The sequence below is a fragment of the Myxocyprinus asiaticus genome, chromosome 5, assembly GCF_019703515.2.
Source record: "Myxocyprinus asiaticus isolate MX2 ecotype Aquarium Trade chromosome 5, UBuf_Myxa_2, whole genome shotgun sequence".
Classification (NCBI taxonomy): domain Eukaryota; kingdom Metazoa; phylum Chordata; class Actinopteri; order Cypriniformes; family Catostomidae; genus Myxocyprinus; species Myxocyprinus asiaticus.
Window position 1 is genome coordinate 19,167,665 of NC_059348.1, and position 282,297 is coordinate 19,449,961.

Sequence of the window (282,297 nt, forward strand, 5' to 3'; positions counted from 1 at the left end):
GCCAGCACTTCCAACTACATTACAGTGTGAAAAATAACTAAATTGAAATTACAAATTGAATATAAAACAGAAATAAAAACTAAATGAAAAAACCCAAGCTATAATAACCTTACAACATTGTGTCATGATAACTTGCTATTATTTGTACGAGATAGCAAAATTGTAAGATACGGTATGACTTTTTTCCCAAAAGAGTACAATTTTTACCGTACAGACCAATTAATCAACAAACAGAATTTGAAATTGATAAAATACAGGCATTCAGTTTTAACTAGACTCCTATCTAACACTTTATTTTAAAAATGGAAATGTTTGGTTACTCATTTGGTTACTCATTCCATAGTTATTAATGCAATACAAATGACAGATGTACACTATATTGCCAAAAGTATTTGCTCACCCATCCAAATAATTGAATTCAGGTGTTCCAATCACTTCCATGGACACAGGTGTATAAAATGAAGCACCTAGGCATGCAGACTGCTTCTACAAACATTTGTGAAAGAATGGGCCGCTCTCAGGAGCTCAGTGAATTCCAGCGTGGTACTGTGATAGGATGCCACCTGTGCAACAAGTCCAGTCATGAAATTTCCTCGCTACTAAATATTCCACAGTCAACTGTCAGTGGTATTATAACAAAGTGGAAGCGATTGGGAATGACAGCAACTCAGCCACGAAGTGGTAGGCCACGTAAAATGACAGAGCGGGGTCAGCGGATGCTGAGGCGCATAGTGCGCAGAGGTCGCCAACTTTCTGCAGAGTCAATCGCTACAGACCTCCAAAGTTCATGTGGCCTTCAGATTAGCTCAAGAACAGTGCGTAGAGAGCTTCATGGAATGGGTTTCCATGGCCGAGCAGCTGCATCCAAGCCATACATCACCAAGTGCAATGCAAAGCGTCGGATGCAGTGGTGTAAAGCACGCCGCCACTGGACTCTAGAGCAGTGGAGACACGTTCTCTGGAGTGACTAATCACGCTTCTCCATCTGGAAATCTGATGGATGAGTCTGGGTTTGGGGGTTGCCAGGAGAGCGGTACTTGTCTGACTGCATTGTGTCAACTGAAGTTTGGTGGAGGGGGGATTATGGTGTGGGGTTGTTTTTCAGGAGCTGGGCTTGGCCCCTTAGTTCCAGTGAAAGGAACTCTGAATGCTTCAGCATACCAAGAGATTTTGGACAATTCCATGCTCACAACTTTGTGGGAACAGTTTGGGGATGGCCCCTTCCTGTTCCAACATGACTGCGCACCAGTGCACAAAGCAAGGTCCATAAAGACATGGATGAGCGAGTTTGGTGTGGAAGAACTTGACTGGCCTGCACAGAGTCCTGACCTCAACCCGACAGAGCACCTTTGGGATGAATTAGAGCGAAGACTGCGAGCCAGGCCTTCTCGTCCAACATCAGTGTCTGACCTCACAAATGCGCTTCTGGAAGAATGGTCAAAAATTCCCATAAACACACTCCTAAACCTTGTGGAAAGCCTTCCCAGAAGAGTTGAAGCTGTTATAGCTGCAAAGGGTGGGCCGACGTCATATTAAACCCTATGGATTAAGAATGGGATGTCACTTAAGTTCATATGTGTCTAAAGGCAGATGAGCGAATACTTTTGGCAATATAGTGTATGTCAATAACCTGTAATACGCTTCCATTGTCTTGTTTTAAACCTTAATGTTTTCTTTCCATGGTATGCAAATGTTTGGTTTAGGGTTTGGGTAAGGTGTTAGACCTTATGGTTAGGTTTGGGTTAGGTGTTAGACTTAAAGTTCAGTCAAAAATGAAAATTCTCTCATCATTTACTCTCCATACCACTCCAGTGGTTAAAATCATGTCTACAGAAGCAATATTATAGGTGTGGATGAGAAACAGATCATGATTTAAGTCCTTTCTTACCATAAATTCCCCACCCTGCCCAGTAGGTGGCGATATGCATGAAGAATGTGAAATGGCAAAAACACAAGAATAAGAATGTGAAAATGAAAGTAAAAGTGGACATTTATAGAACAAAATGACTTAAATATTTTCACGCCTTCCATATCGCTTCAGAAGATATGGATTAAACCACTGGAGTCGTTTGGGTTACTTTTATGCTGTTTTTATGTGCTTTTTGGAGCTTCAAAATTCAGGCCACCATTCACTTGTATGGACCTTCACAGCTGAAATATTCTTCAAAAAAATCTTTGTGTTCTGTAGAAGAAAGAAAGTCATACACGTGAGATGGCATGAGGGTGAGCAAATGATGAGAACATTTTAATTCCTGAAATAACATAGTTTGTTACTTTGTTTATTTTTCTCTATGGGAGTAAGTCTTTAGTTTTTGTACAAGTCAACTTGTTTGATTTCTTGCAGTTTCACCACCTTGTATTATTTTTACGACTTGTCATGTAGATAAGATGGAATATACAATGTAATGTAATGAAATGTAGTGGAATTGAAAGTGAAAGTGATTAATCAGAATTATCAGGGAGCAAAATTTGACTCATGTGATGTGACTAAAGTTAAAATTTTATCTTTGAAATTTTACTTTAGAAAGACTGTAAAAATAGGAAACAGTATGATGTCAAGCAGTTTGGACAGAAATCTACTGACATACAGTAAAAAACAGACTTATTTTGTTGCTTTTTTATCAGGCACCAATTTAGATTGTGATTTATACACTGTCAGGAGTCTAATCGGAGTCTATTGCTGTGACGGATAGCTACTTCTGCCACTAAGCCCTCCCCATCATCACACAGTCTGACACTGAGTGTTCTTGTTGTTGGTTTTCTGTGGTCAAGAGGGCAGAGGTGGCCAGGCAGAGGGTGAGATCTGTGGTCAGACCGCAGGATTAATGAGCGTGTTTCAAGGGGGAACTCTAAGGAAGCCCCTCTCCAGCCCAACCATTGGCCACAGCAGCCCCACATCAAACGTTCCAGCTCCACTGTGATGTATGATGGCAACTGCACTGCACTTTCAGCCAGAGTCGAGATGGGTCCATCAAGGGATTTATCTCAGGGGAGGATGAAAGGAGAAGCAGAGACGTCTGCCAAACAAAGGCTCATGGAGGCCAACCGTATGGGTCAGGCCTGGCCCTCACACTGGAGAGATTTATATTATAGCCCACTTCAGATGGAGACGTGTGGCAGCCATTATTGGCTTTAATGGCTTGAGTGGATGCTAAACATTGGAAAAACGTTGGGAAATAGTGAAAAAATGTCATCAAATGAATGTTGATGGTAGCTTATTATTTGAAGAATCAGAACAGTGAAAAAACACAAAAAGATTCATCATTATTGCCAGGCAAAAGCATTAAAGGAATAGTTTACCCAAAAATGAAAATTCTCTCATCATTTACTCACCTGGATGCCATCCCAGATGTGTATGACTTTCTTTCTTCTGCTGAACTGAAATAAAGATTTTTAAAAGAATATCCTGGCTCTTTTGGTCTATACAGTGCAAGTGAATGGGTCCAACATTTATAAGCTCCAAAAATCACATAAATCAGCATTAAAGTAAAATGTAAGACTCCAATGGTTAAATCAATGTCTTGAATCAGCGATATGAAAGTTGTAGGTGAGAAACAGATCAATATTTAAGTCATTTTTTGCTAAAAATTCTCCTCCCTGCTCAGTCAATCTCCACTTTCTCTTTCACATTCTTCTTGTGTTTTTGGTGATTCAAATTCTTTGTGCATATCGCACAATAAAAAGGACTTTAATATTGATCTGTTTCTCACCCACACTATCATATCACTTCTGAAGACATGGATTAAACCACTGGAGTCTTATGGATTATGTTTAAGATGATTTATGTAATTTTTGGAGCTTCAAAATGTTGGCATCCATTCAATTGCATTGTATGGACATACAGAGCTGAAATATTCTTCTAAAAATCTTTATTTGAGTTCTGCAGTTCGAGTTATCTCAAGTTTTGACTGAAATCAGATCTCTTAGACTGATCTGTCCTGTGACAAACTGGTTTGGCTCAGCTATGCTGAGATTCAGAGAAAAAAATTGCAGTGAAAATCCACAACATTTTTCTCAGTTTCAGTGTTGGCGTAGTTACTGTGTATTGCCTTTGTATGTCAAATGAGTTACAAAAGGAACAACAAATGTTAATAAAAAAAGAAAACATTCTAAACAAAATTCATTTTCACCTCTTAACTCAAGCTGTAGTACTTCAGCATCAAGTTAAAAGCAACATAACCATTGCCAAATACTAAAAAAATCCAATGAGATCACACAACAGTATGTAGCCCTCCTTCACAAGTCTGACATGTTCTTGGCATGAGTCAGAATTCCTCAAAAATGAGATTTTCCTTTTTAAAAAGCAGACTGCCAGGTTTCTCATAAAGGTTCACATTCTTCTTAAAAATAATATTTATTAAACGTTTTAACTAAATGTATTTTATTATTAAACCCCTGAAATGGCCTATAGAAAAACTCAAAGCAAATAAGAAATGGTAGTAATCACAGTTTGCATAATAGTAAGAAAAAACTGAAACATTACAGTTTCAGTCATTCCCAAATAATAATAATAATAATAATAAAAGCTCCTGGAAAATAATTCCATAATCATATAATTAATATCAAAATGTGCATTATTTAGCAAAACAAATTGAAAACAACATAAATTCCCTTTCTTTGAAACATGTTGTTTAATGATCATGTGGTGTATGTGAGACTGTGACCTCTTGAAATGATTCTTTTAACTGAGGCACTTTGCTGGATATTAATCACACCATCACTCAAATAACTAGAACATTAAAACCATTTAGTTATGATGGGATTGCATTTTTGACAAGTTTTTGCAGCTGTACTCATTTTCTCTTCTCTTGTGTGGAGAAAAGCAGGCCTGTGATAACATACTTTTCTGTTCAACTCAACAGAAATGAAACATGGATATTAATCACACCATCATTCATTCATGGTGCATTCATTTGAGGAGACTGAGCTAAAGTCTCTCCAGTTTTAGCATTATCTGGAGACACTGAAGTTGGCACACATTGTCTTACCATGCAAAAAAAGTACAGCAGCACCTCACAATGAAGTGATCGGCACAGAACTTTTCACATTCTTCATTACTTTGACAAAGGTAAACCTATTTTTCTTTCCATTTGCTCCACTAAGTTCACTTATAATGTTGGCCTACATTGTTTATCCAAGTCATCACCATTAGAACAGACATTTTGGCAACCACTTTCACTTATCTTTTAAGAAAAGGACACGCTTCATCCATTCATTGGAAAAACATAAACACAAGTGACACTTACAGACTAAAAACACGTCACTTTCGATAAAAACCCCTTCTGAGAGTCCAGCATTTGTAGATTCACTGTTTTATGAATATTTTGATTTCAGGTATCAAGACACATAGCAGGATGAGGACAACTGGATGAAACAATAAAGGGGCCACATATGGGTGGCTGAGAGGAAACATGTTGGAGGATTTATGGGGGAAGTCTGAGGTGAAACAGTAGCAGCAGGTTCATTGGGGAGGTCAGTTTATAGACTCTGTGTTTACTGTAACAGCAGCTGTTACAGTGAGGAAGAGTAAGAAGCTTATTACGAGTCAGCATGTGGAGAGGAAGAAGACCTGTGCATTTCCAGAGCCAGCAAAATAACACTAGAAAGGGTGTATTAAAAAAAAACTGTGTCAAAAATATTGGGTCAGTGTCTATGACTCTCAAAATATGTGCTCCATAAAATTGCCAAGTAATAAGTTTCATTGACATTTATGTCATAATGACCTTTTCCACCCAGTACAAGCTACAAATGATCAATGATTCATTCGTTCCATCTCAAAATTAAGCTGTTAGTCCTTAAACAACCCTGTTTAGGGTTATTAGTTTCAAAGTTAAATTATAATTTTTTTTAATTATTTCTATTAGTGTAGTGTAGTTTTACTGTTTCAATTTAGTTTTAGTTTTTACTTTTAGGGCTGCCAAAGTTAATGTGTTAACTGAAATCATTTCTGATATCACCTAGGGGCATTTCCATGTTGTTGTTGTTGTTGTTTTCATTTTCAGGAAGGTGGGTTGTAAAGGTTTCAGATTTAATAATATACTATGTATTTAAAACTGAGATTTGTGGATTTTTTTATTTTTTATTTAGTCATGAAAATGTATTGTACATTAGTTTCAATATTTCCAATTATATTAGTTTTTTTATCTTAAAAAAAACAAGTACAAAAAATGGAACAAAGGGTAAACAAAATAGTTATTAACAGGGCCCTTGTCTGTATCTAGGGACAAAAATATCACATCAACATGGGGTTGGTCTCTTTTGGTTTGGGATTACTTCTGAAATGTAATCGGGTACCGATTAGATTACACATCTAAAATTGTAATCGGTAACGTAATCCTTTAGATAATTCCTTTTTTGGAAACTTTTGGATTACTTATTGCTTGTTTTGATGAAAATCTAATTTGAAGTGTAATTGGCACTTTCTTTGAAAGTCAAGACTGATAGGATATGTAATTGATATGTAATCATGTAATCTAATCTAATTATGAGCACTTGATTTTTGCAATCTAATTACATATTCCAGATTACATGTAGTCCATTACTACCAATACTGAGTAAGCATCAACCTGGAAGCTACCGAGAAAACCTAGCAAACACCTAGCAACCATCCACCCAGTACACCCAAGCATCCACACAGCAACCCCATGGCAACGCCTTAATATTGTAGAGGCAACTTTTGAATGGAAAAGCCCCAGTTATATCAGTTATATTTAGTGGTAACACTTTACAATAAGTTTCCATTTGTTAACTAGTTAATGTTTTAGGTATCATGAACTAACAGTGAACAATAATTTTTACAGCATTTATTAATATTTGTTAATGTTAGTTTACTAAAAAAAAACATTGTTCATTGTTAATGTTAGTTCATAGTACATTAATTAATGTTAACAAATACAACTTTTGATTTTAAAATGTATTAATATACTGTATGTTCAAAGGAACATTAACCAAGATTAATAAATGCTGTAAAAGTATTCTTTATTGTTATTTCATGTTTAAAAATGTTGTTAACTAATGTTAACAAATGTAACCTTTTTGTAAAGTGTTACCATTGTATCATTTACAATTTTAATGCAATATGTTATTATTCATTTTATAGTAGTTTAAATCAGAGTATCATCTACAGTAGCTATTGTCTGATGTTAAGTGCTAAAAAGCCCACTTTACTAAAGAGAACCTCTGCAGTTTGGTGGATAAATTTATCAGGTATATCAGGTCACTGTGTTAATCTCTCTGTGTTTGTGCACATGCATGCATTTACTGTAAATGCTGATGAATAGGAATGTGTGGGCCCAGCCCATCACAGCTCATGGGTCTGGCCCCGAGGAGGAGGAAGAGGAGAGAATCCATCATGATGGGCCGAGGGAGTCTTGGGTCAGCGCTGCATGGCTGAAGCCTCTCCGTGCCTGGCACCTGCTGGAACGGACAAGGGTGGAAACCGTGCAGCACACGCCCCAAACAGCCTTGAGAGACGCAACCGGGACAGAATATGCACTTAGCCTGAGCTCTATTTCATCTCAGCCTCTCCACCCTGTTCCTCTATTTCACAATGCTGAAGAGCAGAGTTTGTTACAAATAATGATCTGTGCAGTGGCGGTACTGGCTTACTTGGTGCCCTAGGCGAGATCCGACGACAAAATTATGAATTTTACGATGTAAATTTTTTAAATTTTTTTTTACAGAACTATGCTATAACACAAAATATATAAAAGGGTTAGTTCACCCCAAAATTAAAATTCTATCATCATTTAATCACCCTCAAGACATCCCAGATGTGTATGACTTTCTTTCTTCTGCTGAACACAAATGAAAACATTTTTAGAAGATTATATCAACTTTGTAGGTCCGTACAATGCAAGTAAATGTTGGTTTGAACTTTGAAGCTCCAAAAATCACATAAAAGCAGCATAACAGTAATCCATAAAACTCCAGTGGTTAAATCCATGTCTTCAAAAGCAACATAATAGGTGTAGGTAAGTCATTTTTTTTAATCTGTACCTCCACTTTCACATCTTAAAGTCACATGTGATGCCTGTTTAGTTTTACTTTCAGATCTGAAAGTGTACAGTAAGTGGAGATTTAGTGTAAAAAGGGATTATCAATCTATTTCTCACCCACACCTATCATATCACTTCTGAAGACACAGATTTAACCACTGGAGTTTTATGGATTACTTTTATGCTGCCTTTATGTGCTTTTTGGAGCTTCAAAGTTCTGGCCAACATTCACTTGCATTGTATGGACCGAAAGAGCTGAAATATTCTTCTAAAAATCTTCATTTGCATTCTGCAAAAGAAAGAAAGGCATGTTTCTGGAATGGCATTGCCTGCCTATATCGCCTATGCCAGGATCCGCTTCTGGAACCGTGTTTGGGCAATGCTTGCTGGAAACAACCCTGCTCTTTGTTTTTTATGTTATCAAGCTAGTGTGAGGAGTCTTACCCTAAACGTTCAAGGTGTGAATAGAGACATAGATCACAATGATGACTCATAAATCGTTGAATGTTTGGACGTTTTTATTAAAGCGTCTCCAAATTAGATCAAGTTGTGTTTAATGGCCACAATAATTCATGAAACACTGATATGTGAGGAGAACAATGTGAGCTTTTTGTTGATGTTAAAAATATTTTACATTCAAGCTCTGGAGGATTCATTATAATGTTCATTGTAAAATGGACAGTTCCGGTTCTGGATGCTGATAGGTTAAAACAGCATTTCAGCCTTGTAAAAAGTCATAATATACTGTATATTTTGATGCGAAACACCTACTCAATATATCACTGCACAGCACCCACAGTGGATTTTTCCCCCCGTTACATCTGTGATTACATTTTTAAGCAGAAGGATGGCACTTTAAGAATGTACTTAACAAAAGAATGTTTTAAAGGAATATTCCAGGTTCCGAACCAGTTGAGATCAATCGACAGCATTTGTGGCATAATGTTGATTACCACAAAATGTATTCTGAATCGTCCGTCCTATCCTTAAAAAAAAAGAAGAAGCAAAAATTGAGATTACAGTGAGGCACTTACAATGGAAGTGAATGGGGCCAATTTTTGGAGGGTTTAAAGGCAGAAATGTGAAGCTTATAATTTTATAAAAGCACTTACATTAATTCTTCTGTTAAAACTCATATATTATTTGAACTGTAAAGACTATTTGTCTTTCGTTTTGATCCATTGCCATCCGATGTGGAATAAAATGACAATAAAGTTGACTTTGTAGTTTTTTTTTTACTGTCATTTTAGGCTTTTTTTTTTTTTTTTTTTTTTTTACATAATATCGTCATGCAATGAAGTTGTAAAATTGGCTATAACTTTACACAGAAAATGTAAGTAATTTTATCACATTAAATCATGTTAACACACATATTGTTTATGGCTTGTGGCTGAATACTTGAGTAAAATGTCCATTGCAAGTGCTTCATTGGAACCCAGATTTTTGCTTTTGTTAAAGAAAAAGATCGGGGCAGGTCAAAAATGAATCTCTGTGTTATTAAATATTATGCCACAAATGCTGTTGATTGAGATGAACTTGTATTGAACCCAGAGCATTCCTTTAATGAAAACTGGTGTTCTATAAAATGAAACCTTATGGGAGGTTTTCAGTCACAGTTCCTACAAAATGTTTGCTTCTACATAAAAAAACATGTTAGACCAACAATATTCCCCCAAATAGCCTAACAGTGTTGTCTGAACAAACAATTTCATATTGAACAATGTTGCTGATTTGCAAGTTCCCAGCATGCATTGCAACATGAATAAATAATGCGGGTAGTGTTATAGCAACGCTACTGATGCCAATTATTAAGACAAAAATCCAATACTTACTGCATCATGTTGTCTTTTTTTTTCTTTTTTCTTTTTCTTTTTTTTACAGTGCATTTTATAAAAGCAATAAGGTACTCAAGGTTGTGCTGTATTGTGAATATAGTCACAGATGAGGGAGTTCAGGCACTCTGTTGTGTGTTGTGCCTAACAACTATTCACAATAGCACAGCCTCGCATACTTTATTGCTAAAGTAAAATGTTTTAGGAAATGAATTATTGCTGCTCTCCAATTGTAAACTTGTTTGTGTGGTGGAACCATCATAAAATTTAGCATACAACTAGAATAAAAGTATGTTCACACATTTTTAGCATCACATGTGGTGCACCGTCATGATCACCTGATGTCAGATCATATGGTGCATCATAAAGGTTTTTAGCAGCCTAAAAGTAGAGCACATAGCCTAATTGGTTAAAGTTTAGCTTTGCTTATTCTAGGGAGACCCACTGAAGTATAAACGAAACAGTACATTTCTGTGTGGTGTTCAGCAGCAATCACAGTGGTTGATGGTGTACTGTGGATGAGCAGTGAGTGATGTGCTACAGGTTTCATGGCCCTGTCTACAGTGTCTTGTCAGAGGGGATTTAGGAAAGTCAGGGTCTTGGTTAGTGGTCTTCTTTGACACAGCTTGATCCTTTTCCTTATCCAACTTGTATTTCACTTTGTGAAACATGAAACAAATGACCTTTTCTACCCTATTTGTGACATTCCTGAGCCCAGTAGACTGAAATCCAGGTTAATCACTCCTAAAATGTTTGATCGGTGCCATAGATCATATATTATGCATAATAAATTGTTAAAACAGAAGTGCAGTTTTGTTGAATTAGACAAAATGTTCAAATGTGATGTTAAATCACAACTGATATTTCAATGAGATTAAATGAAGAGCAAATGGAAACATCTCCTGCTACTTAGATCTCTTTTTCCTGGGAAAAAGATCCCATTTATCTCATATGTATCTCATAATGTCATAAGCTCTGCTCATATTTGCAGCATTTTATGTTTGAACTCAAACATTTCTCATCATATTCTTTTAAGAATTGTTATGGATTAATGGACAAAAAACTCATTTCTGCAGTTGACAAGAAATCAAAATTGAGGACAAGTTCCCTAGTAACACCAGAGGCATGTCTTGTGATGCCACACATTGTTGTAATTGAAAGTTTAAAAAACAATACCACCAACAAAAGACATGAAAATTATTATTATTATTTTACATTCTAATAATAGACATACTGTAAGTGTTAAGACTAAATTAATTACTATTTTATAGATTAGTAAAAGTAAGAGATCTATCCAGCGTCTCACATAAGCGTGGTGTGGGAAAAAAAAAAAACAGAACTCAATGAGGTTTCCCATTTTAAGTTTAAATGACAGATTTCTCAAGTAAATTTAATTACAGTGTTACCTGGTTGTACCAGCATAATCCATTCCTGGGAAAACTGCTCTAAATACCTATAAAGCAAGTCATTAATTACCACAGAAGTTCACAAGATCTTTGCCCATTTAGCCACCAAACATCGAGTTTGAAAGTCTTATACTGTAAATACTTGCATGATTTGCAATCAATAATAAAATCAGTTCACAAAATAAGTAGTTCATTATTATTTGTCCAACCTTTTAAGTTTTTCAGTGTTCTTCAGCACAACAAAAAGTTTCTTTCCGCTCTCTCACAGTGTCTCTCATTTCAGTGTTTTGTTGAATACCATGGGGCATCACCAGAAGGTGATGTGCTCAATTAGTTCCCCCTAATAATTTTTTCACATGTGGGTGAATTATCAGCATAGAAATCATAACAAGCAAAGTATACAGTAGCCTATATAAAAAAATTGTTTTCAATAAATGTATTCTTAATATTAAATATATCCCCAAAAATATTTCAAATATTTCAAAAATACATCTGGCCTTCAAAAATAAATTATTAGCCAAAATCTCTCTCTCTCTCCTGCATGCATGCACACACTGAGTGGATGTCTTTGGACTAAACGTTATCTAATAATTATTTTGTTTTAAACATTTAATAATTCTTTAATCATTTTTTAAAAGTTTTATTTGATTACAAATCTGCTTCTTGGTCAGAACCTGGGAGCATCAAATCTGTATTAATGTATCATGTCTAACATTAATTCAGTGAAGATTTGGAGAAATGAGAAATGTACAGTTTACCTAAAGGTTTTCCTTGTATCTGGATTAATCTCACATTTATATGTAGAAATTATATATAGTTGTCTAAAAGGTCTTCAGCATGTCACAGAAGGCTACATCCAAAACTTGCATTAAGGCAAAGAAATGTGTAATGCAGCAGTTTCCTTCAGAATCAAAGCACATGCTTATCATGTTTAACTAAAAAGAGAGACGCCTCATTTTTGGGGCAACAGGAAATAGTGTAATTCCGCAAATGTACTGTGACAAACCATTTAGACTTTGGTTTCATGAAAAAAAAAATTAGCGGAATGAAATTAACCAGTTATTAACCAGTTACCAACATTTTATAATAATGTTTTCACTCCCGAACAACTGAAAGGGACTTCGTTCCCATTTTCGGTTACATTCTGCAAAAAAAATAAAATAAAATAAAATTCGTTTTCGTTTTTCATTTTTCGTATTCGTTGCTTGGAATGTTTTCAGTCCCTGGTTTGAAATTACATGAGTAAATGATGATAGGATTTACATTTTTGGGTGAATCGTCCCTTTAAAGCCTATAATCAAAAATAAAACTGTAGGTGGTGATTCATATATTCTGTAAGTGTTAGAAAGAAAAAAGTGCCATCTTTAAGATGGTAAATTTGTATTCGCAAGAATGAAATATCTTCTGGTGCTTTCATCCATGACCTGTGTTACTCAAGTGTGTGAGACTAATATCTCTGCAGAACAAAAATGGGCTTTTCCCAATCAGTGGGCATTTTCAAACCACTGAGATTCCTTACTTTCACTGGTTAGTTTAGAAACACCCATCCTGGTTTGGAAACACCCACTGATTTCTACACTGAGATTCCCTACTTTCATTGGCTAGTTTATAAACACCCATCCCGGTTTGAAAATGCCCACAGTTTTGAAAACACCCATTACTGTTCTGCAGAGACCTATACTTCAAATGTGTTAAGGGCTCACCAAAACAAACAAACAAACAAACAAAAAACCCAGCAGTTTTAACCAATACCGCTTACTCAAAAAAGAAGAGACTGGAATCATGCCTTTCACAGAGCACCTCCCATCAGATAGCAAACTCTCGGCCATACATCATCTCCTAATTCTCTTGTCTGGGTTAAGGTTAGGCAGAAAAGATTTTGGCGGTAGAACTGACTGCACTGCTTACAATCATTTGTTTTCCCACTCTCTGCTCTATCCAAGCACTTCTAATGAAATTGTCATTTTCTCCTGGGTAGACACAGCCTTGCTTTGCCGAGGAAAGGGTGGGAGTTGAGTACGGAAAAAATAGAGAGAAGGAAAAAAAAAACAGTTCCAAGGCATTCTACAATGCATTAGGTCATGAGAATTTAATCAAACACTGCTGGAATGATTAAATGAGTCACCAAAAGGTCCAGGGTTGAGCTTCACCATTGGTCACTCAAAGGTCATCTCCATCTGTGGAGAGACGAATGATAAATAACTGAGGCAAAATACAATTATTAAGTTTCTTCCTCGCTTGTAACAGTAGAGCAAATTAGCAATCCTCAAAGACAGCACAGGTTCCAGAATGACTCTGCTCAGCTTCTGGGAATTCTGTCTGACAGATAGAAAAAGTACACAGCGCTTGAGGAATGGCTGTATCCAGTCACTCAAGTTATTTTTGTTTGTCGAATTCAGAAGTGGGCCTGTTACTCTGGAGGCAGCTCGTGTTTTCAATGTAGCTCAGCGACTTGGCAAGGACTAAATCCTTGCTTTCCCATTCTGTCTCCCCTAGTCCTTTCCCTCTTCTCTTTTTCTTCCACTCTGTCACCCTCTTCAATGCAAGTATCCCCCACCTCCCCCTGCAGGAAAGAGAGCGCAGCCTGCCATGGAGACAGGCTGACTGCGCAGGCGGCCCGGCAGATGCACTGAAGATAAGTTTGTGTTCGTAAGCTGGGCCATGACCCTCGGCGGCAGGACACTGACCAGATCCTTTCAGTGAGAGGGCAGAAGGGAGCCCTGCGTGGCCAACACCCTCCCCATCATGGTAGCTGCATCCTCCGGCCCCCCCTCTTGCCACCCTGCCTATCACAGCACAACGGGGAGGAGGGAAGCCCCTTGGAGCCGGCACTTTCCTCTACAGCAGCACCGCAAGGCTCCTTAACACCTCCTCTGCCCCTGTAATCTCTCTCAGGCTCGGGAGTAGAAATGCATCATTTCCCCTCTCACTGCCGGACTAATGGATGGAGACGTGTGACAGCGACGCCGGAGCACTTTCGAAAACACTCCACATCAGCAGTTTTTTCATGGCTGCTTTTTTCTTTAAAAAAAAAAAAAATAAATACTTTAAGTTATGCCATGAAGCATGGCCCAGTCTGATCATTTCTTTGACATGAATCTTTTTAAGCCAATCGACCCACACAGTGCTAGCTGATTGGTCCTTTGAAATGTTCTCTGTTAGCCAATCAACTAGCGTACTCCCTCTTTGTTAGACATTTAAGTTTCCTCAGTTGTTTGTTTACAAGAGTTTTCTCACTAAAACCCTCCTCTTCCCCAGCATCACAGGTCGAGATCTGCTTCGCAGAGATAGTATGCATGTCTTATTGTGCAACAGAAGCATGCGTTATGATTTTTTCTAAGTTTAACCCCTAACCTACACCTAAACCTAACCATACCTAACCAACCGTGCTTTTAATGGAAAGAAAACTAAATTTTGTGTACCGTGAAAGAAAGAAGAAAAAGGGGTTTGGAACAAAATGAGGGAAGCATATTACATGTTATTGACATACATCAGTAATTTATATTGCATAAATAAATATGGAATGGGTCACCAAATATGTCCTTTCTTAAAAACAAGTGTTGGATAGGAGACTAGATAAAATTCAATGGCTGTATAGTATAATTTAAAAATTCTGTTTGTTGACTGGTTGGTCTTTATAGGAATAAAAGTCGTTCCTTTTCGTACAAACCAAGCTGTACGATGTCTTATGATTTCGTCATCTCGTACCAGCAGTGTAAAAAGTACACTTATACTTAAGTGAAAGTATGGATTCTGAGTGAAAATTTTACACAATTAAAAGTCCAAGTATCTAGCCAAAAACATACTTGAGTGAAAGTAAAAAACTATTCACATTAAATTGTACTTAATTATTAAAAAAGTAAAAAGTAACCTTTTTCTTACAAAAATGAAATCAAGAGAGGAGATTGTGTGAGAAAGGATGTTGTTAAATTCAACTGGTTTGTTAAATCGCCTTTACTGTCTCTGACGACTGTAATATTTCTCCCCGTGGCATTCGCAACCTGGTCAAAGAATCATGTTGCAATAACTACATTTTTGCAAATTGATATGAATGTGGCCTGTTTTACATATTATGTAACTAGGCAATTTCCTGGTGGAATGAATACTATAACAACAATGACTTTTAACACCTTTCACTCAAATCACAAGTAAAATGGCAGATTATCAGTTCATAAACACTTACTTTTCACCCTGTTCCTCACACAATGCTATCTTATGACATATAAACACTTTTACTGTAGCACATGACTAATTTTATCATTTGCATTACATAACCAACTACATTTACAAGCTTGTTTGAGTGTGATCAAACTGCGCGGTAGCTCAACTGGTAGAGCGTTGCACTTGTGATGTAAAGGATTGGGGTACGAGTCCTGAAGAGCACTTGAGTCGACACGTGAGCCAAAAGTGTCATAGAAGCTCCACAAAATTACATGGTTGCTTCAGAAATTGTTTTTCATGTCAAATTTGCTTTTTATGACACTACTGGATAGGTTTAGGTTTAAGGTTTGGGGTAGGGATGTCAGTTTGTTGATTTAAATCTCAATAGATCATTAACCTTAAAAAACCTCATCTGTTTGGGAGGAACTGCCCTGAGACATGTAATGAATCACATCATTTTATTTTGCAAAAACGTTGCCAGAGTCACGCAGTGTTTATTGCATTGAAGAAAGTGCTCACGAATTGCGATGTCAGAGCACCCAGCCCCTTGAGACAAAGAGAAAGTTAAAAAAATTCTAAATAAGCTTTGAAGGCAAGTGTAGAAATAAATGACATGTACACATTAAATTACAAAGCCTTTTGTTTATATATATATATATATATATATATATATATATATATATATATATATATATATATTTGAAACATGAATGATAATTTTTGACTTCATAACTGTCCAGTCTGTAGAAGTGTTTAGAATAAAGTTTAGGATAAAAAACGTCAGTTTTTCTCACTTCGAGCTCATAGTTTTGAATGAATACATCACATTTAGTCGGGCGGTCACATACGGTCTAGTCTCACAAATATTTCAATGTATCGAAGCTCAAATAAGATCCGAAATTCAGCCGCCGGGTGACACTTCATTTGAAATGACTGACCTCTGGTCTGTCATCTGTCGTTTGTTAGATGTATTCGGCAGATTCTGTCCAGTAGAACGAAAGAAAATGATATGCAAAAATGTAATGAGTACTTTTCAAGCTTAAATAAAATTGTAAGGAGTAAAAAATACTATTTCTTTTCTTTGGAGAATTAAGTAAAAGTATAAGTATTCCATTTAAATTGCAATCGAGTAAAGTACAAATCCCCCAAAATATAATACTCAAGTATAATACTTAAGTATTTCTACTCAATCACTTGCACTTGTCTCGTACAAACTATTGCAAGTTGACATGAGACTGTAACTGCATCCGAAAGCAGGTAAATGCTGCCTTTGGAGGCTTTATATGAAGGTTGGATGAAAATAAGATGCGTTTTAAACTGTTAAAACGAGACCAGTTTTTAAAAAGATGTCCATTCATACAAAAAAAACAGTAAGGTTAAGCCATTAACTGTTTAGGTAAGGCAGCAAGTCAGCTGCCTTAGCTTTCAGATGCAGCCTGTGTTGGTCTTTGGATCCTCTTCCTTGGCTTCTGAGAAGCCAAGTACAGACGCACTGTCCCACATTAATGTAACAGGCGTTCCCGATGACTTCCTGACTCTGTCTATGAGCTGAGACCAGTTGGGACACAGGACAAGATGAAAGCACTGGCACAACTTGAAATGCCAACAGGAAGTATTGAAAACACAACTTTGAAGTGATCCTAATTGGGCTTTCAGCAGTTACATCTGCTTGTTAGAGTTTATTTAAGGCACTGGTGCCTGATTAGCAACAATGCAATGACTGAACTGTCTCATACCTTGCCTTTCAAATGGGATTTAACTCAGAAGGGAGTTCTTCTTGAAGCCAAAAAAGGTGTGTTCCAAAACAACAGTGGACCAAAATAGTAGTTCTATCAGAGGTGGCTATGTTTCATTTGATCTTTTGACCAAAATCCTATTTAACAAGTGATAAGTCAGTGGGAAGCTTTCTGGGTCTACTAAAAGTTGAATCCTTAATGTTATCTCAAAAAGCTAAATTCTCTTCTGTGGAGATTATTGACTTCTCCCTAATGATTGCACAGTAATTCAATGAACATGGGAAATTAATAGGCTGGTTAAATTAAATGAGGGAAATCAGGAAACAGGTCCAACAAGAGAACAAATCACAATTTGGCAATTTGACAGCCTTGAAAGTTTTTTAAAAGCCCTGTGCATATACTGTGCACTCAGTATAGGAGTTTGGGTATTGTTTTAAAATAGATCTCATTAGGTCCAAGATGAAAGATGAAGTCTAAGTGTTGCAGGGACACAGAACAACATTACAATCTCCTTTAATACCACTATTTAATGATATTTCACAATAATGTGAAACAACCATGTAAATCTTCACATTTGGCAGTAAAAATGCTTTCTCTGGTCTCAAATGTGGTCTTTAACTTCAACTTTAAAACTTCCAACTTAATGGATGTCCTAGATACATTTCTCCCGGACAATTACACCTGGGTAGTACTACTTGACTGTCATGGGAAAGAGAAGTCATTTAAATTATTATTATTATTTTATCTGTACAGAATTATCAGAATAACTGGAAACAGAAAGGATTGAAAATAAAGCAACTGAGATATTGATTGTCGATTTGTTCACATATGCACATTTTTTTGAAGCACAGTGTAAAACCATTACCTTTTACTTGTCCATTCCTTTTATTTATCATGCTGATGTAATTTGCTAAAACCATTTGTTAGAATTGGATAACAGTTTGGCTTGGTTAGTCTTTAACTCAGCTTATCCACATGAGAGCATGTTCCTGCAGAACAGTCCTCTTATTTAAAGCAAATTTGTGTAATTTCTGCACTACCAGTGACACCAAACAAAATAATGACTTTTCACACAGGTTCCCATACACTCCTCTGTCTTCCATTGGTCATAAAAATAGTTAGCTCCTGCTCCAAACTCACATGATTGGTAGAGGCAATGTTTGTGTGTCAGGCATGTTGGGATACAATGTTTTGTTAGTGCCACAGTGCCACAGTGTTACACTTTTTGTGGAACAAATGGTTTACTTATTGTTGTCTCTGCATATTAGGTTGGGAGAGTTGGGAAAAAATTATTTCAGCTTAAAAATACAGGCTGTTTTATACTAAGAAATGTTTTAGATGGCATTAATTATGAAGCCATAGTGGGAGCATGTACAAACAATTTTGGTCAATAGCAACATAATAGATGCATGACAGCTGCTTACCTCACTTCTAACAATACTTTCGGCATCCAAAATCCACAATTGCTGATGTCCTTAGGAGATAGGAGAGTTTTAGAGCCAAGCAGTGTCTGGACTCTCTCCTCCATCACAGGCTGTAAGCCAAATTTTTTACTTTCTCTTTTCCTCTGTGTTAATTATTAATACATGAAAACTAGTGAATGTGATATGGATAATAGTTCTATGTGAGAGGAGAAAGATGATATGTGAGATAATATGTTGCACCCCCTTCTCATGTTCCTTGTAAAACAGCGTTGCTTCGGCAACATTCCACCAGCATCTGACAAATGACACAGAGCCAGAAATTGTCCATCAGAGTAAATCTACCATTGTTTAACACAATCAAAACGTTCATTTATCATGTGTATTACCTTCCCGAAACAGTGAAAATGTATCCACAATGGGCAACATTTATATGCTTTGTAATTTGCATCCACATCACTGAGGTTGGTAAACCAAGCTGATAATTCATTTGGCACAAGACAAGAACTAGTCAAGTCACAATAGAAGAATATTTACATGTACTATTTACAATTACAATAATCAGTAAATTAGAATGTAATAATTTATAATCTATATGTGACAGACCAGAACATGTACCCATTAGATAGTAGGATCCTTACCATGCCATGCAACGATAACAATTCAAAAGGAGCACTCTGGCTAAATTATTTATTTATTTACTTATCTGGGGGCTTTTTCAACTTCAAATTTTATGAAGAGTGAGAATATCATAGGAAATCAGGGGGTGGTATGTATGGGAAGATGTCGCAGGCTGCCTCAAACCCACATCTCCCACATAAGCCATTAACCACTGGTCCACGGCTCCAACAAAAAAGAAAACAACAAATTACACTAGGATGCAATGAGGACCAAAACAAATAATAAGTAACAATTAAAAAACTCCTCTGGCAGACTGGATGCTTAGGAAAAAGTGAGAGTAGCGATTCAGTGAGGGTCCATATATTTTGCCTCCTCTTTCTTTCTGTTACTGTGAAAAAAATAGCTTTAAATGCCTTTTATTTTGTAATTGTCATTTTGACAAATGAGTGCTTTTAAACCAGAGATTTTCAACCTCTGAACCGACTCATGTTTCATCTCCAATTTTGAAAATGAATTACAATCTCCTGTGCGGGTGTTTTGTTGAAGTTTCCACTACAATAACAGCATACCCGAAACCTGATTCCCAAATGTTATGTACATTTTTCAGCTTCTCTTTCCTGAGTCTGTCAATGTGAATATTTCAAAGCAAAACCTTTTTGAGTAAAATTGTCTTTACAAGACGAGAAGCTGTAATTAGATAAATTAAAACCAAAAAATACTCCTCTTTTCCCTATGATGCACATTAAACACACATTCAGTTAATTTTGTAGAACCTATTAATAAAAAAAGATTACAGTTCAATGTGAAATGGAATGAACCCTAAAAAAAAAGGACAATTAAAAAAAATAAATACATTTAAAAAAAATACATTTGAAAGAACTTTTTAATAATAATAATTTAAAAAAAAGATTACAATACAGAGAATAAAAATATTCTCTCCAATAACACACAACAAACATCAAAACAGCATGAATACCACTGCAGCTCATGCAAACTGTCCCACTTAAAGTGATGCACTCAGTAATTTGTTTCTCATTATAAAGCTTTACTCCTTAAGAAATTAACAGTAATTTTGAAACATCTGTATAAAATCATGTGCACTTAAATAAGTTGAAGACTCCAGTCATATTAGTTACCTTATGAAAGCTGTTTTATTCAACATGGAGAGGGTCTCCTCATGGGGGCTGCCATGTTTGAATCACATGTCCAGCCGAATACTATTGCTTAATCTCAGCAACCACCCTGTAGTGAATTTCTACAATGTCATAGACCTTAATCACAGCAGCGCCATCTTTGATTTTTGACGGTAATGACCACGAGACTGCGAGGGATAGACGTACAGTCTCTTCAACGGACTGTACTGCTATTTAAAGTGTTTTTGGATCGTTCCATGGACAAAACATTGAAAAAATATCTATCCAAGAACATTCAGTTGACAAACAACTCAAGACAACATGAGCTGTGGAAATTCAGATGGGATGTTGGAGCTTTAAACAGCCTTATAACGTGCGTGCCCTTGAAAAGAGAAGTCTATCCCTCACAGCCTCGTTTTCATTCCGTTAAAAATCAAAGTAATTTGTCCCTTCTGAAACACAGTAACATCTTTTCCATGACCACGGGATACGTCTTCTGACATTGTTGTTTAAGAAATGAGAAGCTACATTGCATCAGTAAGGGTTAAAATAATTGTTGCCAGCTGAAACATATTAATGACTGCAATAATGATCCAATCATAGGCTCTTAAGTATCTGCTTATTTAAATCCAAACAGTGATTTTTTTATTTATTTTTTTCAGGCAGTGTACTATGTAATGTAGATGATATTTGTAGCAAATATAGCCTACAATTATTGTAATGCCAGAGAAAGATAGACTCACCTTGCTAATTAAGTCTGGTTCCTCCAAAGATTTTTCTCCTTTAACTAATTAAACATCTTATTGAGTTTTTTCCTTGCCAGAGTTGCCTCTGTCTTGCACGCTGGGTGCTTTAAAACGCCAAGGCATGATTTTTTGTAAAACTGCTTGGAAACAATACGTATTGTGAAAAGAGCTTTACAAATAAAATTGCCGTGATGCCAGATTTTTTTGTCACCATTATAGCACCTCTCTGTCTAGCCACCCATTCAGATCTTGAAAAGGGCAAACATTAGGTGGCAGGCTAAGAAAAGCCAGTATTGACATGAATATCCGCCACTTAGAAGTGTTCAAATACAGCTTCAGCTTATTTACTTCACACTTGCTGCACATTATTGTTTAATCCCTGATTAAGTGTCAGAAAACACAGAACCATTGAACCATTGTATGCATCACCACGTTACATAGAATGGACTGCGAGGGTGTGTGTGTCAGATTGTGACCTCTACTGTACACACACAGTCTTGTTAGATCAAAGAGAGGGAGAGGGCACCAACAGGTAAGGGGTCACCAACAGGTGAAACGTAAAGTGCCGTTTAGTTGCCATATCCAATAGGAAGGAAGAACAGTAACACATGGGATAATGGAAATAACCCTCATTAAAGGGATATGTCACCAGAAATGAAATATGTGTCATCATTTATTAACCCTAGTATTGTTCCTAACCTGTATGACTTTCCTTCTTCTGTGGAAATTAAAAGGAGATATTGTATTTGGTAGAATGACAGCCTCAGTCACCATTCCATTCATTGTATGAACAAAGGTGCAACAAAAGTGAATGGTGGCTCAGACTAACATACAGCTTAACATCTCCGTTTGTGTTCCACAGAAGTAAGAATGTAATTTGGGTTTGGAACAACATGAAGGTAAGTAAAAATTATGGAGTTTTCATTTTTGGTGAACTAACTCTTTAAAAGTTCAGATATATTTCAACTTGGTGTATGGTCTGCTAATGAGGTTACAAATAGTCATACAGGCCTTTGCAAAACAGAGGTTAAACTTGTTCCTCCACTGAATCAAACAGTCTCTTTGACTTATGAAATATTGCTAGATAAAAAAAATAAATGCTAATTACATAGCAACACAAACTAGGGAATGCACTAAGGAGTTGCCCAGGCAAAGTAGTCTGCCTAGATTTGTGCTGTAGACACAGGCTTCAAACCAGAGCTATTAGGTATGACATTCATCATCATTTGCCATTGGCATCTGGCATATAGTATATCGATACGTAGTAAAACTGGCCCATAGGCACAGCCAAAATTTTGTCATATTCTGCTGAAAATCTGCTGAAATGACCAGCTTGACCAATATAAATTTCCATGATAAACTGCCAAAAATAAATAAATAAATAAATAATAAACATTTAAAGTATTTTTTGTCTCATTTTCCTGTAAAAACATCTAAACACCCTTAAAACAAGACACATACTTGAGAAGCAAAGTTACTGAAGATTTTAAATCTTGTGTTGAAAAAATATGATTTAAACAAGAAAAAATAAAATAAAAAAAATATTTGGGGTAATAAAATTAAACTCAATTCAAAAGAAAACCTTTTTTTTTTTTTTTTTGTAAGCATCAACCTTTTTTTTTTGTAACATGTGGACCAGCATGGCCATTCTGGTGAAGCTGGTTGACCAAGGAAGTCTTGTTGGTTAAGCTATTTAAGAAGCCTGGTGGTGATGCCAGAAGACAAACATCCAAAACACACCATATTCTGGTGATCAGCAATGCTGGTCTTTTCAACAGGGTCCATAGTCTTCGCTTTTCAATATACAAATGTTTTAACAACATTTACCATCTCATGTGACATCCTCCAAACATCATCCTGTTAAACATCCCAAATACTCAATGATTAATTGTCCAGAGGAGGACTCATTTACAATGCCGATGGGTTGTGTGTAATGTTCCCATGGATATTGTCCAAGCTGGTAAACAATCAGAGGATGGTACTAAGATGTACGTTGCCACATCAGCCATGTAAACTTCAGGGACCACACAAAGTGTATTTATACCTCACACATCTTGATATAAACAGCTGCGTTAATTAATTGAGCATTCAGCGAGCATAAACGTTCCTGACCACCAGGCCTGAGCACCATGTCTCCTCTCAGGTCCTCTTCTCCTGCATACTCCAACTGAGTGGTCCCATGCAGGTCTCAGTCGAGCAGCCCCTAAAGACTATCTCTGCTTGGCTGTTATCGCTATCACCCTGTCAGCCATGACTCTGGGGCGGCTTGCAAGGAATGTGACCACCACAGCCCAAATCCCTCTCACTTGGGTTCTGCACAACCACCTTCAACCCATCTGTCAGCTGACCCCCCCAGCCCTTTTTTTTTTTTTTAAAACAAGCACTCTCTAAGTAGCAAAGAGGTGCCAAGGCTAATTATAAACAAATCATTGATGTTCTAGGGACCTGAGCAGGCCTCAGTAAAAGCCTGGAACCAAGCCATGAAGGGTGGGAGGGCAGGGGGCTCTGCTGGAGTGTTCTGCTTGAGAGAGTGTTCAATAGACTGAGAAAGGGGACCTCACACAGGGACCGCAGTGCTATTGCAGAGTGACAGGTGTTTAGGGCAAAGCAAAACAAAGAGAAGAGGACACAGAGTGGAAGGCACAAGAGCACAGTGAGGGTCTTAGCAAGATACAGGTATTCAGAAGACTATCGGGGTTTGTTTACTGAAACAAATTTTTACAAAAATGCAAATAAATAAAAAATAAATATTTCAAACTTTTACTGATCAGAGCTTTTAGAGGTTCTTTTTAGAATTAACTAAATTACAAAATAGCCAGAGGGCAATTCTGAAATCACTTAATTTGCTTCACACTTAATTTCCTCCCAGATTTAAAGGTGATATTTTCTCCAGTCCCAGATTAAAGTGAACAGACAACTATAAGTAAGCCATTTGTTGCTTGATTCCCCTGAAAAGTATAAAAAGTGTGGCTCTGTGGTACATTCAAAACATTGCTCTATTTTTTTGAGCATCCAAACCAGGGGTGAGTTTCCAGTACAACGACTAGCAAGTCATGACTGTTTCCCGAAACTGTAGTAACTATATTGCACATCCATCGTTCGAACCATGTTGGTTCAACAACATAGAGCTGCCGTTAATGACGTAACGTGTGGGGTGGAGTAATAACTTCCACGGATATTAAATGATAATACTGTAGCTCATTTACATGCACACCAGAAAACTATTTAATGCGTGGAAGCTGCTGAAGCCCCAAAAGCGGTGTGCACTGTGTAATGTGGCAGATGCATTGCGTTGCAATAGATGGGTTTCCCTCTACATCAGACATCGGTGTTCCACCGATGCATTTGAGCACATGCGCATTTTTCAAAAACATATAAACGCCACTTAAGCGCTAACATAAACACATAAAAGCCATGTTCTCCGACAGAAACGCGTGCGATTAAGTGCTTTCTCTTAACAGCCTTCACAGATCACTTAAACGACTACATTCACGTTTACATGGCATTTCAGATGCTGCTTTTTGCAAAACCCAGAATAAGTCATTTTCTTATTCCGTTGTAAACGGAATGATCAAATGTTGCATGTAAACATGGTCAAAGTTTTGAGAGATTTAAAGATATATGTAGCCGGTGGGTTGAAAATAATCACCACAGGATACAAAAAAATACTTTGGGTTTTTATTCTGATGGCTGTTTATTAAAAAGAAAAAAAACAGCGGTCGATGAGGCCATTTATATCTAAAAACATTTTTTAAATGGAAAACGGAAATGAAATAAAACAATTAATTATGGTTCAACGAAACACGGTAGAGGCTAATGTCAAAATAAAATACAAATAGGGCTTTAGCTTAACCATATACTTAATACATACTTGCCTATTTTGTGTGAGATGAGCAGATGTGCCAAGGAAGATAGAATCGAGCTGGGCTGCTAGCTGAGGCAGCCTCGTGCTAGGGTCCATGTCGGGGGATAGGAAACTGGGAGGTGTAGCAGAGGTAGAGATTGGAGAGTGAATGCTGGTTGAAACATTGAAGGGACAGTGGCAGTATCGGCCACAGGGAAATGAGCTGTGCAAGAGCTGTTGTGTGCTGGAGGGATTGTTATGTCCTAACGTGGGGGACACGTAAATCCTAGCTGCCCAGACTAACCTTAAGTTTCCCTCCAGGCTTGGTTGGTTCGACGGATTTGCTCGTGCAGCGAACGGTGCGAGCCCCTTGGGAGGAGATTCGGTGGCCTCAAGAGCAAGCATGCCCAACCTGCGTTCGAACGGGAGGGGCCCTCACTGCATTCAATAGGGGAATCGTCCCGGGCCGCGAACCGGAGAGTCCATGATACAGATAAACGTAAATAGCTCCCACTGCATTCGGATGGGAGATACCACTACTGATCGAACAGGAGAGCCCTTGAATGGATTGTGTTGGAGGGGTCTGCAATGACCTATCTTGGGTTCCTGGATGATTGATAAGGATAACAAGTGTCCCCCTGACCCTCATCGTGAATGCCTCATGGTTAACTGATGAGGGCTTGTTGTGTATTTCTGATGTGGAGATGGTTAGTACAGATATAGCTGAGAAATCCATCAGATGACCAGTGGCCCAGTGTGCATATATGATGCTCGGGCAGGCCTTTGTGGGCTGCTGTGGTTGCGGCACCAATACGGAAGGAATGTTCTGGGATGCCGGTTTTGGTCGGAACATATTAGAGGTGTTTTGGAACCAGACTCAGGAAACTGCTTGATATTGTTGTCCTTGAAGAGTGGATCGAGAGGGGTTTGGATTGAGACCTCTGTAATGGAGGAAGTGTGCTAACAATAAGGTGAAGTGGTGAATGGGTTTGAGGCAGGGTTCTCCAACGTAGGTGGCCTCATATGGGTATCCGCTCCAGTGGCCCATGAATATTGCGATTTGAATGGGCTGAATCCTCAAGCGCGTGACCGCACAGCGTTCAATGGAAGAGCTTGTGATTCATGTGAAAATGGTTTATGCTGCAGGGAGAAAAGAGGTTGCGTGGAACAACAGAGGTGTAGGAGTGGAAAAATTATTTTGAGGACGGATTGTGCGCTGCCTGCATGTAGGGAGATATGTTTTCAAATTTCCCCATGATTAGGTGTTGCAAGACACCAGCAAACGCACTTGTTTGAATGCTTGTTGAGATAGACATGGTAATCGTGGCATCTGCGGACGCCTTAGGCTTAATTGTTTGCTAGATTAAGTGACTAGAACATATGTGAAGCAATGCCAGGATACGAGCTTGCATGTACATTTGCGATATGAACGGGCTAGAACCTCGGCGCGGGACTGCACTGCATTGAAAGGGAGAGCTTACAATTCATGGGAATGTTTTAGCTGTATTATTACTGAGCTCGCTCGGAGCTGAATCCTCGAGCACGGGAATTTACGGCGTTTAACCGGAGGAGTCCGGTTAAACTTTTTCGTGTGAAAAGTTTATGCTGTGTATAAACAAGAATTCACGCTGCAAAATGAATAGGTTGAGTCGTCAAGCACGGCATTTGACGTGAGGATGTATGCTAGGCTTTGTAGGGAATGAAATTGATTGGTGCAGAAGTGCTGGCTTATGGTGAAATGTTTAGGGAAGATCTAAAACGGCCCGATTGTGTTGATCACTATGGTTTGAATGGTATGGCTGGCACAATGTAGCTTACAGGGCCATGGATGTTTAGACGCATGGCTTGAAAGACGTGCCGCGGTTGTGGCCTGTTACCAGCGCATTGCGCTGTTTGCGGTGTAGTGGGAGATGTCACATGGCTCAAAAGACACCACAGTTGCAGTGACTGGATAGCACCTTTGCGCTGTTTGCAATGTAGTGGGAGGTTTAGTCACATGGCCTGAAAGATGCTGCAGTTGCGGCACCTAGATTTCTGGTTTCCGGCCAGAGAATGTGGCCATGAATGTGGGCGGAGGGACTGGTTAATTGCGCCTGCCCGTTTAACACGTATCTCAGCTGGTATAATAACTTAGGGACAAAGTTGGGCTCTATCGCCAAGCTAACTGTTCGCCAAATGTGTGTACGGGTATGTTTGTGAGGGGTCGTGTGTGTGTGTGCGATTAGTACGAGAGAGAGAGAACAGGGTGATGGCACCGAAGCCGGTTTAGTGAGCGTGGGAGAGACGGCAACGTTAGTTTTATCACTCAGAGACACGGTGAACGGCTCGTAATCTGTCCGCCACGGTCGTTGGTTCTTTAATGGGTAAACTCAGTGTGCCAGTCTCACCCGTGATGGTGGAAATGCACAAACAGTGACAGGAGGCTGTTATCTCACTCTGTCGGTGGGCGGTACGGTAGCTGATTCTCTGTGGGTTGGCGGAGATATCAGCAAAGTCGACTCGGTTGAAGAAGGAAGAGAAATCTTTTTTCACTTCTGCAGGCAAAAGGGTGAGACACGGAATCTCAGCGGTCTCCTTCGGATCTGTTAGCATGCTTGGTGGAACAAGGAGAATCTCAGCTCATCCAGCGAGATGGAGATTGTATGGCCAGGGTTCAGGTGCGTAAGTTACTTCCTTGGGCAGTGAGGCTACACCTGGGAGCAGCAGGGCTGCAACTAGACACGGCGAATACTGTCACTGGAAGCAAGGCTTAGGAGGAATCTCCGGGGTTTTATACTCTCAATGACATCATGGTTGAGGGACGCGTTCTAACGTGCGTTTCATCAAATAGGAGTTGAGTGTTCGATCCTTCAGAATTTCACACCTAGGTGTAAAGTGAGCAAGGCTTGATGGAATCTGTAGTCTGTTTGGACTCCCTTTGTTTGATTTTGGTGCCATTTGGCTTTGAGTGTTCCTAATGGCCTCAGTCAGGTTTATGATTGTGTGTAGGCCTGCCTTTGTCTCCTATCTGAGCACATGAGGCCCAACAGCATGAAGCCGGATCAGTAAATGTTTGCGGAGGAAGGCTCACGTGATTGACTGCTCTGGGAGGAAAGTTTTAGATAAGAACGTATGAACAGTCGAAGCTGTTTCACGTGTAAATGGTGCCGGAGCAGCCAGTTGCTGAAGCAGCTTTGCACAATGATCTGCTTCAGCGAATGGAGATTAGGAAGTAAAACAGAGTAAAAGTAGCACTTAAGTGGTAGCAGTCAATGCTGTAAAATGACAGAATGATATGACTCTTCTGAACACATATTTAATGCAATTTGACAACATTTTGAGTAGAATTTTATATTTACTAGGGGTGTGAATCTTTGGGTTGAAAGCAAATTGATTCGATTCACAATTCAAAGGTTTTCGATCCGTGGACACATTTTTATTTGCTGTCACAGAGACAGGTGAGATATCTCACAACACTTATTTAATTAATATCTTTCAGGGAGTAGGACATTTTTTTGCATACCTTTCCATGAAATAAATTCTTACAGCACCTTTAAATTCTTCTCCTAATGTGTCTTAAGCAAGAAAAAATAAGGCAAACTACTTAAGATCATTTATTCCACCAAAAGTAACTTGAAAGAAAACACATTAAATACATGTACATACAGGTTACTTTGAATACAATAGTAGTACAAGTGTACAATGTGCCAATAAAATATTTAAGAGCTGAACATAGCTAGAAAATAAAATCCATATTCCATATTTCACTATAAAAAATATTTTTATTAATTTGCATCACTTTTCCAGGCCTTGAAATCACAATTTAAAAATTCCCTGTTATTTCCAGGTTTTCTATGACCGTGGGACCCTGAATCAATAAACTAATCAAAATATTACAACATTAAAGTAACATCATCTGACTACATTCAGTTTCAAAGAAAAGAGAAAAGCAATGATATTGATGACTTCAATTGAAATGTTTTCTGCACACCAAGTCCCCAACTAAACAATGATACCAGAAAAATGGCACTATTTTATCTTAAAGAAAATAATGGCTTAATAAGTTTCCTCACAATTAAATCACTTTATTTCAGTAGGGATCCAGTGTCAGAAATTAACTTTCACATTATGGTCAATATTTGATCTTCAATGGCATTTTTTACCTTTATGAGGGCTATTTTTTTTTTAACAATTTAAAACAAACTGTGTCTTATCTGTTTATGTCAAAATGTCAGTTTAAGGAGTCTCGTGATGCCATGTGAGGATCGGACGTGTGAACGGCGAGCTCTGCGCACTTAGCTAGTTTTAACACTTTTAATGATATAAACCGGTGAGATTCGATACACTCTGTTTCATAACTGTTCTAGGAGGACAATATGTCAAAGAATTCAAAATCCTCAGGCTCTGAACACATTAAAAGACACTTACGTGCTCAAGCTGATACCCCTGAGCGGGCCGTGGGACAGGGAGTCGATTTGGATGGAGAAGTGCGGGTAATGCGGTGAGAGATGTTGAACATGTCGGCAATGCTGACGAAGGTTGTTGCTGACTTGGAGGATCTTGCTGTGATATGTCGATTGATCACTGCCATGGAGGCGAAGTTCTCTGAGATGGTTACAAGAGTGGGGGATATCGAGAAACGGATCGATTATCTGGAGTTATCAGAAAGGGAATTATCTACTAATCCGCTAGCAACCAAGGTGGATTCGGAGCATGTCTGGGAGAAGTTGGAAGACATGGAGAACCATAGCCGGTGGAATAACGTCCGTATTGTCGGAATTCCTGAGGCCGAAGAGGGTCGGGATATGATGAAATTCCTGGATGGGCTCCTTCCGAATCTGCTTGACATAACAGGCCATAAGCTGGAAATCGAGCGAGCTCACAGGGTTCCGGCGCAGAGATCTGCGGATGGAGACAGGCCCCGATCAATTCTGGCCAAATTTCTGAGATCATCCAATAAAGATCTTGTGTTACATGAGGCGAGGAGTAAAGGAAGGCTTTCTTGGAAAAACCACAGCATTTTCTTGTTCCCAGACTTTGCAAATTCAACAAGAGAGAAACGTGATCGATTCATGAAATGCAAGAAACTTTTACATCAACAGAAGGCTGCTTTTGCACTGATATTCCCGGCCAAATTGAGAATAGATGCTAAGGAGGGCCGTAAAACATTCACATGCCCACAGCAAGTGATGTCCTTCATAAAGTCAATGGAGTAAGTTATTTTGTGGTACTCACATTGCAGCCAAGTGGACTGGTTCACTGATCATTCAATTGACAATTTGAGGAAACTGAGCATTTTTTTTTGTGCTGGTTCCGCCTAGTAGCTGGAGTTTATTTTACAGAGTGGCACACCTTCGGGACAGTTTTGTGAATGAATCTACATGCTCTTGGAGTTTGTTACACCTATTGGCTAGAGTTTGTTTTATAGATTATCTTTTGCTGTGTAATTCTGTCTCACAAAATTTGTATAGAAACACCGGACTTGAGCAATCCAACGGCAAAGTTGTCGCGAGGGTCCTCATAGGCGTACATGGACTTTTTGAGTTTGGAAGGATGGATGCCAGTTGGCGCTGTTGTGCGTGGGGTACAACAGCGGTTTTGTTCCAGGGGATATTCGGGTTTTAATGGTCACACCAATGTTGGAATGTGGTCCTTATAATCTTGTTTTTGACACACTATCTATTTTTTCTTATATGTCAAAATGTCAAATGTTAATATGAGTGGATTGTCTCTCTCCACGTGGAATGTGAATGGGTTGGGGCACCCCATAAAAAGAAGGAAGGTTATTTATCTTCTTAAGCATAAGAAATATGATATAGTGTTTCTTCAAGAAACGCACCTTTCTCCGCAGGAAGTGGAAAAAATTTGGAAAGATATGGGGTGGGCATTTTTGTTATAGTGCCGGCTCGAGTAAGAGCAGGGGAGTCATTACACTGATAAGTAAACATCTACAATTCAAATGTCTCAAACAGAGTAAAGATAAATTAGGAAGAGTCATCATTGTTTTAGCTGAAATTCAGGTGCAAAGTCTTATTTTGGCTAATATTTATGCACCCAATGTGGATGATCAGGGCTTTTTTATAGATCTTGAAGGGAAGTTGCAAGCCGCTGGCACCCCTCATGATATAATATTGGGAGGAGACTTTAATCTTTTGATGGACTCAAGCCCCCTAGAGCAACATTGACACTTCACAGGATGTGTAAAGATCTTGGTCTTACAGATATTTAGAGACTTTTGAACCCATCTGGTAGGGACATATAATTTTTTTTCATCAGTCCATGAGATTTACTCTAGAATAGATTTTGTTTTGATATCTAAGTCCCTCATTTCATCTGTTGTTGACTGCTCAATTGGAAACATTTTAGTCTCAGATCATGCCCTGGTGTGTTTAGAGGTGTTGCCACATACGGAGAAAAAGAAATCATATAGTTGCCGTTTTAATGTATCCCTTTTGCAAAATCCTGAATTCAAACAAATGCTAAAGACTGAAATCAGTGTCTATATGGAGACCAACTGGTCCTCAGTATCCTTTGTGGGTGTGGCTTGGGAGGCACTGAAGGCGGTTCTTAGGGGTCGGATCATACAGTATGCCTCATTCATCAAAAAATCTAAAGCACAAGAACTCGTGAAATTGGAAGGGAATATTAAAAGTGCTGAGGCAGAGCTGAAGTGCCGAATGTTGTCTAATGGCCTCAGGGAATTGACCCAATTGAAATACAGATAAAATTATATTTTGTCACGAAAGGTGGAGTTTTGGCTATTCAGGGCAAGACAGTCATACTTTGAGTCGGGGGACAAAGCGGGGAAGCTTCTGGCTAGATATTATAAACAGAGAGAGTCTTTTTCTACCATTCCCTCAGTGAAATCTGCTGGTGGTGATATTTACCTCAGCCAATGATATTAATAATGCTTTTAAAGAATAATAACTTGATCTCTATAGTTCCACGTCTTTGTCTACTGAAGAGGATATTAGAAACTTTGTGGAACCATTAGAACTTCCTAAACTGACGAATGAGCTAAAATATTCTCTTGATTCTGAGATAACCTTGGAGGATCTTGGCAAGGTAATTAAGGCCTTGCCTACAGGCAAGGCTCCGGGGCCAGATGGCTTTCCCACTGAGTTTTTTAGATCTTATGCTGTAGAACTGACTCAACTTTTGCTAGAAGTTTATACAGAATCATTAAAGAATGGAAAGCTTCCGCCAACCATGACACAAGCCCAGATCAGTCTGATTCTTAAAAAGGACAAAGATCCAGTTACCATCCAATTTCCCTGATCCAGCTAGACATTAAAATATTGTCAAAAATTTTGGCTAACCGATTAAGTAAAGTTATGACATCTCTTATACATATAGATCAGGTGGGGTTTATTCAGGGCCGTAACTCTTCTGATAACATTAGGCATTTCATTAATATCATGTGGTCAGTGGTGAATGATCAGACTCCGGTTGCTGCCATCTCACTTGATGCCAAAAAGGCATTTGACATGGTAGAATGGGATTATCTTTTTAAGATTTTGGAAATGTACGGGTTCAGGAATACTTTTATTGGGTGGATTAAGTTACTTTATAGACACCCGGTAGCGGTGGTTCAGACAAATGGATTAATTTCAGATTATTTTTCTCTGGATAGGGGCACCTGGCAGGGTTGCCCTCTTTCCACCTTATTGTTCTGTTTTGCCCTGGAACCATTAGCAGCCACAATAAGAAAGGAGTATGATTATCCAGGGGTGGTGGAGGGTGGCATGGCACATTAGCTTTTGCTTAATGCAGATGATATTTTATTATTTGTCTCCAACCCTACTAGATCTATGCCTTGCCTCCACAGAATTATTAATTCCTTTTCTAAGTTCTCAGGATACAGAGTGAATTGGTCTAAATTCGAAGCTTTGGTTCTGACAGCGCACTGCGGCTACTACGGCTTTTCAGCCGGGTGCCTTCCAGTGGCCCAAACAGGGCAATAAGTTATTCCCAGCAAATTTGGATGATTTAGTTAGGGTTAATTTTGACCCTTTAATAAAAAGGTTTTCAAATGATGTGGCAGGTGGGCACATTTATCTATGATTGGGAAGATTAATGTTATTAAAATGAATTGTATTCCAAAATTCAATTACCTGCTACAATCTCTCCCTATAGATGTCCCTATCTCTTATTTCAATCAATTTGATAGCATAGTCCTTCATTTGGAATGGTAAACATCCCAGATTACATTTCAATAAGTTACATAGGCCTACCCAAGATTTTGTTTTATTATTATGCATTCAGTCTCAGACATTTGGCTCTTTGGTCGCTTCCACCTGAGAAAGCCCCTCCCTGGTTTTGTATTGAACAGGAAGTTCTTGCCCCATTTCGCCACTGCAAAGCCTTTCTATTAAACTAACCGGAGAAGTTAAGTTACACCGCATTATCTCGTATTTGCACTCAGTATGGACAAAAGTGTCCAAAGTGTTTAATTCTAACATTTATTTAAATGTTGCCTCAAGCATATGGCTGAACCCAAAATTATGTATTAATAAGGCCCCTTTCTGCTAGTCAGAGTGGATTGTGAGGGAGGTTAATATGCTCTGTGACACTCAGTTATTTAGGTATTTGCAGCTGTGCCACCTGCTCTGTACTATTTTTGGGAGTAGCATACACCCTCCTAAAGCGGCAGATACTCTGGGAGTGGTGATTACTGTTTTTGGAAAAGGTCATGAGGCAACAGTGTATTACTCCCTGCTAATTCAGAGTCTGGGGGATGGAGCTTCAACTTCTCTCAAGAGATTATGGGGGAAAGATTTAAACTTGGTATTGGAGGAGGGAGTGTGGGCTAGGATTCTAAAAAATGTCAAGTCTACATCTAGAGATGCAAGGGTGCGCTTATGCAATTTAAGATTTTACATTGATTCTATTGGACCTCCTCTAGATTTTATAGGCTTGGTCTTAAAGACACACCCACCTGCTAGCGATGCCAGTCAGAAGATGGGGACACAACTCATGTTTTTTGGTGGTGTAAGATCCAAGAATTTTAGTTGAGGGTTCAGAGTTTTATGTGTGATGTATTGGACACAATTTTCATTTTGCCCCAGACTCTGTATTTTAGGCGATTAATATAGGGGATAGAGATATAAAAAGTTGGGTCCTAGCCGGAGTTATGATCGGCAGACGGCTCATTTTTAGAGGATGGTAGTCGGCTGGAGCACCCTCATTTCAGAAGTTGTGCACAGAGATGGGTGGGGTGGTGGCATTCGAGGAGGTGACATATAGAAGGCTGGGAAAATGGGATTTGCTTAATAGGAAGTGGGGAAAATATTTGGCCTTTTTGGAGGGTTCTCAGGGAGGGGCAGTGGAGAGGAATTTGTAGTTATAAATGCGTGTGTGCATTCCTATTGTTTTTTGAAAGTATACTTTTTTTATGTTTTTTTGTTTTGTTTTAATGTGTCAGGTGGGGATGTGGGGGTCGGGGGGGGGGGGTGTTCTGGGTTGGAGGGGTTTAATTTATATAATTTGATTCCGTATTTTCTGATAATTTGTGAATGGAATCAATAAAAACAGTTTTGAGCAATTTAAAAAAGGTTTGAACGTGACTCGTGACAAGAGCGCTATTGCAAGCTGTCATTTGTTTGTGAGATAGTGGCCATCTGGAAGAGATATCAAACAAACTGTGCTTGAAAGACTCGAAAAGCTGCTCAGAAAGTTTCAGTGAGAGTTATGGATGGAACGGTGAGCAGGCGCGATCCCGTGAAGGGTGAAGTGCGCGTCTGTGAGGGGAGAGCAGAGGGCGTGCGTTCCGGAATGCGCTAGAGAATGAAGAAGCTCATGTCTCATTTAAATCACACGTAACTAATTTAATATTTATATATTCTAAACTATTGTATACTCATTTGCTGAATCGCGATTAATTTGATTTTTAACAGTCTAAAACAGAACAAAACCAGGAGCTCTCTTGCACAATGTATGTTTTCACGTCTCTACACAAGAGAGTACCAGAACGGGTGTTGCAAAACTCTTAAAGGGGCCACGTCCAATTTATGACTAGAGTTAAATAACATTCATTCCCTATCTGTCACTCACTCGACGTTTTGTCAATGTAGTATCACTAGGGGTCACTCTTGGGAGCCCGAGACACCTCTGGTCTTTGATAAAAGGCCAATGAAAATTGCCGTGTGGTACTTGCATGCCACTCCCCCGGACATACGGTTATAAAAGGAGCTGGCGTGCAGCCACTCATTCAGATTTTCTCTTCGGAGCCGAACGGTCGATCTTTACTGAGCGGACTGTTCATTCACCTCTGTTGGATCTGACGGCACATTTCAGTGGCTTCTCCCTCCTCTGCACTGGTGCACTGCAGAGAACGCCCCTGGGCACTTCGGCAGAAAAAAGAGAGTATATTTTCCTAAAAGAGTATATTCTCTAAAAGAGCGGCACACACGGAACATCTTTTTAAAGACGCATCTTTTTAAAGATGCCTTTCCGTTTGTGTGTTATTCCTGGTTGCGGTCGTTACCTCTCAACTTCAGATGGTCACGATCACTGTCTTTTGTGTCTGGGCGCGACCCACATGGAGACAGCATTCGTGGATGGTTCATGTACTCACTGTGAGAACATGACCATGGCAACGTTGCAGTCGCGGCTTGCTTTCATAAAAAAGCAAGCCACCCTAGTGGCTCCCCACCTCGGTCCTTCTACCTATGGGTATGAGGCCAGCGCAGCTAGCACTGGGGGCGATTTGGTTACCCCAATGGGATCGCCTCCACCGGGTATCCCCCCGTGGACCTCCCATTCCCTGATCTGGCTTCCGGATGAGTCCGCTGACTCATCTCACGGCAAGTTCGACCTCTTGTTCGGAGCCTGCGAAGCTGATGAGCTCTTGAGTGCAGCATCGGAGAGCGGGCTTAAAGCAGAAGCCTCAGCTGGGCTCCCCCCTTCGGGGACGATTGCCCAGTCACAGGCTGATGCGGAAATGACAGACATGCTTTCCCGGGCGACCGCGAGTGTCGGGCTAGAGTGGAACCCTCCGCTCTCCCCTGAACCCTCGTGGCTCGATGATTGGTTCCTGGGCTCACGGCACTGCTTAAAGCAGCCACGCCCCGCTCCAGTGCCTTTCTTCCCGGAAGTGCACAAGGAGCTGAAAAAATCATGGGAGGCACCTTTTACTGCCCAGTCCCAATTTCTCAGTTACCCCGCCCTCACTACCCTCAATGGAGGGGCGGCCAGGGGCTATATGGCGATCCCCCCGGTGGATAAGGTGCTCGCGGTGCATCTATGCCCGCAGAGCGCCGCCACCTGGCGGCAGACACCCAAAGCTCCCGTCCAAGCCCTGTAGGTCCACGTCGTCCCTGACGGTCAATGCCTACAGTGCTGCTGGACAAGCCGCCTCTGCCCTGCACGCCATGGCTCTCCTGCAGGTCCACCAAGCCAAGGCGCTAAAAGAACTGTACGAGGGTAGTTCCGCCCCAGATCTGATGCAGGAACTGCGCTTGGCGACTGACCTCGCTCTCCGGGCGACGAAGGTCTCGGCATGGTCTCTCGGGCGGGCAATGTCCACATTAATGGTCCAGGAGCGCCACTTTTGGCTCAACCTGGTCGAGATGGGTGAGGCCGACAAGACGCGGTTCCTTACTGTCCCTATCTCCCAGGCTGGCCTATTCAGCAACACCGTCGAGGACTTTGCCCAGCAATTCTCGACGGTGAAGCAGCAGACAGAGGCTATCCGGCATATCCTGCCCCGGCACAGCTCAAGATCCTAAGGGCGTCCCCCTGCGGTGACTGCACCGGCTCCGCCGCAGCCCGTCCCTTCGGCCCGGCCCCAGCATAGAGTCCACCGCAGGAAGCAGACGCCACCCATCTCACGGCCGGCCGCCAAGAACCCACAAAAGGCTTCAAAGCGCCCCTGAGACGGGCGACCCAGGGTCGACAAAACCCACTGCTTTGGAGCTGGTAAGAAGACCACTCCATCCCCCGGTTGAGGGCCAGGTGGAGTTTCTTTTGTTGCCTTTTCATTTGATTTCGCCGCATGCCCAAGTGGCTGCGGTACCCAACAGTTCAGCAAAAGAGCAGTTTCCTCGTTCCCTGGGTCACATACCTGGTGTGCACGGCTGTCATCATGACCACCGTCCACCTTTTTACCCTTGCAGGATTGGCGCTCCAGCGGCGGTCTCCCCACCCCTGCACACCTAGCTGTGGCACAGATCCGCCCCGATGTGACAGTCTCCACAGGTCATGAGGACAGGCCTCTTACTCCCCCGTCCCAGGCTGTTCCGGGGGCGGTCACAAGGAGCCAGGTAAGTGCTTCAATGTCCCTAGACTCAGCACGGTCACAACATGGTGTGGCACCTCAAGCTCCGCCCCGCCACGTGGCCCCACCTGCCAGTACGTCTGACGAGGTTGTCCCTTTGGTCCCCCTCACGCGGAGCTTGGATGCGTGGCTTGCTCTTTCTAATCCATCGCGATGGCTGATCCGGACCGTCCGACTCGACTATGCGATTCAGTTCACCAGGTATCTGCCCAGGTTCAGCGGTATCCACTTCATCTTGGTGAAGGATGAAAACGCTGCTACCTTGCGTGTGGAGATCGCCACCCTCCAACAGAAGAGGGCGATAGAACCTGTCCCTCCGTCCGAGATGAAGAAGGGGTTTTAAAGCCCAGTTGCGGCATTTCGTATAGGGACCCCTAGTGTCACTACATCGACACAACATCGAGTGAGTGACAGATAGGGAATATCATGGTTACTTGTGTAGCCTCCGTTACCTGATGGAGGGAACGAGACGTTGTGTCCCTCCTGCCACCACGCTGAACTACCTGCTGAAATGGCCAGACCTTGTCTCGGCTCCTCAGCATAAAACCTGAATGAGTGGTTGCACGCCAGCTCCTTTTATACCTGTATGTCTGGGGGAGTGGCATGCAAATACCACTTGCCAATTTTCATTGGCCTTTTATCTAAGACCAGAGGTGTCTCAGGCTCCCAAAAGTGACCCCTAGTGTCACTACATCGACACAACGTCTCATTCCCTCCATCAGGGAATGGAGGTTACACAAATAACCATGACAATTTCTCCACTTGGCTACATTCTCCCTTGCTAAAAGCCATTGTCCCCAATGACTTAATACATCTTTTTCACTTCTTTAACAGCTTTTCTAAAGAACACACTACCCAGGCTTGTTAACACCTGTGAGAAGACTTCAGTACTGAGTGAAACAGCACTGCATGCTGATTTTGCCTCATTAAAAGTGTATGCCAGCATTGGCTCTTTTAGTTCTTGGTGCTGGTACAGGCTTTTCCATCTCTGGTTCAGACACTCTATGAGCTGTGTCATTGCTAGACTCAACTCCCTCTGGTACCGAACCTTGTTGTTCAATGTTCTCTGAAATCAGTATAGGTTTACCTACAGGGGCTTCAACAGCTGACACAGGGTTGTCAGGGTTCACATTCTCTGTCTCTTGCAGACTAGGATATGTGACCTCTTCTAACACAACAAAATCAGGATCAGAATGCACACCCTCAACCTGCTCAGAAACAGATTCTCCCCTCGATTGTGGTGTTGTGGGAGAACGGGTTTCAGTCAACTCTGGCTCAAGAACAGAGTTAACACAAGAGCACAAGTCAACTCTATGGACTCTCTTTACAGGACCACCCTCAAAGGGCTCAATTGTATGTGTGGTACCCTGCACATCTATGACCTGGTATACAGTAGGACCCCATGAATCCTGTATTTTGTTCTGCTGACCCACATCAATCACAGGGCAATAGACCTTGTCATTAAAAGGGGCAAGTTTCTCAGCAGCCTTGTGTTCGGCTTATTCCCTGGCTTTTTCATGAGCTTCTTTTGATCTGTCTTGGTGAATCACTAACCAGTCATGTTTTCTGTCCACAGTTTGCTCTTGACCTAGCATTGCATCTACTGGAAGATGCAGGTTGACTCCAAACAGCAAGTAATGTGGTGAGTATCCAGTGGTTGCATGTGATGTTACATTATAAGCATAAACCAACTCAGGAAGGTGCTCTGGCCAACACTTTTTCTTTTCAGGGGGAAGTGTACCTAATAGATCATGGAGTGTTCTGTTAAAGCACTCGCACTGAACGTAACCCTGAGGCCAATAGTGTGTGGTGCAGGTTTTCTTTACACATAAAATTTACACAGCTCAGGAATCATGTAGCTTTCAAAATTTCTGCCCTGATCAGAACGCAATCATTCAGGCATGCCATTTTTTGTGAACCACTGTTTCAGAAGGATCTTGGCAGTGGTATCAGCCCTCTGATCCATGGTTGGAAATGCCTGTGTGAACTTTGTGAAAACATCAGTTACAATTAACACATTCTCACAAGAGAGGCAGGTTCAAGCACAGTAAAATCTACTGCCTCCAAGGGGCATTGAAGCCAGAAATGGCTTCATAGGAGGATGTATCCTTGGCTGTGGCATCTTGGTTAGGATGCAAATTTGACACTTTTTGAACCACTGCTCCACATCATTATACATGGCAACCCAGAAGCATCATTGCCTCAACAGGTTTAGCATGCACTCAATGCCCTGATGTCCCATACACTCATGAACACTTTCAAGGACCTGTTCATTTAGACATGAGGGTAAGAGCAGCTGTTGACATTCACTACAATGTTGGTCATTCACAATGTGATAAAGCAAGCCATCCAGCTCTCTAACACACTTCCACTGCTTTATCAGTGACAGTACAGTCTTTGATAGACCAGATCTCTCACATACTTTTAAGGCTGCACCTTTAAGAGGAAGAGTATGTGGTCTAACTGGTCCTCGGTGGTCTGATTTCTAGCATGTAATACCCTCTCTACTTCTTTAAAAACGTATCAACAGTTCTCCCATCTTTGCTGAAATCACCACTGGTTGAATTTGACGTTCTCTTGGCACATAAATATAAGACCTGGTTGGCTCTCTACTCAAATTGCCGTTAACTGCCATGGTCTTGTCATGCTTTCTGTTGAGTTCTCGAATTCAAACTCCACTCATGCAATCCATATACATCCTTCAAAAATAACCCATAACAAACACTCAATTTTAACATATGACTCTTCTGAACACATATTTAATGCAATTTAACATAATTTTCAATATAATTGTATATTTACCCAAAGAATTATCAAACGATGAACAAAACCAGGAGCTCTCTTGTTTGTTTTCACATGTCTACACGAGAGAGTACCAGAAAGCGGGTGTTGCAAAACTTTTAAAGGGGCCACGTCCAATTTATGACTAGAGTTAAATTACATTAAATTTCTCCACGGCTACATATATATGGAATGAAAGATATAGAAGCTTCAGGGAAGTCAAATTATGTCCACACAGCAAACTAACTAGGAACTATTTTTCCAAACACCAGTAAAGAACTGTAGTTCCAACCAACTTTTGCGCTGCTGTTTGCGAATGTTTGTTGAAACTATGATTTTGGGAAACACCAAAATGTTGAACTATGTTGGTAACAATGGAACTTGCATCCATAGTTAGATGACATTGCTTTTGGGAAACACACCACAGCCTGACATGGCCACATTGGCTCAACCAGTTGTGTAAGTTTGACCCATGGAAGACAGTGAGAATGCTTGGGGAACTGGTCATTATTTTTGCAATTCTGTTTGGTGATGCTAGTGGTGTAGAAATCTTAAATTTTTAATTACATAACAACTTAATAACAGTTTAACCCTCCTATTGCTCAACGGGTCATTTTTTACTTGAAACAGGTAATTAATAAGTCATAAATTACAGTTATTGTAAAAGTGATTCAAATAACCAAAACATCAAACATCCTTAGCCAATGTTTGCCACATTTGTAAAATTCCCTATTTTTTTAAAAAGCATTCTTTACAAATTATGTTACTGTTATACATTAATATTCAATTTACTAACCTACTAATTTACTAACCTGTTGGCTTCTTACCTGTGCACTTTCTTTGTTCTTCAAGATTAAGCAAAAACATCAAAAGGTGAGTGAATGTAGTGATGAAGTACTTTTCTGACATTGCAATCTAAAGTTTGACCTCTGACAGTAGAATCTAGTTATAACTCTGACTATAAAATCTAAAATTATACATGTAACGATGACTCTAGAATTATACATCTGACAACAGAATCTAAAGTTATACATCTAACGATGTAATCTAGAATTATACATCTAACAAGGAAATCTAGAGTTATACATGTAAAGATGGAATCTAGAATTATACATGTAAAAATGGAATCTAGAATTATACATCAAATAATGGAATCTAGAATTATACATCTAATGATGGAATCTAGAGTTATACATCTAACGATGGAATCAAGAGTTATACATCTAACAATGGAATCTAGAGTTATACTGTACATCTAAAGATTGGAATCTAGAATTATACATCTAACTATGGAATCTAGAGTTATACATCTAATGATGGAATCTAGAATTATACATCTAACGATGGATGAAATTGCCCCAAAAAAACCTGAAGATTTCATACAAAGGTGTACACTACAGTCTTCAAAGACAAAGGACAATTGGCTCTAACAAGGTCAGAAAGAGATGTGCAAGGCCCAGATGTACAACTAAACAAGAGGATAAGTACATCAGAGACTCTAGTTTGAGAAATAGATGCCTCACATGTCCTCAGCTGACAGCTTCATTGAATTCTACCCGCTCAACACCAGTTTCATGTACAACAGTAAAGAGAAGACTCAGGGGTGCAGGCCTTATGGGAATAATTGCAAAGAAAAAGCCACTTTTGAAACAGAAAAACAAAAACAAAAAAGGTTAGAGTGGGCAAAGAAACACAGACATTGGACAACAGATAATTGGAAAAGAGTGTTATGGACCTTAACCCCATTGAGCTTTTGTGGGATCAGCTAGACTGTAAGGTGCGTGAGAAGTGCCTGACAAAAAAGCCACACAAACACACACACACACACACACACACACACATATATATATATATATATATATATATATATATATATATATATATATATATATATATATATATACATAAAAAAATTAAAATAAATACAAAGACTGAAATATGGTACAACAAAATATGGTAGAGGCTAATGTCAAAAGAAAATACAATCAGGGCATTAGCCTACCCATATGCTTCAGCATACATCACCTTAATAAATGCTTATATCATTTATAGCATTTTATACATTTAAGTACTTGCTTAAATCACTCACAGTATTTTACTTATTTTTAACCAGGCTTTAAGGAAATGTATTGCAGTTTAAAACAATAGAATTCTCGTTACACATGTTCTCATTACACATGTTTTCACAAATAACACGTATCACACCCATTCACCAAACTGAAAAACACTCTAGGCTATAAATCATTAAATAAGATGATTAATTCTAAACTGACATACCCAGTTCTCACATGTGTAGAAAACGTGGTCAAACTCCACACATGGAATCCATATGCATCCTTCAAAAATTATCCATAACAAACACTCAATTTTAACATATGACTCTTCTGAACAGATATTTAATGCAATTTATGAGCATTTTGTGTAAATATTTACCCAAAGAATTATCAACCGATGAACAAAACCGGGAGCTCTCTTGCCCAAGGTATGCTCTCACATTCTAACCAGACATGTGTAACACAGCAGGTGTTGCAAAACTCAAGAGAGTGAGAACCACATTATAGCAACCAAGAGGAGGTTAACCCCATGTGACTCTACCCACCCTAGCAACCGGGCCAATTGGTTGCTTAGGAAGCCTGACTGGAGTCACTCAGCACACCCTGGATTTGAATTTATGACTCCGGGTGTGGTAGTCAGTGTCTTTACTTGCTGAGCTACCCAGGCCCCTGTAAGAAGAGGCTTTTTGTTGCTTTTCACACTTAGTGTAAATAGCATCTATCATTTTTTGCAATTAGTGTAAATAGCATCAATACCAAAAAAAAAAAAAAAAAAGCAAAACTCTTAAAGTGGCCACGTCCATTTTATAACCAGAGTTGAATTACATGAAATTTCTCCACTTGGCTACATATATCTCTGATGATGGAATCTACATTTATACTTCGGATTACCTCAGGTTAGACTGTTGAGGAGATGATCACAGAATTCTGCAGTAATTTAACTAATTTAAAGTTTAACTTCTGGACTTTAAATTAAAGACTATTTCTGGGTCCCATTTTGATGTTGACATAATGTATAATGATACACCTGAACACATACAAGTCTGACCATACCTTTCACACTGTACACCTAATTTTTTACTTTGACTTAATATACAACTGAAATACTATGACATCAGGAAGTCATAGAAATGGTTTTGTTCTGGCAAATTACATAAGCCAAACAATGGCACTTAGGTGAGGTGACTAAATAGGTGACACACATGTGTAGATGGCAAGCTTATTAACAAGTACTAATGCACCAATGTCCCTTTTCCCAAAAATGTCTTGCATCATACTAAAAGTTCTGCTCTTGTCAAAAGCTTCTGAGCTATGATATTTTATAATTTAGGGATGGCAATCACAGGGAGGCACTACCCATGAGGCAGTATTCAGTGGTCTCAGTTAATCATTGGAAAGTAATTCCTCCAGTTAACTCCCATACCTATTTGAGCATATTAATGTGGAACTATGACATCCATAATCTATATCATAATGTGGCTGCCAAAGCAAACAAATGTAGGTGACTGCTACTGTAATGTTATTGTAATGAGCCATGAAAACTTCAGTATGTTCCTTCAAAGCTTTCAGATCTTTTCTCCAAGAGCCTTGTGGAAAGTTAATAACTAAAGACTATTGGCCTTTGCATATGTTTGCATACAGTTAATTAGAAAAGAATGTTGACACACCTGCTATGTCTCGCCAAGCATGCTTGCTATTTGCAGCGAATAAAGTGGTTTGTGCACTATGTGTATACTAACTCTTATCCAAGTTATACTGTTCAAACATTTGAAAAAATAAACTCATCAAACATCTAAAAGAGTTTTTTTGTGAGTTTCACAGAGTCATTTATAAGTTGCAAATAACTGCATATAATTGAACTAATTAAATAGAATTTTTTTTCACTTTGAATTGCTTGCATCCTGAACGATTACTAACATGGTGTTTATGGGTCAAGTGCTGTTTTCTTCAGTCTTTAAACCCTCAAAGTTTTAAAATGGCTTGCCTTACTTTTAATCAACTGGAGATGTCTTCCTACTCTCTTTTCCTTACTTCCTTTTGAATAACAGGAGGGTGAGGCTGGAGGTGAGTTTCAGTTCACAGTTGAAAAGGGTGAAAACACTGGCATGGGTTCAGCAAATACACAGCACATATAAAACAGTGGAACCGACTTGCAGCTGAAGAGAGCGCACTGCTGATTTAGTGTGATTATGAGACTGGTGTTGGAATGAGAGGGAAAAAGACAGAGTGTGCATTTGGTGTCAATTGGGCAGGTGCTTTTGGAGGCAACTAGTTACTTTTGGCACCTTGGTTGGTTCGAGACCCTAAGCAGTGTGGACAGAATTCTCCCTTTCAAGAAAGTCCCTCTTAAATCGTCACGCATCTCTGAATCTGAACATAGTGGAAGTGTCAGAGATTGAAAAGAATGGAGGAAAAGTAACAGGGAGCATAAGTCAACAATTCTTCTCTACGCTCAGTGAGTAAGTGCAAGTAATGATAATAAACATAATGGTCAGAGATTGATGTTGGATGGCCCTGACCTTGAGCACGTACAACTTGGGCACTGGCCATGCCCATGGCAGGCGCTGTTCCCTCTGAAAAATTCCCACATTACCCTTCATGGCAGAGGAAGAAATGACAGACATCATTTCCTCCCATGATTAGGCACTGTTGATCTCTACGTTGACATGATTTGATGCAATCTGCTGCCCGGCACAAAATAATTGAATGTGCTGAAAATTGGGAATTATTTCTAGGTATTTCCTCTCTTTAAAGTTCAGGGCAGATTAGCTTAATTAAGGAGTGGAAAACAGGAAGTTTTAAAGTCATGTGGGTAATTAATAGGCAGCCTTGGCCAAAAGGTCTGCATGGTCACTCTCTGCAAGGATCCAGGAAAAGGCTTCATTTTTATTTATTTTTTCTGACTTGGTACACGATTGTTGTCGATAAAACCAACATCTTCAGATGACTACAACAAAGTGACTTTAAAACAGAGGCCTTGCTGAAATGCAAAATGCTCTAGCCATGTTGATATGGCACCCTTGTATTATATCATAAAAATATATGTCATAAAAACAAAGATTTGCATAAAAACAAAGTGGTGAGTAGTAAAAATATACACAAGAGTCATAAATATTCATGCAGTTAAAAGGATAGTTCACCCCAAAATGAAAGTTCATCATCATTTGTAGTTCCAAACCCATATGACTTTCATTCTTCGGTGGAACACAAAAGGAGTTGTTAGGCAGAATGAGTTAGATGGAATGATTTGGGTGAACTATTCCTTTAAAATGTACCATTCTCTGTAATCTGCCAGTTTGTCCATGTATCTAACAATAGTTCCTGAAGTGTTTCTCTCTGTGCAGTATCCTGTCTTACGTCATCCCTGATTTACTCTGCTTTCTTGTCTCGTCTTGTTATCGGTTTATTATTGGGTCCCTGGGGATTGCTGATAGTTTAGAAGAGCAGTCCCAGAACAACTCCAACTCTCATACACAGAGACCACTCTATCATAAAGACACACAAATAACCAAAGCTGCTCTTTTAACTTATCTGTAATTGCTAGTGTGATAAACATGCTTATGCAGAGCACTGTGGAGCGGTTCTTTGTTTTTCATCCTTGTAGAGGAGTTTAACATCTCATAAACAGGTTAGAAACAGTGGTTCTAGTGAGTTAAGTTCAAAATAAAGATCTCATTTTGAAAAAAAATTAAGGTTCTTACCAAAACCAACCCACCTCAGATCCCTAAAGTGCCCTCAGACCATTAAAAAAAGTGCTTTAGATGCTGCCGTTTACATTCGACATGTCTGATTATTAGAGCTGTCAATCAATAAAACGTGTCGATTAATTAATTGAACTAATCACATTTATCAATATTTGCAGAGAAAGGCCCCCAAAACAATAGTTCAATATATAATGATTAAATGTATATGAATAATTATATAAAAATAATTATAATAAATAATTGACATAATAATAAAAAAAATTATATTATTGTATTAGACGAGTAATGCAGTGATTAGACAATACAAAAAGTGACTTTAGAAGCCAGTGTATTGTTTATTTCCATATTATTGAACATAAGCTAATCATTGACCCACAGTCCACTGCAACTGAATTCACCAATCTGTCATAGGTATATTTATTATAAGGGCTTTTCTCGCGTCTATTTACACATGCATCAGACAGATGCTTTTGGACCTCACTTTGGTTGTGTCACGTCATAAACACTGTGTTTAAGGATGCTGTATCCAGATAAAAATAGTTTGCAACTTTGAAAAAACGTCTTGAGACCACTGCATACAGAGTTCGCTCCCTCCAGCTGTGTTTGAAAGCAAGAACGCATCCTCATCTTGTTCTGTCTGCTGTCGGTAAGTGTGGTTCCCTATCTGTCACTCACTCAATGTTGTGTCAATGTAGTGACACTAGGGGTCACTCTTGGAAGCCCCAAACACCTCTGCTTTTTTGAAAAAAGGCCAATGGGAATTGGCGAGTGGAATTTGCATGCCACTCCCCAGACATACGGGTATTAAAGGAGCTGGTATGCAACCACTCATTCAGATTTTCTCTTCAGAGCCGAGCGGTTCTATTCATTGAAGCTGAATTCATCCGCGAGTTCATTCACCTCATCTGCTGGATTTTATGGCACATTTCAGCGGCTTCTCCCCCTCTGCACCCGTGGAGTACAGAGAACGCCCCTGGGCGCTTTGACAGAATAACAAAAGAGTATATTCTAAAAAGAGTATATTTTCAAAATTCTAAAAGAGCGGCACACACGGAACGTCTTTTTAAAGATGCTTTTCTGTTTGTGTGTTATTCCTGGTCGCGGTCGTTATCTCTCCGCTTTTGTGGCCACGATCGCTGTCTTACATGTCTGGGCGCTGCCCACGCGGAGACATCGTTCGTGGATGGGTCTTGTCCTCACTGCGAGTGGAACCCTCCACTCTCCCCTGAACCCTCGTGGCTCAATGATTGGTTCCTGGGCTCAGGGCGCCACCCATGGCCATGCCCTGCCCCGTTCCTTTCTTTCCAAAATCAAAGTATCAAAGTATCGCTTACCTGAATGTTACATTTTTGACAAAAGTGCATGAGGAGCTGACAAGATCATGGGAGGCACCTTTTACTGCCCGTTCCCAGTCTTTCAGGTCCCCCACTCTCACTACCCTCGATGGTGGAGCGGCCAGGGGGTATTCAGTGATCCCCCAGGTGGATAAGGTGCTCGTGGTGCACTTGTGCCCACAGAGCACCGCCACCTGGCGCAGGTGCCTGAAGCTCCCATCCAGGGCCTGTAGGTTTACATCATCCCTGATGACTAGGGCCTATGGTGCCACTGGACAAGTCGCCTCTGCCCTGCACGCCATGGCTCTCCTGCAAGTACACCATGCCAAGGCGCTAAAAGAACTGCACGAGGGTAGTTCTGACCTGGGATTGATGCAGGAACTGCGCTCCGTGACTGACCTCGCTCTCCGGGCGACGAAGTTCACGGCGCGGTCTCTCGGGCAGATGATGTCCACCCTGGTGGTCCAGGAGCGCCACTGCATTTCAACATGGTTGAGATGCAAGAGGCTGACAAGGCACGGTTCCTTGATGCCCCCATCTTCCAGTTCGGCCTGTTCGGTGACATCATCGAGGACTTTGCCCAGCAGTTCAAGTGCGCACAGTCTGTGCTGAACTGTCTGAAGGCGTTCAGATGGAGGATATTTTTTCAGAGGCTCCTGGGGCATATGGCATCCTCAGCGGAGGCCACACCACTTGGGTTGATGCATATGAGACTGCTTCAGCACAGGTTTCAGACTCGAGTCCCGAGATGGGCATGGCACCACGGGACACATCGCGTGGCCATCACGGCGATCTGTCGCCGCCTCTTCAGTCCTTGGACCGACCTTGCATTTCTACAGGCAGGGGTTCCCCTAGAGCACGTCTCCAGGTGCGTCGTGGTTACAACAGACGCCTCCAAGACGGCCCCTTTTAGGGATCAGGTGGTGAACCTGCAAGCGCTGCCCCAGGAGGGGACAGACCCAGCCTTGGCATTGCTGTGTCCAGTGCGAGCTTTACGCATCTATTTGGATCGTACGCAGAGCTTTAGAAGCTCCGAGCAGCTCTTTGTCTGCTTTGGTGGACAGCGGAAAGGAAGCGATCCAAACAGAGGATCACCCACTGGGTTATTGACGCCATCGCGATGGCATATCAGGCTCAGGACGTGCCACCCCCTGTGGGGTTACGAGCTCACTCTACCAGGAGTGTGGCGGCCTCCTGGGCCCTGGCCAGTGGCACCTCTTTGGTAGACATCTGTAGAGCAGCGGGCTGCGCAGCACCCAACACCTTTGCGAGGTTCTACAGTCTCCGGGTTGAGCCGGTCTCGACCCGTGTATTGGCAGGCACGAGCAGGCAGGTTCCGGGACAGCTGGCCGGGTGTACCACTTGCGCATAGAACCTTTCCCCTCCCTTGAGGTGAAGACGTGCGCTCTTGACTCCCAGTCATGTTCACAGACTGTGATCCCTGGATGACTTTACTCCTTAGCCCTCTGGCAGTTGAGTTTGCAGAGAAACTCGCTGCCGGACCAGTATGTGCGCTAATGAGACCCTGTACTGAGGTAGGTGCTCCACATGTGCTGGTTCCCTGAAGGCGACCCCATGTGATATCTTCCGCAAAATCGTTTCCCTGTAAACTGCGTCTTCCTTGGGCCCCTCTGCCCAAGGAACTTAACACAGTTCAGCTAGTTGTGGCGTTTTGTATAGGGACCCCTAGTGTCACTACATCGACACAATGTCAAGTGAGTGACCGATAGGGAATATCATGGTTACTTTTGTAACCTCTGTTCCCTGATGGAGGGAACGAGACGTTGTGTCCCTCTTGCCACAACGCTGAACTACCCGCTGAAATGGCCAGGACCTGGTCTCGGCTCCTCAGCACAAAACCTGAATGAGTGGTTGCATACCAGCTCCTTTTATACCCGTATGTCCGGGGGAGTGGCATGCAAATTCCATGGTGCTTCAAGCTTGAATATTTCTTTATATGGTCCAGGGACATGATTAAATGTGTTCATTTTTTAACACAATATTTTTAATATAGTTAATCACACTGAATTAACATGTTAAATTGACAGTCCAACTAATTATAGCAACAAAAACACAAACAAAATAACTAAAAACCTCACTCAAATTGTATAGTTATTTTGAAATGATGCAATTAGTAGCTAACATTAAGTGATTACACACACACAAAAAGATAAAAAAATAAAAAAATCACATTTTCTGGTTTTTAAGCATGGCTTGCATCTGACAACAATCCACTGCCCCTGTTAAGAATGATTAGAATTTGGTTTGTTGACACATTGGTAATTGATTCAAATGGGGCTCCAATGAGTTCAGTGATTGTATTGTTTTTAAAAGGCTTGAGCTTTGACAGAAATACGCCTGGAAGTATTGCAATTGGCGGCAAGCACAGTTTCCCATAGACCAATGTGTTGAACTCAGCTCCAAGCCTCTTGGATGCAAGATGACTGTTGAGCTAGTGGGAGAGGAGAGATAGCAGTGACCTCACAGTGAACCCCTGCAAAAACTTGGATTATGTCTGGAGTACTTGGATAAAATACTTGTATGAGCTTTATGATTTAGTGGGGTGGCTCACAGACACTGTTCTGAAATAGGGGGAAAATGGGGGGGAAAAAAACAACAATAAAGGACCACTCAAAGAATGCTAGCACAGATTAGTCGCTAGCAGTGTTGGGTAATGTTACTTTTAAAAGTAACTCGTTATTCTGTTTCAAGACTCAAGATCAAGATATTTTATTGTCATCTGTGATTTTTTTGCACAATGAAATTCTTATTTTGTAAACTCCTCTCACAAAACAGGGGTAACAGGGCATAGAAAGAAAGAAAACAACAACACAACATGTAATACAATAAAAAGCATTATAATATACAAATATGCACAAAAAAGCAATACCCAACTTTAAAAAGAGATAAATATAAATATGAAAAGAATATTGCGTTACTCCTTAAAAAAGTAACACAATTAATTAAAAAGGTACTTTTTATGAAAAGTAAAGTTACGTTACTTTTGTGGTACTTTTTTCTCACCACCACTCTCTCTTCTGCTGTGCATCCACACAAATACAAGAGATATGTAGAAACATTTCAGGTCATGCTAGCTACTGTACAATACTCATGTCAAAACAACATACTAAACAAACAGATATTTACAAAGCCTACAATCAGTAGGTCTTCACATCATATTTATAATAAAGACTCAATAACTGGAATATGCATGATTTGTTTTTCCATCGACATGGCAGCCAACATGAATAATGAAGAATAACCACTGCCTTACCTAAAGCAGCAAAGTCCGACACTTGAACCTGCATCATATATGTCATCATGTGCTGTGCCCATTGACAATGCCAGAGTCAACTTGAGATGTTTTTCAGGAGTCAGGATAAAATTTAGTGGGGAATGCCAGTCTAACATATTCAAGGAATAAGGCTGATGAATAAATGATTATTTTTCACTTAAGTCATCTCAGTGCACGCTTGTTTTGAGTTGATCCAAGGTGCGTACTGCGAACAGCCTACTGCAAACGCGCATGTTGATACAACTTGTATGGAATCGTTTTTAATGCAACCAAAATGTCTTCAAAACGTTATGTTTCACGAATCAAATTACTTGTTTATTATAGAACAAAAATGTTGAATATTTAAAAAAAAATTAAGAAATTTTCTCTGCATGCACAATCGATGTAGAAAGTTGCTTGCAACTGTTGATCCAGAGACAGCTTTTCTCATCCCATTCTCCCAGTTACAGGGAGCTCTAACAAGGAGCAGTACGGATGTAAACTGATCCTAGAGAAGAAGTTATGGCAGCTTTAAAGCAAAGCAATCTGGATACACAAACAGTCAGCGATCATTCCACATTGTATGTATCTGTATAATCATGCCGTGCCCACGGGAAGACTTCTCTGGCTTATATCTGTGCTATATTATACCAAGAAAATGTGTTTACACAATTTTAAATGCAGCCTTCATGAATCAGTCACGAGAATCAAAGTATCGCTTACCTGAATGTTACATTTTTGACAAAATGTTGCTTTATGAGAACACATTTCTTAACTCTTGCTGTGATTGTTATGACAATGGCAAAGTTTATGACGGCTGCTCATTTAAGCTCCAGCGCACAAAAAAATCCACCGCTGCAAATGATGAGTACAACTGGATTCCACTGAAGCGTTCAGATTTACATACCTTTACCAGCAATATTTTCCCATTTTTTAAACATAAATCTCAGGGTGGGCTAAAAAAAGACTTGTTGTGCTCTGCCCATAACTAATAAGCATGGCTCATACTCTCTAGAACTACAATACCCATCATGCGCACACTACAATGCCCATCATGCACACACATACTACAACTTCATTGAACATCTCTAGTAAGCCTCCCACTCTCTAAAACTACAATGCCCATCATGCCCCTCCTTGAAGTTTGCAACCTTTTACTCCTGATTTATCACAATACGGGGAAAGGAGAGGTGTACAAAAGTAACGCGTTACTTATTTTAAAAAACAACTCAGATATTATGGTCTAAAATAAAAAATATTGTGTTACTTTGCTCATTACTCTAAAAAGTAATCTGATTACATAACACATGTTACTTTTATCGCTTTACCCCCAACACTGGTCGCTAGTGAATCTGACTGTCGAAATCCAGTTAGTACTTTGGCCAATGAACCCAGATAGCAGACGTACATCTCCGAGATGTCTGTTTTAGATCTTTTCATCTGGAAAGCATCACAAATAGATGTCTGGATGTACGTGTGCTATCAGGGAATACATCAGTGTCTGGATTCCAGAACTGAAAGTGGTCAGAGACTTCAAAACAAGGCAGAAATTACTGCAATCTATATATGATTCACACTGCTGTATGTTTACTCTTGGAAATAGCTTGTCTAGCTTGGCACAATGCTGAGAAAAAAAAGCTTCCCTCATTTCCTTTGCAACAGGCAATCTTCAAATAAAACAAGTCAAATCACACAACGTTCCTCACAATATTGATTCTCTCTGGAACTTTTGAACAGAGGATGATTGTGAGACCATTTTCGAGAATGACAGAGAATGACTTTCAAAAATAACTGAATAACTGAACTGAACTAAATGAAAAATGTATTAGCAACATGCTGAATCATCTTACTGGATAATACTGTCTTAATAAACCATCCAACACCTTTCATGTAGAGTCAGATAAAAAAAATTACAAATTAAAAACAGTCAATGAGCGTGTTTCCTGTACATGCACAACAATCGGCTGAGAACTATAAAAAATCAGCTCATTCTAAAAACCTCAAGAAAATCACATTTACAAGAGATTTTAAATTAACTCTTTTTTCACTGGATGTGACATCAAAACCTTAAAGGGATAGTTCACCCAAATATGAAAATTCTCACATTATTTACTCACCCTGATGATATCCCAGGCATGTAAGGCTTTCTTTCTTCACCAGAACACATTTGAAGAAAAATATATTAGCTCAGTAGGTCCTTAAAATGTACAACCCCAATTCCGAAAAAGTTGGGACAGTACGAAAAATGCTAATAAAAACAAAAATTAGTGATTTGTAAATTATAATCATCCTCTGCTACATAGAATGCTCACAACTACACATTATATGATTTTTTTAGCCTGTGAATAAAAAATAAAAAAAACATTTTATGTACAGTAATTTCAAATCAGATGATTGCAACACGCTCCAAAAAAGTTGGGACAGTCGAGTGTTTACCACTGTGAAACATCACCATTTCTTCTAATAACATTTAAGCATTTGGGCACTGAAGACACAAGTTTGTTAAGTTTAGAAAGTGGAATTTTCCCCTATTCATCCATTATGTAGTTCTTTAGCTGCACAATTGTACAGGGTCTTTGTTGTCGTATGGTGCACTTCATAATGCACCACACATTCTCAGTTGGAGATGGTCAGGACTGCGGGCAGGCCAATCTAGCACCCACACTCTCTGCTTACACAGCCATGCACTTGAAATCCGGGCAGTATGTGGTTTGAAGTTGTCCTGCTGGAAAATGCATTCATGGTGTTCTCACAGATGTGCGAGTTACCCATGCCATGGGCACTGACACACCCCTAGCCCATACAGACACTGGCTTTTGGACCTGAAGCTAATAACAGCTTTTATGGTCCTTGTCCTCTAACATGACGGCTGTGTTTTTCAAAAACTTTTTGAAATGTGGAATCTTTGGACCAAAAAACACAGTTCCACTGTTCTACTTTCCATCTAAGATGAGACCGAACCCAAAGAGGTCAGCAGCGCTTCTGGACAGTGTTGATGTATGGCTTCTGCTTTGCATAGTAAAGTCTTAACTTGCATTTGTGGATGCAGTGGCGAGTGGTGTTGACTAACAAAGGTTTACTAAATTTATCCCAAGCCCAAGTTCATGATATCCATTACAGATAAATGCTGTTATTTAAGACAGTGATGTCTGAGGGATCAGAGATCACGTGGATTCAGAAGTGGTTTTCGTCTGGCCCTTTACGCACCAAGTTTTGATAAGATTCCTTGAATCTTTTAACTATATTGAGCACTGTAGAGGGTGAAATGCCCAACATCCATCCAATTAGTCTTTGGGGAACATTGTTCTCAAAGTTCTGGATTATTTGCTGAAGCATCTGTTGGCAAATTGACAAGTGTTGAACGATCTTTGCTCTTGAAGGACTAGGCTGTTTTCGTAGACACCTTATACAGAATACAGTACTATGACACAATTGCCTCACCTGTTTAACATCACCTGTTTCACATTGCCTTGTTATTTCAACTCGTCAAATTGTTATTAGTCTTAATTTGCCTCATCTTTTTTGGAGCATGATGCAATCATCTGATTTGAAATTACTGTACATTTAAAAAAAAAAAAAAAATATATATATATATATATATATATTAACAAGGTAATCATCATATTATGTGTAGTTGTGGTGCTTTCAATATAGCAAAGGGTGAATATAATTTACAAATCACTCCTTTTTGGGGCCTGGGTGGCTCAGCGAGTAAAGACACTGACTACCACCCCTGGAGTCACAAGTTTGAATCCAGGGCGTACTAAGAGACTCCAGCCAGGACTCCTAAGCAACCAAATTGGCCCAGTTGCTAGGGTGTGTAGAGTCACATGTGGTAACCTCCTCGTGGTCGCTATAATGTGGTTCTCGCTCTCGGTGGGGCACGTGGTGAGTTGTGCGTGGATGCCGCGGAGAATAGCGTGAGCCTCCACACGCACTACATCTCTGCAGTAACGCGCTCAACAAGCCATGTGATAAGATGTGCAGATTGATGGTCTCAGGAGGCAACTGAGATTCATCCTCTGCCACCCAGTTTGAGGCAAGTCACTACGCCACCATGAGGACTTAGAGCACATTGGGAATTGGGCATTCCAAATTGGGGAGAAAAGGGTCGATAAAACAAAAAAATTACTCCTTTTTGTTTTTATTAGCATTTTTCATACTGTCCCAACTTTTTCAGAATTGGGGTTGTAAGTGAATGGATATTTATCTTTTGAAGCTCCAAAAATCACAGACAGTCAGCATAAACTTCATTCATAAGACTCAAGCTGTTAAATGAATGTCTTCTAAAGTGACACGATTACTTTTGGTGCAAAAAATATTTGAGTACATTTTTTTAACTCTAAATCACGCTTCCGTTCTGCAATGGTACGCGCGTATGATGTAATCGCATTAGCATTTGATACGTGAGAACTGACGCATGTCCGGAAGGGCAGCGCTGTTTACAAGTGAGATGAAGGAACGCTGTACAGTTGCTTGGTAGGTTTTGGTTTAGATCTGTATTTATCTGTTTTTTTTACTCACAATGGTGCATTTGTGTGCTCATCCTGGATGTCTCAACCAAGTGGAGAATGTGAGATTATGTGAGTCGGTATCATGGCAACGTGAATATGTCACACAAAAAAACTGCTTGTACAACACCCTCTTGTTAAGCTTACCCTCACGTTGGACTATAGTTAAAAAGGACTTAAATATTGATCTTTTTTCACACCAAAAGTGATCTTATCGCTTTATAAGACATTAATTTAACCGCTGGAGTTGTATCACTGATGTTTATGCTGACTGTCTGTGATTTTTGGAGCTTCAAAAGAGAAATCTCCATTCACTTGCATTTCAAGGACCTACTGAGCTAAGATATTTTTCTATCTTTCTTCAAATGTGTTCTGGTGAAGAAAGAAAGTCATACACACCTAGGATATCTTGAGGGTGAGTAAAAAATGAGACAATTTTCATTTTTGGGTGAACTGTCCCTATAACAGACATGTGCACATTGAAAAGGCCATCAAAGTGCCAGTAAAGGTGTTTACATTCAAAGTGAAATCACGATATGTTAAAAATGTGTGCAAACAGTTTTTCGCTTAAACAGTTTATAACATTTACTCGATAAAATAACACTCTTAAAAGCTGTTACATGACTTCACACGTTGTCGTCTTAATTGGTGTGAATGCACATGCACTGTAAATGCACTCATTGACCTAAATGGGTAACCCTCCAGTGACCTCGATAAGCAGTAGTGTTACAACATGATCACACAGGAACTCAGCATGTTGCTTCTGAATGTTCATGTACCCTGAAATTAACCCCATTCCGCCAGATTACTGACAAGTGCCATCTGCAATTAGACATTTTTTGCATCAAATCAAATGTGAGTACTTTCCCTTATGGAACTACTGATAGCGCATTGCACAAGCAACTTATGAGACATGGATTCTGGTCCCGTGGAAACCAGAAAGTAGTTGCATTTAAATCCACAACGGTAAGTGTGATCCAGAGGTTGCATTTTTGCTCTAAAATAAAAAATTTATTCTACTGATGGTTAGGTTTAGTGTTGGGGGAAGGTTTAAGGGAAGGGTTAATAAAATATGCATTCCTGTTGACTGTATTGCATCATTTACTACTTAAAATACAACTCATTTAGGGTTAGGGTTAAATTTAGGTTTAGGGTTAGGCCAGTCAAATGTGGACATTTCACCCAGATACTGGAGCCCATAATGTAAGCAAATTATATATTTGGTAAAACATAAAGAATCCCAGTGTCAGTTTGAGTTTGTCAACTGCAGTTTTATGCAGTGGCGGCTGGTCAGAGGAGGCTGAGCTTCCTCAAAAATTTAGTCAAAAATAACGTAACAACAAAAGTGATAAAATTAACAGTTTTTAAAATAAATGTACCTTCTAACATATAAAAATCAGATGGCTTTACTGGTTAAATATGTTGTTTTTTGTTTTTTTCTCCATACGTCATAGCCAGGTGAGTTTAATTTACTGTATAAATCAGTATGAATGCCAGAGGAGGCTGGCAGTTACTGTACATGGAATGGGGCCCTCCATTCATTTATAAATGTTTGCATTGGTCATAGTCTGTAACTGGCACTTCTTTATTTGTTCCATTCGATTGTTGTAATGACAAGTGTGCAGTTGGTGATAGGAAAGATTATAACACAACAGTAGTTATCAAGACTATTTTAAGATATCATGGAGAGGAGATGATCTGTGTACGGGAGCATAATTACCAGCAAAAACATATAATAAAACATGATATTTAGACCCACTGCAATCTTTTATTGGTTTGATCTTTCAATACTGATTTATATATTTCCCTCCCTGGAAAAATCCTTCATGGACCGCCATTAGTTTTATGAACCTCACCTGAACAAGTGAAGAAAACAATTATAAAAAGCCATGTTTTGATTAAAATAGGGCCTTTACTAAATTCATTTGAGAATTTTTGGAAGTTTAGCCTACCTCACGGGACAAACTTCATGCGCAATTGCGTTTCACACCGTCCTTCATCTTGCAAACAGAGCTTGTGGAAGTGTGAGTGTCATATCCTCCAAATCATTATTGGAGGCCATACAGGAGTCAGTTGTCAGTTATGACTAATGCTGGCTTTTCCGCTCTCCAAAACGAAGGACCTGTACTTTTGCCCTTCCCTCGTGTTCCACAGTACACCTAGCTCTTTCTATGCTAATCCAAATTCCCCTTCCCCCAGACTTCCTCATATTTGACATTTGGAAAGTAATGGCAAAAAACAAAAACAAAACTAATGACTTGGCCTCCTGCGCGGTCTTCAATCACTCTCCTTCTCCTTTGATGATAACTGAATCATTTTTAATCGAAATGGTGCCTCATGCGCCTTTGTTAGCTTAACTGTCTGATTTGATAGCTGTAGCTAACTGGGGTAGTAAACTGTGCAAGGTTAGCTTGCTACAACAAGCAGTTATACTCTGTTATTAATAATTTAGCCAGTTAGTACTTACCATTAACATGTCATGATAATATGCATCAGTGCAAATAGATATTTGGTAAAGGAATAATTCACCAAAACATTTAAATTCTGTTATTATTTACTCACTGTCAAACATTCAGAAATGTAAGTCATATTTCTGTTAAAACTTTGATGTCCGTTGTGCGCTCATGAGTGCATGAGAGAAGCTTGTTCACAGTGGCACAGTGGTTCATGCGAGGACCTGCATTGTTTTTAGCATTAAACAACACAAGTTCCTGCGTGGAACCACTATGAACGAGCTTCTCTCATAACGCTCATGGTGAACTTGAAGCCACAGAAGATTTAAAATAAAAAATGACTTACATTTCAGGTTGTTCCTCACCAAAACATACTGTATTATAATAGGCCTTTAGAATATGATGCACAAGCTGCAAGGACTAATTTTATTATATTTTGGGTGCTTTTGTAAGCTTTGAAGTAAGTCACTATTAATTGCCATTATATTGATGAACTGGGGTATTGATTACACATTTTCCAAAAGTCATATGGGTCTGGAACAATGTGAGGGTGAGTAACTTTTTTCTGAATTTTTGTTTTTGTTTTATTATTCCTTGAAGGAGATAATGAATTACTTTGCATGACTTCAGATGTCATCATATAGAAAATGAAACCTAGAGACTGTCTACAGATTCCAAAATATTATCATTCCTTTATAATGTCATATTCTAAGAAATTTATCACACATATTCTTGAGAATATATCCTCAGGATTTCCTTTTCAAGAACTCCAAGCCTGTTTGTTTAGGGAAAGATCAGTTGGGCTGAATTTTACTAGAAATACTCAAGGGCTGTGTCAGTGATCCCATCTCTTCCGGAGGCTGTAGACGCAGACAGTCAGTGCCTCACTGAGATCCACTGGGTAACTCCCCCCAGGGGAAACCATTCTTTACCCATTTTCAAACAGCCTACGGCTCTCAGCTCAGTTAGTCCTGGGACCTCCTCCATGTTTACTCTGGCTCTGGGTGGACTTTTTAAACTCCATCCCAGAGAGGAGAGGGTGACACCAACACTTTAACACTCTGTCCAAATACAGAGCTTAATACTGGACATCACAGGATCTTGTACTACACCAAATTCAAGGGGAAGTCCATTACATAGTGTTAATTATGGGCTATTGGAATTCAAATTTGCACATGGCGCTGTAATGGTGCACTGTATGTGCAAACTCATGATACAATGTATAATGCCCAATGGATAACTCTTTCCTAGTATAAAACGTATGCACCATTGCGTAGCTTGTTAACCCTTAAATGGGCAGGAATATAAGAATAATTTAATTAATTAATCCCTTGATATTTTCCAATTCATTATATAATTCAAATAATACAAGAACATTTTTTATTAAAAATGTTGCTTTGATTTTCAATTTTAGAGTATGTATCTGAAAATAACATGTAGAATATATGATGTTTACCTTGAGGTCAGTGGTCTTCTCACAATATGCTGCAAAGTTTCTTTTAGATAAAGTTGTTGAGTTGATGCTAGAGTTTTTATACCAAGTCACTTGACTTAAGTAGCTGCAGGGATCACCGTTCAATATTTTTTGACCCTCTCCTTCACCATCCCTGCTCACAGCCTCTCAAATGTCTATATCCCTCACAATAAATGCATACAAATGTAAAAAATGTAAGGGTTCAAATGTTATTTCATCTTGGTTATTTCATTTGTCTCAGCTGTCTTGTCTGGAAAAACTCTTTTATTAATGCTAATGGGCTCTATTTTTCATGAGCGTGCAAAGCGCAACGCTACACGCAATAAACGTGTGCTACTTCTTATCTAATTTTAGTGAGAGCGCTAATTCTAAATGCAATTTACGTGCTAGCGCAAAGCACATGTGGGAATGGGTGGGAGTGTTCACACATTCTGTGGGTGTATGTGCGCAAACTGTGGGTGTATTGTATGTTAATAATGTGGCGCAAATCACAGTTTGCTATTTTCCTGAGAAATAGGTCATTGCGTGTAGACGTTTCAAAAGCAGGTCTGCTTTCAGTGCAAAGTCAAAATTCAGTTCCTGCATTTGAAGTTTGGAGATTCCACCAGCAGGTTGTAATAAAGTTCATGTCCAAACTTTTTTTATTTTTTTAAATATTGTGGAACATCAAATTATTTCCCTGACGATCAGAGTTGGATAGCTGTTTCATGAAGCAAAAATGTATTAGATTTGTGTTAAACTATCTATAGGTCATGGTTTATTTTTCGATTATTATTGTTTATATTTATGATCTAATTTGTTTTCATAGTTTGCCACCTGTTGTCGTAGAGTGATTTTTAAGTCACTGCAAAAGGGACCGGTGGAAGAAGTTGGAGATGGTAAAATGTTTGGATCTGGTATGATTTTTTTTTTACCACTTCACTATTTTGGTTATACTTTCATTTTGTTTGGAGTGTAATTTGAATTTAGAAATATTTTTGGTTTAATTTTTTGGTGTGAATTCATGAATACATGAATTTAATTTTCCAAAATCAAAATTGAATGGTAGAAGTGAAGTGCGTGCCAATACAATCACTGTTAATACTAGACATGATTTGCTCATTTAACAGAGCGTACAACCAAATTCTGACGAGAACCACATTTTCCATGCGTGTATAATACGAGCATGTCACTGTCATAAAAATATGCTTAACATTCAACAAGGACACAGATAATACACAAAAGAACACAAAAGTCAATTTTTGTATTCTTCTAATTAATTGCATACAGTCCATTTACACTACCAACTTCTTATGAATGTGCTGTATTTGTTAATATCGACGATGCTTGAAGGAATGGACTATATAATAGGATGCAGCTGGTGCAATAACTGAAAGAACCTCAGAATTAAATTGCACTTGAGCCAGCCCATTAGCGCTTTGCACATGCAATTTCGCCAAACCCACTAGACTTAGCGCATGCTTGCATGAATATACAAAATCTTTGTGGCATTACCCACTGACTTTGCATGTATGGCTTATGGCATAGTGCTGCACTTAGCGCTAGCGCTCTTAAAATAATTGCCCAATATGTTTATTTCTACGAATAGAATGTGTTGTCCCAGTCTTAAATGTGAACTTGTTAAATGTTTTCTCTCACTAAAATTTTCCCCTCATTTTGCTAAATGAAAATATGTGCCTTATTACATGTTTGGCTGCAGTTTCCCAGTTAAATGTCCAGTGAGGGGGAATCAAAAGCAAGTTAAATGGTGTAATAATCAAACAAGGTTTTTAAGGTGAATATTAGATGGAGGTTTTAATGAGTAAAATGTACCTCCCTAACCTAAAACTTTAACCTAAATCTAAACAATAGTGATCTAAAACCAAATGAGAGGTAAACAAAACAGATATCCTTACCCTTAACCAATGCCTAAACCTAACCGATAGTGTCCAAAAACAAAGTGCAAAATGAAAAGCACAATTTCTGAAGCAACTATGTCACTGTCATCTTACATGTCAGCTTGTGTGCTTGTGTAATGGTGGCCAGCTGATAGATAGCTGTGCAATGTGTATAAACCTCACTCTCCTAACCTCAAGAGGTGCACTAGCGACTGATGTTAGGGGCTGTAGCCTTTAGCCTCCTTGATAGCGCACCCGCCTCCCATGCCAGAGATGCCAGTTTGAGTCCCATACGGAGCGGGTAGAACAGGAGCGTCACACTTGACTGGTCTCAAACCATGAACTTCCATGTTCAAAGTCCAACATTCTATCAGGAGTCTATGCAGAAGCTAATCATGTTGGAATAAGTGTGTAAATATAAAGTCTGTAATACAAACATTAAAATGTATCATTTTTAAAATGATACATTAGAGTAAAAGTGTTTCAGTATCATAACATAGAAGTGTTTGGGTAAAATAGCTGTGTAGTGCGAAAAATAAGAGTTTATAAAATTTAAAAAATATACATTTTTATTGTTAAGTTTTAGTCGTAATTTGTGTGAAATTGAATAAAACACACAGTTGTTGTATCGCCTCTAGTGTTTTCACTAGAGAACTGTGATGAATGTAGAATTCAGCTTGTTAAAGTCAGTTTTCAAAAATGTAGTTATAGAAACGTTCAGTATTGGTCAGGACTCAAGATGGCGCCGAGTATGGCTGCTGCGTTGCGAGCTCTGACACAACATGGTAGTGTTTTGTTTGTTTTGTTCACACTTCTTATGTTTTTTGTCTTGGATGTTGTCTGCCTTATTGTCTACGACAGACAAACACTTTGGACACTTTGGTTCAGCAATTTCACACCGTAAACCGGACTTCAAATTCCTCAATGCCGACCTGCTGTTTACAAACACGCCAGCAGAGCCCTTTGTCTGGGCAGTCCGGACGTGGAAACGCAAAAGGAAAAGGGGAAACAGAGCCGGCATTCTCATCAGAGTAAGACACCGCGCAAATCAGCCCCCGCTACCCACTATTCTACTGGCAAATGTTCAGTCTCTGGATAACAAGCTCTGCGAGCTGAAAGCGCGGATCTCTTTCCAACGAGAGACGAGGGACTGCTGCATTATCTGCCTTACGGAAACTTGGATGTCTGCGGAGATTCCAGACTCAAACATTGAATCCGCGGGGTTCTCGGTGCACCGAGCGGACAGAGCGAAAGACCTCTCAGGTAAAAGCAGAGGTGGTGGTGTGTGTTTTATGATCAACAAATCCTGGTGTGATCAGAGGAACGTTCATTCTATCAAGTCTTTCTGCTCTCCTGATCTGGAATTTCTCATGCTTCTGTGTCGACCATTCTGGCTATCGAGGGAATTCACAGCGGTCATTATCACAGCTGTGTACATCCCACCACAAGCCGACACAGACCGGGCACTCAAGGATCTGTATGGGATTATAAGTGAGCAGGAAACCGCGCACCCTGAGGCTGCGTTCATTGTGACCAGGGACTTTAATAAAGCCAGTTTAAAATCAGTCGCACCAAAAAACCACCAGCACATTAGTTTCAACACACGAGGGGACCGGGTTTTGGACCATTGCTACTCTCCCTTCCGGGATGGCTACAAATCCCTCCCCCGCCCACCATTTGGCAAATCGGACCACTCTTCCATTCTGCTTCTGCCCGCTTACAGGACAGCAAAACACCAGTACAGGGGCAAGATTGAAGGACAGTTTAACACCATCAACTCTAGAAGCATGTGGCAGGGAATTAACATCATCACGGACTTTAAAGGGAAAAAAAACTCCACTATGAACACTGCTGCCTCTCTCCCGGATGAGCTAAATACTTTTTATGCTCGTTTTGAGGGAAATAACACCGCCCTCGCGGAGAGAGCTCTCGCGGCCGAAGCAACAGAGGTTAGTTCACTCTCCGTCTCTGTAGCGGATGTAACCCAATCCTTCCGATGGGTGAATATCCGCAAAGCCGCGGGCCCAGACGGCATTCCGGGCCGCGTCATCAGAGCGTGCGCGAACCAGCTGGCTGGTGTTTTTACAGACATTTTCAACCTTTCCCTCTCTTTGTCTGTAGTCCCCACATGCTTTAAAACATCCACCATTGTGCCTGTTCTAAAGCAATCAAAAATAACTTGCTTAAATGACTGGAGTCCTATTGCTCTGACCCCCATCAACAGCAAATGCTTTGAGAGACTAATCAGAGATTACATCTGCTCTGTGCTGCCTCTCTCTCTTGACCCATTGCAGTTTGCTTACCGCAACAACCACTCCACTGATGATGCCATTGCATCTACACTACACACTGCTCTCTCCCACCTGGAAAAAAAGAACACTTATGTGAGAATGCTGTTTGTAGACTACAGCTCAGCATTCAACACCATAGTGCCCTCCAAGCTAGATGAGAAACTCCGGGCTCTGGGCTTAAACAGCTCGCTGTGCAGCTGGATCCTGGACTTCCTGTCAAGCGGACGCCAGGTGGTTAGAATAGGCAGCAACAGCTCCTCATCACTGACCCTCAACACTGGAGCCCCACAGGGCTGTGTTCTCAGCCCACTACTGTACACATGACTGTGTGGCAACACATAGCTCCAATGCCATCATTAAGTTTGCTGATGACACAACGGTGGTAGGTCTGATCACTGACAATGATGAAACAGCCTACAGAGAGGAGGTGCACACTCTGACACACTGGAGTCAGGAGCACAACCTCTCCCTCAACGTCAGTAAGACAAATGAGCTTGTGGTGGACCACAGAAGAAAAGACACAGAACACAGTCCCATCACCATCAATGGAGCACCAGTGGAGAGAGTCAGCAGCTTCAAGTTCCTGGGTGTCCACATCACTGAGGAACTCACATGGTCCATCCACACAGAAGTCGTTGTGAAGAAGGCTCATCAGCGCCTCTTCTTCCTGAGACGGATGAGGAAGTTTGGAATGAACCGCCACATCCTCACACAGTTCTACACCTGCACTGTAGAGAGCATCCTGACTGGCTGCATCTCCGCCTGGTATGGCAATAGCACCGCCCACAACCGCAAAGCACTGCAAAGGGTGGTGCGAACTGCCAGACACATCATCAGAGGTGAGCTTCCCTCCCTCCAGGAAATATATACAAGGCGGTGTGTGAAAAAAGCTCGGAGGATCATCAGAGACTCCAGCCACCCGAGCCATGGGCTGTTCTCACTGCTACCATCAGGCAGGCGGTATCGCAGCATCAGGACCCACACCAGCCGACTCCATGACAGCTTCTTCCCCCAAGCAATCAGACTTTTGAACTCTTGATCTCCCACGATCAAAATGCATCAGCACTGCACTTTATTACCCTTACTCTTACATCTCACACCGGACTGTCATAAATTATATTATTATTATATTATATTCTCTCTTAACTGACTATCAACCGACAGCCTGAATGTCAATACAGTACAATACTGTACATTCTATATGTACAGTATACTATATATACTTTTTTTTATATATTTTTATTTTTGTTTTTTATTTTTATTGAATAATGTGTATCTATATAGTGCGTATTGTATACTGTACAGTGTATGTTATTATTTGTATATTGTTGTGTGTAATTATGTGTATATCAGACGTTTAAATTTTGCTGTGTTAATTTGATGTTTATTGTAAATTGGTACTGTCTCATCACTGTCACAACTGCTATGTTGATTGGAACTGCACCCAAGAATTTCACACACCATTGCACTTGTGTATATGGCTGTGTGACAATAAAGTGATTTGATTTGATTTGATTTATTTGAGATTAAATTGCAGACTTCACTGTAAATTCAGCAACAGTAGGTCAAAAGTTCTTCAGCTAAAATCAGTCTGTGCTGGAATTCAAAACACTGTCCCCAGTGGTCAAAGCTGGAAGTGTTGTTGAACAAGCATGTGTGAGCTCCATTTTCTGGGTGAAATGTCCACAGAGGGGCACAGAAAGCAAGTTGTATAGTGAGTTGTTTTTAGTTGTAAATGATGTAATACAGTTAACAGGAATGCATATTTAATTAACCATATGGCCTAACCCAAATCCCAACCCTAAACCTAATTTTAAGTGGAGTACAAATTTTATCTTAGAGGGAAAATGCAACCTCTAAATTGCAGTCATCTGTTGTTATGTGAACAGGATTACTTTCTGGTTTCCACGCCAGTGACTTACTACAAGCAAGAAAATAATTTTATTATTCAGACATTCGGCAACATATCCTTTGGTTTCAACATTACAGACTGACTTTTGTTTTGCCCACAAGTGAACTGACGCCTTTTTTTTTTTTTTACTGTGTTGAACTGAGATAACTTGAACTTTTCAAAATGTCACAATCTGATGATGATAGTCCAGCATTACAAAACACTGATGATGAACATAGTGCAGGTGGTAGTATGCATGATGTTCATGGACAGATTCAAGAACTCAATAGAATGCATGAGGAGACCATGGCAGCTATAGCCAATTTGAATAGAGAGCCTACCAGGTCTTATGTTTATGTGCCAAGAGAACGTCACATTCAACCATTTAGTGGTGATTTCAGCAAAAATGGGAGATATGTTGATGCATTCATTGATGAAGCAGAGAGGGTGTTACATACTAGAAATCAGACCACAGAGGACCAGTTAGACCTCGTACTCTCCCTTCTAAAGGGTGCAGCCTTAGAAGCGACCATGTGACCTCTTTGTGTACCTGAGAGAAGCTTTTCGAGAAAAGCGCAGTGTGTCTCAGTTATTGCAAACATTCTATAGCTGTAAACAAATGGAAGGCGAGGATGTTGGTACTTACTCTCATGCTTTGTCCCAAATTCTGAGCTCTATCCTGAAGCAGTCATCAAATGCAATATCAAATTTGAATTTGGCAGTCCGAGATCAATTCATTGAGGGGATTAGGGACGCAGGCCTTAGAAGGGAGCTTCGTAAGCTTGTGGGAGATAAGCCACAGTCAACTATAACTGAAGTGCGAGATGAAGCCCTTATGTGGTCTCTAGAAGATCCTAAATCTCGTGTCACAAAATTAGGCAGTAACAGATGTGTTGTGTCTGAGACAGCAGAAGCTCAGAGCGCTGCTGTTGATATACCTGAGAAAAACCCTGCTGCTCTTGAAGAAGTTTTAAAAATGTAGCAGAACAAGGAAAAGCTATAGGAGTGCTAACACAAGCTGTCGAGAAACTCACTTCGCAGTGCACTAAGTCATGCGTTCATGACCTCAAGACTAGATTATTGTAATGCATTATTTGGTGGATGTCTTGCAGATTTAATAAACTTAATTTGGTTCAAAATGCAGCAGCGAAAGTGCTAAGTAGAACCAAGAAATACAATCATATCAGCCCCATTTTATTAGCGTTACATTGGCTACCTGTTAAGTTTCCTATTAATTTTAAAATTCTGTTAATTACTTTCAAAGCTTTGAATGGTCTAGCTCCAAAGTACTTAAGTGACCTTCTCACATGCTGTAATCCTCATTATAATCGCAAAACTCTGGCCTGTTAACAATACAGAAAATATCAAAATTCACAAAAGGAGGGAGATCATTTTCATATTAGGCTCCAAAACTATTGAATGGTCTTCCTAGCAGGGTTCGGAACTCAGACACACTCTCTCAGTTAAAGTCTAGACCAGTGGTTCCCAACCCTGTTCCTGGAGGCAACCCAACATCTCCCTAATCAAACACACCTGATTCAACTCATCACCTTGTTAGTGGAGCCTCCAAGACCTGGATTGGGTGAGAATGCATGGCATTGCTTAGTTAGCATTGCCGTGTATTCTCTCGTCTTATCTGTCGGTTGGCATGGGCGCATGTTGCCTATTGTCTTGGCGATATGCGCTCGTGCCATTCGAGTGTCTGCGTTTTTGTGAGAGCACGTGGCTTTGTTTTGTTTCTGTTTTGCATCGTGTCTCTCTGTCTTGCGTCATACCCTGCCTCCTTGTTTGCTTATTATAAATTCATTAGTCACACCTGCCCTGCTTGATAACCTGTTTTATTTCTCTCCCTATTTTAGTCTCCTCGTGTGTGCTGTCCAGTGCCAGTTCGTCTTGTTTGTTGGTCTTGTTCCAGTCAGTCCTGTTCCCTGTCGAGTCGGTCCTGTGTGTTTTTCCCTTTTTCCTCCAGCCCATACATCACCTCAATTTTTCCCCTTCGGGGTAGTTTGAGTTTTTGTCTTTGTTTATTTTTGGTATTAATAAAGCCTTTTTGTTTTTACTCTGCTTTTGGATCCTGCCTCTGATTGTGACAGGGAGAACATGTGGGAAAGGCGACACTTTCTGTAAAGTTAAGATTACAATTTTAGGTGAGATGCAAATGTTAAGAAAGTAATGTTCAAGGTTTAGTTCAAGGCATCCAAAAATGTAAATTCTGTGAATGGTGACAAAGGTGACTTCTGGTTCTGCCTAACATCTCATTTGTGTTCCATGGAATAAAGAAAGTCATGTGGGTTTGGAACAAGATGAGGGAGATTAAATTATGACATATAATTTATATTTTTGTGCGAATTATTCCTTTAATAGGATTTAGCACAAAGTCAAGAGAGGTTCTCTGGCACCTTTATAGATGTGAATCAAATGGAATGAACAGATTTTAAGATTTGCTTTCGATGTCTATTAAATAATACAGAGAAGACCATTATTATATTGAGTGTGGTTACCACATTCTTTGCCTACTTTATAACAAAACTCTACAACAAAATACAACAACTGGGACTTCACGTGAAAACAGAAAGTTCCTTGTCTGTTCTTTCCACATTGATGCCTTTCAATGATCTCTAACACAAGAGGGGTTGTGAAATGGTGTATCAGTATGGCAGGACATCCTGCGTGTATATCTGTTTGCTTCTCTAGCTTCATAAAGGAGCACAAGAAGTTACATCAGAGACCTCCAAAATTGGTGCCAAGACATTATCAGTTGGTTGTAAATCAAAGTGCAACCCTGAGGCAGAGATCAGCATATTCATATGTCAAAGTTAACATAAAGCAATAATTCATTTGTGTTGGTCTCTCTTCACTAAGCTTTCAAATGTTAAATGCTAAACTTTGATGCACTGAAAGGCTGTCAAAGAATATTTTATTTTAAAATTATAATTAGTTGAACGCACTCTAAGGTAATACAACCCTATTCCAGTTCAAGCAATTTTTAATTAATATTTTGGTAATATAATCAACAAATTTAGGCAAAAGTTTGATAAGATTTTTATAGTTTATGTATGATAATAAAAGAATAGTTCACTCAAAAATTAAAATCCTCTCATCATTTACTCACCCTCATGCTATCCCAGATATGTGTGTCTTTCTTTCTTCAGCAGAACACAAATGAAGATTTTTAGAAGAATATCTCAGCTCTGTAGGTCCATACAATGCAAGTGAATAGTGACCAGAACTTTGAAGCTCCAAAAAACACATAAAGACAGCATAAAAGTAATCCATAAGACTCCAGTGGTTAAATCCATGTCATTAGAAGTGATATAATAGGTGTGGTTGAGAAACTTTTGTTTTATGGTGATTTACATTCTTTGTGCATATCACCACATACTGGGCAGGGCTGGTCAAAGGTGGAGATTTATACTAAAAAAGGACTTAAATTTTGATCTGTTTTTATCCACACCTATCATATCACTTCTCAAGACATTTATTTTACCACTGGAGTCTTATGGATGACTTTTATGCTGCCTTTATGTGCTTTTTGGGGCTTCAAAATTTTTATTACTATTCACTTGCATTGTATGGACATACAGTGATGAGATGTTCCTCTAAATACTTAATTTGTGTTCAGCAGAAGAAAGAAAGTCCTACACATCTAGGACAGCATGAGGGTGAGTAAATGTTGAGAGACTTTTCATTTTTGGGTGAACTATTTCTTTACATTTATTTACTACTTAAAACCATTTAATGTGCAATAGAACACTTCAATAGTTTTATGACTGAATTGCTTTATTAAATAAATATTCCTGGTTCAATGCAAGTTTAGCTTAATCAAAAGCATTTGTGGCATAATATTGATTGCCACAAAAATGTATTTTGACTCGTCTCTTCTTTAAAAAAAGCAAAAATCTGTGTTACAGTGAGGCACTTACAATGGAAGTGAATTTTTTTTTTTTTTAAATTAATTGTTGTTGTAATCAACATTATTCCACAAATGTTGTCAACTGAGCTTAACTTGTATTGAACCTGGAATATTCCTTTCAATTCTGTAAATTAATAAAGAAACAAATGAAAATATTTAAATATTCACTAATAGGTAAATTTAATTATTAACTGCTTTGCAAAAATGTCAACGTTTTTACGCTTCAGTGTGCCATTGAAACAAAAGTAAAAGATATGTAACATATGAGCAAATGATCTCCAGCTTTCTTTGAACCGTGAGTATGATTGGTAAAAATTGTGACTAGAAAACCAATGAAAATTAAATGTTGTCATTTTTGTTGTTCTATCAATATTGAATAATTCTTGGTTAAATTAAAACAGTTTTATATCTTTCAAAGGAAATTAAGGGCAGGGAAAACAACTGGTTTAGTTATGGCTCTTATTTATTATTCCAGTGTTAATGAACTAATCTCAACAAACAGAATTTAGTTTGCATAGTTTTCACCATAATAACCCAACAATGACGTTCTTCTCATACTCTGTACACTGGAAAACTTAGGGAGAGTCAATGATTTTAAAACACTCTCATCATCTGATGATGACTGATGCAAAATTCATGGGAAAATGAAAGGATAAAAACATCACATTCATTATATTTATGGTAATTCATTACAATTATGTCCAGTGGTTCATAACGTGATAATGTTAATGTGAAGACTATGTAGAACAACTTTAACCTCTAAATAAAAAAATTAAAAAAAAAAAAAAAATTAAAAAAATTGTCATATGCTTTAAATATTTTCAAAGAAAAAAGAGGAAAACCAAATGAATCGAAAATCTGTGTCTATACTAGCCCAGAGTAATTTTTAAATCAAAATGAAAATACAACCATAAAATACAAATACGTTAATTCAAATAAAATAAACAAACACCTTTATGGAACACACTACACTGCAGAAATAAATAGTTCTGGAGGTTAAAAAGGCAGAGAATCACAACTAGAGCAAAACATTTATTGTGTTGTTCACACTGTCCCTATAACACAAAAGCTTGTCAAATTGTCAAATAATTTACATGGGAAACTTGTAGTCAGATAACTGTTTAACAGCTCAGAGGCAGTTATTCATGCACACCAAAACCACTTGAGATTGAATTAAGTGGTTTGAATTGCTCATTATTTACCATCATTGTGCATTATGTTTGTGGCTTAGATGATAACTCACAAGAAACTTTATTCATTCACTACTGGTTGATTGTGACACATTATTCTCCCTTAATCATTTGATAAATTGCAAAAGCAAGATCCAGAATAAACATTGTCCATCCATCAGCTTAAGTAGTGACCAGAGAAGTGTATCAAACTGAAAGTAATAAAAATAAAAAATACACATTGATAATATGCACATCAATGTCATAAGTTAGGTAGTCTTACATCTAAATGTATTTCAGCAAAACCTTTTTTTGCAGTTTTGTATTGTAACAAAATATGCATCAGATTAGAAATCCTGAGTGCTGTTTGTTCTAACAGAAATGTAATGGTCTGTTTTGCTGACTATTTACGCCGTTCAGATTTCTCCATTTAGGTTTGAACTTCCAGAGCAGTTGAGAGGATCTGATCTGAGAAGTATTTTCTTCACTACGAATTTGCTTGATTAGACCATTATAATTTGACAGTGATCTCAATGTGTAATCAAACAAGACACTACAAGCCTTTTGTGATCTTTGATACCCTGTTTTAAACCATAACATAAGAGCTTTTTTTTTCTTTTCTTTTTTTTAAGGTGTGCAGGTAGGTGAGCGACATCACAATGCAACAACATCACTGAAACAAGACTTAAAAGGAAAGGCAAGGCTTTAATCCTAATCTATTTGACATTATCTTTATTGACAAATACAGTATATGCATTATTTGAACAACCGTAGCTTCATAAATATGTTTGCATTCATCAGTTAGAAGACCTTTGCACTTTATCTTCAATTCCAGTTTCAGAAAAGATCAACCATTTTTTTTTTCTCTTCATCACAATCCCAATCAACAACCTCGTCTTTCCAGATGGGCAAAATATCCATTAGCATTAATATATACAAATCTAATTTTAAAAAATAAATTTTGTTCCACTTACTCCTCTGAGCAACACTCATGGTGTGGGGTGTGCTCTGAAAGTACCAAAGGCATATTAAAGCAGACTCTCTCAAGTGTTGTCCTCTAGTGCAGAGTGCCACAGATAATCTCCAGTATGGACACCCAGTCAAAGTATTCCACGGGTGATTCGAAAACTGGAGTATTTGGAACAGATAAGGCCTCTGCTCAAGATCAATAACACAGACCAAAAACGGATGACAACCAAACACCCTGCCAGAACCAGCCACTTAAAGCACAACGCCAAAGGGATGTTCTAGAGAGCTGAAGGACGCCGCATGGCTCCCATCTTGTAATGCCAGGGTTTAGGCCAAGGCCATAGGGCACCAAGTGTCCCCTCTCACGGAGGCTGCCACGTCAGCTGTGGACGTCAGGCCTACATTCGTGTAAAGACTCTGCTGGCCGGGGTACTTCACCATGGAGCCTGTCGTGCCTGGAACCTCGACTTGGCCCACCAGTGTCGAAGAGTTGACCTGGATCAAACCAATTAATATTAAAGCATGCCTTTATGCACTGTAAAAATGTTAACCTAAAAATGTGCTTCATGTGAATTAACTGGTTTGATTCAAGTCAAAAATATTATTAAACTTGTCTGAATAAACCTGAAGGCATTAAGTTAAGCTCAGCTCTGTAGGTCCATACAATGCAAGTGAATGGTGGTCAAAACTTTGAGGCTCCAAAAGGTACATAAAGGCAGCATAAAAGTAATCCATGTGACTCCAGTGACTAAATCCATATCTTCAGAGCGATATGATAGGTGTGGGTGAGAAACAGATCAATATTTAATTCCTTTTTTTACTATAAATCTCCACATTTGACCAAGCCTCAACCAGTAGGTGGCGACATGCACGAAGAATGTGAATGCCATGGGCAAAAAGCAAAGAATGTGAAAGTGAAAGTGGAGATTTAAAGTAAAAAAAGAACTTAAATATTGATCTGTTTCTTGCCAACACCTATCATATCACTTCTGAAGAAATGGATTTAGTCACTGGAGTCATTTGGATTACTTTTATGCTGACTGTATGTGCTTTTCGGAGGGTCAAAATTTTGGCACCCATTCACTTGCATTGTATGGACCTACAAAGCTGAAATATTCTTCTAAAAATCTTCACTTGTGTTCTGCAGAAGAAAAAAAAATCATACACATCTGGGATGGCATGAGGGTGAGTAAATGATGAGAGAATTTTCATTTTTGGGTGAACTTTTCCTTTAAGGGTTAGGTCTTTTGCATAAACAATATATTGTATGGTGTAATGCAGATGTAATATGTTTTAAACAGCACTTCATTAACAATGATAAATGTAAAACAACACATTTAGCTGTAAGTTTGGCCCATTATTGACTAGTTCAAAAAGGAATTAGACAAATTTATAAGAATGAACTTACTGAAGTTACAGACACCTGTGTTGATGATGGACTGTTTTTTGCGCACTCCTCCGAATTAGAGGACGATGAGGAGGTTGGAGTCATGGGGACAGAACTACTCCCTGTAAATCATTTTAACAAGTTAGTTGACCACCAAGATTACCAATTACCGTATATACATAGAAATGAAAGATGTTTTAATGTGTCTGTGTGTTATAACATACCAGATGATCCCTTTGTTTTGTTCAAGGTTTTTGGTTTTCTTTTCCTCGTCTGAATACCTTCTTTCTTCATGGCAAGTGGGCGAGGGACCTGAACAAATAACAAAAACACATGAAATCATATTTTACATCACTAGTAGCCTACAAACAAAGTCTGTTTTTATGACTTTTGTGTGATAATAACTTTTTGTCTTTTTTTATTTGCAAAGGGTAAAGGAAAAAGTATTAACCAAACAACAACAAACTCCAAATCTATATACAGTTGAGGCCAAAATCTACCCAGAGTGTTTTGGAGAGTAAAATCTATTCAACTCGAAAAAGCAAGATAACAGAACCAGTAGGCTACCATCTCAAAGACCTCATAAGATCTGATAGAGCATCAATAGTATCTAACCAGAATGTATTGTCCGTCTGTTTATTTCTTTGAAATTATCTTTATCTTTTGCTTGCCAGTTTTTTGTTAGAAGTCATTCAAATCTTGTTCATGGAATGTCTGTTGTAACCTACCCCATGTAACTTTGTGTAAAGTCCACACGCGTTGCACACGGGCTCTCCGTCTGCGTTTCTTCGCCACAGTGTTGTAGTGCTCGTCTGGCAGTTTGCGCAAGACAGACCAATCCTCCTTGAAGATGACTTGAGACAGAACAAATGAACAATTTCATGATATATTTAAACAGACAAAACCTCTCATAAAAATATAGCCAAAGTTTTAGAGATTTTGACATGAAGGTTTTGCATAAATGTTGACTTTAGGCCGTTTAAATTGCTATTTCTAAAATATTAGGCCTGCATAATATGCAAAGTCATTTTTACAACAACAACAATAAAAAGGGCCATTCTTATATATATATATGTGTGTGTGTGTGTGTGTGTGTGTGTGTGTGTGTGTGTGTGTGTGTGTGTGTGTGTCTATATATATATATGTGTGTGTGTGTGTGTGTGTCTATATATATATATATATATATATATATATATATATATATATATATATATATATATATATATATATATATATTGTAATTATTCGATGCAGTCTTTTTGTTGCCTAATTAATGTCCAATGCCTGCAAACGTGTGAGGCCAATAAAAATAGCCTTTATTATGGGAGTAGACCTGTGAAGATGTTTCCAGATAACCTCTGGCTATTGTTTGAAATAAATAGGCTGGAAATTGAGTGGTTAAGTAGCTCGTCGAGTCAGTGCTCACCATACGCTTCTGAGGTTTAATTAATGGCCGGCTGAGTCCATTCATTTTGCTATACAGACCGCAGGCGTTACAGAGAAAGTGACCCGTGCCGTCGCGTCTCCACAGCGGGGTGGAAATGGAGCCGCAGTTGACGCACTCGCGGCTCTCCATCATGTCCTCCAGCAAATCTGAGACACAGACATTTCACCTTCAGTCAACATCATCAACTTCAATGTGTACCAAATTAATTGCGCAGACTTGAGACACATAACAGGCTAATGACATTAATGACAGATGTGATGTGTTTGTCAGTTCAATAAATAAATAACTAGCCTACATAGCTTAAATGAATAAATAAACGAATAAATATAATACAATATAATATAATGATATAATATAATACTTTTTTTCTATCCAAATGTACACATTCACAGAAATTGAATTCAATCAGAAATGGTCTCACTTTTTACATTACTGTTATTTTTCTGTGTATTTACACAAGTATACTGAGTAATTCTTATGTAGGCTACAATATATATATTTTATTTTATTTTATTTTATTTTACAAACGTAGCCTATGCAATTATATTGTTTTGTTATTATATTTATTTTAACATGGACACTGTATAATGCACATATAGGCGGCTAAATTCTTGCCTTCAACACACACAAGATCCCAAGGGCTACAACTTTAGAAATTCGTTGGCAACGTCAAATATTTTGTAAAAACTGCTTCAGAGTCAGCAAAGATTGAATGGAGTTTTCATTATACACAAGTATCTTTTAACGCTGTTATTATTCATGTATTATCATGCAACATAGGCCTATTTAACATTACTTTAAAGGCCTATTTTGACCATAAACAGCTTGGGAGGTAAAAATGTAAGAATTAATAAAGTAATAAATTTACTTAAATAAAAAATAAATAAAAAATACCTGAAAAATAACCTGCGTTTGCTTTTGCATTTATAGCCTTAATATATATATATATATATATATATATGCATACTTTTAAAAAAAGTGATACAGCTGACATGATGAATACAGCCTACCTCCATTCGGTCCTCTGATGGACAGCGGTGCGCTTCTGGATTGCAGGGAATGAAGCATGGAGTTCTCGAAAGGCCCCGCTGGCCACGCCGTCGGTAACTGCGATAGCTGCGGTGCAACGTAAGGAGGATACGGACTGCTATAAGATCCACTTATCGGTCGTGAAAGATACTGGTCTCGACTACTGACATTCAATGGATAGCTGGGATCCCTCGATGTGCTGTTATTCATAGGTGGACTGGGCGAGTAGTGGAACCTGTTGGAGGTGTGTGGGCTTCCAGTGCTGTAGGACGGGCTCTCTGGGGCGGACTGCGACCAGACCGAATGACTGCTGACCGCATGGCTCGGCTGCGATGACACGCTGGGCTGAAGGTACGACAAACTCGGTATCATCGTCCCGACTCGAGACGTCGGAACGTATACGGGAGAATTGGGGTTGGAGTGCATGTAACCGGCCGGCGGCGAGTCGTTATAGCCGGCCTGACTCTGGGCCGCGGCGATGGCCAGCGTCTGATACATGTCGGTAGGGTCCACAATAAGGCCTCCTTTATGCGCCTCCCTGGTGTGTCCGCCTGAGATGATGAGTTTGTTGCCCTGGTCTAAATCCGTGAAGAGCGTAACGTCGTCTGAACTGGGCAGGACGTTGTTGGGATGCCCAAAGTGAACGTAGGAGTGTAGGGGCCTGCCCTCGGTGCGTCGGGTTCCCAACGCGTCCAGGTGCGTCGGGGATCTCAGCCGGTCTCTCCGGTCCGTGTTCAGGTAGCTCTGCTCAGCCGGAGACCCTGGACTGCTGCTGCTGGACACTTCGCGCTTGACCATGGACCAGCTGTTATCACCCAGGTCCATCCAGGATCGCTTTTTATATCCCTCAGTGCGCGGAAAATGGAGAGGCCGAGTACACTGAAAATGAGAAGATGAATTAAGGATGACTGTTATGTGGGTTATGGTGGATATATAGGCCCAAAGCACAAAGTGTGAATATATTGTTTAAAAAAAAAAAAAAAAAAAAAAAAAAAAAACTTAGATTACACTTAAATTTCAAATGGCACTGCATGTAGAGGGTTTAAGAGGAGTTCAGAGCACCCAGACAACTATTGTTAACGTTCCTAAGATGCCAAAGAAACTTTACCAACGGGAAGCATATACAGTTTATTAAGCGGGCAATAATTGCCGCAAATATTGAAAGAAATTCAAATTCATAGACTATGCGTAATGCTCACTTTTCATGACAGGGGCACAGTTTCACTTTAGAAATCGTGCAATGGTCATCTGTAAACTTACCCAAATCATTTCATGCTTGTAATGCCAGTGTTGTAATGTTGTGAAGCTACATGACATGAATGACCGCACACAACTTCACGATATTCCAAGGAAACACATGCGCACGTAGGTAATACTACTACTACTACTACACACACACACACACACACACACCATACATTTACACTGAAGATCTGAATCCATCCGTGTCATGAGCCCGTCCTCCCTCCTGATGTAGCCTCATCATAATTACCACAAAAAAAAAAAAAAAAAAAAAAAAAAAAAAAAAACACAGCGTAAGAGATAGGAAACAAAACGTAATATGTCTTTGCAGAAAAGAGATAACCACTTGATAAGACCCACAACAGATAAGAGAGAGAGAGAGAGAGAGAGAGAGAGAGAGAGAGAGAGAGAGAGAGAGAGAGAGAGAGAGAGAGAGAGGGGAGAGAGGGAGAGAGACAGGGCAACAAAACAATACCCGAAATGATTTAGGTCCTCCTCAGCCCCAACAACCAGATGTTTGCCTAGAGCTGGGGAAGACATTTATAGTCAAGACGGAATATTTGGGAAGAAAAAGTCAGCACTGACCTACTGGTGGATTGCCATAAGTTGCTGTTCGCAGGATCCAGCGGTTCTGTGGTGGCAGGTCTTGGAGAACATTAGGAATGGAAGTTCTCCGTTCACTAGTGACGATGTTTAAGAGAGGAGGCGCCTCCTGTTGCTCCGAGCCTCTGATTGGATTCCAGCTTGAGCAAACACATCTGCTCGATAGGGGTGCTGCTCTTCACTTTCCACCCAACTTAGTTTTCACGTCCTTGATGTCCAAATGGAAAATGCAACTCTTATATATCCGACTGCATTTTCAAAAGGGAAGAAACATGTCAATATTTAAGACCTATGAAAGATCATTGTAATTTAAACCAACACATTGTAATAAAACGTGTAAATAAGTGGGATCGTTCATTAATTGCCTATCATAAAAATAAATCTATATTTTATGGCCGTTTTCTTAAAGGTGTGCATATGCAGTAGTCTGAAAAATGTTATAGACAAATAGTTGGGGGAGTAACTGATATATGAATGCCTTTTCGATTTCTAAAATCCCTTTCTGTAAAAAATAAATAAATAAAGCACTGCCCTGATGTATTGTGGATGTATAATGTTGGGGTAATCATCAAAACAGAGTGATGAAATCACTCATTCTTTTCTGTGTTTTGATGTTGAACATTTTCCATGCTATGTAAATGAGGTCGTTGCTAATTAGTTCATCTAAGACGATGGGACATCATTTAGGGTTGTAAGGGATACACAAACACCCAGCGGGCAATAGGCATTACTGAGTGCTTGACTTTGAACAGGTGATAATTCATTCAGGCAGAATATACATTGTATTGTGACGTGATCAGGTGTGGGTGGATGTCAATTGGATTAATCATGAGGGTCCCTGACGCTTTTCCTTATCGAATATTTAACGCTATTTTAGAACGAACATAGAATTATTTCCAGAACTGTTTTTCATGTGTTCATAAAGTCACTGTAGTAAAATTCAGTCATAACTAAGCTCATACATTCAACACATGAACATAATATAATATGAGAATTCTAAGTAATGTTATTAACTCAATTCACAATAATAGATATAAATATTATATAAACATTAAATATGTCATATTTAAACATCTGCAATGCGCTTAAACAGCCATTTAGATTTTTTCAGCGCAAATAATTATTCAGCCCTATTTTGGTTTTCTGTAATTTACTTCACATCCTTTTACTTTTAAATCATGATAACGATTTGTTAAAATCGAATTTTCATCATTTCTTCACTGCAGAAACCTCGCTCTCTTCGTAAATGAGGAAAAACTATAAGTAGGCTACAATAAAAAAGAAGAACATCATTCTAACATTATTTGCACAGTCCAGCTGCATTGAATTATTTTCCCCATGAGTACAGACGCTAACCAGACAATTTTCAAAGCAGTGTGTGAATCCATGACCCGGGCGTCAGTCTGCTGTCTGTCCTGTAGTGATCTGACGGATGAGCTGTTCTCTAAATGTGTCTCTTTGATAACAAAGACACAGTGAAATCAAATTATCTGCTGTCTTCCACAAACCACCGCAGACTATTTACACTGAAAAAACTCACGAGGATAATTTTGCATAGGACATTTTGTTTTATATAGATCATTTTAATAAGGAGATTTAAAATAAATATGCGTTTGATCATTGATAGGTAGGCCTAATAAACTCTGATTGATTGCACTGAGATAAACTAACATTAATATATTAGCCATGATAAAACAAATATAACAAACTAATCATTCATTTTCAACCATCAAGCAAACATCATAAGAAGAAAAGCCTAATAGATAATAATAATAATAACAACAACAATAATAATAATAATCTCCAATGATTAATAATAGCTCAAATTAAAGACTCAAATCGCATTGCGGATATTATGTGCGAGAATCAGCAGGGTATCTGTTTATTATTATTATTATTATTATTATTATTATTATTATTATTATTATTTAAATACAGATTGGCCAGTATGTTGACATTTAATAATCTAATATTTTTTAATACACACTAAATTTTTACTAATGCGAAGCACACAAAAAAATGAACTAAACAACAGTATTCTCAGTGTCTCAGTGTACGCATTACATAATAATGTGCAATTGTCATACACATTAGGCGTATCAAGATTAGCTCTACAGCTTGCTGTTTATTGTCTTGAAAACAAGAAATCTCTCTTTTCGAAATAGTAAGTAATAATAAGGTCGCATTTGGAATAAGAAAACAAATCCTGAACGTATTGAAATCACAGACTTAAAGTTATTCCCAAGAATACTGGCTTCAACACTATCAAATAATTTTATTTATTTACAAGGCCACTGCAAAAGGGAGTCTTTATCAGACTGTCTCCATGTGTACTTTGACCTTACTATGTACAACGAATTTAACGAACACTAAAGGGACACAATCAATGTTTGTGCCAATGAGGTTTTCTTTAACAGATAAAGACATCTTGCACTGACCAATGATTTTAACGGCAGTATTAAAATAAGCATTTTATAAGCAATAATATACATAGCAATAATAATAATAATAATAATAATAATAATAATAATAATGTAAAAACCATTCAAAAGCCTTATTATCAAATTTATCATCATAAAATAATTACAATTATTATTAGTAGACCACTACTATGAATTCTTTTTATTTTTTATTATTATTACAATTAGTATTTCATTATTGTTATTATAAAATAATAATAAAAATAATTAATAAAAAAAGTACTATTCTTGGACAAAGATTTTGAATTGTTTTCATATCAAATAAAATATGACAGTATGGTCTACTTATATGGAATTTATTTGTTAATCACATTTTATTACAGAATAAAAGAATCCTTCAAGTAGTGCCATCTGAATAGTTTTTATCTCCGTTTAATTAGACAGCCTCAAGTAGGTAAGGGAAGTGATGTTTGTAATTAATCCTTGACATATCAGATATTTGCTAATGTTGCTTCAAACAATGTTTCTTGTATCACAACCATTGCATAGTTAGTTTGCTGTGTGTTATACACCACTAGAGTTTTTGCTGTATGAAATATGATGATATAGTGATTAAATACTCATTATTGCCTCTGGTGACATATTGTAAGATGGGGTGTTGGCTTTTCCCTGAAAGAACAGTCATAGCACATGAACTCACTGTTGTGAATAGTGCTCAACAAAAAAGATGAAACATATAGTAACTTTAACACATCCGCCTCACCCCCATGCCCCCCAAAACACACACACACACACACACACACACACACACATTTATGTAAATTATATGCCTTAAAAAGTTTAAAAGGAAAATGCAAATGTATGTTCTAAATGACCTATTTGATGTTAAAGACCCCTGGAATTCAAAAGGATGGCACTGATTTATCCTAAATATATAAATAATAAAAACTTCTTTACACAGTACCAAACACTCAAGTTACTTCCTGCATTTCAGCAATTCACTCTCTGTCCCATTTGTACATTAAAATTTAACCTATTTACTTATGGTTTATGACATATGTCGTTACATTTTTATGCCTGACTCGGCCTTCTCTGGTTGAACTGAAAGTCAGAGAGTGTCACCTTTTGAGAGGGACAGTTAGAGGCATAGGCTATATGTAGCTGTTTGCAATAGTAGATGATTAAACAAGAAAGCGTAAAAGCAACCTTTGTGTGTATATGACTGTGTATATGTGGGTGTGTGGGAGAGGCCTTCGATAGTAAACGTGTTAACAACCTTCTCACAGATCTCTAGTCACACCCAGTTGGAGTCATGCGATTCACCGCCATGACAACTGTATTTCTCTTAGTAACCTGCTCTCAGTGTCAGTGGTGAGAATTCAGTGGAGATACAGAAGCACTGAATTGTGGAGGAAGTAAAAAAGGGAGAACATTGTATCTGTCTTGAGCTGTGATTGTTTGCATGTAATAATAGTGGATAAAATACTTATATATTAATATTAATATTCTATAAATTTTATATAGATGGAGAAACAATGGTAATATTAAATATATGGTAATGGTGTAGCTGCGTTATGTTAGTAAAATGAAGCTGCTTAATTGTTGTATGAAAATGAAGTTATGAAAAATTCAAATGAACATTTGGACTATGAACTTTTAGGTTCTCTGTGTTTCCTGTTTCTATAGAGCATCCAGCAACTTAACTTTTCTAAAAATGTGAATAGTGGCATTTGTTTGTCTGTGCATTAATGCTGCATTTTAAATTTGTTTCCTTTGAATTGCAAAAGCATAACTAATGATTAATCATGATAGTATTTTTTATCTTTAAAGCTTTAGCTTTAGTGAAAAGAGCATAGTTTTATTTGGCATGTTTGAATCCATTTCTGTGAATAGACCGAATATAGTGTGCATGGATCCTGTAGTCATTATAGCAACATCCTACTGTAGGGATGCTGGTGTTAAATATGAAAGCTTTTTACACACTGGAACAAAGATAATTATGAATTAGAAAAAAAAAAAAAAAAAACCTTGTACAGAAGATCAGCATCAACAACTCCAAAAGGTTTTCCAGAACCTATTAGGCAGTGAAGAGTTGAGAGCAGTCAAGCACATTAGATGACCCACGAGAGATGAGCTGGATATTACAGATAAGAGCCCCAGTCATCTGTCATTTGATTCAAGTGTTTAAGAAATTATTAGAGCTAGAGCTTAGTTGTTAGGGCCTGTCTATACTCTGTATACAGCGGTCAGTAGATATAATGATGGCTGCATTATGGAACAGACCTAAATGATTTTGGTTTCTTTATAATAGAATATAATACTTTTTTTCTATCCAAATTTACACATTCATAGAAACTGAATTGAAGAAATCAGAAATTGTCTCACTTTTTACATTACTGTTATTTTTTTATTATTATTATTTTTCTGTGTATTTACACAAGTATATGGAGTACTTCTTATGTAGGCTACAAAAATAAATATATATGTTTTTTAATTTAGTAATTTTTTTTTATTACAATGTATGCTATGTAATTTTTGTATTGTAACTGTAATGATTTTAATGAACATGAAATATGCGTATAATATAATAAATTAATAATGAACAATTATAATTATTAGTATTATATCTGGTAAATATAAGAATAAATACATATAAGAATAAAATATATAATAAATAAATATATAAATAATGACCCAATATATGTTTTTTTATACTGCCACAATTTACTGGCACAATAATAATAATAATAATAATAATTATTATTATTATTATTATTATTATTATTATTATTTGTGATTGCTTTGCAAATGTTTTTGATATAGTACCATTAAATACACATAAAAAACTACTAACTAACTAACTAACTAACTAACTAACTAACTGTCTATACTTTATATACAGCAGTCAGAAGATATAATGATAGCTTTATTAAAGAACAGGTCCTAATTATGTTATTATAGTAAATGTGATGTGATGTAATATAATAGTTGTATTGTTATTATATCAGGTAAATATGAATAAATAATTACAAAACAACTAACTTATTAACTGACTAACCAACTTACTATATACTGTATATTTAAAAACGAATCACTTGGTGTGGATTTGCATAAAGCTGGAGTTCAGGGGCATCTTGCTCTTTCTGAGTATGAACAGTATGAACAGGATCAAAGCTACACTGGCCTGCATTTCTGTATGTGCCTCACCTTTGAACCTTCATAAGTACCACAAAGTGAAATCAATATTGTTTAGCCACTGCCTGCATGTGACCACTACCACCACTGCCCTCCAAAAATAAAATGAAGCTTTTGTTCTTTGAGCAGTGTTGTTTTTTCCATACACCGTCCAATCAGCCCTCATCCTGCAGGGCTGTGCCTGTGTTTTGTCTGGGGAGAAGGTCAGCTTTGTGGTACAGACTGTGGCTTTCCCTGAATCAGCTGTTTCAGCACCAGTGGACGCTATCTACTGTCTATTCTGACAATTGGTACATCACCAGAGCATGAGACTTGGGCCGCCAACAAAAGGTGAGAAAAGCATATGCCTAAGTAATATCTCTGACAAGGAGCCATGTCATTGGCGGTCATGATTTTGTTTCATGGATATGCAGGTCGACATGATTATTTTTGATATTACACTTTGGCAATGATAAATAAGGATCGCTGATATGATTTTCCCCAAAAAATAAAATAAATAAATAAATACAAACAAATAAATAAATAATTAATATGTATTTTTTATTTGAAAAGCATATTTAAGTAGTACTTAATATCTTTACTTTTAACATAGCTCTTATATCTGTATTTAAAAATATACCATAAACCTACAAAGCAAGAACAAAACAAAAACCAGACAAAAGAGGGAAATGAAAATGACACAATATTATATTTGTTTTACAAAATAAAAGAGTGAGGGTCAGTGACAGCAATGTAATAAATTCATTCTTCATATCTTTCATGACACTTAAAACAAATATTTGGGGATGTAACAATTTTTTTTATACATTATATATGTGGAGTTTTAACATCCAGCTGACCTGTTGACCCTTTATATGGGGGTATCAGTCCCAAATTGTTTACCTTAAACTTTTTCGGACTTTCAAGATCTAATTGTCTCTCTATAATAATATGTATTTCCTGCCAAAAGGACTGAATTTCCTTGCAACCCCAAAAATGTGACAATGGATAACATGTAAATCACCATATTGTCTCCAGAACATTTATCTTCAAAACTGAGCTTTTCTTTTCAGGTGTAATAAAGAAACAAACCACATTCTTCCAACGAAATTTCCTCAGATTAAAAGATGCAGTTGTTTGCTTTCGAACAGTACAAATACTTTCCCATTCCTCATTAGATTACTGTAATCTTAAAATTGCTTCATATGCGATGCAGTCTTGCATGGTATGTCAAACACAATGAGGTATAACTTTTTAAAAATAACTTGAGATTACATTCAACTCGGATATTTTAAAAGTGAAGTTGTGATTCAGTGGCACAAGCCATTTGCAAGGGTACGAATGGTACCCTTCATCTTTGCATGGAAACATGTTGTCATGCCTCAGACGGTTTCTTTCCAGTTCTTTGTCTGGAGAACAAAGCTGTGCACTTCAGTCACGATAAGATCTCACCCTGCTCCAGAGGAGTGAAGTCCCACCAAACATGACCACCATGATATAGCACTGTATCCCGCTGTCCTAGTGACCATGCAAATTCACCGTGCACGACCTCTATGGTCATACACACACACAAAACATAGATTGTGACATACTCGCTGTAAGGGCTATCAAGTCATACATGCTCACTTTTTGAAAACCCACATGCAAAAGTTTGTTTCGGACAGAAAATAAATATGCATTCTACATTCTCCAATTATGTTTTTATCAGGTCATCAGGTGCTTATTCTTTCATTACCAGCTCTGTACCAGGCACTGTTAGAGAAGGGCCCACTGTTTGCCTCTCTGTTTACCCATGGTGGGATTTAAGTGAGTCTGGATCTGCTCCCTACAGGGGAAAAAGAAAGAAAAAGAGCGAGCCACAGTGATACTATCGAAAAACAATGTGTCACTCCCTCTCACTTCTCCCAGACTGATTGGTTTTTAAGTTCTGGTCATTCAGCTCTTGTTCTGTCATACTGCAGTACAAGTGACCAGACTGCAGTGCTATTGGGTTTATTGTGTTTGTTTTTGAAAAGGCATCCAAGGCCATGAAGCAGCGGAACTTGGAAATGGGAGTTGTATCAGGCAGATCTGCTGTACATATAATGCTGACATTGTGGAGAGGTTTAGAGAGGCATGGGAGAGCAGAGCTTTGTGCTGTAGACAGATATACAGCACTTCCATGTAATGTCTCTACAGCACGTATGCAGACTGCTGGAACTCCACCTTGTCCTTCTTTTAAACAAGCTTTTTCTGTCAAAAGAAAATGTGAGTGGAGCTTGCCTGTACAAAACTAACCGCCACAATGCTTTAGTGTTGCGGGTGGTTACGAGTATGTTGCTATGTAGTAGCTGCTGGGGTCAAAAGACCTCACCATAAAGTGATAGAGTGATTTGTAAATTCTATTCACCCTGTGCTGTATTAAAAGCACTACAACAACACATTATTTGATGTTTTACCTTGTAAATTATTTTGTTTCGTTTGAAAATATACATTCATTTAAAATCAGATGATTTAAAAAAAAAAAAAAAAAATGGGACAGTCAAGTTTTTACCACTATGTAACAGCACAATTTCTTCTAATAACACTTATTAATCGTTTGGGCACAAGACACAAGATTGTTAAGTTTAGCAAGCAGAATTTTTCCCCATTCATCTATTATGCAGGTCTTCAGCTGCGCAATTGTACGAGGCCTTTGTTGCTGTGTAGTGCGTTTCATAATGTGCCACACATTCTCATTTGGAGACAGGTCAAGACTGCAGGCAGGCAAATCTAGCACCCGCACTCTCTGCTCACACAGCCATGCACTTGTAATCCGGGCAGTATGTGATTTGGCTTTGACCTGCTGGAAAACCACTTCTGAATGCATGTGATCTCCAATCCCTCAGATGTCACTGTCTTAAAAACTGTCATTCTTCTGTAATGGACATGATGACATGGGTTTGGTAATACTTCAGCAAACCTTTGTCAGTCAACACCATTCACTGCTGGATCCACAGATGTAAGTTAAAGGAATGTTCCGGGTTCAATACAAGTTAGGCTGGTAATGTTGATTACCACAAAAATGTATTTTCGACTTGTTCCTCCTTTAAAAAAAAAAAAAAAAAAGAATATCTGGGTTACAGTGAGGCACTTACAATGGAAGTGAATGTGGCCAATTTTTGGAGGGTTTAAAGGTAGAAGTTTGAAGCTTATAATTTTATAAAAGCACTTACATTAATTCCTCTGTTAAAATGCATGTATTGTTTGAGCTGTATAGTTGTTTAAATTGTCATTTTTACAGTTGTTTGAGGGTTTGTTGACATTACATCATCATAGCACCAAAGTTGTAAAATTGACTTTACACAGAAAAGGTTTGTAAGTGAATTTATCACACTAAAATCATGTTTACATGCACATTGTTTATGTCTTGTGGCTATACTTTTGAAACAGTGAGTATTTTAACGTTCAAAAATTGGCCCCCATTGACTTCCATTGTAAGTGCCTCACTGGAACACAGATTTTTGCTTTTTTCAAGAAAAGGAAGGATGAGTCAAAAATAATTTTTATGGTAATCAGTGTTGTCACAAAAGCTTAACTTGTATTGAACCCAGAATATTCCTTAAACTTGTATTTGTAGATGCAGCAGTGAACGGCGACTGTCCTATCTTTTTTGGAATGTATTGCAATCATCAAATTTGAAATGAGTGTATGTTTTCAAAATACAATTAAATTAACAAGGTAAAACATCAAATAATGTGTTGTTGTGGTGTTTTCAAAATAACACAGGGAGAATATAATTTACAAATCAATCTTTTTTTTAATTTTATTAGCATTTTTCATATTGTCCCAACTTTTTAAGAATTGGGGTTGTATAATATTTTATGTTCTGGTCCTGTGTGGCTCATGTCCCTCCTTCAATGCAAGGCTATGCTTTTCCTATTTCTATTTTTAAGGAAAAAAAGAACTTGAACAGCAAGTGGTGGCTGCCTCTCCCTGTGCACATGACATCATGGCAATGCCAGTTAAAAGTCTCCTGTCCACATATGTGTTGAGGAATTAATGAGAAGTGAGGAACCAGCATGATCTGCTCCACCCACCACATCAATGACCCCCCAGTGCCCTAAACCTCCTCTCTCTATCCTCAAAACTCCCTCTATTACTCCTCCTTGTCAGCCTTTAAGGTCTATTAGCTTTGATAGGCTGATGTATAGCTGTAATGCTTGGTCCCATTGGAACTTCATGTTTGGGGAGAACAAGAAAGCAACAATATGCAAACCCTGTAGTAGGGGTACTTCAAACCATCAATAAAGGGGTATTATAAACAATATATGCAATGACTCAGAATATTGGAGACAGTCAGAGGTGTCTTATCTGCTTTGTTGTGACCTGCACCAGCCTTGATCATTTCTACTGAGATCCTAAGATGTATTTTCTTTGAAAAAAGATTTGATGTACTTGTACGTCATCTTGCACACTAATCTAATCATTACTGGTAATCAAGTAATTTGATTTGATTTGGCTTTTAAAATTAGATATTTGAGCATAAATAGTCAGTATTACTCTGTCAGCATTCTTAGGGGTATGCTACTGGTTCAGTAGAGTATTCTGTGTTTAACTTTTTTTTTCATTACATGGGCACAAGCCTAAATCAAACTTTTGTTGCCCTACTAACCACTAGAATATAGCTCTGATATATTTATTTGATTCTGCCAATACTGTTTTGATATGAACGCCTTTTTTTGACCCAACGTTATAGTCATAAAGTCATATGAACCAAAATCGAAAATTTATTGGAAGTCTAAACTGCCCACAAAAAGCAAAATGCAGCAACTACACATTTTGTCAAAAACTAATTTATGACTGAAATTGTGTCTCTTAGACAATGATCTGTCCTGTAACAGACAAGTTTGGCTCAACTATGCTCAGATTCAGAGAAAATGGAGTGTGACTATTTTATAATGAGCATTTGGCTTGACAGTCAAAAAACTTTGAAGCGTTTCAGTGTTGTCCTAGTTGTTGCGTTTTGGTTTTGTAGATCTCTAATGGCCTCATCTTTCCATCTCATCACCTGGTCACACTTTACCTTTAAAAGCAGATAGAGTGAGCTTGGCTCAGTTGTTTTGAGCTGTTGAAAAAAAATAAACACTGACCAGACATTCTCACCTTGCTCACTTCAAACACCATCTCTAAGAACAATTGGCCTGCTTGTAGCGAGCAGTCGTTCCGTGTACCTGTGTTTACCTTTGGCCTGTGAGCCGAGCCAACAGCGGAATTCAAAGGGCATGGGCTCTTAGAGTGCTCACTCTCCCTGTTACCATTGTGTTGTCACATTATGTAAAGATTCTCCCCCCCATACAAGACAAAGGGCTCACTGGATAAGCAAATGTAAAGCTCACCCAAAGCAACCTGAGAAAACAAAATGTGATGCTGCCCTGGTCTTTCATTAAGCACCTGAAACAGGTCATACTTGAAGATATTCAAAAAAATATTTTTTGAATGGAAAAACACTACAATATTAGATGAACACCAATAGAAATTGTTACTAAATTCATGCTCAAAACTAATCAAGCCTAAAAATCAAATAAATGTGTGTTATAGGAATTGAAGTTATTTCTGAAAAGGTTGACATCATTAGCTTACTGGTTCACCATCATAAATGTCAAAGTATACTTGCATAGAATTCATCATCAGCACAGTACACACTTGATACTTCAAATGTTGTATTTTGTTGAGGCGAGGTGTGCCATTCCTTTTCTAAGTGACTGGAAGTAAAAAAAAATAAAAAAATCCCACTGACTGATTGAAGGAGGAACCCAAGCTATATCTAGGGACCAGAATATCATATAGACCACGGGTGGGTGCTTTAGACTCGGGCAAGTAAGCAACCCTCCAGAACACCCTAGCAACAACCAAGCAACTGCATAGCAACACCCTGGCAACCACCCACAAAACTGCCTTTTTCTTAAAAAAAAAATTTAAAATCTAGTTACATTTGCTGCCTGGCCTGTTGTGGATTCAAAAATATTTAAACACTCAATGTAGGATTACTCAACACTTCTGTACCTCTGGTATGCAAAATGAAATAAAATGTAACTGTATTTTCCACTCTTTGTAAGATACAGATTGTGTAACTTGCACATGGAAAGATAAGGTTCTACTGCTGCTCATTAGGTTGTGGTGGGAGAGTGCTGTGCCGTTCATTGTGCTGGTTTGAGGCCGTGAAAGAGTCCGAACCTACACTAGTGTTAACTGAGTTCGGAATGGCGTACTACCATACTACTCTGACTATTTCTGCTGTATATAGCTATGGCAGAAATAATCTGTAAATTCTGCAATAGTAGGTAGAAAGTTTTGCTGCTAAATTCAGCCTGTGCTTACCAAAATGCGTATCACTGCCCCCAGTGGCAGAAGCTGGAAGTGTTGTTGAACGTATGGGCATATGTGAGCTCCAGTTTCCAGGTGAAATGTCCACAGAGTGGTGCCAAAAGTGAGTTGTATTTTTAGTTGTAAATGATGAAAAACAATTGCAACGATGTTGCTGCTGGCAATGACGATGACGATGAAATGAAGAACCCAAGTGCAAATTTATTATTAAACGTGAAATCCAGAAAACCCTAACAATAAACATGAAAGAACCATAAAACATGAACTTGACTAAACTTGACATAAACTTGGCTTGACATTAACATAACAATGTTACCAATCACAATACCTGACAACCAACAATGGAAAACATGAGGGCTTAAATACTTGGACATGGGAGAACATAAACCAATGAACAAACAGAACTCTAAACAAGATAATCAAACAATAAACCAATGAAAACAGAACACATGAACATGGAGGGAATACAGGTCATCACATGACTAGGGAACACGACATGAAACAGGAATTAAACTTTTCAAAATAAAAGACATGAAATACACGAACATACACATTAAACGTTACAACAATTAACAGGAATGCATATTTAATTAAACTTACACCCAAACCCCAACCGTCAGTGGAGTAAAAATTAAATTTTAGAGCAATAATGCAAACTCCGAATCACGCTCATCATTGTTTATTGACTTGATTACTTCCTGGACAATGGACAATTTGCTGCAAGTTTGCCGCAAAGCTCATTTGCATGTGAAAATGATCAGTGACGAATTTGCGGCCAATTTGTGGCTAATTTGCCATGAACTCTCGATTTTTGTAAGGGATGTCATGGAGGTTGCTCACGCTGTCAGTAGTGTTAGAGGGAAACGTGATTATGTGTGAATTGATGCAAAAATGTCCAATGGGGGAGGGCGCCTGTCAGTAATTCGGCTAAATGGTCCTTCAGGGTGTCTTGGAGGGGAGTGGTGTCTAAGTCTCACCAACTAGCTACTGGGGTACCCCAGGATTCAGTACTTGGGTCCCTCCTCTTCTCCATATACATGTTATCTCTGGGATCTGTCATTCAGGCACATGACTTTTCCTACCATTTCTTCGCTGCTGACACCCAACTCTACCTCTCAATCCAACATGATGATCCTGCGGTAGCTGCATGGATCTCAGCCTGCCTGGTAGACATCTCTTGTTGGATGAAAGAACATAAGCTCCAAATCAACCTTACTAAAACCGAGCTTCTTGTGATTCCAATGAGCCCAGCAGTTCCGCACAATTTCACCATTCAACTAGACTAGTCAACGATCACACCATCCATGACAGACAGAAATCTTGGGGTTGTGTTTGACGATCAGTTAAACTTCACAGACCACATCACAAGGACTGCCCGATCATGCATATTTGCTCTGTACAACATCAGGAAAATCAGGCCCTTCCTATATGAGCATGCTACACAACTCCTCGTCCAGGCGCTTGTGCTATCCAGGCTGGACTACTGCAAAGGTCTTCTGGCAGACCTTCTTGCATGTACATTCAAACCTCTGCATTTGATCAAACTTCATTAGAGTGCACTGGCTGCAAATGATTGCTCGTGTTAAGTTTAAAACATTGATGCTTGCTTACAGAACAGCCACCGCCTCTGCACCCCCCTATCTACACTCACTACTTCAGGTCTACGTGCCCTCCAGACAGGGTTGGGAGGGTTACTTTTGAAATGTATTCCACTACAGATTACAGAATACATGCTGTAAAATTTAATTTGTAATGTATTCCGTTAGATTGCTCAAGATCAGTAACATATTCTAAATACTTTGGATTACTTCTTCAGCACTGGTAGATTTTTTCACTTGTTTTGACTATAAAAACTCTGCCAGTACAGTAAGACAAAATACACATGTTAAAAATACATTCTCTGAAAAACCTAAATATCTTATACAGTGTTGTTTCTAAAACAAGAAATCAAATTGATCTTGTTTTAAGGATTTTTAGATATTTTTACAGGAAAACAATACAAAAATTATCATCAAGAATATTATTTTTGCCCTAATATCTAAAAGTCTTACTAGAAAAGAAGAAATTATTAATTTTCTTGATAAAAAAATATGATCGTGCCTGGTAACGTGCATGTAAAATGGCTAGAAATAGCATTTTGGCTTAGCGTAAAGCTGACAATTACAGAAGATTTATTTTTATTTCTTCTGCTCCAATCTTACTTCAAACTTACTTCTCTGTCTGCTCGTATGAATGTAACACATCATAAGAAAGTGTTTCACCACTTTTCAAATGCACTTTGGATTGCATCACTTATATGTATAAATGTTTTCCATCTGAAAGGACTAAATATTAAATGAAACAAATGACAATAAAATACAAAGTAATCTCTTCAGTAATCAAAATACTTTTTGAATGTAACTGTATTCTAATTAACAATTATTTAAACTGTAACTGTAGTGGAATACAGTTATTTATATGTTGTATTTTAAATACGAAATCCTGTTACATGTATTCCGTTACTCCCCAACCCTGTCTCCAGAAGCTTGCGCTATGCTGGTGAACGGTGCCTCGTAGTGCCATCTCAAAGAAGCAAAAAAAATCACTGTCCAGGACTTTAACTTCAACTGTTCCTCACTGGTGGAATGACCTGCCAAACTCCACCTGAGCAGCTGGTTCTCTAACATCCTTCAAAAAGCATCTAAAGACACAGCTTTTCTATGAGCACTTGACCCAATCCCTTTAGTGCACTGTCTTCTTATAAATACATTTAAAAAAGTATCTCATCCTCCTTGCTAGGGGTACTACTCTAAACAATTTTGAAACTTGTATTACAGCACTTGTGTTGCTACTGCCTCCCTAGGATGATTCGCTTCTGTTGTTCTCCTCATTTGTAAGTCGCTTTGGATAAAAGCGTCTGCTAAATGAATAAATGTAAATGTAAATGTAAGATGCTCTGTTAGGATAGGCAACACCTGCGCATGCAAAGGACAAGGCCCAGGTCAGCACAGGTCTCTCAAGAACATGAGGTGTCAATCAGTAACATGGTTATATGGGCTTGTTAATAGTTAACGTAGCCCCCAGATCTCTGGCCCCCTAACAAGGCTAAACTGACACAGGCCTGTTGCTGGTGATTGTGGGGGGGGGTCGGCCTGCAAACAAAAATGCATCGTGCACCAATAGGTAAACCCATAAATGTTCAGTGAATCTGAGAGTCTGTTGGAGGTGGGGAGCTTTGACAATGATGGACACGGAATATTCAGACGGGGAGTGGAGATTTTATTGGTGTAAATAAGCCTTTAACGAGTACTCACCTGCAACTGTTGCTCGTATAGCTTAAAGTTATGGCTCTCCTGCAACTGTTGTCATCTAAAACTCACCCAGAACTCACGCACACACATGCACACCTAACACTAACACACCTCCCTTCCTCTCTCTCCAGGGTCAGGGGAACATGATTAAGGACTATTTATCTCCCCCGCTCCCCCATAATGGCCTTGTGGCTCCGGGCATAGGGAGAGCAGGGCCATCCTTGACAGACACCTTCAGTAAGCTCTTTCACCCCCCCACCAACAGCCCCATGCCCCCCTGCTTGCCTGCCTGCCTGACTCCTACCTTGGTGCTTTGATAAACACTGGCAGTGGGGCTCAAACATGGGTCAGGATAACCTCCTGATGACCCAAAGTCTCCGTCTCCTGTTGTGACACATTCATGCACTCCTCCACCGCCGGGGCCTGACCTGGTCATCTCTGCCCGATGTGCCACTTCACTGTCCTTATCAATGTTCTAATGACTTAGCCTCTTAATTCTGCAATGGAGCAGCATGGGGATGCTAATTAGTTAGTTGAAGGTATAAAAGAGATTTTACGTGCAAGTTATTTGTGGGCTTGATTTAGAACTTAGTATCATTTTAACTTATTTTGGTCTCCAAGTTCTTTTAGTAAATGTGTTTGCTGAGGATACAATAAGGGGATCTAAGCATTATGACAGCAGTTTAGGAGTATTGAATGAATGTAGTGGACCTCAGAACAGCTTATGGACGTGTATACACAGTGCAGACAGAACCCTTGAATGGCCGGACAACAAAATGGGGAAATCTGCTAGAGTAACTGTTTCTTAAATATAACTTATTATAAAAAAAAGCATTAGAGAATCTAGAGATTTGCTGCTGTCTGAGATAAAGGTGGGAAACCATCACTTTATCACTATCCCAAAGGGTTTATTTTTTTTATTTTTTTTATTTTATTGTATAGTACATTGGAATTTGTTTGTGCAATCATTTCAGGTACTGAATTTAGCTTCATCAATTTTGAGATAATAGCAGTGAAATATTGATGTATAGAATATCAGATGATACACAAGTCCAACTGAAGCAGTGGCACAATGGCAGAGGATAATAGAAGGTATTTCAGTAGGTAAATAAAGCTACTATGTATTTGCAGTTTAATTTTTTTTTAATAGCTGCTACATTCATGCAACTTTGTTTATTGCAACTTAATGTAAGAGATTCCAAACTTCAGCATTAAAAATGGACTAATTTAGATTATGTTCAATTATGTGCAAAAAATAAAATAAAAAAATCCACCAAATTGTTATAGGTTAAACATTGAGCTCTGATTTAATCTTACTGCATCTGGAAAACTATGAAAAAGTCTATTAAGTAAATACAGAAACTGGAATCACAATGCAATGGTCACTTGGACATGTATACGATGTGTTAGCATTACAAAGCTGGTTCATTGAGGCAGTACTGACAGCAAGAATCTTCCTTTGACATCCACCTCATAAATGAGATAAAATTGCCTGACATAAAAAAAATATTGTCTTCTTTTACATTTGTTTTCAAACATTCATATTGTGTAAACAAAAAAACAACAAAAAAAATGTTTGCTTGATAAATGTTTTATGCACATGCCTAAAATTGTATGTGTGATGTATTAATCAAGTAATTATATAATGTATACACAGTATATATAAATACTTGAAAAGGTACATGTGAATAGGTTTCAAGATGATTAAATCAATTATTCCATTTTCCAATGTAGGCAATGCATTACAATTTCCTCAAATAAAATGAATAAATAAAATAGATTCTCACCATGTAAACTTGCAATGCATTTTGAGAAAATTTGTCAAGGGGGGAAAAAACTGATCTTATTTTACAGAAACACTTGAACAATTGGATTTAGACATTGTCTCTATTCACAGTACTAAGAATTCTGTTGGTCAGTGTGAAGAACAATGCTATCTTTGTCTACTCCGAGTCTGAGATGTAGTTTTCTTTAACCTCCAGAGTCTGTCTTTATCCTGGATTAGGTCACGTATAATCACATTATCTGAGCAGCATTAGGACACACACACACACACACACACACACACACACGCACGCACGCACGCACGCACACACGCAGAGCCAATGCAGTAGCTTAATTTCCTTATCAGACAACATGAGCTCAAACACAGTAAGGTCAGAAATATAATATACAGTTATATTGTATTTCAGCATTTCATTCATTTATATTTAGCTGCTGACTAACAAATATAATAATTGTAAAACAATTACACACTTTAGTGCTAACAAACTAGCACAATGCCATATTTTAAAGGCTAAATCAGCCTGCATGTGGCTCGTGTGGCCTAGTAGGGAAAATATTGGGGTGTTTCTAAAGGTCAGGCATTTTTCTGGAGTAATGGAGAGGTGGCACAAGAAACAGCTATAGGTGGTTGATTCTCAACCATTTTCTGTAATTCTGTATGAACCGCGGACCAGCAAAGGACAAAATAAACAAACAAAAAAAGAACCTCTGGAAACTAGAAACATTCTGTGGCCAGGTGTTTCATTCCCAGGCAGTGCAATAACCTTGACATTAGTACTGAGTTGCCTAAACTTCTCATGAATCACCAATGAACCATTTACAACTACACATTTGTTTGGAAAGAAAGCAATGGAAACAGAAATGGTGAAATATATATATATTTTTTTTTTTTGTCAAATCAAAAGCCATTTTAAAATGAAATGTGAATATTTAAATGTTAGCAAATGTTGTACATTTATAAGTGAGCTGTAAAATGTTAATGTCCAAATTAATATTTGGATCCTTTTCACATTACTGGGTGTGGAACATAGACGTAAACTATAGTGAACTTCTACAGCAGTGAATGGGAAATCACAGCAAATATTATCTTTGCATTCCCATCTGCTCCAACAACAACAAAATAAAAAATCACTAACGTTTCACGACTTTCCAAAAGAGGGAAAAAACAGAGAGCAGAGGATTACGGATGTCAGAAGAGAGAAAGATGTCAAATTTACAGTCACTCCCTGTATTTGCAATTTCATTGACAAGTGTTGAGTACTTTTATTTTATTTTATTATTATTATTGATGCCAGGGTAATATAATGCAAAGGATAGCATTATAAATTTGCACTTAAAAAAAAAAAAAAATTATATAAAAATTTGCTAAATTTATGCTGCTAAATAAGGCAGAAATGCGCCATCACAGTTTGTGAAAAGTGTCCATCACTGAGAAATGTGGATTTACTGTGTACAGCAAATATGTATAAACCCTTCAGAATCAGAATCAGAATCAGCTTTATTGCCAATTATGCTTACACATACAAGGATTTTGTCTTGGTGACAGAAGCTTCCAATGCACAGACAATACAACAGCAAGACAGAGATAATAAAAAAATAGAATAAAAATAAAAATATAAATAAATAAATAAACAAATACAATTCAGGTTAAAGTGTTATGTAATGTCAGACTGATCTCACAGTGAAATCAAAACAGTAGATGGACTTTTCTTTAGATAAAATCGGTCTGTTTACCGAGATCGAAACACTGCCCCCAGTGGCCAAAGCAGTAAGTGTTTTTGGGTGTATGGGCACAAGTGAGTTCTATTTTCCGGGTACAATCCACAGAGGGGTGCCAAAATCGAGTTGTGAAGCAATTTGTTTTGATTTGTACAGGCTGTAATTCAGTGAGGAGGACTGCATATTTTATAAACTGTACCACCAAACCTAAACCCCCAACCTAAACCTAACCATCAGTGGAGTAAAAATGTAATGTTAGAGGGAAAAAAGCAACCTCTGAATCACATTCGTCACTGATTATGTGGACGTGATTACCTCCTGGTTTCAACGCGGCATTCGAACCTTGGTCTACCTCGCTGCTGACGCAACATGCTTTTGCTTGCGCCACAAGGGAAGGTAAACACATTGGAGCTGATGCAAAAATGTCAGACAGGACATGGCGCTTTTCAGTGAGTCGGTATAATGTGGCCGATCCTTGGGTACCGGAAACTCTCGTAAACAACATGCCGACTTTCCGTGTGTTAATATTGGTAATGTAGGAATGCTTATTGAGCCATCAGATTGGGTTATTGTTCCGTTGTCAAATATTCATAATTATAGTTTCTAATTTCAAAATATTATAAAATAACTATTAATTGTAATGAATTATTTAATTTAATGATAAAAAGGGACACGTGCTAAGCTCAGCTCTAAAAAGAAGGCCTATTCTGCCACAGATAAAACATTCACTAGTTGAACTTTCAGAAGCGACTCTGTGCAAGGTCTCTTCGCACAAAAGAGGGTCCAAATGGAATACAAAGACCCTTCAGACAAGAGCAAAAACAAGACAGCATCTGTCAGGTGTTGCTAGCCAAACACCAGCAGCCTTGAAGGGAGTAGACTGGAATGCAGGGGAATTATCTCGTAGCAGAAGAAGAAAAACTCAAAGCCAAGTTTTTTCATTTTCTTCTGTGTCTGGGTGAGAGAATGGGCAGAGTAAAAATCAATATTCCAGAGTCCATCACTTGGACCTATGTGAAACTTGCAGTGTGACCCCTGGCATAAGTTAATGTCTAACTGTTATCTCTCTTTTACAGCCTGGAGTTGCACCCCAAATCAATAGACGATGCACAAATATCCCAGCGCTCAGCATTCCCAATGCTCTCACCATCATAACATGTAAAGCCGACTGCAGAGGTCCCTCAGGACACTGTGATCTGAACATGAAGTGGACATTATAAATTTAAAGCTAATAATAAAATAATTTTAAAAACAGGCTAAAAGTACAATTTTAATTTGTCATTTTTTACTCCAAAAATATAATTTGTGCATTAATATAAAAATAAACAAATAAGATGCAAGGGAAGATAAATACAAAATTAAAATACAAATTATTAGTAGTAATTAGATATTACAGGGAAATATAAATAAATAGGAAAGATGAAACATGTGCTTTGCTTCCAAAATAAAATAAAACAAAATAATTAGTAGTAATTAGATATTACAGGGACATATAAATAAATAGGAAAGATTAATTATGTGCTTCGTTTCCAAAAAAATAAAATAAAACTGTAGTAATTAGCTATTACTATAGAGGAAATATCATACATAACATTTCTTTAAACAAAAAACAAAATCACGCCTACAGGGGAATGGCAATCCCACCTAAAACCATAAATACCTAAGTCTGTGAGGTGTCACAACAATATTAGAGCATCTGCTAGTGCACAGAGCATGTGATTGATGCTAAACATATCTTATTGAGTCACTCCTATCACTGACTTAAGGATCTCTACATAATTACAGTATGCACACTGAGCTGAAGAAACGGAGGAGAGTTGAGGGGAAGTTTTAATGAATGACCTGCTGTTCTGTGAACAAACAAGTACCAACTCCAATCTGGAAATCAAAAGCAGTTTCACCGCTTTACTACCCAGGCAAAGGTTGAGCTCCAAGAGGTTTTATAGAATTATTAAGTAAGCAATTATGATAACCCAGCATTTTAAAGATAATAGAATGATAAGATTCTGCTAGAGGCGCATTATCACTCACGCCAGAAGTCAATATGTTTTTCTTGTTTTGCTTGAGCCTTTCCTTGCTTTCTTCCATCAAATCAGTGAATGTTATGTCTCCTGGGCAAATCTGTCTTTACTTGTGGTAAGCATCAGAAGCACATGGGCACCAGAGTGGAACTGAGGTAGGGTTAGCATGACCCTGTAAGCTAGTGGCATTTTTATCAAAGCTCATAAACCTTGAATGACTATATATTGATAAAGACTGTTTAAAGTGTCAATGGAACGATAACATTTGCACTGTAAATGTGGCCGGGAGGCTCCAACTCCAGTCGTGGCCTATTGATAAGCACTCTAGCTTGATTCCTCACGGTATCCCCAAATATTTACTCAAGAGAAATTCTGAGTTCAGCTACTAAGAGTTCAATCTGTGATTTTGGAATTGTTCAAGATGCTCATAGTGCTCATAAGGTATCTCAAATAACACTAACACACTGAAACACTCTTTTTGAGATTCTACAGAATATTCACAGAATGGGAAAGACAACACTTTTTACAATAGTTACAATAGGCTTATGTGTGTTAACAATAAGCTGTATGAAATACTTAATTGTGTACAACATGCTAAAAAGTTTGATGTTAAACCAACAGCAACTCACTGGCAGTGTTGGGTAAGTTACTGAAAAAAGTTATTTACAACAAATTACTTCTATAACAATACAATTGGATTACACTTCTCATTACTTCATGGGAAAAGTAATCACATTACTAGTTACTTTACTTTTCAAGTACTTTCTAAAACATTTTTTACAGAAAAGGTTTTCTTTTTTCGCTTAACGAATTCAAAATAATATCTGTATTTCCTGCTTGTTCATTGAAGCACACCTTACAATGACTCGTTAGTGTCTCTTTAGCTTTCATATAAATGCAAATAGAAGCATATGAACATAATTCATGTTTTAAAAGTATTCTACATAAATAATATTATTTTAGAAATGTGTAACCCGTGACGTACTTAAAAACAATTAACTTAAAGTCAGTAACTCTAATCTGATTACACAAATCTAAAATGTAATGTTACACTACTTTACACTACACCCCTTGGATTACAGTAACTAATTACTTTGTAATCAGTAGTTTACTTTGTAATAGCCAGCAAGTTGCTGTATTTCATACCACAGTAAAATTGCTGTAAAACTAACTACAGTAGTTAATGAATAACAGCATTTGTGCCGTACAATAAAATTAATTATGATAGTTGTTTGTATGTTGCATAATAACTTACAGTGTGCATACAGTATTGTAGAACTTATTAACACAGTTACAGTATACTACAGTGGTACTGGGCTTGAAAATGAAAACACATTCAAATACAGTATTCAAAAAAAATATGATGGTCAACAAAAGGAACCTTTAAATGTGACTATGACATTACTTCCATATTTTTATTCAAAACAAGTGCAAACAAATAAACATAGCAATGAGACACAGTGAAGTATGCAAACAATGGAGCACAGTGTTAGTCTGTAAGCATTCTGAGTTGTATTGTGGCAAATCATATTCTGTAGAAAACAAATATGTGACACACTCCCGCTGACCTCAAATGTGAATGAATGAATGTGCAGGGTGAGTATGCACTATTTCACCTCTCTTATGAACTGTTATTGAACTGAGCACCTATCTGATATAGCAGAGGAAATGATGACAAAAACAGGGCCAACATTGAGTTCCAGTTTTAGATGACTAATACCAAATATTTCTACATTCTGCAATTTATTTAAAAATATAAGGTAATCCGTGCTTAAAATAAAGTGTCGGATAAGAGGCTAGCGAAAATTTGATGCCTGCAATGTATTGATTTGAAGTGCTGTTTGTTGATTGGTTGGTCTTTATGGGAATACAAGTTGTACCTTTTCGTATGAGCCAAGTCTTATGACATCTTACAAGTTCATCTTCTAGTATGAATTATGACATGTTGTCATGAGACTATTTTGAAAATATGGATCGCATTTTAACTGTAGATGTAATGGTGTCTGTTAAAGGGATAGTTCACCCAAAAATAAAAAATCTCTCATCATTTACTCACCCTCCTGCCATCCCAGATGTGTAAGACTTTCTTTCTTCTGCTTGGTCAATCCAATGCAAGTGAATGGTGGCCAGAACTTTGAAGCTCCAAAAAACACATACAGTCAGCATAAAAGTAATCCAAACGACTTCAGTGGTTAAATCTATGTCCTTAGAAGCAATATGATAAGTGTGGTTAAAAAACAGGTCAATATTGAAGTCCTTTTTTAATATAAATCTCCACTTTCACTTCTACTTTCTTCTACTTTTGTTTTTTTGGTGATTCACATTGTTTGTGCATATCGCCACCTACTGGTCAGGGCTGGTCAAAGGTGGAGATATATAGTAAAAAAGGACTTAAATATTGATCTGTTTCTCACCCACACCTATTATATCGCTTCTGAAGATATGTATTTAAAAACTGGAGTCGTATGGATTACTTTTATGCTGCCTTTATGTGCTTTTTAGAGCTTCAAAGTTTTGGTCACCTTTCACTTGCACTGAATAGACACACAGAGCTGAGATATTCTTCTAAAAATCTTCATTTGTGTTCTGCAGAAGAAAGAAAGTCATACACATCTGAGATGGCATTAGAGTGTGTAAATGATGAGAGAATTTTCACTATTCCTTTAAGATACAGTGGCCCCAAAAAGTTTTTGGACACTTTCGGGAAAATTAAGTCACACTTATAGTGTCTGTATTAGATCCACGATTTCAAACCAAGTGGTATCTGCACTTAAATAATGCTTGTCCTTTTCTCTGAACTAGCTTCAGTTTTCTGAGCCATCTGAGCTAAACAACTAAACTGCTACCAAACTAAATAGTTTAAAAGTTAAGGATACTGTAGTTCACCCAAAAATGAAAATGCTGTTATCATTTACTCATCCTCATGTCGTTCCAAACCCATATGACTTTCTTTCTTCCATTGAACACAAATTGAGATGTTAGGCAGTTCGTTAGCCTTGGCCATCATTCAAAGTGTGGTTGTGCAGTCTTTCTTTTCAAATATGCCATTGATTTAATGTTTTTGCTAGGCCTATATAATGCAAATACATTCCTATATATTTTTTTAAGTGCTTCTCAAGTGTCCAAATACTTCTTGGGGCCACTGTATGTTAATATTGTGTCTACATGACATGCACTTTTAAAAGAATGTTGGCCAAAAATTCAATAGAAATGCCCTTATCGAGACTTTGGCATGACCGCATGCATCTGTTCAAGGTGTTTGTGCATGCAAGTCGATAAGAGAGGTGCTTGCGAAATCCAGTGGTCAAACTGTGTTTGGGGTACAGGTCAGCAGTACTACTATAAGCTTGTTTATTCAGCCTATCTCTGTGACTATTTAATCTTTTTTTACTCTGCGTGTCTTAAGCAGAGGTGAGGCAGACACTTCTAGTCGCTCTGTATCTATTAAACAACTGCAGAGTCAGGTACCTGAGACAGTGGAGGGAGGAGAAAACACGGCCACTTTATGATTTAACAGTGAGGGGTGGTGTCTCCCGGGTCCGAACTCCATGGCTCTGTGGCCTGTGCACTCTCAGCACGCCCAGAGGAGCCTGTCCAGACCTAACGCCCTTTGCCCGAGCCTGGCATTAACGCCAGGCCATAAATGTACCCTGCTGTCATGAGCAAGGTGACGTGTGAGGACCTTCAGACACCGGGATCAATGTCTTCCAACACGGCTATTAGCCACAAAACTCTGGGCCTGATGTGGGTGTGGCATCTGAGATACAAGTATGTTCAAGATCTCAGGTAGCAGAGACAAACATTTCAAATGTATACATAGGCAAATCAAACGAAACATTTAAAAAATGTAGTATTTAATTTAAGGCATATTTTGCCCAAAAATAAAAATTCTGTCAACATTTATTCACTCTGACGTTGTTTCAACCAGTTTGACTTTCCTTCTTCTGTAGCGATGTTTGGCAGAATGTTAGTGTTTTTGGTGATTCACATTCTTCAAGTATATAGCCCCCTACTGGGCAAGGAGAAGAATTTAATGCAAAAAAATCAAGTCTGAAGGAATATAAAGACTTCTTCATGGGTCTAAACTCTTGAAGAGGAATAGTCCAGTATCTCATAGCAGTCATATCGCTACTAAAGTATACTTTGGTCTTTAGTCTCAGTCGCCATTCACTTTCATTGCATCTTTTTTTCCATACATTAAAAGTGAATTGTGACACATAGACTAATATTCTAATATTTTTGGGTGCACTGTCAGAAATTAACTTTTATTTTTTTATTAAGTGGCAATATTTGGGGCATTTTTCACTTTATGAGGTTCTTTTCTTCCCAACATGATTGACGGCTACAGTGTCATAGAGACACTGAACTTAGAATAGGCATTGAATATAATGTAATATATACAAATAAACAGAGGAATTCATTGCAGGTACATTTTGCCCCCACATTTTAAATATCTTGTTCATTTGTTACACTTTTAGTGGCCCTGGTGAATTTCTGACCCCTGGCTTGATGATAGCTTGTAGTGCTGGCGAGAATGTGTCACTGCCACCTTGTGGAGGCTCCTATTACCGTCACTTTAGGATCACAATCAATCACACAGACACCTCGCCCTGTAATAGCTGTCTATAGCAGGCAGCAGAGCAGAGGTGTGATCTCTGTAAAGATAAAGAGAGGGGGGCCCAGGGGCCAATTCCCTCCTGAAGCCATTAGTCATCTATCTGGCTCTCATACCCCACAGTCTGGTGTCAGTCACTCTCAGCGGGAGACTCTGTCTGTGTCTGATACCCAAGGAGAGAGTGACGGGCCCCAGCGTACTCTCTCTCTTCCTCAGTCACTCTTTCGTGAACTAGATTGCCTGGTAACCACTGAGAAGATAATTGCTTCCTAAATCTCTTCATCTACTGAACTGTCTATGGTAACTGTCTCTGGTTTGGTGTTAGGCTAACTGTAATGTAATGCATGTGTTGCAAATTGTGGAAAATGCATGATTTTGAGGTAAATTAAAATGGCATGATTCAATATTTTAAAGGAATACTCTGTGGCATGCTGTTGATTTCCACAGAAAATATTGTTTTATTATTATTATTTTAAATAATTTTTATTTTATATATTTATAGTTAATATTTATAATTTATTATTATATATAATATTTGTTTATTTTTACTTGTCTGTTGAAAATCTACATTTAAATTACACTTAAAACTGAAGCTGGGCAATGCAATAAATGTTAAAATACACACTTTTTCACAAGTATAATCACAAGACTTAAAAAAAAATAAAAAAATACAAACAAAAAAATGCATGTATACAGAAATGCACTTACAAAGGAAGACTCTGGGGAACTGTTCTATGCTTGTTCCATAGACTTAAATTCTGAATATATTTATGTTTTGGGGGAGACTGCGGCTAATTGTCACTTTTTTTTTTTTTTTAACTACTTCTCAAGGTAGGTTTATTTGAACAATTTCTGTAGTCACATACCTTAGTCTTGGTGACAAAAAAAAAAAAAAAAAAAATCTCGAACATTTTCACCATTGTTGTCCAGGAAAAAAAGAGATGCAATTCATTGAATATGCCGTACATCTACATTTGACAACATGCCCCAATAGCGGGTCACACCTTAGGGGTTAAGCTGTCACAATTAAATGAAATGTGTGTGTATATATATATATATACATATATATTACACAGTATATACACACACACTGGCGTCCAAAAGTTTGGAATAATGTACAGATTTTGCCTTTTCGGAAGTAAATTGGTATTTTAATTCACCAAAGTGGCATTCAACTGATCACAGAGTATAGTCAGGATATTACTTATATAAAAAAACAACACCATCACTATTTTTTTTTTTTTTTTTGATTAAATCTAGACAGGCCCCATTTCCAGCAGCCATCACTCCAACACTTTATCCTTGAGTAATCATGCTAAATTGATATTTTGGCACTAGAAAATCACTTGCCATTATATCAAACACAGTTGAAAGCTATTTAGTTCATTAAATGAAGCTTAACATTGTCTTTGTGTTTGTTTTTGAGTTGCCACAGTATGCAATAGACTGGCATGTCTTAAGGTCAATATTAGGTCAAAAACGGCAAAAAAAGGAACAGCTTTCTCTAGAAACTCGTCAATCAATTATTGTTCTGAGGAATGAAGGCTATACAATGCTTGAAATTGCCAAAAAACTGAAGATTTCTTACAAATGTGTCCACTACAGTCTTCAAAGACAAAGGACAACTGGCTCTAACAAGGACAGAAAGAGATGTGGAAGGCCAGATGTACAACTAAACAAGAGGATAAGTACATCAGAGTCTCTAGTTTGAGAATTAGACGTCTCACATGTCCTCAGCTGACAGCTTCATTGAATTCTACCCGCTCAACACCAGTTTCATGTACAACAATAAAGAGAAGACTCAGGGGTGCAGGCCTTATGGGAAGAATTACAAAGGAAAAGCCACTTTTGAAACAGAAAAACAAAAAGTAAAGGTTAGAGTGGGCAAAGAAACACAGACATTGGACAACAGATAATTGGAAAAGAGTGTTATGGATCTTAACCCCATTGAGCTTTTGTGGGATCAGATAGACTGTAAGGTGCGTGAGTAGTGCCCGACAAGACAGTCACATCTATGGCAAGTGCTACAGGAAGTGTGGGGTGAAATGTCACCTGAGTGTCTGGACAAACTGACAGCTAGAATGTCAAGGATCTGTAAAGCCTGTCATCTGTCATTGCTGCACGTGGAGGATTTTTGATGAGAACTCTTTGAAGTAGTTTAAGAAGTTCTGAACATTTTTTTCAAATTGTAATAGTAATTTTTCACATTATAAATGTCCTGACTATACATTGTGATCAGTTGAATGCCGTGAATAAAAGTACCAATTTCTTTCCATAAGAGCAAAATCTGTACATTATTCTTAAACTTTTGGCCGCCAGTATGTATATATATATATATATAGTATATATTGAACTTGGTGTTTAATCCCTACATACAAAACCACTGCTAAATAAATAAATAATTAAAAAAAACACACTCATTTGTATAATTTGACTTTGACTCCAAAACTTTTTACTTAGACATAGGCCTTGTGAAAAGTCCCAGTCTGCTTTTTTGTTTGCTAGTTTTATAAACTGAGGTATGAGTCTAAATAATTTTTTGCTGCCAATCAACAGATGTTGATAGAGCTTAACTTGTACACTCTGTATACTTTGACAAACAAACTTACAATTTCCCTTTGGAATAAATAAAGCCCACCCATCCATCCATCTATTAAATAGTCAGATTAAATGCTGCTTCTGAGGTGTCAATACATTTCCACATCCTAAACTGAACAGACACTGCTCTGTGGTGCATGGCTTCAGTCAAGAAGACAGATGGCCAACTGAATGTCAGCAGATCCTCCTGAGGCCCATGTCTCTAATCAGCCCCATCATTTGAGGAGGCCCATTAAGCTCTATTCTCAGTCCAAAACGTTCTGACGACTTGTTTACTGATGCAGCACAGCTCAAAACACACTTTTGCGGCATGAGGGATTTAGCAAGATGAGAGCCAAGAGTAAATTTTCAGATATTACAAATCACCATTAATGTACTGTGTCAGAATCAAGGATCTGCAGGTCTTTTGGAAGAAAGATGAGAGCTTGCTGAGTGGCTGATACATCTTCCCCAGTACGAGGTTGCTCTGACTCCAGAAAAGAAGTCATGGTTATGAATGAATCTGTCGATAGACTGAATGTAAAAGCTCTCAGTAATGACCGTCCCAAAGCGCAAATGATGTGTCATGCTGCCTTTTCCCATCACATCTTTCTCTATGGATGACTTAAGTGTAATCTTCTAATGCACCCAAGCATGACCACACTGCACCTTTCATGGATCGTTTTGTCTAATTGGATTATTTGAAATGCACAATACTTCGGTCTCCATCGTGCGACAGACTGCCTGCCATTTTTGTATTGCTAAGGAGGACTTTACATAGCATCTTTAGGAATTGCAGCAATATCTATACAAGAAAATTAAACACTGAAAACAATGTTTACAGTCTGTTACCTAAATGACAATGGTCAACTTGACAGCTGTCAATAAACTGTCTATGTCATGCTGAATATTTCACCTAATATATTGCATTAAGATACAGTATACAGTATTGCAAAAAGATTAAGCCTATTGTTAGGACCATTTTGTGAATTGTGACATTTTTTTTGCATTATGGTTAAGAAGATTTGGAAAATTTAATTAAAGGAACAGTTCACCCAAAAATGAAAATTCTCTAATTTTCTCACCCTTATCCCAGCCCAGATGTTTCTGACTTTCATTCATCAGCTGAACTCAAATTGAGATTTTTTAGAACTCCTCAGGTATGAAGGTCCATACAATGCAAGTGAATGGGTGCCAAAATCTTGAAGCTCCAATAATCATATACAGTGCATTCAGAAAGTATTCAGACCCCTTCATTTTTTCACATTTTATGTTGCAGCCTTATGCTAAAATGATTTATTATTTTTTTCACAACAGTCTACACTCCATACCCCATAATGACAAAGCAAAAACCAGATTTTTGATAACTTTGCAAAAAAAAAGAAAAAAAAAAAAAAAACTGAAATATCACATTGACATAAGTATTCAGACCCTTTGCTATGACACTTCAAATTTATCTCAGGTGCATCCCATTTCTCTGGATCATCTTTTAGGTGTTTCTACACTTTGATTGGAGTCCACCTGTGGCAAATTCAATTGATTGGACATGATTTGGAAAGGCACACACCTGTCTATATAAGGTCTCACAGCTGAAAATGCATATCAGAGCAAAAACCAAGCCATGATGTCAAAGGAACTGCCTGCAGAGTTCAGAGACAGGATTGTGTCAAGGCACAGATCTGGGGAAGGTTACAAAAAATTTCGGCTGCACTGAAGGTTCCCAAGAGTACAGTGGTCTCCATAATTCTTAAATGGAAGAAGTCTGGAACAACCAGGACTCTTCCTAGAGCTGGCCGCGAGGTGACCAAGAACCCGATGGTCACTCAGGTTGAGCTCCAGAGATCATGTGTGGAGATGGGAGAAACTTGCAGAAGGACAACCAACACTGCAACACTCCACTGATCTGGGCTTTATAGCAGAGTGTCCAGACGGAAGCCTCTCCTCAGTGCAAGACACAAAAAGCACCTAATGGACTCTCAGACTGTGAGAAACAAGATTCTCTGTCTGATGAAATGAAGGTTGAACTGTTTGGCCTTAATTCCAAGTGTCATGTCTGGAGGAAACCAGGCACCGCTCATCACCTGCGCAATGCCATCCCAACGGTGAAGCATGGTGGTGGTAGCATCATGCTGTGGGGGTGTTTTTCAGTGGCAGGGACTGGGGGACTGGTCAGGGTTGAAGGAAAGCTGAACGCAGCAAAATACAGAGATATCCTTAATGAAAACATGGTCCAGAGCGCTCAGTACCTCAGACAGGGCCGAAGGTTCACCTTCCAACAGGAGAATGACCCTATGCACACAGCCAAAACAACGCAAGAGTGGCGTAGGGACAGCTCTGTGAATGTCCTTGAGTGGCCCAGCCTGAGTCCGGACTTGAACCCAATCGAACATCTCTGGAGAGACCTGAAAATGGCTGTCCACAGACGGTCCCCATCCAACCTGACAGAGCTTGAGAGGATCTACAGAGAAGAATGGCAGAAAATCCCCAAATCCAGGTGTGCAAAGCTTGTCGCATCATACCCAAAAAACTTGAGGCTGTAATCGCTGCCAAAGGTGCTTCAACTAAGTACTGAGTATCTTATCAAGTTATCAAAAATCTGCTTTGTCATTATGGGGTATGGAGTGTAGAGTAATGTGAAAAAAAAATATTGAAAGCATTTTAGCATAAGGCTGCAACATAACAAAATGTGAAAAAAAAAATGAAGGGGTCTGAATACTTTCTGAATGCACTTTAAGTCGACATAAAAGTAATCCATAAGACTCCAGTGGTTAAATCAATGTCTTCAGAAGTGATATGATAGATGTGGGTGAGAAATAGATCAATATTTAAGTCCTTTTTTACTATAAATTCTCCTTCCTGCTCAGTCAAACTCCACTTTAACATTCACATTCTTCTTCTTGTGTTTTTTGTGATTCATATTCTTCATGCATATCGCCCCCTACTGGGCAGAGAGAAGAATTTATTGCAAAAAAAGACTTAAATATTGATCTGCCTCTCACCCTCACCTATCATATCACTTCTGAAGATAAAGATTAAAACACTGGAGTCGTATGGATTACTTTTATGATGCCTTTATGGAGCATAACATTTTTGGCACCCATTCACTTGCATTGTATGAACCTATAGAATTGAAATATTCTTCTAAAAGTCATAATTTGTGTTCTGCAGAAGAAAGAAAGTCATACACATCAGGGATGGCATGACAATGAGTAAATGATGAGAGAATTGTAATTTTTGGGTGAACTATCCCTTTATTTGTCATGATAAAAAAAAAAAAAAGTCTGAATGGTCCTAAAAATAAGCTTGATTTTCTTTATGCAAAATATAATTTATTTTTCTCTTTTGGGCTGAAATCTAAAAATAAATTGTTATATTCTCTCGCTAAATATGATGTTGTCGTCATGGATATTTTCACTGCTACAATGACAAATGTACTATGCTCAATGTCATTAAATCTTTATTCGGCAATGCATTTTCAAAAAGTAAATTGCAATACAGGGCAAAAAGAATGTCTCCTATGATAAATGTTGTACAGCATACATCAAACAATTCATTCAACAAAAAACAAAACAAAAAAAAGCATCGTTTTTTTTATTTAACCGGAGCAAGTTGCTTTGTGTTCTGAAAATAAGGTACAAAACAGAGTTTGAGTAACCATGACAGTACAATACTACCATTAAGGTATATTAGTGCATCTAGCTTTTAGTGTTAAAGTGATCATTGAAAAGGACAAATCTTTAAAAGGTAAAGTATGAAACTACTTTCGCTTCCAGTAAAAAATGTCTGCTTTGCAATGGCGAGTCACACTGAAATGAAACATGCCATCAAGCTGCAGACGTAACTTTAGACCTCTCGCACCATGATGAAAATATTGGAACGGGCCACATGAAAAAGCAATGAGATACAGGTCTTTAAAATACATCTTGACAACAAGCACACAAAGATGCCAAATTGGTGAACAAAATACTTTAAGAGTCCTCAGCTACAAATGTTTTTTTGTCAGGCTTTTTTGTGGCCCAGTTAAGGTAAGAACCCTATAACAATTACAGCTTATGGGATTTATTAGATAGTATATTCCAGCTTGTTCAACTTTAGGTGAAAAAGAAGAAAAATGCATGAATGAACCAATAAAGACAAAGATAAAGAGCACCTTATTCCCAAAATGTAATGACATTTTTCACATTTTTTTAAACAATGTCACAAAACCGTCAGTTTTCATCAAAATGTGTCCTTATTTGGACTAAATCTCTGGCAAGAAAACTTGGTGCATAAAGTGGGACTGCTGGAGAACAATCCAATAAATGATGTTTGTTAAGCAATTTAATATTTGTTTGAAGACAACAGGGATCATTTGCATGAAAAGCATGCAGCCACCAGCACTGATCTTGTGACAGTCCACCTTCACTTCCACCAAGGATGTGACAATAATACTCTATGTATATACTGTAGTACAGCTGGCATTTTGAGTGAGGAACATGCAATATTATTATTCTAACAGTACAGTTGCTGTAGATTTGAACATTCACATCAAGTTGTGTGTATTTCACTGTCTTGTTTGGTCAGGACAAACTTCTTTTTTGTCTGTAAATGAAAATACTTCACATTTACACATGATTTGGAACTGAATGCTAGGTCACTCGAAATTTTATTTTTAAATGAATTGCCATAATATCAATATTTTCAGTCAGACTAAGGCAGAGTTTAGAGTTCAGTCATGCCCTACACCATCACCATGATGTATCATGACCTACACTGATACTGTAGTTACAATTGTTTGCATCAGGATATACAAGCATAATACAATGATAAAATGAGAAGTTAGCAGACTCTGTTCATGCCTTACAGAAAGGCCGCCCCTTTGTAGGTGCTGCTAAGCTTCTCACAAACACACATTCAGAAAAGAAGTGAACATTTGCATGTACAGGACAAGGAGGAGGAATAAAAGCAAGTTTATTCCTCACTGCATTGAGCATAATTAAAGCACACAGAAAACTGAAGTTACTACATTTTCCAGACAAAAATGAGCCTAAAGCTGTTGAATTTAAGGATTTCAGATGCTTTAAGACAAAACTGATGATGTAACACTGATGACTCTTAGCTCAGTGTGAGACACAGAGAGCCTTGCAGGTACAGAAATGGTGCTTATGAGAGCAGCAGCACTCTGTGGCTGAAAAGCAAGGAGGTTTGTCAAGGCCCCAGTTGAGACCAAGTTCTCTAGTAAAGCAGGATCCGACGCTCGATGGCCTTGCGGCAGATGGGGCACTCACTCATTCTGTCTCCACAGAGCTGACAGGTGCCATGGCCACACATGAAGATCATATTCTTCAGTCGATCCAAACACACGGGGCACATTGTCTGAGTGGAAACCAAATGTGCAAAATGGATCACTGAGGCGTAATATTAAATATTAAATATTTTGAGACTATGAAACTGGTACGAAAGGATGAGAATACTTACCTGCTCTTTGATATCCTGCAGCTGTTGCTGCAGTTTTTGTACATCTGCGTTAACATTAGTGTTGTCTTTGTCCCTCTGCAGGGCTGGGATATTTCCACTGGCTGAAAGGCACAGTAGATGTCATTAAAAATTATAGCAGGTCACCAGCCTATCAGGCACCAGAGACTCCTCCGGTTACCAGTAGGTGACAGCAGACCCCTGGGCCCAAGACAGACCCCAGAGGCTTCTAACATAGGTGAAGCAAACTCTTTATGGAGGAATGTTTCTTTGTAGCTATCAAGGAATTATTTGAAGCATGATTATGTGAGTTTAAAGAGGTGAAGTTTCCTCTTAATTTTTTTTATTATATGGTGGATCTTTTTGGGATATCAACCCTGAGCACTGAATCGCAGCAGTCTGCAAGCAGGCCTACGGTCTCACTAGACGGCTGAAGTGCAGGCCAGACAAAATGACGTTTGCTGGGGTGAAGAGATAGGACTTTGCGACCAAAGAAGCAGGAAGGAGTTGAGGCAGGAAGAACTGGGGGTGAGGAATAGGATACTTACACCAACTTAGTGCCAGATTGTTGGGCTGGAGAAGATCCTGCGACCCCCCTGCCATTGAGTTAGAGCTCCCTGCTGAGAAGCAACCAGTCAAAGTGTTATGTAATGTATGCACCCCTGCTGTTGGCTTGGGGGCTAGTCCAGCCTGGCCTGTGGCACATTCTAGTCATAAATTCATTAGAGGGAGCAAAGGGAAGAGCAAGTTAACACGAATGTCTTAGAAACAGCTGTTAAGAATGGGAGGCCTTGTTCACAAAGACCTCGCCCACAATTTGTGGCAAAAATTGAGAAAGCAAGAGCTGGCTGCAGGTCGATCGTCTAAAGCACTGCTGCCAATGTGAGGACTGTCACTATAATAAAAGATAGAATTTATGCTTTTCACTACAAATAACATTTGTAACAAAGGGTTTGGAGGTCATGGATGTAGAGGGGCCTGAAGGTAGAATTTATTTTGTGACGGATAAGTGTTAATGAAGTTGACAGACTGGTTAATTTTAAAGTTGGAAATATATTAGATTGTTACTCATTATGATGACGGTCACTAACATATTGTATATTGTAATGTCACCAACATTTGTAATAATGGGGCCTGAAAGAAGAAATGTTTATGATGGTTTAGTGTGAAAGAAGTTGACAAACTGGTTAATTTAAAGACTGAGAAGTTGAAGAAAACAAAAAGACGGTTATTCATTAAAGGGGGAAATGTATGGCGAACGTGTGACATAAATGCTTTTGACTAAAAATAAAATTGTAGCAAAGATTTTAAAGGCCATGGATAGGGAGGGGACGTTTTTATGATGGTCTAGTGTGAAAGTTGACGAACTGGTTAATTTTAAGCCCGACAAGTTGAAAAAGGTTAGATGGATATTCAGTAAAAGGGAAAATTTATAATGAGTATGTGTAATGTTACAGTGAGAGACATTTATCAGTGTCAGGGGTTTGCTAACAAGATTAGATCATTTAATAGTTGCCACTCCTATCCCTGTTTCTTTTTTCTCTCCAGTGTTTCTTTACCATCGAAATCTGAAGTTCTAGGCTTGTGTGACTGGCAGTAGCCTTCAGATGACATAATTGGGCTCTGTAAGGCTTATTGTTTCCTCTTTTTGGGTCATGACTCTTATATTTGTGAACTAAAGTGTTTTTTTGGGGTTGAGTTTACAGATGTGGCTCATACAATCACTGAACTCCACAGTGACTGAGGCATGCAAGAAGCCCATCTATGTTGGCATTTCTCTCTCACTCGCTTGCTCTGTCTACATGGGGGGGCAGTGTGTGTTCTATATGGAATGCTGCTGCAGTTTTGTGTGTGGAAAAGTGGCGCCTTACAACAAACAGAGCTCAGGCACTAAAGACAGACTAAGATAAGAGCTAAGGGCTACATTCCTGTGTGGACTGGACTGTGTGTGAGTGTATGTGTTTGTGTGGATCAGCATGTCTGTAGCTCAGCAGAGATGTCAGCATGGATGGATGTGTTGGACATCTAAGCGAGGCTAAAAAGAAACAGATCTCCTCTTCACTATAAATAAACATCATAAAAAGTGAACTTGCACCAGTATCCCTTTGAACTCAAACTAAACCAACATAAAGAGCATGGGCAGTGTCATGAACAATGACAAAAAAAGGAATAATGTGGTAACAAATAGTGGTGAATCACAACTCAAAATAAGATGGGGATGAAAATAAATCTCACAAAGCCGCTCTGACATATCCAATTATAGAAATATTTTAGGTACTCCATGAAAATGCATTTGGGGGATTCATTTTCACTTGTCTGCTTGGAACAAAAGAGTGGCTTGCTAAAAACTCCTTATAACTACATAGTGCATGTAATGAGGACATTCCAGGGCAGTTACAAAGCTCATTCCAGGGTGTTGATATTATACATTAGGACGAGAGGCTCCACGTCTGATTTGAGTCATGAAAACACTTTTGGGAAATAACAGATTAGTCATAACAATGGGGAGAGAAATGTGTGTGGGCAATAAAAAACAGAGAAGAACTAACCAAAGCCAACATAAATATTAAACATGAGAGACATAAGAAACCAAGGCAGAGAAAAAAAAAAAAAAAAACGGGAACATGTGGAAGTTCACTCACTAAGGTCCTCATCATCAGTGGCATCCTCCATACCTTTCCCTCCACAGCACAATACGAAGGGAGTGCGACGCTCCACTACGGCCCGACACTGCACACACTTTTTCATTAAGCTGGCACAGTCTGTAAGGTTTACACACATAGAAACACACAAAGTAAGCGGTTAACTTCTCAAGTTAGCTCATAAACCAGCAGAAAATTAAGTAAATACTCATAGAATACCAGGTTACAACTTGAGGTTAAGAAAGAAAAGTGGATATAAAGAGTCAGACTGAAAGGGAAAGGTCTTGTTTATAAATGATGGATGTATTTAGCAAAAATGAAACTCGGGGGGTAGAAGGAAGGTTAGGGGAGAGCACACAAATCACTAAGCTTCAACCTAATCTCGAAGACATATGCATCACGATAAGCTTTAATCAATGTTGGAGCCTCCCAAGCAGTAAAAAAAAATCTCACAAAACTTGTCAAGAACATGTCCAGGTTATATTTCACCCCCAAATCAAAAACCATTCATATTTGTTGCATAATTTCATGACAATTCATACTTAAAGAACATTTTAGATTTTCTACATTGTGACGAATGTTCTCATGTTTTCCATTTGTTTATTTTCATTATAATTAAGACCCCCCCCCCACCCCCCATATTGTTTCATAATGGTTCCACACATTACACTTAAAAATTTAATTCTGTAAAACAACTTTTCTTTAAAATTTAAATCAGTTTAAATTTAAATTAAAGGCAATACTAGCATGTTTAAACACTTCACAATTTAAAGCGAGAGTTCACCCAAAAAAGAAAATTCTCTCATTTGATAAACTCATATGACATTTTTTTCTTCTGCGGAACACATACAAAGATATTTTCACAATGCAAAAATAATAAATAAATAAATAAATAAATTAAAATAATAATAATTCAGTCCTAAAAATAGGCTTCATTTTCTTCATGCAAAATAAAATTTCCTATTTCTTTTGAAGTTGGGCTGCCCCGCACAGGTTCTGTGAGATTCACCCATAAATTATGATCGATCATCTATGAGGTCCTGTGTGTCTGTGTGTGCACAACTAGATGTCTTTCATCACAGTCAAGTAATGTGTGATATTCTGACAGTACGCACACAAGACAGATGACAAAACAAGCTTTTTTGGCTGGATGAGAGAAAGTCACATGGGGTGGTGAGGGAAGAGGTGTGATGTCATGAGTGGTTCGGGGATGAGAAAAAGCTGACTTACTCTCACAGGCACACATGTGACCACAGGGCTGGAAGAGCACGGCTGCTTTCTTATCAGAGCACACTACACACTCCTCAATCTGTTGGTGAAAACAGAAGAATTTAGCATGGCACATGAGCATGCATGTACAAAAGTAACCATATATACATACACACACACACACACATATATATATATATATATATATATATATATATATATATATATATATATATCGCCATTGAGTCTGTCCTTTAGTGTGGTGGGTGGGTTTCCGTACTTTGGTTCTGGACTGGACCTGTTCCTTGCAAATGAGACACTTTTTGACACGGGGCGAGCAGAGAGAGCAGGTGGCGATATGCCCACAGGGGCCAAACAGTGTGTCCCTCTTCATGTCCGAGCACACCATGCATTCTTCCAGAGTCTCATTATTACTGTTCAGAGACGGGCTATGAGAGCCAACCTGCCCACTGATGACAAGAGGGAAAAAAGAAGAGAATAAAAACATTAATAGAGATACTCAGAAAAATACAGTGGAGGTGCAGAAAGGTAATTAAAACAGTGTTTTCACGGTATCTCACAAATGACAGACGATAGTCAGGAAGTCTTTTCTAATGGAGATTTGCACATGGGCTGTGTGGAGTTCCTACCGTCTGTGGATGCATAATTTTTGGATCCAATTTGAGCTTCAGCTGCACTGAAATATCTAAACTTGTGCAACTAGACCATATGCGACTGCACGACCATATGTGATGTATTCACTAAAAACTATATGTGCAAAGTGAGAACTATCAACAGATTTTGTCCTAAACTTTATTCTAAACGCCTGCTACATATGTATATTGGACGATAATGAATGTAGAAGTGAGAAATAATCATTTACGTTGCGAGTATGTCTCAAAAGGCGTTAGTAATTACAGTAAATGTGTGTCACTTATTTCTGCACATGCAAAACCTTCATATTTAAAATCACATCTATGAATTTCTGCTTCCTATTTGCTGAATTACTGTTGTTGTTAATTATTATAATGATAACTATAAAAACTATAAAAATCATAAATAATTATAATAATGATATAATAATAATAATAATAATAATAATAATAATAACAACAACAAATACTTGAGTGAATGAATATTAATAATGAATTTCATTGAATTCATCCATCTGCTCAAAATGAGATTTGGTAGCAAACCTTTGGTAGCTCCTCGCTTACAACAAATACAGTTCTTTGAGCAAATTGACAGTTCTTGACGTCTGCCACTAGGGGGAGAAATACGACGGTTGACTGTGAATGTAACGGCGCCTTAAGAATATTTCACATGAAATGTCAAGCATTGAAAGCAGGATTCTGCAATGTGACATGATATTCTTAAAAACCCTAAACTATTTAATAAATAAAACAAAAATTCTGATTGCATGAGTATTACACATGCAGTTTACATGACCTTTATCAACTGAGAGACTGCATGGAATATTTGTACTTTTAACAATTTATAAGTCACACTGCAGAGCTGTTTTAAAGAAATGCAAAAACACAGAAAAGCAATTAAAAAAAAATTGTGAAAAACATAAAAGAAGTTGAGCCAGTTATAGCAATTAAAACTTTCTAGAACACTTCCTTTTATACATATAAATTTATACATATAAAATCTTGATGTCCATGTTATATGTAACTACCCATTAAAGGGATAGTTTACCCAAAAATGAAAATTCTCTCATCATTTACTCTCCCTAGTGACAACCCAAATGTGTATTTCTTTCTCCTGCAGAACACAATCACAGATTTTTAGAGAATATCTCAGCTCTATTGGTCATTTTAATGCAAATAAATGGTGATCAGACCTTTGTAGCTCCAAAAATCACAAAGAAAGAGAGAAGTAATCCATAAGACTCCAATGGTTAAATCAATGACTTCAGAAGCGATATAACAGGAGTGGGTGAGAAACAGATCAAAATTGTAGTCCTTTTTTTTACTCTAAATGTCCACTTTACTTTTACATCTGAAAGTCACATATGGTGCCTGTTTAGTTTCACTTTCACATCTGCAAGTGAAAGTTAAAGTGGGGATTTAGAGTAATACACATCTGGGATTGCATGAGGGTGAGTAAATGATGAGAGAATTTTCATTTTTGGGTGAACTATCCCATTAATAAAAAAGCATCATGGAGTCAGTTTCAAATATACAGTGCAAGCTTGAGTGGATTAAACACTGGTTGGGAGTAGATGTATATACCTGGTTTTCTCTTTATGGCACTTAGCCAGGGCCTTGCAAAGGCTGGGGTCAGGGCACAGGTCCAGAGGAGACTGACCCTTCTTGTTACGGATGGTGAGGTCAGCACCGTTGGCTGCCAGGAAGCAAGCAATAGATGCAGCACTCTTCTTCTCAGCCCCTTGAGTGCCCAGTCCCATGATTAACTGCAAGGATAGACAAAAAACATAATATAGTCAAATGCAGTAGATTAATACAGGTTATTATAGAAAGTTGCAATTACTCATGTTGAAGTTTAATTAACCGTGCAAATTAAAGTCAGCACAGAACAGAGCCTATCGTATGGCTTAATATTATTAAGGAACTAGACCTTCTACACGCTTGCCCATGCAAAAGTTGCCTCAATGATGCTAAGGTGTTGTGGCAGGTTGCCAGGGCATCACTATGCGGATGCTGAGATGTTTTGAGTGCTTTTTAGCATGTTGCTATGCTATCCCAAGTCAAAAGAGCCCACTCACTTTATGCCTAAACATTGCTGGATATGGCTTTGGGTTCCTCTTTCATGTCTTTGGGATTTGTTTACTTATTTTATTGTCCACCCAGGTAAAAATCTAAATTCTAATCACTTTTAAAAGTAATATCAATATCTGCTCAACAAGCTGCATGATTTGAGAGATTCTGTCAGCAGCAAAAAGGGTGCGAACAAAATGCGCTGAAGTTTAACCTCATGCGGCCCCGTGTGACACAATGACCGCAGACGAGGACTACAGGGCTATTTTTCCCTTAGAAATCCTATATTCACTGTGCATTATCACACTGAGAATCAATGGGTGCATTCAAAAGATGGAAAATGTTGCTTTCAGAGGCTGTATACGGAGTTAGGCTGAATAAAAGGAGCATTTCAAACACTTCTGAGACCAGTGCAGACAGACAGCACACTAGAGGTTAAGTCATTCACTAAATATTAGGGAACAAGGGAGCATAATATAACTTTACTATGCAGTTAAGTGCATTCACTTCCAACTTCTGTTCAAAAGTTCAGTTTTAAGCTGCAGATGATGTCTGCACCACTCAACGTGTTTTGCAGACATGGGGCAATGGTAATCACAACATAGATTCAGAATTTATATTCTATAATATCATGGATGGCAGTGATTAGATGATACTGGCAATTACTTTGAATCAGAATTAATTATGTTTACTTCTGATTGGTAAAATGCTTCAGCACTGGCTATCACAAGTTTGTTTGACAGTGCAAAGAGAGAACACTGAGATTTTGTTGCCAAAGTAGAAAAAAACATTGTAACATAAAAATCAAATCAAGTCATATTTTAATTTTTATTTGTATTTTTTTGTTTGTGCTTTTCCCAATACACATTGTTCCAAAGCTGCTTTATAGAAAATCAGCTGTAATGTCTGTAACGTCTCAAAAACATGAATAATCAATTTTAAATGATTCTATATACTTTCTATAGCTTGGTATTATTTAAAAGCCCTGTACACACATGCAGTGACTTTATCACTTGATGTCGCTAGTCTCTGTTCTGTCAAGTCTCTAGTGGGCATTTCTACTGCTATAATGTTATTGGTGAACTGCACGTCTAGCCATTTATTTTTTTTTTATTTTTTTTTTTAAATATGATCACAGATGAGATGTACTGCCATTAAAACTAAGATTTATTTCTAATTTGACATTGAATCAGTTTTCTTGTCCCTAAAAATTCACAGTCTTGCAGGGGAGACTGTTTTCTAAGAACTGAAGCAGTGCTCACTGCATCATGTCATTAATAAAAGATGAACCACCTATCAATGTACTAATCAAACTCACTCAGACTGCTGACAATTTCTTTCCCACACATTATTTTTATTTGATCACAGAAACATCACAATGCTGCTCTGTCTTGTCTGCACTCGACACCATTGTCTTAAAGGAGGCAGATTACACGGCCCCCACTGTCACCCTCTTCCCTCCTATTGGTTGTCACTCCTGAACTTTTCTCAACTTTGTCGTGTCGCTCGCCATGCCCACATCTAGTTTCCAGAGGTCACTGTCGCTCGTGTAGCCAGCTTTCATTGAAAATGAATGAGATCAGGTCACTTTGTCGCTGGAAGTCGCTGCATGTGTGTACAGGGCTTAAGTCCCACGGTCATCAAGACATACATTTTTGGGATTTATGTTTATTAGGGGCTACAAGTTACAAATCAAAAAAGGAAAAGAAAAATGCACACAACAGTCATGCTCTGGTCCCAGGAGGTTAATACTTGGGGTATTGCCTAACCCCAAGTATGAGCAATAGTAATAGTGAGAGCAGAAGCCCCATCCAAAAGATGTTTTTCTTATAGTTGACAGCATTAAATGTTCTCTAAACAGGAGTGATCTAGAAAGTTAATGCCATGATGTCATGATGGTATAATAAATTAATCGGGAGATCTGAAATGCTGTGGACCATGATGGCAGATCAAGGTGGGGAGATCTCTGCATAGTAATTGCCTCGAGGAGTGTTTTAAATGGATAGCCTGACTCTCCACCTCCTGCATGTGATAACGGTGTGATGGTTTGATGGGGGAGAGATTTGTCACACTGCCTGTATTAATAAATAGAAGACTGCTGGCCTGGACGCAGCCCCGTCACACAACTCTTGATTTATGATAGTTGTGGTGAGGTGATGATGTGAACCAGCAGGTTTGGGCTGAACCGTAAGAGGAACTACAAATGATGTAACAGATAGGGTGCATGAGACCCTCACCATCAGTCTGTCTTATGTCAGACGCTATGGTGAGACTTTCTGACAGTTGGTCCAGAGTGTATTGACAGCATAATGTGTTAATAAAGATAAAGAAAGGCTGTGGGATGGGAGGTCACAGAAGAGTGTGGTAGGATGATTAAGAAACACTGGCACTGATGGAAGAGAGCTAAAGTGACAGAGGTGCAGGAGAGCAAAACCTGATGAAAATCTCTCTAATCGTTTATCAGCTATACCTGTGCTCTTCATTTATTGTCCACCCTATAACAAGCTTGTGCTTCTGCATTTGAATGTATATGTAAATACAGTCAGGCATATCCAACCAGAAACACTGTCTAAAGACTCTCCAAACGTTATTTAGTAAGGCCAGAGCCTTCCAAAAAATCCTTCACCAAATACTTCAGTAAGAAGATTTTTTTAATAATAATAATAATAATAATAATATAAACTACCAATGTTGATGTTAAAGGTCAGAAAATGAGCCATTCAGACCACAAATGGAATTTACGTTCATGTTCAAACTCTTGGCCGATGCTTTCTTCCCAAAAGTGAAAACTTTTGCACCACAGAAAGTGCAAATAGTGCAAGTCAAATAGCAGTATTTTGGGGACGTGTAGCAGAAGTAGCCTGGACAAGAGTAAGTTATTACAATCCAAAGGTGAGTGGATTGCCCATAATGACTTTGCTTTTAAAGGTCTTCAAAGGGAGGCTTGTCGAGGTTGATTTTGAGGTCATGAGTAGTCATCCAGGTTATTATGCCGGAGATGCATAGTGAGACCTTTAATTTTTGCATAGGTGCATACAGAAGTTGGGGTTGGGATGTATAGTTTGAGTGTCATTGACAGCTATTGATGGCATGTAACTAGAAGACCATACCAAGTCATCTGGTATAAATGGAAAAGGACAGCATATAGACCCTTGTGGGACCCCAGCAGTGAAGGGTTAAGAGATTAAGCTGTTCTAGCTAACTAGATTAGAGCAAAAAAAAAAAAAACCTCACAGACCAGAAAACACCCATCTCTCAACAGTAGGTGATTTGTAGCACAAAGATCACTTCATGACTTGTGGCTAGCTTCCCTATTTTTTCTCTGTTTGGAGAGAGTACTTGGGAGCATCAACCAGCGAACGTGGTATTCACTGCATTTTAAATCTGTTCTGATGGAGCCAATAGGCTGGGTAATTCAATCGCCATCCTTGTGCCAATTAATTACGGAGAGGGAGCATATACTATAGTAGATGTCTCATTCATCTGCTGTCTGCCATGCTGTTTCATTCTCTCTCAACCCTTATTTTCCTTAAATACACGTAGTCAAATGGTAGGCAAAGGGATAATCAGGGAAGAATGTTTCACCTGAGGGATTGTGTAGTGCACAGGATGTTGGACTGCAGTGGAACTGTGGCTCATTGGGCCAGTTAACTCATGTGACAGCAAGGGAAAGGCTCTTAAAATTTCTTCTGAATAATAATAATAATAAAAAAAATAAAAAACACATTCTTTCACCACTGTCTCTCACCTTCCACTACACTTTTCTGAGCAATTTGAAACTTTGTATTGCAGCACTTTTCGTATTATTGCCTCCTTAGGATCAGTGTTAATCCAGTCAACAAAATCAGATGAAAAAGTTTGACAGTTTTTTTTTTTTTTTTTTTTTCCCCAATTAGAAGAATAATGAATTTGGGACAAAAAGATGCATTGTGACAATAATTAAACAATTTTAAAAAGCATACAGTTGACAAAAGTATGATGAGAAAAAAAAATATACTGCAAGATATTAACAGTGCTATAACAAAAGAAACATCTAGAGAAACTTCTGTTTATAGAAACAGATATTAGATATGGACTCATGTAATCCAATAATCCAGTATGTTGTGGATTTCCCTGCTTGAGCTGCGCGAGTTGAACGCGCTGAACAATGTCAAAATGAACCACTTTAAAACGGGTTTATTACTTCACTCAAACGTACCCTATTTATACATGAGATTAATCCAGGGTTCGCACACATTTTGACTAGTAAATTTTCAGGACTTCAAGAATTTCCAAAACTATTTTGCAGCATTTTCAAATGTTTCTACTAGGGCTGTCGATTTAACGTGTTAATTCGGTGCAATTCATTAGATATAACAACGCGTTAAACAAATTAACAATTAATCATGTTCCCAGACTGATAATGAAAATTTCTACCATTGGAGCAATTCAAGCTTGAAATACCACCTGTTTTCAGCAGGAGGCAGTAAGCACATGTAAAACACACCACACTCGGGCTGCTTGATAATAGCAACATCACAAGATGAGAATGCATTCTTGCTTTCAAACACAATTTGGAGCGCAATTCCGAATGCAGGGATCTCGAGATGTGTTTTTCTACGTTTCAAACCACGTTTAACTTGACTCGGCGACCGAAGAAAGCTGTGTTTGTGGTGCAATGCAACCATAGGGCTCTAAAAGCGTTTCTCTGACCCATATGTACATTGATGCATCCTTAGAAAAGCCCTTAAATATGCCTTCGGACAGAATGACTAATTGCAAAATGGATTGCTGTGGACTGTAGGCCAATGATAGGATTATGTTCAATAATATGGAAATAAATATACTGCCTTCTAAAGCCACTTTTTGTCTTATCATAGCTTTACTTGTCTGCCACAATAATGTAATGCATTTTAATTATTTGGATTATTTTCAGGGTTGTTGCAGAGTTTTTAAAATCAAATTTAAGACTTTAAGACCTTTTTCAAGACCTGAACAAATAAAATTAATACCATATCCCCATACCAAAACAAACCCACACAACCTCGAAATAAATCATGTATCACTGACTCTTACTTAAACAAGGGGCACACATTCAACATGGCCTTAACCTTGTTTATCAGTAAAACAGGGTACGCTATATGCAAAGTTTAAAATACTCGAGACATGTTTTCCACATATATCACAAAGGTGCAGTTTGTAAGGGTGTGTTCACACTTGGCAGGTTTGGTTCGATTAAAACGAACTCTGGTGTGATTGCTCTGTTAATGCGGCTCATTTGAACAAGTGTGAACGCTGCCATCCGAACCTTGGTGCGCACCAAACAAGCAGACCGAGACCGCCTGAATTGTGGGTCTCGGTCCACTTCCAAATGAGCTCTGGTGCAGTTCGATTGATATATGAATGCAACATGGACCAAAGACGTCTAAACAGACCAAAAACAGGAAGTAATTTGCCTAATACTGACCTGGATCTTATCGTAGAAGCTACGTTGCCCATTACAGTTCGGTACAGGCATCGGAACCGCCATCAGCTGTCCTTGCAGGATATCTTCACATATTTTTATAATTATTTAAATATAACTAATTATTTGATGATTATATATTATTGTTATTGTTGAATTATTGTTATTTGTGGGGCTCTCTCATCAAATATTTATAAATATGATAAATTGGTAAAAAAAAAAGAAAGAAAGTGATTGACAGCCCTAGTGAAATTTAATTCAGCACTGTGTATAGCTATAACAGTCAAAACATACACCTTATACAATATCACTACAGCAATGACACAGCATTTGCTTAGTAATAACTCAAAAGTTTTTGTTTTATTATTATTATTTGATTTATTGCTATGAACACACTGTTTTTGCCTTGTTCTCTCACCTCATCTTTTGGAGGTCTCACTTTCAGCTTTTTCAATGTCCAGTTTGATTTTTTTACAAGATACTTTTTTCCCCATTCAAACAAAGAGGAAAATATACCAGTATATCTCGGCTATATGTACAGTAAAAATGTTAACCACTGGATTTAACCTTAAAAGTGCACTCATTTTTTCCTCATTAAAAAAAGTTTAACTTCTAAAGACAGTAATTGTAATTTTGCAATACATGTAGGAAATCATGAGCACTCACATTAAAATGAAGACTCCAGTGATATCAGTAACTTTATAAAAGCTGTTTTACTCTTCATGGAGACGGTCCACACATGGGGGCTGCCATGTTAGAATCACGTGACCAGCCGAATACTACTCACATAATCTCAGTAACAGTTCTGTTATTTGACACTTTCACTCACTGATTAAAGTAATCTACCTGTTTCCTCCAGAATCTTCACAAGGTCCTTTGCTGTTGTTCTGGGATTGATTTGCACTTTTCGCACCAAACTATGTTTATCTCTAGGAGACAGAATGTATCTCCTTCCTGAGTGGTATGATGGCTACGTGGTCCCATGGTGTTCATAATTGCGTACTATTGTTTGTACAGATGAACGTTTTACCTTCAGGTGTTTTTTGGTGTTTTGGATGAACCAGACTTGTGGAGGTCCACACTATTTTTTTTTTTGAGGTCTTGGCAGATTTCTTTTGAGTTTCCCATGATGTCAAGCAAAGAGACACTGAGTTTGAAGGTAGGCCTTAAAATACATCCACAGGTACACCTCCAACTGACTCCAATTAGCCAATTAGCCTATCAGAAGCTAATTGGCTAATTGCCTAAAGGCTTGACATCATTTTCTGGAATTTTCCAAGCTGCTTAAAGGCACAGTTAACTTAATGTATGTAAACTTCTGACCCACTGGAATTGTGATATAGTCAATTAGAAGTGAAACAATCTGTCTGTAAACAACTGTTGGAAAAATTACTTGTGTCATGCACAAAGTAGATGTCCTAAACAACTTGCCAAAACTATAGTTTGTTAACACAAAATCTGTGGAGTGGTTAAAAAATTAGTTTTAATGAATTCAACCAAAGTGTACGTAAACTTCTGACTTCAATTGTACATTTGTCAATGTTAATAATTACAGATTAGAATGGAAAACAAATTGAGAAATAGACCTGAAACAGACACCTTTCATGGGAGAGCCCTTAATCTGCTTTTGCTCTGGTAAACAGATGTAACTCTTGACAGGGACAAGATCAAGGGACATCGATGACAATCAGTGCAGGTCTTCTCTCATGTTTTCCATTAAAAACAGGAGAATGTAGGAGATACTGAAACTTTTAATGATTGCTCATCAAGAAGTGGACAATTAAAGGCTAATTTATACTTACTGGGCGAACAGGCTTTGCTTAGTTCGCCTACAAATGATGACGAAATGCAGTGATGTTTTTGTTCTGCCAAATTGTTCGTTTGGTGAGATTTCTCCTGTTCACACACATCTCTGAAATTCTTGACCCAAGAGAACTCGGCTGGTCGAAGAGCTATGATGAATGGTTAAAACTATTCGTGGGTGTGGTTTGGACGTGACACTTTTTATTAACAATTGCGTGTGCCAGCTGAGGAGTTGTTACCTAGGTTACTGTCGTTAAAATGGATAACTCTGAAGCCCGTCTCTCAGAGATTGTGTAGAAGTATACTTTTTACATTATTTGCAACACAAATTCTACAAAGACAGCACGGCCACGACAAATGAGTGGAGAGAGACTGGAGTTTTTAAAAGTGAAAGGGGCCATTACAAGTTTAATGAAGCAAAGAAGCGGCAGACCACGGAGAGAAAAACCTGCATTATTGGCTTTACTTGTTGCTGGAACAGTATGTTAAACACCACGACATCACCCTAAACTAACTAATTTTAAAATGACGTTGCGCGTAGTATAAATGGCGGCTACATTCGCCTAGGGTGCTTTAGTTTGTCCAGGAGAAAAAAGGTTTGGCTTCTTCCCAAGTATAAACCAGGCTTAACACTGCTCAGACTCACAAGAAAACATCACCATAAGCTTAATTAACATGGTGAGTTACAGTATTACATACAAACATTCAAAGCCTTAATATACAAAAAACAATAATGTAAATATGAAACTTCCTAATTCCTTATACACTATCCATATGAACTTGAGCAATTGAGAGCAAATTCTCAAGCATTAATGAAGTACCAAATGCGACACCCCATGGCGCTACATCTATTCACAAACTACTCTGTTTACACAGCAATGCATTTTGCATACTGCTGCTCCATACGGGTTCTGAGTAGCACTTATTTGCAAAGCTCTGTGATCGCGCCAAACTTGAAAGAATTCCCAGCACACTTGTACTGCTGAAAAAATGTTGTTAGAAATACCATGCCTTATCCACAACATTCAGTGTTAACTTGTTTTTCCACGATGTTTCCAGGCCTGGAAATTACAATTTCTAAATTCCATGACTTTCCCAGGATTTCCATGAAAGTACGAACCCTGTTAATCACTATTTCCACAAAATACAGTGCAATCAAAGTATTCAGACCCCTTCATTTTTTCACATTTTGATACCCCATAATGACAAAGCAAAAAAAAAACAGATTTTTGATAATAAAAAACTGAAATATCACACTGACATACACTGGCGGCAAAAATTTTAAAAATGAAACCAAAGTGGCATTCAACTGATCACAATGTAAAGTCAGGACATTAATAACATCAATACAATTTGAAAACAATGTTCAGAACTGCTTAAACTACTTCAAAGAGTTCTCATCAAAAAATCCTCCATGTGCAGCAATGACAGCTTTGCAGATCCTTGGCATTCTAGCTGTCAGTTTGTCCAGATACTCAGGTGACATTTCACCCCACACTTCCAGTAGCACTTGCCATAGATGTGGCTGTCTTGTCGGGCACTTCTCACGCACCTTACAGTCTAGCTGATCCCACAAAAGCTCAATGGGGTTATGATCCATAACACTCTTTTCCAATTATCTGTTGTACAATGTCTGTGTTTCTTTGCCCACTCTAACCTTTTATTTTTGTTTTTCTGTTTCAAAAGTGGCTTTTCCTTTGTAATTCTTCCCATAAGGCCTGCACCCCTGAGTCTTCTCTTTACTGTTGTACATGAAACTGGTGTTGAGCGGGTAGAATTCAATGAAGCTGTCAGCTGAGGACATGTGAGGCGTCTATTTCTCAAACTAGTGACTCTGATGTACTTATCCTCTTGTTTAGTTGTACATCTGACCTTCCACATCTCTTTCTGTCCTTGTTAGAGCCAGTTGTCCTTTGTCTTTGAAGACTGTAGTGTACACCTTTGTATGAAATCTTCAGTTTTTTGGCAATTTCAAGCATTGTATAGCCTTCATTCCTCAAAACAATGATTGACTGACGAGTTTCTATAAAGTCATTTTTGCCATTTTGACCTAATATTGACCTTAAGACATGCCAGTCTATTGCATACTGTGGCAACTCAAAAACAAACACAAAGACAATGTTAAGCTTCATTTAATGAACCAAATAGCTTTCAACAGTGTTTGATATAATGGCATGTGATTTTTTTGTACCAAATTAGCAATTTAGCATGATTACTCAAGGATAAGGTGTGGAGTGATGGCTGCTGGAAATGGGGCCTGTCTAGATTTGATCAAAAAACGACTTTTATCAAATAGTGATGCTGTTTTTTACATCAGTAATGTCCTGACTATACTTTGTGATCAGTTGAATGTCACTTTGGTGAATTAAAGTACCAATTTCCTTCCGAAACAGCAAAATCTGTACATTATTACAAACTTTTGGCCGCCAGTGTAAGTATTAAGACCCTTTACTCAGTACTTAGCTGAAGAACCTTTGACAGCAATTACAGCCTCAAGTCTTTTTGGGTATGATGCAACAAGCTTTGCCCACCTGGATTTGGGGATTTTCTGCCATTCTTCTCTGTAGATCCTGTCTAGCTCTGTCAGGTTGGATGGGGACCATCAGTGGACAGCCATTTTCAGGTCTCTTCAGAGATGTTCGATTGGGTTCAAGTCCGGGTTCTGGCTGGGCCACTCAAGGACATTCACAGAGCTGTCCCTACGCCACTCTTGCATTGTCTTGGCTGTGTGCTTATGGTCATTGTCTTGTTGGAAGGTGAACCTTTGGCCCAGTCTGAGGTCCTGAGAGCTCTGGACCAGGTTTTCATTAAGGATATTTTTGTATTTTACTGCATTCAGCTTTCCTTCAACCCTGACCAGTCCTCCAGTCCCTGCCACTGAAAAACACCCCCACAGCATGATGCTACCACCACCATGCTTCACCGTTGGGATGGTATTGCGCAGGTGATGCGCGGTGTCTGGTTTCCTCCAGACATGACACTTGGAATTGAGGCATAAAAGTTCAATTTTCATTTCATCAGACCAGAGAATCTTGTTTCTCACAGTCTGGGAGTGCTTTAGGTGCTTTTTTGCAAATTCCAAGCGGGCTTTCATGTGTTGAAAAACCGATTGCTCAGTTTGGCCAGGCGGCCAGCTCTAGGAAGAGTTCTGGTTGTTCCAAACTTCTTCCAATTAAGAATGATGGAGGCCACTGTGCTCTTGGGAACCTTCAATGCAGCCAAAATGTTTTTGTAGCCTTCCCCAGATCTGTACCTTGACAATCCTGTCTCTGAGCTCTGCAGGCAGTTCCTTTGACATCATGGCTTGGTTTTTGCTCTGATATGCATTTTCAGCTGTGAGATCTTATAGAGATAGGTGTGTGCCTTTCCAAATCATGTCCAATCAATTGAATTTGCCACAGGTGGACTCCAATCAAAGTGTAGAAACATCTCAAAGATGATCCAGAGAAATGGGATGCACCTCAGCTAAATTTCAAGTGTCATATCAAAGGGTCTGAATACTTAAGTCAATGTGATATTTTAGTTTTTTCTTTTTAATAAATTTGCAAAGTTATCAAAAATCAGTTTTTTGTCATTATGGGGTATGGAGTGTAGACTGAGCATTTTAGCATAAGGCTGCAACATAACAAAATGTGAAAAAATTAAGGGGTCTCAATATGTAATTTTACAACTTACATTTGTGTAGATGGTGAAGTAAATCAACAAGTGAACTTGAACTAAGTTACGCACCAGTTATAATATGCGTAACTTGCGTTGCGTTACTTGCGTTGTGAATACACTTTCTATAACAACACGCTACATGCAATGCAATATACTAAACTCACTAAACAGTCTCTAAAGTATGAAGCAATCAGAATACAGTGGGCTAACTTAACCTTTGTTTAAAAAAAAAATGTTTCTTAATTAAATTAAAACTTAAGATGCGGAATTGAAAAAAGATGAAGGCAAATGCTTGGCTATTAAAACACAAAATAAATAAAAGATCGATCAGTCAGATGGTTTAAAATGCACTCTCCCTGCAATGTATGCAGTGTTGCACTGCATGCCACTTACGGGCATCTATGATGTTTTGTCCTGTGTATGTATTTTTACTCAACAAATTGAATGATTCATAATTATTTTAAAATTATGATAATGAATTGTGCTGGATTGATTATGGATATCAGAATATCAATTCCCCCCACCCCAAATCAGTTCATTATTTTGCACTTAAATTGTGCATCCAGTTTATCGAAAGCATGGCAATACTTGTACTGCTTATGTAGTACTCTGTACATACTGTGTTTTTAGAGGGCTCCCAGGGTTCCACTTTGCTGACATCCTGCATGTCCTGAAGTTGGCGCAGCTGAGATAGTGTGTGGTGACGCAGGGCCTCATGAAGTGGCGTGTCTCTGTCCTTGTCTTGCACGTCCAACTTGGCCTCGGCTCGCACCAACAGCTGGACGTGAATACAGAGGACTGATTTTAACCAATCTGTTCAGTGGTGGCAGTCTCTACACTTAATCTTGCAAACGTTCACTGATGCAGATGCACAAGCTTACAATGACATCTGGAGCACAGGTGACAAATTTAATTATATATGTTTTATGAATGTCTTCATATAAAATTTTATGAACTACAGACTATGAATAAAAAATGTGTTAGGTTACGTGGCAGATGGCAAAGATGCTTCAAAATGTATTCCCCTTTCATGTGCCGTTAACAAACAATCTGAAATGAGGACAGGACCTTTGGTCAATGCCATGCTTGTTTGGCTATTACTTAAGAATCTATTTCAAAACATCATGCATTTATAGATGGTTTATTTAAAAAGGCAGCAGCAACTAATGCATCCAATTTTGCTGAAATGAGGACAGTTAAACTGCTCTCGTATGCCCACAAGATGGCGCTTTAACCTCTGTTGATTACCCAATTCCACTCCCGCTCTTCATACCTCTACTAGCATGGACCCGATTGCTCAGGACAAAATGAATTCAATTGGAGGGGATAAATCTGCAGCAGAACACCCTGCATTTAAATATAAAGCTGAGGCACTTAGCAACATTGCTTAATTAATGTGCATTTTTTTGAGTAGGAAGCTAGATTAGTGGTTGATAGGTGCAGCCATTCATAAAGGAAGACAGAGTTACTTACTCGCACTATCTGAGTGTGCTGACGCTCGACGGCAAGGTGCAATGCCGTCTGCTGGTTAACGTTCTGTATATCCAAATTGGCATTTCCCTATTGAGAGAGCAACACAAAGAAAGAACAAATCTTGATCAACTCAAGTAAAATAAGTGCACTAAACTTGAACTATAATGTAATGTAGAAAGAGATATATATATATATATATATATATATATATACACACACACACACACACACACACATACATGAGATGCCTTCTAAAAGGAACACGTAAGATACTTAAAATCAGTAAATAACCATTAATCAGTCAAATCATTTATTTTGATCCCTGTGCATTTCTTTCTTCAAGACAGTGGATGGTGGATATTTGTTTATTTACATACCACAAATCAAATTATTCTTTCACTGACTTTCAATGAGAGTAATATATGTAACTATCCATATCGTTCTTCAACTACTGAAGATAAATGGCTACCTATGAGCATGCCTTCTAGTCCCATAGGTTGTGTTAAAAATGTGAGCTGTTGGGGCGTAATGGTGATTTGTATTCAGATATTCCCTCACTGAAACCCCATAGCAACATAGCTTCTCTGCACTGCTGCAGTGCAGCTCTACTGTGGTTCACAGGCTGAGACTAAAGTCACTGGTGTGAACCCTTTCTTTGTCTCTCTCTCTCTCTCTCTCTCTCTCACTCTCTCCATGGCAGGTAGTCGACAAAGGGTTGAACTGAGCCAGAGCAGTATTCTCACAATGCTGCTGGAATGTTGCAATAACGTTCATACTGTACCACGACATAACACTGAGCCACAGTGTCCTGCTGTACTGTGGCATGTGAAGGCAAGGTGCTGAGTTTCAATGCTTTACATCACCTTTTGTCATACAAAAGCTTATCATTTCTATTAAACTACACTAGACAATTGCTCAAGGTGATAAGCTTTAGCTATTGTGTCTTTAGCTCTGTTCCAAAACCTAATAAGTTGACAACCTAGACAGGTGTCCTTTTAAGGCATCAATGGTGTGCTTTTCCAAAAGGTAAAAAACCTTGTTCTGGCCAAAATTTAAGGCAGCATTGCTTGTATCCTTCATGGAGAAGGCAAAAAATGCACTGTGGCGAAAAAATGTTTAAAAAAAAATCCGTACAGTGATTGTGATCAAGTTGGGAGTCAAGTCTGCCATGCGCTTCATTTGAGGAGTGCTATTTAAGTTGCCCATGTAGCGCAGTCCAAATCAGTCACTTGTGAGGTTAAATTTCAGTCTGGATGCTGTCTTTGAAGGCAGCTGCCTGTGTACAGTAGACGACAAGGCAACTCACTAGGTTTTGGAATAGAGCTTACATTGCAGAGCAAAGTTAAATTCATTACAAATCAAATACTATTAAAGGGTTAGTTCACCCAAAAATGAAAATTCTCTAATGATTTACTTACCTTTAAGCCATCCCAGATGTGTATGCCTTTCATTCTTCAGCAGAATCAAAGTGAAGATTTTTATGAGCACATTTCAGCTCTTTTTGTCCATACAATGCAAGTAAACAGGTGCCATCAGGGTGCTGGCTATTTGACTGTCCAAAAGGCATATTTAGGAAGCATAAAAGTCACCCACACGACTCCAGTCGTGGAGTCCAGAATTAATGTCCTCTGAAGCAAACCGACAGATTGTTGTAAGAAACAAATCGGTAATTAAAACATTTTTAACTTTTAATTGTTACTTCCAGCCAGTGCTGGATTGCTGTTTGAAATGACCTAACACTCGCGTGACGCTCTGTTGTATACAAAGTGGGCGCTTCCGACTTCTCCCGTGAATGAGCCATTGTGCTTGCGTCACGTGATCATTAAAACTTTTTTTTTGTTAAAGTTTTAATGATCAATTTATTTTTTTACACAACCGTATTGACTCGGTTCAGAAGACATGAATTGTTTGACTGGAGTCGTGTGGATTACTTTTATGCTTCCTAAATATGCCTTTTGGGCTGTCAAACAGCCAGCAGCATGATGGCACCTGTTTACTTGCATTGTATGGTCAAACAGAGCTGAAATGTGCTTATAAAAACCTTCACTTTGATTCTGCTGAAGAAGGAAAGTCATACACATCTGGGATGGCTTAAAGGTAAGTAAATCATGAGAGGATTTTCATTTTTGGGTGAACTAACCCTTTAAGAAGTAAAATTGCTCCTTTCTCTGGGCTCTTTCTACCTTTAGATTCATTATGCATGTGATTAATATAGTAAAATGAGAGCGGAGTTACAACAAGTGTACCTTCTCAGCTTTCCTGAACCCTAATGACCATAACTGCACTAATTATCCACCTGAACTAAAGCTTTTTATTACCTACATAGGTGCTTGATGATTTCACACTTCAAAGTAACTGACTAAACATGCTGGAGTACTGGTTCTTCAGCACAGAGTCAACTTACAGTAATGCAGTATGAATAAATTCCAAGTGTGTGTGATAGAACTGCTTACCTGATGGACCAGGAGCTCGGCCACCTCCACATGGTTGTTGAGGGCAGCCAGGTGAAGCGCAGTGTAACCGTCATCCTTCTTCTCATCCACTATCCATGGCCGTGGCAGTTTGGACAACAGCACACGCATTGCACTGCAGAACAAAGAATACTAAATTTAGTATTTGAAACAGAAAAGACAAGTTAATAAATGCAAATATTGCATTCTGTTGATATTCTGTTGATATTGTGAGGCTGTGAATGTCACATAAAGGGTACTGAACTTTAGACATCAGAGAGGAAATATAACAAGAACTGAGAGCAAACTACAAACCGACAAACAGTTTTCTACCAGCGGCTCAGATCCACAGTGCAAAACATGGAACGTGACATCAGATCTGCACTTAGGACCAAAGCATGTGAAATTTTTTTTTTAATTTTGTGATTGGTTGTGGGTTCAAATCTCTAGTAAAATACAAGGTATAATTATAAAATACAGGGAATTATATGTGTGAAATAGATGAAAATTTGCCCCAACTGCAGTGGAAAGAAATTATGTAGTGGGACCAAACAGGGCTTTCAGAAAGCATCTACTCAGTACATATTATCAAAACATCCATTCATCCATTTTGATGTCAAATTTGACATCCACAGCGAAACTGATATCGCACAGCAATCTTATCCTTTCATAAAGAATCAAGTAAAACTAAAGACTACTTTATGCAGTGCTCACCTGGCTGTTCACAGCACTCAAGAATAAATGCAGGATTAGTATTTTGAAATGTATTTGAGTGTTAAGGATGTCCTTAAGGAAGCAGCGGAAGTAGAATTCAACGTGGAGGCGTAAAAAAATAAAAAATAATAATAATTTCAGAGATGAGGTGATTTCGTGACAGTCTCTGGAGTGTTGCTTTTTGCTGCAGGGTGGCTTCTGGTAAACCTACAGCCGGTCTCTAGTTTCTTAGATAGTACGAGGAGAAAGAGAATACAAGAAAGAGTTGTACACACTTTGAGTGCTGTGCAGCAAAACAGCTGTACTGAAGTGCACACGCCATGCACACTCGCACAGCGTGGTTACATCTCTACACCTGCATTGCTCATAGTCTTCAAGGTTTGAAATGTGTAGACATGGCCCTTGAGTACTACGTTCTGCTACTTATTTGAGCATATTTGGTAGAAGCACACAAACAAACTGCAAACACACTGAATAACTTAAATCGTGTCAATACTAAAAAGAAATTCTAAATATGCAAAATGGAAATGTCAAATACATAGTTACTGCAACAAATTATGTTGTGAAAAAAGATAATTAAAGAAAATCTTAGTATAGGTAGAAAAAAAACACCACATTTTGGATTTCATATAGCCACCGACATCCAAGAACCTCTTTTGGGTGTGTCAAGATTAGAATTGATGCACCATGAGACAAGGCAAGAATTGATGTTAGTCTGCATTGCCAGAGAGGTGCATAGAAAACAGACTGGCATTGGTGCCCCCTTGTGTCGGCAACAATGCGATGGATAAGTGCCAGCAAAGCATTAGCTTTGTGAGTGGCGAGCCCTTCCAGAGGCAGTGCAGATTGACAGGTTGCCCGCCACGGTGGTGTAAATGGGAAGGCGTTAATATTAATGCAGTTTGCTGGCACTACTGCATTGCAGTCAACTTATTTGACTGCACTGGAGGATTTCAAAGAACACTAAAAATATGTAGGACCCCCGGTAATTCCTTCATGAAAATGATTTGCTCTACTATGAGCAAAGGGAATTGGAGGTAAATGGCTTCTCATTGGTGCAAAACATTTCTGGGGTCCTGAAAAATTTTTACTTACACATTGGTGTAGGTGATGCACCCATCATAAGACAGGGGTAAAAGGACGCAGCTCTGAGGAAAGAGGGTGGCTGAAGCAACAGTCTCAACTAGGCCTGTCGCAATTATTTAATAACCATCTGATCACGGTTATTTGATCAAACCGCAGTTATTTGAGACAACCGCAATTATTGGGCATTCTAATTCCAATCATATTTTAATGCCCAAATAAGGGAATTTTAAGCGAAAATTGTGTATAAATGCCATGAACAGCACGTTTGTGTGTTATTCAGTTGAACTCTGAGTCAGAATGCCACTGAGCCACACCGTGGAGGTCAACTAGCTCCTGTTCGGAAGAACACGTGAAGCGCTCTGATGCGCGTGCTGTCAGCAGAGGCTCGCGCAAAACGCCTGTGAAAATATAAACAAACAAGTATAAACTGTGAAAGTGAACGCAAAGCACTCTGGTTTCACTTTAAATAACAGTGTAATGGCAAATGTTCCTGGTTCATATACGCTGTCTTAATGACACGCAGTGACAAAGCGGAGGAAACGCACGCTTACTCTATTTTTGTGGAGTGATACAATTATGAAACGAAATCTCCAAGGTTTTGCTTCATGACAAATAAGAGCTTGTGGGTTTAATCAAAGAGCATTAAAATAACGTGTGAAAGTGAAGAAATTAGGACAGAAATATTTTACAATTGTATAATATAAGTTACTATATAAATATAATAATATACATATATTTAAAAAAAAATATATAAAAATATATCATGTAAAATAGGAGTTAAAAAAACAACAGTGTAAATGTAAAATTGACATATTTTAAGTCTTTAGACATATTTTGATATTTAAAACATTACTTTTCATGTCATTCATAAGTTTTTAAAGCCTTAAAAGGAAATCACATATCCCTATTTTATTATTTGGTTTTTATGTTTCAAGTTAAATGTGTAAAAATGACTTCTTAAGGTGTATGAGGCACACATGTAGAAAAAGCATACCTTCAGAAATATGAAAATTATGACAATTAATTGTGAAAGCCCTTAAAAATACAATTAATCATCATATCCTTAAAACAGACAATTAATCGACATAATCGCAGTTATCTGTTTGACAATTAATCGTCAGCCAAATTTCATAATCGGGATAGCCCTAGTCTCAACATTCAAATGAACATGGGGGATGTAGAACTGGAGAAAAAAATGGAAAGACAGGAGGAGAAGTGAGGTGAAGGAGAAGCACGATGGAGCTGGGTTACCCTTTGAGAAATGAAGAATCCCTCAGGAGCTTGCCGACGAGACCTGTTGTCTCATGTAGCCACATAGTAATTTGCCTTGGGCCTGTAGCTCACCGCTACGGAGAAGAAAAGGGCTAATGCTAATATACTCTAGAACTGACAGTTTATTGAACAGCAGAGTTGATCGCTTTAGACAATATTTTCTTTGCAGCCAAGAATGAAGTAATCACATATGTAGCCAGGAAAAGAAGGTGACATTACTGGAACATTTGGAGTAACTACAATGTTGCGTAATGAAAACCTGCAAAAATGCCACCTTGATTTGCTGGCTCAGTGTCTTGGCAAACACTATGGGTGAGAAAACTCTGATGCCATCTCTGACACTTTTCAAGCTTATTCAAATGAGCACTTTTCACACATAAACAGTGTGTGACAGTGCAAAATGAAAGGTGCAGTTTCCTTGTGTTTGCATAAACCATATAAAAAAAACACTAACATCAAAAGGCATTAGACCCAGCTTGAAAGAGTCTCTTTAATAAAAAGAATTCAAGACTTAAGAAATTCAAGACAAAAGAAAACTAAAATATAGCTGCAAGCAGCAATTATCGGGGTTCAAGCCGCTTAGGCCCTATAAGTACATACAAATAATCATGCAATGCAAAAATTAACAACTTGTTAACAATAGACAAGTTCTGTTGTACAAAGTTCCCTGTATGTTATGATAATGGACTGGTATTGTCACAGAATGTGATGTTTTGGAGATGAAAGCAGGAGCTGTATTTTTTTGGTTGCCATGATGTAACTGTTATCAGAATGAAAGTCTAGTCATTATGTTGTGTTACATGAAACTTGATTGTGGGATATTTCTATTTGATATCATTGATGTTTGATCATAATGGCATTTCACTGCACGATGGTCATAATATTATAAGAAAACAAAATTGGAACAATCCTGTTAGCCTAGCAGGTGTTAGACTGTTATTAGAGACATGTCAGAGCAACCATATTATAAATGATGCTGCAATGCTCGCATTTGCATTACAGGTACTTATAGAAAGAGTACAATGTAGCATGATTAGAACACGTGTCTTTGCAAATGTTTGTTAAACAAGTGTTATCATCATGTAATGCAGAACCTTTGCTTCACAGAATGATATTTTTTAATAAAAGTCAAGGTGTAGTACCAAGTTTGTGCATCTTTCTGGTTTTGGAATGTTTGTGTGACGACAGGCCTCTGCGTCTTGGCAAAAGTGGAATGCAATATTTTGTAGGAATTTCCAAGTTGGAAGTCTAACATCATTTGGTGTGCCACTGCACTTTTCCTAGTAGGAAGGTGGAATTATTTGTTTAATTGTAATTTATTTTATTATGATATTTATGATAGTTTGGTCTGCATGAATAAAAATAACAAGCAGCAATAAATTCAAGTTAATTATTACAGGGCAGTTTATAGTAAGTAGATAAAAAACTCTGCATTTTTTTTTTGTTTTTACCAGTGCGAGAACGCACACTCTGTAAAAAGTCTGTAAACACAGTCAAATATTTCTAAAGTGAAAAGAGGTGAGACAAAAAAATTGGATATGATCAGATAAGATCTGTTTATTAAGCTTTGCAGTGCAAGCGAGTACTGGTGTCAGGTTACACCTGCACCAAGCGCTTCTTTGTCAAACACTAATGAACCTTTTCGTATGCAGATCTATCTAAAACAAATAATAAACTTAATACAAGAAACACCTTTGATGATAAATAAATGGGAAATCCACTGAGTGTGTAATGTTACTTTTGTAAACCCATTATTTCTCCATAAAACAATTTAACCATGAACAGAACTTAGCCAATGACATACGCGACAATATAAAACATTTTAACTCTTGCAGTGTGTTCCGCAAACAGTCCTGCATGACAATGCTATATGCAAAATAGTTCTTGTGAACAAGCATGACTAGCAGAGGTGCCTCCGAATACTACATCCTGTGTGTAACCGCCTATACACGCTACTAAAAGATTGTTTGTCATTCTATGACCCTGCTCTATTTAAACATGGATCTTTTAGCATGCACACAATATTTCATCTATTGGTGCAATAAATATTAACTTTATTTGATATAAACCAGGGGTATTCAATTAAAGTTCCAAAAGGTCCGGTCTCTACATTTCCTTCCCAGCAAAGGTCCATACAATAACTTACATGGTGTCAGTAGTCAGTATACTGTAGACCTGTCACAATAACTACTTTTGTTGGACGATATAGTGTACCAGAAATAACTGTGATAAACGATATTATTGTCATTTTAAGACCATTTTATGCCACTGATATAATGATAATATAATAGCATAATAATGCAAACCCTTTCAAAGAGCAATTAGCTTTTAATTCTTAAGAATATTCAGACATTGGAATCAGAATGTCAAAAAAAAATTAAAGAGCCCATATTATGCTAATTTACAGGTTCATAATTTTATTTTGGGGGTTTACTAGAATAGGTTTACATGCTTTAATGTTCAAAAAACACATTATTTTTCTCATACTGTACATTTCTTTTCCACTCTCTTCATCCTCTGGCTCAAACGCTATGATTTACCTCCTGTCTCTTTAAAGCCCCCCTTTCCAAAAAGCCCAGTCTGCTCTAATTAGTCAGCTGACCTAGTCTGTTGTGACTGGCCAGCCGCATAAAGCGTGTGTCGGAAATATAATGCCCCTTACCATAACTGAGTTTCAGCCTTCGTGAGCAGCTGTAAACACTACTGTAACTATGGTAACAGTGCCGTTGGTTTTTGCTATACCAGCTCTAGTTCGAGTCCAATAATCAATGAAATAATGAAAGTTTGGAAGAACAAGCTGATCGACCCGAACCACCTTCGCAAGCATGACTTGTTTCACAGTGATAAGTTTTCATTTTGTAGCTTTCTTACAAGTACACTGTTGATTATTGTGAACCTAACAAAGCTTCAAGTAAAAGACACGTAGTGCATTTAAGTTAGTCAACTTTTACTGGAATGGGTGTAGCCAAACTTTTTTCTCCTGAAATATGAACGGAGAACAGAGGCTTACTCCCGTTTGGACATTACCGGGGGGTATTAGAGAGTTAGTGAGCAAGTTAGCTGTGGACTACCATGGATATCGGCTGTAACATTACAGCTTGTAATTATATAATTATATAAGACTCTTGAGATCGACCATTTTGTTACACAGTTTTAGGTAAAAGCCGGCCCATAGCTGAATAGTAAACTCTTACCAAAACAATAACATTACACAGTAAGTTAGCCGAAAACTACCGTGGATTGCAGACGTAAAATTACCATTTGTTAAAATAAATCCATCTCCACACTTGATCACTATTTATGATAGTAAGAAAGACAAACAATCTGCATAATTCTACACAATTGTAGGTAAAAGTGGGGCCGCAGCTGATTAGCAAAACTATTTCAACACAATAACAGCTAGCAGGTTAGCAGATACCTACATATGTGCACTGGGTGTACACTGTAGCTACAACACAAAACTACGCATTTGAACTCTCTGGTCTGATTTCACGTTGTCATTATGGGGTACTGTTTGTAGAATTTTGAGGAAAATAATGAATTTAATCCATTTTGGAATAAAGCTGTAACATAACAAAATGTGGAAAAAGTGAAGCGCTGTGAATACTTTCCGGATGCACTGTAAATCCACAAATAATCAAGCCCAATTACAGGTTGTGATCCTGAAGCACCAGATTGTCCCAACAAAGTGGGAACTTCACCATCTTTCAGGAGTAACCATCTTGAAAATCCGGCATTGGTTGTGGTTGTACTACTAAATAATTAAAATAAATTGTAACCACTGATTCTTCAATTCGTCTGCCTTTGTAAGTCCAAACAATGAGGTTTTGCTTTCGCAGTGAAGAAAACCGCATCTTCTCGACATGGTGACAACACTATCCCAACTCATCCTGGCCTCTGCTATAATTACGTTTGTTTGAGGGCAGGCCAAAGTAGCCCTTAGAATAGCATTATGCAAATGTATTACATAGGGACGTAGATACTTTACGGAAGAAATGGCTGGACTACAATCCAGCCGTTTCTTGTAGTTCTTAAGCAGTGTTGTCTGTGGGAGAGAATAACTTCCTTTTGCGTGGACTTTGTGCTTTGTAACTTTGCAGACCTTTTACATGCACAAAGAGCTATGTTACACACTAAAGGAAAAGTAAAATCCCAAAAAGCATAATAGGGCCTATTTAAAGTCGGTAAGACCCCTCTTCATCTCCAACTGTGGTTTTTGTACCCAGCTTGGAAAACTGGATGGAATGGTTATGTTTTAGAGGAACTTTTAGATTACAGGGCTCGACATTAAGCATTGTGATGTGCTTGTCCTTCGGACAAGTGAATTGGTCATTCACTTGTCAGAGTAAAAAGGTTACTTGTCCAGAAAGAAAAATTACAATTATTATTTTTTTTTTTTTTTTTGCTGCTGTGTTTTCTAAAATTAGCAGTAAAAATGGCTGTTTAACCTTAACAAAATGCATCAAAATTCTAACGAATCCTGAGAAAGTACCCTATTTATTTGATACTGTATGTGGGTCGTTGACAAATAACATAACTGTGAACCTTTATCAAAACTGAAGATTTATCAACATATAAAAATTAATCAACAACCCCACACCTTTACACTTAACATGTCCTCTCTAGAAACACGTCTTGCATCCCTGAAAAAACATAGAGACATTTGGCAGGTCCCAGCATGATATGAAATGTCAGATGGAACAACCCACCAAAAAAAATAAAATCATAATATTCATGACATAAAAATTTATAGTATTTGTTCAAATTACTTTTACCTCAACAAATATTTTTTTTAAATATTTAAATAATAAAAATATATAAAAAATGGAATCAGGAATCAGAAAATATGATACTATTTACTTGATGGTTGTACGACCTGACATTTTAATTATTAAATTAAAAAACTGGATGTGTTAAAAATGTTTGGTATGTTAAAACCACATGAAACAAACAAATATACTATAGTATTACAGTGTAAATAAATTACAGTGTAGATTTTCCATTTTTATTACAGAGAACCTTATTTTTGACTGACCCATGTATTTTAAAGACAGATAATATATTTCCATTTTATGTATATTGTTAATATTATAGTGTTTACATTACCATTTTATTTTTGTATATTATTACATATTAAAATTGACTGATTCACATGGCAGAGAATAGCTGTATAGGTCAGAAAGAGCTCCAGAGAGATGGAGATGAGAGATGTAACAGGTGTTTAAACATTTCTCTTCATCCTGCAGCAGGTAGCATTATAAAAAGCACTTAAGGTGTTATGGAGGCTGCAAACCTGGATCGCTCCAACGTTATGTGCTTGCAACGTTGACAGCTTTGTTGTTTATAAATAGGTGTGATAGTTTTATTGCATCGCTCTCTTAACATAGGTGCAGTACAATGACATTCGCATGTCGAAAAATGTGTCCACTTCGCATGCTCACACCAAATTCAACAAGCGCTGCTGCATGAGAGAGTGAGAGGAAGGACACGCAAAAGCGGATTTCCTGTATTCGCGCAGATTCTGGAATTAATACAAAGACAATACTCAGTATCCCGCGCAGAATTTCAGACACTGTCGATTATTTTCAACAGCAGGATATACATTTTTTTTAATAAGTGATACAGGCATAAGCTAAATCACAAATAAACCCGGTATATTTTTTCATCATTAAGGTTTTAATCAGGCAACTTGTCCGGTCAGGCAAGTAAAATTCACTTTGACTTGCCCTTCTAAAAATCCATTTGTCCTGGATAAGCATTAATGTCGAGCCCTGAGTTGTATTGCCACTTTTCGTTGTCACTGTTTTTAAACAAAGTCGTCATACCGGCTCGTTCACGTTAATGGGCTCTCCTCTCTCATTTGGCTTAAAGCCAAAATGTTCCCACACCGGAGCTGTGGAATGTGGCTTTGAAACCAAGTCCATTTGGAATTATTCTTCCAAACATTCTGGCTAGAATTATGCAGTCGTCGGGAAAAACACCTATTAAAACACCTAGGCTATTAGCCTCCAGTAACTCTTCACCTGTCACTGTTCACTGTGTGTGTAGCTGTCTGAGCCCCGCCTCCGACACAGAGCGGACGAGAGCACAGATGCAGTGCGACTGGCTAAAATGTTGGTGACATTCATTCTTATGTAAACAAACGTGCATGTAGACACAATGGGCAATATCGAGGTCAGCAAAAATTATCGAGGTCATGTCCACATATTGTAAGTCGATAACGTAATTATCGTGGCAGGCCTAGTATACTGTAGATATGAAATGACATAAGGATGCTTAATTTTATGAAATAGTTATTATAAATGTACAAGTTGGCAACAATAGTACTTAAAAGAAAAAAAATTCATAAAGTGAAAACAGTCTCTTAAAAATTAGGCAAGGATTATGACATTGGGGCCCCAGAGACAAAGCCAAAGTAGTGGGGTTTGCGAGTGCACTTTGATATGAATATTAAAAGATAAAATCAACTGTTTGTTTTGAAGCTGAATGACAGCAGTCCAGTATTTATGTTTGAATATTTTTAGCTACCTAACGTGCATAGCAGGCCTTGTGACTAAAGAAAGATACATTATGGGGAGTGAAAATGTGGACAAATGTAAAAGTCTGAATAGACCGTTTTTATATTTTCCATAAAGTGAAAATCTACCAACAACAAACAATGTACAATGTACATCGCAATAGTAAAGCTAAAAATACTGTTAGCTAAAGTTAAGTAGGCCTATAAATGGAATATAAATATGAAATAATGAAAACATTCTCATGATGACTCCACTATACTACTAGTAATATCAAATGTCTGGTTGTTTTTCCTTGCCATCTATGCCATAGATGATGACATCTTTGATTAATTTTCCCACAAATAATCAGTTTGTGAAAGACTTTAAACATGCTGATCATAATAAAAGGCAATTTTAGACATAAAAAAACGTAATTGTTTAAAGGCGCTCTGGAAGCACGTTGTCCTGTCACAAACCGTAGCTGAATGGTTGGATTCATTTCAGACACATGAAGTTCACTTTGCTTCATTCTTCTTTTCTGCAGTGTTTTAGCTAAAGATGCTGGTATCTATATTGCTGCCCACTGTATTTTTCTGCTATTGCCTACTGTCATTAAAATAACCACATCTGCAAATCTGCGCACAGCACCACGTCTAACAACACGTGCGGAGCGCGAAAGGGTATAAATGAAGCGTGTTCTGTAATAGAGAAAAATATTCAAGGATACGGCGCTGAAAGATCAGTGCTATCTATGTGCTTATCTTTTATATCTTCAGTCAAGATCTGATCGGATGATGGCAGAAAATTCAAGCATACAATCCATGGTAAATATCCATGATTGAAAGTAGACTTGACCATTTTATCCAAAACAGCATCACATAAAATAAAATGTCTATTATCAGTAAAATGTTGATTATAAAACGTATTTTATCAATCAGCATCGAGGTCTTGAGGTCTCCGCTATTCTGGTGAAACTTCTGCGTTGTTTGATCCCACCCACGAGCCTCTCTGTGATTCACAGCCAGAACTGTCAATCAAACCAGATCAAAGGCTTCATGGCCTCTCCAAAATGTGCATTGGCTTTTTCAGTGAATAGATCCAGCCAATGGATCGCTAGTCAAGATTTGGTTGACAGGTCATGTAGCCACTGGTATGACGTTTCTATGGTTACAGGGGTTGGCCTTATTCCACAACAATGACATCATCCTAGTGTTTGTTTGGTTAGAGAACCTAAGGCCACCATTACGCTCAGAGCTTTCTTCCGTTTCTGATGACTGATCGGAGCTGAAATCTAACATTTTCGCTGCTTCTTCCAATGGATCTATGCAAAAACACTACAATCTAGCTAAATTTGAGTACTTTGGAATAAGATCACTGCAGTTTTGAGGAGGAATAAACGCCAAACCGGCAGGATATTCTGTGTTTAGACTCATAGCAGCTATATGGCTAAAGCTAAATGCACAGGCGCTGATCATTATGAATGAATGGGCTCTTTGGATCATTTTTTATTTTATTTAGTGGTGTAAACAAACTATTATATAATTTATGGTGGAAAAATATGATATGTTTGTTAGAAATGTGAATAATTACTGGCTTCCACTGCTAACAATACTTACACTATAACCATGCATTATAAATGTAATTAGAATAATTAGAATCTGTAATGAATTTTATATAATGTTTTGCAATAAAATAGTGTCCTCATATGTGGTTTGATTGATGCTTCTGAAATTAGTTTTTCAAAAAAAATTCTGAAATTACTTTTATTCACTCTTGCACCAATCTTGCATCCTGTGGCCACTTTTGGTACTGCACCTAGTAAATGTTTGCTAAATATGGTATTTTATAATTTATTTACTTGAAATTTGGGACACAACTTGGTTTGATGTATGGCTTTAAATTTTCTTTAATTTGTTTGGGTGCCACATATATTTTGTATATATTTTTTAATAAATGAATGTTAAAACAATTTTAACTTTTTTTTTTTTTAAATGAACTTAACTGATTTCACTTGCACAATAATCTCTTTAGTGTCTTTTTTAAAAAGACTGAAAAATTAGGCCTGTAGACCCAGGCATTTCAGAATGACAGGCATTTAAATCGGAGTATGTCACTCTTGGAACAATGGAGCTTTGATGTCACAATAATTCTAAAGAAATTTGGCTTTTTATAACTTATTTACTTGAAATTAGGAACACAACTTGGTTTGATATATGGCTTTAATTTTCTATCATTTCTTTGGCCACCACATATATTTTGATATATTTTTTTTAAAATAAATTAATGAATTGCATTTTCATTTCAATAAACTTAAACTTCTATAACTTTTTTTATTATTATTAACTTAACTGATTTCACTTGCACAATAATCTCCCAAGTGTCTTTAAAAAGAGACCAAAATTAGGTCTCTAGTCCCAAGCATTCAAGAGTAACAACCTTTTAATGTTGAAAATGTAATTTTTTGGTAAATGTTAAAAAATGGGAGTGCCAGTTAAGGGGATAGTATACTGAACATTTGTTATTTTGAAGTCAGAGCCCTTCGGGCTTGAACCCCTAATGAAACAATTAAGAATAATCAAGAGGTAGAGTAGATCTGAAGCCCAGAATGATTGCCGAGTGAAAACGAGCTTGTTATTAAGTGAAGCCTGCATAAATGTCCTTTTGTAAAGTGACTTCCTGCAGTCTTTGTCTCTGTTGGACGTATGGAGGTGAACCTGCAATAGATCCATTAGCATAAGTGTGGTCAACCACAGAATGTCTACATTGTTTGGTTGGTACTAAGGAGTCTGATTTAGTGACGATGTGAAAGTTGTTTCAAGGCTGTGAAATTCACAGAGATTGCAGAACACTTAAACCTTCATTCACTTTAGTTCACAGAAACATCTTTCTCATACAAATATCTCAATGAGGGACCTGACCACAGTAATATCCATGACCTAATTATCTATACTGCTTCTTGAGGCACACTGATAAAAACTCATGGCAAAAAAAAATCATGATTTATATCTTCAAGAATAGGGAAACGAAAGGAAATATGGTAACTAGAACATTAAATTTTATGTTATATGACTACACCATTTGGGCAATGCATACGGGCCATACAGGAGCTATGTACATCATTAATAATAGGAGTGTAACGATTCGTTCTGACAACGATTCAATTACGATTCTTTAACTAACAATTACAATGCATTGTGAAATCTGAAATTTGGACACGATTCAATTTGTTCCGATTCGGTAATTTTCAAACGATTCATATTTTTTTTTTTTTTTTTTTTAAATACGCAGAAAAATGATTCAACGTTTTTACTGAATATTCCTAATTTAGATAGCACAGAAATGCACCAGGCTTGAGCACTAGAGCCACAGATGTATAGGTTCATCATAGGTTTATTGGACCAAGGAGGACTGTGTGGCTGCATATATTAACAAACAATGTTTTATATGAAATGATTCATAAATATGAATATGTTACATATAGACATAATGTGGTACATATAGATATGTTAATGCATAATAGATATCCGATATGAATAAAGGATAACAATGTCTGATGCAACATGATGACTTGATGCAAACACACACAAACAGACAGTCAACCGTGAAATAAGCGTAATAGATTTGCATATCATGTAACGTTAAGATGTATTGCACCAATAATTACAGATGAAATGTCATGCGCAGTCAGAAAAAATCCACTTTTAAATCGAGCAGGGTCACAGAATGAAAAACTATCTATTAGTGGCGTGTAAACATGGTTATACATGTGATATAAAGCACCAGATGGCTCATTCACGATAATTCAATCGCATTTTTCATGCAAGACTGTTTTATATTTTTGCGGCTGCTGCATGTCATTGACCAGTCACATGTGACTAATCAACTGGTTGGTTCCCTTCAGAACAGTCTGAAATTGCTCCCTATTCCCTGTAGCATTCACTATAAAGTGAATTAATGAAAGAGTAAGTGTTTTCGTTCACAGTCAATGTCTGCCCATCAATCACATTTATTAAAACTAAGTTCTATTCGTGGTTAAACTGTTTTATGGAGAAATACTACATTTTATGAAGATACAAAAGTAATGTTAACATGAAATATCATAACCTTACTTTGGTCAAGTGAATGCAAACAGTTTTGAATAATGACACAAAAAGCTGAACTCTGCACCATCCATTTAGGGATGCCACGGTGAGAGTTTTTGACAGTTCGATTCCCACCTGACAAAAAAAATTGCGGTTAACCGGTTTTACGATGATTTGCAAATTTTCTTAATTATACAACAGCACTGATGCAAAAACTGCATATCATATCACAATTGAACATCTTAGTGGACGTATTTTTGGGGGATATATGGATGCTAAGGGCAGCCCTACAATAAGAAAACTGATAAATACACAAAAAATAAATAGGTGGTATATAGAGACGCTCCAATCTAGGGCACGACACCACTTATGCACATCCAAAGCTCAGTGATGTGCTTCAATGTAACCAGAGTGCATCAAAAGTGTGTAAATGCAAGACTATTGTGGGTGCGCAACATGTAGTTCACGGCATCTAACAGCTTTTTCTTCTGCAACAGTTTATCGGCATCCAACAGCTTTTTATCCTGCAACAGTTTATTAAAGCAATCTGTTGTCAGTCAGACATGCCAACACAAAGAACTGGCAACAGACTCAAAAATATGGTCCACAACATCTTACAAATAAACCTGTGGACTATGCATAATAACGAGAAAATTGCTTACAGCAGGCGATTTAAAGTCCGCTAATGACTAAAATTGACATTTATTGTTGAATGCGGTTAATTTATACACAAGCAATGCTTTAAATGAGGACGATTTAAGACGCTATTTTTCAAAGTTTACTCGCAAAGTCTACACAAAATGCACCACGCGCTTTCGACACGCTTAAACAATACAGTTGCATCTTTTAATTCATCACTTCAAAATCACTAGGGCTGTCACGATTATGATTATGAAATTTGGCTGATGATTAATTGTCAAACAAATAATTGCGATTATCACGATTAATTGTCTGTTTTAGGGCTGCGACGATTAATTGTCTCTTTAAGGGATTTCATGATTAAACTGTCATATTTTTTAAGGTGTGCTTTTTTTCTGCATGTGTGCTTCATACACCTTAAGAAATCAATTTTACATATAACTTCAAATATATAAATCAAATAATAAAATACGAATAAACTATGATTTCCTTTTAAGGCTTTAAAAACTTATGAATTACATGAAAAATAATGTTTTAAATATCAAAATATCACTAAATACTGAAAATATGTCTCTTTTTGCTCTACTTCAGTTCTGGTCAATTTTACATTTATACTTGCTTTTTAAATAAAAAATACATTATAATTATATATATATATATATATATATTATAATTATTATATTTATAGTATATTTTTATTACATTATGAAATGGTAAAACTTTTATTTCCTAATTTCTTCACTTTCACATGTTATTTTAATGCTCTGATTAAACCCACAAGCCCTTATTGATCATGAAGCAAAACTTTTGAGATTTACTTTCATCATTTTATCACTTCACATAAATAGAGTAAGCATGCGTCTCCTCTGCGTCACTGCATATCATTAACACTGCATGTATGAACCAGCAACATTTGCCATTAACATGATAGTTTAAAGTGAAACCGGAGCACTTTGCATTCACTATCACAGTTTATACTTGTTCATTTAAGTAGCTCAGCTGGTGTTCAAGCTCTTCAGACACAACCAGACAAGAAAATTTAGGAAAACATGAAAAGATGGGCAAAATGAGGCTCTCGCATGTGAAAGTTAGTCTAACAAGCATGTATTAAGGATTCAGTTGGGTGTTGGGTGTCAGATGGCCATTAATAGCTGTATGATGCATTACTAACAGGCTGATTTAATGACCTGCATTGGGGTTCCATTTACAGCTCACTAATGCATTATGGTCACAAAATGAATTTATAATGTTTGGATGCTGCCAAAGAAAGAGTATTAAAAGGTTTTATTAAAAGCCAATAGAGCCAAAAAGTAAACATAAGGGCATGCATTGGTATCAGATATCCTTGTGGATATGTCTTACACAAATCTATCCCTGACACTGAATTTGCGTACTTCCCTGCTACACAGTATACAAAAAGCAGTGTCAAATGTGTAGGATGTCCAAAAACTCAAGGTGCATCCCAAATCGCACACGTCTGCAGGGTATGAAATTAGCATCCGCCGCCCTGCTAAATATAGGTATTCCTTATGCAGTGGCAGGTAATTTTGCTTAAATACCCACCACTGTGGCAGGCGACCTGTAAGATGTCTCGGAGTGACAAACGACAAGAAATGCCGTTAGAGACAAAGATGCACGTTTGAAGAAGCACACTTGATGACATATTTTCAAGAACAGATGAAAGAAAAGCCATCGATGTGAGAGTCTGATTCGCCCTGTGTTCAGAGGTTTATTGATGCTCACACGTGCAGCGCGAGTGTGTCTCGCGGAACATGCACATATGACGAGTTCTCACTATTTCTTCTCTGGCAATCATCTGGGAACAATTTGCAAGAATAGTGTCTATGAGAATGCTACATATGACCTCAGACCATCTCAGGATGCAACGACATTGGGGGCCTGGGTAGCTCAGTGGTAAATGACGCTGGCTACCACCCCTGGAGTTCGCTAGTTTGAATCCCAGGGCGTGCTGAGTGACTCCAGCCAGGTCTCCTAAGCAACCAAATTGGCCCGGTCGCTAGGGAGGATAGAGTCACATGGGGTGACCTCCTTGTGGTCGCTATAATGTGGTTCGTTGTCGGTGGGGCGCATGGTGAGTTGGGCGCGGATGCCGCGGTGGATGGCGTGAAGCCTCCACACGCGCTATGTCTCCGTGGCAACCCGCTCAACAAGCCACGTGATAAGATGCGTGCGTTGATGGTCTCAGACGCGGAGGCAACTGGGATTCGTCCTCTGCCACCCGGATTGAGGCGAATCACTACGCGACCACGAGGACTTTTGGGAATTGGGCATTCCAAATTGGGTGAAGAAAAAAAAGGATGCAACAACTTTGGGACTACAGGTGAACTGTCTTGTGTCATAATTCAGTACAACCACAAAAAAGTTTCTCTTCTGTGCTTGTCTACTCTTTAGCCTCCATTTGAATGTTGTAAGTTTATCATTATGATAATAATAATAGCCTGGTATTATGTTATATTCTAATACATATACGTATACACATACATATATGAAAAATGAAAGTGGCAGGTAAAATTGGGCATTCACCTGGCACTGCACTTCACGAGGGTTTGATTTGTCAATTCTATCAGCTGAAAAATGCAGAGAGATGTTAGTGTTGTATTTGGAATGATCCTACACTTTTAAAATACATACACTACATAGTGTGTATTGTAAGTGCATAGTACTACATTTCGGACACAGCTTCAGTATTCACAGTATTGACAGTAGGTAAACAATATCTTAATATCCAAAATGCTACATCTGCTGAGGTTCTGAAGTGTGCAACCAGTGGACACTTTATTTTCCCATAAGGCCACAAAAGCTGAGGAGCCATCATAGTCGAAAAAGCTGTTTAACTGCAAGCCAGACGGCCTATTTCAAGTGAAAGTGCAATAAGTACCAAGAAAGTTATTCCTCGTAGTTAAATTACACTTGTTTCACAACACCCGAGTACATGGTTTTTGCTGTTGTTAAAAAACAAGGGTCAAAGGACAATACCCAGATGAGGGATGTTGTATGTCCAGGAATGTATTTATTCATAATCTGACAGTATACAAAATTTGGACGCAGTTTATGCTATTATGTGGTAGAGGCGAGTTATAATTTAACCGTGTGAACGTTTGATAATACCGTCAATAGAAACCACTTTCTGAACTTACAGAAAGTGCAGATGCCAGCCGAATTTTGAGGCCATCACTGCTCAACCTTTCCATCATTCTCTTTACCTGTCAGTCTACATTAAGCAGAAACATTGACCTCCAAGTGACCAGATAGGTTTCCATGGCAACCATGTATGACTTATTCAACAAATGAGCATGGGTCAGTTTTTAACAGGTAAGTATGTGTACTGTAAATTTTACAGAGGCATTCACGCAGTTGGGTGAAGTCTCCTGAATTTCAGCTCCACTAAATGGTGATTCATTAATGGAAACTGGATCCTGGAATATGCCACTAATGGAGAATTTTTTTTCTTAATGCTGCAGTGGGTTGTACAAAGCAAACAATAATAAAGAAGAAAAATAAATTAGGATTTAACTGCTATACGATTTAATACTTGTTTAATTTGCATGAATAAGTCAGATTAATTTATAATCAGACTAAGTATTCTAGTGCTTCACTAACTTTCTGTACCCTCCTCCATCACTGCTACTCTCATATGTCCCACAGCCATGTCTCCCACAATCATCGCACTGACTACAGCAACTATTGGCTCAGAGTCAGGACTTGGCCAACCCCAGAACTAGTATAAGCAATCTGATTGGAGAAAATGGGGATTGGCTTGTGCCTGTTTGCCCTTGGATCGACTGGCTTGTTTGATTACAGTCCTTTACCCTAGTGGGGTGGACATATGCATGTGGGGGAAAGGTTGAAATGTGTGTGATGCAAATTGTTTTCCGGTTTCGTTGTAATGAAAGCAGCAGAACATCTTTTAGGTGATACGAAGCACAGAATGTAAATATTTTACCAATGAGAATAATGCAAACTGTACTTAAAAGGGCCAAATTAATGTAACTAGGTTGTGTATTTATTGGATTTAATTATTTGAACATTCCAATAAAAAAATTACATTGTTTGCAACTGTGTTAATGCAACCTGATGTACCAGCTTTAAGAAATTATTTATTTGAAAAACCCAATTTAGGGTGAAATACTGATTTCAAGAGGTCATAGTTTGGACTGCATGACTTGTTTTTGCTACATCTATGACCTTTCTATTGGCTCTCACTACTTTGAAATCCACCAAGGCATTTCAATGTATTAATATGGCACAGCTATCCACCTTCTTATAAATATAAAAGATCACAAATGGTCATTGTTCCTTGTCTGTAAGGCACTTGCCACTGCTCTTAGCATTCAAGTCTTATCTTGAAGTCAAAAATGACTTTCAAAACACTTAGAAACACACACTAAAGATAAAAAACAAAGCATCTCTGTCTAGTCTGTGCAACTGATTTACATATGAAGTAAATTTGACCCATTGCTACTAAAAAGCAGATATTGTGGAGTGTTTCTAGCACTGAGGTTTACAGTAAGTGTGTATATTGATTTGAAGCTGAGGTGAGAGATCAGAGCGGAGTGCTGCAACAGCTGCAGTGTGGCTGAGTGGAACAATAGCCAGGAGCTGAGAGACCGGCTGCCACAGGCTTCCCCCGACAGCACTCAGGTCGGCCTTTCATAAATCACTTTTATGCCGTCTGCCACTCAGCAGCTTTACCCTCTCCATGATTGAATGCTTAAAGGGTTGGGAAACGAGGAAGAGAGAAATAGACTGAGAAAAAAAACAGGGTGGAGATATAGTGTTATAACCAAGTATGGAAGGTGTTTGTTTAGGCTGAACCTGGCTTTATCACATGGCACTAGTTAATCCTGCATGGAAACGATGCCTTGAAAGCATAAAACAAATGTCTTGATTCATCTGTCTACCTTTTAGTTCCTGTATACTGTCAATAAGAAATCCTTCTCCTCTGAGAGGTCTGTTGTTTGCAATCAATCGTACCTAGACTTGAGAGCTGTGCCAAAATTAATCAGAGACAACTAACATTAAAAAAGTAATTTGTCTTTTTCCACAGACTCTAAGGCCCATAGTAATTAAAAGCCCTGCTTACCACTCAATACTTATCACCATTCAGCCATTCTACTGTCTTAAGTCGGGTACGGGTGTGATTGATGAGATCTCTTGTTACAGGGCTACCTGAACTCAGCACATCCGGGACCGATTTCAAAACTACAGAGATTTGCCCACTGGTGGAGAGCCTAGTCAAAGCAGTGATTGTCAGAGTGAAGTCATAGTTCTCAGATTGCAGTTGGAAATCTTGGCTGTGCAACATTTGCAGTGAATTACAGCAAATCTAAAAACATGTGACACATTTTAGTATGGTTTTGTAACTTGATTTTTTACAGGTTTAACAACTGATAAGATTAGACTGTGTCACACAATAGAGAGGAAGTATGACAACAGCAAGTAACTATATTTTTACATTTTCTGAAAATAAGCATTATAGTAGGTATTTTCTGATACGGTGTTCTGATTTTTAGCACATAGCTATGTAGTTGCAAAGTCAAAAGAGCCCACCCCAAGTTCCAATGGCTTTGTTCACACTTCAGGGAAAATCAGATTTTTTTCTCAAATCTGATTTTTTAGACTGACTGTTCAAACTGCAAGTTATAAGTGTCCAGATCTGATATTTTTCTGCTCAGACTGCAGTTGCTTTTGCTAGCATGTCAACGTTAGTCATAGTAACAATGCAAACTTAAGTAGGTTCACCATACGTGAGAGTTTATTGATGTATGTTTTGCCTTTATGTTTTTCGTGAGAGAAGTATCCAAATATGAATACAACGGAACAAAACAGAAGAGGGGGCATTTGCAATGTTTTGCTAGGGTTGACAATTGTCAACCAGGATGTCCCGTATATTAAGGTGCCCATTTTCAAGAGTAATTAGTAATTCTGACTCGCTGAAAAGTGATGGAGAGGACCGAGAGGAGAGGACAAAGATATAGCAAACAGATGTAAAAACAAATTAATGCGAATGAAGATGCAAATAAAAATGTCATGTTATGTAACATGAGTCGTGACAGTCAGACGGTGTGTGGCACGAGAGAGAGTTCACGTGATTATGTATGCTCTCAGTGTCACTCACTTCAACATGCATGCTCTCGAGGTTCTCTCAATCTCTCATTTGTCACTAATCCCAGCGCAATTTTGTTTTGTCACAATAACAGCGATAACAGTTTAAACCACAATAAGGGCACCACAGCTTAAGCAGTTGCTTAATAATTAGTGATCTTTGTTAAAACAAAATGGCAAAGATGGTAAACTAATATATATACTATTGATTTCTCACAGGATCAGTTTAATAGATTGTAGTGGATATATCACTCTTATTTTTGAACATTTCTCTGCTGTGTGTGATCAGAGACTATTTAGCAGTGATGGGCCACTTCTATTAAAACGAATGGGAGAAATTGGAACATCAAATGACTAGAGTCCAACCGATATGGGATTTTTGAGACCAATACTGATTTTAGAGGGGGGAAATTCACCGATTACTGATATGGTGGCCGATATAGTTAATTTTTGAGCTGGAATGAAAACAGACCTTTTCTATGTGGATTGTTCACTGATTTTGCACCGATATGACTATGCACCGATATGACTACGCAAAGGAACTCAGAAGGCTGCTTTCTTAAATATATTCATCAAAGAATATTTGACATTATTATTATACACTGTCAACAAATTCTAGAAATGAACACTGAGAAAATAAATACAAACACAAGAAATAGTTTAAAAAACATCAGTATTGTATGTTCAGTATCAGTCAGTTGCTGACCATTTAAATAATAAATAAAAATACAATAAATAGCTTAAAAAACATCAGTACTGTTTAGTATCAGTCAAATGCTGACCATTAAAATAAAGAATAAATAAAAATAAAATAAATAGCTAAATAAATATCAGTACTGTATGTTTAATATCAGTCAAATGCTGACTATAATACTGCCAGTCAATTATTGGCATGTTGTAAAACAAAAAGCATTTACACCTGCCGAGACAAGAGAAAAACAGCGGCTGCGGTGTTACACTGTATTCTGCAATACAAGTTCAGGGGAAACGTTCAACGGTGGAAAACCAGACTGTGGCAGGGCGGAGGGCGGGGCCGGGTCGTGATTCCACACACCCGGCCCCTAATTAGGCTGATTAAGCCTGAGAGGGGTAAAGCCGACCGGAGACGGCAGTGCGAGAGAGAGAGAGTGTTACGGGCACCTGCCCAACACCTGTGTGTGTGTCTTTCGGTTAAGTTCGTTATTAAAATATTATTTATATTATCAAGCCGGTTCTCGCCTCCTCCTTTCCATTGAGAGTGTTACACAGACTTTTAAATATTACATTTTATAAATGCAATGACTGGAATTGTTTGGTTGAAGGGGGTACCAAACTGTGAATCCTGAACAAAACAGTTTGGTGAATACATGTTTACACATTAGCTTCCACTCAGCTGACAAGCAATGAAAGTAGCTACGTGGTTAGCTAGTTAGCTATAAGCTCGTTGTCACGGAGAGTAAAAGATGGACCAGCATTGCGTCTCACCAACTAGGTAACAGCGTAGCGTGAAATCAACAATCAACAGACACAATCCACCACCGCACCATTGTCTGCTGAGCTGCAAAAAGATGCTCTGATGTTTACCTTTCAATCTGCTACATTACTGACTGCACTGACAAACTATAGCTGGCTAACAGCAAACAGACATGAGTGACATGGTTGTCAGGGACAGGGTTAACTTTATATTAGTTATATTGAAAAGGGAAAATGATGGGGTCATTGTTTATTAAATTTCCAGTATGTATATCACAAACTAGTTAGCAACTTACCACGAAGACACCACTCAACTCCGCACCGCTTAAATCCGCCCTGTCTGCAGAGCCAACGTCAGCTCGGAGTCAGCTCTGTAAACAATGGAATCAGAGTGCGCTCTGCTAGACAAACTATGTAATGACACCAATTATAAAGCATTGTTTTCTGCATTATATGTTCTGAAAAAAAGTTTTCATATCTGCACATATCGGTAAACATATACGCCGATACTGATATATCGGTGAAAGGCTAATATATCGGTCGGGCACTACAAACGACCAACAGATGTAGAAAAGGAAGTCCCACCTTTCAGGTAAAAGAGCCAATCAACTTTTAGATACAGACATCGCTTGTCAATCAACTCGAGAACGTGCATGTGCATTAGCTAGACAAGCCGTGAAAATATTGTTTTTTACAATCATCTGAGTTAAAGCAGCACAATTTATGTTTCCAATGTTGTCAGATTTTAATGCTAATTTGAAATATGTTGGCATGGGGTGGCCCTGGCCACCCCTAGAATTTGATTGGCCACTCCAGGTGCCACCTAAATTTCAAAACTATGAATGGTCATTTCCCAGGATGTGGGCTTTCAATAAAACCAGAAGTGGGCCGCCCCAGTCAAACAAATCTGGACACACCATTGTTGATCGTGATCTTGACTAACCGTATTGGAGATTTCGGTCTTTCCCCATTCAAGAAGATAGGAGCTGTACTTTTATGCCACTTGTTTACATAGAACAAAAGCTGCCCATCCAGCTCGAGAGCATTCGAAAGATGGCGCAAAGTGGACTGACTTGCCTTGAAAGGGACTTAGGTGTGATGCTCTCATGGTGTTTACTGGTTGCCAGTGTGTCACTATGATCTTTGTTAGTGTTTTTTAGTTTTTTTGAACTGTTTTCAAATTAAATCAATGTTTCCATTTCACAATAATGTAAATTTAATGTAATTTTACAGTGTGGGCATAAACATATATCTGCAGCGTTTAACTTGTAAAACCATGACAAAGGGACACATTAAATATCTGCAGTAAATATATATTTACTAATTGATGCACCACTATTCAAAAGCCAACCTTATCACATTGAGGTAGCTCAAACCTGGTTCTTGAGTTTCTGTTTGGGAGGGTACAGCCAATGTGCCTCTGCATTATTGTAAAAGATGTTTGTACTGCTTTAGCTGCCCTGTAACATACATTCAGAAGTGGTAATCCAAATGGCCTGTTCCCCACAAAGACAATACCTTCCACTGTGACAGTAATAAAATGGTCAATTTGAACTCACTTTTTAAGTAATTTTATTGAAAATTCCGATCCTACACATGATCATCATTATTGTTTTCCCTTCAAAGTGCCCTGTGAAGTGATTATCATTTATGCAGTTTGAAACGCAGTATGTCTTTTGGTAATAACAAAAAAAAAACATTTACTTGGGTGTTGTGGAACAAGTATAATTTAACTACGAGGAATAAAAAACAAACACATGAAATCCGATCTGAACATGACATAAATCTCCCCTCAACAAGCTGCACAATTTGTGTGTCCATACAATGTGAGATGAAAGTGCAGAAAAGCACATTATAACAACTGCAAGCTGTCATTCCTTTCTCTGTCTGTTTCCTGACAGGAATATTACACTTGGAGTTATTTAATTGTTTCTTAAGATGCCCAAACAAATCTAAAGGAGGTCAAACCAGGAACTCTGCAATGGGAAACACACAGCCCATTTTTCCAATGTTCAATATAAAGCCACTGGCCTTTAACTTCATGATAGAAGAACAATACAACAGTCATCAATAAGTGGTCCTTTTTCTGATCAATGAACCTGCTCAACTAAACATTCACAATTTATGACTCAAAGGAAGGGAATTAGATTGCACAAATTTGGAGAAGCAAGGTATGCTTTACTATCTAAGAGTAGGTAAAATCTAACTCAGAAGAGTATTGACATAAAAAAGGGCTGACCTGACCAGTAGATCACCTCACCTCACTGCATTACATATTCATTCTGATGGGCCCCTCCATTCACTTCACACATACATAAAAATGATCTCTGACTGGAAAGCTTGTCAACCTCTCATTATTTAAACAAAAAGCTCACAATGTTGTCAAAAAGGTTGACTTTTTCTTTTGGGTGGGGGTGGCTCAAGATTAATCTCACACAGGTCTCAGGTTTAGGGTAATGTTCTTAATTTTTTTTGAATGGGTGATCTCTAAATGCTAGTTTGTTTGTTTTTTTGTTTTTTCTGCAGCACCATGAACTTTAAAATGTGGCTTTTTCAATGGGTCTGCTTGGCTGAGGGTTGGGCCTCAAGCAAATACATTAGTCTGTAGAGCGCATTGCACCTGGCAAATAGTCAATTTCGGTAATGCTCATAAATACAGAGCATTTGAATGCCAATACATTAGACTGAGAACGCATTAATTAAATTGTACTCCACAATTTAAAAAAAATTATAATTAAAAAAGCAGTTTGCAGGATTTTACCAAACAGTATCCTATGATATTATATTCTCTCTTAACAACTGACTATCAACCGACAGCCTGAATGTCAATACAGTACAATACTGTACATTCTATATTTACTACTATATCTACTTTTTTATATATTTTTATTTTTTATTTTTATTGAATAATGTGTATCTACATAGTGCACATTGTATACTGTACAGTGTATGTTATTATTTGTATATTGTTGAGTGCAATTATGTGTATATCAGATGTTTAAATTGTGTTGTGTTAATTTGATGTTATTGTAAATTGGTATATGTCTCATCACTGTCACGACTGCTATGTTGATCGGAACTGCACCCAAGAATTTCACACACCATTGCACTTGTGTATATGGCTGTGTGACAATAAAGTGATTTGATTGATTTGATTTGATTATATGATTGAGGAATTATTTTTGTTTTCTAGAAAGGTGTTTTTTTTATATATATATTTATTTAATGAAAGTATTTTCCTCATATTATATCCCAACACTGCCACAATCTGTGAAGGATAGGAGAGTAGGAGCTTTGGGACATCTAGAGATTTACACTACCGTTCAAAGTTTGGGGTCACTTGCCTGAAATGTTTCTCATGATCTTAAAAATCTTTTGATCTGAAGGCATATGCTTAAATATTTGAAATTAGTTTTGTAGACAAAAATATAATTGTGCCAACATATTAATTTATTTAATTACAAAACTAAAATGTTATTTAAAAAAAAAAAAAAGTTTTTGAAATGGATGACTTGGACCGAATAATTAAGAAAAGCAGCCACTAAGTGCCCAGCATAGAGATGGGAACTCCTTCAGTACTGTTTAAAAAGCATCCCAGGCTGATACCTCAAGAAGTTGGTTGAGAAAATGTCAAGAGTACATTTCTGCAAAATCTAGGAAAAGTGTGGCCACTTTGAAGATGCTAAAATATAACACAGTTTTGATTTATTTTGTATTTTTTTTAGTCACAACATAATTCCCATATTTCCATTTCTATTATTCCATAGTTGTGATGACTTTACTATTATTCTAAAATGTGAAAAAATAATAAAAAAAATAAATAAAGAATGAGTAAGTGACCCTAAACTTTTGAACGGTAGTTTACATGATTTAACAGAGACATTACACTAAATGGTGTAAAAACATTACTTAGATTAGATAAAGCCTTGGGCACTGTAGGGGTGTGTGGACTGCAGAGGTTGCATTCATCATGGCCTTTGCACAACAAATGCGAATCTTCATCACGATTCTAGCTGCGATTAACATTTTGAATCAAAACAATGGATTCCTAAAGAGTCGTTCACACCTGGAGCGAACATACACGCCGAATCATGCCCCGACAAAGTGAAGGTGTTTTTTACATTGAGTGTGTAATTTTTTTCTTTTGATTCGCCAGCCGATGAAATGCCTGGACCAATAATATATGAGCTTTGGATCACATGTCAGGAGCTGCTGCAGTTACCAAAACCAGCACAACAGGTGGCACTTAAGCACAGAAAGCTGTTTTGACCACAGACATAAAATGCAGAAGGAACTTGAGGAAGAAATCCTGATAATGCTGTAAGGATGTGTATATAATTTCCATCAAATGCCTTAAAAAACTGAAGCATTTTTTCTCACATTGGTTCTCTTAACATGTTAATGATAGTGCTGCATCAATGCCTTGTATCCCCTTAAAAAAACTCTCTGGTCTTACGTGGATTGTCTTCATAATGTATTGTATTCCATATTGCTGCATTTTTTGCCTTTGCATTTAATCTTATGCAAGTATCAGCACTGTTCCAAATGATAACATGTTTTAACCATTCATATTATTTTTTACACTCAATTGTTTCTAATCACCCCTCAGACTATGTACACATGATAATACTGCAAGTCAACTCATCCAGCAGGTGAACTGAAATAGTTTGTGAAGTGTCTCGTATGTTTTTTTCTCATTGAGCAAATCAACAACAAAATTTTATCACTGCTGCAGCTTGTAGAGAAATCTGTTTTCTTTTTCGATCTGCTTGTCAAGTACTTCTTCTCTTCTGTCAGTGGAGGGCGGACCAGTTGAAAGATAAGTTGAGCAACCTACTGTACCGGGGTAAAATTACTTGTTGATTAGTGCCACCTATTGTAAAGGTGTGAATGTGCTAACGGCGGTCATGTGCGACGCCTTCTATGTGCTAGGGCCATTTGTTGGTGATTTGCCTCTCATAATCGCATCACTTTGGTGTGCAAAGGCCTTTACTCTGCAGCAGTGGAGGACAAAGCAGTGGAGATGACAGGACATTGCAGGATAAAACCAACAGCTACACTGAATGACAGAACATACTAATAAACATTTCTGTAGCTATGCCTCAGACAGCTTAAATATGGCTCTTCAAAAATTAATGAAAAGCTTATGAGGAATAAAATGTAAACCCCCAGGGGAAATCCTTGCATGCCCCAGAACTGAGACAAATAAGTATATACACAATACGAGTTTGACAGTTTTGAATAGGTAAGCTATTGTCCTTTCAAGCAATGCAACAGGTTTGATCCAAATTGCTCTCCAGTACTCTATAGGCTTTTCACAACCTTCTAGCGCTATCACACTCCATCTTCTCTTACACCTAAATGCAAATGTTACTAAGTATAGTGTCGAGCAGGGGCAAGATCTACCATATGCAGAATGTTCAAGCTCTATTTAAAAGAGAGCCGAGAGTACGAAGGGGGTGTTTAGATTGAGAGTTAGATTGGAGGGTGGAGAGGTTGGGTGTTAAAAGCAGGGGAGGGGAAAAGAGTTAGGGAAACAGAAGTGGAAGCATCAGAGACCACTTTATTTGGCTGTACTAAAAATAACACAGCAAATAGAAGACCGGCAAGCCAGCACTGTGCTAACGCAAGCTAGCAATGCACCCTGCAGTACACACAATCGATAGGTGGAACGCTGGATGGGAGGCTTCCCAGAGCTTGTAGGGGGGGCTTGGTGCGAGGAGGGGAGAGGGGGGCTATTTTTTGCACTGGTTGACTAAATATGGTCACTGGGAGGTGAGCGAGATACCGGAGAGGAGCCCTTTCCAAATGCTCCCCCGGCAAAAAATGCTAATGATTTAGCGCTTTAAGGTGCAAGTGTAAAGTGCAATAGATGGCTCTTTTTGTTTTTAACTTGTTTCTTCAGGAGACAGAACTTCATGGAGCGATCTCTAAAAGCAATGGTGAGAGTCAGCTGAAAAGCCTGTGGTAGTGGTAGACCAATAATTTTTTTATGGCCAATGCCAATTCTGTTATCCGGGGGTATAGAATACAATTTAATGATTGCAAATGTGATGTACACAAAATGTATGGAATTAAACATTTATTGAACACAATACTCAATAAACGTACAAAATTTGACAAAGTTTTGACAAAGCCATTAACAAAACTGTTTTAAGATTTAAGAACTGTCAGACAGGGGAGGTAACACTTCTGTTAAATGGCCAAGCAGACAAGGTATCAGTCAATGTCTCAAAACGGCAACATATCAGTGATTACTTTGCCTGGCGAAAAGCCTCTGATCACTTCAGATAAGGTTTTTCAAAAGAGGATCCTGTGAACATGGTCTACTATGAAAATTCTGTTGCAAGCCACAGTTCAGCCACACTTAGTATACTAAAATGGTTGTTGTTGCACAAAACTAAATAGAGCTGAAGTGTGTATACTTTCTCCCAGTTTAATAGGCAGAGACAACTATAAGTAAGCCACTATAAATTTGTAGGTTTTCTCAAACTGTGTTTTGAGCGACCCCGTCCAGCCTGATACAACAACATTGACACAACCAATGGCGTGAGTTTGGGGCGGGACTATCTGTCTGTTCGATCAATGACAGACGGGGCATATTCCAAAGGCTGTTTGTAAACAAAGTTTATTTCTATAATTCAGTTTGGTGGCACAGAAATTACACACTTCAGCTGCAAAAAAACAAGAACAGCTATTTTCCACCTTTCCTCCTTGTCTTCTCCTTTATATTTGCTGATGAAATGAATCATAAAGAAGCATTATGGAACTGCACAAGGCAGTGGCGAGAGGGATAAAACTGCTAGTTTAAAATGTCAGAGAGCAGAAAAATGCAGAAATAAACTCTTCAAAATGCCCAAACACTAAAGCACTAGGGAGAGCTCCGGCAGCCATGCGCATCTTCGCAGAATTCCCTGCGAATGCACGTTAGAGACAGGAGGGTGGGAGGAGGGGGATGAAAGTGTTGCGGTTTTTTCTGCCTGTTTTTAGAGCAGCAGAGACAGCTCCTCGTGTCAGCATGATGTCTATCCCTGCCTAAATGTAAGGCGTGAGTGTGCTTTCTTCACTCGACTCCACCCCTCCTGCTTTACCCTCCTCCCTTACCACTCTTATTGCTTCTCTACAACTACCCCCCCACCCCCCCACCCCACCCCACCCCCCCGTTCAGCTGAATCAGCGAGTTGGGCATGCGATGGCTGCAGCAGCTGGAGAACTCCGGAGGTCATTATGGCTCTTCACACACAAGAGAGAAGAAAGAGGGAGGAGCGGAGAGCTACGGAAACTGAGCTGACAGGTAATATATGCTCTCTGTGCCTTCCTCCATCAGGACGGGAGTAAACCCCACTAGCCGGCTGGCCGGACAAGCGTCTCTGCTTTTCTTTTGCTCCCTCTCTCTCTTTTCCGGATGACCTGGGATGTTAAGCGTGGCTAGTCAGCCACAATGTGTGGCGTGGTCGCAAGAGGGAGTGGAATTAACAGCTCTGCAGCAGCATAATTGAAAAACTACTTCTCTGGGATCACCTTGGCAAAATGTAAGTGGTTCCCTTTCCAGAAAATACTAAAGATGGACAGGCAGGTGAAGGTGGAACAGGGGAAAGTTACTATCATCCACATGGATTTGCTTTCTTGCTAGCTCACTCTGTTTCCACCTCGCTAGCTCCCTCTCTCTCCTCCCCTTCTCCCTCACTCTCTCAGTCTCTTGCTTTTTTAGTGCTGGTCAGGCAGAGCATGCTGCTGCAGCACTGTACTCCCTGGTTCATTACATCCTCGTGGCTGCAGCGCTGAATATCTAAAGATGGACTCGGTCACAGATAATCATATGTTTTTTTTTTTTCACAGTTTATTTTCCTCCTAAAACCACTTTTTATCATACAACTTGGATAATTTCACTCTGACACACTTTCAAATGGAACACAACTCTCTATTGGGATGGTTACTCACATTGCGTTGCACTGCCTTAATAAGTGCCAACAATAATTTTTCCGATGGTCAGCTCAAATTACTGGAACCATGTTTGGTGTTTCAGGACTGTTTTTCTGTCATCGTAGGGGCACAGGTGTATGCTAACTGCTGATGGAGGAACATCGCTGTCATTGTGGGATGTGAGTTTTAGGCCGGGGGGGGGAGGGGAGTAAATGGATTGATGGAAAACAGATGTGGTGGCATATTAATTCTCTGGGGAGGGGGAAAGGAGGCTGCTGGGTATGTGTCAGTGGCTGAACCCACAACACCAAGGGAAGTAAACAACTTTTTTCTCTGTCTTTCTGCATGCTTTCCAATCACTAGGCAGGGGCAGGGCCGTTGTGCTGTAGTGCCATCTCCCTCTCTCTAAACACACTCATCCCTAAAATCTTTACTAACACTGTGGCACCAAAAGAGCCCCAGCCATTCATAGCCAGCTCCAGTCAAATCTCACCATCAAATCTAACCCCATCCAGGATTTCCACACCTGCCCAGAATAGCCTGTCTAAGTGTCCTTCTGTTATGTTTCCACCCATGTCCCTCTCCTTTTGGCCTGGTATTGGATAGGCTCCTGAGAGGAGGGGGATGAGACGGGGCGGTGTTGACTTGTGGAATGTGTGGAGCTGGAGCAAAGATTCATTAGAGAGCCACTGAACATTTCATGCTGCCATGCAAACAGTTATTGATCTCTTGCACATAGCATTAGAGCAGCTTCTAGAATAAACACACCTAGGTCAGCTCAGGGGGAGGGGGGGAGTTAAAAAGAGAAGAAAAAAAAAAAGGAAAGAAGAATCAGTACACTCACTCCAAATCACTATTGCTGAGTGGTCATTTGCTCTTGCATGTGACCTTTGGCCTGGTCTGTGTGGCTAAAGCCCAAATCCCACTCACAATAGCTTCCTGTTCCACTTGGATCAACCTCATTTTTGGACATCAGCAACTGGTCTGACATACGACTGGGGATGTGGTTAAACAACGAACAAGCGGAGAGAAATCAAGAGAAAAAGTTACAACTGCAGGAGAGAGACTGAGCGAAAAGACGACGAAGCATACCATGTTCAGGACACTATTTTACTTAAAATCAGCAGCTTTTTCCCCTTGGACATCATACTGAACTTTCATTGACAACATGCAGCGGCAAGGACAGTTTACTTGTGGATGAACATTTTCCCCTACTTTTTTTTTTTGTTTATTACTTTTTAAAAAACTGCTGTTTTGTTTTAGTTTTTACCCAAAATAACTCCCTGGCATTGTTCTGTCTGAAATTCCCTAAGGATTCTACACGCTCTCTCTAGGACAACCAAGGTCAACAGCACTGTGTGATTCTGAATACATGTAGTGCGTACTGGGAAAACTAGCAAGCTCTGCTGGATTGGGATAAGGCAATAGAAAGTCTGACCTGTTATTCTAAAGCATCTCTAACAGACACCTAATGTACACTGCTAATTCACTGCATTCTGCAGGACAATGTAGAAAAAAAATTGTGTCACTGATCTACAGACAATGATTAAACACATGGTTTGGTTTATATAAGGGTTGCACGAACCAAACATCACCAGATCAGAGAAGGTAAGGATACTCAGCTGTGCCTGTGGCTGCCTACTTGGTGTACATACTTCTTTATGTGCCCATATGAACATATGACAGCTATGGAATGTAAAGAAGTATGTATTCTTGGTCAGGTGCTGATCATCAGTTTAAAAACTTTGCCATAATTTTCTGCATCACAAAAGGTCATTGAACGTGGTTACATGGTGCTGAAACTTACTGCAGCAGTGGATTCTGATGGAAGTTGCTGCTCTTTCAGTGACTTCACCAGCAGTCCAAACTGCCCCTCCCTAATTCAGCAATTGGCATGCTAGATAGTTCATTGCTGCAGTTAGTTACCGTAACATTAAAATACTATGAGGTCTCAACTGAAATCTCAGTCTAGATATCTATGTTTGGAAATGCTGGTTTGTAGTGCCACTTTCTTGGTGACAGAATGAGTTCACAGTCACTGCTACGTAAAAGAACCAATAACAGCTCGAGACATCGCCATAGGAACAGGAGCTCCTTTCATTATTGGAGAGTTTGTTGCATTCTCAGTTTTGAATCATGGCCAGCTGCAACTTAGACCCTGTTTCTGCAGGAGTGGCCTTCGCCATTAATACCATAATCTTTTCAAACTTATCTAAAAGAAAATGTAAGATAGGTTGAGTTTGGGACAACGTTTTTGTCCCTTGAATGTTGAATAGTGCTACAGGGAATATTGCAACAGTTGCTGAGGCAGTTTTAGAAAGGTACATAGCGCTCGTCTATTAAAAATAAGCTTCTCTAACATTGCGGAATAGTATGGCTGTCCGTTTCACCCTGCCACCCATTCCTGCCCCCATTGTTCATGTTTGCTAGGCTTGCCAAATGATTTGGTGGACCACAGAGTAGTCAGATTAGAGCTTGGACAAGTGACAATGCAGGATCAGAGTTGGGTCTGCTGTCAGCTGATTCCAAATGTCCTTTACAAAAGGTGATGGGGGGGGGGGGTTCAGAAGAGGATTTCGAAACATGTTCCCTTTATTTTATTTGGTCTATTGGTGTGTACCAGGTTAAAATAGCAGTCATTTAACACAGCAGAATGACATGACCATGTGTACTTAACACAATGCTAGGGTTTTATAAGTAGGCTCCTAGTCACTGTTTCTGACGCTGAACTTTTTAACAGATCAACAGGTGATAAATGCAGCTGTGAGAGAACAGTGATAAGACATCCCTCTCACTCTTTTCCGGATGACCTGGGATGTTGAACAGTTGAACAGTTGCGCTTGAGGGTTTTTACTTTTTTAAACCTACCCCAGGTGTGTAATGGTGCACCAAAATATATCTTTGTTGAGGTAAGATTTGAATCATGATGATATCTAAGGTCAGAGCGTCTCTCTGCAATTTCTTAATGCTGCATGTCCGATAGAAGCTGCCATTTTTAACCTCTCACTCTCTTGTTTTAACAAACAAGAAGAATGTAAAGGTCACATTGTGTGTGAAGATAAAGTAATGGTTTTTGGTCATGATTGGAGCCTGGGAGAGCTTGTGACCCATTTTTCTGAATGTCAGACACTCCAGTCTGTCCTCTGTAGGGCTGTGCTCTTTCCATTTTTGTGCACTGCTTGCTGTATGGTTTGCTCCTGTCACTTTTGTGGCTGTGTTCCCTCTTTCTCGCCCTCATCCCGAGCCTGAGTGACACCCACAGCAGATGCTGACATTATCAAATGCTCAGCTGCCGAACCTGGCTTTTGCCCTCTTATGGCCAGTGTATTTGGGGGCCTGTAACTAAGGGAGGGGGATCAGTGGTGTAAATAGAACTTTACTGACCCCTGTTTAATGAGCGCCATATTGAGCAGCAGTGACCCCTCACTTACACACTCAGCAGGCTGCCTGCTAAAGAGCAAAGAGGTTTTCTGCAAGGTTCTTTGCTGACCAACAGTCAACTGTGCTTTACGAAACAATGCTTGGCTTGTTTCAATCACTGTGTGCCACTAAAATGTTTTGTGGCCTAGCGTCTGCCTACAATTATGACTGTCAAAACCGTAGGCTGGCAGAAAGTACCAATATCTTTATTCGTTATTTCAACAGCACCACAGGAGCAGTCTCTGAGGAGCTTTACTCTCCCCACCTCACACTCTGTTATAGAATTAAGGGGGTAAACTAGCAAAGTTCTGGAATGTAGCAGAGGATGACAGTATCCTCTAAAAATCTAGAAAGTGACATCTTCAAAAATTAAAACATCCTGACATCTTAATCGCCCATGCGACACTCTGCCCTTACCAGGCTTAATCCATCAGCTGTTGTAATTGCTACAACATGCATGGACACTTGACTCAAGTGCCGCACAATGGATTATTATCTTTTTGGTGAAGTACAATTCCCCTTTTTGCTTTTTTATCAAGTGAAAGAAACACTGTGAGTGGAGTGGAGTGGAGTGAAGGTTATTTGATAAAGGGTGCAAGGGTGCAAAGAAACGTTTTTTTGGTGGTGACATGTATTGGAGTTTATAAGCCATAATGGTAAGTTATCTAACAAAATGCATCCTAGGGAGATTTCTTGTCATGTTTCGCAAAGTTAGACAGCTTAAGGCTGTGATGCAGGTCACAGAAGCTGTTTCATATCAGTCTCTTTGACAAGAACCACCATAATGCTTTGCTAAAGCTGGTAAAATGGAACCAAATCACCTCTTCAATGGATTTGGTCCCCTTCAACCAGCTGTAGCTATGCTTTGATGACAACATGAACAGTCTCTATCTTGTCTCATTTGCTTCTGCAGGAAATTGTGACAGATTTAATAAATTCATGTCATAATGACAAAGCTGCTTTGAACAAATCTTAACAGTGTATTGTGATTGCCTTTTCTACAAGATGTATTCTATAAATGTATTTTATTACACAGAAATAAACTTTTAAAAGCCACAAAGAAAAATATCTTAATATTTCCAATCTGGTCTTAATACATAATGACCATTGATTGTGACCCTTCAGCAAAGTTTTCTTAAAGAATGGGTTAAGCAAGGACAGAAATTGCTGAAAAGAATGTACTGTGATGCAGTGGGGGTGTGAAGTTGGGATAAGCCAGCGGACTGACATCAACATATCTGAATATCTGGGAATACAAGAAAATGGAGAGGATAAGAGCAAAAGAAAGTGAGAGAAAAGGAGGGAGAGGGGGGGAGAGGAGTTGCAGCATGAGCTCAATGCGACACATGCGGGATCGGTAGCCTGTGTGCCTTGCGGTAACCCTCCTCTGCTTGCAGACAAGGGAGTGGAGATGAAAGCCAGATGCTTCAGAGTGCGGGGGGTTGTACACACAAATCATACACTGAGACGGTCCACCAATTATGTACCGCTGGCACACTGACGCAGCACAGGCATGCAGTGTGACCCTCCCTCTCCTCTGCATCAGAACAGCATCCTTCTCTCAGTCACATGGATGGCAACGCTGCATCATAATTTCCTCCATAATTACTCTGATCTACCACCAAATCATGCTGAACCTGTGCTGCCCCTCCATCCATATCACACAGCAGTTTATATACAGAAGCACTTGGTCAACAACATGCCCATTTAAAATGTATATACGTATAAGGGAGTGTATATTTTAGGTGCTGTTACAGATCACCGTTTCTTTTTTCTTTTTTTTTTCTTTTTTTTACCATTTTCAATCACATTTTAGGCTTGCTTTTTTTCAGTTCACTTTAATAGCCCTGCAGTGTGACAAATTAATGTTTTTAAAAGTACAAGTAGACAGGGGGGGCCTGGGTAGCTCAGTGAGTATTGACGCTGACTACCAACCCTGGAGTCGCGAGTTCGAATCCAGGGTGTGCTGAGTGACTCCAGCCAGGTCTCCTAAGCAACCAAATTGACCCGGTTGCTAGGGAGGGTTAAAAATGTTTTTGAAGTATAGCATGTCACACTGCAGGACAATGTTGACAATGCCTGGAATTTCATGTCAACTGTCCACAGATCAAAAAAAGACAACTAACCTGTTGCCCAAGTTTCTATCAATTAATCGGACTCATAATCAAGCTGGATTTTAGTGTTGTTAAAAGTACCGGTACTTCGGTACAAAGTCAGCACTAAAATAAAAAAAGATGTAACGATACCAGTGTTTCTGCAGTACTGAGCACTTAATCCGAGACCCACACGATGTCTTACTGTTACTCTGTTACTCCTTTTACACTAAAATACACAAGTAATCAAATTAAAATCTTGATATGTCCTAGTGTGATTATTAAACTATGAAAGGTTAAACTCCACCAAAATTGATAATCACTCTCATTGTATGCACTCATCAGAGCACTAATCCACTGTGAAAGGCGCAGCACATGTAGACTATATATTTATATTTGTATAACAAGTAAGAGTGCTGTTGTACTAAATACATTTAAAAAAATATGCAATGGTACTGTATGTTGAAAAGTAACTGTTTAAAAAGTTTTTAAAAACTTTTAAAAGCTTTAAGAATTAATTTGATTAGACACCATTTTTATGATGAAAATAAATTAAACTTTAAAACATGGAATTCTGCAAAAGAATTGCATAATTAATTAAGAAACACTTGAAGGAAGCATTTTTTCTGTGGTATCGAAATTTGTATCGCGAACCATGAAATGTTACTGTTTTCAGTACTGACTACTGAAATTTTGGTATCGTGAGAACAATACGGGATTTACATAGTTGCCAAAAAGACAGCACAAATTCTCACTACATATCATCAACTGCAGAAAAGTGGCAATGTACCTGACAATCTGGCAACACATGATGCACAAAAAGCCCATAATATTCTGCACTGTTTATTTGCTTTCAAATTCAACCACTTTTCAACAGACACATAAAACATCCCATTAACCAATAATTTTTATTAAAAATCTAATTTCTCTGTTCCTATCATACCTTTTTCCACAGCTAGCTGATTATATGAGATGTGGCTATTAACAAAGGTTCAAAATAAGTAGCTGTAACTGTTTTGTGGTGGCACACAGCAGTGCATATGAGGGTGGGACTCCATGTGGTGATTAACAAACAGGTTGGCCAATTTTTACTGTAGTAATAGGGGTTGTGCAGTGGCTGCCTCTGCAGGCCCTGTTTGTGGAGTGTGTTATGAGTCATGGGCTATTAATCGTACTGTTTACAGTGCTAGAGCACAACTGCCTCCCAGCAGCCATCCAAAGAGCCACTGAGAGGAACCAGTCCTGCTCTCAGCCAGGGACTGTCATAAACACAAAAGAGCAGAAAAACACAAGCACTTCCAACATCCACAAAGTGCAAACTCACAATGTATAGATGGTTATTATAGGAGGAATGTTCAATAAAAGCATTCACTTGACATGTAAATCAAAGCAATGAGCCACAAAATGTGGTCTGGTTCAGTGATTTTACCACAGGTAAGGGGTATTCTCATGTACGCCTCAATTTTACCTGTGGTAAAATCACTGTAATAGACAGACTTAACCGGCTTATTGCTTTAATAAAAAGCCGGCATAAGCAATAAACATTTCAATAAACAGTGCAGTTTATCATTAATAATAATCATCAGGATAAACAATCTTCCACCAAGTAAAGTCACTGTCCTAACTGCATGAGTTTGCTGTTGCCACGCAATGTAGAAATTTATACAGAATATGAGGTCACAGTTTTATCTGCACAGATTTAAGAGTGGGAACTGTCAGTTTATAAAAATAAATAATTCAAAAATAAAATATTTGAGAGCTTATGTAAAAGCATTGATTAATTCTTGTGATAAACTTCCATAGCAGGCTAAAATGGTTCAAGGGACAATACCTACTGTTTTAATATTTACTGGGTTATTTAAAAATATTTACAGACATATTATGCAATAGTGGACAATTCGGAATTGTAACATTACAAAAGAAACATAAGCCATGAACCTTTGTTCCAACCAATTAACCTATGCTTTAACATTATAGGAGAATAGGAGTCATTTGTGATTACTGGATTTTTAAAACTTGTTTTATATATATATATCACTGGGGCAGACTGGAATGAATAGATTTCAATGATTAAACTTTTTAGTGTACAAATATCTTGAGATTTGAATGTGGCTCAGTGGGTTAATTGCTCAAAAACCAATATCAAGTCAATTAAACACTGTAAAGCAGAGTATAACTAGACCAAAATGTTTACACAATATTTCCAATGATATTTAGGGCTTTATTTTTGTGACTGTGCTAAACACAGCGCAATGACCATGTGCAATGCCTTATCTAATTTTTGTGAGAGTGCTAATTCTCAAGGCAATTTTTGTGTCAGCACAAGTAGGCGTGTGTGGGAGAGTTTGCGCTACTTGTGGATGTACTGTATGTTAATAAAGCTGCACAAAGTGCAATTTGAACTTTTTCTGAGAAATAGGTAATAGCGCTAAGATGTTTCAGAAGCACATCATTGTACACAATGTTGACTAAGACATTATAGATATTACAGTTTTATCTTCTGTTAATGCCTGATCTTCTGTAAAGCTGCTTTGAAACGATGTGTGTTTTGAAAGGCGCTATTCAAATAAAAAATGACTTGACATCTATTCTCAGCGCAAAGTCTAAACTCGGTTCCTGCATTTGTAGTTTAGAGATTCTACAAGCAGGTGTTAATAAAGTTAATGTCCAAAGTCTGAAAATAAAGTGGCATATAAAATTATGTCCCTGATGTTTACTGTTGTAACCGTTTAATGAAACAAGAAATTACGAGATTTGTGTTAAACTTTCTAGAGGTCATGGTTTATTTTTATTGTGTTTATATTTACAATTGTATTTATGATCTAATTTGTATTCGTATTGTTCCACCTGTTTTCATAGAGTGATTTTTTAAGTCACTGCAAAAGGGGCCGGTGGAAGAAATTAGAGAGGGTAAAATGTTTGGATTTGGGGAGGTGGTTAAATTATTTTATTGACCACACAGTCAGAAACAAATGTGCAGAAATTGTACCTTTAGGGGTACAACAGCTCGTCACTAGGGCAGTACACTCAAAGGTACACCCACTATACCTTCTTTACACCTTAAATGTACTAATATGTACCTTTTAGGGACAGATAAGACACTTAGGGTACTAATATATACCCTTTTGGGACAGTTAATGTACAAATACGTTCCGACTAACATATGAAGGGTACAGTGGGTGTTCCTTTGAGGGTACTGCCCCAGGGACAAGCTGTTGTACCCCTAAAGGTAAATTATTTTGCAAAAAAAATTTCTGACAGTGCACTTTGTTATTTTAATTATATTTTCATTTGGTTTAAAATGTAATTTGACATTAAAAATATTTTTGGTTTAAGTTTTTCATGTTTGAATTAAATTCTTAAAGCAAAATCGACTGGTAGTCTTAAGTGTGTGGGAAAAAAATCAATGTGTGTCACTACAAATATGCCACACATATAACAAGGACACAGTTTATGCTCAAAATAACATCCATATTTCTATTCTTCTAATTTATTGCATACAGCCCATTTACAATACAAAATTCTTATGAATGTGCTGTCTTTGTTTATATCACTGGTGCTTGAGGGAATGGATTATATACTGTAACAGGATGGGGACAGTGCAATAACCAAAGAACCTTTAGAATTAAATTGTACTTGACCCAGTCCTTTAGCGCTTTGCGTGCGCAATTTCGCCAAACTCACTTGCACCAAGACTTAGCGCATGCTTGCATGAAAATACCAACACTTCATGGCCATGCCCATGCCAACTGACTTTCAAAACTATCAGGGTTAAGCATTCACTGCAACTAAGTATCATGCAGTCTACTACTAATATTTACAATTGTACACTGGATCACAGCCACCAGGTTGGCTTTTCATAACCAGTTATGCCCAAAGCATACTCCGATTTTGACACAAACGCTCACCGTCTGCGTACATTCAACCGTAAGCCTGTCAAAGTATACTCCATCTGACAGTGCACGCATACACAGGTGGTTGGCGCATGCGCACAACGTCTGTACGAGACACCGGACTACTTTTCTTAAGGAGTTTAGACCCATAAAGATGTCTTTATATTCTTTCAGACTCGAGTTATACAAACGTACGTATGTCCAGACCTTCTCACACACGTTCTTGACGTGCACTGTTGACATTTTTACCTTTGTCTCCTGTTGTTTACCAGTAATTACATCTTCTTCTAGCGCATCTTCGTGCCAACAATGGCTCAATTGCGAGTGTTGCCACCTTTTGGACCCACTAATTAGTGCAAATAATTCCAGGCGCATTCTGTGTGTTCAAAGATGCACGGTAAGAAAAAATGGGCTGTATGTGTTCAATGCTTGTGCACTCTGCAAGAATCCTGACAAGAATTAATAAATATTAATTTGCGTCTGACCAAAGTATGCTTTGGGCTTTATACTGCAAAGGCCAAGAGGGACACAAGCTCAGCACAAGCCCTCAATCCTAGCAAGTGCCTTCTCAGAGCAATTTTATTTTAAAGGGTTGGAACTAAAAGTGGCTTGGGCACAGGCAAGAGTGCTGCTCAAAACAGATTGCAGCAGTGGGAGCTCAAGCGAGAAACACAAGTAAATGGTGAGCTGGGGGAGAGCTATATCTCTCCAGGAATTTCTGATGGTAAAGGAACAGGTTCTGCACCCAAGAAAGGCTCTACTGTACAAGTGAGTCATAAATACTGACTCGGACAGTTCTTTACCCACACAGTCAATAAATCCCCATGTTGCCACTGGAAGATTGAAGCCAAGATTGATATTTACAGAGGGATTTGGAGCTAAAGTGTACACCGCAATTTTGTTATAGCAAAAATGCAAAACAAAATCCAAAAAAAAAAAAACATTAGCACTGTTCCAATTATGTAATTTGCAATAAATATTTAAATATTGCTCATCCTATAAATAACTCATCCTGGAAATGACGAGTATGAAAATAGTTAACGTAGGCATCAGACATAATCTGCCTGATTAAGTTGGCCATTTAGGCTGCAGCTAGAGGAATGTGTGTCAGACAGAGAACTTAGTAGTGCCTCAAAGCCAGCACAGTAAAATCTTACATAAACAGGGCCAATTATGATTTTAAGTTGGGGTTTTGTGCATTTTGTTTTATTTTAAAATACTTTCTCGTACCCCATCTTTACATGCAAAGGACTGCGAATAGGTCAGAACATAAAACCATCCATCCAGCCTGAAAGAACATCATTGGCTCAAACCACATGAGTTTGGGGCGGGACTGTCTGTTTGTCCAAATAATAGAGGATGGGGAAACCTAAAAATGAAACTACTTATTTCTGCTTAGAAACCTTGAGTTCCTTCTACACATCTGAAAATATGAACAGAAACCATTTTATAGATTCACTGACCACATCAGCCCACAATTACAGACCTGAAGCCCAATTACAGCCTAAGTTATTACAGATCCTATAAGGTATTCTATTAATACCAGTTAAATGAAAGTAGTCATACCTGGGGTTCCCCCGCAGAGCTGCATGGTGAAGCGCGTTGAAGCCGTTATTGTTGGTAATGGTGACATCAGCACCTGCTTCCAGGAGCACAGAAAGCATGTCATCCCTCTTCTTGCTGATGGCATCATGCAGAGGTGTGTCTCCCTCTGAGTCCTGCAGGGGGCAGCACCAAGTTACACACTCTTTGCAAATATGGTGGAATGCTTATTATTACATAGCAAGTTTATTAAAGGTGGTTCACAGAAAAAAGGCCATGCCTAGGACTAACTGGGGTGTTTCTCTTTGCAAGGGTATGGCTTGATGCACTGCTAAAATATACAAAAACTAAGTATGCAGTAATGCAGCCATGGTAAATTTTCCCTAGATTCATGGTAAAACAGCACTAGATTGTTCACTGCTGAATAGAGGTAAAAATGTTAGAAGTGCCGCAGGGTGTCAATCATCTGGAAAAGCACCTCTCTGTCATCTATTTGACTAGTCAATATAAACAGGATATTAAACAAATCCTTTTAAAATGGTGCTAGCGGCGTGAGAAAAGGAGACAAGTTCTGCTAGGAGAACTGAAACTTAAGACAGATTTGAGAATTTAAGAGTCCACAGTGCTCAAGAACTTCAGAGGACCATATCTACTGCTGATTCAAGCTATGAAATATATAGGGTTCCCACACTTTTTGACCAATCAGTTTCAATGACTTCCAGTCATTTGTAAATACCATATATGAACCAAGAGGTATTGAGACACCAGAGATAAAAATACTCAAGAGAAATTGTTCACCTGCAAACTGGGGTGGCAGCCAAAGTCGAGTAACGTCTTCACCACCTGTAGGTGGCCCTTGTTGACAGCGATGTGCAGGGGTGTCTGTCTGCGCTTGTTTCTGGCATTCAGGTCAGCCCCGCCTCGATGCAGCACCTCAATGACAGAGCCCTCGTCCCCGAAAGCTGCATGATGGACAGCTCGGTCTCCATCCTTATCCTGAAGGAGCCACACATCAATCACTGTCAGCATCTCCATTTAAACATGTCAAGACTTTAAGTCCAGTATCTAGCTAAAGAGCTTTTAGAAGTCTGACTGGCCAAGAAAAGAAAAATGCTGAGGAATGTTTATGGACACGCAGCCATTACTGAAGCAACCACCTTATAATGACTCAAATCTTCTGGCTAATTAATCAGAGGTTAAAAGTGATTTGCAGCCATAAATTAGACTTGGCCTAATAATGTATTCAGTCCTCCAGCTGATGGTGGCAATAAGTCTAGACTGTTTTTCTGCAGTGAATCACAATATTTCATCATAAAACGTGAAACTAATGATAAAACAAACACCCTTTAAAAATGGAAGACATCTGTCAGTTATAAGGGCAAGAATTCACTCACACAGGCAGAATGTAAGAGTAAAAATGATGGTACAAACCCATTGTGTAGTCATATATGTCATGCTATTCGATGACTTTGAATAATTTTCCTTCACACGGTCTCACTTTGGCACCTCATGTTGCCTTTTTTGATAGACTAATATAAAAATAAATTAAAATAAATTAAATTTCCAACCATGTTATGCACCTGACCATTTTTCAGCTTCATGGCCCTCTACGATTATTATTTTGCTGTCAAACACAATTTTTAACAGACAAAAGCGATAAAATGGAAAAACAAAGCTATTTTGTGGAGGGCTGCAATCAAAGCTAATAGCATTCACAATCACATGATTGATCTTCTCCACAGCATCAGGCTCTTTTCTGCCCCTGAAATACCATGAGATGCTAGGACATAAATATTCCCGCTTGATTGTGAGCGGACAACCCTTCACGTGGCTGGAATAACAATGCCAGCATTCCCAGCATCCCATTTTTTCTCTCTCTGCACATAAGTAAACAGAAAATGCGCTGACTGCATGCTAACGTTGACCTGCACTCATAATACAGCAAATGGTGAGTTCAGCTGACTCCTTTTGTCAATACGTCTCTGAGGTACCAAAAGTATTTTCTTTACAAACATTAAAGAACCTATTTCGATTAACATTAATGTTACAATAATGCAACCCTTAAACCTCCCTGAAGAATACTACTCTGGATATCACATCTTTTAAACTGTGGTGTAAAATATTCTTTACGTATTTAAAAAATAATAATAATAATTCACATGTAGATAAGGATACAAAATTTGTGAAATTAATGCTCTAGAGTCACTGGGACCAGGGTTTTTTTTTTTTTTTAGTTGGGAGAAAAAGATAATCTCTCAGTTAATTTCACTGGTTCAGAATATTGTTGCTTGCAAACACTCCATGGGGTACAATGCTTCTTTCTGAATATGATCCATTACATTCAACAAAGGTTCTTTGCTTCTACAGAGCAAGGCTATCAATACAATATACTAACTATTATGTAATTTTGTAAATTAAGTTTAGCTATATTCTATTATTAAGATGAACTTTTTAAATGTCAGATGTCCTAAACATTTTATTCAATCCAAGTCACCTTGCCACTAGCAGCAGAGGTGAGACCTCTATGTGGTTAAATCTCACATAAAATTGTCACCCCAAAAAAAAACAAGGGATAAAAATAAGAAAATATATTTTACATTTCAGAAATGAAGCCTGTTTTTAGAACCATTAAAAGTTTTTGCATAGTGATATTTTTTCTTTTTTTTTTTTATTATTCTCAATTACTGAGAATGATACTCATTTCTGTTGAGATGACTTGAGATGATTCTCGTTGAAAATGATATCTCAAATAAAAAATACTGTATTACAGAAATGAGAATCCATTAAGAAAATATTTTTATTTAAATCTGCATAAATTAAGGACAGTACAGCAAATACTACCATGATGTATAAATACTTTACTTTTTTTTTTTTTTTTTTTTTGCATTAGAGTAACAAGAAAGAGATTTCTTTAGATTACGATAATGAGGATTGAGGGAGGGGATGTGCTACATTATCATGAAACTAATGTCACAATGCAAAACATCTTACATTTTTAATTATTTAATGTCTTAATTCTATCTTTTGATTTTGGAGTGAAATATAACACAACCCTTTTCATAAAGAATTTGTAAGATTCATCCTATGTGCTCCATGAGGTCTACTTACAAGAACCTCTGCTTGAGGGGACTGAACCACAAGTAACTGGATCTAAGTGGTTTAAGGTCAGCAGTTAATTGACAGAGAACCACAGTTTTCACTGTTCTGAACGCAATAAACTTCAGAAGAAACACAGCCAACGGTGAGCTGAAGTGGTTAAGGAGTAAGATACAGGAAGAGGTAATCGCTGACGCAGTACTTACCTCAGCCTCCAGGTCTACATTATGTTTCAGCAGCAGTTTGAGGACGTCCACATGGCCATTCTGGCTGGCCGCCTGCATGGCAGTGTGTCCTGCACACTGCCCATTCACCTGGAAACAAAAGACATGATATGTGTGTGTCTCTAATTATATGTTTTCAGCAGTGTGTCATATTTGTAAGTACATTTTATTTATAAAGCACATTTAAATTCAGCTTACACTGACCAAAGTGCTGTACAAAAACAATTATAAAATAAAATAAAAAGATAACAATTACTAATCACCAAGTTAATAGCCAGGGAAGGCCAAAGAGTACAAATGTGTCTTAAGTCTAGATTTAAAGATAGAGATTGATGGAGCACACTTAATGTCAGGTGGCAATTGATTCCATAAGCGTGGAGCAGCAACTGCGAAGTCTCTGTCACCTTTTAATTTAAGATGTGACCGTGGGACATAAAGGAGAGCTTTATTGGCAGACCTGAGAGACTTAGGAGATGAATGCAAATAAATAAGGTCAGAAATATAAGATGGGGCTTGTCGATTAAGAGCTTTAAAAACAATCAGCAAAATCTTGAATTTAATTCTAAAAAAGACTGGAAGCCAGTGAAAAGAAGCTAGAATTGGAGTGATATGATCACGTTTTTTTGCACTCGTTAACAGTCTAGCCGCTGCGTTCTGTACCATCTGCAGACGTTCCAATGAAGATTGGGGAAAACCAAGGTATAGAGAATTACAATAGTCCAGGCGTGATGTAATAAATGCATGAATTACTTTTTCCAGATCTTTTCCAGCCACTGAGAATGTCCTGAATTTAATATATGAATCAAGCCAAAGTAGTGCTGTATCCTTAATGCCCACCCACTGTTCAAGGAGTGACAGAAGTAATGAATGTTACATTTATATAGCGCTTTTTCTGACACTACACTCAAAGCGCTTTACACAGTGAATGGGGGACTCTCCTCAAACCACCACCAGTGTGCAGCATCCACCTGGATGATGCAACGTCAGCCATTGTGCACCAGTACGCTCACCATCGCTACTGGTGGAGAGGAGAGAGTAGAGTTATAGAGCCAATTAATGGATGGGGATTAGTAGGAGGCCATGATTGAGAAGGGCCAATGGGGGGAATTTGGCCAGGACACCAGGGTTACACCCCTACTCTTTACGAGAACTGCCCAGGGATTTTTAATGACCACAGAGAGTCAGGACCTCACTTTAACGTCTCATCCGAAGGACGGTTCTTTTTTACAGTATAGTGTCCCAGTCACTAAACTGGGGAATTAGGACCCACACAGACTGCAGGGTGAGCACCCCCTGCTGCCCTCCCTAATACCTCTTCCAGCAGCAAACTTAGTTTTCCACAGAAGGTCTCCTATCCAGGTGCTGGCCAGGCTCAACCCTGCTTAGCTTCAGTGGGCAACCAGTCTTGAGCTACAGGGTGATATGGCTGCTGATATTGTTGGTAAAGTCTGCGAGCAAGATTATGTGAGTTTACTAGTGTCTGTGTGTGATCTGTAGCATTGCGGTAAGTTAAACCACTGAGCAAAGACTTTAATATTAATGCTGGAGCCCCTGGAGTATTTGCAGGACATGTCTTATCCTGCAGAGCATATAATTTGGCCAGTCATCCAAGCCAATCTCTGATTTCCCTCTCTCTCTCTCTCTCCCTGCTTTAAGCAATTACTTCAGTGAGGGGAAGCAGGGCACAGGGCCAGCCTTGGCACAAACACAGAAAAGCCAAAAACCTGAAAATAAGTTTTTGCTATAAAGAGTATATTGAGTGCATGAAAAATAGAAAAGGGGGTCCTGCCCCCTCAGCAGAACAGGAAGAATGCTCCGACTACAAAATACCCGAGGGGGTTTTCTGACTTTCTCAGGTCATGAGCATCTATAGCCACTTTTCCACCATCAGGCCGAACAATTAATGCTATTGAATCATGTTCTGTACCGATCCAGGCTTGTTAACATGGTAATGTTTTTTTTTCCTTTGTGGTGTTTTTTTTCCTTGTGGTTTCCTTTCGTTACAGTGAGGCACTTACAATGGAAGTGAATGAGGCCAATTTTTTAACATTAAAATACTCACTGTTTCAAAAGTATAGCCACAAGATATAAACAATATGCATGCAAACATGATTTTAGTGTGATAAAATCACTTACTAACATGTTCTGTGTAAAGTTATAGCCAATTTTACAACTTCTTTGACAATGTTATTTCTACAAACCCAAAAATGACAATTTAAACAACTTCACAGCTCAAATAATACAAATAAAGTGCTTTTATAAAAGCTTCAAATTTCTGCCTTTAAACCCTCCAAAAATTGGCCACATTCACTTCCATTGTAAGTGACTCATTGTAACATCAATTTTTGCTTTTTTTTTAAAGAAAAGGAGGGACAAGTCGAAATAAATTCTTGTGGAAATTCGGGCTGCAACTAATGCTTATTTTGATAATCGACTAATCTAATGATTATTAGAACGATTATTCGACTATTCGGGCGATTATTGCAACGATTAATCATTAGCTCTAAACCAACTATTCAGCTTATTCCCAGAGTTAAAAGGTTGTATTAAACGTGCTTGCTAACAATAAAGAGGACAAAATCATCTTTTAACAATACCTCTAAATGACATTCACTGAATTAAAGGAAAAAAATACTTTTTATTATGTTTAATTCAGTAAAAATTTCACTACAAAACAATCCTACTGTTATCAAGTGTTTTTGTCTTTTTTTCCATTTAAAATTGTCTAAAAATCCTTAAAACAAGATACATTTACTTGAGAAGCAACATATAAGATATTTAGACTTGCTTTAAGAGAATGTATCTTAAATAAGTGTATTTTTTCACATGGTTATACTAATGCAAGTGCTGTAAAGACAAAATACACTTATATTCAAGATCTATTCTCTAAAAGCAAATCTAAATATCATATATGCTGCTTCTCAGGTGAATGCATCTTTTTTAAAAGGACTTTTAGATATTTAAAAATATTTGTATTTTTAATATTATATTCAACATTCTCAGATAAAAAAAAAAACAAAAAAAATTCTTCCGCAGTATAGCTGCTAAAGAAAATGTACTTTGTTTTAAAGGAGTTTTAGATAATTATACTGGAAAACAAGCCAAAACAAAAATAAATTTTTTTGCAGTGTTTAATGGGGCAAAGACTTCCCTCTGTCACCTTTCTGTTCACTTCAATCCATCTTTAACTCACAAAAAAAAAAAACTCTCTCTTATTAATAAAGCTGCGTTTTGCCAATTCACGATAAGAAATGCACAGTGACATATATATTATGATTCAATAAGTTGCCATCGCGTTATAATCTAGCTGCATTAAGCGCGCGCACTCGAGGGATGAGCGCCCCCGCAACAGAGTGTACCTCAGCCGGGTGCAGTTTCAATTTCTCCCCCTTAGATCTGGACACTTCACGCAACTCATAGAAGAGGCGCTGACCACACAGAGAAATGCCAGTTTCCTTATTATTTTAACTTTAATAAAGCTATAATGCATTAAACAGAACTGCATTAAAGATGTAACGCCGGGGTGTTTCCTTTAAAGACACTCGACACGCAAGTTTTGCTTAAGCTGAGTGTCAGCTCCGGCTCCACTTATTCCACAACAAGTGTGCTTCTGTATTTACTTATTTTGTATTTTTGCATTATAATTCCCTCATACTTTGCAATCTACATCACCTGAAGCTGTTTGGAAAGCTGTGAGATGTGTTTTCTTCCTCTCCTCAGTCAGGAGCGAGCTGCAGTGCTGCTCTTGTGTGCAATGATTAGGGTTTCATATGATCTTATGTTACGTTAAGATCAAATGACTATTCAACAACGAACATTTTTGTCGACAATTGTCGACTAATCGTTTCATCCCTAGTGGTAATCAACATTATTCCACAAATACTGTCGACTGAGCTTAACTTGTATTGCTTAAATGTTCCTTTAAGAAACAAACATGCAATAGGTCATGGATGTGTATAACATTATAAATGACAGACATTCGAATTGTGTAAATCTGCTGAGCTTTCAGTGGGCGCAAGTGTTGAACTATAAACAAATGTTACATACATGACAACTGTGCAACCTGTGGAATATGCAGTAAGATAAACAGCAAGAGCTGGTTCCCAAGTATCAGGCATGTGTTTCAGCAGAGCTCTTACGTCTACATCTGGTCTCTTCAGAATGTCCTCCACTTTGGCCAAGTCACCATTGGCCGCGGCCTTCACCAGCTCTTCATTTATGTCTCCAGACTCCTGTGTCTCAAAGAGCTTCTTGAGGAGCTGAGACAGACGCTCTGCGGGCACAGAAGGACTTTCCGTCAATACTGGTGTAGTAACATACAGGGTATATGGTAACTGATGGGAGGTAAACTGTTGCTTAGTTGACTATGAGCACCATTGAAATGTAGGGTATTTTGATCCTCTGGCAAATGAATTAATATCACAGTATCTTGAAATATGATTACTTTGAAGGATGTGAAGAAACACTCATGTATGTATGTGTTTGTGTGTGTGTGTGTGTGTGTAAGAAATACCTCCAGAGGCATTGGTAACAGCAGAGCCAGCAGGAGCCACTTTAGTGACAGCGGCTGGATTGTACGTCCAGGATGTCCCGCACACCTCTACTTTTAGGTCACTGTCAGAGTAGATCTGCTGCACTCTGCCCACCTTCCCAAGGGTCTGCACATAAGAAATCATGGGCATCTGAGTGTGCCTGCCCTAAAACTATATCTACTGCATTTAACCTACTTTTGTTGCCCTCCAAGGTCAACAAGCAACAGCTAGAGTACTGTACAAGCATGTGTGTGTTTGTGTGTAGGTGCACAGGTACAAACACCCCTCTGAGAGCACCATCCTAAGCACCGTGAAGGGGAAAGAGAGAGAAGTGTTGGTCGGAGAAGAAAAATCAATAAGTGTAAGGTTTGGCTTTTAAAATTGAGATTGGCTCATTTAAAAAGAATACCCCAAGGCTCCTAAGCTTGCAGGACCATTTCTCATCTCTGTTGCTCATAACTGAAGCTACTGGAATTCTATTAAGCTTTGTAAATTGTGGAAAACAAAAGGGAGGTGTTCTAAGAAATATAAACCAAATGAGCCACTCTGCGCTTTTGTTCACTGCTCTAAGAGACAGAGATGCTTGAAACTGCCAGCAGATAAAATAAAACAACTGTGCTATTGCTAGTGGGTTGCCAATGGCTGCAATTTAATGGTCATCAGCCTTATAAACTCAGTCACAGCAGGTCTTTATAGACAATGATGAGGTCTCATCAATACTGGCTTTACTGGCCACTATATTTGTGGGCAAAATAGAGAAATTTAACATGTTTAAAGCAGTAAAATTATTTATACTGGATCTTGACCAATGGAGATCACTCCTGCGTATTGTGAAACCCAGCAATTGAAAATGCTTTTTATTAGCTTCTAATTTCTTGGAAACGTTTCAAGTAGAGTGGGGTCTAAATGTGTTAGTAAAAGAATAGGTCTCAGTGATTCCCATCCCAGAAGTATCCAACACTATTTTCGTGAGTCGAAGCTGTGGGCAAGTCAAAGGTGGTACTCATATGGGTGACATAAGTTCAAAATTGGCACACAACATTCCTGATTCCATTCTCCCTCTCCTCAACATTTCCTGTCACCTCTCTACTCTCCTTTCTATAAAAGGAAAAAGGCCAATATGTAAAAATAAAATTAGTAACAAAACCAGTGTTGTTATAACTCCTAATTAAAATGTTATGACTCGTTTACATTAGACTGGACAGAAATAAAGACATGAGGGGGATGGGACTGATCATTCATAGAAACCATGACAGAGGTATGTGATGCTCACTGGCAGCATAGCTTCCGCCCATTCTCCATGACCTCTCTGGAGCAATTTGATTCGGTCGATGTCATAACAGATCTGGACCAGGTCTCCCACCAAAAACTGAGAGCTGCCTCCCTCTGCACCGGCTGCTATTTCTCCACTACGCACCACATTTGCCTTGGTAAGTACTGCTGGGTTAAACGTCCACCTAGATTACATAAAGATTCAGAGTTACAACACAAAGGCAACATTCTGGACCAGTGGTACATTAGTCATGCAAGCAACTTCTACATGACACTCAAACTAGACAAACTAGATACTGTCAAACTAGGGTTTGGGAAAAAAAATCTATTCTGTTACAAATCGCGAATCTTGAGGCACACAAAATCGTCTCCCTAATGAAAAATCTTCTTTTTTTTTTTTTTTTACATTTAAGGTGACCATACGTCCTCTTAACCGGATATGTCCTCTTTTTTTGGACCTGAAAAAAGCGTCCGGCTGGGATTTCAAAATTGGCTATAAATGTCCGGGATTTGGCTTTCTTCATATTGACGTGCAGTTAGGACTCTCATACATTCTGTGTATTTGATACTCCGCACCAGTTTTCGTGTTCACATGTCCTTACGTGATTATTCTGACAGAGAGCGGCAGACTAAGGGTGCTTGGCTGCAGCCTCATTAGGCTGGATATCTCGGCTGCCACGTCATCAAGCACCGTTGAAGTCCATCTCAATAGTGAGGACACTTGGAAGGCAGCCTCGTTTCGCAGCCTTCTTTGCCATATCTTATAGGATGCATCGGGTGTATCCTTTGTGGCCTTCAATCACCCACAATCCTTTGCACATGTCCCAAATTATTTAAAAAAAGGGTGGAAAACCAGTTGCGTGACTGCAGAGGCGGAAACTTTTATGACGCTGCTTACTTTTTTTTTCTCTCCAAGTTTTTAATTCACATTTGCACCAAGACAATATGTAGAAAAATAAAAAATGCAAGTAGTTTAGACAATACAACAAATCAGAAGATACAAAGCATATTAAAAGAAATAAAAATTAATAAAAGGGCAATTACATGAATTTGAAAAGCTTTACAATTTTATAGTTTTTACAAGTCTAGGGTTCTGTTTTGTCATATTTGAAAGAGTTTCAATATAAATTCTAAGATCAGTGTTGCAAAATGTATTATATAAAGGCTTTTTTGAGTGACTCTAGCTTTGTGAATAAAACATTTTGCAAAAATAATTAAGGGATTATGGACATATGGGTTTTCTAAACAAAGTAAAATATCAAAAAGTTCTACGATTATGGTTCGCCATGCACACTTACTAGACTGTCTCATTCTAGCATTGAGTGCTGAGGAGGAGTCCAGACTTCAGCCTCCGAAGTACTGATCTAGGAAGGACACAGCCTTACTAGGCTGCAGCCTTCCATTTGAGAAGCACCCTAAGTGTGCAGTCTTTAAAAAAAAAAACAACAAAAAATTCTCTCTCTGTCTCTCTCTTTTTTTTTTTTCACTGTGTGTAGGCAAAATGTCACCAGACGTGCTCTGCACTCTCAACCAGAACCATAAATAGCATAAGTTGCGAAACAAATGTTGACTTTGAAATATACTACTTATCAGGGAAATGTAAACTAATAGGATGGATAAAATAGACTATGATTAAAATTTTACAACTCCTTCTTCTGATATTTGTAGTGCAACCTCTGTAATTGACCTGTAAAGCTGGTACTTCAATGCTAAAAAATTCAGAAAATACAAAAACAGAACAAGATTTACACATTTCAAATGTATAAAAATATTATACATTTTTAAATATATACGTTACAATAAATGTAATTTGTTAAATATATTAAATATAATGCATTAAATACATCACTGGCATTACCAATAATACAATAGGATGGAGATAAACAGACATTCAGAGGTGCTGTGTGGCTGACCTGTTTCCGCTAGGATACTGAACCACAATGTCATGGTCTTCATCAATGCCACACACGGTGCCTGTAGTGGTGAGCGTTTCAAACATTCCATCAGTCCAGCCTCCGTGACCATGCTGCAGCGACTGAACGATCTCTAGGTCCAGATCAATGTTGACTAAGTCTCCGATCTGCAGGCCTCCTGGGTTCCTGTTGCCATTCTGTTCACCTAGAGGAAACAGATGAGGTACAGGTACCGAAGACAAGGTAAAGAGTGAGATGATCTTTAAGCATTTATTTTTGGTCTCCCAAAGTGAAAAACACTGAACAGAATTTATGCAAACTGCTGTGTAACAAATCAGACCACAAGGTACAAATGAAAATTACACCGATCACAAAATTAACAAGACCACCTCTTTTTGGCAGATTTGCATATAATTGTTACTGGGTTTTTACTAGGGATATGCACGGTTACCATTTTTAACATTCGGTTAACAGCAAGGTTTCATGAATGGTTAATCGGTTTTTCATACGGGGTTGGGACATGGGAATAAAGGGTATTTATTTTGTAATGGAATTTCCTTAAACACTACTCAAAACAGCAGCAAATAAAGTGCATAGTGAGCTATGAGTCTAAATAGCACAATACATACATCTTCAAAATAATCAAACAGTCACTGCCAGTAGCCTATATGCATTCTGCATGGGCAGCTTCACATTTCTGTGGGGGAGAGAACGCAAGTATTGTCATTTATAAATGTGGAGTCCCACTGCTGCCGTTAAATAGCCTCTTCAGGGTGCTTTGATTTGTATATGGTTTAAAATCAAATTACATTGAACTTGTCTCATTATTGTACTAAATATGCACACCAGAGCAAAAGCAAATCTTAGCAATCTTATCAAGCGCTGTAACGTTGCTCTGTGAAAAATAAACTGGAATCATCTTTAATGGTGTAACAAACAGCCACATAAAGTACTCTTCTTCAGAATGCATCACAACGAATGAAACAACGCAGGTGTTTCGAGATGCGTTTATAAAAATTCAAGTCTTTTTAACTTTGCCCGGTGTCTAAAAATGTGGCAATTCTGCGTGAGGCGCTGAAACAAAAAAAAATGAGATTCAGCCAGTGCAACAGTCAAAGACGCCCCTCAGGCACGTGTCAGTATCACTGATCTATAACAGAAGAACAGCGCAGATGCACACAAAAGCATGTTTGAACAGCCCCTAACTCGCCCTATATTTGAAAAAAAGGACCCAAACCCGACCGGTAAACCTGACAGTTTGTCGGAACTTGTCAAGCTCGGATCAGGCAGAAGACCTCTTTTGCACGTGTAGAATAACCGAATAGTGATTTTGATATTCGAATAGTGGCGCATCGAACAGTTAACCGAATGTTGACTATCCGTGTACATCCCAAGTTTTTACTGGTGTGTATTTTTAATGCTTACTATTTTAATAATATTCTTAAGAAGTTTTTTTTATATTGCTCATAATTATATATAAAAAAAGAGAGCTGTGCAAAGAAAGGGGGCAAGTCATGTTGAAGGAAGTTTACCAATGTCTTAGGGTTTCAAGTGCAAGTCATTTGAGTTCACTATTCTTGTATTGAACTTTAGGTTATTGGCGGGGATAGCAAAGAGTCAATTATGGACTGAAGCCAGAAGAGCTTTTAAACAGGAATGTGTCACTGTAGCTCATGTTTGAAGATCAGCCTTTCCTTAGGATCTAGTGCTGACACCTAGTGGATGCATCTTACAGAATTCACTATATTAAGATAGATCAGACGACTTCACTTGGCCCATGGAGCTTAGATACACTTTTATAAAGCATATCATGAAGACACTTGTGTGATACATTCTGACAGTATTTGACATTTAACCACTTACCCAACACTGGACAATGGTCTCTGTAAAAAGCGCCTCCTTTGGCATCTTGCACACATTTCAAATCAGACTAAAGAAAAAAGACAGCAAATTATGTTTGACACACTTGTTGAAAATGTTTTATTTGCCTAAAAGTTTCAAGCAATTCAAGTCTAAACATCCAAAGCCCTCTCTGTGATACAGTCGTCTGCTTTTTATGCTCCTGATTCAGATCTAATTAATAATTCCAGTGGCAGATGAATGCACACACTCTGGATATATTGCAATAACAGACAAAAACCGCTACCCAATCATAAAATGATTGGCTGAAATTCAGATGTCGCAGAAAGTCTTACAGCCAATGAATGAGGAGCCTATCACTTCAATGACCCAGGCACGGTTTCTACAGACCACTCCCCCTCCTCTCTTTGCCTTTGGTCTTCATGTTGAGTCCCTCTCTCTTGTGAAGAAAGAGAAAGGGAACAGATTTCTTTTATCATGTATACAGCTCATTCAGCTGCCCCTCACAATAGCTGCCCTGCACATGGCTCGTATAAAAGAAGCCTGGTTTGCGTGATGGCGAGTATGTGTGTGGTGCAGTGTGTGGGTAGGGGGTGGGTGGCAGCACAAAGGCCGGCTAACTGCAGTATTTTGTGTTTGTGTGAGGATGTAGTGGTGGGGGTGGCTCACCATGCCCTCAAATCCCACTCGGTAGAGGTTCTTGGCCCCATTGTCCCAGAGGACGTAGGCTGCGCTGTGGGGGCTGGCAGCACTCCAATCCTGAATCTCTGTTACCTGAAACAGAGGAAGATGGTGAGGGAGAGGAAAAAGAGGAGGAAGAGATGCAGACAAGACACTGTGTGTTATGAGTGTGTGAGAAGTGCTGAGAACTGTTTAACTATGAAATTCAAAGAATTCCTTTGAATTGCAATTAACATCTTAAATAAAGGTCAGTTCCTTATACAGGGCTTTGAAATGGTAATTATGTAGTTACTCAGAGCAGGGAACTTACTGCAATCCAGTCTTGTCTTAGAATCAAATCAAAATCCAATCACTTTATTGTCACACAGCCATATACACAAGTGCAATGGTGTGTGAAATTCTTGGGTGCAGTTCCGATCATTAGACATGCAGTACACATGTTCTATAAGCTTTTTAGCCAGAAACAACAGCCCGAAAACTTTCCTAAAGGGTCAGTTGATTTTAATGATCCAAGGTAAAATATGCCATGATTTCATCTATGATGATGTACCAAAAGCAATTTCATCCATAAACTTTAACAAACACAGAAATATTGCGTTCAATCGACAGCATTTGTGGCATAATATTGATTACTACAAAAATTACTTTTTACTTGCCCCTCCTTTTCTTAAAAAAAAATTTGGGTTCCAGTGAGGCAGTTACAATGGAAGGGAATGAGGGCCAATCCATAAACATTAAAATACTCACTATTTCAAAAGTACAGCCACAAGACGTAAACAATGTGTTAAGGTTTTAGTGTAATAAAATCACTTCCTAACCTTTTCTGTGTGGTTATAGCCAACTTTTCAACTTCATTGCCATTATGATGAAATGTAAACAAACCCTAAAACGACTGTAAAAATGATGATATAAACAACTTTACAGTTCAAATAATACATGAGTTTTAACGGAACAATTCATTTAAGTGCTTTTATAAAATCATAAGCTTCACATTTCAGCCTTTATACCCTCTAAAACAGGGGTGGGTAAACTTTTTCCCATTAAGGGCCATTTGAATATTTCCGAAATTATTTGCGGGCCACACAATTGCTTGCAATTTCTGATAGTGGGTTGAAATTAAAGTACGCATTCGGTTCCATGCTCTTGCACCAAGAAAAAACACAAAAAACTCTATTATACAATATTTTGCGTTGTTATCATTTAAAAAAATAATAATAATAAGCATTATTTAAAATATTATTATTATTTAAAAAAAAATTTACAGTTAACTGAAAGGCCATTTTTTATCTTTTTCTAATTATTTCTCAAATGGCCTAACGGGCTGGGTAAAATGGTCTCGCAGGCCTTATATGGCCCTGAGGCCTGAAGTTCCCCACCCCTGCTCTAAAACTTGGCCCCATTCACTTCCATATTAAGTGCCTCGATGTTTGCTTTTTTAAAAGAAAAGGAGCGATGAGTCGAAATTAAAAATCAACATTATGCCACAAATGCTGTTGATTGAGCTTACCTTGTATTGAACCCAGAATATTCCTTTAATATGTTAAAATAACCCACCTGAACTTCCTTTAAACTGATAGCTTTTGTAACAGTTTTTGAATAGTTAATAAATTGTCAACATGTGATATATATATACATTTTCTCACCCCTCTGTCATTCCAAACATTCATTGTACTGCCCACATGGAATCCTTTTATGATACTTTTGGGGCCTTTTTAAGCTTAAGCACTTTCCACAACCATTTCCACAGGGGGGTTGGGTAGAAATTTGGAACAACATGATGGTGAGTAAATTATGACAGAATCTTTATTTTTGGGTAAACTATTCCTTTAAATTAGAATATAACAGAGGCCTAAAATCAAAAATGGCAAAAAAACAGTAAACGTCTTTGCACTATTGAGCTGGTTTTCCACCATCGGGCTGAACAGTTCTCTTCGCAGATCCGTCACAGATGGAGTGGTTACGGTTTCTTTTTCAATTGTGTTGCGGAGAAATCAGGAAAATGTATGTAACAGATCCCTCTGTTGCCTATGGCATGAGAGGTAAACATTGGAGTGAGTGTGCTATGAGGATAATCGCATAGTCCAGTTTTTAGGACAGCTTTTTCCCTGGTTTGTACTCTGCTAAAACACAGGAAAGACACAGTCCATGTCGAAAAAAGGAAAGCAAAAAGAAAAATGTGAGAGGTTTGCCATCATACTCTGAGGGGTTGTGTATGCCACTGGACACCAACACACAGAAAGGTAAAAGTTCCCAGACTAGCTAAAATGGATATTTATTAACAATAATTATATGGGGGGCTGGGTAGCTCAGTGGTAAAATACGCTGGCTTCCATCCCTGGAGTTCGCTAGTTCGAATCCCAGGGCGTGCTGAGTGACTCCAGGCAGGTCTCCTAAGCAAACAAATTGGCCCGGTTGCTAGGGAGGGTAGAGTCACATGGGGTAACCTCCTCGTGGTCGCTATAATGTGGTTCATTCTCGGTGGGGCGCGTGGGGAGTTGAGCATGGTTGCCGCGGTGGATGGCGTGAAGCAACGCGCTCAACAAGCCACGTGATAAGATGCACGGGTTGACGGTCTCAGACGTGGAGGCAACTGGGATTCGTCCTCTGCCACCCGGATTGAGGCGAATCACTACGCGACCATGAGGACTTAGAGCGCATTGAGAATTGGGCATTCCAAATTGGGAGAATAAAAAAATATTATAAATTTTATACAAGTATTATATGAAAACAGTATATGTGAACATATTTATATATTTTGAGTTTTAATAAGCTAGTAATCTACTTCCCTGACAAAAAAGATGTGTAGAAAAATAAATGTAGGCTACTACGGTATAGGCTACTAGTTAAACCATTATCTTAAAATAATAAAGATACACCAAACATATATTTTTGATTAACTTCACCCAAATATTAGCGAACTTGGCAAGCTAGAAACAACTAAAAGCGCTATAAGTTACCTTGGTATTGGCAAATTGACAATCGTGAGTTGCCACGTACTGTACTACAGCCATTCCACCAACACAGTTGAGTACGGTTTGCTAGCCGTGCCGAGAATTCCAGGCCAAGAATGGTTTATAATCCTGTCGTGCCAAACCATGCGCATGTGAAAATGCTACTGTAACCATTCTGTACTGTGCTTAGAACCATTCAGCCCAATTGTGGAAAACGGCAATGGTCTGAGAGAGTGAATGTTTTCAGCACCACAGACACACCATTCAACAGCAATCTAAGTGGCAGAAATGCTGCACTAATTACAAATAGTTTATTTAACAGTCAAATTAATCAATCAGGCTCTCTCTTGAAGGAATTGTGTCAAAAAGCACTTTTCTAAGAGCTTTAAATACACTTAACTGAAGTGGCTTAAAAATATCTGATTATTCAAAAGTCAAGCGAATGGCTGACCAACATAATACTGTTCGGCATCAAATATAGTTTAAAATGTGTCATTAACATCTGCTTTGAATTTAAGGAAAGATTACTGTTTAGAAATTGGCCTTTTGGTCATTTTAATGGTTGTTAGTACACTAACACTAAAGCCTACTACAGCCAATAGTGCTATTTGGCATTCAAACAGTTCTTTAATAGTGCCACAGAGTGACAGTGTTTACATGATCGGGAAAATCAAACAGATGAATGACTTGTGCAGTGGTCTCAGTATATTAATTTCGGAAAAGAGAAAGTTCTTTCCAACATTTAAAACATTACATCACCTTAATTAATCAATCATTTAAAAGTGGTTGTTCTCTAATTGTTTTTTCTCCCCTTTAAAAATTTAATCCATCAAGCAGAAGCATTGCCAAGATAAACAGCACAGGATAGATGCAGTACTAATGCAGAGTTCGCACTCTTTTTTGTCACTGAATTCCCATTACTTTTACAGTTGTTTGAGATAACTGTATATGGATTTTTAACATAATTCTATAGAGATTGCACTCAGAGAGCAATTTCTAGCTGACGAAACATTTTAGAGTAAAAATTATATTCACTAAAGGAATATAGGAAGTTTTTTTTTTTTTTTGCCATTGGGCTATCTTTGCATCTAGTATGATAAAATGGCTGAACATTCAACAATTAATTAGCAATGTGTATGAAGAATTTGCACTGTGTGATTTCGCTTCAGTGAACATGCAAAAGCATAACACATCGCAGTTCTCTCATCTAATAAAAGATGCCACGATCACTGCAGAACATGTTGAGGCATTACCTTCCCTCTTCTGCCATTCCCGCCATCCTGATCTTCCCACTGCCAGTCCACTCCCCGCACCACCCGTCCTCCTGCAAAGATTCCCCGGGCGGTGATCTTCTTTGACTTGCGACGAGATTCTAAAAGAACTCTGCGCAAACACATACAAGTATGTTACACAATGCAAATAGCAATCAAAGAAAGTGGAGAAACCAATGCTTAGGAATCCCAGCACATATGTGTTAAATAGACAAAATGGTAAGTGAAGAAGAGGAAAAAACATAAATCACTGAACATATTGTTAAGAGCCAGAGGTGGAGAGTAACTTCCTGCAATGCACCATCGCACAAACTGCTCATTTAAGGTGCCACTGTAGGCAGGCATTTTTATGTCTTGTTATTATTTATAAAGCTCAACCCAATCCATATTCTACCTCTGAGGTCTCCTGAAACTCTGAATGTATCTGGGGAAAAAAGCCTTGGATAATTTCTACTTCTCTTAATGTTTCTGTTCCTTGAAGAGTTTGCTTATCTCCCATCTGGAGGCTGCCCCATGCAGAACCACAGCAGCCATGTTGCCAAATGTTTGTCTCTGATCCTTCAGCTTACTGACATGTGCCAACCCAAATGTTTATTTAGTTTCTGCATTCCGTGTTTGATAATACTGTTCAATTTGACAGTTATGGATGGCTGCCACAAGATGTCTCAACAACTGATAGACTTCTCAATAGCTTAACCATATGGAGACAGTGAAAAATACATTTCTCAAGCCTGTAAAATAGGAAAAGGATGGCAACTCTAGGAACAAAATATCTGGGTTATTTTAAATAAATTAGCCTTAGATTTTAATTGATTTTACATTTACACTATGTTGACAACTTCCTGTGTGGTGCACTTTGTTTTTTGTGCACTTTTCTTGCAGACCTATGATTTTAATAATGAAAAGAATTTTGATTTCTCTAACCTGGTTGCCTTGCATTTTAATAAAGAATGTTATTTGACTCATGTTGAAGTTACTTTTAGATTAGTACATTTAAAAGTTGAAAAATAAACATGAATTGTGAATCATCCTTAAGTTTTTTTTTAGCAGTTATTAACAACAGTTATTTTTTACATACGTATATACCTTTCATGTGAAAAAAACAAAATTCTTTTGTTTTTTATTGGGTCAATGAAATCAACAAATCTATTACATCACCTTGCCCAATAAAAACAAGCTGTCCTTAAAGCTGCCTATATTCCATAGGTATTTACATAAAATGACAAGGAAAACAGAAATAAAATAAGCATAAAGGGCTTAATTAAAGGGATAGTTCACCAAAAAATGAAAACTCTCTCATCATTTACTCATCCCATCCCACAGGATTTTGTGAGACTGTGGTGGGTTGACCCCGGACCCTCTAGGGGGGTCTGGGGGCATGTTCCTCCGTAAAAAAATCTTGTACATTTTAAAGTTAAATGCATCAATCTGGTGCACTCTGAGAGCAAAATTAAGAGTCTAGATCTATGAAGATCTTTGTGCTCTTGTAAACAATTTTGTGCTCTAGTAATAATTTAATCATAAACACACTGGTTGTATAGATATGAATGGTGATGACACGGCAAAAAAGTCACACCCACAAAGCATGGTAAACGAGACTGAGTTTAATGCAGTTCAAAAATGGTCAAAACTTTTACAATGGACATTTAATTTACATGCTCAAGTAACATGTCAAGGTTTATGTTGTATATTTTTCTATAATTATGACCGATGCCCAACCTAATAGTGTACCTATGCAATCAACTCAATTCTCTGCGACAGAAATTTAAACTGCACTGGGTAGGGGAGGAGACTATTGTCATGTGATAATTATTTTATGTCACATATGGTAGTCAAATAAAGGAAAACCTCCATCGCCAACATTAACAACAGGGGTGCTCATAGTTCTATGGAATGAGATCCACTTTTACTTCATTTTATTGCAGCAAGATCTACCATGTACAATAAAGGCTATACATTATCACAATACCATAATTTCAGTAGTCTGTAGTGAAATTTGATGATTCTTCAAAACCACAACAAATAATAACACTAACTAATATGTTAATTATGGAAAAATGGTTTCAAGTTCTTAGGTAATTATTCAAAACTAGTAAACAGTCAGTAATAAAAGAACAAAAACAAATTCAGCAGTAGGTATAATGTATTCAAGTAAATATTCAGAATGAAATGCAACATAAAACTACTACTGGTCTTCAATGTATGATTATAATACATTAATACTTTTTAAAGCTACTAAAGTTACCCCGTCAAGAGCAGTGAGTGTTTTCTCGTTTTCTTGTTCTGGTTGTTTGATTATTATAATGACACACTAGACAGCAGCAGGTCTATTAACTTACATTTATACTTAAAAGTCCAACATGGAGACTGGGAGCGAGAGATGCTTTGCCGAAGCAATGGTGCAAAACACAATGTTAGAGATCTTTTACGTTATTATGAGAAGTGTAAACATATTTTCGGTTCATTATGAAACTGTGGCGGGCCACCACAGTCTAGGTAATTAATGAGAAATACTGACATAAGAGTTATTTAAACTCTATTAGGACTTTTTATACACAACCAATCTACTTGTTTTTGGTTGTAAATAAGTCTAATATATTTTAGACACCTCCAAACTAACCACAGATCATCACAACAGAAACAGCCATGAACACATTCAGAAATAGAACATGTTTTTTGTTTTATGGTCATTACTAGTGTTGTCACGGTACCAAAATTTCAGTAGTTGGTGCTGATACCAATGAAATTTCATGGTTCTCGATACCAATTTCCACAGCTTAAATATCCTAATATGACAATGTGCTATTGAACACACCTGTTTAGCCTATTTAAAAAGTTACTTTTCAATGTAAATAATAAATTAAAAGAAATACGTGTTTCTCAATCAAGTATGCATTGCTTAAGTGTTTTTAAGTAGTGTCTTACTGAAATCTGTTTTATTCTTTACCAAATCATATTTTCCTTTTTGTTATTATTATTATTATTATCATAATTATTTTCGAGAACTCCATGTTTTAGTTTAATTTCATCATCAAATTGATGTCTAATCAATTCATTCTTAAATCTTTTAACAAGTGAAAACAGAACTTTAACATGTCATCATTGCATTTATTTGCCAAACTTTTATTCAACAGCAGTCTTGCTTGTGATATATTGCTTCATTATTATTATTATTATTATCATCATTACAGTGAATATTACATTTTACTATTCATTTGTAATATATTTGTCACAATTTCTTCAATTTCAGGATTCTAGCTTATATTTCAATGTGTATGAGTGGTCGGAGTTATACATTCAAAGTACGCAGCTCTTCCACACTAAGATTGCATCCTTTAACAGTTTATTAAATCACACTAGGACATGTCACGATTTTAATTTGATTAATTGTCCATTTCAGTGTAAGGAGTAACGGAGCACGCGTTCAAAATGAGCATCTTAAAGCAGTCGTGTGTCAGTCATACTCTGTGCTGGTATCGGACTGAGTCAGTGCTCTGTACTACTGGTACTGCAGCAAAATTGGTATCGTTACATCTTTTTTATTTTAGTATCAACTTGGTATCGAAGTAGTGGTACTTCTGACAACACTAGTCATGACAGACATGCAACCCATTTCAGTCTTACATTGGCTAGGTCCTCAGACAATTTGAGTTTACATTTACTCTAGTGAAGGAAACAGGCCTACGTGCTGTATATGTATTATGACTACTCTATGAAAGCCAGTTATATTATATTGTTGCATTGGTTTGGCATCTGCTTATCCAAGTTTAATCATAACACTGGAAAAAAAAAATAATAATTTTTGTTTTTTATCGGGTCAATGAAATCAACAAATCTATTACATCACCTTGCCCAATAAAAACAAGCTGTCCTTAAAGCTGCCTATATTCCATAGGTATTTACATAAAATGACAAGGAAAACAGAAATAAAATAAGCATAAAGGGCTTAATTAAAGGGATAGTTCACCAAAAAATGAAAACTCTCTCATCATTTACTCATCCCATCCCAGATGTGTAAGACCTTCTTTCTTCTGCAGAACACAAATGAAGATTTTTAAAAGAATATCTCTGCTCTGTTGGTCCTCACAATTCAAGTAAATGGCGGCCAGGCCTTTGAAGCTCTAAAAAGCAGATCAAGTCAGCATGATAGTGCCTAGAGACTGCAATGGCAAGATGTACAGATAAAAAGAGTTATATTTTGGTCTGTTCTCACCCAAAACCATCTAGATCGCTTGTGATGACATTGATTTAACTACTGGAGTTTGATGGATTATGTTTATGCTAGGGCTGAAATGATTAGTTGACATTATCAACAACGTCGACAATAAAAAATTGTCGACAAAAATGTTCATTGTTGAATAGTCGTTTTGATCTCATTTAACATAACATGAGATCACATTAAACTCTAATGATGATGCGCGAGAGCAGCACTGCAGCTCACGCCTGACTGAGGAGAGGAAGAATTACACAGCTCACAGTCCAGATGCACTCTAAACTTTCACAGCATCAGGTGATGTAGATCGCAAAGTATGAGGGAATTATAATGCAAAAATACAAAATAAGTAAATACAGAAGCACACTTGTTGTGGAATAAGTGGAGCTGAAGCTGCTGGTCCGCTGAAGCAAAACTTGCGTGTCGAGTGTCTTTAAAGGAAACACCCTGTTCCACCCCATTACACACTGAAACAAAATACGTTTTTGATTTGTTTTTGTTTTGGCTTGTTTTCCATTATAAATATCTAAAACTCCTTTAAAACAATGTCCATTTTCTTTAGCAGCTATACTGCAGAATATTTTTTTTTTCTGAGAATGTTGAATATAATATAAAAAATACAAATATTTTAAAATATCAAAAAATCCTTTTTAAAAAAAGAAGCATTCCCCTGAGAAGCAGCATATAAGATATTTAGACTTGCTTTTAGAGAATAGATCTTGAATATAAATATATTTTGTCTTTACTGCACTCGCAGAAGTATAACTTAGTGAAAAAATACACTTATATACAAAATACACTTTGTGACGAGGAGGAGGGCGGGGCCGGACCATGAGGACACATGCCCAGCCCTGAATCAGGCTTATCAACTGGAAGGGAGATAAAGATGAGCTGGAGGTGCCAGTTCGAGAGAGAGAGCCACATTTAATTGTCATTAAAGTTTACGTTGACTGTTCTGCTGGTTCCCGCCTCCTCCTTGCCCATCCTTTACCCGTTACACTGGTGCCAAAACCCAGGAAGTAGGAGGGATGCACTATCGCGGAATCCTCACCGCTGCCATCTGCCAGGGGAGCAGCCGCAGCCGTCTGCCTAAGGACAGAGGGGTCGCTGCAGGCCGCCGAGAGTCGGAGGAACTGCTGTCATCCGACGAGAAAGGGGAGGAGCCGTTCCGTCCACCAGGAGTTGGAGGACTCGCTGCTGTCCGCCAGGGGAAGAGCAAGCTGTCATCCGCCAGAGGTCGGAGGAGTGACTGAGGACCAGGCCACGGCGTGTCCGGAGACCGGCGAGCCAGTTTTTCTCTCTCTCTCTCTCTCTCTGTCTGTCTGTGTCACTCCACCTCGCTCTTTCCCTCTCCCCTTTCCCTCCCCTCATCTCTCCCAGGGCTCCAGAAAGGCAGGGAAGACCTGCCGGCAGGTGCGGTGCGGCCGGAAGGGCAACAACCCCCCTCCAGTAAGGGAGGGGAGTACGTCATGCCGGGGGTTTCCCCGGCCTGAGTCGGGCAATGGAGGAGTGTGACAAGGAGGAGGGCAGGGCCAAGCCATGAGGACACACACCCGGCCTTGAATCGGGCTAATCAGCCTGGAGGGGGATAAAGACGAGCCGGAGGCGCCAGTCCGAGAGAGGGAGAGCCATATGCAGCCGCTGTGTATGTGTGTCTGTGTTTTATGTGGTTTTAAGTTGAGTTTGTTATTAAAATTAGTTTGACTGTTCAGCCGGTTCCCACCTCCTCCTTGCCCATCCTTTACCTGTTACACACTTATATTTAAGATACATTCTCTTAAAGCAAGTTTAAATATCTTATATGTTGCTTCTCAAGTAAATGTATCTTGTTTTAAGGATTTTTAGGCCATTTTAAAATGGAAAACAAGACAAAAACACTTGAAAACAATAGGATTTTTTGCAGTGAATTTCTTTACTGAATTAAACTTAATAAAAAGTTGTTTTTTTTTCCTTTAATTCAGTGAATGTCATTTAGAGGTATTTTTAAAAGATAATTATGTCCTCTTTATTGTTAGTAAGCACGTTTAATACAACCTTAAGTCGGGGCACAAGCTGAATAATCGGTTAAGAGCTAATGATTAATCATTGCAATAATTGCTGAATAGTCGAATAATCATTCTAATAATCATTCGATTAGTTGATTATCAAAATAATCCTTAGTTGCAGCCCAAGTTTATGCAGACTTAATCTGCTTTTTGGAGCTTCAGTGGCCTGGCCACCAATCCCTTGCAGAGCTGAAATATACTTCTAAAAAAATCTTCATTTGAGTTCTGCAGAAGAAAAAAAAAGACATACATACCTGGGATGGCATTTGTGGCATAATTTTTATTACCACAAAAAACATTTTTGATTCGTCCCTCATTTATTTATAAAAAGCAAAAATTGTGATTACAGCAAGACATTTGAAAGTGCATGGAAGAGACCAGACAGAGAAGACAACAGACCAACTTTGAAAGGAGTAAGTTGTGCTTACACAGGTCTCCCACATCAATGAACACACAGTGATCAATGACGCAAAGTGTTCAGTACTCTTAAATGCTGTTACTCCCACTGAACTCCAGCCTGTGAAGAAGTGGCCTACATGTAGCCTAGCAACAATAGTCCATAACTAACAGAGCATGTGAGCAAAGCAGAGCGGTGTGACACTCTGCTCAATAAGCCGCTCCATGTGTGTGTGCTCCGCTCAACCACTCACGGCCCAAGCGGACACTCTGCTCAAGTACCGCTCACGCTCACCGGTAAAAAAGCGTTTGCTCAAATCCCGCTCCGACATTAAATTTCTCTGTAGTATACTTGGCTGCAAGCACGTACACAGGGGGAAGCTACAGTGGCCCGAGCAACTACCCCATTGCCCACATGGGCTGAGGTGCCCCTCTAGGTGAAATATAGACAATAAGCTGGCATTTATTAAATTATCAAATGATTAGTAACGTACACATCTGAAATTATGTGATTGTATTGTTGTGTTTTTGTATATAAAATCTCGCTATTTATTTTGGACTGGTTTACAATGGCTGTTAGATAATCGGGTCTAAACAGACCATCGTTATCATTTGTAATCGGTCAAATATTTCTCTGTTAGCACATATGTCATTGAACATCTTCAAATAATGCCTTAACATTTTCTTTAAACAAGTCATCGAACATGCCTCTACAAGTGATAAAACATGCGAGTTTCTGTGCCAATGCACATACGCACAAATTTGCACTTTTCAGTTTAAACTGGACCCGAGAGATACAACCGACCAATAAAACTACAATCTTTTCAACTTTAAAGTTTGTTCGAGTCGTTTATGGCAATGATGTCCTTTATGGCAGTTTCCATGGACTGATACCAGGAAAAATATTGCAGGTAAAAGTGAAATTCATAATAGTTTTTCAGTTGTCTCCACAGAATGATTATACTATAGATTTGATACATTAATAGGTTACTGATTTAATGCTATCAGACTTTAGGTCTATAAATTAAAATGAGCAATTTCTCATCCTAATTTTGTGTAAAAGGCATATTAATTTATCCAGAAAAGAGCAATGAATGTTTTTTTCTTTTTCAGTGTTGTTGCTTTATTAACATTCCCTTCAATTTTATATGTACAAATCATATGCAATCTAAAGGACTGTGTTTATTTATATAATGATTATTATATTAGTAGATACCATGTTTTTTTTTAAAGCGGTCATGTCCTGTGCATGCACTCTTTATATGTACAGCAGGGTTAAACCATGGATTTAACAAATAAAAAAATGTTTCCTGCATAAAGTGAGATTTTGTCCAATATATATATTATATGAAATCATGTTTAATGATCCTAAAACAAATAAAAATTATTTAATTCACAAATTACACTGCCTTCATTTAAGTTTTTTTTTTTTCTTCTAATGTACAATCATTTATAGATTTTTTTTTCTCTGTGCATGAATGCAGCAAGCGATGTCAAAGATGTTATCTGCAACCACTAATCTAGAGTCAGTTTTTTTTACGTATCACTTCTCGTTAAGGTGTGGATTTGGCTTTGGGAAACTGATCAGCAGTTATATGTCACTTTATCCCGAAGCGGAAATCGAAAGCAACAGGCGGTCTATTAAGTGAGATAATTCCGCTATGAAATTCCCTATGCCAGAGTGGAAATTTTTACCAATCAAATGCTCAATTGTACAATGGAGGCATGAAAGCAGGATGCTCCGCCTGTAAATTAGGACACACTGATCTGCAACATCATACATTTATTGGTTTTGATGGAGGGTTTTTTTGTGTGTGTTCCAAGGAAAAATGCTTTGCCCATATACAGTATTATTAAGCTTACATATTCAATTGAGGGTGCTCTAACGTTCGCAACCCTGCAGAACCGGGCCTGCATCTAGCTGGCAGCTGCACTGACATGATGGCAAAACAACAAGATACATTACTTATCTATTCATTTATTATCGAATAGTAGTGTAGCCTACTAGCTCACCTTTTGCTGCACTATGTTCGCATAGCACATCCTCGTGCTCTCTGGCAATGTGACATGTACGATTCCAAAAGGAATATTTGTTAATTCTCACAGTCTATCCACACTCCCTTTCGATTTCCTCGTTCTTAACTTTGGTTTATACTTTGCACTTATTTAGGCTATAAGGTTTGCAACTTCACTAAAACAATGTTTGAGCTCCATGACTTCAGGCCTATTGCTTATTTCGTAGATTCCCAAACCAGCGTATCACGAAGCAATTCTGGGTTAAGCGAGCGGCACTGAGCAGCCTGAGCGAGTGGAGTGGAATCTTCAAAAAGGCGCTCTCCGCTCAGGTGGAATTATCACCGCTCTGCTCAATGCTCCGCTCCAATCCGCTCACATGCTCTGATAACTAAAGAAGATGCTGCATGCTGAGTCTTAAACAGGTCAAAGAAGCTACCTCATCCACAGAGGGAAAAATATAAGGAGTAGAGGAACGCCACACTCACCTCTCACTGCCAGGCGTCGTGATGCGATAGAACCTATGGCGCAGGTGATGCTTGTCACCATGGTAACAGGTGGTACAGAGGTCATAGTTGGTGCACTCTGCGCATTTCCAACGGATCCCAATGATGGGCTGCTGCCGACAGGTGTCACACATGGTGCCATCATGCTTGATTCCTGTAACAATGTAATAACATAGTGTGTGTTTGCATCCTCCACCTGTTTCATATCAACTTCAGTTTGGGTCACTAATCTGGCATGACAGTGAAAGCCAATGGGAACCAAACACTCATTAATAGTGGTTGACCGATATGGGTTTTTCAATGGCCGATGCCGATAACTAGAGAGCAGGATCGCCGATGTCCAAAATAAATGCTAATAAAAATTATACATTTTAACAACAGCAAATAAGATGTAAACAAAATTTCTAAAGTGAAACAAACACTTATTTTATGCAATGTTTCCTCAAATTTGCATAAACCTTTAAAAGAAAAAAACAAACTGAGAACAGAAAGTATTGACTATCCATTGACAAATCCATTGATAGATTTTGGAACTGACACAAGGGTAAGTTAACACTCATGTTAATCGGCCAAGCAAACATTATAACCGGCCGATGTGCTTATCGCAAAATGGCCAAATATCGGCAGATATATCGGCCTTTCACTACTAATTAATTAACACTATAATGCTGAACAAGTCAATAGATCATGACATGCACATTCAAATATGAAAACACATAAAACAAAGTTTTATGACTTTCATAAAATGATTTATATTTGAATGCAAATTAATGATATGTTAAACATTGCATAATGCAATGCCAGCTATTAGAAAGTGTCAGCCAATCCTGTTTGCTTATTAACTTCAGCACTATGAAATTATGGATCAGATGACTAATGCACTGGATTAGTACTGTTTCATGTTTAACAGACTCACCTGTGGGCGCACTATCTAAAATCCTCACGTCATAAGCTCCGGAGCAGCGGTAATTGGCGGCGGTGCCGTTATCCCACACCACAACCACCTCCTCCGGGCTCTCAAAACTCCTCACTGTGCCGACGTGCCCCTCTCCTCCGTCCTGTTTACCCCACTTCCAGTCAGGCCCCCGGATCACTCGAGCACCCACTCCTTCCATCATGACTCTGTTATTCCTACCGGTCGTCATTTACGAGCAAGTATTGCGATGAAGATGAATTTAGCTAGCCGTTGAGCCAGCTCAAAAATGTAAGATTTGAAATTCAATGATTCGCCCCTTCTTGCATCTGGGTCAATGGCCGGAAAGGATAACTTAGCGGTATGGACAAGAAAACAGGGATCTATTCAAAACAGTCTGAAAGCTATTCAAGCCTCAGTAACAAGCGAGTTAGCAAACAATAACATGTGAGGCGTTTAAGTGAAATATGGCTTACAAACTTAAGTTAGCTTCATACTTAAATTTTGCATTGCATACAATGTTGTGGTTAATTTGGCAAAGCGGGGTCAATTTCAGTCTATCGGTCCGCTTAGCTGAGGCCAATTAGCCAGTTTGAGCTAACCAGCTAAAGCTAACCTTCCTTAAGTTGAGAGTAGTTACCCGACTTTGTCAAAAATTCTGCAAATACTTTTTTTTTTTTAATGGCCAGCGACCTTTCCAGTGCCGTCGCGAGACGCTCAACAGATGGTCCAACTTCGCGTGACACGATTGATGTCTGCGCGAACCGCTCTCCGTTAAAAGCGCCTGCAAAGAAGCAGCTCAGCTCCCAATGCAGGAATATAAAACCACAGCGTCCCGGGTTATAACGAATAAAAACAGAATTCCTGAAAAATGGCAGTTGGTCAACTTATCGCAGCTCCTCACGCCCGAAACAAATGCACGCACACGTATGTAAACAGCAGCCACATCGCCTCAGATGGGGAGACCTTTGTTAGTGCTTTCCTAAGAATTCCACCAGCAGAACTTGAGATTTCTTTGCCTCCGAAAAGAATTAGGTGAACATTTCTGTAAGGTATCCTTAATATAAAGCTTAAATCCCAGGTAAAAGTGTAATATAAATGATGAAAAGGCGTTCTTATGGGATGTTTCGTAGGGCGCAACTCAAGACGAACGCGTCGCCATTACTGTCAATCAGAGCTCGAGCCAGCGGAGGTGGGAATGTTTGGGATCCAGCAGTTCCCGTTGCGTAAGATGACGTCACACCAGAATTTAAAGAGATAGTTCACCCAAAAAAAATGAAAATTTTCTGATCATTTAAGGCCCAGGTATACTACGTTTTTGCGTGTTCCGGATCGCCTTGCGCCTGGTCGACCGCCTTTGTGAGTATACTCACAATATAAATATTTTCTGACCGCGAATGAATAGGAATGCGTTCCTCGCATGTGCACTACAACTGCTTTGTGACACTGGCCGAGTTAGAAATGTCATACTGTCATACTACTCTTACTAGCTCTGCCATAGACAGATATAGCAGAAGTAGCAAGGGTAGTATGGGTAGTAAGCCATTCCGAACTCAGCTACACTTTTAGTTAAGTCAGTGGCCAGCGCATGAGCAAACGACTCGCACAGCCCAGTCAAGAAAATCGCGGTTAAGCGGTGTGGCTCTGCTGATGATGCAATCTGCGGCACACATACTGTGCAAGAAGCAATCTGCAACACGCACACTCGAAGTATATACTTCATGCCATCCCAGATGTGTATGACTTTCTTTCTTCTGCAGAACACAAATTAAGATTTTTAGAAAAATGTCTCAGCTTGGTTGGTCCATACAATGCAAGTGAATGGTGACCAGAATTTTGAATTTCCAAAAATTACATAAAGGCATCATAAAAGTAATCCATCAGACTCCAGTGGTTTAATCCATACCTTCTGAAGCGATACGATATGTGGGTGAGAAACAAATCTTTTTCTGCAGAAAAAAAGAATGTCAGAAGAAAGTTTATTTATTTATTTTCACTTTAATTGACCTACTTGCATTTTTCTATAAAATATTCCAAATACAGTATACCATATTTATTTGAATGAGCTTCCTCTTTCTGCACACCAGTCTTTTCTTAAGTTTATCATCTATAAATGCAAAATGTCATTCTACACAACGTTGCTCCCATTATTCTCATCAAAGTGGGCAGGTCTTAACCATATGGAACTACTGGCATATATTCAAGGCGAGGTAGTTTTTCCATCTACAGTATATAAATCTGTGGCTTTTTCCCAATTGTCTGTACTGGGGATACTGGCCCCATTGACCATAATCAGTACTTAGATTTACCCTAAATTCAAAGAACTTGGAACTTTTAGGCTCCAAGGTCATGACCTATTTTTTGATTTGAGGAAGTTAACTACATTGGGAGAGAAAAACACAGTAAAGCTCATTTGGAAGGCTGCATGCTAGGTAGGACGTGTCCTTTGAAGGCTGCAGTATACCAAGTGTCCTCGTTTAATCGAGACGGCCTTCGTAGGACAAACAGAAACGGAACGTAACATGGTTGCTATGACAGCACGGCACTCTTTAACAAGCACGAGTGCTTCGAGTGAGAAGGGAACAAAGTCCCTTTTGAAGGGCATGTATGAGGTACATTTTAGGAGAGTTATAATGAAGTAAAGAGAAAAGAAAATAGATTTTACAGGTGTACTTTTAGTCTAATACTTTATTTTAATTATATATTAATATAATTATAGATATTATGTACTCTGCACCCATCTACTGAGGTACTTCAACTTGGGAATTAACATTCCTTGCGTTTGAACATCATATTTACGGGCAAATTAGCGTCATTTTTTTTTTAGACATTTCCGTTGAAGCAAAGAATTGTGGGTTGTGAGTGCCCACGAAGGATACACCTCATGCATCCTCCGAATTCCCGTGAAAGAAGGTCACATTTGAAGGCTGCATTCGAAGTGTCCTACTCGCTTTTCTGAATTATTCTCGTTATTATTATACACTTCACTGGACAATAGAAATGTACAGAAAAAAATCTAATTTACCGATAAAATACATTACCCACAGTATATATAAACTGAGATAATATAACATTTTCACAGCGTAAGTCTTGTAGGCTACACACAGAATTTGAATCCTGACATAATATATATATAATATTTTGACATTTAGTTTGTATGTAATATTTCATTTTAGTCAGAGGGGAAGTTTCCATCAAAAGCTCTTGATTGGGTTAATTGGGATATTGCATGACAACACTTAAACACAGGGGTACAATAACTTTGACCATTGCTAGTTTTTACAAGGAAAGTAATATGACTATTATAACTAGACCTACAATCATATTAACTACTGGTTACAGAACTGGAAAGTTTCCAAATCATCTTGGATAGCCAAAATCAGTCCAGACTGGTTTAAAGGATGTGTTGTGTATTAGAAATTTACACATTTGGGAGGAAGATTTAAGGGTGTTGAAACAGTAAAAGTGTTTCTGTCAGAGGCAGAGCAGTGTGAGATTTTGAAACAGTGTTTGATTGCTGATGTGTTTTAGTTTGTGTTAGAAAGAATCTCCTGAACACAGCTGTGTGTCCATGAAGAGTGACCTGTCAATGGACTGTCCAATTAAATTCAGTTCGGGAGACTCTTCTGCTGATCTGAGGTGTTGTGTAGGATGAGACATTGACACATTATCCATTCATTTACTGATGTGAAGTAAATACATATTCACAAGAAAATGCAATATTTTGTGGAACTACTGTATAGTCAAAAACAGGATGGATCAAAATCACATATTGTACAGATGAACTTGGACTCCATTTTCAAGGTGCGTGTGTGTCCAATCCTGTGCTGAATAAACTCATTGAATCTAGCAAGCAGCCAGTCAAGTCCAGCCCTCCTTTTTCCCATCTGTAGACATTGCTGGCCAATTATTTATTTGAATTTGTGTTATTATTTATTATATTTGTGTTATTGTTTATATAATGAGTTATTATCAGGTGTGGTATATTTCATTTTTTAGGTTGTACACTAAACTGCAAATAAATTCAGTCCTGACATTTGTGTATTGATCCCTCAGTTGGTGGATGGTGGTTGATTAATGCTGAATGGTGTTTCATTGTTTGAATATACACTGTGATTTCAGGAACTTGAGCACAGTCATCTCTGTTATGAAGAATGAGCTAAAAGGTTTCAAGAATCTACTGAGTCCAAATTATTCTAAATGTTCTGAGAGAGAGGAGGAGGATGATCAGAGTCAGAGTACAGTCAGAGATGGCTTTTTGAAGATCACACTGCACATCCTGAGGAAGATGAAGCAGACAGACCTCGCAAACACACTACAGACCAGTAAGCTCAGGGTCACATTATTACATTAACTTCAGATGAAAGTCTGTATTTTTGATCAAGAACCCCCTGCCTCCAATTTATTGCATAGAGTTCCACTCCAAATAAAAAAAAAAACCTGTGTTGTTGTATTCCTCTGTTTAGCAGAACCTGATTTTCCATGTTGATAAATGAATTCATTATTCGTAAACAGGAAATATTTTCATTCCCCTTCCCTTTTCATCTGTTTTTCAGAACTAATGCCTTGGTATCAACGAAAACTTAAATCCAGACTAAAAGAGAAATTTCAGATAATAAATGAAGGAAACTCCAATCATGGTGACTCAACACCATTGAATGATATCTACACAGAGCTCTACATCACAGAGGGAGGGAGTGGAGAAGTTAATCATAAACATGAGGTGAGACAGAAGATCAGAAACACAGGAAACACCTATCAAATGCAATGACATCTTTAAACCCTTACCTGAAAAAAACAAACCCATCAGAACTGTGTTGACTAAAGGAGCTGCTGGAATGGGAAAAACATTCTCTGTGCAGAAGTTCATTCTGCACTGGGCTGAAGGAAAAGCAAATCAGGATGTTCACTTCATATTTCCATTTCTTTTCAGAGAGCTGAATTTAATAAAGGAAAATGTCGGTCTAATGGAACTTCTAAATTGCTATTACATAGAAACAAAATAATTTAATTCGAAAGATTATGAGAGCTATAAAGTCATGTTTATATTTGATGGTTTGGATAAGTGTCGACTATATCTAAATTTCCAAAACAATCAGAGCTTGTCTGATGTAACAGAATCAGCCTCATTGGATGTGCTGCTTACCAACCTCATCAAGGGGAATCCACATTCTTTTGCTCTCTTCTGGATAACCTCTCGTCCAGCAACAGCCAATCAAATCCCTCCTGAGTATGTAGACCAAGTCACAGAGGTAAGAGGGTTCAAGGACCCTCATAAGGATGAATATTTCAGAAATAGGATAATTCATCAGAATGTTGCCGATAGAATCATTACACACATCAAGTCCTCAAAAAGCCTGTACATAATGTGTCACATCCCAGTCTTCTGCTGGATTTCAGCCACTGTTCTTGAGAGAATGATGGGTGAAGCAGAGAGTGCAGAGATCCCCAAGAATCTAACACAAATGTTCACTCACTTCCTAATCTTTCAGATCAAACTGAAGACCCAGAGATATTATGGGAAATGTGAAATGGTTCCTCATCAGGCTAGGAAGAGCATTCTGCCACTAGGAAAGTTGGCTTATGAACAACTGGAGAAAGGGAACCTGATCTTCTATGAGGAAGACCTGAGGGAGTGTGGCATTAATATCAGAGAAGTGTCCATGTACTCAGGAATTTGTAGCCAGCTCTTCAGAGAGGAGTTTGGATTGCACCTGGGGAAGGTGTACAGCTTTGTGAATCTGAGCATTCAGGAGTTTCTAGCTGCTTTATTCAAGCTGCTTTATTCAAGCTGCTCTCCTCTTCTCAACAAAGAACAGAACCGTGGATTGCATGCAAGTCAACAACAGATTTACTGAATCTAGAAGTGGACAAGGCCTTACAGAGTGAGAATGGACACTGGGATCTTTTCCTCAGATTCCTTCTTGGTCTCTCAGTGATGTCTAATCAGACTCTTTTAAAAGGCATCCTGAGAACGACAGTAAGAAGCTCACACAGCAGTGAGGAAACAGTTGCATACATCAAAAAGAAGATCAGAGAGAATCCCTCTCCAGAGAAATCCATCAACCTATTCCACTGTCTGAATGATCATTCTCTAGTGCAAGAAGTCCAAGCATACCTGAACAGCACAGGTGCCAGTCGTCTCTATAATGTCAGACTCTCTTCTGCTCAGTGGTCAGCTCTGGTGTTTGTGCTGCTGAACTCAGAACAAGAGCTGGATGAGTTTAAAATGTGTAAATATGGTCCATCTGAAGAATGTCTTCTGAGGTTGCTGCAAGTGGTCAAATCATCTAGAAAAACTGAGTGAGTATTTTGTGATGCAAAATGTTTTCATTATATAATTTTAGATGAAGGTAGATTACAAGTTTTCTGCTTCTCTGTAAGTCTGTCTCACTGCAGTATTGAAGATAAAGGTTTTATTACTCTGACTTCAGTTCTAAGATCAAACCCTTCACACCTGGCAGAACTGAATCTGAGCTATAATGAACCAGGAGACTCAGGAGTGAAGCTGCTCTCTTTTCTACTGGAGGTTCCACACTGTAAACTTGTGAAATTACAGTGAGCATTATTTTCTTAACTGCATTTACAAACAGTTAACAAAATAAAATCCAAATATTTCTCAACATATACCTGTATGTTACACAATTCTTCTTTCACTCATCAGTTGTTCTTTGATCTAGGGATGCACGATATTTCAGCAGCTGTTATATTATTGGCCAATAACCTGGAAAATCAAAATACTATTATCGCGACGATAGTTGATCTAAAGGCAATATTTCCACCAATATTTTGTTACGGTTTATATGCTTGTGGCTGAGAATCTCTGTGTGACAAGGAGGAGGGCGTGGCCGGGCCATGAGGACGCACACCCGGTGCTGAGAGCCCAATCAGCGAGAGAGGAATAAAGGAGGAGCCGGGGACGCCAGAGAGAGAAACAAAAACGGAGCTGTGTGTGTGTGTGTCGACGTGTGTTGTTATGTATCAGTTCAGCATTTTATGTTGGAATTAAAGTCTTGTTAATCGTTAATCCGGCTCCCGCTTCCTTCCTTCCCGATGAATGAGAGGCTTGTCTGTTACACTCTGACTGCCGGCTTCTCTTCTTCAGGAAGGCATTCAGGAAGTCTTAAACGAGAATGCACGTGTCTGACAGTGAAAGTCAGGCAAGTGGTGCAAGCAAAGCTTTTTATTTCAACATCTGTGCACCTTGTAACATTATTTTTGGTCTGGTTTTAATAGTGAGCATCTGCTACAAGTAACGACATGCCATTTTCCATCCTCTTGTGTTTCATAAATCAATAAAAAACAACATGACAAAAACTTGTATGTTACTTGGGGCCAATCATTTTCACTTATTACTAGATGAAAAAAAACTGCATATCGTTAGGGATTGCGATTAAAACAAGCCCAAACACAACGTAACACAGTGCATGGTGAAACTTTTCTAACATTATGACTATTCGATCTATATGACATTTTTATCTATTCCCATTATGATTATTGTGATCACATTTCATTATTAATACAATGGAACTGTCACAGATGAGCACTTTAACAAAAGTCCATGAATGAGACGTACATGTGCACAATGCACACACGCATAACACACACACAAACCATCGCTGTACACACAGTCTGGCTGCTGGCATAAATATTACACCTTGTATACAGAGATCAGGGTTTGTGTTTTGTTGTTACTGTATATGCTTGTTACATACTGTTAATTTATCGCCTCATTTTGGTTTAAAGGAATAATTCACCCAAAAATGAAAATTATCTCATAATTTACTCACTCTCATGCCTTCCCATATGTGGATGACTTTCTTTCTTCAGCATGTGATGGATATGGCCAGAGAAGCTGACACAGAGGCAGAACATTGAGCAAAAATAATTTTAGGGGTTTATTTTCCCAAGCACAGGGGTACAAAAATGAGCTACCAATGCAAAACCCACTCAAGGGACAAACCAAAGTGATATATATATATATATATATATATATATATATATATATATATATATATATATATATATATATCAAAAGATTTAAAAAAAAAAAAAGTTTCATTGAAAAGTTAAATATATGAAGAAAAAAAATTGTTACTGCTACTGCCTCCTAAATACTAACAAAGATCTAAAAACTACAGTAGGCAACAGGTTCAGAGATGACTTGTTCTCCCACAAACACTCCAAGACATGACTGACTAACATACGCAACACTAGGGAATTTATATCTTAGTGTCCAGCACCAATAAACATAAAAAGGAGAAACACAAACATACATTTATGGCCATTAAAAAACTATACAAAATAAATCACATTAAGAATACATATAAACACATTTGCATATTGAATACATAGTTTTTGCAGCACCACATCACGAAAATAATCATTTGTTTTTACATAAACAAATGAAGAATAACTTCAGGAATCCCCTTGGCCACGGCAATAATGGTACTGCCCAGATCACCGGCTGGAACCATCAGTGGCTGCGTCCGAAACCAGGAAAATGCTGCTTCCGGAGGCTGTATACGGAGGAAGGAAAGGACCCAGGTATGTCCGAATTCAATGTTCGTGTCAAATCCTGTCTACTGAGATACCTTCATCTGATCGATTTTTGAAGGCAGAATAGATGTATCCTTCACTGCCTATGAAATCCCACAATCCTGTGCGCACGGATACACAGCGGTTGAGCTGAAGAAAAAAATGGCGGCCGAAGAGGCAGTTGATAGCCAATTTGTGTAGAAATTTATGTTTTTATTCACTTTTCCCAACTTTTGATTACATTTCTAGTGAGAAAGTAGCATTGTAGTTATTAAATATACACTTGGCTATCACCAAAACTCCTAATTTTTAGACCGTTGTGGTTCGGTTGGATGAATGAAGCAGACGTGTTACCTTTAGTGGACACCAGATGTCGATAATCAGTTGCTGGTTGCCTAGCAATGATGAGAATAACTTTTCACAGACTCCCTATAATGATCCTGATCGACTGAAGCAATGGCTGCTCGCTGACTTAATACACCCATTGAGTCACTCAAAATATTGAGGGTGTGCAGTGAACATTTTTCTCCTGCCGATTTCAGACCAGCCAAGGGATCCGATGATATCGACATGCCAATGGGCTTACATCACGCGAGAAGCAGCTTGAACTCCACCCTCGTGAATGTGCATACCACGGCTGGCCGGAAGCTAACGTTTTTAGTAAAACAAAGTTTTAAATATTGATATATTTCTTATACATTCTTAATGTTTTGCTTCAGAGGACATTAATTAATTCACTGGAGTCTTATGGATTACCTTTATGATGGCTATATGTGCTTTTTGGAGCTACAAAATTTTGGCACCCATTCACTTTGTATGGACCTACAGAGCTGAAATATTCTTCCAAAAATCTTTGTTTGTGTTCTGCTTAAGAAAGAAGGTCATACACATCTGGGATGGCTTGAGGGTGAGTAAATGATTAGAGAATTAGTGACTTTTAGATGCTAGCGCAACAGTAGCGCAAACAATGCTGAAAAGACAAGCATTGCACGTCTTCTGTTTTATTTTGCGTGCTGCTCCCCCAACATAGGCAGCAGATTGCCCCGCCTCAGCACAGAGAATGTTAATATGCTTACATTTCTGCACTACAACCTAGATTTCATTTATTCATTTAGCAGATGCTTTTCTCCAAAGCAACTCACAAATGAGGAGAACAATAGAAGCGATTCATGCTAAGGGAGACAGTAGGTAGCAACGTTCTGTAATACATGTTTCAAATATTGCTTAGAGAAGTGCACATAGCAAGGAAAGCTATAATTAAATATGATTTCAGTTACTGACAAAAGAAAATGTAGTTATTTGTTTTATTTTACATCACTCTTTAGTTATAACCATTTGACTAGATGTTGTAAACATTTGTCCTTATAATTGTTTTACCTGTTTTTTGCCTCATCTGATTAAGAGTGTCCTGATGTTTTAGATGTATACATTTTGGCAAAGATAATAAACAAATAAAAAGAAATCCAAAAAAAAAGTTCAAGAATTGGTTATAACTGAAATATGTCTCTGTGTGTATATCAGATATCAGATGTACTCCATAACTAAATATAAACTGCTTATAATTTTAGCAATATACCTTAATACAGTGATACCGCAATACCGCTGTATTTTTTGTGAAGGTTATCATACTTTGACTGTTTCATACCATTACACCCCTTCTGCCAAGTGGCAAGAGCAGTTATTCCCTGCTACAATACATGGACTACAACCTGAGGCTATGTCTCTCCCATTTCACTGTGGAGTTGTTGGAGGCACCCATCGCTCCTTCACCAGAGCCGGCACCCATCACTTACACAACCACATGGTGCCTGCTCCGGTGGTCCCAGAAAGTCTTCTGTTAGAGTCTCCTCCGCTCCATTCTCTGGTGCTCTTGGAGACTCTTATGATGGAGGCCCCTCCGCTACCTACTCCAGTGGTCCCAGAGACTCCTGAACATTAACTTCTGTCTTTAACATTTGTTGAAATGCTGGGTCCTGCAGAAGGGATGTATTAAAGTGCCATCTATACGTTCTATATTTTCTTTATACACCTGTGACACCACATCAGGGTTCGGGTATGGAAATGAGGAGGAGGGAAGCAGTGACACGTTTCAGGTCAGTCTTTATTCTCTTGTCTCTTTTGTGTATAGCGTAGTTACTTTTTGTTGCTTTTCATTCAGTCAATAATACAGTCTCAACATAAACATACATTTCTTCAGAACACTCATCAGATCATAAACACTCAGTAGATCACACGCCAATGCTGTACACTCTTTCCCTCTCTCCCTCTCTGGTGTGTTTTGGCCGCTTTTGAGGCCTTATCCCCGCTATCACTGTAACAAGAAACAGCTGTTAGAAATCATGTTGACGAGCCACACCACTCCCTCTCTCCCGCAAACAAAAATACAACCACTCCCCCATCACCACATACCTCAGCGGTGGAGCCAATGGAGTGGAGTGTGATCTGTGATCTGAGGGTGAAGGCCCGCCCCAGCAGGTAGTGAGGACAGCCCACTTGATCGCCAAACACTCCTTTTCAATGGTGCTGTACTTAGTTTCCCTCAGCGAATGTTTACGACTAATGTATAGCACCGGTCGCTCCTCCACCTCCTTTGAGAGCACTGGCCCCAGCCCTCTGTCAGATGCATCCGTCTGCAAGATAAAGGGGAGAGAGAAGTTTGGAGCATGTAAAAGCAGTTCCCTACAAAGTGCAGATTTCACTTTTAGAAAAGCCTGTTGGCATGACTCCGTCCACTGGACCGGATCAGGGCCCCCATTCTAGTGAGATCAGTCAGCGAGCTGGTGACATCAGAGAAACTAGGCACAAAACTTTGGTAGTAGCCAGCCAGCCCCAGAAACAGTCTCACCTCCTTTTTGGTCTTGGGCGCTGGGCAGGCCGCGATCACTGTGGTTTTGTTAATTTGGGGATGCCCTGCCCATGGCCCAAGTGGAACCCCAGATACTGAACTTCCACCTGCCCAATTGCGCACTTCTTCGGGTTGGCCATGAGCCCCGCCCATCGCAACAATCTCAGGACAGCTCTCAGATGTTGCATGTGCCGCCGCCAATCATTACTATAAATAATGATATCATCCAAATAGGCGGTGGCATCTGCCATATGTGGTCTGAGAATTTTGTCCATAAGATGCTGGAACGTGGAGGGGGCCTGAACAAACCGAATGGAAGAGTCACAAATTGGTGTAAGCCGAACGGTGTGAAAAAAGCATTTTTTTCTCAGGATATTGGAGTTAAGGGGATTTTCCAATAACCCTTTGTTAAATCCAGTGTCGAATAAAATTGAGCCACGCACAACCGATCAAGCAATTCAACAATCCGGGGCACTGGGTACGCATTAGATTTGGACACCGTGTTCACTTTACGATAGTCTACACAGAACCGGACCGACCCGTCACTCTTAGGTATCAGAACCACCGGGCTGGCCCAATCGCTGTATGATGCTTCTATTATGCCCATATCAAGCATCATCCCCGAGGTGGTCTCGATGTGGTGCTCTATGAGGTTTGTGCGACCGGGGAGAGGCGAGAACACATCTGCAAATTCCAATTGCAACTTGGCAATGTCTGTGAGCTATGACGGTGAGAGGTGGCCTCCACATGGGACCGGGGTGAATGAATTTGGTTTGAGAGTCACCTCCGGCCAGAGCTCGGCCCTCTTGGGGACTACTATCGCTAAGGCCACAGGGACCACCTCCCTCCATGATTTTAGGAGGTTGAGATGGTAAACTTGATGTTCTCTGCCCCTATCCATTCGCTTAACCTCATAATCGAGATCGCTGAATCGCTGTGTGACCTCAAAGGGTCCTTGCCACTTGCCGAGTAATTTAGAGCTTGAGTTGGGCAGTAATACAAGCACTTTATCTCCCGGTGTGAATTCCCATAGTCAAGTGCCCCTGTCATACAGCCGGCTTTGACATTTACTGAGCTTGGAGCAAATTCTCCTGTGTTAATCGACCCAAAGTGTGGAGTTTTGCTCTAAGATCAAGAATGCATTGAATTTAATTTTTACTGTTTGAAGGTCCCTCCTCCCAAGCTTCCCATATGACATCGAGCATGCCGCGTGGCTGACGCCCGTACAGCAGCTCAAATGGGGAAAGCCCTGTGGACCCTTACGGGACCTCCTGCACTAATAACAGGGGTTTGAGCCACTTATCCCAATTCTTAGCGTCCTCGTGTATAAAGTTACGAATCATATTTTTTTAAGGTTATATTAAACCGTTCCACCAACCCGTATGATTGTGGGTGATAAACATGGGTTCAAATTTATTTAATAACTAACAATTTGTATAGTTCGCGTAGTGTTCATGACATAAAGGTAGTGCCTTGGTCAGTGAGAATTTATTTTGGAATCCCCACTTGGGAGATTATTTTGAAGAGTGCTTCCGCAACACTACGCGCTGAGATGTTGCGCAGGGGCACTGCTTCCGGATATTGCATTGCATAGGCCACCAGAACTAATACAAATGCCCGAATACGGTCCATTCTAATGGTCCAACGAGGTCCATGCCAGTTCTTTCGAAGGGGACCTTAATCAGTGGTAGAGGTGTGGCCACTGGATTCACCAACTGCCATTCACAGCACACCGCACACCACTTGCGAATGTCCCTGTGAATGCCCGGCCATTATTCGGTTAAGCGTTTTCTCGTTACCTAAATAGCCAGCCATTGGATTATAGTGAGCTGCCTGGAAGAGGGTTTCCTGACGGCTCTTTGGTATTAATAACTAAGTTGTATTTTCGTTTGTTTGAGTGTCCTGCATCACTCGATACAATCTATCATTGATAAGTGAAAAATATGGGTATGTGAGCGTGACGTTAGGCTGGAGCTGTTGACCAATGATTACTCTCACTTGGTCAAATGCATGTTTGAGGGACTCATCACGTTACTGCTCTAAAGGGAAATCCCCCTCAGGGAAATCCCCCTCAGGGAAATCCCTGAAGGTGGGGACTCCCTCCCCTGCGTCATTTTAATGCGGAGCAGATGTAGATGGCCCTGGTACCTCCTCCCCAGCCATCGCATTGCACGTCACACACTGAGGCATTATTTCACAGGACCCATCCCGGGTGAGGCGGGAATTAACCGCGGCTTCCACTCTATGTTTTCTCCCCCTGAATAGTATCTCAGTGGTAACCACCAGATACGTGTGAATATCCCCATGCACACACCGCACCTTCACCCAACTATTTGTGCCCAATGCCCCATCTTGTACCAAACGTTGGTGGATGGATGTTTGAGAACAGCCAGAATCCACCAAAGCTTGATATGTATCCCCCTGGGTACTCACCGGTATCCAGTATGCCCCAGCTCAATCGGGGGCAGCCTGTGGAGCGTCGGGAATCCGGACCAGCGTACCCACCTCTATTAAGGGGCAACGGTCCTGGAAATGTCCCGGATCCCTGCAGCTCCAACCAACTGGCCCAGGCCCCCCCTCCTACACCCGTGAGAACAGACTCGCTAACCTGGGATAGCGGAGAGAGGCAGAGTTAGCAGGAGAGATGGGTGAGAAGACCCCCCCTAAGCGGGGAGGAAACCTGGGCATAGGACCACCCAGCCTCCTGGGGGCAGGAACGGGATGGAAAGAGGAGGGGTGGAAGTGGGGTTTGGGGGTAGAAAAGAGAGAGAGAGAGAGAGAGAGAGATTCTAGATCACTGCTTCCTGGAAACAACGTCAAGTAGTCCTCGGTCAGCTGGATCGCTTCTTCCAGTGACGCCGGATGGTGGCACTGGACCCACTTGGCCATCCCACGGGGCAGCTGGGTGATGAACTGCTCCAGTACCACCTTGTCCATGATGTAGTGGGCGCTGCGGGGCTCCCCTGCAGCAACTATTTCCGGCAGGCATCCCGGAGTTGCTGTGCGAAGGCGAGCGGGCGGCCATGTTTGCCCAGCTTCAGGGCACGGAAGTGCTGTCGGCTCTGTTCGGGGGTCCGGCCAAACCACTGCAGAATGACTGTCTTCAAGTCAGCGTAAATGAGGAGATTGGCTGCGGGAAGCTGTTGGGCTGCAAGCTGCGATTCCCCGGAGAGTAATGGCAACAGTCGGGCTGTCCACTGCTCAGGTGGCCATTCCCACACCTCGCCTGTCTTCTCGAAGAGGTCGAGATATGCTTCAGGATCGTCGGCTGGCCCCATTTTGATGAGGGTGACCGGTTGGACAGCCGGGGTGGGCTCCGGGGCTGCAGCAGCAACCCCCTCATGTCTGATCAGGCTCCAGAATGCCTGTCGGTCCTCCGGTTAGGCCTGGAGCAGGAGTTGCAAATGCTGCTCCTGCTCCAGCCGCAGCTCGACGAGGGCCTGATGCTGGTTCTGTTGGATGCCGGCGAGGGTCTTGATCACCTTGCCCAGTGGTGAGTGGTGAGCACTCTGACGACATTTCTCCTCGAATCCCGGGTTTCGGCACCAGTATTACACCACATCAGGGTTCGGGTGTGGAAATGAGGAGGCGGGGAGGAGTGACATGCTTCAGGTCAGGCTTTATTCCCTTGTCTCTTTTGTGTACAGCGTAGATACTTTTTGTTGCTTTTCATTCAGTCAGTAATACACTGATTTAACCATAAATCATCATTGATTTAACCATAAAATCTTTAACCCACAGAACAGAAAAAAATGCGCTTCAGCTTCGCGCATGTCCATGCAAGCACATGAGACCCTCCACAACACCATTTCTACAAGATTACTTCAGTCCGGTGTTTTTTTGTTTTTTTTACATACACCATGCAACTGAACTGCACATAACATTTTCAATGAAATAGGCACCAGTAAATAACAACATCAAACCCAAAAAATGAAAAAATAATTAAAAATTTAAAAAATTAAAAAAGTAGATTGAGAGAGATAGACAGTGGGCAACCAGCCATAACAAAGCCTCTCAGATTGCATCAGCAAAATGCACGATGTGCTGATTTAGTGCTGGCAAAGCGACCCACTCACTTCATTTATTTAATTAAGGCCATAGATTCTCGTGGGTTTGTGAAAGTCCATCCTTGGCATCAATTCTCAGTTTAGCCGTGTAAAGCAAAGCGAAGCTCACATCCTGTGCGTGAAGTAATTTTTTTACACTCTTTGAATCTCTCCCGTTTCGCTTGTGTAACACTGGCAAAGTCCGGAAAAACCATAATGTTGTAATCCTCCCAGCACAACTTGCCTTTGCCACATGTAAAACAAAGTCTCTGTCTGCTGACCGCAAGAATCTTGCCAGAATGGATCAGGGTCTGTTGCCTGCTCTGGGAAGCCGACAGAGAGCTCTATGCGCACGCTCTATTTCCAGATGATGGCCCGCTGTGTCGAACAAATTCAGAATAAGCCCGTCCAGGAACTTGACCATATCTTGACCTTCCTTTCCCTTGGGGATTCCAACGAATTAATGCAACATTATTACGTCTGCCTCAATTTTCCATATCCACTAATTGTTCCCACACTTGATCCATATCAGTTTTGGTGGCCGGCGGGTTAGTCTGCAGCTCTTTACTGGCTGCTTCCAGAGACTCGATTCGCTTCTCAGCCACGTCCATATGCTCTGCGTATTTTCCAGCGCAGTTTAACAATCAAAACTAAACCAGTTATCACTGAGTAATGTTGACTGAAAGGATAATTGTAGCAAAGTGTAGCGGAGGCTGCTTCCACTCACATAGCGTCACGTGACTCTAATGTCTTATTAATTGATTATTAATTAAATTAATTCATATATTTATTCTTTCATTCAAAGAAATGTAATCTTATTGAACTACTTTGACTCTATGTCTGATTTAGAACTGGCAGATTTCTAGAACATATGACATAAAATAACTAATTAAAGTAAATGAATTTGTATTAACTTTAATAGTGACCATGGCATAAGCGGGACAATTCACGGCTAGGTGTGCGCTAAACAATTTCTCTCTCTCTTTTTTTTTTTTTTTACAACTTTGAGATTTTAATGATAATTTGCTAAACATCATCTAATATTGCTGCACTGCTCAGCATGTGCCGCTTATATCCGCTAGAGGGCGTCCCTGAAGTTACTGAAGCGCTGAATGCAGACTGTTTTATAAAACACAGCCTTTTGCAGTTTAGTAATCATGCAAACGATTTCTAACTAAAGGTGCACTCAGTAATTCTAATCCAATACACTTTTTGTCAAATTCTGCAAATATCTCCTCACTCACTAGCTGTCCATTCTGTGGGTGGGCTGGAAAAAAATCTAGTATTTGTACACAGTACTGGCTCTGTAAATGGGACAAAAACAAAGTGAATCGGACCGATCCACACAACACTACTCAAGCCAATCAGCAACAGGGGGTGGTTCTTTGCGTGTACAGGATGGGGGTGGGGGGGTGAGGGAAATTCATTAGAAGAGTGACAGCAAATCTGGCTGATGTGAACTATCTAAACTCCAAGGAGGACAAATGGCTGAGAAACAGACCAAGAGATAAAGGTCAGACGAATATAATCTAAAAAAGAGCTTCCAAAGGAGCACTGAAGGGAGGGGTGTGTTTTGGCAGTTGAGTTCGAATATCACCAGTGTTTCTCAGGAATCTCTGAGTGCACCTTTAAAGGGATAGTTCACCCAAAATTAAAAATTCTCTCATTTACTCACCCTCATGCCACACAAGATGTGTATGACTTTCTCTCTTCTACTGAACACAAACAAAGATTTTTAGAAGAATATCTCTGCTCTGTTTGTCCTCACAATTCAAGTGGATGGGTACCAACATTTTGAAGCTCCATAACAATATAACGGCAGCACAAAAGTAATCCATAAGACTCCAGCGATATAATCCATATCTTCAGAAGCAATATGGTAAGTGTGGATGAGAAACAGATCAATATTCCAAGTTTCAGTATATCAAGTCCTTATTTCTATCAATCTCCATTTGCACTTTCACATTCTTCTTCTTTTGTTTTTGGCGATTCACATTCTTCGTGCATATTGCCACCTACTGGGCAGGGAGGAGAATTTATAGTGAAAAAGGACTTTATTGATCTGTTTCTCACCCACACCAGTCATATCACTTCTGAAGATATAGATTTAACCACTGGAGTTTTATGGATTAATTTTATCAGGGGGGAATTACAGAGGGTAAGACTATTTTGCGAATAAGCTTATTTGAATCTGAGCTGTAGAAAATCTGAACAGATCCCTTCCTGTTCACTGTAACTCCACCTCTGCACGTGCTTCAAGCCCTGTAACTGCTTCAAGCCCCACCACTGACGATAAAAAAAGTGAATACTCCAGAACATCAGTGTGTAATTCGCACTGCATTTTATGCTGCCTTTATGTGTTTTTTGGAGCCTAAAAATTTTGGATTTTGCATTGTATGGACCTACAAAGCTGAAAAATTCTTCTAAAAATCTTTGTTTGTGTTTAGCAGATGAAAGAAAGTCATACACATGGGATGGTATGAGGGTAAGTATGTGGGTGAACTACAGGTGCATCTCAATAAATTAGAATGTCGTGGAAAAGTTCATTTATTTCAGTAATTCAACTCAAATTGTGAAACTCGTGTATTAAATAAATTCAGTGCACACAGACTGAAGTAGTTTAAGTCTTTGGTTCTTTTAATTGTGATGATTTTGGCTCACATTTAACAAAAACCCACCAATTCACTATCTCAAAAAATTAGAATATGGTGACATGCCAATCAGCTAATCAACTCAAAACACCTGCAAAGGTTTCCTGAGCCCTCAAAATGGTCTCTCAGTTTGGTTCACTAGGCTACAAAATCATGGGGAAGACTGCTTATCTGACAGTTGTCCAGAAGACAATCATTGACACCCTTCACAAGGAGGGTAAGCCACAAACATTCATTGCCAAAGAAGCTGGCTGTTCACAGAGTGCTGTATCCAAGCATGTTAACAGAAAGTTGAGTGGAAGGAAAAAGTGTGGAAGAAAAAGATACACAACCAACCAAGAGAACCGCAGCCTTATGATTGTCCAGCAAAATCGATTCAAGAATTTGGGTGAACTTCACAAGGAATGGACTGAGGCTGGGGTCAAGGCATCAAGAGCCACCACACACAGACATGTCAAGGAATTGGGCTACAGTTGTCATATTCCTCTTGTTAAGCCACTCCTGAAACACAGACAACGTCAGAGGTGTCTTACCTGGGCTAAGGAGAAGAAGAACTGGACTGTTGCCCAGTGGTCCAAAGTCCTCTTTTCAGATGAGAGCAAGTTTTGTATTTCATTTGGAAACCAAGGTCCTAGAGTCTGGAGGAAGGGTGAAGAAGCTCATAGCCCAAGTTGCTTGAAGTCCAGTGTTAAGTTTCCACAGTCTGTGATGATTTGGGGTGCAATGTCATCTGCTGGTGTTGGTCCATTGTGTTTTTTGAAAACCAAAGTCACTGCACCCGTTTACCAAGAAATTTTAGAGCACTTCATGCAGAACCAAAGACTTAAACTACTTCAGTCTGTGTGCATTGAATTAATTTAATACACGAGTTTCACAATTTGAGTTGAATTACTGAAATAAATGAACTTTTCCACGACATTCTAATTTATTGAGATGCACCTGTATCCCTTTAATTCAATCAGTCGTGCAACAGTGGATACCATACCGATGTCTCAGAGGTCAAAGACAGCAGGTTCCAAAGTGTTTGGATAGTTTTCCTTCATCATGAATAGTAAGTGCCACCTTTACAACTGTCACGTCTGTAACTGCGTGTTTTCCACATTAATGTGAAAAGAACAAGGAATAAAAATTAAATATTACCTGTTCTCAGGAGTGCCACACCCTCTACATACTGTGGCTATTATATTTCTGGATTGTGCATTTAAATTTACAGATATTTCTATTTCTTCCGCTGTCTTTTGCAAATAATAATAATAACAAATAAATAAATCCTAACACACATATGTCAATGCATCATACAGATGCCTACATGATGTTTTGTATCCTTGTTAATTTCTTTTGATTAATAACTCTATGTAATTTGTTTTTCATTTATATACTTTGCTGTGTGCTTTTGTTTAGCTATTTTTCATTAATTTACAGTCTGCAGATAAACTGTACATACATTACCAATTCAAATGAATGTTGTTTATCATGCCAGAGTGAGAGTTCAACATCTGACAGATAAAAGTCTTGTTAAATTGGATGTAAAGATGCAGATCAGCGTTAGGACTTTTATTTTTTCATCTTCCTTACCGGATGTTGTATAGCGTCACATTGATGAAACAGTGTCGGTGAGGCGAGTTAAACGGAAGGGTACCCCGGTGGAGGGCATTACATGTAACTTCAAATTAATAAACTCCTCAAAAGTTTGTCATCATCTGATCGGAAATGTTTTCACTTTCAACTTCCCTACAGCCGCAGGTAACAAATGTTGTCTGGTCTGGACAGCTGGTTTCATAACTACTGTAGTGCACGCAGGCTAGTCGGTTAGCTAACACATACTCATAACTCACATTGCTTTATCACACATCTAAATCTCTATATTTGAGTGAATACTTCTTAAAAACAATGCTGAATGCATATAGGGTTCTTGGCATGTTATTGTTGGTGCTGACATTGGTTCATTCGTGTTCTGTATGACTTTTGATCACTGAGTTGTTGATGGGCATGTTTATAAAACTGCTGTTAAGTAACCGAGTTGGGAAACCTTCTCACGTCAGATTCATTTGCATTCACAAAAGACCATCAAACACTTCACAACAATACTCTATAAATATCTAATACATTTAAAAATATGTACAATGTACTCAAAGTCCGAGATATTCTTTTTTTCTTTTTTTTTTTTTTTTTTACTTGGAAATAATAAAATGTTTTATTATATTAAAAATTGTATTATCATTATTACATCAAATTATATTATTAGATTTTGTTATTTATTAAATAAACCACAAATATTTAAGATTCTGCACTAATTATTTTCTTTTTTTTATGCTGATAATAGGGGGACTTTTGAACTTCCCTGTATAGAATAATTTAATGTAATAGATGGCCCATATTGTGTATGTAAATAACATGCTAATGAAAGGCTGGGTTTTGCTGTTTGTCCCTCAGGTAACAGTCCAACTGAGTCACCTCATCAATGCCCTGCAATCTCTGAAGGGTTCATTGTGCAGCAGTACTTCAGTCAATCACAGAGACAACACGCCAGAACCAGATCTGAACCACACAGAGGTATTTGCATTTGTCATTACTTAAGTGTACATGTCCCATGCAATCAAATGTTTCATGGCAATGTGCCCAAATGCATATTATTACCTAAAACATGTGCAGTTCTTAAAATATTTTTTCCCTTCCTTGTAACTGTGCATCTGTGGATTTGTGCTGGAAAGCCGTTATGGAGCCTCGGGGACTTGAGTCTGACAGATCTAGGAGTGGCTCAGTTGGATGAGCTGGTGTACAGGCTTCTGCCCTGCGTTACTCAGCAGGAGTCGCCCTCACCACTGAAGACTGTGCCAAACATCTGGAGGACTTCCCACCTCTCCTCAAACTCCTTCTTTCACAACAAACATGGTGAGACATAAAATTATTTTCTACAGAATTCTGCTTTTCAAGTCCCCCTTAATTCATTTTAGATTAATACTAAATACAATGCTGTTTTTGTAACATTTAAAAAAAAAGTGTAATACTATTTCAGGCCTCATTGCTATGGCCTTAAATATCTGTAATGCCTGTAGTACAGTTTTTTACTTGCCCTGCCAACTTTTCACTGGTCCCACCACAAAAAAAATAAAAAATGTATTTAGTAGTATATATTTGTGTATGTGTCATGATTAATATTTATATTTTTTCATTAAATGTTACATTTTCTTTGCTTTTAATAACATTCAATCTAGACTGCAAGCTCACAATTTGAGTAAAATATGATTTCTTTTGCTGTAGCACAGTAAATTCAGTAACAGCATACTGGTGCAGGAAACATTGCCTGGGCGTACATGGGTTAAATGAATAGCTCACCAAACAAATAAAATTTTCTCATCATTTACTCACCCTCATACCATCCCAGATGTGTATGACTTACTTTCTTATGCTGAACATAAACAAAGATTTTTAGAAAAATATCTCTGCTCTTTAGGTCCATACAATGCAAGTGAATGGTGACCAAAAACACTGATGCTTCAGAAATCACATAAAGGCAGCATAAAAGTAATCCATATGAATCCAGTGGTTAAATTCATGTCTTCAGAAGCAAAATAATCAGTGTGGGTGAGAACCAGATAAATATTTAAGTCCTTTATTACTATAAATCTCCACTTTCATTTTCTTCCTTTTTTTCTTCCTTATTTTTGTTTTTGTTTTGACAATTTGCATTCTTAGTGCGTATCGCCACCTACTGGTCAGGGCTGATCTATGGTGGAGATTTATATTGAAAAAAGACTTATAGGAATAGTTCATCCAAAAATGCTAATTCTCTCATCATTTACTCACCCTCACGCCATCCCAGGTGTGTATGACTTTCTTCAGCAGAACACAAACAAAGATTTTTAGAAGAATATTTCAGCTCTGTAGGTCTATACAATGCAAGTGAATGGTGACTAGAATTTATTTTGTAGCTCAAAAAATCACATAAAGGAAACATAAAAGTAATCCATATGACTACAGTGTTTAAATCCATATCTACAGAAGCTATATGAAAGGTGTGGGTGAGAAACAGAACAATATTTTTAAGTCATTTTCTACTCTAAATCTCCACTTTAACAGTGAAACTTAACAGGCACCACATGTGACATTCAGATGTGAAAGTGGAGATTTAGAGTAAAAAAGACTTTTTTATCTGTTTCTCACCCACACCTATTATATTGCTTCTGTAGATATGGATTTAACCACTGGACTCATATGGATTACTTCTATGTTTCCTTTTTGATTTTTGGAGCTACAAAGGTCTGATCTCCATTCACTTGTATTGTATGGACCTACAGAGCTGACATATTCTTCTACAAATCTTAATTTGTGTTCTGCAGAAGAAAGTTATACACATCTGGGATGGCATGAGGGTGAGTAAATGATGAGAGACTTCATTTTTGGGTGAACTATCCCTTTATCTATTGATCTGTTTCCCACCCACACCTGTCATATCACTTCTGAAGATATGGATTAAACCACTGGAGTTGTTTGGATTAGTTTTATGCTGCCTTTATGTGCTTTCTGGAGTTTCAAAGGTCTGATCACCATTCACTTGCATTGTATGGACCTACAGAGCTGAGATATTCTTCTAAAAATCTTTGTGTTCTGCAGAAGAAAGAAAGTCATACATATCTGGTATGGCATGAGGGTGAGTAAATGATGAGAGAATTTTCTTTTTTTGGGTGAATTGTTCCTTTAATAGCTCTGCAACATTTTCATTTTGCATTATATATTGATAAATCAGTTTGTCACATATACATACATATATACAGTTGTGCTCAAAAGTTTGCATACCATGGCAGAAATTGTGAAATTTTGGCATTGATTTTGAAAATATGACTAATCATGCAAAAAAACTTTTATTTTATTTAAGGATGGATAGTGATCATATGAAGCCATTTATTATCACATAGTTGTTTGGCTCCTTTTTAAATCATAATGATGACAGAAATCACCCAAATGGCCCTGATCAAAAATTTACATACCCTTGAATGTTTGGCCTTGTTACAGACACACACAGGTTTAAATGGTAATTAAAGGTTAATTTCCCATACCTGTGGCTTTTTAAATTGCAATTAGTGTCTGTGTATAAATAGTCAATGAGTTTGTTAGCTCTCACGTGGATGCACTGAGCAGGCTAGATACTGAGCCATGGGGAGTGGAAAAGAACTGCCAAAAGACCTGCGTAACAAGGTAATGGAGCTTTATAAAGATGGAAAAGGATATAAAAAGATTTCCAAAGCCTTGAAAATGCCAGTCAGTACTGTTCAATCACTTATTAAGAAGTGGAAAATTCAAGGATCTCTTGATACCAAGCCAAGGTCAGGTAGACCAAGAAAGATATCAGCCACAACTGCCAGAAGAATTGTTCGGGATAAAAAGAAAAACCCACAGGTAACCTCAGGAGAAATACAGGCTGCTCTGGAAAAAGATGGTGTGGTTGTTTCAAGGAGCACAATACGACGATACTTGAACAAAAATTAGCTGCATGGACGAGTTGCCAGAAAGAAGCCTTTACTGTGCCAATGCCACAAAAAAGCCCGGTTACAATATGCCCGACAACACCTTGACATGCCTCACAGCTTCTGGCACACTGTAATATGGATTGACGAGACCAAAATAGAGCTTTATGGTCACAACCATAAGCACTATGTTTGGAGAGGGGTCAACAAGGCCTATAGTGAAAAGAATACCATCCCCACTGTGAAGCATGGTGGTGGCTCACTGATGTTTTGGGGGTGTGTGAGCTCCAAAGGCACGGAGAATCTTGTGAAAATTGATGGCAAGTTGAATGCAGCATGTTATAAGAAAATACTGACAGACAGTTTGCATTCTTCTGCACAAAAGCTGTGCATGGGGCGCACTTGGACTTTCCAGCATGACAAAGACCCTAAGCACAAGGCCAAGTTGACCCTCCAGTGGTTACAGCAGGAAAAAGGTGAAGGTTCTGGAGTGGCCATCACAGTCTCCTGACCTTAATATCATCAAGCCACTCTGGGGAGATCTCAAACGTGCGGTTCATGCAAGACAACCAAAGACTGCGTGACCTGGAGGCATTTTGCCAAGACGAATGGGCAGCTATACCACCTGCATGAATTTGGGGCCTCATAGACAACTATTACAAAAGACTGCATGCTGTCATTGATGCTAAAGGGGGCACAGTATTAAGAACTAAAGGTATGCAGACTTTTGAAAAGGGGTCATTTCATTTTTTTTTCTTTGTTGCCATGTGTTATGATTGTGCCATTCTGTTATAACCTACAGTTGAATATGAATCTCATAAGAAATAAAAGAAATGTGTTTTGCCTGCTCACTCATGTTTTCTTTAAAAATGGTACATTTATTACCAATTCTCCAAGGGTATGCAAACTTCTGAGCACAACTCTGTATAATATATATATATATATATATATATATATATATATATATATATATATATATATATATATATATATTTACATACACCTAACCAACTGTTTCCTTAATCTTTTACTCAGGGTTTTCAAGGATGGGTGGAGTTACTCATCTGTTCTCTAGACGGAACAAGTCGCCTCTCCAAATACTATGTACAGATCTCAAATATTTGCCATGTAAGGTGTACAGTTTTAATTATTCATTTGTCACACAGTAAACAGGCAGCTTCATTTGAAAAGTGTGATCTGTGTTTTGCAGCTAACATTATCAAGCTGTGATCTGTGTTTTCAGTTTTGGTCCCAAAGCGAGGCTTTAAAACTCTGAAGTCCAAAACGCGCCGTCTCCAGGGCGGCTATGAAAGTTCAGTGGAGCCTGAGGGATTCGCACCATCCTTTATGAAGGTCACCACCACAGCAATATAGTGCTCATCTGTGCTGTAGCATACTGTCAGTTGCCACAGACAATAATTCTGACTCGTCCCTAAAAACAAACAACATTTGTGTTTACAGACATTCAATTGTAACAGAAGGCAATGTGCAGGTCCTATTTTTGTTAATGTGCTATTATTAATTCTTCTGTAGAAAAATGTGTTGTTTGAGCTATAAAGTTGTCAATCATCCTTTCAGTTGTGGGAATATTGTTCCAGGCAGATGAAACCTTGTATGCATCAAGTGGTGTATCATGGTTGTCGTGTTACAGGGTTCCCGACTTCATCCATGAAGTCCCTTTTGGTCTTCAGAAAACGGCTGAAGATAAAAAACTTTCATGAGCACTTGACCATACAATCATAAAAAGAAGAATAAAAATATATATATACAGTACTGTGCAAAAGTTTTAGGCACTTGTGAAAAATGTTGCATAGTGAGGATGTCTTCAAAAATAACGCCATAAATAGTTTTCATTCATCAATTAACATCATACAAAGTCCAGTAAACATGTGGCCACCTTAGCCTTTAAGACAGCCCCAATTCTCCTAGGTACACCTGGACACAGTTTTTCTTGGTTGATGGCAGATAGGATGTTCCAAGCTTCTTGGAGAATACGCCACAGTTCTTCTATCTATTTAGGCTGTCTCAATTGCTTCTGTCTCTTTATGTAATCTCAGACTGACACGATGTTCAGTGGGGGGCTCTTAGGGGGCCATGACATCTGTTGCAGGGCTCCCTGTTCTTCTAATCTTTTCTATTTGAAAAAGTAATGTTTGGGAGTCTAAAATGTATTTTTCCTATTGACACATTAAAGCTGAAGATATAAATAACCATCTTAAGACAAATGTTTTTGTGAAACATCTTTTGCACAGTATTGTGTATATATATTTATTTATTAACCGTGTTGCACTCTAATCTGTCTTGGATAGTATTTTTCAGTTGAAACTGTAATGCAGCACTTTTCATACTACTGTCTCCTTTAGATGAATCGCTTATGTTGTATTATTCCTCTTTTGTTAGTCGCTTTGGATAAAAGTGTCTGCCAAATTAAGAAATTTAAATGTTTACCAGCTTTACATGGTGAGGAGTTAAAAATGTGTATATAGCAAACAATTTCTAAATGTTTTTATAAACTGATAAGTTAGTTGAAATTGCTTTCTGTGGTAATCGACAGCATTTCACAGATGATGTCAGTAGACCTTAACTTGTATGTTCAGTACATTATAATGTGCTTTTGTGTTTTTATGTTTTGTCAATTAGGGCTTACTCACACGAGACAAAGGGACAGAGGTTGAAACTTTGGACAAGATTCTTAAAAACAGGAACATTCCTGACGGTCAACATGAAGCTTTTAAGACTGGTTTTGCAGAAGGCTTTCTCAAAGCGCAGGCCCTAACACAGAGAACCCAAGGCAAGCTGTCCTAGATTAACAACAAATAATGAATTCAGCAAAAAAGATCCAGGTTTTCAGTGTATGACTACTGTCCTTCTTCCTTTGTTTCCTTTTTCATTGTTATATAAATATTAGAACTGTCGAAGTTAGCACGTTAACACGTGATTTGATTAAATATGATTAACTTTTTTTTTTTTTTTTTTTTTTTTTTAAATGGCTTTAAAACATTTATTTCTATATGTCATTGTAACAGTTTCATTCTTTTTTGTGTGATCTCAAAAACCTGATCAGAACCTTCAGATTCTATTTGGAATGGATCGGAGCCATAGCACAAGTGTCTCTCAAGTCAATTCAGAATGGCTTTTTTGGCATGACTGTAAACAATACAATATTGCCAAAGCTGAGAATGTATGTAAATGAACAAAATGTTAAAATCTCTGTCACACATAAATTATGGTTAATTTATTAATAGATTAAACCCAGATGGGACGTCTAGCAAAAGTTGAGTCATTTGAACTCTTTGTGTTTAAAGTTTAATCATCATAGAAGCTCAACTAGTGAAATATCACCCACGAGCGAAACACTGTCATTCATAGAAAGCAAAACACTAGCGGAGGCAGCGGCATCTCTACACATGGTTCCATCCATAAAGCAGGGGGAAAATTGTTTTAATATTTAGTCATTGCAGTTTTGAATTCACTGTTTAAGTTAGGAGTGTTGTTGCATAAATCTACATTACAAGCATCATCCATACAGATGACAAAACCAAATAACTGCATAGGTCAGTGTTTTTGTTTTCTTGGAACTGAATGAGTTAATGTAAACTACGAAAAAAAAATGTGATATTTTTTTTTTTTTTCTTCTCATCTGCAATAGAATCGTTAAGAAGGACACGACTGATTCTGTTGGTGCTTTTGCTGGTAGGCCTTTATGGACTCTCAAAAACACCTTTCTTATCAGGTAAAAGCTTGAATGGTTTTTGTTGTGTGTCAGTTCTTTGAATATACAATCAAAATCGGTAGTGAATGTTGCATGTTCTGTAGTGTAGTGGCTTGGAACTTGTTAGTGTGTTCGTCCTTTGCATTGAGGACTCCAGTGTCTTGGAGAATGCTCTGTGGAGTGCTGTGTGTGTGTGTTTGGAGTGTGAACTGTAATGTAACTATTCCGGACAGTGCGATTCCGAACCACATCAGGCCTGGACTCGGCAGTGGATCCTGTCCAGATGAAGAATGTCACCTTCGAGCATGTGAAGGGTGCGGAGGAGGCCAAGAACGAGTTGCAGGAGGTGGTGGAGTTTCTCCGCAACCCACAGAAGTTCACTGCTTTGGGAGGAAAACTGCCTAAAGGTAAGACCACACATTTACAGAAAGACTCCTTGTCAGAACTTTTTATGTAATACATTAAAGCTGAAGCGTGTTATTTCTGCAACACTAGCGCAACCAAACGGAATTGCAAAAAAAAAACATTGTTTTCAAACAGCTTTCCTGAATAGTCCCCCCATCTGCTGTTCATCGAACAAAAAGTTCACAGCATTGGCTGAGTTAATGTTGCTGTAGTCTTAAATTTTATAACTCCACCAAAAAATTGTTAACATTTTCGAGGAAATCAACCTTCAAATGGCTTACTTAGTTGTCTCTGCATATTAAGCTGGAATAGTATGCATTATTTTTAACATTAAAAGGTTACCCACTTTAGCTTTAAACCAAACCTACACTGACAACAGGGTTTCTTTTGCAGGAATTTTGTTGGTTGGGCCTCCAGGTACAGGCAAGACGCTGTTGGCCCGTGCGGTAGCGGGTGAGGCAGATGTGCCATTCTACTATGCATCTGGCTCTGAGTTTGATGAGATGTTTGTTGGGGTCGGTGCCAGTCGAATCAGAAACCTTTTCAGTGAGTACTTCGTGTCTTCTAGCTGCAGCCCTATGCTGGCATTTCTGTCGGTTTTGCCCATGCATGTTAGTAGCTTGCTAATAATTGATTACTTTCAGCTAATTACAGAAAGACTACATACACTTACCGAGCACTTTGAAGAACACGTGTACACCTACTTAATCATGCGGTTATCTAATCAGCCAATCGTGTGACAGCAGTGCATAAAATCATGCAGATACGGGTCTGGAGTTTCAGTTAATATTCACATCAACTATCAGAAAGGGGAAAAAATTTGATCTCAGTGATATCAACCATGGCATGCTTATTGGTGCCAGATGGGCTGGTTGAGTATTTCTGTAACTGCTGATCTCATGGGATTTTCTCACACAACAGTCTCTAGAATTTACTCAGAATGGGGCCAAAAACAAAAAACATCCAGTGAGCAGCAGTTCTGCAGACGGAAACACCTTGTTGACGAGAATGGCCAAACTGATCCAAGATGACAGGAAGGCTACAGTAACTCGGATAATCCCTCGGTACAATTGTTGTGAGCAGAATAGCATCTCAGAATGCACAACACGTCGAACCTTGAGGTGGATGGGCTACAACAGCAGAAGAACACGTTCGGCACTTTATTAGGAACATAGTCTTCGTAATAAAGTGCTTGGTGAGTGTATAGTAAGCAGCCTGCACACATAGTTATGTAATATTCCTCATTCATCCTCTAGGGGAGGCTAAAGCTAATGCTCCTTGTGTCATCTTCATTGATGAGCTGGACAGTGTGGGAGGAAAGAGGATTGAGTCTCCCATGCACCCCTATTCTAGACAGACTATTAATCAGCTTCTAGCTGAGATGGATGGGTGAGTCGTATTTAAGTCTAATAGCATTGCATTTTGTAAAATCTGTTGTTCATAGAAGAGTTGCCTTTACTGACTTTATTGTTTGATGTCTGCAGGTTTAAGCCAAATGAAGGTGTCATCATAATTGGTGCAACAAACTTCCCTGAAGCTTTAGATACGTATGTAAAAATGAACTACAGTACTTAGCAGCTGCTTAAATAATAGATTTTAAAAGACAATGAAAAGATAAAGGTATCTGGGTTTGTTGGTTAGACGTTCAGTCAGAAGATCTTAATTGTCTCTTGTTCCCTAGTGCTTTGATCCGGCCTGGCCGTTTTGATATGCAGGTCACCGTCCCCAGACCAGATGTGAAAGGCCGCACTGAAATCCTCAAGTGGTACCTCAAGAAAATAAAAGTAGACACGGGTGAGTGGGAGAGAGGAGAGAGTACATGTTATCAGATAGCATAAAAGTAATAGTAGAGTAAATAAATGTGTGCCAGCTCTCTAGATAAAAACAAATGTCATTTTGTTTGTCTTGTCTGTCCGTCCAGCTGTGGAGGCAGAGGTCATTGCCAGAGGAACAGTGGGGTTCTCTGGTGCCGAGCTCGAAAATCTTGTTAACCAGGCTGCGCTGAAGGCAGCCGTGGATGGTAAAGACATGGTGACCATGAAGGAGCTGGAGTTTGCTAAAGACAAAATACTGATGGGTAAGAGTCTTTCACTTTCTTTGCATGTTGAGAAGTGTAATAAAGTCTTCTTTAGAAAAATGTATAGACCTCAGAGCTAACAAAAGGATAATGATGTTCTCTTGGAAGGGTAGATACATTGAGAATGTTTATGAAGATAAAAGAATACCTTTTGCTTTCCATTCACTTTCATGCACAGGCCCAGAGCGCAGGAGTGCAGAGATCGATGATAAGAATAAAGAGATCACAGCATACCATGAGTCAGGCCATGCCATTATTGCATACTACACCAAAGACGCCATGCCTATAAATAAAGCCACCATAATGCCGAGAGGCCCTACTTTGGGACATGTGAGTAACTTTGGTTGCTTATTTTTTGTGTTGTGCCTTGGGGAAGCGAGCTAAAATAATTATATTTTATCATTATTCAGCTTTTTGACCAATATTTAAATTCTCAATATGTTTTCCCCTAATCAAAGGAACCATTATTTTGACAAAATAGCCATTGTAGCCAAGTAGATTAAAATGTTTAAAGCAAGAATAAAATAGTTTTGGTGAAGTATGTAATTTTTATTTATGTCAAAATACGTTTTCCTGTCCCAAATTAATGCTCATTGACAACTACACACACATCAACCATCAGAATAGGGAAAAATGTGATCACAATGATTTCGACCGTGGCATGATTGTTGGTGCCAGACGGGCTGGTTTGAGTATTTCTGTAACTGCTGATCTCCTGAGATTTTCATGTGCAACAGTCTTTAGAGTTTACGCAGAATGGTGCCAAAAACATCCAGTGAGCGGCATTTCTGCGGACGGAAATGCCTTGTTGATGAGAGAAGTCAACAGAGAATGGCCAGACTGGTTCGAGCTGACAGAAAGGCTACGGTAACACAGATAACCCCTCTGTACAATTATAGTGAGCAGAACCTTGAGGCAGATGGGCTACAACAGCAGAACACTACGTTGGGCACTTTATTAGGGCCATAGTTTTCCTAATAAAGTGCTCGGTGAGTGTATAAGCCATTCGTGGGTTTACCTCCCCAAAAAATATAAACACTGAGCATCCCAGGCACTATCAAAACATTGATGTTTACAGTTTGAGCAGCCTGCTCAGCTCCACCCATACCTTTCTAGCTCAACCTATAGTGTGAGTTTGGGTCGTGGCTACTTGTCGTAAGCTGTTCAGCTGAAAGAATATGAAGATCCATGGCAGATGTGTACAGAATAGAAATGTAGCTTCACCTACAGATGTTAAAACCAAAATTCAAAGACTTGCTAAAAGACACAGAGACAGAGAATGGAGTAAAAGCAGAGTGAACATTGGCATCCCATTTACAAGGTGGAGGACTTTGAGGGAATTATTTGGATTCAGTGGAGACGCTGAACTTGCCGAGTGGCTTCTCAACAGGTAAGCTACACTCAAGGTATTGCCACACAAGTTAGCTCATTACTGTTGAGCTCCAGATAAATTCGTAAGATACTTGGAATATGTATCTTTACACTTAGTATTTACCAGAAGAACCATCCTACTTCATGTGTTGCATCCCCCGCACCGCACACCAAGCTGGTGTTCAATCTGGCAATGTTATCGGAAGACCCGATTCTTCTGCCATGCTTTCTGTCTGGTGTGTATATGTTATAGCGGTCTTGTTCATTACGACGTTAAACATTTATCACCTATTTAGTATTGCCTATTTGTTTATATGGAATCAGAGTGCAAAAGACCGTGAAGAGGTGTTGGCAAAGGTTGCCAGTAGTAGCGTAGAAATTGCGTACTTCACCATTAAATTAGCACAAGAAAAATTTATATTTAAAAATGTCATTTATTTGATCCAATATAACAATACATAGTCAAAAGAAGTATTTATCTACAGGTATTGTTACAAAAAAATTCCTGGATTAAAGTTCATAAAACTATCTACCTCAAAAGATCTCATGTGTTTAGTTGAAAGTAAAACAAATGTGCCATCAAGATGAGAACTTGTTAGAGATCCAAGTTGCACCTTTATTTTAATGGAACATTTCAAGTGAGAGATGGTCTGCATTGATTTAACCCCGTTTTTTTTTTTTTTTTTTTTTTTTTTCTGTAGGTGTCCATGCTTCCAGAGAATGACCGCTGGAACGAGACTCGTGCTCAGCTGCTGGCCCAGATGGACATCAGTATGGGTGGCCGAGTGGCAGAGGAACTTATATTTGGCAGTGAGAATATCACCACTGGTAGGTTCCTGTAATGTTCGGTATTGCAATGCCATTCAAAATATTGTATATTTATTGTACTGTACCTGCTGAAAGGTGATATGAGTGTGTTGTAGAATGACCCGACTTTATTATGCAAATATCCTCTGCATGAATAGTAAAGAAGCCGTAAAGATATTATGTTTAATCTATGTAATGTTTTATTATCGCACAGGAGCATCAAGTGATTTTGACAGCGCCACAAAAATAGCCAAAATGATGGTGACCAGATTTGGCATGAGTGAAAAGGTTTGTCAAATTTGTCATCTTTTTGAACTGAAATATAGTTGTGCCCTCAGATATTCATCAGCTTTGCATGGATAGTTAATAAATTATCAGTAATTAATCAAAAGCTGCTTCTGCCTAAGCTTTATGGACCTTGTCATTTTTAGATGTGGTCAAAACAGTCTAAAATACTTATGTAATATTATGTATGTAATAGCCATGTTCAAAACCTAGTGAGCTGCCATTTTAATCCATTGTATGTGTGTTCTCAGTGTAAAGGCTGTTCCAGACAGTATGCTGTCCTCATCTCATGTTAGAGGATTATATTGTCAGCTTAGCAACATAATAACATTAAGCTATTTTGAAATCAGCTGTAATTGTCAACTCTTTCTTGTGCTTTGCTTGAGGAATGCTATTTGTGTAGCCGTGCAAGTGACAATTAAGGGAGTTGCTCCCTATGTAGTCTTTCAAATCAGTCACTTAAGAGTTTGCATGATGGTTAGAATACTGCCTATGTAAACCAGAAGATGGTTGCCTATATCTAGTGGTTTGGACCAGGGCTATTGTCTGAATAGGATTACTTAATAGTTGTTGTTTTTCTTTTGTCATAGTTGGGTGTCATGACATATGCTGACCTCACCAAGCAGAGTCCAGAAACACAGGCTGCCATTGAACAAGAAGTCAGGATACTTCTGAGGGTAAACTTTGGTCTACTCTGGCTATCCGCACTAGCCAAACCAGTCCTAAAACACTGACTATGTGCAGGACAGTATTAAAACCACATTATTTCATTTATGTGATGACATTACCATAGGATAATACACTGGCTTTCAAGGGGAATTCAAATAATCAAATTCAGATTTTTATTTGTATTATTAATTACACCCACAACCATTTTTCTTAGCTGATCTCTGTGTTTGAACTGGAGTCCCCTATGTATGCATTAATTTTCATTGCTTTAAATTGGTTAAATTCTCTAAAGATTTTGTCTTATATAATTTTGCTCTTGGTCTAGGATTCCTACGAGCGTGCAAAAGCACTCCTGAAGTCTCGTGCTAAAGAGCACAAAAACCTAGCTGAGGCTTTGCTGCGGTACGAGACATTGGACGCCAAAGATATCCAGTTGGTCTTGGAGGGAAAGACGATAAAAAGCAGATGAGAGCTCACCAGGACTTTTATGCAGTGGGGAAGAGGAATGGAGCCTTGAAAGACATGAATGTACATATGCAACCAAGAGCTTGGTAGGCCTACACTTTCCATTGATAATTGTATTGTTTTCTGAACCACTTCTCTGAAAATAGTTTGTTTTACACACTACAAGCTATAAAACAAGCTCCTTCATGGGATTTTTTTTTCAAAGAGGACATCGCAATCTATTCTTGCTTTAAATATTATTATTCTGCATCTGTTTCAGTGTTTCACTGAACCATTGACTGTAGGTGCTGCCTTATTTGTAGTAGAGCAGAGGCCAATTTTGAATAAATCGTAAAGCTGTAAGCAATGGTCCAGTCTATTAATCAGAAACAAATCACTGTTCACCTTGTTTAAGCCACAATTTTCTGAGCCAGGTTGAGTATACTGTATGTTTCATGGTGGCCTTTGAGAAATGTAAGGAAATGTATTTTTCACTGAGGGACTGTGGAATGTTTCAATGCACTCTGTTCCTGGAATATTAATGATTGTTAATTGCACATCATATTATCTGCTTGTAAACAATGCTGCTTCAGATTTCCTTTAGTCACATGAAACAATCAGATCTCAACCCTAGTATATTATCAGATAAACAATGTATCATTCTGAAGATGTCTCCCAGTTTGGACTCCCAATGACCAAATAACTCATTCTGTAATTTGTGCTCTATTTCTGCACCTTCAGTCTCATGACCTAAACAGGAATGTTTATACACCTGGATTGTAATACGAATCATGTTAGATTCACGTTATAAATCCTGTTTCCTAGACGGAGATTATGCGTGCTCCCATGTTGAAGTGTTGTAGTGTAAAGTCCTCAACTAGTTAGTCCAAGGCTTGAGCTCTGTGCTTGGACCCCGCTTTAAAAGCAGTTATAATTAATTGTACATAACAGCGCTCATTTGAATGAGTATCTGGAAAATTAAGTCAAATGAGGCAGTTTGGATTAAATGCTTCCTTTTTTTCCATCTATTCAAACTTACTGTTACAAAAGTAACACAGAAAAATTACTTCACACAGTGGAAAATGTTTTTCCAAAACATGCACATGCATCTTTCTAAACCCTCTGTTAGGTTTACATCCCAATTGGTTTTATTCAGCTTTATTCAACGTATATATTCATGTACAGCAGCTCTACATCTGTGAGTGTACTTAGCCTCATGTATGTTTGCCTTTTACCCAAGCTCGTTTTAGGTGTGTATATACAGTATATATTTATAATCAATAAACTTAAACAAGGACACTGTATATAGATGTGCATAGATTGAATTTAGTCTTAGAGTTTTGCCTGGTTTGTAACTTGAAATGCTTTTTCTTTTGATGCTGTTGCACATTTAATAGTGAATGGGTTGAAATGAGCTGAAGTGAATAAAAAACATCTAAATGTATACCTCAGACTTGGCATAATTGATTATTTTCATTTATTGTGACACAGCCCTCTGCATTGGAGGAACATTATTATCATCAAATACAACCAAACAAACAGAAACAAGTTTAACAACTATATACAATGACCCAAAAAGGTATTTGGACACTTTAAGACACACAAGGCATGAATGTCATTGCATTAGATTAAATAATCAAATCAAGTAGCATTTACTTGAAAAGGCAGCACAAGCACAGTTTCAACCAAAACCTTTCACAAAAAGAAGTTTGTCAGGTTTCAAATTGTAAAGCAATTTTAAATTAAATCAAAGTATTTGCACTCAACTTAGTGAAACATGTCAATTGTTAATGGCTTGCACTATACCTGTGAACTTTGCTAGGGCACCTGTTCAAACTTGAGTGCAAGTAAAAATGACACTGGGACCAGTTGGATAGGGTCTCATGTACACTAGAATTTTTTAAAACACTCTCCATTACCATTTACTTTGAAAAACAGTGACATTAGGAAACAGAAAACAGGGTTTTCAAACTAAGACGGAATAGTGTGGATGTGGTTTAGAAAAGTGAATTTTGTTTTGAAAAAAAGCCTAGCATAATTTGTTTGTAGATGCCACTTGGGTTTGATATGTTGTTTCTGATGCAATGAAATTCATGCATTTTTAAGTGTGACTACTTTTTAAGCCACTTTATATAATTGGCTTACCCCTTAATCTCTTAATGTTTATTTTTTTTTTTTATATCAAGTAAAATGTTTAGTTTTAAAAAGAATAATTGAACTGTAGAGTACATGTATTTCAGAAAGAACACAAATTTGATATTTGAATTCAGTGCTGCGACAACTTATGGCAAAATCCAAAGAAAGTGAGAAAAACTGGAAGAAAAGCAATGCCATGAAGTAGTCCAAACGTAATGACCAGAAAAACGATGGTGAAGAGTGTTCTGAATATGTAGCTTGTTGAAGCTGAAAGCACCACCACACCCACGATTGTAGACAAGGCTCCTTGAAGTATGGGATAGCCCAGGTGTGTCAGCGCCTCCACTACTCTCTCGTTCGCATCAGACTTGGCACTGGATACAAACGTGTAAGAGATATGAGCAGAGAAATCCACGGAGAAGCCAATGCAAATGACCAGGTTTATCATGGAGATGGAATCAAGGTTAATGTTTAGCAGTGCCATGAAGCCGGTAACTCCCAAAATGACTGAAGCGATGGCAAAAGCCACCCACAAGGCACAAAGAGGATTGGGAATTAACACAAGAGCAATGACCAGCATTACTGCGGTTGCAACACTCATGGTCTGAACAGTGATATGTCCAATCACAGTATATTGATCGTAGTATATGAATGCTGGATGGTAGACCAACAGTGGATACGGGCAGTTCTCTGCTGTCTTTCGTAATGAATTCAGCATGATCTTCTCAGAGGAGATAGTAAATGTCTGAAGAAACAGACGTGAAGCGGTTATGTCATTATTGGTTATCTTGACATCTTGTCTGAGCATTGGATTGTGGTCCAGAAATGGATACAAATTAGTTTTAAATGCAGTCTCTGAGCTGATTTCATTATGATTTTCCACTGCATACTTTTCGAAAGAATGAAGCCAAGATATTGACAAGTTCTTGACAAAATCCAGCTCTTGAAACTGTATGATACAAGACTCAAGTTGATTGCGTTCACTTTCCTCCCAATACGGAAATGTGCTGTTCACTGCTACCATTACATTTGGACCATAATAATCAAAGTATGTCTTTTCAGCCTCATAGTATTGGACAATGTATGACTCATCAAGTGCAAGGTTCTTGAGATTAATGCCCTCCTTTAGTTTCAGGCACCCATAAACACTAATCGCAATGTATATGAGGTATATAAAAAATATTAAAGCTTTAGTCCAAACTCTTGTCACAAATGGTCCATAGTACTTCCTGAAGAACAGCGTCATCGGGAGCTCTTTCTCAGTCCCTGTGTTATGATTGTAAGCTCCTCCAACACAGCAGACGGCGTACCCTTTAGACTGTCCTGGTGGACAATCCTCCGGGACTTTCATGCAAGTCAACCAGTGTCTGTTTTCCCCCTCCCTTCTACCATTTAGAGCCAGACATGCTCCAAAGAAAGTGATGTTATAGAGATAGCAGAAGAAAACGGCTGTGCCAGCATAGAGACAGAAAGACTGTACAGAGCCAAAGGGGTTGCTGTAGCTGAGGTAGAAGGCTAGCACGTCCGTCAGGGTGGTGATGGTGATGGAAATAGCTGCCTCCCTGTAGGTTTCGGCCATGCGATCTGGCACTGTGTCTTGAACATTAGTCCGTTGCCAGCTGGAGATCATGATAAACATGTCATCAATGCCAATCCCTGAAAAAGAAGATTCAGATTTTTCATTTCTTGGAGTAGTTCTGTAGGGGGCAAGTCAGTACAAAAGACCAAACTAAATAGAGTGCAACAGTCAGGTTCCTGAAGTAAAATTCCACTTTTATTTTCTCCATAGATTAAGTGATTTTTATCACTAACTTTAAAGACAGACCTGCTCTGAGCTCAGAGGTTGTTAATTGATGGTACAGTATATACTTCTGTTCAAGCCATCTGTCCACATTATATCAACTTCAAAAAAATGATTTTTATATATATATATATATATATATATATATATAAAAATGTTTAAAAGTAGAATTCCTGTTGAAGAACTACACTACCCATGATCCTGAAGAGAAAAGATCCACCAATCAGAGAATCGGTGCGGACCGCCCACTTCATTACACACTGTGAATGACGCAATTGAGTCTCTCTACACCTTCAATCTACTTATATATTTGTATATATCTGAATATTTGCCATAAAATTAAAATATATTGTTTCTATACATATAATCAACAACTTTAAATCAACATTTTTATGTCTTCCCATCAGTTTTAATTCAATTACATTATTCACAATGCTTCATGGGATTATTCCCTTATTAAAGACATTAGGTACACAGTCTCGTACCTTCGTCTTTTAGTCTGAATTTCAAATACTTTGTTTCAAATCAAAGCCTGCAATCATGTGATTCATCTTCGAGCTAGCTGACTTGGTTCATGGCTTAGGATGCTTTTATGAAGGGTTTTATGAAATCCCTATGGAAAAAAATGAAAGGGAAAAACACTTCCTGAACCAAGACAGCTGAAAAAGTGGATGGGCACTGTTGCGCTCTATTACAGTTGAAGTCAGAAGTTTACATACACCTTAGACAAATACATTTAAACTCAGTTTTTCACAGTTCCTGACATTTAATCATAGAAAACATTCCCTGTCTTAGGTCAGTTAGGATCACTATTTTAAGAATGTGAAATGTAAGAATAATAGTTAAGAGAATTATTTCTTTCAGCTTTTATTTCATCACATTCCCAGTGGGTCAGAAGTTTACATACACTTTGTTAGTATTTTGTAGTATTGCCTTTAAATGGTTTAAATTGGGTCATACGTTGTGGGTAGCCTTCCACAAGCACAAGCTGCTGGAATTTTGGCCCATTCCTCCAGACAAAACTGGAGTAACTGAGTCAGGTTTGTAGGCCTCCTTGCTTGCACATGCTTTTTCAATTCTGCCCACAAATTGTCTATTGGATTGAGGTCAGAGCTTTGTGATGTCCACTCCAATATCTTGACTTTGTTGTCCTTAAGCCATTTTGCCATGGCAAGGCTTTGTGATGGCCACTCCAATACCTTGACTTTGTTGTCCTTAAGCCATTTTGCTTGGGGTCATTGTCCATTTGCAAGACCCATTTGCGACTGAGCTTTAACTTCCTGGCTGATGTTTTGAGATGTTGCTTCAATATATCCACATAATTTTCCTTCCTCATGATGCCATCGATTTTGTGAAGTGCACCAGTCCGTCCTGCAGCAAAGCACCCCCACAACATGATGCTACAACCCCCATGGTTCACGGTTGGGATGGTATTCTTCGGCTTGCAAGCCTCACTCTTTTTCCTCCAAATATATTGATGGTAATTATGGCCAAACAGTAACATTTTTGTTTCATCAGACCAGAGGACATTTCTCCAAAAAGATCTTTGTCCCCATGTGCACTTGCAAACTGTAGTCTGGCTTTTTTATGGTGATTTTGGAGCAGTAAATTCTTCTTGCTGAGCAGGCTTTCAGGCTATGCCGATATAGATACTTGTCTTCCTGATCCTCCAGCATCTTCACAAGGTCCTCTGCTGTTGTTCTTGGATTGATTTGCATTTTTCACACCAAACTATGTTCATCTCTAGGAGACAGAGCAAGATGTCTCCTTCCTGAGCAGGATGATGGCTGCCTGGCCCCATGGTGTTTATACTTGCGCACTATTGTTTGTACAGATGAACGTGATACCTTCGGACGCTTTGAAATTGTTCCCAAGGATGAACCAGACTTGAGGAGGCCCACAATTTTTTTCTGAGTTCTTGGCTGATTTCTTTTGATTTCCCCATGACGTCAAGCAAAGGGGCACCGAGTTTGAAGGTAGGCCTTAAAATACATCCACAGGTACACCTCCAATTCAGTACCCCTCCTATCAGAAGCTAATTGTCTAAAGGTTTGACATCATTTTCTGGAAATTTACAAGCTACTTAAAGGCACAGTTAACTTAGTGTATGTAAACTTCTGACCCACTGAAAATGTGATATAGTCAATTAAAAGTGAAACAATCTGTCTGTAAACAATTGTTGGAAAAATTACTCGTGTAATGCACAAAGTAGATGTCCTAAACGACTTGCCAAAACTATAGTTTGTTAATATAAAATCTGTGGAGTGGTTAAAAAATGAGTTTTAATGAACCTAAGTGTATGTAAACGTCTGACCTCAACTGTACGTCATTCTCGGGAAACATTTGTGTCCATCAGGACTGTTGGGATTTTGTTTTTTTAATCATTTAGTATTATTTTTCTTAACATTATCAGTACTGCTGAAGTTTAAGAAATCATATTATCCCAACACAGGCTCAAAGCACTAGGGCTGTAACAGCCATAGACATTAGTTGACCACCAAAAGTGACACTTCCTCCCCAATATTCAGATTAGTAGCCATCTCGGTATGAAAATATGTGTTTTACTGTCTGGCCCAAAAAAATTTCACCATTTGGATTTAAATAATGGTTATGATCTGGGGTTGCTTCATTTGGTCAAGTCTTGGCTCAGCAATGTTATGTGGCAATTCATGTGTGAAAAGGATTCCTCATGCTCACTGAACCACTCTTTCACAATTTCAACCCAAGAAATCTTGGCATTTACATCCTGGAATAAGCCTGTGCAGTCAGGGAAGAAAAAATCCAATGATGGGATAACCCGGTCATCCAGTACATTCAGGTAGTCAGCTGACTTCATTTTATTGCAGCACAACGTTGCTGAGCCTAAACTTGACCAATTGAAGCAACCCCAGGTCATAACCATTATTTAAATTCAAATGGCAACTTTTTTTTTTTTTTTTTTTTTTTGGCCAGGCAGTGTATAACCCAAAAGTGCTACATTATTTCAGTATGTTTGTACTTTGTGCCAAGAAAAATATTCAGTAAAAAACACATAACTTTAATTTTATCCCACACTTAAAACCTTAATAAGTTGACTTTACTCAATTTGATTAAATCATTCCCTCAGTTGAATTGAGTATTGGCATCTCCAAAACTTGTATGATTAAGTTAACTTGGTGTTCATATAGAATGAACTTAACTTTTAAGTTAAGTCTACTTACATCTAGTTACCTTAACTCAGATTTGTTATTTAAATATTGTTGTTTCTACTTAATAATTTTAGTTAACAAATTTAGATGAACAGCTCAAATTCGAATGATTTTAACAGTTTCTAGGTAAATCATTATATAAACTTAATTCTCCACTGAAATGCATATATACCTGTACTTCAGTTGCGCATGCACAAGGTGAGCTGAAATAGAGTTAACAGGGGACTTGACCAAAGGAGACACACAGATTACCCTAATGGTGCCATCACACAAAACAACTATTTGCAACAAATACTACACACAGCTAAAACCTCTTTGAATTCTTAATAAATTTTTAAATGCCCCCATATGTTCCCTTTGACAGGAAAAATAATTAAACAATTCAAGCGCAAGGGATTATAGGTATTCCGCATAGCCTCATTTTTTTTTTTTTAACTCAGTCGTTTGAGTTATTAAAATTAAAATCTTAAGACTATAGATTTTTAAGATGAATAAGTTCAAGGAACATAGATATTTGAGTTATGAGCCCAAAACTTGAGATTTCAAATAATGTTTAATTAAGACATCTTGATCCGTTTCAACCATCTGCTAAAAAAGACTTGACGACACTCCTAATAAAATCTGTTTAAATCTATCAAATAATGTGACCAAGGTCAGTATCCTGTTAATTATATCAGCAGGAAGTCTTGGTAACACAAATGGGGCTCAGTTAAGTTTCTCAAAGAGGACTTAATTAACATTTTAGAGTAGATATAGTATCTTACCTAAAATAAGGAATGGAGAGGATGCCACAGTAATAACAAATGGCACGTTCATGAGTAATAGCAACCCAAAGCTGGACATCACTGCTTGTGCAGTGGCAAATACCCCTAAAGAAGCCAGCCACACTTTATTCCTCACATTGTCAAGCCTGTTGGGTGAAGGAAACAAATATCAGATATGCAATCACAGAATAAATCTTTTTTTTTTTTTTTTTCCTCCAACTTTATAATACTCCTCTCAATGCTTTTTATTCTAAAGTACAAACCTCATGCAAGAAATTATTGAAAATGAGATGGCAAGGAAATAGGTGATTGCAAAAAGCTGAGTGACAGATGTGGTACTCTTCTCAAATTCCTGTTGCCTTGACATAGAGGTGAAATAGGATACCTGAGAACAAAAGCCAAATTATCCTTAATACCTTTTAATTACCAACAGTCATGTAAATGTGAGAATCATTAAATAACATTACAGCATGCATGAGGTTAATAATAGCCCATTCATTCCAAATTTATTTAGAAACTAATGAGTTGTGCCTAATATTTAGTAACAAAAACATTTGGATCCTACTTACTTCTGTGAGGGAGCTTGTAATATTAGAGAGCAAGTTAACAAACTCCTGAAGCCAAATGTCTCCTGTATTGTTGTTCTCTTGCAAATAAAAGAAAAGTCGCATTGCCTTTGCACTTTCAACAACTCCATTGTCATCTACCTCCACCTCACTAATGTCATTTCCAAAGTGGATACAGTTGGATTCTGACTGACAATACAAAGGGAACGTTATGTTGACCAATTGAATGTTGCTCGCATTGTAATTTAAGACATCAAGCAATACGTTGGGATAACATGTTCCATTCACCGTAGCGCAAATATCCGAGTATCCAAACTGCTTTGCGCTATGATTTGCGGTGATTCCTCTGACTTCTCCATCTATGCGCAGTATCTCATCTAATGCTCCAACACTCAGTACGTTTGTCTGACAGGAAAATATCAAAGATGCAAAGACTCCATCAGTGTTCAATCGTAGAACTGAAAATTGTGTGTCAATCTGGGGGAAAGTTTCTTGAAAGAAACGTCTCTCCACTTTGGCGCGTCCGTTTTTCGGTGTGAACTGCTCCACTATGTCATTGGACTTCAGGTCGTGCAAAAATAAAAATCCTCCTCCGAGACCTGCGGACACCGCCAGCGGCAGAGTGACGAACCACCACGGATGAAGTCCAACGAATTTACCGATATTTTCCAAACACATCCGGATGGGCTTTTCGATGCAGTCTGTGATGCAGGACACCATGATGACTGCAAAGATGAGAACTGATCTACTCACTTGTGCTCTCCAACCATCACTGACGCTATATGAGCCTCATTTGAATAATTACAAACTATTCATTTCTTATTGTGAGTACATTTGCATAGCCTCCTTTTGGGGAGGAGCTTGCATATTATTTTGATCAATAATAATAATAATATAAAATAGAAAGCAGATGAATTTGAAAGAAAAAAAACCCCATGCATATTTTGAAAACATTTGCACCAAACTGACATTGTACCAAACTTATTTCTACATAGATTTACACTATAACTTATTGAGAAGATGCTCTTCAAATTGGAATACTAAAACATTTGTTTTTCTTAAGTCCATTGGAATTGTCTTAAGTTTTTGATAAAACTGTCATTTGTGGTCATTGGCAAGAGATATCAGGTAGTAGTATGTCAGGTGGTATGTTTTTGTTTTTATTTATATATTACTATGTCTTCTACCAAGCATTGTATTGTATGTTATGTTTTCTACCACTGTATCGTAAGTAATTACCCTTTGGGGACAATATAGTTAAAGCTGAATGATGATATAACAAGGACATGAAGAATATCAAAAGAGCATGCATATTGTTGCAGGGCTCGCTAACAGTAGAACAAGAACACATTGCTAACACAAAGGATCTCTTCAGGCTTTGTCTTTTGTAATCTTGATAACTAATTAGGGGATTCCCCTCTGCTAGAATTACCTTTCAAACTCATAATCAAATGGCTGAGGTTCTTTAAAGGAAGCAATTTTCTGAAGCAGTGACCCCAGTACCTCCTGTATATTTGGAGGCAATTATCCTTTCCAGTGAAAGAACAATGGACCTCTGAACTAGCAAACAATGAAAAACACATTCTAGGTCATCTAGAGACATGCTGTATAGTAGGTTTTCCTTTGTGCTGATTATCTTCTTAGTCTTCTCAGTATTCCTCTGAAGGATGTAAGGATGTACCAGATGTAAAAGTTTAGAATCGGCCATATTAGTGATGAGGTCACGTGACGCCATGCAAGAAGCAGACGTGTGAGTGACGAGCTCTGCGCACTTTGCTAAATTTGTAATTATTTTCATGTTATATTCTGGTGAAATTTGATACACCCAGTTACACATTTGCTCTTTGATGCAAACTATGGCAAAGAAGTCAAAATCCTGGGGCTCTGGAGACATTAAAAGACACTTACGTGTTCAGGATGAAAGCCCCGACAGGCCTACAGACCGGGGACTCGATTTGGATGGCGCAGCGGGAGAGGTGATCCAGCGTCAGTTGTCCAACATGTCGGTGATGTTGACGAAAATTCTTGCTGACTTGGAGGATCTCGCTGTAATACGCCGATCGATTACAGCGATGGAAATAAAAGTGTCTGAGTTAGTTACAGGAGTGACTGATGTTGAGAGACTAATCGATTGTCTGGAATCTTCGGAAAGGGAATTAACCGCTAATCCGCCCACGACCAAAGTTGATTTGGAACATCTCCTTGAAAAGCTTGAAGATCTTGAGAATAAAAGCCGCAGGAATAACGTTCGAATTGTTGGAATTTCTGAGCATGAGGAGGGCAGAGATATGGTGAAATTCCTAGATGAGTTTTTCCCGAGTCTGCTCGACATAACAGGCCACAAGCTGGAAATCGAGCGAGCTCACAGATTTGCTGAGGGAGATAGGCCCCGATTGATTCTGGCCAGATTTCTGAGATTATCCGATAAAGATGCATCAGGCGAGGAGCAAAGGGAAGCTTTCTTGGAAGAACCATAATATTTTCTTGTTCCCGGACTTTGCGAGTTTGACGAGAGAAACGCGATCGTAAGAATCTAAGAAACTCTTGCATCGGCGAAAGATCTCATTTGCTCTGATGTTTCGGCCAAACTGAGAATAGAAACGAGGGTCGGTCGCAAAGTATTTACATGTCCCAATCAGGCAATGTCTTTTATTGAATCAATGAGTGAGTAAACTGCGTTGGCTCCGCCGAGCGGCTGGAGATTGTTTTGTGAATAACACTTTCCTTAAAGAAACTTTTGCATTAATGAAAGATTACTTTTGCATTGAAGTTCCAGGCCCGTTTGGGGGTGGACACTGCGGATGACCGCAAAATATCTACATGCTCACACAAAGGATGTCTTTTATAAAGTTGACGGACTGTGTAAGTCATGGAATATACGTTTATGCGGACTCCGAGTGAATTGACTCGACCATCTGGGGAACCGGGATGCCGGTTTTGTTTCCTTTTGTATTGGTTCCGCCTAGCGGCTGGAGCTTGTTCTGTTGAATAACACTCCTTTGGAACAGCTGTGGATTAATCTGTTCATTCTTTATGCTTATTCCTCCTGCTGGCTGTGGTTTGTTTTGAGTTTTTTTTACGGGACATTGGAATGATTACATCATCCATTGAACTCATAACAGCCAGCTCACTGAACATTCGTTTGTCTGTCCGAGGAATCTGAATGGTTTTATATTGGCTGGAATTTGTTTTGTGGAAGATCACACCTTTGAGACAGTTCTGTGAATGAATCTACATGTCCTTTGTGTTTATTCTTCCTATGTGCTGGGGTTTATTTTACAAAGTATTTTCTGTTATGTAATTTTGCCTCACAAATTTGTGACTACCTGTTACAATCTCTCCCAATAGATGTCCCCCTCTCTTATTTCAAGCAATTTGATAGCATAGCGAAGTCCTTCATTTGGAATGGTAAGCGTGCAAGGTTACATTTCAATAAGTTACATAGGCCGATTGACAAAGGTGGGTTAGGCCTACCCAAGATTTTGTTTTCGGGATGATGCATTCAGTCTCAGACATTTGGCTCATTGGTCGCTTCCACCTGAGAGAGCCCCTCCCTGGTTTTGTATCGAAAAGGAAGCTCTTGCCCCTATCTCGCCTCTGCATAGCCTTTCGATCAAATTTAAGTCACACCCCATTATTTTGCATTTACACTCGATATGGACAAAAGTGTCCAGAGTGTTTAATTCTGATATTTATTTAAACATAGCCTCGAGCATATGGCAGAACCCTAAACTATGCATTAATAAGTACCCTTTTTGTTGGTCAGATTGGATTGTGAGGGGGGTTAATACACTCGGTGACTTATATGAGAGTGGAGTATTGAGACCTTTTGAAAATTTGGTTCAAAATTTTGGGATTCCTAGATCTCAATTTTATAAGTATTTACAGCTACGGCACCTACTCTGCACTTTTTTTGGGAGTGGCACGCACCCCCTAGTGCGGCAGATACTCTGGGAGTGTTGATTACTGCTTTTGGAAAAGATCATGAGGCATCAGTGTATTACTCCCTGCTAATTCAGAGTCTGGGGGACGGAGCTTTAAATTCCCTCAAAAGATTATGGGAGGAAGATTTAAATTTATTTTTGGAGGAGGGAGTGTGGGCTAGGATTCTTAAAAACGTCAAGTCTGCATCTAGAGATGCAAGGGTGCGCCTTATGCAATTTAAGATTCTACATAGATTTTATTGGACCCCTTCTAAATTGTACAGACTTGGTCTTAAGGACACACCCACCTGCTGGCGATGCCATTTAGAAGATGGAGACACCACCCATGTTTTTGGGGGTGTCGTAAGATACAGGAATTCTGGTTGAGGGTCCAGAATTTTATGGCCGACGTATTGGGTACTCGGACCTCCTTTTGCCCCAGGCTCTGTATTTTAGGTGACGGGGCGGTCATTGATGTAGGAGATAAGTACATGAAGAATTGGATCCTGGCCGGTGTTATGGTGGGCAGACAGGTTATCCTTAGAGGATGGAAGTCAGCTGGAGCCCCCTTGTTTCGTGAGTGGTGCGAGGAGATGGGCAGGGTGGAAGCTTGGGAAGAGTTGTCATATAGAAGGCTAGGCAACATAGATATGTTCAAAAGGAGGTAGGGCAGCTATTTGGCCTTTTTGGAGGGCTCTCGGGGAGGGACAGTGGAGGGAGACGTGTTGTTTTAAATGTGTATGTTGTAGCCTTTTTGTTTTTGCACATATACTTTTTTGAAATGTATTTCTAAATATTTTCTTCTATTTTATTGTTTGTTTGTGTGTCTTTGTCAATTGTATTTGACCACTGGGGTATCTGTTTGTGTTGGGTGGTGGGGTGGGGTGGTTAATGTTCGGGAGGAAGGGTTGTAATAATATAATATGATTCCAAATATTCTGTTTTTATATATATATATATATATATATATATATATATATATATATATATGGAATCAATAAACTTTTAATAAAAAAATAAAAATAAAAGCCATATTAGTTGCCCACTTTTATTTATTTACATTTTATATTGGGGAAAGGTGATCCCCATCAGTGTCCATACTCTCAGCATGGCATGTTTACCTAACAACAGTTAACATTACAAAGTTTCACCCATGTTATAAGTGGACATTTTAATTATTTATGCTTTTGCTGTAATATTAAATCTGATAAATGACATGCCTATATACTGCCAAGTGTAAAATAGATTTAGCTTAAACGTCTGTTAAATATAGGTTATTTTTAATAGTCTTTAAAATGAAATTTTAATTCACTGGGTGCTGGACTAATATTGTAGTCAGTAATGTAATCCATTGGATTACATTATTAAAGTAATCAAATCTGACTGCTTTTTTATTACTTTTGGTTTACTTCTGACCTAATTATTGTTTATTTGATGTCAAATGCATTTGAGTGGGAAAAGCTTGACAAAAACATTTTGACAATGTTGCTTTAATACATTAAAGGAAACTTAATTCATAATCATAATATGAGAATGAGTTAATTGTCTGTTTCTGAGTGAAATTAAAAAAGGCACATAAAGGGGGGCCTGGGTAGCTCAGCGAGTATTGACGCTGACCACCACTCCTGGAGTCGCGAGTTCGAATCCAGGGCGTGCTGAGTGACTCCAGCCAGGTCTCCTAAGCAAACAAATTGGCCCGGTTGCTAGGGAGGGTAGAGTCACATGGGGTAACCTCCTCGTGGTTGCGATTAGTGGTTCTCGCTCTCAATGGGGTGCATTGTAAATTGTGCATGGATCATGGAGAATAGCGTGAGCCTCCACATGCTGTGAGTCTCCACGGTGTCATGCACAACAAGCCATGTGATAAGATACGCGGATTGATGGTCTCAGACGTGGAGGTAACTGAGACTTGTCCTCCGTCAACTGGATTGAGGTGAGTAACCGTGCCACCACGAGGACCTACTAAGTAGTGGGAATTGGGCATTCCAAATTGGGAGAAAAGGGGATAAAAACATAAAAAAGGCACATAAAAGGTTCTTACCCCAACAATTTTAACATTATAAACGCCATCCATGTGTGGTAACAGATCAGACCAGTTATATTTGTGAATCAGTGTCTCAAAAGTTGTCACAAGAGTGCATTCATGTATATTTTGAAGCTAAGTACAAAAGCAACCCCCCCCCCCCCAATTTTGAAAACACTTGAAGACTTACTGTACCGAATGTTAGAATGACAAAATGTAAAATATTAAGAAGAATTAGAGGGATCAGTACATTATAAACAATTTACTGCATTTGCCTGATTAATATGTAATCATGTAATCTATTAAAGTAACTGTAATCTGATTACACACATTTTAAAATGTTACTTAATCTTATTACAAGTAATTGATTTTTGTAATCTGTTTATGTAATCCAGACTACATGTAATCCAATACTACCTAGCACTGACCACAACCTCATGTTTAAATTGTTTGTGAGACTTATCTATTTAACCCTGACAGAGTTATTTGCAAATAAAAGGAATATTCCATGTTCAATACAAATTTAGCTCAATCGACAGCATTTGTGGCATATGCTAATTACCACAAAAACTAATTTAGACTCGTCCTTCCTTCAAAAAAGCAAACATCGAGGTTACAGTGAGGCACTTGTACAATGAAATTAATGCAAGACTTTAAAGTACCGCACAGGAAACTATTGAATTATCACTCTTTTGCATGTACATGAGAAATAAAGGTTAGATTTTAAGAAGGAGAGGCTGTAGTTAATTTCTTGTGACATCTCAGAAACATTAGTAATCATTTAGTAAATTGTAATTCATTTAATTTTATGACATAAATGTCTAAACTGCTGAAATCTTTCGTAACGATGTAAAATGCTTCTCAAAACAAGTATTCTTGCGTAACTTTAACACGATACTGCCCGCTGACGTCACGCTATAACCGGAAGTTCCAGCGCATGCGACAGTGATTGAACGGAAGTTTAAACAGCCCAGTGGAAACAGCGAAAACATGGACGACGACGTGCTGACGACGTTAAAGATTTTAATCATCGGTGAAAGTGGTGTCGGTAAATCAAGGTAAGACATTTGTGTTTTTCTAGCGTGTCCGACAATAATACGAGTTGTCAAATAGCATTAGCTTATGCTTCATCTGAACTAGCAACAATCTCCATTGAACAAATGCTGTGCCAGAGTTTACAACCGCAGTCAGGAAACTTTACGGATACATGTTGTTTCTGACTCAAGAACAGAAGGAAATGTAACATATCTATCTAGTTCTGTCGAAACGGGGCCTGTCGTGGTATTTTGCGCCATCGTTGACTTCTTTCTTAGCTCTGTCGCTTGCTGGCATTAAAATAGTGGTGAATTATGTTCGTCAGTTCGCTTGATTTTCAAAAATGTGCTGGTAATTAATAATTTGTATACCGTTACAGTTGTTGTCGCATCCCTTCAAATATTTAATTAGACATGTGCAGTAGTGTTGGCTGGCAGCTATTCCAGCAGGTTATGTGGCAACTCAGTTTAGATAAACAGGCCTCGGGCTGAGGTAATAAAAGTGTCCAATACTACTTCTGATACAGTTATAATAAGTGGTCAAGCCACCTCTTTGGAGCCTTTTCTCATCCAATTAGAAAGCAGAAGTGAAATTTTCAGTTGACCATTTGAAGTCATGTTTGAAATAATTTCAAATTTAATTTGCATACATTTATCTGTTTAAATCCGCAGTTTGCTGCTGCGCTTCACAGATGACACTTTCGACCCAGAATTAGCTGCAACTATTGGTGAGTTACACATGAGTGATTGTGCATACTAGATTTAATTCTATCAAAAATGACCAGTCATGAATTGGTACAGACCATGCATGGCCTTAAATCGCTTAATACTCCACGATAATGAGCTTAAACTTTTTTTTTTTTTTTTTTTAAACTAAGTCTTACTTGCTGAGCAATGCATTCTTGCTGTTAGAATGCCTAGTACTATGTCCATACCAAAAATGGTTAAATTAATGATTGTTGAATTAGAGCATATTTTAAAATGCATACCTATTTTAATTGGGCTGATTTAGGTGTGGACTTCAAAGTGAAAACTATTGCAATAGATGGCAACAGAGCCAAGCTGGCGATATGGGTAAGTACACTAATACTGCCTTTTTAGGTTGTTTTTAAAAAATTATTTACATTCAATAAACATTCTATAAGGGATGCTAAAGTGTGCATAGTATGTCAGGATTGTTTGTCAAACGTCCACTACAGCTTACAATTGTTTTATTCCACTAGATGTCACTATGCACTTACTACTAAGTGATGTAGTTCTAGGCCTATTTAGCAAGCTGCTGTAGTACTTTGAATTGACATTTTATTTTAGGACACAGCGGGTCAGGAGAGATTCAGGACTCTAACACCAAGCTACTACAGAGGAGCACAGGGTGTCATTTTAGGTTTGTAATTTCTTTTTTTTTTTGTATAGTTGATAGTTGTTTGTTACATCGAAAATATTCTGATTGGTACTCTGCTTTCCTGTATTTTTGTATAATGACTGTTGTCACAGGCAAAGATTTTCTGCATAGTAGCTGTGCTTGTTTCATGTCTTTCATATCACTTTGCAGTCTCTTTTCAGATAAATATTTTCAGCTCAAATCAATATTTTATGTGTATTTATTTATTTATTTGGTAAATAGCCGTATAAAAAGCTTGATAATGTGCAGTCAGCCAGTCATTGTCGTAAAATAAACCTTTTACTGTACTTTATCCCTTGGAAATTAACTCAAAACAACTGAAATTCTCATACTAGTTAGCATACTTCATATACACCAATCAGCCACAACATTATAACCACCTGCCTAATATTGTGTAGGTCCCCCTCGTGCCGCTAAAACAGCACCAACCTACATCACAGAATGGTATTCTCACCACAATTGTACGGAGCATTATCTGAGTTACCGTAGACTTTCAGTTCAAACCAGTCTGGCCATTCTCTGTTGACCTCTCTCATCAACAAGGCATTTCCGTCCACAGAACTGCCACTCACTGGATGTTTTTTTTGTTTTTGGCACCATTCGGAGTAAATTCTAGAGACTGTTGTGCATGAAAATCCCAGGAGATCAACAGTTACAGAAATACTCAAACCAGCCCGTCTGGCACCAACAATCATGCCACGCTACAAATCACTGAAATCACATTTTTTCACCATTCTGATGGTTGATGGGAACATTATCTGAAGCTCATGACCTGTATCTGCGTGATTTTATACACTGCACTGCTGCCGCATGATTGGCTGATCAGATAATCACATGGATGACTGTTGGTGCCAGATGAGCTGGTTTGAGTATTTCTGTAATTGCTGATCTCCTGGGATTTTCACACACAACAGTCTCTAGAGTTTACTCTGAATGGTGCCAAAAACAAAAAAACATCCAGTGAGCGGCAGTTCTGTGGTCTGTGTCTTGATGAGAGAGGTCAACAGAGAATGGCCAGACTGGTTTGAACTGACAAAGTCTACGGTAACTCAGATAACCACTCTGTACAGTTGTGGTGAAAATACTATTCTGAGATGCGGGTTGGCGCCGTTTTGGCGGCATGAGGGGGACCTACACAACATTAGGCAGGTGGTATTAACGTTGTGGCTGATCGGTGTATGCTTACTGAAAAAATTATACCATGTTATTGTTTTCATTTTTATAGTGTATGATGTGACAAAGCGGGACACATTCACAAAACTTGAGAACTGGCTGAATGAGCTGGAGACATACTGCACACGCAATGACCTGGTTAAAATGCTTGTGGGCAACAAAATTGACAAGGTTTGTCTGATTCAGATTATGGAAATTGCAGTCTGATCTGGTTGATACATTGTTTTGTTTTAGATGAACACTGTGTCCTAAGTAGAAACGATGCAATAAATCACTTCCATGTTAATAAAGGTTTTTGTCTTAACCAGCCATGACTGTCAACAGTGTTGCATGTCAAGACATTTTAATAGATGCGTGGATTCTGTTTTTGATTTCTGCACAGATTTGGGTCAAAATCAAAGTGCCAGCCAACAATATTTATTTGATTGAAAAGGGCTTTGCTATGGTAATTGTTTTTTGCACACAATAGTTTTCAATGACATCAAGCTGTTTTCAGCCACTCTTGCACTGCTTTTTGTTAAACCTAATGTGGTACAACATTTAGACAATCACAAATGCCCTTTTGGTTTGTGCTTGACAAAAATAAAAAAGACAAAAAAGTAAATTCAAATAATATGACCTCTTCCTGAAGAGAACAAAACACATTACAAGGTTTTAACCAATCCTTTCTTGCTTATTGAAAATGTAACTCATTCTTATTTGGAAAGTTCCACCGATGTTCACAGAAGACATGGAATGCAACCTAAAAGACAAGTGTTGATTTGACATGTGCTGACAGTTGAAGTGTGCTGTTATATTTTTTCTTGGTATGATTCAGAATTATACACAGAATGACCTCTCTGTTTCAGGACAATCGTGAAGTAGACAGGAATGAAGGCTTGAAGTTTGCACGGAAACACTCTATGCTTTTTATCGGTACGTTTCCTCTTTCTTATCACTTATTTTAATTGATTTAATGTTTTGGGTGGTTTCATTTGGATTTTGGCTAAATTGTTCCTTTGGCACAACAGGCCCCTTGTCAGCCATCTCAGGATGTAGATGAGCATTATAATCTGCCTCTGTGCAGACCATTTTGTCATGCCAGGATTGTATTTATATTTTCTGGTACTGTTAAAAGTGAGGTCACATATGTCAGATCCGTCTGTCAAAAAAAGCGAATTTGTGTTGAACAGATACTTCTGTAATGGCAAATACATGGTTACCTTAGTTCCTGAAGACATCAGGATATCATAATATTTCCCCCCTTTCTTCTGGAATGTAATCTGGACATGTTTTCACAAAATTCCCCTGTATGTGCCTAATTTGTTTAGTTGAGTATATGTGCTTTTGTTAAATGGCTTTCAGCTTCATATTGCCTAATGTTTAGCTTTGGTTATGGGATCAGAATTTTAATTCAACTTAAGTGTTTTAATTTATTTTTGTACAATCAGTGATCTTTGATATCATCAAATTACCTTTGTACTCTTGCACATCAACTTTGAAATTCAGATTGCATCGCTTATTTCTTGTTTGGAGTATTCACATTACGTCTGTATTAATTTCTCATTTCCATCCTAACCCATGCGGTGCGATTTATCAGAGGCTAGCGCAAAGACGCGGGACGGAGTACAGTGTGCCTTTGAAGAACTAGTGGAAAAGATCTTGCAGACGCCGGGGCTCTGGGAGAGCAGCATCCAGAACCACGGAGTCCAGCTGTCCGATCACGAGCAGCAGCGTCAGGGCGCCTGCGGGGGCTACTGCTCCTTGGTTTAACATCTTCACCTCATCCCACAACCACAAACTGAGATGGAAAAAAAAATGAGTGCTGAATGAGTGCTGCTTCTGAGGGGGAACGGTCTGCTCCCTTAGAGCTGGTCAAAGGGACCTTTGCAGTTTGCACACCATTCTGTGTCACTCAGTTTTTGTCTTCAAATTCCCAATATTGTCATATTAAGTCATGTTATTCTCGATTAATGTTTCACAGTGCTAAAATACCTGTAGCCTATGTAATGTTGTCATGAATAAATGTTTAAGGTTACGTTTTGAGCATCTTGAAATATGGCAGGTATTTGCCCCCCAGCAAGAAGACCGAGCTGACATTATTCCTCCTCAATGGGAGCGTTTCCTTTGACCTGATGTGCATAGGCCAGTAGGATTGCAGGAGGGGAGGGGTCGAAATATTTGAGGATCTTATCAGTGTGGTGAACTCGAGTCAAACATGATCAACATCAAATGGCCTGTGTGTACATGTACTACTACATGTTACATTTCCTTTATACTATTTGCTTAATCTGTTTTCTGCTGCTCCTGTTTTAAACTCTTGCTTTTTATAACATTCATAATCCCATGTTATTTTTATAATATTTTTTGCTTTGGAATGTTGCTTAGCATGATCCTACATTCTTTAGCTAGAAATATTCTTCTATAAATAATATATCTCCTGATCTGTCTATGCTGAAGTAATTCAGCTATTTATGTCTATGAAATGTAAATGCAGTGTAGCCACAGTATCTCTCCTGACTTGAGATACAGTGCTGTTTGTTTTTGAAATGCCTTCATTAATGTAATCCATAACGACTATACCTCTTTCTTGTCCAAATAACACTTGGGATGATCCACTTTACTACTTTGTGTTGTAGGCATTTTTTCACTCCTGTCTATAAAATGTGTAGCTTCTCTAGTTCAGTGTGAATGGATACCAATAACATGGTTTAAGTAATATCTTGATTTTCAAGTTTTGGTTTAGATGGACTCGACATAGGAAAGATTTGATCATGCCTTAATATTTTTTAGAGAGAGTGTGTTAATATATCCAGTCAAAGTGACCAATGGTACATGGAAATAGTGGTAATTTAATTTATTGATAAATATATCGTGGTCATAAGTCTTGAGTACTAATGTTTTTGACTTGCATTGCTCAAATTGAGATGTTTGCTCAATTCCATAGAGAATTATCCAGTCATGGGAGGAATTACTTCTGGCTTCATTTAGTCTCAAAAGCAAACACTAATTAGGACCTCTTGTAATTTATGGGTTTAAAATTCATATTCAACAATGTTGTATTTATAAATACTTTATACTCAGTTCTGTAGACATTTTTTTTTTTTCCCCCTGATTGAGGCTGTTGTACTTGAACAGTGATGTTCTAGTCTTTATGCCATTTTCCGTTATGTAGTGGAAAATTAGGAGCAATTATATCTTTGAGAGCAACAGTACCGTTTTCTTATTTGAATTAAAAATAAAATTCTAATTGTAAGTGTTTTTATACCTTATTCTGCCACAAGTTAAACTTGTGAAACTTTATGTATGTTCAAAATGACCTATTAATAGTATATAATTCCTAGTTTAAGGAAATTAGGGATAGGAACAATACAGTTCAGGAAGAATATGCATACATATTTCTATATATTATAATTGTATATATAAGCTGAAAAATATTCTTTTAACATGCTAATCACAATAAATATCAAGAGTGTGTCCAGATCCTTTTCAGCTAAAGATAAGATTTATATTGCTGTTGGTCAGTAATAAAAACACAAATTAAGTAAAGGCTTGTGTAGGATAGTTAAGAATTTATGGATTTTGTTTGTCTAAAAGTGTAATGGTCCTTTGATTAAATTTTGTTTTAGAAAAACCATATAATTTTTACAGAAGAAAAAGGCCATAATGACAGATAGTTTTCTTTGGAAGTTCTTTTCCTTCCATTTTTCATGCATAAGAACTTTAAATTGGTGGGAATTAAAATGTATGTGTCCTGTTACCATCATAATTGGATATACAGTGCATCCGGAAAGTATTCACAGCGCTTCACTTTTTCCACATTTTGTTATGTTACAGCCTTATTCCAAAAGTGATTAAATTCATTATTTTCCTCAAAATTCTACAAACAATACCCCATAATGACAACGTGAAAGAAGTTTGTTTGAAATCTTTGCAAATTAATAAAAAATAAAAAACGAAATAAAATCACATGTACATAAGTATTCACAGCCTTTGCCGTGACACTCAAAATTGAGCTCAGGTGCATCCTGTTTCCACTGATCATCCTTGAGATGTTTCTACAACTTTATTGGAGTCCACCTGTGGTAAATTCAGTTGATTGGACATGATTTGGAAAGGCACACACCTGTCTATATAAGGTCCCACTGTTAACAGTGCATGTTGGAGCACAAACCAAGCCATGAAGTCCAAGGAATTGTCTGTAGACCTCCGAGACAGGATTGTATCGAGGCACAGATCTGGGGAAGGGTACAGAAAAATGTCTGCAGCATTGAAGGTCCCAATGAGCACAGTGGCCTCCATCATCCGTAAATGGAAGAAGTTTGGACTCTTCCTAGAGCTGGCCGCCTGGCCAAACTGAGCGATCGGGGGAGAAGGGCCTTAGTCAGGGCGGTGACCAAGAACCCGATGGTCACTCTGACAGAGCTCCAGCATTTCTCTGTGGTGAGAGGAGAACCTTCCAGAAGAACAACCATCTCTGCAGCACTCCACCAATCAGGCCTGTATGGTAGAGTGGCCAGATGGAAGCCACTCCTCAGTAAAAGGCACGTGACAGCCTGCCTGGAGTTTGCCAAAAGGCACCTGAAGGACCTCAGACCATGAGAAACAAAATTCTCTGGTCTCTTTGGCCTGAATGGCAAGCGTCATGTCTGGAGGAAACCAGGCACCGCTCATCACCTGGCCAATACTATCCCTACAGTGAAGCATGGTGGTGGCAGCATCATGCTGTGGGGATGTTTTTCAGCAGCAGGAACTGGGAGACTAGTCAGGATCGAGGGAAAGATGAATGCAGCAATGTACAGAGACATCCTTGATGAAAACCTGCTCCAGAGCGCTCTGGACCTCAGACTGGGGCGACGCTTCATCTTCCAACAGGACAACGACCCTAAGCACACAGCCATGATAACAAAGGAGTGGCTCCGGGACAACTCTGTGAATGTCCTTAAGTGGCCCAGCCAGAGCCCAGACTTGAACCCGATTGAACATCTCTGGAGAGATCTGAAAATGGCTGTGCACCGACGCTCCCCATCCAACCTGATGAAGCTTGAGAGGTCCTGCAAAGAAGAATGGGAGAAACTGCCCAAAAATAGGTGTGCCAAGCTTGTAGCATCATACTCAAAAAGACTCGAGGCTGTAATTGGTGCCAAAGGTGCTTCAACAAAGTATTGAGCAAAGGCTGTGAATACTTGTGTACATGTTGTTGTTGTTTTTTTTTTGTTTTTTTTTTAAATAGATTTGCAAAGATTTCAAACAAACTTCTTTCACATTATCATTATGGGGTATTGTTTGTAGAATTTTGAGGAAAATAATTAATTTAATCAATTTTGGAATAAGGCTGTAACATTACAAAATGTGGAATAAGTGAAGTGCTGTGAATACTTTCCGGATGCACTGTATGAACAGATCTACTCTAAAGTATATTGGCAGATGTTTGAAACCAAAATCAAAAATGAATTCAATAGAGCCCCCACACAACACTATAATTTTTTTATTTTTTTTTTAGAACTTTAAATATTGACAGACCTTCCATTTTGTAGATGTCATTTCTAATTGTGATTTCTGTTTTATGTGTACGATAATATCTATCCAAAGCCCATTTTCCAGGCAACAGTGCAATACACTGACAGAAGAGCACTGTGAACAGACTCTTAAATGTGGTATGGTCTCTGAATTAAACTTTTATATAAAGATCACTGTGGCCCTCATAATGCCTTGGACTGAAACTACATCAAAATCAACAGATTTCCACCGAGTTACACCTTTTTTTTTTCTACTGCTCTATTTCACAGTGAGGTGTTTTACTATATGTATTGGGCTCTTTGTGTTGACACAGCGGGTGCAGTTGACCACTGAATGATTATAGATGATGGTAAGGCCAAAAGAATGGTGAAAAATATGCTTCAGTCTTCCTTGAAGCTTGGGTGGGGAGAAAGAAAACTTCAGAGCAAAACACAGAGCATGTGGTCAGGTTTGAAAGGAGATATAGGCCAGACCATCCTGAATGTTCAATTCCAAATTCCTAAAGTGAAACTGCTGACTGAACTGTGTTTAAATGTGTCCAGCAAAACTCAGGCATAATGGACTGCAAGAAAATTATCTACAAGAATTATCAGGTGCATAACTGAAATGCAAATGCCTGTCCAATATGGACTGGTACAAGCACTGTACGGCTGTTAAGTGTGACTGTTTCGACTAATTCTTTATCAGATTGGAAGTTACAGTTTCCCTTACAGAAATGTGGCTCCCACTCTTTATTTTCCACACTGGTTCAGGTGAAAAATAAAGATGAGATGAGCAAATTCTATCAAAGCACAATTGTATTCCGTATGCTCTCACTTTATTTGCTCTCACTTAACTCTGCTTTGTAAGAGAAACATCACAGACAATGACCCACATGAAATTAAAAGCGTATCTCTGCAAAAAAAAAAAAAAAGTAGGTTCACTCGGGGGTAGAATATTTGAAACATTAGAAACTTCCTTTATAAGCTGTACTGAAAAACACAAGACTCCAAGGTTTATATAGCATTGTCATGGGATGACAATAATCCTGCGTCAATTAATGTTAAAATTAACATAACTTAAAAAATTGAATACATAAATGAATATATTACATTTCAGCAACTGACAAAAAAAGTGTAATTCAAAAATGATGACAGTACAAATCAGAACGAGTGAGATTTCTGTGCTTCTGTTTTTAGTGGTACATCTTACTGTCATTTTTCACTAGACAGTGGTAGAAAAATAGGCACACTGGTCAATCACCATTTATTTTTTCCTCTCAGAAAAGGGTGTTGTGGGTAGTTTTCAACAAAATTATTGCATGTACATCCTCAAGTGTTCAGGTAGTCTTTTAGCAATTATATCCTATTACAGTTTATAAGACCTCCATCCAGTCTGTTCGCCACTAATGTCGGGGTTGTGTGGGCACTTTGACAGTCTTAATCTCTGCTATATGGGAAGACTTCTGGATGATACAGCTGGTGGTGCCTGGCGCTGCGCTCTCCTTCCCATGGGCCAGGTTGGTCAGGGCCATGGCAGCATGGAGCTCTTTCCAGTAGGTCTCACCATTTCCCCGTCTGCCACCTTTATGAGCACTGCTGTTGCCAAATTAAGTGGAAACGGTTAATGAGTTTTTAGCAGTTCTTAAAAGACTTACGATTGATTAGGAGGCAGCAGCATTCTCACCTCTCACCCGGGTGTGTGCCACAGTCCAAAGTCACTGAAAAGAAATTACAGTACAATTTAGTTAAATGAGTTAGAAACTGGGTACACGTTTTTTTATTATTATTTAAAGCATTAGAGACATTGTGAATATTATTAAATATGTTAGATAAACTATTATCTATCATAAAATTAACCTAGCATGAAAAATTTCTAAATAGCCCCTACTGGGTGATAGCTAAAATTAGTCTGCAATTGCAACCATGTTACCCATTCATGATGTTTTATATTAGGCGCCAAGCATTGAAGATGTGGAGTCCCTACTGTGTCTGTTAGTGTTCTTCTTCTTTTTATTATAACATTTCCTCTGACTGGGAGTCTATAGATATATGTATGGTAATAAGTTCTGAAATTTGGGACACAGGTAGGGGAAAGTCTGAACATTCCTGGTGGCAAATTTGGAGTCTCGAACTCAAACCCTCTAGCACCACCAACAGTTCAAAATTCGCACTACTGTTTGTGCTGATAACTTTTGAGCCGAATGGCTGAGAAACAAAATTCCTGTTTATAACAAAATACTTAAAAAAAAAAAAGCTTTTAAATTTGGATTAATTTGGCCTATTGTCATGAGACTGGTCTCTTTACAATCCTTGGGTTATATATTGAGCACAATGACACCAATTTTGCACGGCAGTACTTCCTGTCCACCATTTTGAATTGAATTGAAAACATTTTTTTGTACTCATCCTGCAGTGTTAATCGAATCGTCTCCAAATTTGGCTCAGATCATCTTCAGATCATGTTGGCAAAAAGTTACTGAAAGCTTTTTGATAGACCAAACCATTCTCATGTATAACGCATAATTGAATTGATTGCAAGATGCCCAAAAGGATCTCAGCAATGTTTTAATGAATTGAAAATTTACAAAACTTTGGATGTGTCATTCCGTCAAAGCCCTAACTATACCACATATTTGGTGACAGTGCCACATATTGGCCAACAGTTAAAATCATTTGTATTATGTTACAAGTACACTGTGGAACACTAACAGTTTTCCCACAATTAATCTCAGAGGATGCTGTGCAATTAAATATACTTGCAACAGACCTGACGATGTCGTGCTTGACCATGTCATTGCTGCTTGCATCTATAGTTTCCTTTTTTTTTTATTTTTGATCAACAGGTGCTTTGCACTTTGTTAGATCCAGGTTTGGCCACTCATCTAAAGATAGTATAATTTACAGTGTTTTAAACATCTGTCTCTGCAAACATTTGCTAAATATATTTTACTATCATGTAATGTAGGGACTTTGAATTTTATGCATATAATCTAATAAAAGGTAATATTCACCTTTAACTCTGTAAATGTCCCTGGGTGCTGACACGTTTGTGTGACGTCCTGGATTTGCATCTCAGTAAAATCTAAGTTTTAAATTTCTTTTTTTCAAGTTGGAAATCTGATTTCAAGTAGTGTTCCAACAGGGTTGCAAAAATGGCAAACCTCATTTGAAATGTATAGGAAACTAAACAGCTCGTATAATGTTTGGTTATACTCCTTTATTCCAATGTACTGAGAATGATGATCTTAATTTTCCGAAGCACCTTCTGTCATTGGCGGTTTGTCAAAAAAGACCTTTTAGAGTTTTAGGCCCTGTTTCATATCCTATCTGTGGAAGGTGCCATACCATACCATATGTAAACGTAACTTTAAAATGGCCACCGTAGGTTCTTACCACATATTTGGCATATAATTTATGCTTTTGATGAAATGTTACTCTCTCCCCATATCGATGCAACTGATATGTAAACATGTTTTCACTAGTTCATTCCAAGCATGTACTGTATGTACATGGGTCAATAAGTGGGTGTTTGCCGAGTTCAGGGATATTTAAGTGGAGCTCTACAGGCTGTGCCTACAGCCACATTCATGTGCTCCAGCCAAAACAAATGCAATTACGATTCTTCTGCACTCTTGAGATGGAAATATAAACCCATAACTGCACTGTGTCAGACACAGACACTTTGTTCCACCACTCCACAACTCATTTGCATTCTTTTGGAATCAGAATAAATTATCATGATCTTTTGTTTGGTGTATCCACATAAATCGGCTTGTAATGGTGAAGCTGCTTCTGGTTTCTGCTGAAAGCATCCAGATCAGTAAGGAAAAATCTCTCTTATGGGAGCTTTGAGAGGGGAAATTGGACGACAAGCACAGAATGAAATTGGTCATCCTTTTTGACTAAACATCTCCAACTCAGATTTCTCAAACATCAGCTGTGCCAAGAACTACTAAAAACCATTAATAAATCATTTGGCCCTGGTTCCTGAATGCAACTGAAAATCTCTCATCTTTTTAACTTAATTTTTATTGTCCACAGATGCTTTGGATTGACCTAACCCGAGAATAAAAAGAGTAATTCCTTTGGTTAAAGACATGAGGTCTCTATTAACCAAAATCAAATTAGCTATAAACAGAGACAACAAATATAACAGAAAAAGAGTTGATTAAATGAAGCTGTGCTGCTTTCTTAGCAAATTTGTCATTTAATTAGATTTCAATTATTAGTAAAATGCAATACTGCAATGAAATGGAGGTTTTATTTGGAAAAATTCAAAGATAACTTTTAACAATTTCAACCACTGGACTTGTCAATTGCATCACTGAGTGCAGTTGACTGTAACTATTTTAAGTTCTAAATATTCTAAGACAAGAATGATCCCTGACTTACTAATTTATGCACACTCAGTTCTTACACAGTTTTTTTTTTAAGTCAACAAAGCTTACTGCCTAATGGTGTTGCCTCTGTTTGACATAACGGACAACAGGCTTGTAAATATGCCCATGTCTCCTTTAAAAGTCTATCACAACCTTTTGAGCACCATTCTCACAGCTATCAGTAGCTTAGCATATGATCCATTTTGAACTACATAATGGAGTTCTGATGTGAAAATATTGACCTTTTTGCTTTATGGGCTTTATTTGGAAAAACAAGTGGATTTCCATCTAAGGGGACTCAGCAGAGGTCATAGCAGGTACACTTCACTGAAACACTGACATTTCAACATAGGCTGCACAAAATGAAAAATCAACGATGAAAAATATGTATAGCAAATTAAATAGCTCAGGAACAAAGGTTTCTGATGGCAATGATGGCATCACCATGAGACAAGAGACAACATCTAACAGTTGCCCAACATATCTGTATTATAAAACAGTCAATCATGAGTTCATATTCAGTGTTTGGAAAGATTCCTGGCAGCTGCTCATTTTACACTGGCTTGCTGAATTGTTGTTACTTTGAATGTCATAATTCCACTTTTTCATTTTTGTATTCACATTCCAAAACTTTTTTTTTAGCATTTTAGGAGTAAATACATTAGAAATACCTCAATAACTACTCAGAAATTTTTTTTAACATTAATATGTCCTTTGTGTGGTAACATCAAGAGCCCTATTTTAAGAGTGCTAGCATTAAGTGCAGCACTATGCCATAAGTCATACACGCAAAGTCAGTGGGCATGGCAATGAAGTTTTGGTATTCTCTTGCAAGTGTGCCATAAGTCGCCTAAGGTGCAAGTGGGTTTGGCGAAATGGGCTGGTTCAACTGCAATTTAATCATGAGGTTCTTCTCCGGTTATTGTACAGTCTGCGTCCTATTATATATTCCATTCCCTGTAAAGCACCAGCGACATAAACAAAGACAGCACATTCATAAAAAGGTGGTAGTGCAAATGGACTGTATACATTGAATTGCAAAGTTCTTTTGTGGATTAACTGCTTCCTTGATGAATGATAGGCATATTACTATGACAGTGACACACTACTTTTGTACGCAAGGAAAATGCGTTCTCGTCAGGATTTAGATGTACGCTCTGTTAAATGATTAATATTTATTATTAATAATTTATTTTTTTGCATACATAAAAATCATGGCTAGTATTAACAGTGATTGTATCGGCACACACTTCCCTTCTACTGGCCGATTTTGATTTTTGAAAAATTCAATTAATTATTTGAAACACAAAAAAATTTAACCAACAAATATTTCTAAATTAAAATTACACTTCAAACACAACGAAAATACAATCATAATAAAATAGCGAAGTGATCAAAAAAATCATATCATATCCAAACATTTTACATTTCAAACAAAAAAAATGTTTTACAAACATTTTCTCACGAAAATTGGATAAGACATCCAGCACAGTCATTGCACGTAGCGCTACAGTTTGTGCACTCACGGAAATAAAGCCCCTAAAGTAACTTCAAAAATATAATTTAGCATCACTGAATCAACCTGAATACATTAGGTTACACCAACAAAACGAATTATAAGGATTAGGTCAGGTAGAAATAGTTATTTAGGGTAACAAATGCAGAACTTGGTTCAAGTTACGCTAGGGTGACCAGACGTCCCGATAAAATCGGGGCAGTCCCGATTTTACGGGCAGTGTCCCGTCCCGATGGAGTTTTACAACTTCATTTGCTGTTCTTTTTTTTCATAAGCTTTCCCCCTCAATGCTGCTGTCTGTCAGCCCAGTATTTTTCCCAAACTTTTTATAGACCGTGCGTTCCTGCGCAAAGATTACAGAATCTAATCTTCAATAAAAAAAATAAATAAATAAATAAAAAAAAACAGGTAAAGGTAGCCTGTAAACCTTAAACAAGTGGTTTTCAAACATGTTCTTGGGGACACACTCTGCACATTTTTAATGTCACTCTTATTGAAATCATCAGCTTGTTAGTAAAGGCTCCATGACCTGATCTGGGTGTGTCAGATAAGGGGGACTTATAAAATATGCAAAGCTGTAGGTCCCCAGGAGAAGGATAGAAAACCCCTGATCTAAAGTGGTTGTTAAAGACTATAAAATGAAACGGCCTCTGATTAAGCTTTATGGAAGAGAAAAAATGCCTATATTAAAAAATTTAAATTTATAAAGCCTATTTAAAAATGTGTACATATAAATAAATGTATTTTCAGGACCCAGGTAGAAGCATTGACCAGACCTGACAGGTTATAATTTGTTGCTTGGTAAATTACCTTGGAGAGGAGGAGAAAGATCTCTTCCAAAAGTACGATGTAACTGAAACTATTATGAACATTTATGATGTTTTCCACAAAAACATAAGTTGCATTGCAGACAGCCAGTATGAATGGATTTTATGAATGTAGTCGAAGAGTCAAAATGTTTACACTTTTCAGAGAAATCAGACAACATATGGTTTACTAATAGTTGTCTCAGAATATTAAAATGAGAAGTATTTTTACATAAAAAATACGTACAACACTTTTTAAAATGCTGACGTGCTAGAAATACTAGCAATATGAGAAGTATCAAATGCTTGTGTTCTATAGTGCTCTAATACAGATGTTCAGCAAGATCTCCTGCAGCACTTAATGAAAATTACTGTCAGCACAAGGGGTGAGCAGTAGGACTTCAGCATCATCTTGGAGGGGATCCAAGTCATGACTGGGTTGGAAAATATGGCTAAAGCCTGTGCGATTCTTCTGGAACTCACATATACCCTAAACCTCAGCTATCCCAAACAACTGAGGTATACATTTGAGGCCTTTCAGAAGATGTTATTAGAACTGGATGTATGCAAGTTATCCACCAAAATGCAAGCACTTAAAAACAAACTTATTTTATAGAGTTTTGCAAGCAAAGCCTTTTCTTTGTTTTTCTGGACCAGGTAGAGGGATTTGTTCTTAAAGTTCAACATTAATACAAGTTTATAGCAAGCATAACTGTCATTGGTTTTGCAAGACAAGTTGTTTACCAAGTTTTATTCCAGAATAGGTTTTTTTTTTCTTCACAAAAACAACTCTGTTAAAGACATGTTCTTGGAGAATGTTATAAGTTAAGTGTGGGTTTAGTCCAGTTAGCCAAGTGTATGGCATTTTCAACTCTCACGGCGAAATCGTCAGGATTCATACAACTTCTCTAAATTTGGCTAATTCGTATGATATTGTGCGACTGCACTCATTTGAATTCCTATGACTTTCACTACAGCCGATGAGGTTGCTGGACATCATTTCCATCTAAAACGCAACAATTACTTGCTTCTGTCACACACAACAGTTTCCTATCATGTTTACACACTCTACTGATTGGTAAAGTTTTAAGGGGTTTGGGTAAGGGCATAATATTAATAAGTTTGTCCTTAACGCCTCGTGCACGGAACTCGCGCTTACTTCCGCATTAGACATCCGGGAATTTGCACGTGCAAATTTTGCAGTTTATGCAAAAAAACATCATGCAAGACCATACGAAATAGCCAACTCGTAAATTATGTACGAATTTTCATGAGATCGTGTTAGCATTTTTGTTTTTGGAAAACATTTAAAGGTTTGAGATTTTACCTTGTCTTTAATGTCTAGCAGCTTTATATCATCTTTTTGAAAAGTTATTTTAGGATATGTTTTATAGCCTAAAGGAATTGTTCCCCCAAAGAATTTACTCACACGTGTGCCTTCCCATATGTATATGACTTTCTTTCTTCTGCAGAACACATACAAGCCTCAGATCTCACCTCTGTAAGTCCATACAATGCAAGTGAATCATGCAAGGCTCAAAGCACAAAAACATCATAAAAGTAATCCATAAGACTCTGGTGGTTTAATCCATTAAAACATTTGAAAATGACACTCTAGTATTTTAATACCTTTTAAATATGATAAATTCATTAAAAAATACTTCTGAAGCTATCTAATCGGTTTTGGGTAAGAACAGACTAAAATAAAACTCCTTGCTCATGATTGCCAAGGAGACTGCTGATGTCATGATTTGTATAAAAAAAGAGTTATATTTTGGTATTTTCTCACCCCAGACTGATTGGATTACTTAAGACATGAAATAAACTACTCGAGTTATATGGATTCGTTTTAGGCTGTCTTTGTGCTTTTAGAATCTTTTAGAAAAGAAAGTTTTGGTCACATATCACTTGCATTGTAAGGACCTACAGAGCTAAGATTTTCTTAATCTTTTTTGTATTCTGCAGAAGAAAGTCAGTCATACACATCTGATTTCATGAGGATGAGTAAATGGTGAGAGATTTTTCATTTATGGCCGAACTATTCTTTTTAGAGGAGGCTTGTCATAATAAGACTTTGACTATAGCACAGATTTGACAGTAAGTTGACCTTTGTAAACGTTACCTTATTTTTATTTTTTTTATTAAATGGTGCTTTTATTTGTGTATTTTAATTAAACTATGTTTTTTTTCCCCTTTTTTATCAAACAGTTTTAGTGTAATGTTCACTGCTTAATGTTTGATAGAATAAATTCAGCACTTAACTGTAAGGTTGTGTTTGGGTTTTATATCATGTTGGGTGTTTGTACAAGTTATTGATCTGCCTACATATATATACATTCATAACAATGCTTTGAGTGGGAATAATATTTAAAATATAAATGGATAAAGCGTTAAAAAATGCATAATGTAAAAATTGTTTAAAGTGTTTTAAGGTGGTAAAATGGCAGTTTTATACTTTTTAAGCTTATAAAAATGACTAAATTAGCTTAGTATCATTAGAAGAATAAAGCATGTTAGATTTAATTAATGTGATTTCATTAAAAAAACAAGGCTTAATAACTAACTAATTTGGGTGACTTCACATTATTTTTTTTTAAGGAGATTTCATAAAAAAATAAAAAAAGCAGTAAATACTAAATAATTTGGATGATTTCACATGATTTTTTTTAAGGAAATTTTATTTTTAAAAACAAGGATTAAATATTAACTAATTTGGGTGACTTCACATGATTTCATATTACGTGTAATATTACATAATATAATACATGTTATCATATAATACTTTTTACAGTGCTAGATGATGCAATTTAGTCTATTATGTCAATGTCTTTGTAATATTTGGACAAAGTTTTGGACAAGGAAAAATAACCGTTAAGTATAGTGTCTTGAGAAGGAATTAACTAATTGATCTGAATGGCCACACAGATCAATTTAACAAAAGTCAAACAATTTCAAATGTTATGAAAAATGGCAGCTCAAGGTTCAGTGTCAACACCACCAAAACTGTACAGAGCCTATTCTTCATAGCAAATTTTCTGACTCATTCACACATGCTTATGTGATATAAAAAGAAATGAAAAAATATAGCGCTATATCAAAAGTACTAATTTGCTTTAATTTAGCTCATGACTGCAACTAATTCTGCTGTTTATATGCCAACTCACATTGCGTTGTTGAATTGCTTATTTGACTGGAACAAAAATGACGCATCAAATACAGCTGCAAGTTTAACTGTACTGGTGCAGTGCTGCATAATAAATAAAATCCAGAACATTCCTTATTTTCCCCAAAATGAGGTCGTTCCAAAAGGGCACGGAGGCAAACTAAACAGTGAAATAGAACATTTTGAAATGTTGTGGTGGAGCAAGGTTAATGATGATTTAGACTCAACTCTTTTGGCAACACCGAAGCATTTGCTTTCATGAGGCATCAGCAGGTGTTCCTATAAGCTATGAGGGAACTAAGGATTGAGTCCAAGAACTTTTCACTCACCAATCAGACAAAATATAACCACAGATTTACAATCAGTTTAATTATTAATTCGGATGAGATTCACAATAAGATTCTGATGAGAACGTTTTTCAGTGATTGTCTCCATTGCCTATGTGGTATTCTTAACATGAAATGTCCACAAAGTCAAGATAGTTTGGCATTTCTGTAAGGTAGTCAGAGCAAACTAAGTTTGCCTATTATGCTGCAATAGGTGTACAAATAGTGAAGAAATTTCAGCAGCTCATTGTTTATTGGATCAGAAAAGTAATTTGGACTACTTAAGCTGCTTGAGTATTAATAACAGAAGAGAAGGAGGTGTTCTAGACATTAACCATTTTGTATCCTACTCTTTTAAAAGTAATACATATAAATGCTCACAATGTCTCATCTTTCTCACATTATAGTTTACTACTAGTGGGCAGCTCTTACCTGTATGGTAGGTGAAGTTCGCCTCAGCTTCTGATGATGAGGGTGAGAGAAGATCGTCCTCATACTCGTTGGAGCTAAACGATCCAGAGTGGTTCCTCTTCCGAGAGTCCAGAACTTTTTCAGAAGCCATTACGTGCTGAAGGGAATCATTTAAATAACGGTTCAGCAAGCTGTTCTTGTATTTCGGTGGCGAGACGTAATCATCACAAACTGAAGGATCTGTACTTCTCCCCACCACTTTTCCCCTGCCGTCCTGAATGACGCTCTTGTGCGTGGGTCTGTTGAAGTTTGATACACTGGCCTGCATCTGTAAAGTGTTCTCCCCATCTGAAGAGCAAAAACATATAACATGAAAAGGTTATTTCTTTCTCTACATTACCAAACACATTGGAACATAAATGGGGTTCAAAAGTCTGAGTCCAAGTTGAAAATCAGAGATTAAAAATGTAATTTAAACATGGTAATAATAAGAAAGCTTTCAGATTTTGAAAAAATTAAAACAAAGAAGCTATGATATACAATGAAGAATATGTAAGATTTCAAAATATTTATTTGTCAATAATTAAATAAGCAAATTGGTTACATTTATAACTCTTTTGATTAAAAGGTCAGATTTTCCTTGCTTTCATTGACACACACACACACACACACACACACACACACACACTAAATTAAGCAGGGATAACATGGATCATCAGGTTTTGCACAAACACATTTTTCAATTCAGCTTTTCACTCCAATTTCTATGCTGATAATATCATTTTTGATGAAAGAACTGTATTAAATTAGAAAATGCCAAATAGATGCATTTTCACAAGTGGATCCTTTGTGGATTTTGGGCCCCACTGTATAGCTATAGAATGGACAAATCTCACACAGCCATACCGTCTGATGCTGTGTCATTGCTGCTAATGCTGAGTCTCTCTGCATTGCCTTGGACATATTTGTTGTAGAGTTTTATGCGTAGAGCCCAGCTTAAGTCAGGCTGTCGCACTGTGTTCTTGAGCCTACGTCTTGCATTAGCAAACCAGTTTGAGACCTAAAAAATACAAAAACATACTTGGTAAATTAGGAAAACGTATTGGTTTATCTTGATTGCTCTCTCGTGCGTAAGGGTTTAATGCAATGACACTGTGTAACAAACCTTTTTTTTTTTTTTTTGGTTCCTGGGTAGTAAGTGTTATTTCTTAATTGCTTATGCCTCAAAAGTATAGAAAATGGCTATTATTCCCCACAAACTTTGCTTTTGTGACCAGAACAGTGATATTTAGAAATGTACCTATTTCCAATGAGAAAACGGGCAAATTTGTGTCTTTTCGTTCACATAAAGTCAGAAAAAAACAACATATGAATCCAAATTAACATTTATTCATACTAAAGTAATACAAAAATGACTATAAAAGATTTAGAAGTGAGTAGTTTTTCGAGATTTACGATTATACTGTAAATCACTTTCACGAATCAGCCCCCAAATGTAGTCTCCCATCATGTTCTCGTTATACTGTCCTTGGTAGCGGCGTTCAAAGTCCAGTATATCCTGATGGAAGTGCTCGCCTTACTCCTCCGAGTATGCTCCCATGTTCTCCTTGAATTTATCAATATGAGCATCAAGGATATGGACTTTGAGGTATTTCAGAGGTGGAGCTGAGGAGAGAAACCCATACTACCCCAACCAAAAAGACCTCAACGACTTGATTAGAGATCTTGGTCTCACCAAGTCCAATGCCGAGCTTTTGATGTCTAGGCTCAAGTAGTGGAACTTGTTGGATGAAAGTGTGTAAGTCGCAGATCAGAGAAAGCATCACCAACCTTTTTCCAGCTTCTTCACCCATCAAGATGGGCTGTGATTCTGCCACAATGTGACCAGTCTGTTCGAGGCAATCGGAATCGCCTGTAACCAGAATGAGTGGCACCTCTTCGTTGACAGCTCATTCAGGAGTCTCAAAGCCGTGCTGCTCTATAATGGTAACAAGTACCCGTCTCACTCGGTGCACCTCAAAGAGGATTACAACAGCATCAAGACCTGGCTGGATGCCTTGAAGTATGATGAGTACAGCTGGGAGGTCATAGGAGACTTCAAAATGATGGCATTCCTGATGGGTCTCCAAGGCAGTTTTACCAAGCTTCCCTGCTATCTTTGCCTTTGGGACAGCAGGGACACCAAGGTGCATTACCACAGGCGGGACTGGCCACAGCAGACCAAGTTCTCTGTGGGGAGGATCAACATCAAGTGGGAGCCACTGGTGGACCCCCGGAAGGTGCTGATGCCACCACTGTGCATCAAATTGGGCCTTATGAAACAATTTGTCAGAGCTCTAGATAAGGAGTTGGCAGCCTTCAAATACCTTCAAGACTTCTTCCCTAAGCTGTCTGAGGCAAAGGTCGAAGCCGGTGTCTTCGTCAGACCACAGATAAAGAAGATCCTGGAGTGCAATGAATTCCCCAAGAAGCTCACTAGTAAAGAGAAAGCGGCTTGGAACAGCTTTGTTGCTGTGGTTCGGGGCTTCCTGGGCAATCACAAGGCCTAAAACTATGTGGAGCTGGTTGAAACTCTGGTGAAGAACTATGGCACAATGGGCTGTAGGATGTCCCTCAAAGTCCATATCCTTGATGCTCATCTTGATAAATTCAAGGAGAACATGAGAGCGTACTCAGAGGAGCAAGGTGAGTGCTTCCATCAGGATATACTGGACTTTGAATGCCGCTGCCAAGGACAGTATATCGAGAACATGATGGGAGACTACATTTGAGGGCTGATTCGTGAAAGTGATTTACAGTATAATCGTAAATCTCAAAAAACTACTCACTTCTAAATCTTTTGTAGTCATTTTTGTATTACTTTAGTATAAATACATGTTAATTTGGATTCATATGTTTTTTTTTTTCTGACTTTATGTGAACGAAAAGACACACATTCGCCTGTTTTCTCATTGGAAATAGGTAAATTTCAAAATATCACTGTCCTGGTCACAAAAGCAAATTTTGTGGGGAATAATAGCAATTTTCTATACTTCTGAGGCATTAGCAATTAGGAAATAACACTTACTACCCAGGAACAAATATTGTGTTACATAGTGTGATCAAAATGATGCAATACACAGTCACATTTATTATTTCCATGCTGGCTGTTTTTCATCCTACTGCACCACCCACTTTATAGTACAGTTGTGAGACAAATTTTAAAGGTGAAGTGTGTAATTTCAGCTCCACTAGTGTCACCAAACTAAGCTAAGAGATGGTATTTTAACATAAAAAAATGACAATGATTTCAGCACCTAAAATAATATCTGATTGTCCATCTATGTCACAAAATCATACATAATTTACAAGTTGGCTATTTCGTATGGTCTCGCACAATGTTCTAAACTTCACCAGTCAGTAGAGTGTGTAAACATTATAGGAAGCTGTTGTGTGTAAAATTAGCAAGTAATTGTCGCGTATTAGATGGAAACAATGACCAGTGATATCATTGGCTGTAGTGAAGTCGTAGGGATTCAAACGAGTGCAGTTGCATGATATCATACGAATTAGCCAAATTTAGAGAAGTCGTCCGAATCTTGACGATTTCGCCATGAGAGTGTGTTGGTTTTATTTATCAAACAACACACATAAAATACAGTGCCATATCAACCAATGAACCAGTAGTTTCAACATTTCAACATTCAAAATCATTGATGAAAAAAGTATGTAATCCTCAAGTATGTGTAGATCTCTTAAAGGAAGGTAACTTAAACCAGCTAAGTGTTCAAATTGTTCAAATCATTTGAATTAACCTGCCGTACAAAATCAAAAACACATTAATGAAATGCCATACTCTTCACTAAGGATTCTATTCATGTGCAGTCTGGCTTGATCAAAAGAGATTTTAGAAGACCTTGTAAGAGATGTTGAAGATCATCAGATTGACAAGGCAGAGAATCCTCAAACATGTAATGAAGGATCTTTGGGTGACAGTTAAAGATAGTCATGTTTCTCTGACACTATCGGTCAAAAGTTTGAGCACTCGACTGAATTTATGCTTTTAAATATCTCAAAAAAAGTTTCATCTGAAGTCTTCTGCTTCAATTCTTGAAAATAGTTTTTAGGCAAATATAAATTTTGCCTACATACATTAAAATGAAAAGCTAATATCTATTTTATTCATTTATTATATTTTTAAAAAGATTTATTGGACCAGATCATGAAAGAAAAGCTGCAAAAGCTTTGAATAAGCTAAAATATAAGGTTTTGATTTGTTTACCATAATTTTACACTGCATAATACCCATACTTCCATTTGTTATTTCATAGTATTGATGACTTCACTATTATTCTAAAATGTAGAAGAAAAAAAAATCCTAAAAAATTAGTAGGTGTGTCCAACACTGAAAAAAGTGGTAACCTGCAACTGTTACCTTAAAGAGATAAAAAATATATATTCTCTCATCATTTACTCACCTTCATGCCATCCCACATGTGTGTGACTTTCTTTCTTCTGCAGAACACAAATGAAGTTTTTAGAAGAATATATCAGCTCTGTAGGGCCATACAATGCAAGACCAAATATCACATAAAGGCAGCATAAAAATAATCCATATGACTCCAGTGGTTTAATCCATGTCTTCAGAAGCGAAATGATTGGTGTGGGTGAGAAACAGATCAGTATGTAAGTCCTTTTTTACTGTAAATCTACACTTTCACTTTCTTTCACATTCAGCCACCTACTAGTTGGGGCTGGTCAAAGGTGGAGATTTTTAGTTGAAAAAAAGCACATAAATATTGATCTGTTTCTCACCCACACCTATCATATAGCTACTGAAGACATTGATTTAACCACTGGAGTCGTATGGATTACTTTTATGCTGCCTTCATGTCCTTTTTGGACCTTCAAAGTTCTGGTCACCATTCACTTGCATTGTATGAACCAACAGAGCCGTCATATTCTTCTAAAAATCTTTGTTTGTGTTCAGAAGAAGAAATAAAGTCACACATCTGGGATGGCATGAGGGTGAATAAATGATTAGAGAATTTTCATTTTTGGGTGAACTATCCCTTTAAGGAGCTATTTTTCTAACCACTTAAAATGAGTTTTATTGGTGTAACCTAATGTAGTAAGGTTGATTCAATGATGTTAAATAATATTTTTGACTTGAATAAAACAAGTTAATTTAGATGTTACCACATGAACCACATTCGACTGGTAGTGTATACGTGCATGAGTCATGAGAGAAACACGAAACAGGAGTGGTGTTCATGTAAGGTTACCACAGAAGAAACCACTAATCACTGATCATACAGTGAAAAAAAATACTGGTGCCTGTCTCACATTTGTTAAAGACCACCTGAAAACTCCACGGCACTTCTAGAACAGTGCTCCATTTCAGATAAGGCTGAATTTTTGATAGCACTAAACTGCCATATGTACGGAGAACACTTAATGCTGCATGCCGACAGCAAAACCTCATCCCAGATATGCAGCATGTTGGAGGGAATATGATGATATTGGGTCTGCTTTAATGCCTCTAGGCCTGTACAGTTTAGAGTCATTGAAGGACCAGGGAATTCCAAGTTCTGGAAATTCTACAGTACAGCACAAAATCAGGGAATCTGTCTGTGATCTAGAACTTGAAAGAACATGGTTCATGCAACATGACACTGACCCAAAACACAGGAGCATAGCAACAATAGAGAAGACTTTTAGATTTTAGATGAGCCAACCCTGATGAAAAGACTGACTTAGACCTTGCTTATGCTGGCCCAAACTGGTTAGTGCTGGCCGAACTAGTGAACCAGCCAAAACTTAGTTGTTGTAGCTGGTCAAGCAGAATGTCCTTTTTTGTGATGCTTATAGATCAAGGAATTCTTGTTGGTTTTTAAGCCTGCCAGGAACACCAGCATACCAGCATTTTGTGCTGGGGACCAGCATAGAAAACGCAACATATGCTGTTGATCAGCTATGCTGGTCTTTTCAGCAGTTATGTCAGAGACATGACGCATTGTTCCCCTCTGCTGAACTCTCAAATCTCATTTGTGTTCACAGCCAATTGTGTCATGCCAAGTACAGCATGAACATGCTGAATGCACAGACACTTTTGCAAGTTAGTAAATAAAGAGGTTTACACATTTTTAGGAGTCATTCACACAGATATCCATATAACTCCAAATGCTTAACAAACTTTCGTTTTACAACAGTACTTCTACAGTCTGTCGATTCCTGTTTTATTTATCAAAAAACACAGCCTAAAACAACCTGAGTCAGATCTGATCTGGTTTGATTTGACCAAACCTGATTAAATATGTTACAGACAGCAAGACGCATCATTCAGAGTGAGTGCTTGCTTTGAACTCACCTGAACTAGGGTCATGTGGGAGCCCAGAGCCAGCAGTATCTTCTCAGTCTTGGTGGGATAAGGGTTGTCCCTGTGCTTATAGAGCCACTGCTTCAGGGGTCGAGCCATATCCTGCAGGGTCTGACGTTTGTGCCGCACCTTCCCCCCGCTGCTCATGCAAAACAACATTAGAGAAAGACATACAGTAACCTTTTTACACAGAGACACTTTTTATATATTGTCAATATCTTCTAAACCAGTATTGCTATGCGTAATCATTTATTAAGACCTGAATATCCCAATATTTCATAGCATAATTAATGGCATGCACATCATTAGACAGTCTTCTAAAAAGCAAGTCACTTAAAGAGATATGTGAGCTTGTCTTTAACTTAACGAATAATTACTTTAAATATTTACTTTGCTCAATTTATAATAATGTTGCTCTGAAATCTTTCCTGCAAACCTAGCAGACTAAAACAAATTTTAATGGGAGATAAACTCATCACGCTGTACTAACATAAATTATTGCATGGTCACTGTGTATTCCAAACATTGTGCATGCAAGCAGTAATAGAGAAACACATTTTTGGCAGAGACCCATGATACTGTAAAAGTGTTTTCAGAAACAATGCCAGCATGCTCCTCAGAACATGTACTCTGTTCATAGTAATGAACCATCTGAAAGAAAATAGTAAAAACAAAAAGCTACGTCTACTCATAATTTCCAATCAAAAGATGATGTAGATATCCAGCACCAATCAGTAGATGTCACTGTGGACCAAGTGCTATGGGTAACGACACACTCTCTAACTTGTCAGTCTTTATTCCTCTATTAATCTATAGATACAGCAATCCAGTTTGGTGTACTTTCATATACAAGACAATTTTTTAGACAGTCAAAGTGCCCATTTAAGAAGTAAAGAGGTAAGAAGTGTCTCTTATCCTGTGTCTTTAGCATATTAGTAAATATTCATTTGAAACTGAGAAGAAATTACCATGTATTCACATTTAGTTTTGACTACACTGAAAAAAAAATAAAAAAACTGTGGTGAAGTAAATATAGAAGAACTACTATAGAAGTACTTTCTACATTTAATAAGTTAAAGCATGAACTTAAAAATATTAAGTAAATTGTACATTTAAAATGTAAAAATGAATGCTCTAGCTTATAAGTAAATATTATTTATGATTTTTTTCATCTTTACAATGTTTCATCATGTATCAATCCTAAAGTAGAAAACCTTGTCGTAAATTTCACTGGTAAAAAATAACTACATTTTACTTAACTTTTCATCGTGATTTGTGCGCTGATTGTTGAGGTCTATGTTCGCAGTTCAATAGCTTGTTCTTATCACAAGTAATGCATGGTGATGTAGTTTCTACATAGCATACATTAAACTTTGCTGTGGGAGGTGTCCTCAAGTCATGTGATATATGAAGGAAAGTTCAAAATGTGACATGTTCTAATAATATGTTCATTTAAATTGTACTAAGTATACATGCATTATATTTGTAGGTAAAAGTTGCTGTATTTACTAAAAGGTTTAAGTTAAATTTACTCACAAACTTTAATCGAGATTATGTCATGAAGTTAAGTAGATTTTACTTAAATTTATACATTAAGATTTACTTAAAGAACTGCGCAAAATAAAAAGTATGCACATCTTATTAGTCATTTTTTCAGTGTATCATTCTAATTCAGTCTCTTCTCTTTAATCCCCCATGTTCTTCATTACCATCATAATTGTTGTCAATTTTATCATCATCTTCACCATTCTGCTCCTCCTCATCATATCAATACCGATCTGTTATATTACACTAGCGACACATAAAACTGAAGTATCCCGAGTTTTTTTTTTTTTTTTTTTTTTTTTTTTTAAATACTGCCCACATGACAAAATAGCCAACCTTAATAACTTAATGCATAAATTATACGGCATTAAATATGAAAGTGAAGACAGCGTCCATTTAAAGTGGTCTACATTTCCTGATTGGTAACTGCAGTGAAAATTATTTAGTCTAGATGCAGTCCTGTAAATCATATTTAGTCTTAGTTACTCCTAATAGTGCACAAACATACCCATTTCTCCTGTGTTTAAGAGCTCCGGTGCCATCCATCACTTTGTGGCTTGACAGTAAATCTCGATGTTGCCCATCGATCACCTCTAAATAGTTCCTGCCGGTCCTTTCTACACTCTTTCCGCTCTCGTCAAAGCGCCGGTGGTCAAACTTACTGAAGACTACCGTGTTCATCGCTGCTTGTGCTTTAATCAATGATCTGCCATGAGCCACAATGATGCTGGTTCCAAATTCTGTCCGAGAAACTGTTCTTATAATACCCCTGTGAACAAATAAACTGTTACCTTAAATGTTTGACTTGAGACGTTTCATTTGAATCAGTCTTTAAATAATAAAATAATTACGTAACCGTTTTAAATGTTGGAATTCAACTCAATCGTGAAGAATTTAATTAAGAACAAATGGCAATGTTCGAGAATTTAAATAGGCTACTGTGTAACAGAATGCGATTAGAAAGTAATTTTAGGAGTGTTTATTATTATTATTATTATTAACGATAGTACAAGAACAATTATAGTAATTTGCTTAAAAATATATAGGCTAAAAGCACTTACAAAAGTATCCTGTTAGTCCATTTAAACTACAGCCACACTATTTTACTGGCGCGCGCAGTGTGCTCCATCCCATCCGCTCATATTCAACTCCACTGCGAAACTGTCTCCCCGTTATATCGTCCCAGCACTAGAGGGTCTTGCACCCCGGAACCTGAATACAACGACCATATCGTCGTTCCCTAACATACAGCGTCGTTCATAGGCGCGCATGAGAATGGTGTATGCCTGTTCCCGCGCGCGCTCCAGGTGAGGGAGTCTGGCGAGAGCGTCTCCTTTCAGCTACTGTGCGTCTGGCTGTTAGAGCGGGACTGGATCATCTCCAAGCGTACTCAGGGGAGTTCTCAGGGAGGCTTTTTTGAGTTATTTTATGGAAAGCATTTTTATCGGTGCGTTGGTGTAACTCAACTCAGCAACGGTAATTCATTAGGACCGTCTGGATTCGAGCTTAAAGGCAAATAGCCTGCTTTTTATCTAAATGTTTCATGGTCTGTGTTAGGACAAGTGGTTAAATTTAATTCTGTAGCTGTTTTAGTTATTAAAGCAGACTTTTAAACACCAATCAAGCTGTTCAGAGGGTCTACTGCCATTTAAGGAATAGTTCACCCAGAAATGAAAATTCCCTCATCATTTACTCACCCTCATGCCATCCTGTGTATGACTTTCTTTTTTCTGCTGAAGATTTTTAGAAGAATATTTCAGCTCTGTAGGTCCATACAATGCAAGTGAATGGTGGCCAAAACTCTCCAAAAATCACATAAAGGCAGCATAAAAATAATCCATATGACTCCAGAGGTTTAATGTCTTCAGAAGCAATATAAGTGTGGGTGAGAAACAGATAAATATGTATCAATATAAGTAAAACAATTTCTATCAATCTCCACTTTCACTTTCACATTCTTCTTCTTTTGTTTTTGGCATTTCACATTCTTGGTGCATATCGCCACCTACTGGGCATGGAGGAGAATTTATAGTAAAAAAGGACATACATATTAATATAAGAAAGTCACACATCTGGGATGGCATGAGGGTGAATATATCATGAGAAAATTTACATTTTTGGATGAACTATCCCTTTAATGATGTTTCTTAATATTGGTCAAATAAGTAGCTGAGTTTTCTAAAAAACAAAAAACAAAAAACAAAAAAAAACAACAACAACAACAAAAAAAGGACTTTCTGACAAAATGTTGAACTTTTCAATTTAGTTCATTTTAGTTTTGGCAGATAAAAGCTGAGGGTAAATATTTTTTAACATCTTGACATTATTTTTATTAATAAAAGACAACTTGACTGTTGTCCTTTATTTTATTATTTTATTGTGTTTCATGAATAAAGCAAGGGTTATAACACCCATGAAATATTCTCTCAAAAATGAACTTTCTAAGATGGTGTCAAAAGCATCACAAAACACACACGACTGATCAGACTAAAATCCATCAATCATACCATTAAATATTTTTTTTCTTCAATTAAAAAGAGATCCTTTGACATGAACAATAAACAATGTATCACCATAGACATATTTAAATGAACCATGTGAAAAATGTATTACCTTTTTTAACGCTGTGGGAAAATCACTATAAGCACATTAGAGCAGCCTCTTCTTCCTCTTAACTTTGACCTTGGAAGTTCTTTTCCACAAGTTTTTAACACTGATAACACCAATGACATTAAAGTAAATGAAAAAGATATAAATATACAACTTAATTAGTACAACGTTTCAATCATGTAAGCTTCATCAGGTATTTATCCTGTGATGGAGGTTTTTTCTCCTTTTTTTTGTAACCAATGACATGAAATCAAGGAACAAACATTATTTGTAAATTATAACCTATTTTTTCCCTTTTTTTTTTTTTTTTTTATTTATTTTTTTGTGTGTGTGCTTATTTGCACACTTGTTAAGCCTTGGACTAATGCTTGACTTGAGAAAACAAAATGAGTAAAACATAAACACATAAATATCTGTAAATGTCATAGAAGTGGTGGATGCCTACCAGATGAAGGGGACAGGTTTTTTTCCAGGCAATTGACAAATTAAAATATATTTTATAAAAAATGTGTGAAACAATATAGAGTTAAACCATTTCATATTATTTAATCCTCCTATTGTCTTCGGGTCATTTTTGACCCTTGACAGGTAAAAAATATGTTATAAATAATGCATAGTTTTTGGTACTGCATCTTTTCCACAAATTGCATATAATTTCCTCTCAAATGGAGTTTATGCACACATGCGCATGTCTACACACCCAAACACATAAAGAGTTTATTATTATTATTTTTATTTATTTATTTATTTTTTACAGTTTTGAACAGGTAATATGCTAATAAATAAGTTTACTAACATGATTGTACATATGAAAGGGTACAATGGGGCCCCCAGTGGTAAAAGACCTATAATTTTCTCCTAAAACATTAGATGGCAGAAAGAACTATTATGGCACCTTCCTAATCTCCTGTAACACTACACAAATTGTTTGACAGTAGTGGGAAGGAATGGATTTGTGGCAATGGACGTGCAAAGTGGGCACATTTTGTCTGCTAAGAAAAGGCAATAGAGATTAATTTGTGAAATAGGCATGTAGTAAAATTTCAACTCTAAAGTGTGCACTGTTGATTTCTACAAGCAGAATGCATCAGAAATTGTTTTAATATAGTTGAGATAATATAAAATGCCCAAAGTGATTGAAATAAATGTAAATTGAGACATCCTTTGCCAAGTTTTGCCAAGTTTTTAAACTTGTATTGATTTATTTTTATTCTTAATATTAAGAACTTAATATTAATTAAGTTACTCCATTAATATTCATAATATAGCATTCTTCCCCCATCACTATACACTTTGGGACAAAACTGATTTTAATTAAGGGGGGTCTTTAGTGGTGTTGTACACTAATCAAGAATGTATGCATTTTGAATGGTTTTCAATATGGGTCAAAAAATGATCTGAAGGGCAAGAGGAGGATGCTTTCAATACAGGAGGTTAATAAAAGGTTACGGTATAGAATGATGCTTTTTAAATGGGGTTTCTTGACTGTTTGAAATCTCAAGGGACATGTTTGTTACCATATTTTGATAATGACCCAGCTGCTGCTTGTTGCCTCAAGCAACTACTACTGTAAATTTAAATTTAGACATTTGGAAGTTGGCTGTTGCCGATGCAATTTCACTGTCTCACTATTACATTAGATATATTAATTGTACAACCCCAATTCCGAAAAAGTTGGGACAGTATGAAAAATGCTAATAAAAACAAAAAGGAGTGATTTATAAATTATATTCTCCCTTTTCTACATTGAAAGCACTACAACTACACATTATATGATGTTTTACCTTGTGAATTTCATTTTTTTTTTTTTTTTTTAAATGTACAGTAATTTCAAATCAGATAATTGCAACACACTCCAAAAAAGTTGGGACAGTCGAGCGTTTACCACTGTGAAACATCACCATTTCTTTTAATAACACTTAAGCATTTGGGCACTGAAGACACAAGTTTGTTAAGTTTAGAAAGTGGAATTTTCCCCATTCATCCATTATGTAGTTCTTTAGCTGCACAATTGTACGGGGTCTTCGTTGCCGGATGGTGTGCTTCATAATGCACCACACATTCTCATTTGTAGACAGGTCAGGACTGCAGGCAGGCCAATCTAGCACCCACACTCTCTGCTCACACAGCCATGCACTTGTAATCTGGGCAGTATGTGGTTTAAGTTGTCCTGCTGGAAAATTCCAGGCCGTCCCTGGAAAAGATGGTGCTGGATGGCAGTATATGTTGCTCCAAAATTTGTACATATCTGTCTGCATTCATGGTGTTCTCACAGATGTCTGCCCATACAGACACTGACTTTTGGACCTGATGCTGATAACAGCTTGGATGGCCCTTTTCCTCTTTGGCCCGGATAACACGACGGCTTTGTTTTTCAAAATCTTTTTTAAATGTGGACTCTTCGGACCAAAAAACACAGTTCCACTGTTCTACTTTCCATCTAAGATGAGACCGAACCCAAAGAGGTCAGCAGCGCTTCTGGACAGTGTTGATGTATGGCTTCTGCTTTACATAGTAAAGTCTTAACTTGCATATGTGGATGCAGTGGCGAGTGGTGTTGACTAACAAAGGTTTACTAAATTTATCCCAAGCCCATGTTCATGATATCCATTGCAGATGAATGCCGTTTTTTAAGACAGTGACGTCTGAGGGATCAGAGATCACGCGCATTCAGAAGTGGTTTTCGTCTTGCCCTTTACGCACCAAGTTTTGATCAGATTCCTTGAATCTTTTAACTATATTGTGCACTGAAGAGGGTGAAATGCCCCAAATCCTTCATATTTGTCTTTGGGGAACATTGTTCTCAAAGTGCTGGATTATTTGCTGAAGCATCTGTTGGCAAATTGACAAGTGTTGAATGATCCTTGCTCTTGAAGGACTAGGCTGTTTTCGGAGGCTCCTTATACAGAATACAGTACTATGACACAATTGCCTCACCTGTTTAACATCTCCTGTTTCACATTGCCTTGTTATTTCAACTCGTCAGATTGTTATTAGTCTTAAATTGCCCCTGTCTCAAGTTTTTTTGGAGCATGTTGCAATCATCTGGTTTGAAATTACTGTACATTTTCAAAGAACAATGAAATTCACAAGGTAAAACATCATATAATGTGTAGTTGTAGTGCTTTCAATATAGCAAAGGGTGAATATAATTTGCAAATCACTCCTTTTTGTTTCATTAGCATTTTTCATACTGTCCCAATTTTTTTGGAATTGGGGTTGTAAATTGTAGACAGTTGTTGTGTTTAAAAACTGAAATACATCCAAAATACTCACCAAAAGGCTCAGTTTATCATTAGTTGAGTTATGATGATTTGCATCTAGATTTAACACACTAGCCTTAAATGCCACCTCTAAAAACGAAAAATATTTTATGAGAAAATAGGCTATATATACTGTATATATTTTTTTAAATTAGGTACAATTATGACTATGGAGAAATGCTCCCATTAGGTCTGAGCACACAGATGTTCTCACACAGGGGTGTTTTAGTTTAAGCTTTTCCAATCACAAAGAGCATCCCCATATGACACCTTAAAGCGGACAGCACATTCCTCTCCAGTAGCCCAGGCGTAAAACACAGCAACACACACCATAAATTCCTTTCCCTCAGCGTTGGCCTTGCTACCACATTTGTTGATACTAGCTATGCGCAGCCCCTCATTCACAGAGGAATACACAAAAAAAGATGGGACAAGTTCAGGTCGAGCTGTTCGTTTAGATGTTGCACAACACTGCAAATGTGAAAAACTTTCCACATGAAAGGCACGGGTTAATTCCCAATTGATATTGAAAGTTCTGCTCTTTTTCGCTTAAAAGAAGTATGCTTACACTCAGAGCTGAACTTTTGGACACCTTGTTGTCTTGTATATTTTGGAGACGCACAACTCATGTCGCTTTAAACCTGTTTGACTTATGCATCACAAAAGCTGAATTTTTGAACAATATTTTGGTCAATAATTACCATATAAAGAATGAGTGAATGAGGACTGAGGCTGTCAAGCTCCAAAAAAAAAAAAAAAAAAAAAAAAAAGGCACCATAAAAGTATCATAAAAGTGGTCCATTTAACTATATTCCAAGTCTTTTGAAGCATTGTGCACTAGCATTGTGCGTGAAACATTTGAAAAATACTTTTATAGTGCTTTGTTTGTCATGTTGGCGCTTGACATTTTGGACTTTTCTTTCCATGGAAGAAATAAAAAATGAGAGTTTTGGAAAGGCATGAGGATGACAGAGTTTAATTTTTGGGTGGACTATTCCTTTAACTGTCACAGTATATAGATAATGTTGAATATTATTGTGTAATATAACTTTTGTATGAGAATATATGGTTATGAAGCTGTAACATATAATTACAAAAACAGTTGCTGTTTTTAACAGGCCCCTATGAAAA

General features: G+C 38.3%; 6 protein-coding genes and 1 pseudogene across 13 annotated transcripts; 3 read left to right on the forward strand and 4 right to left on the reverse strand.

Annotated features, from left to right (window-relative positions):
• Window positions 1-69,729: 69,729 nt before the first annotated feature.
• Window positions 69,730-76,647, reverse strand: LOC127441482 (transcription factor GATA-6-like). 2 transcript variants are annotated; one of them, XM_051698979.1, is made up of 7 exons: window positions 76,539-76,647; window positions 74,693-75,590; window positions 73,662-73,828; window positions 72,964-73,089; window positions 72,460-72,547; window positions 72,257-72,357; window positions 69,730-71,343 (listed from the first exon to the last, which is right to left on the reverse strand). In XM_051698979.1, exons 2-7 carry the CDS (start codon window positions 75,534-75,536, stop codon window positions 71,176-71,178), a joined length of 1,494 nt encoding a protein of 497 aa, XP_051554939.1. In that variant the 5' UTR covers window positions 75,537-75,590; window positions 76,539-76,647; the 3' UTR covers window positions 69,730-71,175. The 2 variants fall into 2 exon arrangements, with proteins under 2 accessions (XP_051554939.1, XP_051554938.1); XM_051698978.1 differs by lacking the exon at window positions 76,539-76,647 and adding an exon at window positions 75,972-76,170.
• A 31,290-nt stretch (window positions 76,648-107,937) lies between these two features.
• LOC127441475 (E3 ubiquitin-protein ligase mib1) lies at window positions 107,938-201,159 on the reverse strand. 5 transcript variants are annotated; one of them, XM_051698942.1, is made up of 22 exons: window positions 199,988-201,159; window positions 199,054-199,225; window positions 189,881-190,010; window positions 185,665-185,769; window positions 184,999-185,065; window positions 183,136-183,340; window positions 181,224-181,407; window positions 179,932-180,076; window positions 179,558-179,691; window positions 175,401-175,508; window positions 172,897-173,094; window positions 172,123-172,274; window positions 131,363-131,495; window positions 128,910-128,996; window positions 128,056-128,214; window positions 116,045-116,226; window positions 114,088-114,277; window positions 113,829-113,907; window positions 112,599-112,718; window positions 110,505-110,573; window positions 109,960-110,060; window positions 107,938-109,857 (listed from the first exon to the last, which is right to left on the reverse strand). In XM_051698942.1, the coding sequence occupies exons 1-22, from the start codon at window positions 200,214-200,216 to the stop codon at window positions 109,717-109,719; spliced, it is 3,090 nt and encodes a 1,029-aa protein (XP_051554902.1). In that variant the 5' UTR covers window positions 200,217-201,159; the 3' UTR covers window positions 107,938-109,716. The 5 variants fall into 5 exon arrangements, with proteins under 5 accessions (XP_051554902.1, XP_051554901.1, XP_051554900.1 ...); XM_051698941.1 differs by having other exon boundaries at window positions 110,505-110,576; XM_051698940.1 differs by having other exon boundaries at window positions 110,505-110,663.
• Window positions 201,160-204,131: 2,972 nt separating this feature from the next.
• On the forward strand, window positions 204,132-207,273 carry LOC127441140 (protein NLRC3-like; annotated as a pseudogene).
• Window positions 207,274-219,658: 12,385 nt separating this feature from the next.
• Window positions 219,659-234,750, forward strand: LOC127441479 (ATP-dependent zinc metalloprotease YME1L1-like). Its single transcript, XM_051698973.1, has 18 exons — window positions 219,659-219,807; window positions 220,498-220,617; window positions 220,776-220,956; window positions 224,565-224,657; window positions 224,773-224,882; window positions 226,170-226,320; window positions 227,179-227,262; window positions 227,475-227,648; window positions 228,040-228,192; window positions 228,903-229,035; window positions 229,131-229,193; window positions 229,328-229,440; window positions 229,568-229,723; window positions 229,902-230,053; window positions 231,796-231,922; window positions 232,116-232,189; window positions 232,777-232,863; window positions 233,181-234,750. Exons 1-18 carry the CDS (start codon window positions 219,775-219,777, stop codon window positions 233,322-233,324), a joined length of 2,148 nt encoding a protein of 715 aa, XP_051554933.1. The 5' UTR covers window positions 219,659-219,774; the 3' UTR covers window positions 233,325-234,750.
• An 815-nt stretch (window positions 234,751-235,565) lies between these two features.
• On the reverse strand, window positions 235,566-242,474 carry LOC127441477 (patched domain-containing protein 3-like). The gene is made up of 4 exons (XM_051698971.1): window positions 241,758-242,474; window positions 241,452-241,573; window positions 241,189-241,334; window positions 235,566-237,091 (listed from the first exon to the last, which is right to left on the reverse strand). Exons 1-4 carry the CDS (start codon window positions 242,472-242,474, stop codon window positions 235,566-235,568), a joined length of 2,511 nt encoding a protein of 836 aa, XP_051554931.1.
• A 6,135-nt stretch (window positions 242,475-248,609) lies between these two features.
• On the forward strand, window positions 248,610-253,911 carry LOC127441488 (ras-related protein Rab-18-B-like). The gene is made up of 7 exons (XM_051698991.1): window positions 248,610-248,758; window positions 249,407-249,462; window positions 249,747-249,808; window positions 250,046-250,118; window positions 251,362-251,480; window positions 252,158-252,224; window positions 252,889-253,911. Exons 1-7 carry the CDS (start codon window positions 248,691-248,693, stop codon window positions 253,059-253,061), a joined length of 618 nt encoding a protein of 205 aa, XP_051554951.1. The 5' UTR covers window positions 248,610-248,690; the 3' UTR covers window positions 253,062-253,911.
• Window positions 253,912-256,766: 2,855 nt separating this feature from the next.
• LOC127441486 (homeobox protein Mohawk-like) lies at window positions 256,767-276,452 on the reverse strand. Of its 3 annotated transcripts, XM_051698988.1 has the most exons (8): window positions 276,355-276,452; window positions 275,802-276,062; window positions 273,740-273,887; window positions 268,297-268,450; window positions 267,647-267,738; window positions 267,412-267,547; window positions 258,474-258,507; window positions 256,767-258,385 (listed from the first exon to the last, which is right to left on the reverse strand). In XM_051698988.1, the coding sequence occupies exons 2-8, from the start codon at window positions 275,972-275,974 to the stop codon at window positions 258,193-258,195; spliced, it is 930 nt and encodes a 309-aa protein (XP_051554948.1). In that variant the 5' UTR covers window positions 275,975-276,062; window positions 276,355-276,452; the 3' UTR covers window positions 256,767-258,192. The 3 variants fall into 3 exon arrangements, with proteins under 3 accessions (XP_051554948.1, XP_051554947.1, XP_051554946.1); XM_051698987.1 differs by having other exon boundaries at window positions 256,767-258,382; window positions 267,412-267,738; XM_051698986.1 differs by having other exon boundaries at window positions 267,412-267,738.
• Between the last annotated feature and the right edge of the window lie 5,845 nt (window positions 276,453-282,297).

What these genes read in the sequence shown, in the direction of transcription:
- LOC127441486 (XM_051698986.1), bottom strand. Translation starts at nt 275,974, where the DNA reads ATGAACACGGTAGTCTTCAGTAAGTTTGACCACCGGCGCTTTGACGAG. An exon ending in CCCACATGACCCTAGTTCAG is followed by an intron (nt 268,451 to 273,739) that starts GTGAGTTCAAAG and finishes TGTATTTTTTAG; the next exon opens with GTCTCAAACTGGTTTGCTAA. An exon ending in CAATGACACAGCATCAGACG is followed by an intron (nt 267,739 to 268,296) that starts GTATGGCTGTGT and finishes TTTGCTCTTCAG; the next exon opens with ATGGGGAGAACACTTTACAG.
- LOC127441475 (XM_051698940.1), bottom strand. Translation starts at nt 200,216, where the DNA reads ATGACGACCGGTAGGAATAACAGAGTCATGATGGAAGGAGTGGGTGCT. An exon ending in AGGTCCAGTCCAGAACCAAA is followed by an intron (nt 113,908 to 114,087) that starts GTACGGAAACCC and finishes TTTCACCAACAG; the next exon opens with ATTGAGGAGTGTGTAGTGTG. An exon ending in CACTGATGATGAGGACCTTA is followed by an intron (nt 110,664 to 112,598) that starts GTGAGTGAACTT and finishes ATTTATGACTAG; the next exon opens with AATGTGCCACAGGCCAGGCT.
- LOC127441477 (XM_051698971.1), bottom strand. Translation starts at nt 242,474, where the DNA reads ATGGTGTCCTGCATCACAGACTGCATCGAAAAGCCCATCCGGATGTGT. An exon ending in TCAATAATTTCTTGCATGAG is followed by an intron (nt 241,335 to 241,451) that starts GTTTGTACTTTA and finishes TTCACCCAACAG; the next exon opens with GCTTGACAATGTGAGGAATA. An exon ending in CTCTCCATTCCTTATTTTAG is followed by an intron (nt 237,092 to 241,188) that starts GTAAGATACTAT and finishes CTTCTTTTTCAG; the next exon opens with GGATTGGCATTGATGACATG.
- LOC127441488 (XM_051698991.1), top strand. Translation starts at nt 248,691, where the DNA reads ATGGACGACGACGTGCTGACGACGTTAAAGATTTTAATCATCGGTGAA. An exon ending in GAGCCAAGCTGGCGATATGG is followed by an intron (nt 249,809 to 250,045) that starts GTAAGTACACTA and finishes ATTTTATTTTAG; the next exon opens with GACACAGCGGGTCAGGAGAG. An exon ending in AGCACAGGGTGTCATTTTAG is followed by an intron (nt 250,119 to 251,361) that starts GTTTGTAATTTC and finishes TCATTTTTATAG; the next exon opens with TGTATGATGTGACAAAGCGG.
- LOC127441482 (XM_051698978.1), bottom strand. Translation starts at nt 76,028, where the DNA reads ATGTCATGTAGCTTCACAACATTACAACACTGGCATTACAAGCATGAA. An exon ending in ACAAGCATGAAATGATTTGG is followed by an intron (nt 75,591 to 75,971) that starts GTAAGTTTACAG and finishes TCTCATTTTCAG; the next exon opens with TGTACTCGGCCTCTCCATTT. An exon ending in CAAAACAAAGGGATCATCTG is followed by an intron (nt 72,358 to 72,459) that starts GTATGTTATAAC and finishes AATGATTTACAG; the next exon opens with GGAGTAGTTCTGTCCCCATG.
- LOC127441479 (XM_051698973.1), top strand. Translation starts at nt 219,775, where the DNA reads ATGTTTTCACTTTCAACTTCCCTACAGCCGCAG. An exon ending in GAGGCCCTACTTTGGGACAT is followed by an intron (nt 230,054 to 231,795) that starts GTGAGTAACTTT and finishes TTTTTTCTGTAG; the next exon opens with GTGTCCATGCTTCCAGAGAA. An exon ending in AAGTCAGGATACTTCTGAGG is followed by an intron (nt 232,864 to 233,180) that starts GTAAACTTTGGT and finishes CTCTTGGTCTAG; the next exon opens with GATTCCTACGAGCGTGCAAA.